Source organism: Pongo pygmaeus, chromosome 9 (genome assembly GCF_028885625.2).
Source record: "Pongo pygmaeus isolate AG05252 chromosome 9, NHGRI_mPonPyg2-v2.0_pri, whole genome shotgun sequence".
NCBI classification, from domain to species: Eukaryota; Metazoa; Chordata; class Mammalia; order Primates; family Hominidae; genus Pongo; species Pongo pygmaeus.
In genome coordinates, this window is record NC_072382.2 from 7,220,822 (window position 1) to 7,497,578 (window position 276,757).

The window sequence follows — 276,757 nt, forward strand, 5'->3', positions numbered from 1 at the left end:
TACACCAATAAGCACCTGATGCAACATCAGGCGGCACCGGAGAACACAGGCCGGGTGGTGGCTCACACCTGTAATCCCAGAGTTTTGGGAGGCTGAGGCAGGAGGATTTTTTTGAGGCCAGGAGTTTGGAACCAGCCTGGACAACATAGGAGACCTCCATCTCTACAAAAATAAAAATTAGCTAGGCATGGTAGCGCGTGCCTGTAGTCCCAGCTACTTGGGAGGCTGAGGTGGGAGGACTGAGCCCCGGAGTGTGAGGCGGTAGTGAGCTAGGACCGTGCCACTGCACTCCAGCCTGGGCAACCGAGCAAGACCCTGTCACCAAAAAAAAGAAAAATGGAGTCAGGACAAGTAAGGCCAAAGAGTGGCTGGGTGAGGAGTGGTCCAGGAGAGCCCTAGGAGGAGGTGATGTCTGACCAGAGACCTGAATCGAGTGGAGAAAGGAGCCTTTTTGGGATCTGAGGAAAGAGCTTCCAGATGGAGAGAACAGGATGTGCCCAGGCCTCGGGGTGGGAAGGAAGGTGGGAATGATCCTTCCAGCCCCAGGGTTTATAGAGTAGTAAGAAAAGCAAGGGCTTTGGACCCAAGCTGATGGGGATTGCATCCAGCTGGGTGACCTCTGGCAGGCACCGCACCTCTCTGTGCCTGTTTCCTCAATGGGGTGTGGCAATGGGAATGAGATGGGAGACAAGCCTGAGGTCACCCTCAGACACACAGTGGGGGCCTCTTTTAGCCAGAGACAAGGCTCCTGTGGCCTCTGCTCTTCCCCTGCTTCCTCCTCCATCCCTCCTTTCTGGGAAAGGGAGGGCGCCATCGGTCAGCCAGGGCAGTGGATGCTCAAGGAAAGAATAAGGGAAGTAGCCAGTGCCCCAGAGCTGCTGGCCTAAGGGAACGGGGGTACATTCCACCTGTGGAACGGGATGGGGTGGATCTGGAGAGGCCATTCTGGGCTCCTTGTCACAGGAGCTGACTAGAGAAAGAAAGAGGCCTGTGAATGGATCTCCAGGCCTTCGAGGGAGATGGTGGAGAAAAGAAGGCAAGGTGCAAGGGACTTGCTGGCCATGGCCCCCTTTCAAATTGTAATAAGAAGGCTCAGCAGAATGCACGGGTGTTTACCCCGAAAAATGGGACTCCTGGGTCTTCCACTCGCTCCATAAACACTGCTATTTTCTGGATGGGCACGGTGGCTCACAACTGTAATCCCAGCACTCTGGGAGGCTGAGGCAGGAGGATTGCTTGAGCCCAGGAGTTCAAGACCAGCCTGGCCAACATGGTGAAACTCTATCTCTACTAAAAATACAAAAAAAAAAAAAAAAAAAAAAAATAGCAGGGCATGGTAGCAGGCACCTGTAATCCCAGCGAATTGGGAGGCTGAGGCAGGAGAATTGCTTGAACGCGGGAGGCAGAAGTTGCAGTGAGCCGAGATCGCGCCATTGCACTCCAGCCTGGGAGACAGAGCGAGACTCCGTCTCAAAACAAAACAAAACAAAAAACACACCAGCCTGGGCGACAGAGCAACAGACCCCATCTCTACAAAAAGTAAAAGAAAAATTAGCCAGGCGTGGTGGTGTGTGTCTGTAGTCCCAGCTACTTGGGAGGCTGAGGCAGGAGGATCCCTTGAGCCTAGGAGGTCGAGCCTGCAGTGAGCCATGATCATGCCAGTGCATTCTAGCCCGGGTGACAGACCTTGTCTCAACAAAAAAACCCACCCTAACACCTGCTGTTGTTTTCTTTACATTGTTAACCAAGAGCATGAAATTTTGGCCGAGCATGGTGGCTCACGCCTGTAATCCCAGCACTTTGGGAGGCCGAGGCGGTGGATCACGAGGTCAGGAGATCGAGACCATCCTGGCTAACACGGTGAAACCCCGTCTCTACTAAACACACAAAAAATTAGCCGGGCATGGTGGTATGAGCCTGCAGTCCCAGCTACTGGAGTGAATTTCTTGAACCTAGGAGAGCGGAGGTTGCAGCAGTGGGCCGAGATCGCGCCACTGCACTCCAGCCTGGGTGAGAAACTCCGTCTCAAAAAAAAAAAAGAGGATTAACTTTGATAACTTAGAGTCACGTGAACATACGTGAACATATCCACTGTCCGTGTAGATTCTACATTTATTTGTTGGAGGCGGTAATGGGGCCTCTTGGAGGTGTGCGTTCGGTCGGGGACCGGCAAGGCGGGGGCCTCACCCAATCCTGGAGACTCCTGCGGATGCCACTATGAGGAGCAAGACCGCGAAGGGGCCTCGGGTCCGCGGTAAGGCTGCACCCGCACCTGCGGCGCCTCTGCTGCGGCCGCCTTCGGCCCTGTCCCGCCCCGCCCCCTTCTTCCGGAGGAGCTGCAGGAGGGGGCGCTCCACCCGCTCCTATGGAAGGGGCTCTCTGTGGCCCCGTCTCCGGCAGCCCCGCTCCCGGCCCCCCGGCGCCGCTCAGCCTCCCGCCCAGCCCCTCCGCGCGTGACCTCGGCCCCGCCCCCGCGAGCCCCTGCCCCGCCCCCGCTCCGGGTCCCTCTGTCACTTCCTGAATCCTGCTTCCTGCTTCCCAGAGGCCGGGATCCGGAGCCGCCCGAAGCCGGTGCCGCAGCCCCCTGCGCCCCCGGTGCCCTCGGTGAGCGCGGCAGGGCCGGGGCTAGGGGCGCGGGCTGGGGGCTGGGCGGGGCTGCAGGGGCCGGGCTGCGGGGGCTGAGGGGGGCTCGCGGGTCCCAGGAGCCTTTCGCCTCCCCTGTACCCCACTCTCAGTCCCACTCCCCTTGGCCGCCCAGCCTCTCCTCTCCTGGGCGGAGGTCCCTGGAAGTTGGGCTCCTGGTTCACCCTGGACCCCGATCCGAGGCGTCTCTGGGTTGCTTCGCTGCCGGCAGCTGCGTCCCGACCCCGTCCATTCCTTGGGGCCATGCCGGGGCTCCCTGGACATTCCCTGGAACTCAGAACTGGGCTCTCACTCGGCCCCACAGTAGAGAGACCTTTCCTGCTTCCTCTCTCCTTCTTCCCCATTACCCAGCCTCCAAATCTCTGGGCAGGAAGGAGACTGCTCCCGACTGGCTGGGACCTACAGTAGAGCTGAGAGCTCACTAACCCCGGCACCTCCCACCTCCTGTCCCCGACACACACCAGAGCCAGGGAGGGGCCCTGCGTCCTGCAAAGCCCCTCAGGACTCAGCAGTGGTCAGGGCCGAAGCATTTACCCCTCAGATCACTGCCTGCGGGGTGACAGGCAGCCAGGCTCTGCAGCTGTGACCCCATTCTGTAACTGGGTAAACTGAGACCCAGGAGGGTTACGGTGGCCCGGCCCCTGGTTGCATCCTTCCGGCTCACCTTCAGCAGCCTGGGTGGGGAGGGCTGGAGTTGTTGGGATGGGCCGGACTGACCCAGGCCCCTCTGTCCCGCAGACATGTCCTTCCGCAAAGTGGTCCGGCAGAGCAAATTCCGGCATGTGTTCGGGCAGCCGGTCAAGAACGACCAATGCTATGAGGACATTCGCGTGTCCCGTGTTACCTGGGACAGCACCTTCTGCGCCGTCAACCCCAAGTTCTTGGCGGTGATTGTGGAGGCCAGTGGAGGGGGTGCCTTTCTGGTGCTCCCCCTAAGCAAGGTGGGTCTTGTCAGGGTTTGGGGAAGAGGAGGCACCTCGGCCACCCCTGCTGGGCCTTTCTGCGCACCTTGAATCCCTCATCTTGCCGTTTCTCACACTGCTGGGCAGGTGTTATAACCCAGATTTATTGCCCCAAGTGTTAGCACAGATGGAGAGTGGCCTGTTGCCATAGAGGCAGGGTTAGAGGCAGCAAACATTTCCCGCTCACCTGGCAAGTGGGGCACAGTCACATCTGGGCCACCTGTGAGCCGGGACTTGCATGTCATTCCCACTCCATGGAGGGGAAGACCAAGGCTCTGGGAGGGATGGAGCCCACTGACTGCCCCCTCGTGCCCACAGACAGGCCGCATTGACAAGGCCTACCCGATGGTGTGCGGACACACAGGACCTGTCCTGGACATCGACTGGTGTCCCCACAATGACGAAGTCATAGCCAGCGGCTCGGAGGACTGCACGGTCATGGTGAGGCACAGGACTGGCTGGGCCAGGGTCGCAGGCGTGGCCCAAGGGGGCCAGCAATAGGACCAGCAGAGGACTGAGCTCGGTGGCCCTGTCCCTACCACAGGTGTGGCAGATCCCAGAGAACGGGCTGACCTCTCCGCTGACAGAGCCAGTGGTGGTACTGGAGGGGCACACCAAGCGAGTGGGCATCATCGCCTGGCACCCCACGGCCCGAAACGTGCTGCTCAGTGCAGGTCTGCACCGCCCCCCGTTTTGTGCCCCCCCCCCCCACGGACCCCTCCATACATCCCAGCAGCCCCTCCAGGGCCCACATGACACATGGGAAAGCTGAGGCCCTCAGAGTTGGAGAGACCCGTCTGTCCCAGGGTGGTGGGCAGAGTGGGCCTCGGCCTCGTGAGCTAATGGCCTCCTGCCACCCGCCCGGCCCGAGCTGACAGCCCTCACCTGCCAGGCTGTGACAACGTGGTACTCATCTGGAACGTGGGCACAGCGGAGGAGCTGTACCGCCTGGACAGCCTGCACCCTGACCTCATCTACAACGTCAGCTGGAACCGCAATGGCAGCCTGTTTTGCTCAGCGTGCAAGGACAAGAGCGTGCGCATCATTGACCCCCGTCGGGGCACCCTGGTGGCAGTACGTGGCCCTGGAGGGCAAGGATGGCTGTGGATAGGCCCAGGGCGTTGAGCAGGGCACTGCACTGACCAGCCTGTCCCCCCGACAGGAGCGGGAGAAGGCTCATGAGGGGGCCCGGCCCATGCGGGCCATCTTCCTAGCAGATGGCAAGGTGTTCACCACGGGCTTCAGCCGAATGAGCGAGCGGCAGCTGGCGCTCTGGGACCCAGTGAGTGGCCAGCCTGAGGGGGCAAACCTAAGACTTGGGCCCCACCCTGGGGAGCTCCACCCTGGGCCGGGCAGGGAGGGTTCGCCCTGGGGAGGCCTGTGGTTCCCAGGTTCTCTGCCTGGCACTTGAGGCTCTCAGGGCCTGGGACTCTGTCAGACTTTCCTCTCCTACCCTCTGCTCGCCCGACTGCCCCGCCGCTCGCCCATGGCCTCCCACTGCCTCCGTGTCTTTGTCCGTGTTGTTCATGCCAACGGAAGGGCCCTTCTCTCCCTTGCTTGCCTGTGCCACCCACTGCCTGTGCAGGGCTCCCCGCTCCTCCAGAAAGCCTCTTCCTCCAGCAAGCCTCCTGGCCCTGCCCCGAAGCGTCCTCTCCCCCAGCCCTCTCTGCTTCTGCACAGTGACTTCCAGGGCCCCTTGAGCAGGAGCTGGTGCCGCTGGCACCCCAGCTCCCCACGGTGGGGTATGTTTCAGCACTTGCTCAGTGGCCTGGGCATAGTCAGGCCTGGAGGAGGCTGTAAAAGAGGGACTCTGGGAATAAAGTGACGCCAGGAGGGCCAGGTGGGGGTTGTCGTGTGGGAAAAGGCATAGAGGCGGCAGAGGGCCCACCTGCATTTAGGGGCAGTGCTGGCTGGCCTTAGTGAGGCCAGCTAAGGCCCGTCCTGGTTTGGGATTAGGGGGTGAGGAGGTTCTGCTTGGCCTGACCGCCCCCAATGTGCCAGGAAAACCTCGAGGAACCCATGGCTCTGCAGGAACTGGACTCGAGCAACGGGGCCCTGCTGCCCTTCTACGACCCCGACACCAGTGTGGTCTACGTCTGCGGCAAGGTGGGGCTGGGCAGGGCTGGCGAGGGGCAGGGAAGAGGCGTGCCCGGGTGCTGAGCCCCCTCCCCACACAGGGTGACTCCAGCATCCGGTACTTTGAGATCACAGAGGAGCCCCCCTACATCCACTTCCTGAACACGTTCACAAGCAAGGAGCCGCAGCGGGGTATGGGCAGCATGCCCAAGCGGGGCCTGGAGGTCAGCAAGTGCGAGATCGCCCGGTAAGAGGGCTACCGAGGCCACTCGGGGACAGGGGCATCTAAGGTGAGAGGTCAGGTCATTGGAGGCTGCTTGGGAACAGGAAACCTTGCGCCAGGGAGGCCCAGCGGGCCATGGGAACTGTCACGAGGCAGCCTGGGTGGGGGTCTAGCCACCTTAGGGGTCAGCCTGCGGAGGTCCTGGGGTGAGGACTGGAAGTGGAGGATGCCAGGAGCCAGAAGAGCTGGCGGTGGGTGGTGGGGGGGCGAGGGTTCCACCCATGGCTCCTCCTCGCATCCCCAGGTTCTACAAACTGCATGAGCGCAAGTGTGAGCCCATCGTCATGACTGTACCAAGAAAGGTGAGGCCGCCCGTCCCTCGGCTCACTTGGCCCTTTCTCCAGCAAGCGGGCCATGCACTTGTGACCAGGGCGAGGCCTGTGAATGGAACATGACCTAGTATGGTTTGTGGGCAGTGAGCTGGACAGATGCCAGCTTGCCCTTGTACCAGCCAGCTGTTGGGCTGTGCCAGTCGGGGGGTAAGTGGGGATGAGACACAGGGTGAGCGGGGGCCCTGCTCTGCACGAGCCACAGGAGGCCACCAGGCAGTCAGGGAGGGAGTGGCAGCCACGGAGGTCTTCCTGAAGGAGGCAGGACCCGTAGCACAGCTGGGGTGGCGCCATCCACGGGGGGCAGGCCAGGCGAAGGGCACAGTGGTGGGAATGGGGAGAGGGACACGGAGTCTGGCTGCGGTGGGGAATCCCATGAAGAGGGGACCGGGCCACATGTGGCTTGGCCTCAGATGCCAAGAGCCTCGGACACGCTTCCGTGATTCTCTGGCCGGCATTTGCTGACTGCTCTTTCAACATGCCCGGCACGTTTCGGGGAGTGGAGCTGAGCTGATAGGGCCTGCTCCAGGAGCTCACAGTCCACGGGCCCCAGAATCCCACAAAGCCACACAGTGGCCCCTGTGGCTTGCAGGGGAAGGCGATGACGGGGCCCTTGCTCAGAAGGGTGGGAAAGCTTCCGAGGGAGCTGTTGATGGTGTCCAGAAGGGAAGTGAAAGGCCAGATTTGAGCTTTCGAAAGGCCCCTCGGGGCCAGGCCGTGGGGGAACGAGTTAACAGAGTGCAAGCCTGGAGGCCAGGGGAGGGATGAGGGGACCCTGATGGGGCCTCCTAACTGATTCTGACCTCCCCGGCCCCCTGCCCAGTCGGACCTCTTCCAGGATGATCTGTACCCCGACACAGCCGGGCCCGAGGCAGCCCTGGAGGCTGAGGAGTGGGTGAGCGGGCGGGATGCCGACCCGATCCTCATCTCACTGCGGGAGGCCTACGTGCCCAGCAAGCAGCGGGACCTGAAGATCAGCCGGCGCAACGTGTTGTCTGACAGCCGGCCCGCCATGGCCCCGGGCTCCTCCCGCCTAGGGGCCCCTGCCTCCACCACCACTGCTGCTGATGCCACCCCCAGCGGCAGCCTGGCCAGAGCTGGGGTATGCACCCACAGGCAGGGGTGGTGCTGGGAGCCCCACGTGTGGCCCTGGCCTGCTGTGTGGGCCTCAGCCATTCGCTGTCCCTCTCTGGGGTAGAGGTGGGTTTGGGAGGGCTATGGCTTAGCAGCCCCTGACCACCACCCCCTACCCCTGTTTCATGTCCCCACAGGAGGCTGGGAAGCTGGAGGAGGTGATGCAGGAGCTGCGGGCCCTGAGGGCGCTGGTCAAGGAGCAGGGGGAGCGCATCTGCCGCCTGGAGGAGCAGCTGGGCCGCATGGAGAACGGGGATGCGTAGGGCCACAGCCACATGCCACCTTCATCTCCTCCTCCGCCCCCTTCCCACTCAGCTTCTGCCAGCGGGTCGCACCGGGCTAGCTGGCTGCCCAGAGCCTCCAAGGCAGCACAGGGGTCAGTTCCCACCCCGACCCATCCCAGGCCCAGGCCGAAGCCAGCGCCCAGCTTTCCTCACTGTTCTGTGGAGGATGTCTACACCCAGGCGAGCTCCTCGCCCTCCGAGGGACCATCTCCCTGACCACTGCCCAGCCCTCTGCTCCCTCCCCAGAGGAGGCGGGAGGATGGGCTCTATATTTTCATTCCAAATAAAAATTCTCTTTCTAAAAGCCAGGCTGACCTGCTGCTGCAAGGGTGGGGCTGAGAAATCTGGAAACCAGGAGACAGATGATGTCACAGGAGTCACACATGTGCAGACGGTCTGGGGGCAGTGAGCAGCCCCACAGACATTGCTCCCCTGGATTGTCAGGCAGGGAAACTGAGGCAGAAGACCTGAGAACACATGCAAGGCTGCATCCAGCTTCAAGTTGGTGCTGCTTCTCCCTTGGAGGACAAGCCCGGCAGCCCAGCCTCCTCCAGAGAGACTGGGGAGGGTCTGGTGTGGACCAGGGGTCCTGCAGCAGGGAGGGGCAGGTGGGGTATGTGGGCAGGAAGCGGAAGCCCGGGCCACCCTTCACTGCAGACGAGCACTGAGCTCACTTCTCGCTCGACACAGCCAGAGCTGGAGGTGGGTGCCCGGCGCAGAGGGGCCTGCGGACCAATGGTGAGCCTCGGAGCCCCCTGGGTTCTTGGGATGGGGGCCACAGGCGGTCGGGGCTAGAATGTCTGGGCCTGTGGAGCTGAGGAGGGCCCCACACTGGCCCCAGGGAAGAGGTGAGACCTAAGAGGAGCATGGCAGAGGCTGAACCTTTCTCTCACCTGAGCTGGGCTCCCCGGGACTCCTGGCATGGCCCCCAGCACCCCATACCGGACCAGGCCCCGGTCAGGAGCCCTGGGAAGGCCCTTACCTGGTCTTCCTGTGAGCGAGAACTTGCATTCCTCGAGCCTGGGCGGACAGCCTCGGGTGGTGGGGGAGGCTGGCTGTACCTCAGCACCCCTCCCCCGACACCCCCCACCTAGCCTGTTCCGACCGCAGACTTCCTCTGGCAGCTGCGCCCGCCTCCCCCAGCCCCCGGCCCTGCACGCCTGTGGCCCTCAGGGACTGGGAGTGGAACGGAAACCCTGCAGCTGGGGCAGCCCCGTGGTGGGGAGGGAGGAAGAGGGGCCTCACGGACCCCCGTTTGGGGACCTGGCCAAGCAGAAGATGAGCAGTTGCCTCTGGGTGGGTCCAGGCCCCTCCATCCCCCATCCCAGGCCTCAGGGAGAGCCAGCCCTGACTCCAGCTAGCAACCTCCTTCCCTCCCTCCCTCCCATCTCCTCCCCCACCCACCCAGGCAGCCTAGACGCATTGAATCCATACTTATTGAGCACCTACTAACATGTTTGACCCAAAAAGCCCCCGTCTTCTAGCAGCTTATGGTGGGGGGTAAATAAGACAACAGACATAAAAAATGAGTACAGTTATCTCCCGCGTTAGGTGACATGGAAGGAAAAAGGCGCTGAGTGCTGGGGGGTGCTGGGTGGGCTGCAGTGATAGACATCAGGGTAGAGGTTAAGGTCAGGTTCAGCCTCACTGGGGTGACATTTGAGCACGGTGAGCAGGCCATGCAGCCCGGGGGAGGGGGGGATGGGAGGAGGTGGAGCTTTCCGGGCAGAGGGAACAGCCAGTGCGAAGGCCCCAGGCAGGTGGCTTAATGCAGTGGTTGGGGGAGGTGAGTGGTAGGGAGGAGGCTGGAGGGATGGGGGCTGATCTCACAGGGCCAGAGCCTGGCTGACCAAATAAGGCCTTGGCCTTTTCTGCTTGGCTGTCCCAAGAGGATCCCGAAGAGAAAAAAAGGAAAGTGGTCTTGGTCACCCAGCCTGCCCCACACCAGGCCCCCACCCCAGGTGCTGAGCCCTCTGAGCCCCTGCCTGTCTCCCACAGGCTCTGCCCTGCACCCTAGGGCTCGGGATGCTGCTGGCCCTGCCAGGGGCCTTGGGCTCGGGTGGCAGCGCGGAGGACAGCGTGGGCTCCAGCTCTGTCACCATTGTCCTGCTGCTGCTGCTGCTCCTACTGCTGGTCACTGGCCTGGCACTGGCCTGGCGCCGCCTCAGCCGTGACTCGGGGGGCTACTACCATCCGGCCCGCCTGGGTGCCACGCTGTGGGGCCGCATGCGGCGCCTGCTCTGGGCCAGCCCCCCAGGTCGCTGGCTGCAGGCCCGAGCTGAGCTGGGGTCCCCAGATAATGACCTTGAGCGACAGGAGGATGAGCAGGACGCAGACTATGACCACGTCACGGATGGTGGCCTGCAGGCTGACCCCGGGGAAGGCGAGCAGCGATGTGGAGAGGGGTCCAGCCCAGAGCAGGTCCCCGCGCGAGCTGAGGAAGCCAGAGACAGTGACACGGAGGGCGACCTGGTCCTCGGCTCCCCAGGACCAGCGAGCGCAGGGGGCAGTGCTGAGGCCCTGCTGAGTGACCTGCACGCCTTTGCTGGCAGCGCAGCCTGGGACGACAGTGCCAGGGCAGCTGGAGGCCAGGGCCTCCATGTCACCGCACTGTAGAGGCTGGTCTTGGTGTCCCATCCCTGTCACAGCCGCTCACTCCCCGTGCCTCTGCTTCCCAAGATGCCATGGCTGGATTGGACCCCCAGCCCACATGACCATGCCTCAGACTGTCACCCCCCACCAGTTCCCAAATCCATGTGTACCCCGCTCACCACGGGGAGGGCCCCCCCACCCACAGGCATCAGGCAACCATTTGAAATAAAACTCCTCCAGCCTGTGGCCCTGTGGTCCTACAGAGACCCCTCCCTCCCGAACCAGGGGCTCCTCCTGGCACAATCCAACCCAACCCTGCCCCTAAGTGTGCAGCACAAAGAGCCAGGTCAGCGCCATGATTCAGCCCTTTAATCTTCCACGGGAGCAGCTGAGCGCGGGGCATGGCGGGCAGCCCTCCGTGCCCATGATTCAGGGGCACAGCTGCCCCAGCAGACACACGCTTTCATACGCACTCACACCCCACCCCCAGACACACCCCCAGGTCTCTGGAACTGGCCCAGGGTCCTGCTGCCCTCACAGCCGCAGGGACAGGGCTCAAGGGCTACCCTCACCCCCACCCAGCTTCCTAGCGCCCTGGACGCCCACGGCCCTTCTTGGACTTCTTGGTCCCTGAGGGGGGACGGATGGGGAGAGGGGCGGTGGTCGAGGGTGGCGGCGGCGGTGGCGGCAGGAGTGGAGGTAGAGGTGGCTCCGTGGGCTCCGACAGGCTGGGGCTGGGCCGAAACCCCTCAAAAGGGGAGAACTTGAGGGGGCTGCAGGGGAAACCAAGGCAGAATAAGAGCCTCCTAGGCCCTGCCAGAGGCTGCCAGCACTCGATCAGGGAAGGCAGCCTCTCCCACCTGCCCAGGCACACAGGCCATGGGCTCCACAAACTCCCATCCAGGCAGCCTGGCCACAAGGGGTGTAGGAACTGAGGTCCCCATGGTAGACACAGCAACCGAAGCCAACACTGGCTGACAGACGTGGCCAAGGCACCCAAGGCTGGAGCTGGTGTCCTGCCTGCTAGTGTCCCTACCCCAGCCACACACCCCCACGTCCCTCAGTACCTGATGGGGGCCCGGGGGCTACTGTTGAGGCGCCTGGGTGAGCGCAGCTTGGGCTGGAAGGAGAAGCCTTCCTTGCTGTCCAGGACAGATGGTGCCACGTATGTGAAGCCCTAGGGGGTGGAGGCAGGGCCATGAGACACTTAGTGCCTGCCATCCTTAGTCACGATCCCTGCCCTGGTCCCACAGGCCTCAGGCCACCGCACTCACCAGGAAGGCCTGGTTGGCACTCTCGCTGAGGGCCGTGTCATCGGGACTGTCCACTGGCGTCTGCCGTGTGAAGCGGGTATCAAACTGGCTCACGTCCTCCTCTGACTGCTGTGGGCCGACCAGAGTGGGGAGGGGTCAGAGGGCAGCAAGATGCGGGTTCTCCACTTGCCACCCGCCACCGCCACCGGCCACCGGCCGCCAGGCCTGCTGCTCACCAGACAGGGCCTGAAAGGGGGGTCCACACGCCGGGCCAGAAGGTCGTCCCAATTCATGTGCCGGAAAAAGGGATGTCTCTGTAGGTAGAGAATGCCCCAAACCCACTAACAGCTCACCCTGCTTGCCCCCTTGGTCACTCCCTCTGCCCTGGGGCCCTGCCCCCATTCCCGGCACCCTTGGAGACTCAGCCCTACCCCTGGTGGTGGTCCCAAACCCACCTGCACATCAGCAGCATCCCCTGGGCCACCCCCAATCCGCTGGCTGGGATTACGTTTCAGAAACTGCGGGACCAGGAGAGAGGGTGTGGGCCTGGGCGGGTACTGCTCATGTGTCCCCAGGTCCCAGGGCTAGCTGGAGTAGGGGTCAGGTGACACGGGAGAGAATGCCTTTGGGTGTGGCTCCCACCTGTGGATACCCTCAGGGCTTTCAAGGTTTGGTCAACAGAGCCACCTTCTCCACAAAGGCTTTGCAGAGGCTCCTGGGCCCTGGCGTTGCCCCAGGGCGCTTTGGTGAGGCGCCAACTCCCCATGTGGCTGTCTGGCCTCCCCCTAACACCTCCGATGCTCGCCTTTGATGGAAGTGTGGCCAGCTCATCACAAGCGTGTCACTGGTTAGGACTTAGCCTAAGGACTGGGCCAGGGCAGCAGCTGGTCTGTGACAGGGCTGAGACCTCGGCTCAGTCCCAGACTTAAAGGGAGGGGCTCGTTTCACTCCCAGAGGCAAACTGCACAGGCCGGGGTGGCCCTGGCTTCCCCACAGCCCAGAGAGACTCAGGAACACGTGCAGAATGGCTGGCAGGGCCCCGGAGAAGAGAGAAGGGAGCCGCACCTTTTTGACAAGGTCCCGGGCATCTGGGGTGAGGTAGGCGGGCAGCGCCAGCTTGCCCTTTAGGATCTTATCCATGGTTTTCTTCCGGTTCTCTGCAGTGAAGGGAGGCTGGAGGAGGAGGAAGGTGAGAGGAGCCTTGTGGGCCTCCCATCAGGCCCTGCCCTTGCCCCAGGAGGGGGGCTACTCCCACCTCTGCCCCTGCTCCTCCTCCTCCCGGGGGCTGGACTTGCCGATCCAGTGAGCATGTCGTACATCAGGGCCCCCAGGCTCCACCAGTCCACAGCCCGGTTGTGGCCACTGCGCACCAGAATCTCAGGGGCCCTGGGGTCCAGGTGGAACTGTCAGTCAGGCCATGCCCCTTCAGGCTGTCCTCCCGACCCCTGGGCCAGCCAGGTGCCACTTACATGTACTCAATGGTGCCGCAGAAGGTGTGGGTGACGGCGCCCTCATGTATCGACTCCTTGCAGAGTCCAAAGTCGGTCAGTTTGATGTGGCCTGAGGAAGAGTGTTGGAGAGGCGTGACCAGGGCCCCACCCCACCCACAGAGCTCCTCAGCCCTCCCCACAGATTGCAGACCCCGCCTGCAGCTGCCCGCGCACACATGCGCACCCTGGCTGCTGAGCATGATGTTCTCGGGCTTGAGGTCCCGGTAGATGATGCCCTGGGAGTGGAGATGGCCCAGGGCCAGCGTGATCTCGGCCAGGTAGAAGCTGCAGAAACAAGACAGGGTGAAGGCGGGAGTAGGGCAGGGACCTGGCGGCCTCAGGAAAGCGGAGGAGTAACACCCACCAGGCCGTGTCTTCCAGGAAGATGCCCTCTCGCTCCAGATGCGTGAAGAGCTCGCCACCTGCCACACAAACACGTCAGCAGCCACGTGCTGGGTCCAAGCCCCTTTGCGCTTTCTGAGTCTTTATTTCTTCTTGGGGAAAGAGGGGCTCATAATTCCCACCCTACCTGCCTCACAGAGCTGCCGTGGGGATTCAATTCAATTCAGCAAACATCTACCGACGCCTACTCGGTGCCTGGCCCTGTGCTGGGTGAAGCTGGGGACAGGATGAAGAGACCCAGCCACTGCCCTCAGGATGCTCAGTCTACTGGGGAGACAGACATGTACACAACGGCTCTAATACGCCAGGCCCAGGCCACAGCTCCAAGAGCTTAGCCCAAAAGATCTCGCAGAGGAAACGGGGAAGACAGAGTGAATCCCAACAGAACAGAACAGAGAAAGCGCGGTTTGCTGGGACTTTAAGGGGATGCTGAGATGGACGGAGCGAATGCAGAGCATGGAGGCAGAAGCTCACAGGGTTCATCTGGCCCAAACGAGGGAAAGGCAGGCCAAGACTGCTCACAGCCAGCAGGGGACAGCCGGCCTAGGGGCAAGGCTTGATCTGGGCAGCCAGCCGCAGGACTCTGAATAGAAGGGCTGGGAGCAGCCCCAGGCTCTACGTACGACCTCAGCAGTCGGCAGAGGAGACACTAGAAAGCAGGTGAGCGGGAGGCCTCATCCCAGTTAGAAAAGTGCTCTGGCCACCCCACCAGGCCCCTGAGAGTGGACAGATAGAGGAGGACGCTACAGAGAATGAACTAGTTGGACTGGGGACCTGACAGGATGCAGGGCACACGGGAGAGAAGAACAAGACAGGGAGGGGAGTAGGAAGAGACACAACCATCCTCTGGACTTCTATCCAAATTCCCGCCATGCCCATCCACCCCCAACACACGTGAGGGACACAGTAGGTGCTGGACAGACGTTTGCTGAATGAATGAATGATGGGACGGATGCACGGATGGATGGCTGGATGGGTAGGACAGAGTGGGGGCCCCCTAGCCAACTCCCACAGACACATCTCTCAAGAGCTTCCCCCCAGAGCTTCCTTTGCTGGCTCCCTGCCCCCCGACCCCCAACACCCCTGCCTGGGCCCACACTCATACCACTGAGGCACTCAAGGATGAGGTAGAGTTTGCCACCAGTCTGGAAGGCATAGGCCAGTTCCACAATAAAGGGGTGCTTCACTGACTCTAGAATGTTCCGCTCAGCCCGTGTGTGTGCTGTGTCCTTGGCGTTGCGCACAATTTTGGCCTGGAGATACAGGAATTGGTTAGAAATTGAGGCATCCAGGCTGGGCGCAGTGGTTCACACCTGTAATCCCAGCACTCTGGGAGGCCGAGGCAGGCGGATCACCTGAGGTCAGGAATTTGAGACCAGCCTGGCCAACATGGCAAAACCCCGTCTCTACTAAAACTAGAAAAATTAGCTGGGTATGATGGTACACGCCTGTAATCCCAGCTACTCAGGAGGCTGAGGCAGGAGAATCGCTTGAACCCAAGGGCAGAGGTTGCAGTGAGCTGAGATCACGCCACTGCACTCCAGGCTGGGTGACAGAGCGAGACACTATCTCAAAAAAAAAAAAAAAAAAAAAAAAAAAAAACTGGGGGCATCCAGAGCTCCTCAGACCATCCATCTGTTACCTGCTGCCATCCTCTGTCACTGCATTGTATTTCTCCATAATTCTGCTGCTGTCAGCCACGATCATTTTCGGGGATGGGTTTATCCTCTAACACAGGGTTTCTCAACCTCGGCACTACTGACACCTGGGACCAGGTCATTCTTTGTTGTGGGAGGCTGCCCTGCACATCATGGGATGTTCAGCAGCATCCCTGGTCTCCACCCACCAGGTGCCAGTAACACTCCCCTCTTGCCTTGACAATCAAAAATGTGTCCATGCCAGGTGCAGTGGATCACACCTGTAATCCCAGCACTTTGGGAGGCTGAGGCGGGCAAATCACCTGAGGTCAGGAGTTCGAGACCAGCCTGACCAACATGGTGAAACCCTGCCTCCACTAAAAAGTACAAACACTAGGCCAGGCATGGTGGTTCATGGCTGTAATTCCAGCACTTTGGGAGGCCGAGGTGGGCGGATCGCCTGAGGTCAGGAGTTCAAGACCAGCCTGACCAATATGACAAAAACCCATCTCTACTAAAAATACAAAAGAAATTAGCCAGGCGTGGTGGTTCACGCCTGTAATCCCAGCTACTCGGGAGGCTGAGGCAGGAGAATCACTTCAACCTGGGAGGTGGAGGTTGCAGTGAGCTGAGATCGCACCACTACACTCCAGCCTGAGTGACAGAGTGAGACTCCATCTCAAAATAAGTAAGTAAATAAATAAAAATACAAAGATTAGCCAGGTGTGGTGGCACAAGCCTGTAGTCCCAGCTACTCAGGAGGCTGAGGTAAGAGAATTACTTGAACCCGGGAGGCAGAGGTTGCAGTGAGCAGAGTGCACTACTGCACTCCAGTCTGGGGGACAAAGCAAGACTCCATCTCAAAAAAAAAAAAAAAAAAAAAAAGGCTAGGCATGGTGGCTCATGCCTGTAATCCCAGCTGGAGGCCAAGGCGGGCAGATACCTGAGATTAGGAGTTAGATAGAGACCAGCCTGGCAAAACCCCGCCTCTACAAAAAAATACAAAAATTAGCTGGGTGTGGTGGCAAGCGCCTGTAATCCCAGCTACTCCAGAGTCTAAGGCACGAGAATCGCTTGAACCTGGGAGACGGAGGTGGCAGTGAGCCAAGATCGCGTCACTGCACTCCAGCCTGGGTGACAGAGCGAGAATCCGTCTCAAAAAAAATAAAATAGTGTCCAGACATTGTTGTCAAATGTCTGCTGGGAGTCAAAATGGCCCCCATTGAGAATTACTGCAAGACAATACACATCACAACAGACAATAAACCAGCAAATGCCAAAGTCAGGGATCCTCCTCCATTGTGTTCCCTGCTGTCTTCCCAAAGCCTGGTACAGCACGTTGGGAATGGCAGCCACACAGTATTCGTTGGCTGAACGAGTGACTCACCTTCCTTAGGACTTTCATGGCATATATTTTGCCCAAGTTGGTGCCTTGCACCTTTCGCACCTGGAACACCTGTAGGGCAGGGGAGACAGGATCAACTTCCCTCTCCACATCCTATCTTCAAGAAGCCCCACCCTGAAGCTCTGGCTTTGGGACCAGGAGGCCTAGGCCCTGCCAAGGGTGGGGCAGTGAAGATTTCAAGTCCGATTGCAGCGGATTTGGCCTTCCCTCCTTTATGTTTCTGGCTCTGAATCCCATTAGAGGCCCTGCTGATTCACAAGTCTAATTTATTTTGAGAACCCTTTGCTGCCTCCAGATGGAGGCTGTGAGGCCAGGAGGAGGGTGCGCCCGCCCCTACCTTGCCATAGCCCCCCTTGCCCAGCACACGCAGCAGCTCAAAGCAGTGGGGCCCGATGCGCTCTGGGCCAAGGTTCACGCTGGTCTCAGTCAGCTCCACCTCTTCATAGTGTCCCACAGGCCTACGGACACAAGGAGTTAATGAGGACAAGGCTCCAGTGCTCCCCAGTTCCCCTTCCCCACTCCATTCCCCCCTCCCCCAACACGACCCTCACTCACTCTAGGCCAGCTGCCCTCGACTCGGCAACGGGACACACGTCCTGTGAGAAACCGAGGGGTAAGAGCCAAGGAAGGTGCCAGGATACCTCCCCGCTCCCGTTCAGGTTGGACTGCGTGGCCCAGGAGAGAACGGTGTCAGGGATGGCAGCTAGTAGGGGATGGGCAAGAATTGGGAAGAAGCCGAAGGCAGGAAAGGGAGAATCGGGAGAAAAGGTTGGGGTTCTGGAAGAGAGGTCGGGGTGAGGGTGGGATCAGAGCTTAATAGAGACCGGGATCTGAGAAAGATCTGGGTCTGCAAAGGGTCTGAGCCCGCTCTGGGCGTGCGGAGCCGCCGCTCCGGCCTCGGCTGGGTGACAGGATCGGCTCCAGGATCCAGTCGCGCCAGGGCAGGGCACTCACCGCGGGGCTGAGCTCTGGCTCGCCCTCGCCCTCGCTGCCTTCCTCCGTCTCCAAATCCAAATCAAACACGGCCGCCATGGCGGCACCGGCCCCGCGGACCCCGGGCCCGTACCTGGCCGCGCACTGACTGACAGTCCCGGACCTAAACATCATCTCTCCGCGACGGCAGCTGCGCGCGTCGATGACGCAAGGGGTCTTACTCCCCCTCCGGAAAATCGCTAAGCCTGGTGGGGAACAAAGATGGCGTCCGTCGCAAGGCCTCTCGGGAATTGTAGTCCTAGAGTGGCGAGGCGCCTAGCCTTCAGCCTGCTGAATCCTTTCCGCAGGACCCTCGGTCTTCCCAGCAAGGCTCTCTGGGAGCCCGTTTTGGTTCTACGGAGAGTTTTGAGTTTGGATGGAGCAGGGTCGGAAGTGTATGCAGGTGTGAATGTAAATGCAATCCCCAGCCCTGTTGGAGCCGGGTACTGCCAGGCCGGCTGCATGATGAAAGGCAGGTCGCGTTGCTTTCGGTTCACTCCAGAAAGGGAGGCGGCTGCATCAGGGTCTCCTCAAAGTGCCTCTGGCTCGAGGACCCTGCAGATCGGAGCATTTACTCAGTGGCCAGTTCACTGCCAGGTTATGTTGCCAGGTTCCCGCCTTAAATAGGGTTTGGGGGTCAGTGATACACCTGTAAATATGGGATTTTGTTGGCTTTTATTCCCTTGTTGATTTAAGCACATTTAGGCACCTGGTACAGAATAGACACTTCAAAAAACGTTGTTGAGGCCGGACACGATGCCTCACGCCTGTAATCCTAGCACTTTGGGAAGCCAAGTTGGGAGGATCACTTGAGGCCAGGAGTTCAAGGTTACAGTGAGCTATGATGGTGCCACTGCACTCCAGGCTGGGTGACAGAGTGAGATCCTGTCTCAAAAAAACAAACAGGCCGGAGGCAGTGGCTCACACCTGTAATCTCAACACTTTGGGAGGCCGAGGTGGGTGGATCACTTGAGGCCAGAAGTTGGAGACCAGCCTGGCCAACATGATGAAACTCTGCCTCTACTATAAATACAAAAATTAGACGGGCGTGGTGGCGCCCACCTGTACTCCCAGATACTCGGGAGGTTGAGACAGGAGAATCGCTTGAACCTGGGCGGCAGAGGTTGCAGTGAGCCAAGACTCGCGCCACTGCACTCCAGCCTGGGCGACAGAGTGAGACCAAGTCTCAAAACAAACAAATAAAACCCGAAAACTTGGCTGGGCGCGGTGGCTCATGCCTGTAATCCCAGCACTTTGGGAGGCCGAGCCAGGCGGATCACCTGAGGTCAGGAGTTCAGGACCAGCCTGACCAACATGGAGAAACCCCGTCCCTACTAAAAACACAAAATTAGCCGGGCATGGTGGCGCATGCCTGTAATCCCAGCTACGCGGGAAGGCTGAGGCAGGCGAATCACTTGAACCTGGGAAGCGGAGGTTGCGGTGAGCCAAAATCATGCCATTGTACTCCAGCCTGGGCAACGAGCGAAACTCTGCCTTAAAAAAAAAAAAAAAAAAAAACTTTATGGTGTTTTTTCTTTTTTTTTGTTTAGGTTTTCAGACAGGATCTTACTCTGTCACCCAGGCTGGAGTACAGTGGCAAGATCATGACTCATTGCAGCCTTGACTTCTTGGGTTCCAGTGTTTCTCCCACCTCAAATCCCAAGTAACTGAAATGACATAATCACATAATCTTTTTTCTTTTCTTTCTTTCTTTCTTTTTTTTTTTTTTAGAGAGGAGGTCTTGTTTTGTTGCCCAGGAGGCTGGTCTTGAACTCCTGGACTCAAGTGATCCTCCTGCCTTGGCCTTCCGAAGTGCTGTGATTACAGGCATGAGCCACTGCACCCAGCAAAAACCAAAAACGCTGTTGACAGAATGAACTTAGGCCAGGCAGGGTTGTTCATGCCTGCAATCCCAGCACTTTGGGAGGCCGAGGCGGGTGGATCACTTGAGGTCAGGAGTTCAAGACCAGCTTGACCAACATGGTGAAAACCCGTCTCTACTAAAAATACAAAAATTAGCTGGGCATGGTGGTGCATGCCTATAGTCCCAGCTACTTGGGAGGCTGAGGCAGGAGAATCACTTGAACCTGGGAGGCAGAGGTTGCAGTGAGTCAAGATCACGCCATTGCACTACAGCCTGGGCAACAGAGTGAGACTCCATCTCCAAAAAAAAAAAAAACCAGAAAGAAATAATGAACACACTCAACACAGCAAATCTGGTCTGTGACATGTGGTCTGTGACTTTAGATTGGGTATGGATTTGGCAGGGCGCGGTGGCTCACACCTGCAATCCCAGCACTTTGGGAGGTCGAGCCGGGTGGATCACTTGAGGTCAGGAGTTCGAGACCGGTCTGGCCAACATGGTGAAACCCCATCTCTACTAAAAATACAAAAATTAGCCGGGTGTGGTGGTGGGTGCCTGTAATCCCAGCTACTTGAGAGGCTGAGGCAGAAGAATCACTTGAACCCGGGAGTCAGAGGTTTCAGTGAGCTGTGACTGTGCCATTGCACTCCAGCCTGGGCAAAAGAGTGAAACTCTGTCTCAAAAATAAATAAATAAATAAATAAAAGATTGGGTATGGATTCTTGTGGGATGGGGATGTGTGGGTGTGTATTTGGGCCAGACCAGGCCTTGGGTGTGAGTTCTGATTGTTGGAAGCTGTCTAGGTGTGCCTTCCATGTGCATAGGGAAGTTTGGGTATGAACTGAGGTGGACAGAATTCAAGGGTCTCCAGGCATGCAGAGGGTTATCTGGTTGGATGTGGCCCCCTGGTTGTAATTCCACCAAAGGAGATCCCCAGGTTCGGGTCTTAATGTGGGTGTAGGGCAGGCCCCTAGCAACCCAGGGCAACCCAGACACCAGGCCAGTGGGGTGGTTTTCCCTTAGCTCCAGATGCGACAAGTATCCCCTACCCATCTCTTGATCCCCCTTCCCCACCCCCTATCTAGCTGATCCTGGGAGGAGTTGTCCAGTCAAGAGAACCTATCTAGACACTTCACTAGTACATAAGCCTTTATTTGGGGAGGGATGCTTGGGGAGCTGCCTCCAGCTCCTGTGCTGCACGGAGGCAGGATTTCTTAAAGCATCTTCCCTGAATGAAGAAGAGAGTGTAGACTCTCCTCTGCCAATGCTAGTTAGGTATGCCAGAGGCCAAAGCACCAAAGCTCGGTGGAGAAGGTTTGTGATGCATAGGAGGGAGGCGTTCGCATGTCTCAGGGCCACTTGTGAATGAGGGCAGGGAGGTGAGGGGGGCATGTAAGACTTGATCAAAACAGAAACCTGGACCCTGCATCATGTCCTGTGACCCGCCCTCCACTGTGGTATAACCCTGGAGCAGTCATTTTTCCTCTCTCAGCCTGTTTCCTCTCACTGGGGGAACATAGGCAGTTGTATCTGCCTGGGGTGAGCGGAAAGAGGATTACTTCTGTCCACAGGCCACCTGCCTCTACCGCTCAGGTCGAATGAGGCAGGTTGGATGCCGCCGAGTTTCCAGCAGGCTCTAGAGCTATCCTAGAATTTGGGTAAGAGGAAGACAAGGGTTCTAGTCTCAGGTTTTCCCAGGGTTTGTCCAAGGCTTGGGGCCCAGCCAGGTCCTCTCCTCTTGTAGATGGCAGGAAGAGAGTGAGACCTGGAGGGGTGGACAGGAGGGGCTGGGTTTGGGCCCACTCCCACCTGGGGAGCTGGCGACAGAGGGGGTGTGTGTGTGTGTGTGTGTGTGTGTGTGTGTGTGTGTGTGTGGGTGTGTGTGGGTGTGTGTGTGTGTGTGTGTGTGTGTGTGTGTGTGTGTGTGTGTGTGTGTGTGGCCATTGTCATTTCTCCAAGGCTAGAATGCTGGGGAAGCTGTGGGCTGGACTGGGGCCTTCGGGAGAGCAAGAGGCCCTTGAGTCCAGGATGCCTTGGTGTCTAAATTGCCCTGCTGCTCTGGAACAGACCTAGGCATTGCAGTGGGCCAGGCTGGGGCTGGGGCATGGCGATGGGGAGAGAAGCAGGAAGAGCTCCAGGGGGCAGAGGGCACCACAGTGCCTCCTCCCAGCACTGCTTCCCTGCCCCCTGGCCCCAGTGCTATTTGAAGTGAGACAGGAAGTGGGCAACAGGGTAGCTGGGCCCATCGATGCCCAGGCCCTGGCAGAGGCCCAGCAGGCGGAGGCGGGCCTCCGTGGGGCTGGGCCCGGCACAGGCCACACTGCAGTAGGGCTCCTCATACTCGCCAGGCACCAGGGCCTCCTCCAGCAGATTGAGGCGTAGCAGGCCACGGTCGTGCAGGGCCTGCAGGGTCTCACGGCTGGCGGTGGAACTCAGGGCCTGCAGGTGCTGGGACACAAGGCACATGACGCCCACCAGATGGCCACGAGCACGTGGGCGGGTGGGCAGGGCAGGACGCAGGCCGCAGGCCACCATAACAGCAGCCAGCAGCAGGTCCACGCCATAGAGCTCCAGGATCCAATCACGCAGGTAGAAGCCACCCATGCGGGGGTTGATCTCGATAAGCCGAGGCCCAGCCCCGGTCAACTTTAGCTCCACGTTGAAGACTCCATCGAGCAGCCCGCAGCCCAGGCAACAGCGGAAGGCTGCCTGAACCATCTGTGCCTCCTGCTCTGGTGCCAGCCCGGTGGGCATGCAGGCCGCCGTCTCAGTGAAGCCAGGCAGCCTCGTAGGGCCGTTGTCAGAGACAAAGGCAGCCAGCAGCCGCCCACCAAACAACACCAGGTCCACGTCGTGCTCGGTGCCCTCCACAAACTCCATCAGCAGCATGGCATTGCCCCAGCCCAGCCCAATGCCTGGGTGGTCGGCCTCACCCTGCAAGTCTCGGGTAATCCGGGAAAAGTGCTCATGGCACTGTGGCGCATCCTCTACCAGCCGCACACCCACCGCACCTGCCCCAAACTCCAGCTTCATGACACCTGGCAGGGGTACCTGGTGCACGGCCCTCTCCACATCAGCCTCGCTCTCCAGTGGGCAGCAGGGCACAGCATGGAGGGAGGGCGCAGGCCAGGGTGGGCCATGGTGGTGCAACAGGTGCAGCTGGGTGAGGCTCTTCTGCTTAGCCAGGCGCATGGCAGCTGGGGAGCTGCAGGGCAGACCTAGCTCCTGGCAGAGCAGGGCTGTGAGCACCAGGCAGTCGTCCCAGTAGGAGAAGCAGCCATCTAGCTTGAGGCCGCGAGCCCGCACCAACTCTGCCAGCAGCCGTGCGTTCTCCTCATCCCTCCGGTGCTCGGTCATGTCAAAGTGGATGAAGGTCTGTACCAACTGGGATGCAAAGTGGTTGGGGTCTGACTCCACGAGGTGCAGCTGCAGAAGCCACAGGGCGGGGCATATCCAGGTCAGCTAGTGCTGGGTGCTAGGGGGATAGGATGGGGCCTAGGATGGTCCAGGCCTTCAGGGGATACGAGTGCACAAACACTAGGTGCTCAATAAATGTGTGTTGAGGATTGACTGAATAAATGGAAGGGGCAGAAGTGGGACACCTAATACAGGCTGGAGGGGAGGGAAGGCATCCTAGAGGAGGCAATGCCTAAGCTGGGAACTGAAGAATAAGAGTCAGCTAGGTGACTACAGGAGGAAAAGGCATGATCTGGGTGGGAGGGGCTGCAGCACAGAGAAGAGGGTGTGAGACAGCGTGGTGGACTCTTTCCCACAGGCAGCCTCACTGGCCGAGGATTGCAGAGAAACTACCAGGGCTGGGGCTTGGGACAAGTGGTTTGGTCACCATTCACCCCATGTGCTCTGACACTGGGAAGTGCCTACGGAGGAATCCAGTGGGGCCCCGTGCCCCTAAAGCTTACTGCCTGCTGGGGGAACCCAGGGCAGGGCAGCCACTGAAGAGAGAGGGAGGGTGGCTCTCTGCAAAGTAACACAGCCTCAGCAGTGGAGTGACATTCCAAGTGGAGAAAACACTGAGCAAGGCTGGGGACACAGAGTTGGTGTCCCCAGGGGGTGCTGCACGGTGGGAGAGGGGAGAGGAGGCCAGTGTGCTAGATTAGGGCCAGCCTGAGATGGCCTCAGTTTTCTTATCTGTTCAATGGGGATAAGAATGTCTACTCGGCTGTGTGCTGTGGCTTACACCTGTAATCCCAGCACTTTGGGAGGCCGAAGCAGGAGGATCGCTTGAGCTCAGGAGTTCAAGACCATCCTGGGCAACAGAGCGAGATCCTGTCTCTACTAAAAATTTTAAAAATTAGCCGGGCAGGTTGGGCGCGGTGGCTCACGCCTGTAATCCCAGTTCTTTGGGAGGCCAAAGCGGGCAGATCACTTGAGGTCAGGAGTTCGAGACCAGCCTGGCCAAATGGTGAAACCCTGTCTCTACTAAAAATACAAAAATTAGCCGGGCATGTTGGCGCGCGCCTGTAATCCTAGTTACTCCGGAGGCTGAGGCACGAGAATCACTTGAACCCAGGAGGCGGAGGTTGCAATGGGCCGAGATTGCACCATTCCACTCCAGCCTGGGAGACAGAGCAAGACTCCATATTAAAAAAAAAAAAAAAAAAAAAGGCCGGGTGCGGTGGCTCACGGCTGTAATCCCAGCACTTTGGGAGGCTGAGGCGGGTGGATCACGAGGTCAGGAGATCGAGACCATCCTGGCTAACATGGTGAAACCCCATCTCTACTAAAAGTTAGCCAGGCGTGGTGGCGGGCGCCTGTAGTCCCAGCTACTCGGGAGGCTGAGGCAGGAGAATGGCGTGAACCCGGGAGGTTGCAGTGAGCCGAGATCACGCCATTGCACCCAGCCTGGGCGACAGAGCAAGACTCCGACTCCAAAAAAAAAAAAAAAAAAAAAAAAAAAAAGCTGGGAATGGTGGCACGTGCCTGTAGTCTCAGCTACTAGGGAGGCTGAGGTGGGAGAATCGCTTCAGCCCAGGAAGTCGAGGCTGCAGTGAGCTGTGATTGCACCACCGCACTCCAGTCTGGTCAACAGATTGATACCCTGTCTCAAAAAAAAAAAAATCTACCTGCCTGGCTCGCTCCAGATTCTGTAAAGTGATGCCCTGCTATGAACTTGATTCAGGATCTGTATGCAGCTCCCCAGCACCCTCTGCGGGTCCTGGGTGCCAAGTGTCAGGAATTCAACCTTGGCCCTTTCCCCAAGACAGAGCCAGGCTCCTTAGCCTGGCATTCAAGGCCCCCACTCCGGCGCTAAGGCTGTCCCTCGCCCAGCCCATCTACCCGGGCTCCTCTCCTCCTTCTATGGAGGACTCCCTGCTCTCCCCAGGGCCTCTCACTCCAGGCAGGGACAGAACTAGCGGAGTCCCCCCACCCTCGCAGGGCGGCGGACTCCGCCCCTACGCCTGGGCTTCCTTGTACCTGGCCAGGATGCCCCGCCCAAGCACCGCCCCTAGCGCGGCTGGTCCCGCCCCAAGGACGCCCCTTTGCTCCAGGCCCCGCCCCGGGGTCCCGCCTCCACCACTCGGGCCAGGACCTGGGGCCCAGCCCCGCCCCGCGCCCCGCCCACCTGGAGCCCGTAGTCGCGCGCCGCCTCCCACACGAACTTCTTGCTGACGCCGCCAGCGCCGACCACCAGTAGCTGCTTTCCCTCCATGAGGCAGCGCGCCGACCGCCGAAGCATGGTCTCCACCAGCGGCGCGGCCGCCGCCTCGTCAGCCGCCGGCCCCAGCCGCGGCGCGGCCCACAGCCCCTCGAGCGCGCCGCACGCCTCCAGGCACAGGCCGCCGTTCAGCTCCAGGGCCACTGGGGTCAGCACGCCGCCGGCAGCTGTCAGCGCGAAATCCACGCCTGCGCCGGGCGGAGGGCGCGAGCTCAGCGCGGGAGCCCCCGCCCTCCAGTCCCTGGCCCTCGGCTCCCGGCCCCGGCCGCCCTCACTCACCCAGGAAGTCCGTGTACGCCCGGCACCCGCCGCGCTGCTCGGCACTCAGGCCGGCCTCCAGAGCCAGCACGGCGGCCAGCGCGGCCTCGGCCGCCGCCTTGACGCGCTGCCGCACGGCCGCCACCTGCGCCTCCTCGCCCAGGCCGCACTGGGCCAGCGCCACCTCCAGCGTCCTCGGCAGGGAGTTGTGGTGCCGTAGAGGGCGGTCCCCGCGGCCCACGCCGCACACCACCTGGGCAGGGGGCGGCTCAGGGGGAGGCCCACACACTCCTTCCCCCCACGCACACCCCCACCTCCTTGTGCCAAGATTCAGACCAGACCCCTCACTGGACATTCAAGAAGCCCCGTCCTCCAACGTGTCTTAAATTGCACACGAGCTATCCCTGCCACTCCCCATCTGGTCCCCAGACCTCTCCAGGGATTCTACCCGGGCTTCCAGGCCCAGCTGGGGTCCCCCTGCAGGATGGCTCCTGCAACCCTGGGGGCCTGGGCCACCCTGGTGTGCCCCACCCTAGCATCTCCCTGGGGCGCACCTCTCCCTACCCCACTGGAGCTCCCTGAGGGCAGGGTCGAATCTCTCCCTCTCAGTGTAGCCTAGAGCTGGGTACTCAGGAGGGTCCGGAAGCCTTCCTGACTCTCCAGCTTAGAGGCCCCTCCTGAAGGGGTCCAGGCACTAGAGGTTTATCAGGAAGCCCTGGGTCAGCCTCTACGTGGGCAAGAGCTCTCTGGGAAGACAATTCAGCCCCCTGGGCCCTGGTACTACCCAGCGTGGAGCTGAGCACAGGGGCAGGGGCTCTTGGTGTGGGAGGGATTCTGGAAGGGTTGCAGGAGAGAGAAGACGGGTCAGACCCAGTAGTTTCCCCAGAGGCAACTACCACCCCACTAAGGATTCTGTCCTCTCTGCCCAGAGACGGCTCAGGGGCCCTTGGCAAACCACTACTGGAACCGGGCCATGCTCACCTTGCTCAGCAGTGGCCTATCACCCTGTGTCCGACACACCACAGCACAGACTCGCACGGCCAGGCTGGGGCCGGGGGAAGGACCATCTAGGGAAGACGGGGAGGTCTAAGGCCAGCACAGAGTGGCCAGAAGGCCACACCAAACTCCCATCCCTGGCCAGCCCAGGTGGCTCTCACCTGAGCAGGGCAGCTGGACAGGTGGGTACACAGCCTCCACCAGGACACTCTCCTCCTCCTCCAGCTTCTCCAGCAGCGCCAGCACTGTGTCCACCACTGCACCCAGCTCTGCCTGTGAGTGCAGACGCAATGCCTGCCGCCCCCGCCAGCGCCAGCCACTGAGCTTCACAGCCACCTGCAGCAAGGAGGGGAAAGGGGCCTCCTGGACACCACCCCAGGTACTGCAGGGTGGGGCGCTTCCACCACAGGAGCTGGTGAGTAAAAACTGAGGCAAAAGGGCAGGGGATTGCCCCAGAGATGGGGCAGGGCAGCGGCAGGGCTAAGAGGTAGGGACACCTTTCCAGCCAGACTTGGTAACCGTGCCTGGGTCCCATCCTGCTGGCATCTGTACAGACCTCAGGGTGGGCGAGAGTCTGTTACCTGCAGGATATCACCCAGGGCCTCAGAGCGCAGAAAAGCCTCCACTTCCTCTTTCACCAGCGTCTTCTGGCCCTCTTTGCCACTCAGCTCCACCAGCCGTAGCCCTGGGCTGGCATCCCCTCCCCGCAGCAGCCCCGGTGGCTTGTAGGTGAAAGCCAGGGTTGCTGGCACAGCCACACTACCCTGCTGGGCCAGCAACTGCCTTGTCAGCAGCCGGTCCTCCAGCAGCCGGGCCAGCTCAGCCGAAGCTCCTGTGGGGCAGGTCAGGTCACGGGCGAGTTCTGCTGCCTCTCGGCCCCGGCCGGGCCCCAGACCCAGGCCTGCCAGAAAGTAGGTGGCACGGCGCGGGGGGACAAAGTCATCCAGGAATGTCAGGCCCCCAGGGTGGAAGCTCACAGCCTTGGAGACTAGCAGGGCTGCCTCACCCGGCTGCCCGGGTGCTGGCACCTTCATCAGCCAAGCAGGGGACAGGCAAAGGAGCATGTTTCCTGTGGGCAGAGAAGGCAAGTGGCTGGCCAGGGAAGGCTTGATGCCCCATGCCCGGGCCCCTGGGTGGCGGAGTGGAAGCAGCTGATCCCAGAACCCATCCCCATTCGGCATGGCAGCTGCTCCAGTGGAATGCAGGCAGTTGCCAGGGTTGGCGGGTATTTTGGGATGTGGCTGGGCCAGGGCAGGGCTGCCCTTTCTGTAGAAGGGGATGGGGAAACTTGAGCACACACTCACCCGGGCTCTGGACCCCACCCTCCAGCAGCACAGGCAGAAAGGTGCTGGGGGAGCCCAGAACGCACAAGGTCACCTCCGCCCCAGGACAGCCTCGGGAAAGAGAACATGGCTGAGCTCACCAGGGGCGCCCTTGCTGGCTCTCTGCCCACCTTCCACCACCTCCACACCCGTGGCCCTACCCTGGGTCCCCGGAGTTTTCCCAGGAATCGGAAGAGATAGGAGACAGGCAGGGAGTGGAGGTGCCTGCCAGTCCTGCCCTGTGAAGCTGGTTTCCCCTTTCTGCAGCTGTTCCAGAGGTGCTGTAGGCTGGGTGACTGGAGACCTGAGTTCTAGCCTGAGCTCTGACTTTCTGTGTGACCTTGGAGGAGTCAGTGTTCCTCCAAGCCTCAGTTTCCCAGTTTGTACAATGGGACCAAGTCTGTGATTCTCAGGTATTCTACCTGTGAACCCTCTGTCCACACAAAGTCTGATACATACAACAGGCATGGAGGGGCAGAAAGGGAGGAGTCTGGGGGATCTCAGCCGCTGAGCTGCCTCCACCACAGCTCTCAAGACCTTTCTCTAGAAGCTTCAGTGCCATACAATGTGGTTTCCCAATCCCAGGGCTGGGTCTTTTTGGGGAGGGGGTGAGGGCAGGGAGCCCAATCCTTGACCTCACTGGTGCCAGATGCCCTTGCAAACAATGTCTGCCTACCCTAGGCCAACTGGCTGTGCCTTCCCTGCCTTCAGATCGAACCAGGGGAAGGGGCCGACCTTGACAGGGATGAGAAAGCAGACTGGGCTGAGGGCCCCTCCCTGCCCCCAGAGGTGCCCCCCTCCAGGGAGCCCTTGGGCACCTGTGCGGGGCACCTGGCTGCGGTCCTGGGTCTCCGGAAGGCCAGCTTGCTGCAGACAGCTCTGCAGGAGGCTGTAGTAGTAGACAGTCCAAGCCCGGGCCTCGGCCCCCTCGGGGGATCCCTTGCAGTCCAGGCCCACGTCCTGGCGCCAGGAGCCAGGGAAGCAGCCTGTGGGCGGCAGGCCAGAGCCCCCTCCCCAGGGGCCCTCTTCCTCCAGGTCCTTGGAGCCCAGTGGGCAATCCCACTCAGGACCCGATGGATCCAGGGAGAGCTGAGAGGGCAGAAGTGGTGGGTCTTGGGCAGGGAGGGCCAGTGGGCACATTAAGTCACCCAAGGGTGTAAGCCCCCCACTCTCCCAGCCTGGGCTATGTTCAGGACTGACACCATCCCGGGGACTAGGAGAGGAAAGGCTTGTGTTGGGGGGTGAAGGCTTGTTAATGGGAACGCAACCGTGGGAGTGCTTTGTAAACTGTTCTGTGTGGTGTCCCTGGGGGGATGGCGGGAAGCAATGTCCTGCCGGCCAGCCCCTCCCGCCCCCGCCAAGCTGGGCTCCGCCTTAGCTTGCTTCACAGCAGCAGAGTTTTCTGCTTGTTTTGTTCATGGAGGCAACCCCAGCACCTAAAGCGTGCCTGGCACACAGCCACTTCTCAGTAAGTGTTTGCTGACTGAAGAGTAGATGAATGAACGAACCCAGCCATCACTCTGGGGTGGCTTATTTCTCTCTTATGACCCGGCATGGAGTATGCTGACACCTAAATGTGATTCCACTGTCATCCCCACGTAGGTCTTGAAGCCCTACTGTGTGCCCAGCCCTGGGCTAGACATTAGGAGGCTAGACAGTATCCCCTCTGCAGATATTTTGAGTCATGGAAATGCTTTCTTTGGATGAAACCTAACGGCCCTCCCCTCTCTGAGGCTGGCACCCCCCCATGTGGGGCTGCTGGGAGGCTTCCTGTGAATGGAATTCTTGTTCTTTGCAGTCCCCAGGCCTGGACAGGCCTGGCAGCTGGGTCTGTCCTCCAGGGGACAGGCTCGGCCACCTTGAGCAAGTCGTGAGGTCTCTTTGGGCCTTGTTGCCTGGTGCCTGCCCTCTCCCATCCCCTGGGGGCTGATGAGGCTGGGACGAAGAGAATCTCTTGGTTGTTGGGAGATGGTGTGCTGTGGCCCAGACGGCAGAGGACTGGGCCTCACGCCTGGGCTCGAATCCGTTTGCCAGGGCCAGAGCCTCTGTGCCGTCTCCTAGAAGGTGAGCTCCCTGAGGGGCCATGGAATGAATGAATGTCACAGGGCACTGAGAGTGCCCACCTCCCAGGACACAGCCGCAGGGTGGGGGTGGGGGAGCTGGTCATGGGTCTAAGCTGTCTGCAGGGGGCAACTCCCAGGCTTAGGTCCTGGGTGCTGCCTGCTGTCCTCTGGGCCCACTCTCTGCCCAGGGAGTTGGGCCTTGGGGAGGGACCACAGGAGACTCACCATCTCGTGGGTGGAGTGGCTGAGAGACTGATGGCAGAGACAGAGGGACAGAGAGACGAAGGAGTCAGGGCAGCCAAGTCCCTGCCTGGCCTTCCAGCCCCTAGACTTTGGGAGTGGAGAGGTGGCCGACACCTGTCCCTGCAGAGAGAGGCCAAGGCCGCCCCACCCCCACCCCGAAGATGGGGAGGGATTTCTGCTGCCCAGACGGAGTGGCTCCTGCCCCAGGAAGGCTCACAGGTCCTTCCTGCCCTGGTGTCCCGGCTCGGCTCTGCCCCTTCAGCGCGGGGGGGTTGGGGGGCTCCGTGTCCCGGGGGATGGGGGGCGTAGCGTCGAGGGTCCCGCCGCGGGGCGCGGGCGCCCGGGGTCCTCGTCCCCGCGACTCCTGCCCCGGCCGCCCCCCTCCCTGGCTCTCCCCGGGGCGGGGCCGGAGCCGGGGTACCTGGCGGCGGCAGCGGCTCGGCGGGCGTGACAGGCGGACTCGGACCGGGCGGGATGCAGCGGCGGCGGCGGCGGCGGTGGCAGTGGCACAGCGCCCGGCCCAAGCGGCGCCGCTTTATATAGAAACGCCTGGGGCATGCCCAGTGCCCAGCGGGGGCGGCGCGGGGCGGACGGACCGACAGGGACCGATAGGGACCCGCCGGGGACGCGCCCCCCGCGCCCATCAGCCACGAAAACGTCCCAGACCTGGGGGCGTGGGGCGGGACACGGACCCAGCAGGAGGAAGGCACGGAGGAGGCAGGGAGAGATGGGGGTCTTCAGAGACACAGAGGAAGTCCCGACAGAGGGCCAGGTGCAGATGGACAGGGACTGTCGTCGAGGGTCACAGACGTAGGGCTGCTATGAAGAAAGAGGGAGGCCCACCATGGAGAAGAGATGGAAAGGAGGGGCAGGGAGAGCCGGAGCGAGCAGAGACTGCTCGTAGGGCCCGTCCTTAGGGATGGGGTGCCTGGGAGAGCAGCCTGGGTGCACACAGCCCTGAGCCCTACCTCTGGATGGAGGCTGGAGGTCCCAGCCCTGCAGCTTTCTGTCCCAGCTGCCAGCGCTCTGCCCTATTGCACATTCTCCCAGAGAGGCCCTCCTGGGCCAGGGTCTCCACACATCTGTGCAGCCCCCTCCTCACTTCTGGACCCAGTGGACTTGCACACAGGGGCCAGGACGTCTATAAGATCCAGCCTCTCCTGGTGTGGTGGCTACCTATAATCCCAGCACTTTGAGAGCCTGAGGCAGGAGGATTGCTTGAACCCAGGAGTTTGTGACCAGCCTGGGCAACATAGCAAAACCCTGACTCTACAAAAAAAAAAAATTTAAACTAGCTGGTTGAGGTGGTGTGGGCCTGTAATCCCAGTTACTTGGGAGGCTGAGGTGGGAAGATCACCTGAGCCCCAGGGGTCGAGACTGCAGTGAGTCCTGGTTGTGCCACTGCACTCCAGCCTGGGCAATACAGTGAGAGCCTATCTCTCTCGCTCCCTTTTTTTTTTTTTTTTTTTTTTTTTTTTTGAGACAGAGTCACTGTGTCGCCCAGGCTGGAGTGCAGTGGTGTGATCTCAGCTCACTGCAACCTCTACCTCCCAGGCTCGAGTGATTCTCCTGCCTCAGCCTCCTGAGTAGCTGGGGTTACAGGCACACGCCACCACGCCTGGCTAATTTTTGTGTGTTTAGTAGAGACGGGGTTTCGCCATGTTGGCCAGGCTTGTCTTGAACTCCTGACCTCAGGTGCTCCTCCTGCCTCAGCCTCCCAATGTCCTGAGAATACAGGTGTAAGCCACTGTGCCCAGCGGAGACCCTATCTCTTTTTTTTTTTTTTTTTTTTTGATCCTATCCCTTTTTTTTTTTTTTTAAAGACAGTCTCACTCTGTCACCAGGCTGGAGTGCAATGGCACAATCTTGGCTCACTGCAACCTCCGCCTCCCCAGGTCCAGTGATTCTCCTGCCTCAGCCTCCCAAGTAGCTGGGACTACATGTGCGAGCCACCATGCCCAGCTACTTTTGTTTTGTTTTGTTTTTTTTTTTTGAGATGGAGTTTCGCTCTTGTTGCCCAGGCTGGAGTAGCTGGGATTATAGGCATGCGCCACCATGACCGGCTAATTTTGTATTTTTAGTAGAGACAGGGTTTCTCCATGTTGGTCAGGCTGGTCTGAAACCCCGACCTCAGGTGATCTGCCCGCCTCAGCCTCCCAAAGTATTAGGATTACAGGCGTGAGCCACCGCGCCCAGCCCACCCAGCTAATTTTTGTATTTTTAGTGGAGATGGGGTTTCGTCATGTTGGCCAGGATGGTGTCAATCTCCTGACCTCGTGATCTGCTCACCTTGGCCTCCCAAAGTGCTGGGATTACAGGTGTGAGGCACTGCACCTGGCCACCCTATCTCTTTAAAAAAAAAAAAAAGAAAAGAAAAGAAAGGAAAAGAAATCTGCTCTGCCCAGGTCAGCTTCACACCCGAAGTTGAAGCTACAATCTCCCCAAGACACACATACTCACACCCAGGTGTACCCGCTCAACCACAGAAGCATACCCCAGGAGACCTGGGTCGCAGCCACAATTCACCCACAGAAGCACAACCAGAGATTCACGCCCTCTCCTGGAGTGTGTCCCACCAGTGGGTTTCAATCCTAGCTCTGGCTGTGGGACCTGGGCCCCTCCCCTTTGTGATCTGAAGCTTACTCTCCCCAGCCTAGAATGGGGCTGGTTTCCCTCTCCTAGGCAGGGCAGCCTATGGCTCTAACTCCTCCCTCTCACAGTCCCCAGTCAGCCCCTCTCCCTGCCTGTCTCAGAACTGGACACATATTGAGCCCTGGCTGTCCTTGAGAGCTTCCTGGCCTGGGGGAGAGTACTGAGGGGCCCACACATGTCAGGGACAGAGATGACAGCTGTTGGACCCTTTCTGCAGCTATATACAGGGCAGTCTGTGCAGACCCATCCTTGTCTACCACTGGAGGGGGTCAGCAGAGAGGGGAAATGGCTTCTCCAGGATGCCCAGTCCAGCCCACATTCCCCACACAACTTCCAGGCCCACGTGCAGCTCTCCCTACAGCTGGCCCAGGCTCCAGGAATGAGGAACCAGCTCCATTCTAGGCTGGGGAGAGTGAGCTTCAGATCACTAAGGGGAGGGGCCCAGGTCCCACAGCCACCCCAGGAGACCCAATCGCTTGCTGCCTGGGTGGCCTGAGAGCCCATGGGGTCCCACTGTGGGGCTTGAGCGTGATCCAAAGAGCATGAGCTTTGACGTTTAACAATATTTAGCAAGCTCTGCAGCCCTGGGGACTCAGTTTTCTCATCTTCAAATGGGGATACAGTGCACACTCAGCCCAGGCTTAACACTCCACATGCAAGGGGGCAATTATGAGACTGAAGGAGGTCGTGTGACTTGCCCAAGGTCACACAGCTGGTGAGACGCAGAGCCAGGATCTTCTGCCAGAATGCGTGCATGCCCACTCCTAGGCCCCCCTGTCTGGTCCTTGGCTGCTCTGGCTCTTGCCTTGTGGATACAGGGAGGAAAATCAGAGTTGGGCAGCTGCAGCCCAAGCTCAGGATCCTGGGACTTGGGGCAGGCAGGTGGGCGGGGTGGTTCTGCTCTGCCCCTGCCAGGAAAGCCTGGACATCACCTGAGGCTAGGTAGGGGTGGGGTGAGGAGAGGCAGTGCTTTGGCTGCTGTCCAGCTGGACTGAACAGTCATCATCATCATCATCATCATGAGCTGGTAGAGCCCTCTTGAGGCTGGGGTGGGGGCTATTATAATCCCATCATCTGCAGGAGAATACCGAGGCTCAGAGAAGGAGAAAGGGCCTTTCCCATGCAGGGGAGTCCAAGTCTAACCCCTCTGGGAGCCTGGAACAGTGTGGGAATTCAGGGAACCTCAAGTGGGTGGCAGGGCAAGATGGAGACTATGGGTCCCCTCCCGATCTATGGCAGGCACCCCTTTGCCCCCCTCCACTCCTTTGCATGCCCCCACTCGTGTCCACTCTGCATGCTGCACTCTGAGGCAGGCTGACAGACATCCCAGGGGCCCTACCAGCTTCAGTCCCCACATACTGAGTCCTCTCAGATGCATCATTTCCCTTCTCTGAGCCCCTTTCCAGGCAGATCTGTAGGGACTTTCTAGGTTCACTGAGCGTGTTTGTGTAGGTTGCTCACTGCACAAAGGCACCTGGGAGAGAGATCACGCCCCACTCTGCTACACCGTGCACTCTGGTGAGGCTGCATGTTGCCTGGAGGAGAGACATCTTTCCCTAGCTGGCAAAAAGGTGCTGTGGGGGCCGGTGCAGCCCTGCGGAGGAGAGCCTGTGAGAATGCATGTGTGTGAGGGTTCACACCGGGAGGGCACTGGTCCTCTTCTGTCCGACCTGTGAGTTAGGGCTCCCATGCAGATGACTGATAAGGAAACCTACAGAAGAGCTGCCCAGAAAACAGTCTCCTGAGTAGGAAAGGCAATGACTGAGCCCCAGCTGGAGGGACCCTGCTGGAGACCACCTGCTCCTAGAGTCTGTGTCCAGGGTGAACCACTGCCACCGCGCCCCCACAGGCTCATGACAGACCCTCGGCCCAGGGCTGAGGCTGCTGCACCTTGCTCCTCTATTCTCCCAGGCAAAGAGCTGAACTGTGGAGGGCGGGGAGCTCCCAAGTGGATTTCAGGGACAAGTGCCCCCTGACCCTGGCCACCCTGCCTGCTACAGTGCCTGAGATTCCACCAAGACACTCCTCGTCTAAGGCTAAGGCATAGTCTACACAGCACAGAGCCTTGCCTCTGCATCCAGCCGGCTCTGCCTTTCACTGTGGGCCTGGGTGAGGTCCTTGTCCTCACTGAGCCTCTGTGTCTCTAACAGGGATATATCAGGGGCCACCTGCAGAGAGAGGGCCTGGGGGCGGGGGGGTCTGGGAAAGGGTTTTGTAAACTACAGATAAGGAGGCTATTATTAAGTTGCAGGCACCCCAGCGGGGTGAAGAGGAGTGGGCACAGGAGGCTCTGGAGCGCTGTCTAACTCACAGGAGTCCGGCTATTGCCTCATCCACACAGTGAGGGGCTGGTGCGGGATTGGGGGTAGAGTGGGGAAGGAGCAGGAGAAAGCACTCCCAGGGGACTGCCCAGAGGGCAGCTGCCAGTGGTCGGGGCAGGGGTAAACCTTGGGTCTGCCATGGATAGTAAGGCTTTCTGTAAGTTCCTGCTCCTCCTGAGCCTCAGTTTCCCCCGGAGAAACGACAGATAAGGAAGGGTCTGGGCCACCATGATTCCCTCTTCCAGGGGGGAGGCTCCCTGGGAGTAGGACAGGTCTGCCCAGGACCCAGGACCTGGCACTTGCCACATAGACGCAGCCTGTGGCCCTGTTGCAAGAACGTTCCAAACCCAGAGTCTGACAGGTGACTCCACTGACACCCCACCCAATGGCCACCTCTGCACCCTGAGCCTGCAGATGCCTCCCATCCATATGGAGTCCTGCCGTGTTCCCTATGGAAGGGAGGGCACTTGGGAATGGGCACTGCGGGACACAGGCCTGTGTCGGAACCAGCCCTGTTGCCCTGGCGATGGCTCAGGTCCTGCGCACCCACGGGGGCTATTGGTGAGTGTGGGAGGGGGTTTCCATGGTGGCGGTCCCGAGGGGGCAGACGCAGGGCTCAGGGAGGGGCGAGGGCCGGCGGGACCTTTCTCCTTTGTCCGCGGCACACTAGGCCTTTGTTCTTGCCTGGATCCCTTTGACAGATGTGACCAGGACCATGGGTGCGGGGAGGACTTGGGTTAGAGTCCCCCATCCCAGCAAGTACTGAACCACCCTGGAGGGAGGGGAAGGAGGGCGGAAGAGGGGGTAGAGCCCCTGGACTCGCCATCCACTGGGGCACCCTCCTCCTGTAGGTGCAAAAGCCACTCCTGTCCCCAGAGGCTGGGCAGGGCGACTTTCAATTGGCTCTTATTACTGTAAACACCTCCCCCCGCGGCCAGTGGGCAGCCTTGGTGTGTCCCCAGGGCAGGACCAGGAGAGGGCGGTGCTGGGAAGGGCAGGTGAGGGAGGAGGGGAAGGGGCTGCCTGTCTGGGGTTGGGAGGAGGGCATTTGATCCAGCGCCATCCAAGGCATCTGTTCAAGAATATTTTATTCCTGGTGCCCTCTGGGGTCCCTTGACCCAGCCAACCCCTACCCTGATTCCTTTGGTGCTGGCTTTGGTACTTGTGAGGGCCTGGGCACCAGGACGGTTCCATGGGTCCTCACGTGCCCCACTCTGTAACCCTCCTCCATGCTAGTGCCTAACCCAGTATATGCCATGGAGGACCTCCTCCTCCCCCACCGCCTGGTCCTTGCCAGGAAAGAAGCCAAGTCCCCGAGTCCCAAGAGTAAAGTGCGGTGCCCATTTGCCGGGCTGGCATCAGCCATCAGGCAATTGAGACTGGGGGACACTGAGTCCATGGTCCTCTCAGAAGCGGGTGTCCAGGAAGGAGGTGGAGCCTCGTTGGGGCCTGGGGGGCCCCTCGATGGGGGGGCCCCGGGCCCGAGTCAGGAGCCCATGGAAAGTCTTGCCGCGGGTCTGGGGTTTCCGCCGTGGTGGTCTGGGCTCCTCTGGGGGCTGCACCACAATCCGAGGCACCTCAGGCTTGGCGCCTCGTCGCACCCCTGCCAGCTGCTGGGCCTCAAAGATGGCTTGGGCCCCGGCGAGGCGAACCTGTGGCCGGGGCGGGGGCCCCGGTGCGGAATCGGGCAGCTGGGCGAGCTGGGCCTTAATCTCCCGCTGCAGGTCCCGCTCCGACAGCACCACACTGTGCACCTGTGGGGAGCAGTTGGTGTTGCGTTTGCCCGGCCTCAAGGCAGGAACAGGAAACTGTGAGGTCCCCAGCCCAGGAAGTGGCTGAGGACTGAGGGGCTGACAGCCTTACTGGGGAGCCACAGAAAACCACTCGAGGCCTCAGGTTTTTGTGTTCTCTGAAGCTCAGGGGACAGGAACTAAGTCCCCATTCTCGCTTTGGCTTCCTGTTCTGGGACTCAGTTTCCCCCGTGCAGCAGGGGCTGGGCAAGTCCAAGGAGAGGTGGGGGCACCCACCTGTGACATGAAGGCCTCCTCCTGCAGCTGTGCGGGGGGGATGGCTCGAAGGGCCCCCAGTGTCTCCAGGAGGCCAGGGCAGGCCCCTCGCTGCTCTGCAGTGCCCAGCGCCAGGCGCACCAGTGTCAGCCCCACACGGAACAGTACTTTGGCACCTGCAGACCAGGAGCTCATTCACTGGGAGGCCGGCCCTGCCCCTCCACAGTTCTGCACCCAAACCTGCCCTCAGCCACATGCCTGCCACTTTCCCGCAGCTCTGCCCTCTCTGGTTCAGGAACAATGACAGAGGGTGGAGTTGCATTTCAGGTAACACAGGCCGCTGCACTGGCCAAGTTAGCCTCAAGAGCCACAGATGCTTTGGGGAAGAGTTAGTATCTTGTGAATTTGGTTACTGTCGCTTCCCATCCCCACCCCCGCCAGAATGAAGGTCTTGATCACTTGATGCTCAGATGCCATCCACATCTGGAGCCAGCAAGCACCCAGCAGGTGCCTGTGGGCTCCGGGGAGGAGCACCTCCTACCCTCCCTGAGCCAGTCAGGCCTCCATGTGCTATGATCACCCAGCTCCTACCCGAGGCAGCATCCGGGTGACAGGTGATGTACCACGAGGCACAGGGCCATCACCTTCAGCACACCTGGTCCCATGACTCGAGGCTCCAAAAGGGAACCCTGGAGCTGGTGAGCTAGCTCCCCGCCCACACCCCAAGGCTCCAGTCCCCTCCAAGCCACCAGCTTCCTGCCAGGAGCCCAGGGCTACTGATGCCTTCACACCAAGCCCTCCCTCGGCCTCAGCTTGCTCATCTCCATAAGGAAAGGTCAGGTGGAGCCCTTTAAGGGCCTTTCCAACTTGGATCTGTGACCCTCTGATTCTAGAAAGATCCTAGGCAGAACTGCTCTTCCCTAAGCCAGGAGCATAGCACTCGGTGCACACTCCCCACAATGTGAGTTTGGGCTAGTCCTGGAGCCTCAAAATCCCTTCCTGGCAGCCTGTGATCTGAGAAGAGCCATCAGGACCAGCGAGGTTGAGTGATGACGGTGACTGTCAAGGAACAATCACTACTCATGCTATCGTCCTTCTGATAAAGGGAGCCTGTGTAGTGTTTGCCCTCAGGTGGGCAGGTCAGGCCCTGCCCAGCTCTGCCCAGCCCTGCTCTCGAGGTCTAAGGCTGGTTGGGAGGTGACCGCATGGATAGCGACTTGGACACCTGTGGCCAGAACTCTAAGCCAGCCAGTGGTCCTCTGCTGTGTGGAGGGCAGGAAGCCAGCTGAGCACACGACAGGCATTCAGTATGCACAGTATGCATATGCTGACTGATTTCTACCACGTTTTAAGGTGCAACCTCCAGACCTCACATATAGAACAGAATGCAGGTGGGTCACCGATGGCAGTATCAAGGCGGAGTCCCAAAGACACAAGGAGTCCAGCTTGCTTCTGCTCCGACTCCCCTCCTGTTCTTGGCCTGGCCCCAGCCTCCACCTCTCTGGCTTCATGGCTCCAAGCCCTCCCTCCTTCGTAGACTGTAGCCTGGCCCCTGGGGACAGTGGCCTCTCTGGCCCCAGACCTCCACAGGCACCACTGTGAGTCCTCCTCCTGCACAGAGCAGCCAGAAGGAGCTTAAATGCAGCCATCGCCCCTGCACTCCCCTGACACTCCCTGTCACATCCCTAGTTTTATTTTCTTCGTGACACTTCTGACAATCTATAAATATCTTGTGAATTTGGTTACTGTCGCCACCCATCCCCACCCCCGCCAGAATGAAGGTCTTGATCACTTGATTCCCAGCTGCAGATCCACGTCTGGAGCCAGTGAGCACCCAGCAGGTGCCTGCAGGCTCTGTGGAGGAACGCCTCCTACTGTCCCTGAGAAGCTCAGGCCTCCATGTGCTGTGATCCCAGCTCCTGCCCCATCTGCCTCCTCTGGAAGCCTCCCTGGCCCAGCTCTGCACCAGGCGGTGCCTGGGTGACCGGTGATGGGTGATGTAGTGCCAGGAACCAGGCCATCACCTTTGGTACACCCAGTCCTGTGATTTGAGGCTCAAAAAGGGAACACTGGAGCTGGAGCTGGTGAGCTACCTCCCCACCCACACCCCAAGCCACTGGCTGCCCCACTCACCCTCACTGAGGAAGGCATCCCAGACACGCAGCACTGTGGGGAAGGGCAGGGAGCGGGCGAAGAGGCACAGGAACCACTCGGGCAGGTACAGCAGGGGCCCGACGCCCACCTGCTGCAGGTGCTTGTGCACGTGCGGAAGCAGCCGCCGCAGCAGGGCCATGAACACCTCGGCGTCCAGCCGCACAGCCTCCTGTGGCCACGTCCATCAGCAGGCCAGCACCGCCACCCCCAGAGCCCAGGCTCAACCTCCCTCAGTCCCCAGACCCCCACCCACTCACCGGGCCCCTGCCCGTCCTTCCTCCAGCCCCCATGTCAGCCTCTCACCATGTGGGGCCCGTAGTACCCAGGGAGGTAGACCTCACAGATCTGCACCAGGCACCAGAAGGCTTCCTGAGGAAGGGGCAGGGCACAGGCCTGTCAGTGCTCACCAAGGAAGGGACCGCGGAGGGCAAGGCAGGATGGGAAAGGAGTGAAGGGGAGGGCCTGGGCACCACAGGAGCCTGGACTCAGGGCCACTCCTAACCTGCTCAGTTCCTGGGAGCCCTTCCCAAAAGCCCCCTCCTCTGCCCAAAACAGGGTCTGCTGAGGGGTTTAGGGTGTTGGAAATCACAGGGCACATGGTGTTAGATTTGAAGGTCACAGGGTTGGGGTTCACTGGCCAAGGGTTGGGAGTGTCCCAAAGTTCAAGTCCTGGGTTTCTGGGGTCTCTGGGGTTGGGGTCACAGTCCCCAATTCAGAATCAGGAGTCGTGGGGTCAAGGTGATAACATCCAGATTCCTAGATGACTGGGGTCAAGGATCCCAGGTTCCTGGAGTCAAGGTCATTAGGCTTGAAGGTCACTGAGGCTGGCAGTCATGAGGACCTGGGTCACTAGGACAGGGTCCAGGAATCAAGGATCGCAGGTTTCTGAGGCCACAGTTCCTGGGGATGGGGTTCCCTGGGCCTAGGTCACTAGGGTTCCCGGAGCAGGGTCAAGGTCACTCACCTCCGGGGGCAGGTGCATGAGCAGCACAGCAGCCACGGGCCCCTGGGCCTGGCAGTAGCCCTGCTCCGGTCGATACAGGGTGTAGGCCTTGAGCACCTGCAGGAGCCCTTGCTGCCTGTGCCGGAAGACCCCATAAGGGGCCAGTCCTGCAGGCACCCCCTTCTCCACCCTCTGGGGGCTTCTGCCCAGGCCTCAGCCTCCCTGGGCCTTGCTGGGTCCCCTGAGATGCAAGACTGTAGAGCTGGGCTGGGGAAAGTGGTCTGGAGCACCTGGGGCTTGTGGGGCTGGGGGTCCCTGGGCATCACCGGCCTCGTACCCGTGGCCCTGAGGTGACACAAACATCTCATGCAGAGGAAACTGACGATGCAGGTCCCTGCCAATGGTCTCCATCCACTGTGGGTCTCCAGGGGCCTCTGCCAGCTCCTGTGGGTAGCCGGGGAGGTGGGTGTGAGGGTTCGGTGTGGTGAGGGGCTCTGGGTAGGGGAATTGGGGCCCCTGCCCACTCCCTCACCTGATAGGTGCCAGGGCTGTTCTTCTGGCACACATGAGCCCCACACAACAGGGGCCAGCACCGGGCGCGCAAAGCAGACGGGATGCCTTTCCGGCACTGCATCTTTACCTGTGGGTGAGGCCAAGGGCTCCACTAGGCAGCCTCCATACCTCCTGCTGGCAGGTCCCAGGCACAGCTCATCAGCAGGCAGGGGCCCACTTTGGGTGGCAGGGAGCAAAGGCAGGAGGTGCTGGGACACAGGGTGGGTACATTTTGCTAAGATGTCGGCTGAGGCAGAGAGGAATGAGCCACGGAGGCCAAGTGGGGCCTCTGCCCCCCTCACCTTCTTGTACCGCCGGGACATGGTTTTCTCCCAGTGTGAGGTCATCTCCACCCACTTCATCTCCCGTTGGCGGATGAGGTCTGCAGGTGGGTGGCCCGGCCTGGGGGTACATGGCACAGGTATCCAGGCGCTGGGCAGCTGTTACCCAAGGCCCACACTGCCACCCTCCAGGCTACCCAGGTGAACCCAGCTCCTGACCCTAGGGATCTCTGGGAGCCCTGTGGGGTGACCTGTGACCCAGGAGCTGCCAATGCTTGTCACGGGGACAGGAAAGGATGTGGCTCCGACGTGGGCAGAAGCAGGAGACTGAAGGGGTGAGTGGGTGTGTGTTGGGGGAGGGGCTGGTTGGCTGTCACCCAGGACAGGGACACAGACAATTCATAGGGGAAGCTGGCTGGAGAGAGCCCTGGACTGGAAGCCCAGAGTCCTGAGTTTGAGTCTGGGTCTGTGTCTGATTTCCTGTGTGACCTGCGGCAAGTTTCTGTCTATATCTGGACTTGTGTTTCTGTCTGTAGCTTGGGGAAAGGGGGAAGGAAGAGGTATGGGTTCTGTGATTTGGATCTGGGATTCCTGAGCCAGAGGTTCAAAGGGGAAGGATGTTGTGCCCCAGTGGTGGGTGCAAACCCTCAGAGGCTGGGGGTAAGAGATGCACAGAGGCCTCCCCTGACCCTTCCCACCTTAGGGTTCCACCTGGCGCCTGCGGAGGGGTGCTACTGGCTGAGTCCCACTCCCAATCCCTACCACCAGACCCTCCCAGCCTCCCTCCAGAATTCAGCCCTCAGTCCCCCGTCCTCTGTCCCAGCATCCGGCCATCCCTCACCCTGCCCCCTTACCCTGGCTCTGCCGAGCTGCCCCCAATGAATCCATAGCGGTCGGCCTGGCGATACGGGCCAGGCCCGCTGAGCTCTGAGTCGGACCCCAAAGAGCTGGAATCATCCTGCAGCTCGGAAGGCTGCACCAGGTCCTCCCCCAGGGCCTGGGCCATGGTGCCCGGGGCCTTCGATGCCACAGGCAGAGAAAGTGGGGAGAACCAGTGTGAGGGGCCACCCCCGGCCAGCCTGGGGCCTGGCTGTGGGGTCACAGTGGGGAGGTTTCAGGGTATCTCACCAAGCTCCCTATGTCTCCTCTTTTATGGGGGCGGGGGCTAGGCCCTGCCGTGACAGAAAAGCCAGGCCTCTGTCCGGAGACCCAGCCCCAAGCCCAGCCCCTGTCCCCACCAGCCCAGCTCACCTCCTGCAGCACCTCACCTCCTCCTCTCACTTCCTCCTCCTCCTCACACAGCTTTGGCAACCGCTGGGGGCCCCTCCCAAGGGTGGGGGGTGTCACCCCTTCCTCTCTGAGGCTCTTCCTGCCTGCCCCAGTGCCCCTGAGCTGTGGGCTCCTCCCACACTCCCCATGGTCCCAGTGACAGCAGGCTTGAGTTCCTGTGCTGGTGTGGAGGGCCCAGGACTGTCAGACGCAGGGGCCGGGCCACCCCCAGTTCTTTTGTTCGTTTCTTTTGAGACAGAGTCTTGCTCTGTTGCTCAGGCTGGAGTGCAGTGGCGCGGTCTCAGCTCACTGCAACCTCCACCTCCTGGATTCAAGTGTGATTCTCTTGCTTCAGCCCACCAAGTAGCAGGGACTACAGACATGCGCCACCATGCCCGGCTAATTTTTGTGTTTTTAGTAGAGACAGGGTTTTGCCACATTGGTCAAACTCTTGACCTCAGGTGATCCACCCACCTCAGCCTCCCAAAGTGCTGGGATTACAGGCATGAGCCACTGTGCCTGGCTTTCCTGTTTGTTTCTTGAGACAGCGTCTTGCTCTGTCACCCAGGCTGGAGTGTAACGGCACGATCTGGGCTCACTGCAACCTCCACCTCCTGGTCTCAAGAGATCCTCCTGCCTCAGCCTCCCTAGTAGCTGGGACTGCAGGCGCGCACCACCATGCCCAGCTAATTTTTGTATTTTTTATTGAGACAAGGTTTCGCCATGTTGCCCAGGCTGGACGCAAGAGACCATCCCGCCTTAGCGTCCCAAAGTGCTGGAATTACAGGCCTGAGCCACCACGGCAGGCCCACTTCCAGTTCTGAGGTTACTGGCATGTAAAGCACCCAACTCAGGGTTCCAACAAGAACTAAGGTTCATTTATCGTCTGCTTTTTTTTTTTTTTTTTTTTTTTGAGACAGAGTCTCGCACTGTCGCCTGGGCTCCACCTCCCAGGTTCAAGCGATTCTCCTGCCTCAGCCTCCCAAGTAGCTGGGATTACAGGCGGCCGCCATCATGCCCAGCTAACTTTTTGTATTTTTAGAGAGATGGGGAATGGTTTCACCATGTTGGCCAGGCTGGTCTCGAACTCCTGACCTCAAATGATCCGCCCGCCTCGGCCTCCCAAAGTGTTGGGATCACAGGCATGAGCCACTGCGCCCAGCCAGGTCTGCTCATAAAGTAATTATTTTTATGTGCACACCCTGCAATATTACTGTGCTACTCAAAAGCTAATTATGGGGCCAGGCTTGTTGGCTCACGCCTGTAATCCTAGCACTTTGGGAGGTCAAGGTGGGGTGGATCACCTGAGGTTAGGAGTTCAAGGCCACCTGGCCAACATGGCGAAACCCCACCTCTGCTAAAAATACAAAAATTAGCTGGGCACAGTAGCGCACGCCTGTAATCCCAGCTACTCCAGAGGCTGAGGCAGGAGAATCGCTTGAACCCGGGAAGTGAATGTTGCAGTGAGCCAAAGTCGCGCCACTGCACTCCAGCCCGGGCGACAGAGCAAAACTCTGTCTCAAAAAAAAAAAAAAAAAGCGAATTATGGGACTTGTAGGAAAATATTAATTTAGCATGCCCCAAGGACCAAAGTGCCCTGGGAATTCAGCCGTAGCTGTCTTTGAGTGTGGTCAGCCGCCTGGGGGCCACAAAGACCCACGAAGAAGGGGGGGGTCCTCCGTGAATGCGAGGTCCAGGCTGTTTTTATCTCTTGAGCCTTAGTTTCCTTTCCTGCACTTCGAGCAGTTAACCCTCAGTGCCTAGCAGCCGGTTATTAACATGTTCACAACACCCTCCACCCAGGGAAGGGGTGGGAAAGTCTGTTCGGCTTTTGAAAGAGAAAAACAACTTCCACAGTCCTTCCGGCCCCACATCCTCTGAACAGGGCTGGGCACCTCCTCTGGGGCGTAACCAGCTTGGTCACGCCCCCGACAGACCCCGCCCCCAGTCCGCCGCCGAGGCCCCGCCCCTCGGGCCGCCGCGCCTCACGTCCAGCGGGGGCGCTAGAGCGCGGGGGACTGGGCGGGGCGGGGCGGGCCCGGGAGGCCCGGAGGCGGGGCCGCGGGCCGGGGGCGGACTGGGGCGGGCGGAAGGAGAGCCAGGCCGGAAGGAGGCTGCCGGAGGGCGGGAGGCAGGAGCGGGCCAGGAGCTGCTGGGCTGGAGCGGCGGCGCCGCCATGTCCGACAGCGAGAAGCTCAACCTGGACTCGATCATCGGGCGCCTGCTGGAAGGTTGGTCGGGGCGAGGGAAGCCCGCGTCCGCCGCGCCCTGGCCCCCTGCCCGGCCCGGAAGTGGCGCGCAGGCGGGCCCCCGGGGCCAGCTTAGACTGGGCGGGGACGGGCCGCGAGGTTCCGTGGCCGCAGCTGACCCCCCGCGGACGCGCCTGAGAGGTCCGGGGCCAGCTCTGGCTCGCGGAGCAGCCCCCTCTCCCGGGCTGGGGGCGCAAGGGTTGCCTGGGCTCTTGGGGCGAGGGAGAAACCCGGGAAGCCCGGTCCAAGAAGGGGTCCTGCGCTGTGAGGTTTTTGGTGGCAGCCTCCTGCGAACGACAGTCGCCTCCCGAGGCGCTGAGGGTAGCTGGGGGCTTCCCCTGGAGGCTTGAGGCCGAGGTCCCGGGAGGCTCAGCAGCAACAGCTGCCTGTGGGCAAGGAGGGGCCGAGGAGGCCTAGGCGCCCCCGAAGGTATCCATGGGGCCGCCCGTGTCGCCCGCCCTCCTCTTGGGTCCTGACACCCCATTGCGCCCCCAGTGCAGGGCTCGCGGCCTGGCAAGAATGTACAGCTGACAGAGAACGAGATCCGCGGTCTGTGCTTGAAATCCCGGGAGATTTTCCTGAGCCAGCCCATTCTTCTGGAGCTGGAGGCACCCCTCAAGATCTGCGGTGAGCCCCCGGCCCAGGTCCCCTTGCCTTCCTAAAAGTGGCGCTGGACCCCACAGAGTTCCTGGAGCCCTCCTCCCTTGAGGCCAGTCCTGGCCCTGGGTTCAGGTCTAGACCCTGCATCTAGCTTACCCGGTTTCCTGGGTCACAGGTGACATACACGGCCAGTACTACGACCTTCTGCGACTATTTGAGTATGGCGGTTTCCCTCCCGAGAGCAACTACCTCTTTCTGGGGGACTATGTGGACAGGGGCAAGCAGTCCTTGGAGACCATCTGCCTGCTGCTGGCGTATAAGATCAAGTACCCCGAGAACTTCTTCTTGCTCCGTGGGAACCACGAGTGTGCCAGCATCAACCGCATCTATGGTTTCTACGATGAGTGTGAGTGGTCTGAGCGTCTGGGGCTGCCCGGGTCCTGAACCGCACTCCTTGCCATTCAATGGGACCTTCACATTGGCCTGATATCTGACAGACACTTGCTAGACTGTGCGCTCCACGAAGGCAGGGCCCAGGTCCGTTCTCGTGCCTGCCCTGCCCCTCCTGTCATGGGGTCTGGGGAATGGTTGCTGACTGAAGGGTTGCCCCGGATTCTAGTGCTTTCCCCCAGGGCCCTGCCTGGTGACACTCCCCCTACATTTGCTACTAAGCACTTAGGATGTTTGCAGATGGGCTCTGCTGTCCAGAAGCTGAGATAAACCAGACCTGGACTTGGCCCAATTCATGGGTGGGGGCATGCGAGGAGTGCCAACCCTGAGGCTGGTCCAGATTGGAACTCAGTTTCCAGTGGACTCGGGTGCTTTAGAATTACTAATGGCAGGAGGCCGAGGCGGGAAGATCACTTGGACCCAGAAGCTCCAAGTTACAGTGAGCTATGATCTTGCCACTGCACTCCAGCCTGGGTGATAGAGCAAGACCCTGCTTCTTTACTTTTCTGAGATGGAGTTTCACTCTTGTTGCGCAGGCTAGAGTGCAATGGCGTGATCTCGGCTCACCACAACCTCCGTCTCCCGGGTTCAAGCGATTCTCCTGCCTCAGCCTCCCAAGTAGCTGGGATTACAGGCATGCGCCACCACGCCTGGCTAATTTTTTTGTATTTTAGTAGAGATGAGGTTTCTCCATGTTGGTCAGGCTGGTCTCGAACTTCTGACCTCAGGTGATCCGCCCGCCTCGGCCTCCCAAAGTGCTGGGATTACAGGTGTTAGCCACCGCGCCTGGCCAGATCCTGTTTTTTTAAATTAAAAATTAAAATAAAAAGTAACTAGAATTGCTCCTGGAAGGCTGACAGGCGGCAAGGGTGGGGGGTGGTTTGCATCGGTGCCTGACTCTCCTCCCAGCTGCGGCTGAATAGCCCAGGGACCCCGGCTGAGGGTGGGGTAGGCAGGCACCTCACAGCCACCTCCCCCTGGGCAGGCAAGAGACGCTACAACATCAAACTGTGGAAAACCTTCACTGACTGCTTCAACTGCCTGCCCATCGCAGCCATAGTGGACGAAAAGATCTTCTGCTGCCACGGAGGTGAGGGAGGGGATGGCTGGGGAGGAGGAGCCCTGGCCGCATCCCCCGGCACCCGGCAGCTCTCCTTAGGTCTCTTCTGGGAAGTCACCCCCTCCAGGAAGTGTCTCCCATACCCCACTGCGCTGGGCTGCACTCACTTCCTTGATGTGCGTCCTACATGGGGTGGGCTTGTCTCCTTTCTCCCGGGAGCTTGTGCTCCTGAGGGCAGGGATGCCTTTGTGCCTATTTGGGAACTTGAAAAAGCTGAGGGGAAGGGATGACTTCTGCCAGTCTAGGCGCCCAGGAGACCAGTGGCGGGACCAGGAGGGTGGTGGGAAAGGTGAGGCTCATTGGCCAAGGCTTTCTGGAGGGAGGATGTCCTTGTTTGAGGAAGTGACCTTCCCCCGGCCCCCCAGGCCTGTCCCCGGACCTGCAGTCTATGGAGCAGATTCGGCGGATCATGCGGCCCACAGATGTGCCTGACCAGGGCCTGCTGTGTGACCTGCTGTGGTCTGACCCTGACAAGGACGTGCAGGGCTGGGGCGAGAACGACCGTGGCGTCTCTTTTACCTTTGGAGCCGAGGTGGTGGCCAAGTTCCTCCACAAGCACGACTTGGACCTCATCTGCCGAGCACACCAGGTGGGCTGGTGGCCCTGGCCTGCGGCGGGGGAAGGGGAGGGCAGTGCCTGCGCTCAGGACTGACTGCTCCCATCCTCGCCCAGGTGGTAGAAGATGGCTATGAGTTCTTTGCCAAGCGGCAGCTGGTGACACTTTTCTCAGCTCCCAACTACTGTGGCGAGTTTGACAATGCTGGCGCCATGATGAGCGTGGACGAGACCCTCATGTGCTCCTTCCAGGTGAGTGTGGGGAAGAAAGGGGCCGCTAGGTCCTGTGGCTCAGCCCCATGAGCCTGACCAACCCTGTCTCTTTTAGATCCTCAAGCCCGCCGACAAGAACAAGGGGAAGTACGGGCAGTTCAGTGGCCTGAACCCTGGAGGCCGACCCATCACCCCACCCCGCAATTCCGCCAAAGCCAAGAAATAGCCCCCGCGTACCGCCCTGTGCCCCAGATGATGGATTGATTGTACAGAAATCATGCTGCCATGCTGGGGGGGGGTCACCCCGGCCCCTCAGGCCCACCTGTCACGGGGAACATGGAGCCTTGGTGTATTTTTCTTTTTTTTTTTTTTTTAATGAATCAATAGCAGCGTCCAGTCCCCCAGGGCTGCTTCCTGCCTGCACCTGCGGTGACTGTGAGCAGGATCCTGGGGCTGAGGCTGCAGCTCAGGGCAACGGCAGGCCAGGTCGTGGGTCTCCAGCCGTGCTTGGCCTCAGGGCTGGCAGCCGGATCCTGGGGCAACCCATCTGGTCTCTTGAATAAAGGTCAAAGCTGGATTCTCGCCATGGCCTCTGTCTAGCGTCTAAGACACTGCCTGGCAGCTCTTCTGCACAGAGCCGCTTGGGAGGCTGGGCACCAGGCCCCAGCCAGGGCAACCCTAGCCACACACTCGGGTCCAAGGCTCTTAGAATTCCAAGTCAGCGCCAGAGTATCAGGAAAGCAAGAAAAACTGTCAGCTCCACAGGGGTCCCAGATGCATGCCCAGGACTTCAGGAAGGAACAGGTCATGATTGGCAGAGAAGCTGGATCACCAGGGGCCAGCAGCACCTACTGTGACATTTTCCTTAGGAAGGTGGGCCTGAGGGAGACAGGTTTCCAGCCTTGGCCAGCTGGAGTATAGCCTGAGACTCAATGGGAAATAAGAGGTAGGAACGTCAGTAGTTCAGAGCCAAGTCTGGAAAGTCATGATTGGCTGGGGGTTCTGGGGAGATAACAGGGCCCAGGCCCGACCGCTGTGGGACAGCTTAGTGACAGCCAGCTGGGGCCTGCAAGAGGCAGTGAAACAGCTCAGCTCCAGCAAGCCCACCTTTCTGATCCCCAGGGCTGAGACCCAGGTCTGCCACTGGCTGGGGCTTCGTCTAGTCCCAAGGCCTCTGGGTACAAGCTTCAGGTTCTTGGTTCAGCCTTCGCCCTCACTGTCTTCAGCCAGCACGGGGCTGGGGCCCTGGGGGGAGCGTACAGGGGCCAGGATGGAGCCGAAGAACAGTGAGCGGAACTGGAAAGAGAACAAGTGAGTTCTGGAGGCTGCTCCCTTCCCTACCTCCCACCCCTGCCTCCACCTCCAGTCCCTACCTTCTTGGGTGGGGGAGTCCCAGGCACTGTACTGGGCTCAGCCTCATCTTCCTCCTCGGAGTGGGGGCCGGGGCTCTTGGGGGGCTGGGGGCCAGGTGAAAGGGAAATGGAGGGCAGCACCCGCGAGCCCTCATTGCCTATAGTGGTTTCCATGGCGATCATGTAAGAGTCAATGTCGTCATTGGCAAAGTCGTCTGGGTGGGGTATGCTGTAGGCAGAATCGGAGTATCAGGGAGGGGATTGGGGGAGCAGAGGCAGCGCCCCACCTTGGAGGGCTGGAAGGGAGCTTTGGGGCCCCCGACCACTGAAGATCTCTTGGTTTTATGACTTCCTGATTTGGCTGGAGAGGAGAGGATGCAGGAGTTAAGTGGTGGCTTCCTGGAGGGGGTGGGCCAGGAATCTCTTTGATCAGAATTCAGGTAGGGGCCTGAGGGAGGCATCCTTGGGGCTACTTTAGCTCAGCTAGGGGAGAGGAGCAGCAAGTCCTGTGAACTGGGCCACATGGGGCCCAAGCCCCCACCTTCCCAGGGGACAGGAGCTGGATAGCACAGGAGCCCAGGGACAGGCTGGGCCGGGGGCCAGCCCCAACTTCCTGTGCTGAAAGTGCACTGGGCCATCCTCCCCAGCCCACCTGCCCTTCCAGACACCTGCTTCCCCCAGCGCAGGCAGCTCCTACCTCCCAGCAGCCCTTTCCCTCCTTGGCCTGGGAGGAGGCTCAGAGGGGAGGCCTCAGCCAGAGAAGGAAGCCGGCAGGGCCTTGGGGATGCTTCCCTGGGTGGGAGGGGTCTCTGAGTACAGCTAACCAAGAAGGCTGAGTCTGCAGGGCTGGCAGCTGTGAGCACTATAGGGGTAGGGGCTGGGGCCTGACACCCAGAGGAGGAGCGGGAGGGAAGGGGCGGGAGAGAACACATTGCGGGGAGGTGCAGAAGCTAGGAGTTGCAGTCTCAGGCTGGAGTGCACAGACATGGAGAGAGGAGGAGTTGGGGGGAGGTGCCCTCACCTGTGAGCCTGGAGCTGAGGCACTGCCTGGTGACGCTCTGGGGAGCCCAGGTCCTGGGAGTGTGAGTCGGTGTCTGAGAGTGTGGCCAAGACAAAGTGGCCGTCCAGCAAAGAGTCCTTGATGGTGAAGATGGCGGGCCTGGGCATGGGAGGGGGCCCCAAGCTAGGTCATCCCATTCAGCTCCTGCCATCCCAGAGCCCTTCCCTGTCCCAAGGCTGGGAATTACCTGCCTGGAGCATCAAAATGAATGCTAAGATTCAAGTTTGCTGACTCTGCAAAGCTCAGGAGTCCCTGGGAGGAAAGAGGTAGCAGGTGAGGCCCCGGGCTGGGCTGAGCTGGGCAGGGAGGACGGGACGGCGAGCGCCTAGGGGGATCCTCACCCGGAATTCCTTGAGGCAGAAAGTGATGGCCACCCCTTCCTGGGCCTGCAGCTGCTGGAAATCCTCCTCTCCAAGGCACATCTCAGTCACCATGGCTTTGGCAGTGCTGTCTGTTGGGGAAGAACAGGAGTAACCTGGGCCCTGCCCCTCTCCCACCTGCCGCTCTGCTGTCCCAGGCCACGTCCAGCCCCCTCACCTGCCTCCTCCTCGTGGTAGCTGCGCAGGATGACCCTGCGGCCACGGCCAATGCCCAGCGTCACTTCAGCCAGCGCAGGAGGGAAGGGCAGAACAGCCTCCCCCAGAACCCTGTGAACAGGGCGGAGCATTACCCCAAATGCTTGGCCCTGCTCTCGGAGGACCTGAGGTGGAGGTGACACATGCACACACATGGATGTGCGCAGGCCTAGCGCACTGTGGATGAGGCCCAGAGAAGGTGGCAGGGAGGGGGCAGGTTGCAGTGGTCGCTCAAACCTGGCAGGCGGCACCTGACCATGCAGAGCGGGGAGAGTGCCCAGAGGCAGGACATGGCACTCACGCCGCCTTACAAACCCAGCCTTCAGAAAGAGCCCTGAAATCCTTATCCTCTAAGGATACCCATTGCCATACAGATGAAATCACATCTGGAAATTGCTTCAAGTCAAGTGGGGACGGGAGCTGCGTCTGCTTCTACATATATTTGAAGTTATTCATGAGACAGAGAGTGCTTGCTTCGGCAGCACATACACTAAAACTGAAGCATGCAAAAGATGAGCAAGGCCCCTGCGCAAGGATTAAAAAAAACAGTGGCCAGGCGTAGTGGCTCATGCCTATAATCCCAGCACTTTGGGAGGCCGAAGCAGTGGCTCACTTGAGGTCAGGAGTTCGAGACCAGCTTGGCCAACATGGTGAAACCTCGTCTCTACTAAAAACATAAAAATTAGCCGGGCGTGGTGGTGCATGCCTGTAATCCCAGCTACTCGGGAGGCTGAGGCAGGAGAATCGCTTGAACCCGGGAGGCAGAGATTGCAGTGAGCCAAGATTGCACCACTGCACTCCAGCCTGGGTGACAGAGCGAGACTCCATCTCAAAACAAAACAAGAGAAACAATTGCTCATTTTTAAAAAAAGAGACTGGGTGCGGTGGCTGACACCTGTAATCCCAGTACTTTGGGAGGCTGAGGCGGGCAGATCACCTGAGGTCGGGAGTTCAAGACCAGCCTGACCAACATGGAGAAACCCTGTCTCTACTAAAAATACAAAAATTAGCCGGGCATGGTGGCACGTGCCTGTAATCCCAGCTACTTGGGAGGCTGAGGCAGGAGAATCACTTGAATCGGGAGGCGGAGGTTGTGGTGAGCCGAGATCGTGCCATTGCCTGGGCAACAAGAGCGAAACTGTCTCAAAAAAAAAAAAACACCACCCTAAATGCAGACCAAGGAATTGGCCCCCGTCTCTCACTACCCAAAAGAGCTTTGAGCAGTGCTGGCTCAAGAGAACCTGGGGAAACAGATGTCAGGACCCAAAGGGACCTTCAGTCACCCTGAGAAATGAGCAGGACTTTGGGCCACTTGAATGTAAGCAGTGACCAGCGTGGGGCAGTGGGAGAGCCCACTCCTCTGAGCTGGTCCTCGCCAGGGATGTTTGCTTCCACTGGAGTCCCCGTTTCCCTGGCCCCAGACAGCCCCCGGTGCTCGGACTGCCCAGAACGGCTCCACCCCATAGCTGATTACTCAGCCTCCCTCCAGCCTCCTGCCCTGGCCTTGGGGACTCCTCAGTCCTGGGCAGTCAGGAAAAGAGGCTGCCGTTGAATGGAGAACACCTCTGGAAGGATGCCCAGGCCAGAGAAGGGGTCTGAGCCTCTGAGCCACAGATTATGGGCAGACCTTCAAGGTTACTCAAGCCAGACGAGATTTGGTGGCAGGCCAGAAATGTGCTCCCTAGAGAAGGAATTGGAATGGGTTTGAGCAGCCAGAAAGTCAAGTCAGACCTTTGGGATGGAGAATGCAGGCTCCTAACAGTGAGGAGAATGAAGCCAGGAGGCACCTGCCCCTCCTCCATGCCACCGTCTGCCTTTAAAGAGCCAGGTAAGGACCTGAGCACATAGCGGGCCATGGGATGTCTTTGAGGCTCACAGAAACTCTGTAGGGAGAATGAAGGAAGTACCTTCTAAAATCAACCCCTTGGGGCCCCAAAGAAGGAAGAGAGAGACCCGGGGCTGAGCTGAAGGCAGGGGTGTGCTCACCGTGCTGGGGCGCGGAGCATGTGGGGGCACGAGGCTGGGTCGAAGACGGCCTGCAGGGACTCACAGTCCTGGAAGGACAGGTTGTGAGTCTTCCGCACCCCTGGATGGGCGAAAGGGTCTCAGTGGGCCTCACCGACCTCCCTGCTGAGGCACCCCTTGGCTGGCCGGCTGCCCACTCACCGAACTTGCAATGCAGCTGGACCACCAGGCGGCTGCTCCGGCCGTTCAGGGAGACGCAGCATTTTTCCACCGTCTTCTCCAGCATCGCCAGTGAGCGGAAGACAGACAGGAAAGACTGCATGGGATAAGACACCTCAGCCTAGCACCGCATCTCTGCGACAAGCTCTCCTGTCCCGTGTAGGCCCCCACCCATCATGGGCCCAGCATGTAACTCTGGGAAAAGTGCTCCCACATCACATCAGGCACTGGCATCCTTCTAGGCCTCATTCATGCTCTTCCTTATGCTTGGAATGCCTTGAAAGACCTGCTTACCTTTTTTTTTTTTTTTTTTTTTTGAGATGGAGTCTTGCTCTGTCACCCAGGGCTGGAGTGCAGTGGTACGATCTCAGCTCACTGCAACCTCCGCCTCCCGGGTTCAAGCAATTCTCCTGCATCAGCCTCCCAAGTAGCTGGGATTACAGGCGCATGCCACCACGCCCGGCTAATTTTTGTATTTTTAGTAGAGACGGGGTTTCGCCATGTTGGCCAGGCTGGTCTCGAACTCCTGACCTCGTGATCCGCCTGCCTCGGCCTCCCAAAGTGCTGGGATTACAGGCGTGAGCCACCGCGCCCGGCCAAAAGACCTGCTTACCTTTCTTGACGAACTTGAGCGTCACCACCCTCTGAGGTCCCCGCTGTGATGCTTTTACCATTGCCCTCCCTGTGTTTTGCATGGATTGGCCTTGCACATGTCTCTCTCCCCACTTAGCATCTACTGAGTACCCCAGGGCAGAGACGCAGCTGGTGGAGATTCCTGGGGTGGGGTAATGCCACTGCTGAGGGAAGGGCCTCACCTTCATCAGGATCTTACAGCGCAGCAGGTCCTGACCAGGGGTGGCTGCCTGGTATTGCTGGAAGAAGAGCGGGGCAAAGAGAAAGCAGGCATAGGCAGAGCGGGAGGAGTTCACCGTCCGGAGGGAGAGCTGGGCCACGAAGAGCACGGAGAGGGACATGGTCAGGGGGCAGCCACAGACCCAGCCCTCTGGCTGCTTCTGCTCACACACTTGCCTATCGTTCTCCCGCTCCGCCACCACCTGCTGAAAAACCCTCCTTCCCCATGAAGCCTTCAGAGTCGGCCCCAGCGCTGCTGCCGCAGAGGAGGGGTCGCACACCCAGGCCTTCCCCGAGTTTCTCTAAGTGCACGTCACCCCCTGGGAGCTCGCAGGAGGGCAGCTTTCCTCAATTCACACACCGGCCTGGGAAGATGACAGACGCCAGGCTAAGAAATTGAAACTCTGCCGACAAATCTGCCAGCGGTCATCCCGCCTAGTGGGGGCGAGACTCGAGTCCCGGTTACCCGCTCCCGGCTGGAGTCCCACCCGCCCCCTACACCCTAGCCCCTCACCCCGTCCTCCAAGGGTTCCAGGTAGAGCTCGTCCCCGATGCGGGACAGGGAGTGGACGGCCTTGCCGAGCACTGCGGGGAGGAGAGCGGAAGGGGGTTAGGCTGGTGGCTCCGCGGCTCCTGCACCGCCGCTGCCAGGCCGATCTGCACTCACCCTTCACGTTGCCGCCCGTGACCAGGCACTTCATGCTGCCCCAGCGCTCCGCCAGCGGCCAACGCTGCCCAGCTCTCCGCGACCTCCGGATCTGGGGTCCCTTCCCGCGCACCACCCCTGCCGGTCCCGCCCCCGCCTCCCCATTGGTCCACGTGCAGGCGCCTCCGTCACGTGAGAAAAACGTTCACAGGCTCAGCCGTCACGTGACGGCGCACGTTGCCCGGGGTGTCACGTGACCGGGGAGTCCTGCGGCGCCCGCCAGCTGGCTGCTCCTGGCTCCCCCGGCGCGCCTCAGCCTTCCGCGCCCCTGGAGATCGGGGCGTTCCGCGGGCCGCGCACCGGATCGCGAAGGTCAAAGAGGACGCAGCTCTGGGGCGCGAGGTCCCTGTGTAGTGGACCGAGTGCTGGACTCGGAGTCGGAGTGTGGGGGCGAGCTCTCTGGGGTCACCCACTTAGTAGAGTTCCCGGGCGTCTGTCGGGGGATACAGGGTGCAAGCAAGACCATCGCACCCACTCTGGGCCGGAGACTCGGATTCCAGCAGCAATCCCCAACTCTAGAAAGAGGTCAAAGCAGCTTGCTTGCAGCAGCCGGGAGTGGGAGGTGGCTGCTCCTTCTGGCTTCGAGAATCCTTTAAGGAAAAACGGCAGTTTCTCCAGGCAGAAAGGGTTAGAACGGTGCCCCTGGCAGAGGGAAGAACAAGAGTAAATGCTCAGCGGTGTGGGCTCCGCCCCCTGGAGAGGAGAGTAGGTCTGTGAGTCTCACAGAGGCGTAGGGGCCGCCAGATGATGAGGGGCACCGCTGGGACGCTCTGGAAACGTTTTACGAAGGTAGATCGTGGTTATGTGCCTTTTTTTTTTTTTTTTTTTTTTTTTTTGAGACATATTCTTGCTCTGTCACCCAGGCTGGAGTGCAGTGGCGCGAACACGGCTCACTGCCGCCTGGAACTCCTGGGCTCAAGGGATCCTCCCACCTCAGTCTCCTGAGTATCTGGGACCACAGGCACACCCACCACGCCCGGCTTTTTTTTTTTTTTTTGTAGAGACGGAGTCTTGCCATGTTGCCCAGGCCGGTCTCAACTGTGAGGTTCAAGCTATCTTTCCACCTTGGCCTCTCAAAGTGGAGTGAGCCACTGCACCCGGCCTGTTTTTTGTTTTTTTGTGTGTGGGTTTTTGTTTGTTTGTTTTGAGATAGAGTCTTGCTCTGTCGCCCAGGCTGGAGTACAGTGGCACGATCACGCCTCCCAGGTTCAAGCGATTCTCCTGCCTCAGCCTCCCAAGTAGCTGGGATTACAAGCACCTGCCACAACGCCTGGCTGATTTTTGTACTTTTAGTAGAGACGGGTTTCGCCATGTTGGCCAGGCTGGTCTTGAACTCCTGACCTCAAGTGATCTGCCCGCCTCAGCCTCCCAAAGTGCTGGGATTACAGGCATGGGCCACCGCGCCCAGCCCCGGGTCTGTATTTTTAAAAGACCCCAGACTGGCCGGGCACGGTGGCTTATGCCTGTAATCCTACCACTTTGGGAGGCCGAGGCGGGCAGATCACGAGGTCAAGAGATCCAGACCATTCTGGCCAACATAGTGAAACCGTGTCTCTACTAAAAGTATAAAAAGTAGCCGGGCATGTTGGCACGCGCCTGTAGTCCCAGCTACTCTGGAGGCTGAGGCAGGAGAATTGCTTGAACCCGGAGGCGGAGGTTGCAGTGAGCCGAGATCGCGCCACTGCACTCTAGCCTGGCAACAGAGCGAGATTGCATCTCAAAAAACAAAAAAAAACCCAGCCAGACTGTGTGCCAGGTGGGGATGCATCAGCTAGAAGGTCTTCCCCTTCGCCTGGGCTTCCGGGTCCACGTGTGTAAAATGTAAGGGAGTCCTGGAGAAACTCACTGACCCCTACTCTCCCCACAGTAGTACCAAGGCTTTGGTGGTTCTTGGAAGGGCCCAGGGCATCCCTGTGTTCCTGTAGGGCCTGCCTGTGCCTTGCCCCTCATGTCCTGTGGTAGTGCAGGAGATATATTTGTCTCTGAGACCCTTGCTCTCCAGACCCACTTTCAAATGAGTTGAATTGATACATAATAATTGTACACATTTGGATACATGCATATACTTTGTTTCTCCCTCTCCTTCTGTTCTGCTCCCCTAGTCACCAGCCCTTGCCCCTTCCGTGGAGCCCTGGGGGAGGAGGTTACTCTTCCCTTCCCCTTCCCGGGGGATCCATGGAAATAGTGCCCCCTGTCCCTGGGCATCCGGCACAGTATGCTGGGAGTCATCCTTGACCTCATGCTTGCCCTCACCCCTACCCAATCTTTCAGTTAAGTCCTGACCACTCTGCCTCCCAAACAGGTGGCAACTTAACAGGTGGCAGCTTTGCCCTCCTCTTCCATCTCCAAGGCCTAGGCCACCATCCTCTCACCTGGATGACTGTAACAGCTCTCAGTGGTCGCCTGCCTCCACCCTGCCCCCTCCAGGCCACTCTCCATACAGCAGCAAAGTGACCCTCCTAAAATGTCCGTTGTGTCATGCCTCTCCCGTGTTTGCACACTCCAGTGGTTGCCATCAAATCCAAACTCTGCCCTGAACCTGCAGGAGCTGCCCCCACCATTTCTCCACCTGTCACCTCCCCTTGATCACCTGCACAGCCATGCCAACCCTGTGGGCTCCCTGCACCCTCCACTTCCTCTTCCACTTGGGGATCTTAGCACATCCTTAGCTGTCCCCACCACTTGGCATCATACCTCTTCTAACGTGGTGATGCTTCTCTTCCTCCAGGCTCAGTGCGGTCTTTTCTGCCCCCACCAGCACCCCAGTACGCTCTAGCTAGACCCTGTTTTAGCCACAGCACTTATCACATTATTTCATACGTGTGTTTGCCTGTTTAACATATGTCTTCCTCACTAGTGTGTCTGCCTCACAAGGGCAGGAACCATGTCTGGCTTTTTGCTTTTTGTTTTATCTGAAGACAGTCTTGCTCTGTCGCCCAGGCTGGAGGGCAGTGGCGTGATCTCGGCTCACTGTAACCTCCGCCTCTGGGGTTCAAGCAATTCTTGTGCCTCAGCCTCCCAAGTACCTGGGAATACAGGCGTGTGCCACCACACCCGGCTAATTTTTGTATTTTTATTAGAGATGGGGTTTTGCCACGTTGGCCAGGCTGGTCTCAAACTCCTGACCTCAACTGATCTGCCCGTCTCACCCTTCCAAAGTGCTGGGATTACAGGTGTGAGCCACTGCACCCGGCCTTGGCTTTGTTTTGTTTTGTTCTGTTTTGTTTTGTTTGTTAAGATGGGGTCTTGCTTTGTCACCCAGGCTGGAGTGTAGTGGCACGATCGTGGTTCACTGCAGCCTCAACTTCCCAGGCTCAAGCGATCCTTCCACCTCAACCTCCTGAGTAACTGGGGCTACCGGCGCATGCCACTACAGCCAGCTAATTTTTTAAATTTTTGTTAGAGACAAGGTCTCCTTCTGTTGCCCAGGCTGGTGTTGAACTCCTGGGCTCAGGCGATCCTCCTGCCTTAGCCTCCAAAAGTGCTAGGATTACAGGCGTGAGCCACCTCACCCAGCATCCATGTCTGTTTTGTTTGTTGCTGTGTGTACCTCACACAGGGTCTGGCACTCAGTAAATAATGAATAAATAGGTGTTACATTTAAAAATGTGTAAAACAGCCAGGCGCGGCGGCTCATGCTTAATCCCAGCACTGTGGGAGGCCGAGGCGGGTGGATCACTTGAGCCCAGGAGGTGGAGATTGCCGTGAGCTGAGATAGCGCCACTGCACTGCAGCCTGGGTAAGAGAGCCAGACCCTTTCTCAAAAAAAAAAAAAAAAAAATAGGCCGAGCGCGATGGCTCACGCCTGTAATCCCAACACTTTGGGAGGCCGGGGCAGGTGAATCACCTGAGGCCAGGAGTTAAGACCAGCCTGGCCGACAAGCCAGGCATGGTGACACGTGCCTGTAATCCCAGCTACTCAGGAGGCTGAGGCAGGAGAATCGCTAGAACCTGGGAGGTGGAGGTTGCAGTGTGCCAAGATCGCGCCACTGCACTCCAGCCTGGGCGACAGAGTGAGATTCCGTCTCAAAAAATGAATGAATGAATGAATGAATAAATATAAACCATTCCTGTTGACAAAGGGCATGGAAAAATAAGCAAACAAACAAAGAAATAAATCAATGTGAGCCAAATGCAGCTGAGATGTCTCTAAGTCACTCTTAGCACAGTGCTGAGAGAAACATCCAACTTCCAGCCCTCCACCCACAGTTCCATCTGTCCCTGCTTGACAGCTGACCCCATGCTCTCAGCCTCCTCCTGCGCTCTGGACCCCTCCCCCACCACGTGTAAACCAGGACAGCCTTCCCACCTCTGCCTCCTACTCATTACCTGAGCAGCCGCCTGGAATAAGGGTAGATGCCGAAGCTCCATGAAGGCAAGGGAGCGGGAGGCTGTGAATCTTCACACAGTCCTGTTTCTGCCCCCTGACACCTATGGGGTTATGGGGTCCTATGGCCTTGAGGACCCTAGGCAGAAGAGAAGGGACACATACGCTTTTTTTCATACGTTTCATATCTGTCTTCTCCACTAGTGTGTCCACCTCACAAGGGCAGGAACCATGTCTGCCCTTTATATCAGCCAAGGGCAAGTGTGAGCCACTGCCCCCAGCTGACATACACTATTTCGACTCGTATTATTTTTCAGTCACCCTCCCATCCCCTTGCCAAAAGTCAGAACTCGTTGGAACTTTCTGAAGGGCTTAGAACAGCAAGAAGCCTAGAGCGGGAAGTCAGTAGCTGTGGTAGGATATGTCCCTGCCCCGCTGTGTGATTTATGCAAATCCCTCCCTGTCTCGGCTGCTTCTTCATCTGTATGATGTGATGGTGGGGGCTGGGGAGAGTAGGAGGTACTCACTGAGGTCCCTTCCAACCTTAACATGCTGTGATCCCGAAGGGGCGCCGAGGCTCCCCTATGCCCCTCATCCACCCCAGCTTGGGGGAGAAGCTGTCCTGCCTCCCCCCACCCTCTGGCCCATGGGCTGTGGGGCTGGAAGGTAGCTTTCCAATCTGAGCCAAGGATCCCTTCCAGGCCTGCATTTGGCATATCCAGTAACCCACTTCAGGTGCAGAAAGTGGGGCACACGGGGATAAGGAGCTGGGAGTGACCAGGAACACTGTGTGTGGGTGAGAGATAGGTATGGGAAACCCAAGAGGACCTGGGGTCTGTGCTGAAAGTGAAGGACCTGGATGCAGCTTCAGCCCTACTCAGATGGCATCAGGCCCTTGTCTGAGCCTCAGGTTTTTCCTGAATAAAATGAAGGCCATTCAATGAGATGCTCTCTCAGGAGCTTTTTTTTTTTGAGACAGGGCCTTATTCTGTCACCTGGGCTGGAGTGCAGTGGCATGATCCTGGCCCACTGCAGCCTCAACCTCCTGGGCTCAATGATCCTCCTACCTCAGCCTCCCGAGTAGCTGGGACTACAGGTGCATGCCACCGCGCCCAGCTAATTTTTTAGCCAGGATTCTTTCAAACACCAAATTTTCAGCTGGGCATGCTGGCTCATACCTGTAATCTCAGCATTTTGAGAGGCTGAGGGAGGATTGCTTGAACCCAGGAGTTAGAGATGAGCCTGGGCAACATAGTGAGACCCTGTCTATATAATGAAGAAAATAAAAAAAATTCAAAAACACCAAGTTTTTGGTCTTTGGCATACCCCCATTCGTGGTGGCCTCATGTAAGCAGGTGGGCATGTAAGTATGTGTGAATGTGTTGGGGGGCAGATATGGAATGGAAGCTTGAGACCCTGGTGCTCACTCATTCATTCATTCCACATATATTCATTCAACATATCCTGGATGCACTTTTTTAACTATAGGAAAGAAAGCACAGGACAAAAATCCTGGCCGGATGCGGTGGCTCACACCTGTAATCCCAGCACTTTTGGGAGGCCAGTGTGGGCAGATCGCTTGAGTCCAGGAGTTCGAGACCAGCCTAGGCAACATGGTTTCTACCAAAAATACAAAAATTAGCCAGGCATGGTGGCACATGCCTATAGTCCCAGCTATTCAGGAGGCTGAGGTGGGAGGATCCCTTGAACCTGGGAGGCAGAGGCTGCAGTGAGCTGTGATCGTACCACTGCACTCCAGCCTGGGCGACAGAGTGAAACCCTATAGTACGCAAGAACATGGTGGGTGTTATGAAAAAAAAGAAAACCCAGAGAGGGAGAGAGGAGTGCCGGGGGAGAAGGGCTTCGATTCTAACTAGCACAGCCAGGTTGGCCTCACTGAGAAGTCGCCATTTGAGCAAAGACCTGCAGGAGGCAAGGGAGTGGACAGTGCAGATGTCTGGGAAGGAGCGCTGTGGTAGAGGGAATGGCCAGTGCCAAGTCTCTGAGCAGAAGTGTGGGTGGTTGGTACCTTCTGCAGAGTCCAGTCTCCTGAGCTGGGGAGGGCGGGGGTCTAGTGGGGGAAGACTGAGATTAGCCAAAGAAACATCAAGGTAAATATGAAATTACGCCTTTGAGAAGGATCAGGAATGATGACGACATGGGCTCTGCGAGTATGTCCCTGGGAAGACCTGCTCAGGGGCACGAGGGAGAGCTTCCTGGAGGAAGAAACAGTCTGAGAGGGGTGAGGTTAGAGCACGGGTTGGCTAGGAAAGCACAGTTGCCGAGAAGCCATTGCTGGGGCTCATTTGCCAGGCGCTGCTCAGTCCCACCATGGGATGCCCCGGGCAGCCCTCCTTACAGACACAGGAGCACAGACAGGATTACTCATGGCTGGCGTTTTTCCAGATCGGGGTAACTAAAAGTCAGAAGGGGCAGAGGAGTAGAGGAGTTTAGGGTTTGGGAGTTTATTCTGGCTTGTCTTCATCTCATCATACACACACAGGGACTGGCATTTGTATGGTTACTGTGGGGTAACCAGGCAGGCAAGGCAGCTCTGAGCTGGCGGGGCACCTGCCCTGCTTGTAATGAGTTTGTGGCATTCCAAGTGCTGCCAGCCCCCCAGCCAAGCTCTGCCCCTGCCTTTCTTGTTCCCTGGCATTTCTCCCAGAAATCAGAATGATGTTTGGCACACAGCAGTGGTGTAATAAGTCTGTGCTGAATGACTGAAGAGTACGGCATTCAGAGAGGTTTCGGGACTTGAACCCACGATTGTCTGTTGAGGTTGAGAATGCAGTTGTGGATGCCAGCCCATGTAGGTCTGAATCCAGCCTAGCCGCATTCTCCATCACTTAACAAGTTGTGCAAAAATGGACAAGTTGCTTATGTTCTCCAAGCCTGTTTCCACCTCAAAGGGCTGTTGTGAGGAGTAACTTAATGTTTACGCAGCTCTTAGAATGTGCTGTTAGCACTGCTGTGACTACGATTGCTGCGTCCTGCCCCTCCAGCTCCAGTCATCCTCACAGTATCCTTGGGCCGGGACTGGAAACAAAACAAACCACCAGCTTGGACAAAGCCAGGGTGAATCCACACAAGGAGCCCAGGAGGAAAGTCTTGAAAGGAAACATTACAGAGAAAAGTCCTGCTGTCCAGAAACTGGAAAATATTCCGAAGACTCTTGGCCAGGCGCGGTGGCTCACACCTGTAATCCCAGCACTTTGGGAGGCCGAGGCAGGCAGATTGCTTGAGGTCAGGACTTGAAGACCAGCCTGGCCAACATGGTGAAACCCCATCTCTACTAAAAAAAAATACAAAAATTAGCCGGGCGTGGTGGCATACACCTGTGATTCCAGCTACTCAGGAGGCTGAGGCAGGAGAATCACTTTTTTTTTTTTTTTGAGACAGAGTCTCGCTCTGTCGCCCAGGCTGGAGTGCAGTGGCACGATATCGGCTCACTGCAAGCTCCGCCTCCCAGGTTCATGCCATTCTCTTGCCTCAGCCTCCTGAGTAGCTGGGACTACAGGCGCCTGCCACCACGCCCAGCTAATTTTTTGTATTTTTAGTAGAGACAGGGTTTCACTGTGTTAGCCAGGATGGTCTCGATCTCCTAACCTCATTATCTGCCCGCCTCGGCCTCCCAAAGTGCTGGGATTACAGGCATGAGCCACCACGCCCAGCCAGGAGCATCACTTTAACCCGGGAGTTGGAGGCTGCAGTGAGCCGAGATCCCTCCACTGCACTCCAGCCTGGGCAACAGCGCAAGATTCCATCTCAAAAAAAAAAAAAAAAGAAGACTCTTGGTTAAGGTCAGAAGAGTCAGCCCATGGGGAAGAGGCTCCGGAGAGAGGCTGCTGCTGCTGCTGCCTCCAGTGGCACCACGTGCTGCCCCATGATTCTGGGCCCTCCGTGTCCTGTGCCTCAAGAGGAGAATGTGAGCCCTTGCCTTCCTCCCAAGCTGCTGGAGCCTGGCATGAGATAATGGATGTGCCCACACTGCCAGGCACTGTGCGCAGATGAGGGACCAGGTCTTTTGAGTCTGCAGGGCTGGAGGTGGAGGGGAGATGGGATGAATTTTTTTTTTTTTCTTTTGAGACAGAGTCTCACTCTGTCGCCCAGGCTGGAGTGCAGTGGCACGATCTCGGCTCACTGCAAGCTCCACCTCCCGGGTTCACGCCATTCTCCTGCCTCAGCCTCCCGAGTAGCTGGGACTACAGGCACCCACCACCACGCCCGGCTAATTTTTTGTATTTTTAGTAGAGATGGGGTTTCACTGTGTTAGCTAGGATGGTCTCGATCTCCTGACCTCATGATCCACCTGCCTCGGCCTCCCAAAGTGCTGGGATTACAGGCGTGAGCCACCGCGCCCAGCCGGGATGAATTTTTTTAAACACACAGTGAGGATGGGAAGGGAGAAGTTCAGGCTTGTTCACCAAAACCTGGCACCCTGGAATTACAGGCCCCCTTGGAGCGCAAGTGAGGTAAGTTTAGGACAAATCAAAGGCAGCGTGCTTCACCCAGCAGGGGAGGACGCTGATGGAACTCATTACCCCAAGATGTCGTCTCAGCTGGAAATAGAAACAGCTTCATAAAAGATTTAGATACATCCACGGATGATGGCTCCATTCATGGGTTAGAAGGGGAAGGAGGCTGTTTGAGGCCCGTCCCCCAGGGCAGGCATCAGGGAGGTGGCCTGGTCTCCCTAGGACCCCCTCTTTGCACTCCTGTTAGAGGCAGGCTTCTGGCAACATGGACCCCAAGAGGCAACGTGGAGTCTCGTAAGTTAGAGCCTGGCCTGTGTCCCTGGCCTTTTCCTCAACCTCCCCAATACTCAGCATCCACTGTTTGGGAGAGATAAGGTGCCACCAGCTTCAGGGAAAGCATCCCGGCTGGGCTGTCCCCTAAGAGACCAGCAGAGGGAGACAGACACCGTGTCCAGTCCCAGCTTCGGGAACAGAGAACTTGCTGATCCGCCTTGGGCAGGCCTCCGTGGGGGCAGTTTTGTGCTCAGGTTGTGCCGGGTGGGACAGAAGGGGACAGAGAGGGCATCCTCCCAGGCTGAGACAGGCTTATTACTGGGGAGATGGGGGCAAGGAGGAGATTTTTGGGAACTAGGGGCAGGGTGAGGAGGAGGCTACTAATTAAGAGCCGGGTGGCTCCAGAGCCAGGCTGCCTGCCTGTGTAACTTGGAAAAGTTATATAACTCTGTGCCTCAGTTTACCCATGGTAAAATGGCAACTACAACAGCACTGGCCTCAGAAGGGCCATGTGACATTGCGTGCCGTATTCAAATGCTTCACTGCAGTGCCAGAGAACTGGGAAGAGCGCAGTAAATGGGAGCGAAAGCCTACACCGTGGGGAAATCCAAGGTCTCTCCCGTCTCCTTAGAGCTCCTTAGAGCTCTGGAGCTTGCAAAGCCCTTTTACTTTATTATCTCATCTGGGCCTCACCGAACCCTGGAGGTTCGGTGAGGCTAAGAGGCTCACTTTTTTTTTTTTTTTTGGAGACGGGGTCTCACTCTGTCACCCAGGCTGGAGTGCAGTGGCTCAATAGCTCACTGCAGCCTTGAACTCCTGGGCTCAAGCAATCCTCTCACCTCAGCCTCCCAAGTAGATAGGACTACAGGTGTGTGCCACCATGTCTGGCTAATTTTTTGGGGAAGTAGGGGGGATCTTGCTATGTTGCCCAGTCAGGTCACTTATAAGTGGTAGATCTGGGCTTTCTGATGCTAAAGAATCCAGGGATCTTTCTCAAGTTCCCTGCTGAGCTGGAGGCTGGAGGAGGCCTGCTCCAGGTGCCCTTGTCTGCACTGAGCCTCCTGGCAGGCCGCCCATATCTCTAGTTGGTATTGAAGTTATCTTGCCCTCTGTCCCACCAGCTCCCGAGTCCCTGGCAGGCAGGCTGTGTTTCCCTGTAGGTCCACACTGTTCAGCAAGGCATATATAGCAGGGGCTTCCAAAAGCTTTTGGGAGGTGACGGGATTTCATGGGTCTGAATGCCAGCTCCTCCCCAGCTCCTGTCCTGGTTCCAGGCCAGGTGTGGCCCCCCACTTTTTGCCACTCAAATTCTCCCTGCCGCATCACCAAAATCTCCCTTAACGTCTCCCTCTTCTGACCTTTCCTTTCTCTACATCATAGCCCTTTGTATATCTCCTTAAGTTCCTGTTTCATTTTGAAATTTTGCAACAGCCAAAGGCTGAAACGGAAATATGTACAGAGTGCTCTGTTAAGGACCACAAGGTGGGCCTCAGAAAGATGGCTGTGGGTGCTAGAAAGCGGGTGAGCTCAAATTAGCCAGGCATGATGATGGGTGCCTGCCTCCCAGCTACTCGGGAGGCTGAGGCGGGAGAATAGCTTGAACCCGGGAGGGGGAGGTTACATTGAGCCAAGATCACGCCACTGGACTCCAGCCTGGGTGACAGAGAGAGACTCTGTCTCAAAAAAAAAAAAAAAAAAGAAAGTGGTTGAGCTCTTCATAGACCTAAACCACCCATGTCTTCTAGACAACCTGAAAGCCTAGCACGGGGCTGGGTCATGACTGGTTGGTTTCTCTCATGCCTTCAGAGCTGACTGTGCCCTGAGACTCCATCCTTCCCACCTCCAGCCCTCTTCAACCCACTGAAGTCCTACAAGAATCTCTCGGGGACAAAAGAGGAGAGAGATGAGACGGGTCCTTAGAGAGCACTTGTAACACGAAGTGGAGAGCAGCAAGGGCCCTGGAGAGTGAAGTCTGGGGAGCAGAGCTGGGGTGATCGTGACAGGCTTCAGGAAGAAGGCAGAAGAACAAAGGGTCTAGATGAGTAGCCATGGGGAGCTCGCCAGGGGCAGCTGCATTTTGGGTAGAGAGGACACCATTAGCAAAGACAGAGGGATACAGTATGAGGGGTAGGTAACAAGATTCTTTAACATTATTGGCTAGGCGAGGTGGCTCACGCCTGTAATCCCAGCACTTTGGGAGGCTGAAGCAGGCAGATTGCTTGAGATCAGGAGTTCGAGACCAGCTTGAGCTACATGGCAAAACCCTGTTTCTACGAAGAAATACAAAAAAATTGGCCGGGAGTGGTGGCTCATGCCTGTAATCCCAGCACTTTGGGAGGCCAAGGCGGGCAGATCACCTTAGGTCAGGAGTTCGAGACCAGCCTGGCCAGCATGATGAAACCCCGTCTCTATCATTAGCAGGCGCCTGTAATCCCAGCTATTCAGGAAGGTGAGGCAGGAGAATCGCTTGAACCTGGGAGGTGAAGGTTGCAGTGAGCCGAGATCGCACCATTGCACTCCAGCCTGGTCAACAGAGCAAACTCTGTCTCAAAAAAAAAAAAAAAAAAAAAAGAAAGAAAAAAAAAAGAAATACAAAAAATTAGCCAGGCATGGTGACATCCATCTGTAGCTACTCAGGAGGCTGAGGTGGGAGGATCGCTTCAGCCTGGGAAGTCGAGGCTGCAGTGAGCCATGATTATGCCACTGCACTCCAGCCTGGACTCTGTCTCAAAAATAAATAAATAAATAAATAAATAAAACATCATTGATTGCTTCTAAGTGCCAGCAATTTGACTTATATTCACTCAGTTGTCCCTCATTCAATTTTACATGGAGAAAACAGAGGTGTGGGGGGTTAGAGACTTGGTGGGGGTCACACAGCTGGTGGAGGCAGAGCAGGCACTCTCCCAGTGGTGCTGGAATGGCAGGCCCATGAGATGGGACTTCCCATCACTGGGATGGCCCCAGGGAAGGCGGTGTCCATCCTTTGACCCCGGGGACCCCTAGAGCGGGAGCCCAGACAGTCTGGAGAAAGCTGGGAGAAGCCTGACGGAGGGGAGGACAGCGGGGTAGGAGGGGAGGAGAGCTCGGGAGGAGCCGGCATGACTCAGCAGGGCAGGATAAAGATCTTCCAGCCCAGGGAGAGGCAACCCCACTCCTCTGCCAGGGGAGACGGAGTCACAGAGCCCGCGGCATGGGCTGGCCAGGGCAATGGAACATCCTGAGAGAATGGCGGGGAAAGCTCCTGGCGGGCGAGGGAGGAGTGGGGCACCTGGGGGCATCCCTTCTGCCCTGCCCTCCACACACCCATCACCCAGACACCCTGGCAGATCAGGAGGCAGCGCCCAGCTAGGGCAGGAGAGGGACAGGCAGAAGGCCCTGTTCCTCTCAGCTTCTCTCTGGCTTCCCCGGGAAGCAGGGGGTGTTGGGGGGAGTCCTTTGGGAAGCCTGAGCTGGGTCAGGTGTGGGTGGGGACCCAGGGCAGGGTAGGGCCATCGCTGAGGTCAGAAGAGGCCCTCTGCCTCCGGGTTTCCGCTGACATCACAGCCAGCTTAGGGTGAGGCAGGGCCCTCTGGGCTCCTGCCTACTGGAGGGCAAGGGAAAGTGTGTGCATACACACACACACACACACACACACACACACACCCTGCCTTTCCTTCCCCCTCCTGCCCTCGGGGGCCCCAGTGGTGCCTGCACATGCACACTGGAGGGTGTGCACACGAGGCAGTGGAAAGGAGGGCCTCCTCCTGGGGACGCCGAATCCCAGGGGATGTCCTGGGTGGGACCTCTGAACCTGCCTAGGGCTGACTTTGCCCTCAGGCAGAAAAGGGAAGCCCTTGCTCTTGTTCTGCTGGTGGGGTGGTTGTCATCTGACTCCCAGTTTAATGCTCATTCCAAGAGTCCCAACTCCCTGCTAATGGAACCCAGAATTCTAGCTGAGCCCTCTAGTGTGGGAAGGCGACGTGAGGCACCTGGCCCATCCGCACATTGCCGGTTCACGTAAGGGGTCGGTGGTGGGCAGGAAACCCAGGTCTCCCTGTGCTCCAGGCCAGGACTCTCCAGGCACTGGAGGACTCTCTTTATGCCCCAAGCAACATCTGAGTGACCTGAAGAGACCAGCTGTGCCAGGCTAGATGCCTCATAGCCAGGGGCACTCAACCAAGTCCTGCTGTTGCTGAAGTTCCCAGCGCCCGGACTCCTCTTTCCAAGATGAGCCTCTGGCCCCCTTCCCCGGGCTGGCACCTGCATGGTGGAGTTAAAAGAGCATGTTGCTGAAGTTGGACAGCACTGGGTTCCAGTCCTGGTTCTACCACTGCCAGGCTTGTGTGACCTCAGACAAGTGACTCTGTCTTATGAAGCCTCAGGTTCCTCATGTATAAGTAGGGAAATGATAGCTCCCGTCTCGGAGTTACTGTAAAGATGAAATAAACTAGGCCGTGCACGGTGGCTCACGCCTGTAATCCCAGCACTTTGGGAGGCTGAGGTGGGCGGATCATGAGGTCAGGAGATTGAGACCATCCTGGCGAACACAGTGAAACCCCGTCTCTACTAAAAAAAAAAAAAAAAAAAAAAAAAAAAAAAAGAAATTAGCTGGGCGTGGTGGCGGGCACCTGTAATTCCAGCTACTAGGGAGGCTGAGGCAGGAGAATGGCGTGAACCCGGGAGGCGGAGCTTGCAGTGAGCCGAGATCGTGCCATTGCACTCCAGCCTGGGCAACACAGCGAGACTCCGTCTCAAAAAAAAAAAAAAAAAAAAAAAGATGAAATAAAATAGCCCACAAAAGCCTTAGCACTGTGCCTGATGTGGGGAACAGCTGCGTGCGCGTAAACTATTGTTAGTATTTCAGCAAAGTAAATGTCAGTGAGAAATACCAGCATCACAGCAGGCTGGAGGAGTGGCTGTAGCAGGCATCTGCCTCTCCTCCCAACACACAGGTCAGCCTCCGCCCCTCCACCCCACCTGCTAGGGCTCCTCTCTGTGTCCCCAGCACCAAAATTTAGGGAATGTTTGGTGAACAAATGAATGAGTGAGTGAGTGTCCCTACTCACCTCTGTGGGTTTCTCCAACACACCTGTCAGGAGGGGGCCAGCTAGAGGCTCCCCTAGTTCAGGAACCCGGACACTCCCTGGGCCAGAGTCCCATCGGTGCTAATTGTGCAGCTGTGTGAGACACGGTGTTTTGGGGGCCTGGAGAGCCTTCCTTGGGGATATCACCATGTGGGGAGGAAGGGTGGGACACTAGCCGGTCCCTGAGCCAACACTGACTCACCTTCCCCCCTTGGAGGGCAGCTCAGTCATCACCTGGTGCCAGCTCTGGCCCCCAGCCAGCCACACTTCTTGAGGGCCTGACCTGCCACCCCCCTGTGGATGGTGAAGCCTGGAATCTAAAAGGCCAGAGAAGGCAGCAAGCCAGTGGCCCCTCGTCAGCTCACAGACTACTCCCATCATCCCATGGAGAGGAGGGCAGAGGTGGTCAGACGCCATCACACAGAGAGGGGACAGGCTTGTCCCAAGGTCACACTGGCCAATTGGAATGGAGGTTTCCTGACTCCCAGAGTAGCTCTGTGCCTGCTGCAGGGAACCCTGGGCTGTACCTGGTGCTACCTTGGCACTTTGCCTGTGGTTGCCACTGCTCTTCTAGCTCAATCCATCTACATTTCTACCCCAAAGCTCTACCTCCTCCAGGAAGCTCTCCTCCCACCATCCTCCTTGCCCCTAAATGTACCCACTGCCACCTATGGCTGATGTCAGACAGTTTAATGAGTGTCCCTAGACTGTGGAATTCTTTTCTTTTCTTTTGAGAGAGGGTGTTGCTCTGTTGCCCCAGGCAACAAAGACCATGTGTAGTGGTCATAGCTCACTGCGGCCTCAAACTCCTGGGCTCAAGCAATCCTCCAGCCTCAGCCACCTGATTAGCTGGGACTATAGGCATGCGCCACCACGCCGGGCTAATTTTTAAATTTTTGGTAGAGATGGGATTTCTATGTTGCCCAGGTTGGTCTCAAATTCCTCAAGCAATCCTCCTGCCTGGGCCTCCCAAAGCGCTGGGATTACAGATGTAAGCCCCAACTGTGAAATTCCTAAAGGCAGGGATGGGTTTTCCTTACCCTCTCTCTGTCCTTAACAGGACCTGGCAGAGACTGAGAAAGTGCCTGCACAATGTACCCCTGGAGCAGACAGAGCGCTTCTCTTTCCCATGCTTGTCTGGAGCTGGGGGGACTGGCGTCTCCTCTAAGCTCTGCCCTCCCACCAGCAACCCCAGATTGTTAGCACTGGAAGGGCCCCTAACAAGATTCTCTTTCTGAGAGCCACAGGGGAGCAGGAAGTTTCCCAAGGTCCCCCAGCTGGAAATCAGAGGGCAGCCACCTGTCCTGCCCCATCCCACGGAAATCCTGGAGGGGCTACTCCTGCTCCGTCTTTCCTCTCTTCCTTCTTCCCCAAACCCCAGCAGCTACCCCCATTTAGGGACTTGGCAGGATAAAGGCACAGTCTTTATTCCAGCCCCCGACCCAACCCAACTGGCAGCTCCCAGCCTGCTGCCTTTGCCCAGGCATGGCAGAGGGGCACTGGCAGCTTGGAGATGGAGCTGCTTTTCCCTTTGACAGTGTGGAAGGTGGGGGAGGGGAGGGGAGCGGCTTGGCCCCCACTAGGTGAGGGGAGAGGGCAGGGAGGCAAGTCCAGACAAGAGGCAGAGGGAGAACACAACTTTCCCAGCTTGCAGGGTCACTACATTAAGATTCGAAGACAAACTAGGGGCTGGGGGGCTGTGTGTAAAGCCAATTGTCCCTGTACCCGCCTGGCCTGGGTCCCTGTTTCAGAGCTGCAGCCCTCAGTTCCTGCAAACCAGTGCTTTCTGGCTGCCCCAGGTGGATGTCTGCTGGGGATGGCGTTGTCCACTCCCACCTTCTGCTTCAGTGTCTTCCTCTCCCTGCATCCACTGCTTCCCCCTCTTCCTCCCAGCTCCCTCCTCCCCTCTTTCTCACTCCCACCCATTTGCCTCTTTGTGTCTCCTCTTTCCTTCCCAGTCTTGTCCCTTCTCTGGTCTCACCCCTCTTCTCTCGCCCCCGCCCCTTTCTTCAGCGCCCCCTCCCCTCCGCTTCCCCCACACTGGGGCTGCTTTCTCCCTGACTCAGCAAGGTGCTTTATAAGGTGCTGAGGGGCTCAGCCAAATCCAAACCACATTGTGCAGACTCCACAAGGAGCGGCTTCGAGGTGGAGGGAGAGGCTGAAGCGGCTCCCCTTCTCCCTCTCCCCTCCTTCTTGGCCCCCTCCCTCTGAAAGGGTAGCAGCTAGAGGGACCTCCTGGCTGGCCTCCGTGCCATGCACCCATGGGCATCTGCCTTCTTCACCTTGGCATGGGCATCAAGAAATCACTGGGCTCATCCACCAGGAATGTCACTGAAACTCCAGAGTCCTGGCTGGTGGGGGCAGGGAGGAGGTGCGGGGCGGGGGGGGAGGGGGGCAGAGGGAGGCCCTGAGCACTTTTCACAAGGGTCCCTCCAGGCAGTTTTCATCAGAGCTGCTACTGAGGTCCCTCAAAGTTCCCTGCCCCCCACCCCAAGCCAGCTCTCCTTTCCCAGCCCTTTTTCTCCTTGTTTAGAAAAAAAAAAAAAAGGAAGAAAGGAGAGAGAGAGAAAAAAAAAAAACCCAACAACAAAGTCTGTCCCACTCCAGTGAGGTAATTGAAAACAAACTTCTTCCCCACCCCCCCACCCCCCCACCTCAGTGCTCGCGGTACAGAGAAGGGAAGAGCTGCCCCGGGACCCAGCACTGGCCATGATCAGGATGCCTGCCCAGGCCACAGGCTGGAGGCGCTGGGGCTGGACTGGCAGAGTGCCCTCCCTTTCCAGGGGCACCAGGAGGGACTGGGGGACAAATCTCTGATGCCACTCCAGGGAGAGGCATCACCTTGCAGGTCTGGCCCACCACTGGCCTCTCCCACTTTGAAACAATAAATAAACAACAACAAAAGCAACTTATTACCCAGTGATTTAATTGGTGGTGTGGCTATAGGGCACCCAAGCCTTGGGGACCACATGACTCTCCCCCAGGAAAATCATGAAGCAAGGCAGTCCCCAGCCCTCGGTGAGAGCTGCCTCCTCTGAGCGTGTTCTCCCCGGCAGCCCTTGGAGAGGGAGGAGGGGACCCCTCTGGGAGGGTCCAGGCATACCCCCAGGTATCCTGCCCAGCAAATCCCAACCCAGGCCTGCGGGAAGGAGGGGGAGCCCTCACCGCCAAGCCACCCCCACCTCACCACCGGAAAAACCAACAACCCGAAACCCCAAAGGAAGGAGAATGCCAGGCATCTTCACGGGGAAGCATTTCACAAATGGGGACGCTCGGGCGGTCCATCGCCTTGAATCGGAGCATTCCCGCTGAGTCACCCAAGAAGCCTGTGGTGTTGAAACTGGTCCGGTGCCTCGTGCTGATTAATGAATTACAAATCCCCCACCCATGTGCATTCTCCCTGGTCACTGGAGGAAGAATGAAGAACCTTGTGAACTTGAGGGAAAAAGTCCCGCCAAGTGGCCTCTTCTCGCCTCTGGGCCGGGCAGTGGGCCTGCGGTGCCCTCTTCCTCCCCCGCAGGGGGCATTGTGAGCTGGTTAGTCACCTGCCCCAGCCCCAGCGCCTCGCTTAGCTCTAGCTTTTGGAAATGGGACAAGCGGCGGGACAATAGGCAAGGGGGGCGGTCAGCCCAGACAAAGGGCAGCAGGAAAAACACCATCACTTGCTCCCAGGCCAGCTCGCTGGCATTTGGGAGAATGTGTCATTGCATTTACTCAAGGGAGGGGAGGAGGGAAGGTTAGAGATGAGGAGGCAGAGGTAGGGTGGGAGCAGGGACCTCGCACGGGCAGAGGTAGGGTGGGATCAGGGACCCCGCACCGGCCAGGGGGCAGGGGGCAGGGGGCGGTGTCCCCAGGCCAACGCCAGGGGAGAAGCCCACCCGAAGCCGGCGCTGTCCCCCGGCTCCTGGGAGTCCTCAGACGGACTGATGGCCTCCCCGCCCCCTCCCCCAGGAGGCCCAGGGTGGTACCGCCACAGCCTCGCCTCACCTCACCCCCCCTCGGTGCTGTGGGAGGGAGAGGGAGCCCCAGAAGCCCTCCCTTCCCTCCTCCCCCGTCCTACCCCCACCCCGGGGAGGGCCGCTACAATTTGTGGTTACAGCTTTACACGTCAGAAAAAAAAAAAAAAGTTTGCAGAATGTCCCACACCGAAAAAAAAAAAACCCGAAACCGAGCGAAAAAAACCTGCGAGTGGGCCTGGCGGATGGGATTATTAAAGCTTCGCCGGAGCCGCGGCTCGCCCTCCCACTCCGCCAGCCTCCGGGAGAGGAGCCGCACCCGGCCGGCCCGGCCCCAGCCCCATGGACCTCCGAGCAGGTAGGAGCCAGGCGGCCGAGGCCCCGGCCCCCGCCCCGCGGAGCAGCCACGAGATCCGGTTCCCTTCCTGCCCTGACCCCCGGGAGCCCCGCGCCGGGGCCGGGCCAGGGAGCTGGGCTCGGGCCGGGGGAGGCACGGCTGGGCGCCCTCGACAGGGGCCGGGCGGGGACGCGGCATTCCTGGAGTCCGCACGGCGGGGCCAGGAGTTGGCCGGGAGCGGCGGGGAGCCTGGACGATCGCAGACCTGGGGAGGCGGCAACCTGGAGCCCCAGCGAGGCGGGTCGCAGGAGCCGCAGCCCCAGAGCTCCGCGCACAAGTCGGGGCCAGAGAGTCCGAGGCGGGGAGCGAGGCTGCGGGTGGGAGGAGGGGCTGGGAGAGGAAGAGGGAGGGAGGCCGGGGGAGCCCGAGGCCGGGCGGCGGGAGGCGAGGGGAGGCCGACACCTCGGGCTGCGCCGCTCTCCCTCCCCGGCCCGCCGGGAGGGGTAGGAGGGCGGGCGGGCGGGAGGAAGGGCGGGCGGCGGAGAGGAGGGCGGAGGGCAGCGCCGAGCCTGGCTGGGCCGGGCCGGACGGGCCGCGCCGCGCCGCGCCGCGGGACTCGCGGCTTCCTAGCTGCGCGCCGCGCGGCCGGAACCCTCCATGGTGCCCACGGCCGGGGAGCCGGCGGCAGGTAGGAGCGGCGGGCGGCGGCCGCGAGTCCCCCGGGCCACCGTGGCCTGGGAGTGATTATTGTTGGGTGGGGGGCGGGCGCAGCCGGGCCGGACCCGGCAGGAAAAAGTCTGTCACTGGCCAGGGAGCGGCGGGAACAGCCGCTCAGCCCGGGCGGGAGGGGAGTTGACGCGCGGGAAACGGCAGCGCCGTGCAGAGCCCGGAGTCCGGTGCCCCGGACCCCGCCCCCGCCCCCGCCGCCGGGAAGGAGCGACCGGGCGGGAGCGGGAGGGGGCGGGGCCGGGGGCGCCGCGGCCACACAGGGGGAAGGCGCAGCGCCGGGAGGGGTCCCGGAGCCAGAGGTCACCGCCGGCAGGGAGGGCCAGCTGGCAACCGCCGCCGTGCAGCTTCCCGGCCGAGCCCCTCGAAGGAAACCTTCGAAAGAGTCCCCGGGGCTCGCCAGAGGTCCCCTCATGCTTGCTCTCCCCACCCACCTTCCTTTCCACAACTCCGTGCTGGGCTCCTGGAGCCCTCCCCACAGACCCCCCCAATCCCAGAGGACCCCTGTTCCCCCAGCTCCCAGCCTGGTCCTCCCCCCGGGGTGTGAGGGGCTACCAGGAGAGGAGGGGAGACGGGCGGGTGCAGGCTAAGCCTTGGAGAGAGGCTGGGGGTGGGGGGCACTGAGCACACTGCTCTACTGGGTCCTCCTTTTCTGACCCTGACCCAGGGACACCTCTGTGCTTTCACTGCCCCCGACTGACTTCCGCCGCAGCTCGGGAGCACACGTTGCCCCTCACACCGGACAGGACGCGAATACATATTCCCCTAACAGACTAGACGCGCTCCTGGTCAGCTCAGACACCCTCGCTGCCCTGGAGCCACACACTCCACCGGGGAGGAAGCAGAGACAGCAATTGTCACCCGGCAGCCCCAGAAGTGACACTGCTGATGGGTGCAGTGGCTCCCTGTCCCCTTCATTCACAGACTTCATTCACACTCTTGTCCGTCACACTTCTGCACGCCACCCCTGCACGCCACTCCTGCACACCAGCCACTGGCTCACTGACACTTCACATTCCTCCCCACGTCCCACCTCTTGTGCACACCTGGCTCCTGCACTCTCCCCCAGCCCCTCCCGCACCCCTCTTGATAACAATACCCTTTCCAACTCACCCACCACTGCCCTGGACTCCTCCTTCACTGCTCCCCCTGCCTCTGGCTCTCAGTGGGCTGCTGGGCTCCCCCCGGCTCCCCGCTGGCCTTCCTGAGCACACCCAGGGCCCTCTTGTGGCACAATCAGGAACCCTCTCACTCCAGCCAAAGCCCAACTCCTGTCTCGCTTGCTTGGTTACTGACTTCATAAGGCAGTGGGGCTGGCCCACCCTCAGCTTCTTCCCCTGGGCCTCAGTGACCTCTGTCATTTAGGCTGGAGGAGAAGGGCACGAAGGGGGATGCTGGAGAGGAGAGAGGAAGCCCCGGGTGTTTCCTCAGGAGGAATTGAGCATGCATAGTGTGACCTCCTTGTGCAAGACCACAGTCACCAGACGGGTTGGTGGCAAAGCTAGGTCTCCCGATTCCCAGGCCCATGTGTCCCCACCCACCAAGCCACTTCTCAGTGGCCTGGGAGAAAGGGAACCAAGGAAAAGGCAGAAGGGAGAGAAGTAAGAGAGGGGAAGGCAGCAGCCCAGACGGCGGAAGGAAGATGGGTTTCTGTGGGCCTTTGCCTGGGAAGGCAGGTCAGGACACGCCCCTAGGGCAGTTTCCTACCATCACAATACCTGGACCTCACCCACTCCATCCCTAGCCCACTCCTTACCCACTCCACCCGCCTAACCCACTCCATCCCTAGCCCACTCCTTACCCACTCCACCCGCCTAACCCACTCCATCCCTAGCCCACTCCTTACCCACTCCACCCGCCTAACCCACTCCATCCCTAGCCCACTCCTTACCCACTCCACCCGCCTAACCCACTCCATCCCTAGCCCACTCCTTACCCACTCCACCCGCCTAACCCACTCCATCCCTCAATTCCCCTCAACAGACCCCTCCAACCGCAGCCAGCGCTGGTCCTGGTCTGGCCTTTCCTCCTGGCTCCCATATTCAGCCCAGCCTGAGGCCACCATGCCCCACCTCTAGAGCTCTGCAGTGCCTCCCCGGCTGCAACATTTAGGGCTTACAGTTCTTAGCGTAGCTCTTATAGTCCCAGGTGCAGAGACTCCCGTTGACTTGTCCTACCACCCTAACCACCCTGGCACATGTGCACGGCTGAACCCTCACCCTCACTGGGAAAGGTCAGCCTGGGGGCGTCCAGGCCAGGAACTGAGGGGCAGCTGGCTAAGGTGGCTAAAGACGTGCTCACGGGTGCGCCTGCCTGTGCAGCTGTCTGGGTGGCCAGTCACTTCCTTGGGGGGGGGGGGGCGGGCGGGGAAAGAGAGAGAGAGAGAGAGAGAGAGAGAGAGAGAGAGAGAGAGAGAGAGAGAGAGTGTGTGTGTGTGTGTGTGTGTGTGTGTGTGTGTGTGTGTGTGTGTGTGTGTGTGTGTGTTCATGAGGAGAGCCTTGGTTCCCAGAGCCCAGGGATCTGGATGGAATTAGGGGCTGGCCGGGGGTGGGGGCCAGGATAGGGGGTGGGGGGCTGCTGCAGGAAACGTGAGCTGTACTCGTTAGCTCCTCACGTGCTCAGCCGGATTTATAAACACACAGAGAACACGGGATGTAAACAATCAGTGGGCAGCAGCCAGAGGCAGAGCTGGGGCGGGGGCCGGGCTGGGGGCCAGGACTGGTGGTGAGGGGGAGAGGGGGACCTAGGACACAGCCCCAGTGGCCGGGGTCCACCTGCACAACATGAGCCTGAGGGAGGATGGATGAGGGCTCCAGGAAGCCCACCACGCACTCTCCTCAGGAGGCAGGCGAGCTGTGCTGGGTTCCCGAGCTCACGACTAAACCGCAGGTGTTCACCCCATGCTGCTTTCCCTCCTGCTGCCTGAGACACGGGCACGGCTTTGCCCAGAGTGGAAGCTGTCGTAGCAGGGGCAGAGCCCTGTCCTTCTACCCCCCTTTCTCCTCTCCTAACCTCTTCTCCCTCTGGATTCCTGAGAACCCTTCCCTCTTTCTGGTTCTCTCTGTGGGCCGTCGGATCCTTCTGTTCTCCCCTGCCCCTCACCCGCAGCCTGCAATGACACAGTTACCTCAGAACTGAAATATTCCTGGAAACACCGGCCTCGTCTGGTTAATTTCATGAGCCGTTTTTTCTGCCCAGATGACTTAGTTCTTGTCTATCCAAAGGCTGCTCCCCCTGCTGTCCCTGTGTAGGGAGCTGATCTCCCCTAGGGATGTCCCACACAGCTCAGAATGGGAGAGGGTAAGTCCCAAGCTGGGTTCCTGGCTGTACTTCTTGGCCATGACAAAGGCAGAGCCTAGAACTCCGGCCAGCATGTGGGTAAAGAGGGAAGCCTAGCTCCCAGCTCCGGCTTCAGTTGGGACCCTCCGTCTCGCCACTAACTTTGAGTGAAGCCAGACTTGATGCTGAAAGCGACCTCAAGGCTGGGAGGGCCGCTGCCCAATTCAGCAGGTCTCCAATCTCCAAAACTAATGCTACTCTGTACCCATAGGATCCTAGAGGTGACTGCCAGATCCCCAGGCTTGGAGTTGTGTTGGGATGTGAGGAACAGGGAGGAGAAAGGAACTGAGTCAGGCAAGAGCTGGGGATAGAAAGGAAGAGTGAGGAAAGCAGCATCCAGGAGGAAGCCACAAGCTCAGAGGGGACAGGAAAGGGTGAGCTGGTCTCCCCAGGGAGCAGTTGAGTGCCTGACCCTACTCTCTGTCCTAAAAAACACACGCGTGTACACACACACACACTCGCCTCAAACCAAGACCCTGTGACTGGTGGTACCCCACCTCCATGCTCCCTCAGTAAAGCCGGCCAGTCACACATCTGAAAGAGTCCAGACTGACCAAGTGCGCCACTGCTGTAGTCCTCACTGACCCCTGTCCTGCATGAGATGTTTTATACAAATGGAGTCTTGCATCCTTCCTAGTTATTAGCCCTCTCCAAAACTCTGCCCCAGCACTGTGATTAGACCTAACCTAGTCTTCATTCTTTCTTGAATCCAAACCCCATCCTAACCATGGGCAAAGCGTTATACCTATCTAAGTTATTTCTACCTACTAAAGCAACCTATGTCGTTATAGAAAAATCTGAGTATAAAATATGAACTATAGGGGTGGTGGAAAGAGAAGGTGGCAGCAAAAAAAAAAAAAAAAAAAAAAAGGAAAAAAAAAAGAACTATAGGAAAGAAACCACTCATGACCTCACACCTATTCAAGCTGAAAACCCAAACTAGCCCTGCTCTTCATAACATGACAAGCAGCGCCCCATCTGATACCTAAACCGACCAAGTCACAGCCCTCCAACTCACCCTCTGCCTGCCCAGACCTCACCACATCCCCTGCTGGACTCAAACCTCAACCGCACTAAATCAACCAAATCCCAAGTCTAAACTAATCTGAAACATTTAAAGTAACCCAGTCCTTAAACCTAACCTAGCCCAATGCCAATTATATCTACCCTAGCCAAACCCTAACTGCCTTTGACAGTCCAAAGTGTCCACTGAATCCTCACCTTGGTCCTCACTTAAAATCCCAGAAAAGCATATTTCCCCACTGCCCATGTCCCTCCTTACAGCACCCAACCCTGGCCTCTGGACTCCTGGTATCCTGGGATGTCCAAACTCTGCAGTGCCATCAGCCGACAAGCCCGACTCGTCAAATGCACCTCTCTCCCTTCCTGTCCCCACCCTCGCAGGCTGATGGAAAGGCCTCACTGAAGTCCAACTTTTCCCCACCTAACACCAAGAATGGGGTGAACCTCCACACTGCCACCATTCCCTGAGAGTGAGCACTAAATCTCCTTCAGTCTAACCCCACCCTATGCTTCCCACACTCAGGAATCACATCCTAGAATATACCCAAATCTAAGCCCCATAAGGCAGCCCGACCCTGGTGGTCTAACCCTATACCTTGCTTCCTATGGGCAACTGTGTTCTTGGCGGCCGCCTCTCTCCTGCTTCCTCCCTTAGGGCTGACTGTGCTCAGCCTGCCAGCTCTGTCTCCCACCCTCTGACTCCCCTCAAGCTGCAGTGGGACTGGGAGACTCGCAGGAAGCTAGGGTACAACTGGAACACAGGCAGGTCGACCTGCAGTCCCTAGGCCTGGCCCCGTCCCTCCATGTACACACACTTACATGTTGGCACACACACAGTGGCACACATGCCAAAGACTCTCTCAGCTGACACACAGATCCATTCTCAAGTATCTACTGATAGACACTCATGCGTGCCAAGTCCTCATCCTCAAACACACACGCCTCTCTTTCTCTCCCCTCTCGCCAGGAGTGTTTCCCCTCCTCCATCCCCTCTGCCTCCCATCTGGTGTCCCACCCTCACCCCCCTCCCAGCCCAAGGTGGGGACAGACACCTGAGGGGCTGCCAGCTGCTTCCCTGTGTGGGCCCGGGCCGTGCTCATGCTTCTCGTCCATCCTGCCCACAGGGGACTCGTGGGGGATGTTAGCGTGCCTGTGCACGGTGCTCTGGCACCTCCCTGCAGTGCCAGCTCTCAATCGCACAGGGGACCCAGGGCCTGGCCTCTCCATCCAGAAAACCTATGACCTCACCCGCTACCTGGAGCACCAACTCCGCAGCTTGGCTGGGACCTATGTGAGTATCCAGCGTAGGAGTCTGGGAGTTGGGGAGGAGTGAGGAGTTGGGGGAAGAGAGTCCTAACCGTGGAGGGTCCTGGTAAATGATGGGGTGAGGAGGGGCTCTTTGGCTCCCACCAGTCCCCCTGTCTGGTCTATCTCCTGCCCTTCCCTCTTAGGTGGCCCCCCCACTTCCCCATCCCTGGCCCCAGGACTAGGCATGTGGGCAGGCCTCGCACCCGCCTTGGCCCATTGCCCCACTGGCTGCCAGCCCAGCCGCCCGCCTCCCCCTGGGGGCCGGGGAAGTCTCCTCTGTTTACACCGTGTTGTGGTGTCTCTTGCGCGGGTGGGGTTGGGTGGGGACGGAGGGGCCCCACCTCCCATGCCTGCGTTCCAGCTCGCCTCTGCCCCCAGATCTGGACCCAGGGGCCTCCCTTCCGTCTGCCTCTCCCATCCTAGCTGGGCCTCCTAGGGGGCTCATGGGGGAAGGGGATTGTAGGGAACCCAGGCAGTAGTGGCAGGGGGTTTAGGGTGTGGATGGAGGTTATGCTGTAAGGATTTGGGGGTGGTCCAGAGGTGTTCAGAGAGCCCAGGAGAGAAGGAAGGAGGGTCGGAGGAGCCGAGGACTATGGGGAACCGGCCCCCTCTTCCCGTGTTCCTCTTCCACATCCCAGACCCTACTCTGGAGCCAGGGAAAGAAAAGGGAGGAGGGTGGCGGGGGAGCTGGCTCCAGCCCCAGGATACACCGAGGAAATTAGTTTGTCTCTGTGCTTGTCAGCGTGTGAACCTCCCCCTGGGCCCTTGCCTATCCCAGGCCTCTCCCCTTGCTTCTCCCTTCTTTCCCAGTTATACATCTCCCTCATCCCTTTCCCTGGGCCCCAGCCACTCCCCCGAGGGTTGGCAAGGGCTCTGCCCTCTTCCCTATACCATGCTGTCTTCCATAGCCTTCCTCCTGTCCTACTCATGAGACTGCCTCCATTTCTTCCTTCTGCAGCCCTGCTCCTATCAGCTGAACCCTTCCTTTGGAGTGTTAGTGAGTACCCGTCTCTCCCCAGCTCCTCAGCTGGTGGGCCCGGGTGTGTCAGCGGCAAATGGGGCTCTGGTGCCAATGGGCCACTCTCATCTCTCCTTGTTCCTTGTGCAGAAAACCTTTGCTTCACTCCACTGCCCTCTCTAGTTCCCGACCCTTTTTCTCTCCTGGCTTTCCCTGCCAAATTTCTCGAAGGAGTGGTCTACACCCTCTGCCTCCACTTCCTCTCCACCCACTCACTTCTTAGCCCCCTGCAATCTGGCTTCCAGGCCCCAGCAGTAGTTCTCTCCAAGGTCGTCAGGCACCTCCTTGCCAAGCCCGACAGTGTTTTGAAGGCTCATTCTCCTTGCTGTCTGTTTTGCAGCCACACTGCTGAGCGCTGCTGCCTTCTCGAACTCCTCTTCCTTGGTCTCTGCACTCTCCTGGGCCACCTTCTACCTATCCAGCTCCTCCAGGCTCCTCTTCCTCTCTGTCCTGCCCCCACAGCGGGCACTCTCCCAAGGTTTGCCCACCCAGCCAATCAGCACGTCCTTCCTGAGCGTCTTGTGCGTCTCCTCCTCCTCCTTTTTCTACGCCTCTCCATTGCAGAGCTCATCACCGCCACTGCTTCAACTGTCACCTGCATACAGATGATATCCTTATTGGAGAAACTCAGGGAGGCCATGAACAAAGAAGCCTAGCATGGAGACAGGGCCAGTGTCAGGGGACACAAAAAATAGAAACTTTGGGAGCAGGTATCTCCTCGGTGGTGAGCCAGTGGCTCTGCCCTCCTCCTTCCCCATCACCCTCTCCTTTTCACAGCTGAACTACCTGGGCCCCCCTTTCAACGAGCCTGACTTCAACCCTCCCCGCCTGGGGGCAGAGACTCTGCCCAGGGCCACTGTTGACTTGGAGGTGTGGCGAAGCCTCAATGACAAACTGCGGCTGACCCAGAACTATGAGGCCTACAGCCACCTTCTGTGTTACTTGCGTGGCCTCAACCGTCAGGCTGCCACTGCTGAGCTGCGCCGCAGCCTGGCCCACTTCTGCACCAGCCTCCAGGGCCTGCTGGGCAGCATTGCGGGTGTCATGGCAGCTCTGGGCTACCCACTGCCCCAGCCGCTGCCTGGGACTGAACCCACTTGGACTCCTGGCCCTGCCCACAGTGACTTCCTCCAGAAGATGGACGACTTCTGGCTGCTGAAGGAGCTGCAGACCTGGCTGTGGCGCTCGGCCAAGGACTTCAACCGGCTCAAGAAGAAGATGCAGCCTCCAGCAGCTGCAGTCACCCTGCACCTGGGAGCTCATGGCTTCTGACTTCTGACCTTCTTCTCTTCGCTCCCCCTTCAAACCCTGCTCCCACTTTGGGAGAGCCAGCCCTGTATGCCAACACCCGTTGAGCCAGGAGACAGAAGCTGTGAGCCTCTGGCCTTTTCCTGGACCGGCTGGGCGTGTGATGCGATCAGCCCTGTCTCCTCCCCACCTCCCAAAGGTCTACCAAGCTGGGGAGGAGGTGCAATAGGCCCTGTCCTGTCCTGTTGCTACAGGAAGTCATGCTCGAGGGAGTCTGAAGTGGTTCAAGTTGGTGCAGAGGCTGTCATGGCCTCCTGCTTCTTGCCCACCACTTGGCCAGTGTCTACCCAGCCCCTCAGGTGGCACATCTGGAGGGCAGGGGTTGAGGGGCCACCACCACACATGCCTTTCTGGGGTGAAGCCCTTTGGCTGCCCCACTCTCCTTGGATGGGTGTTGCTCCCTTACCCCCAAATCACTCTATACATCCAATTCAGGAAACAAACATGGTGGCAATTCTACACAAAAAGAGATGAGATTAACAGTGCAGGGGTGGGGTCTGCATTGGAGGTGCCCTATAAACCAGAAGAGAAAATACTGAAAGTACAGGGGCAGGGACAGACCAGACCAGACCCAGGAGTCTCCAAAGCACAGAGTGGCAAAAAAAACCCGAGCTGAGCATCAGGACCTTGCCTCAAATTGTCTTCCAGCATTACGGTACCTCCTCTCTGCCCCCTTTCCCAGGGTATCTGTGGGTTGCCAGGCTGGGGAGGGCAACCATAGCCACACCACAGGATTTCCTGAAAGTTTACATTGCAGTAGCATTTTGGGGTGTGGGGTGGCAGCTCCCCCAGGCCCTGCCCCCCAGCCCCACCCACTCATGACTCTAAGTGTGTTGTATTAATATTTATTTATTTGGAGATGTTATTTATTAGATGATATTTATTGCAGAATTTCTATTCTTGTATTAACAAATAAAATGCTTGCCCCAGAACTTAGTCTCTTTGCCCAGCCTCACCCCTCCTGGTGCTCATCAGACTCTTGCCGCCCCCAGCTCCCACTCCCTGCTTGCCTCTGGTGGAGCTGCACAGAGCTCTGGGAAGAGGCCCTCTTCCTCCCCGCATTGGGGCGATGGGTGCACCTCAGACTTGCCCACTCCTGCTGCCACCACCAACCCCTTGATCCCCCAGTCCTCCCATACAGCTTCTGTCCACCCCAGGTTTCCCTCACCTCACCCCGCCTTTGCTCAGTCTTCCTCACTTTTCTTTTTTTTTTTTTGAGACAGAGTTTCGCCCTGTCGCCCAGGCTGGAGTGCAGTGGCGCGATCTCGGCTCACTGCAAGCTCTGCCTCCAGGGTTCACGCCATTCTCCTGCCTCAGCCTCCTGAGTAGCTGGGACTACAGGTGTCTGCCACCACACCCGGCTAACTTTTTGTATTTGTAGTAGAGATGGGGTTTTACCGTGTTAGCCAGGATAGTCTCGATCTCCTTACCTCGTGATCCGCCCACCTCGGCCTCCCAAAGTGCTGGGATTATAGGCGTGAGCCACCGCGCCCGGCCTTGCTTTTTCTTTGAGAGAGTCTCACTCTGTCATCCAGGCTGGAGTGCAGTGGCGTGATCTTGGCTCACTGCAACCTCTGCCTCCTGGGTTCAAATGATTCTCGTGCTTCAGCCTCTCGAGTAGCTGGGATTACAGGGGTGCACCACCATGCCTGGCTTTTTTTGTATTTTTAGTAGAGACGGGGTTTCACCATGTTGGCCAGGCTGGTCTCAAACCCCTGACCTCAGGTGATCCACCTACCTCAGCCTCCCAAAGTGCTAGGATTACAGGTGTGAGCCACCTCGCCCCGCCAGCCTCACCTTCCTGGATTGCATTAATGGCCTCACAGGTCTGTCTTCCCACCCTGAATTTCTATTTCTGCCCTCTGGCCCAGCCGCCTTATGATGAGCAAAGCTATTCATCTGTGCTTCTGGTACTCTACCCTGAGCAGTCAGCTCCTGGACTTCACTCCCCAGCTTCCCCAGGACTCCTGCCTGTCTCTGTCCACTGGGGCTTCAGGAGCAGTGAGTCTCACTTCAACACCCTTCCTCTCTTCAGGAGGGAAACAGACTGTGACCAAGTCACAATCCTCAGCTGTACATTCTACTCCTTTCTCTCCAATGTAAGACAGCATATTCGGGAAAAGAGAAAAACTCAGATTGTGAGAGAATGGGATAGATGCTATTCAAGGGATGCCTTAAGCTCAAATCTCAGACTCATAACCTATGAGTGACCAGTTTCCCCATCAGTAAAGCGGGGATAATTAAATACCCTTCTAAGACTGCTGGAAAGGATAACAGGAACAACAAAGGGCAGCTGCTTGGCTGTAGCAGCAGCAGCTGTAGTCATTACACATTACTTGGGCTCTAGCAGCATGTCATGACACTTTAGTTAGGAACCACTGGGTAAGTCAATGGATGAACAGCTCCCAGGTAATACATGGATATTTGATGGACCTTGAGAGCTTGTTTGGAAGTTCTAGCAGGGGAGCGAGGCTACTCGTATACCCTTGCCTGAAGACTGCTCCTCCTCTATCAGGAATGGTCATCCTCTTCAACAGAGCGCGCAGCTTCGGGAGGGATGCATGAGGAACCATTAGGGAGGAAGGGGACACCCGCCTAGACAGCCAGACCAGCCGAATCAACCCTGGTGATCAGTGCGGTGACAGATGTCACAGCCAGATCATCCTCGCATCCTACATGGATATTTTATAAGGGCCTCCTGGAGATAATGCCTTAAGCGAAGAAAGTAAGAAATGATGGCAATGTCAATCAGTTGACAAATATTTTCAAGATCTAATTACCTGCCTGTGGTGTAGAAAAGCCAAAAGAAGCCTAAAGCCTAATTTGGCTCTTGCCCTTACGGAGCTTCTAATCTACTTGGGAAGAAAAGGTCAATGTACCTGAAATAATAAGGGCCACAGGCATATCTGTGCGATGCAGACGTAGAACTGCCAGCAAGTGCAAGAATCACTAGAAAAGGGAGAGGTCAGAGTGTAGGTGCAGGAGCTACTAACTTGCTTGTGGGTGAGGCAAGCCAGCTCTACTGAATGTCCCTGAGTCATCTGGCCCAAGTTAGAGGGAACATGCCCCACCCTGAGGGGTCCAGGCTCCTCAGGTCGAGACATCTGCCTAGGCATGGCCAGGGGCACCTGCAGGCCCTGCCCTCTGCGTAACAAGATAGACAGGAGAGGGTATCAGGGCTGTCTCCATACATAGCCAAAATAAGCTGTGGCCTGTGATATGCAAAGCATTCAGTAGGAGCAATAAGGAATACAGAGGTAAGTAAGGAGGAGGTCTTATCATCAGAGAGCTTACACAGTACTATCCTGTTGAGTTTCTTGGGGACAGCTTTTGAGTCTTCTTCTTCTCACTATACCAGCACCCAGCTTAGACTCCATCCAAAAGAAGGTGCTCAATGAGTGTGTTGGACAAAACAATCTAGAAAAGGGAATAGAAACCCTTCCCTGAATGGTAGAATGCAAGGCAGAATTCGATTAAATGCAGAAAGATCCAGGCAAACTACTACAGAAGACTAGGAAAGAGAGACTGCATCTAGTTAGGTGAAGGCCCTCTAGGCTGTGAGCCCTGTTAGGGGAGAAAACAGCATCTGAAGTTATTGCTGACTTCCATAGCTGTATTTCCAGTGCAGAGCACACAGCAAGTGCTCAGTAGTTACCTTTTCCATAAATGCATGCGGTGGGATTTGACACCATTCTTGGAGGATGGGCAGAATTCAGACAGATGGAGATGGGGCAGAATAACAGTTAGTTAAGTGTGGCCGGGTGCGGTGGCTCACGCCTGTAATCCCAGCACTTTGGGAGGCTGAGGCGGGCGGATCACCTGAGGTCGGGAGTTCGAGACCAGCCATGATCAACATGGAGAAACCCGTCTCTACTAAAAATACAAAATTAGCCGGGCATGGTGGCACATGCCTATAATCCCAGCTACTAGGAAGGCTGAGACAGGAGAATCGCTTGAACCTGGGAGGCGGAGGTTGCAGTGAGCTGAGATCATGCCATTGCACTCCAGCCTGGGCGACAGAGTGAAACTCCAACTCAAAAAAAAAGAGCTAAGTGTATTTGTCTTTTTATTTTATTTATTTATTTATGTTTGAGATTTATTTATTTATTTATTTATTTATTTATTTATTTATTTTTGAGATGGAGTCTTGCTTTGTCACCCAGGCTGGAGTGCAGTGGCGTGATCTCCACTCACTGCAAGCTCTGCCTCCCAGGTTCACACCATTCTCCTGCCTCAGCTTCCCGAGTAGCTGGGACTACAGGTGCCCGCCACCGCGCCCGGCTAATTATTTGTATTTTTAGAAGAGACGGGGTTTCATCGTGTTAACCAGGATGGTATTGATCTCCTGACCTCTTGATCCGCCCTCCTCGGCCTCCCAAAGTGCTGGGATTACGGAAGTGAGCCACCGCGCCCGGCGTATTTGTCTTTTTCAAGCAAATAACATCTTGAGGGCAAGGCCCACGATTTATTCATCTTTGCATCCCTACAGCATTTTAGTGTTTTGTTGTTTTTTTTCTTTTGAGATGGAGTCTCGTTCTGTCACCCAGGCTGGAGTGCAGTGGCATGATCTCAGCTTACTGCAACCTCCGCCTCCCAAGTTCAAGAAACTCTTCTAGCTCAGCCGACCAAGTAGCTGGGATTACAGGTGTCCACCACCATGCCTGGCTAATTTTTGTATTTTTAGTAGAGATGGGGTTTCACCACATTGGCCATGCTGGTCTTGAACTCCTGACCTCAAGTGATCTGCCCACCGCGAGCTCCCAAAGTGCTTGGATTACAGGCGTGAGCCACTGTGCCCAGCCCTACAGCATTTTAGTGTAATGCCTGGCACAGTAAAACTTTGATAATTTTTTTTTCTTTTTTTTGAGACAAGAGTCCCAGTCTGTCCCCAGGCTGGAGTGCAATGGCGCGATCTTGGCTCACTGCAACCTCCGCCTCCCATTTCCAGCAATTCTCCCACTTCAGCCTCCTGAGTAGCTGGAATTACAGGCGTACGCCACCACGTCGGCTATTTTTTTTTTTTTTTTTGTATTTTTTTTAGTAGAGATGGGGTTTTACCACGTTCTCCAGGCTGGTCTCGAACTCCTGATCGCAAGTGATCCACCTGCCTCGGCCTACCAAAGTGCTGGGATTATAGGCGTGAGCCACCGCACCCAGCCAAACCTTGACAATTTGACTTAAACTGATTTAAAGAGTGTCAAGACATCAGTTAATAGGGTTGCTATATTAGGGAAAAATTTAAAAAGTGTGTCAAGACAATAGTGTTTTGGAAATTGACAGAAAAAGCCAGGCACAGTGGCTCACACCTATAATCCCAGCACTTTGGGAAGCTGAGGCAGGAGACTCACTTGAGCCCAAGAGTTCAAGACCAGCCTGGTCAAAATGGCAAAACCCTGTATCTACAAAAAACACAAAAATTGGCCGGGCGCGGTGGCTCACGCCTGTAATCCCAGCACTTTGGGAGGCCGAGGCGGGCGGATCATGAGGTCAGGAGATCGAGACCATCCTGGCCAACATGGTGAAACCCCGTCTCTACTAAAACTACAAAAATCAGTTGTATGTGGTGGCGCATGCCTGTAGTCCCAGCTACTCGGGAGGTGAGGCAAGAGAATCGCTTGAACCCAGGAGGCGGAGGTTGCAGTGAGCCAAGATTGCGCACTGCACTCCAGCCTGGTGACAGAGTGAGACTCCATCTCAAAAAAAACCCAAACAAACAAAAAACAAAACAAAACAAAACAGAATTAGCCAGCTGTGGTAGCGCACCTGTGGTCCCAGCTACAAGGGAGGCTAAGACAGGAGGATCGCTTGAGCCTGGGAGGTCGAGGCTGCAGTGAGCTGTGATCACACCACTGCACTCCAGCCTGGGTGAAGGAAGGAGCTGATCTACAGTTTCAGATGCCCCAGAGGAGCTCAAGAAGAATTCTGAGCAAAATCCACTGGCTTTGGCAATCAGGAAGTCTCAGGCAACCTTTGTGAAACAGCAGGTGAGAGGCAGCCACCGAGTTGTGAGATTAATGAAGGCCATGGTGGGCAGAAGTAGAAGGGGTAAATCAAGTCCCTCAGAGTTTGCTGGTAAAGAGACCAGGCGCAGTGGCTCACACCTGTAATCCCAGCACTTTGGGAGGCCAAGGCGGGTGGATCACATAAGGTCAGGACTTTGAGACCAGCCTGGCCAACATGGCCATGTCTACTAAAACTATAAAAATTAGCCAGGCCTGGTGGTGCATGCCTGTAATCCCAGCTACTCAGGAGGCTAAGGTAGGAGAATCGCTTGAACCTGGGAGGTGGAGGCTGCAGGGAGCCAAGATCCCACCACTGCACTCCAGCCTGGGTGACAAGAGCGAGACTCCGTCTCAAACAAACAAACAAACAAACAAACAAACACCATCTAGAAAGGTTAGCAAGATCACAGAAGGCTTTTGTTTGTTTTGTTGTTGTTGTTGTTGTTAAATAGAAGTGATCTAAACATGTTATTGCTGAGTGAGTAGGGGGCGGGTGGAGAAAAATGGGGAGGTTTGGAGAATGGAGTAAGGAGACGACCAGAGGAGAGCCAAAGGGTGTCTGGGCAGCCAAATAGAACCCGGTGGTATTAGCAGGCACCTTTGCCATGGACCTGTCACCATGGGCAGTGACATTCCTTAGCATTTCAGAGGGAGGGACAGACTGGAGAAGAGGGCATTTTCCAAGGCTGAGGATTGGCAAGGCAGGAATGGCAGAGAATCAAGGGGGATTCTAGGCTGCTGGAAACTACTGGAATTGGCTGGGAGCCAGAGCCAGGCAGTAAGGGAAGAGTGGTCAGTGGAGGGAAACAGAGGAGGGGAACAGGCCGGGAGAAGAATCCTGAATGGGGAGCGCTGGGGTTCCTGCATGCTGAGGACGCAGAACGCTCCCGCTACCACGGTGGCGGTGGTGTGGTGGAGGGAGAGGTGGATGAGAACACCATCAGAGAGGGCACTTCAGAGTGTGAGTTCTTGAACTCTCTCAAATAGCCCCTTATGAAGGTGACAGAGGATGTGAGCTGCTCCTTCGTGTTTTGGCACTGTGTCCCACAGGCATCTTGTGAAAACGCCAGCACCACAGCACAGGGAGCCCCTGGTAGATCACAGGGCACTGGCGTTTTCTGTGAGTGAGTCATTGGTTTTCCATCCAGAGCTGCTTCAGGAGATTCGATGAGTTTTGTTGGTTATCGAGGTTCTACCTCATAAGTATGGCCTTAGAGTCAGAGGCCCAGGTATCCAGAGGCTAACATGAGACTCTAAGGCCTTGCAATGTCAAAGGGTGGAGGGTGTGTTATCTCTAGTATTCCTTATGTCCCCACAAGGATAGGGAGAGTGGGCAAGAGAAGACCCTCCTCTCCATCATCTCCAGATAGCATGTAAGGATTAGAAATCTCGTCGTCATCTTGGGTGCTTGGAAACACACCTATGTTTGAAAGAATGAGCATAAAATGGAGAACTATCACTTGAGACAGGGGCAACCTCTGGGGGAAGTGGGGCTAGAGGAGGCTCTGATGGGAGATGGCACAATACTCAGACCTTGCCAGTTTTCCACTTTTGCAAAGACTGACCCACCATCCAAGACTTATAGGCCGCCTCATGATATGAGAGGCTCGTTCAAGCACTGAGTTTACACACACACGCACACACACACTCTCACTTGCCACAGCCACCCCAAATGGGGAAGGGCAAAGGGAGGCCCTCTGTTCCCCTTAACCTAGAGGGCAAGGGCTAGTGACTCAGTCCTGGCTGGGCACTCCGATGGGCAGCTCCCTTTCAGCTTCCCCTTCTGCTGTGGAGCTACAACTGTCCCTGCCTTTGTTCCTTCAATTCTCAAGCTCCCTGACTCAGCCTCATTCCTGAACTTCCCAGCAGGGGACAAAGCCCTTGTCAGTGGGGTGGTGTGGGGGCAGAGGCAGTGAGGGGGATCTGGGGGAAAGCTGTAGAGTCAGAGTTCCAGTCCTTTTCCCAGTCTCCAGCTTCAGGGTCCCTCAGCCTTGCCCTTTCAGTGGTCACCTCTAGGCTCCTCCCCAACTTGCCCAGATCTCTCTCTGAAGCCAGGCTGATGGGGTGGAAATGGTTAACTAGAACCTTCCTCCCATCCAGCTGGGCAAAGTCTGACACCTGGTGGCCAAGGTGAGGAATGGCCAGAAGGCCCCTTTTCAAGTCTTCCCCGAACTGCTCCAGAGCCCGGATGGCCAAGGTGAAAGAGGAGGTGACTAGAGAAGGAGGTGTGGAGGGTGGTAGGAGCAGGAAAGAAGACAGCAGTGGTAGAAAAACCCAGAGACCCCTTCCTTTCCCCTCAATCTGCTGAGACGGAAGCACATTAGGCCAGAGAACCTGGACCAGGAGAGGAGGGAGTGTCTGGGAAGGCAGTGAGGGACTAGGAAGGACAGCCTGAAAGAATTCTGGCCCACAGGGTGAGGAATGGGGCCCACGGTGTGTGAGTATGTTGGGGGCCGGGGCCAGGGGTATTCTGGCTGCCCAGAATCCCCTAAGTAGGACTGACTTCCAGCTCAGGGTGGGTGGCAGGGCCCAAGGGCCTGAGGAAGGAGGGTACTGGCGAGAGGGAAGAAGAGCTGGATCCACCCCACAGCCCACTGGGCCCCAGGCAGCTGCTCCCCTCTCTCCACCTGCCTCCACCTTCCCAGCTCTGCCTGGCTCTCCCCACAAACCTCATGGTGAGGTGGGGGAAGGGAATGCAGGCGCAGTGCTGAGGCCCCCATTCTGCCACATTGTCTGAGCTAAGCCAGACCTAATCCTTCCCTTGAGTGCAGTCAGCGGTAGGCCTCAGCCCCTGGGAAGGTGCTGGGTTCCTGTTTCAGTTCTTTTCTCTGCTGGACCCCCAGGATTCTGGGCTTGGCCCTGAAACAAGGGTCTTGGGTATTATTACCAGGCTGAGGTGCAAAGGTCACTCCTACTAGTCTCATCACCAGCCTCTGGGTGTCGGGGCTGACACAAGGGTCTCAGGACATTCCCCCAGGGAAAGAGAACTCAGCACCCAACCCAGACCTCTGGCCTGGCCATCCAGCCTGAAGCCTGAACAGGCTCCAAGACAGCAGTTTAGGGAATGAGGCCAGGATGCTGCCTGAGTAGGGGAAGGGGTTCTAGGCAAGAAGGTACAGAAGGTGGATGGGGTTGGACAGCAAAGAAGGAAAAGACCTGAGGATGGGAAGGCCAAGGTCCAGCCTAGTCACCAGCGCACCTTAGGGATCCAGGTGCTGAGTCAGGGCATGCCAGTTGGACAGGGATGGTTCCAAAATCCCTGGGTGCCAACTCTTTCCTAGGGGCTCCACCATACTGCCATCTAAGAGAGAACAGCAATGCTGCCTGCAGAGAGTTCCCTCAACTCCAAGGCAGAAAGCCAGGCCTAGGGTGCCTGCACTTGAGCTGACCACTCTGAATCTTTTTCTTGGGTGTAGGGGTAGCCGAAGCCTAAGGGAGACATCTTCCAGGCTGGGTGGGGGCCTGAGCCAGGCAAAGCTGGGGAAGCTGGCGGGGACAGCCCAGCCAACATCTACAGAGCAGCTCAGGATGCCAGAGGCTGCCCAAGGAGAAAAGGCAATAGGCCCAGGCGGTGGTAGGAGCTACTGTGGCTGCCCAGCAGCACACCCCATTTCACGCTCCCTGGGCGGTGGCAGGGCCCCACGGCTATCAGCTTTCAGGGGTGGGAGGGTCTGGGAATGAGGAGGGGTCTGCCCCACCCATGGCTCCCTACTCCCTCAGGGCTTGGTGGACTCAGGAGGTGGGTGCCACACACCTCTGGAAACAGCCCAGAAACCCTTGCTGAGGCCCTCTGGGGAGGGGGTAGTCAATCCCCCAGAGCCTAGACACCATCCCTACCTAGCATGCTCAGCGCCTGACTGGACTCAGCACCTAGGCCCTTCCCAGCCCTGGTAGAGAGGGCCTCCCTGCTTCCATCACTAACTCCACAGGGACACTGTCTCCCTGAATGTGAGCCCCACTTAGTCCACAAGGCAGATGGGGGGATTAGACCAGGCCCAGCACAAACAATACAGCAGAAAGGGCCCTCCAGCTCCATGCAGTGCCCCCACAAGTTCCCTCCTCCAGGACGCCGATGGGGAGAGCCAGGCAGGACGTGGACCCTGAAGACATGGCCTGCTCCTCTGCCTCCCGTCTGGTGATCTCCTCTCCAGAGCAGCTTCCTCCCTTGTGCCCACATGTACCAGTGGCTTAGCCCTCTTCCAGTGCAGAGCACCCAGACCCCAGAGCAGGGAAAGGAGGAGGCAGAGGCCTCTGAGCAGGCAGCAGCCCAGGAGTCTGTGCCCCACCCTCCCAGTATCCCTGGAAGGAAGAACCAGATGGGATCTCTGGAGGGTGATTAGAGCTGGGCTGGTCCCTGTGCTGGTTCCCAGACTCCCACTGGCCAGTACTTTTGCCTCCTGCCAGGAAGTTGGTGAGGGGGAGGCAGCAGTATGGGTGAGTCAGTGATGACAGGAGCCCAAGGGACAAAGGTCATGGGTGGAGAATTGAGAGACATTGTTTACAGCAGTCCACCTCCTCCAGGAGGCCTTCCAATGCTAATCATCCCTGTGGTCCTAACCAATCTCTGACCCACCCTTTCCCTCTTCTGGTAGGAATTATAGCCTCTCATTGACAACTGTGCATCTGTCTGCCTTGTGACAGTGAGCTCCTGGGGTGCAAGAGACTGTGGTTTGATTGGGGCCCTACAATGCCTGTGACTAGCAGTGATAATCATTTAGCTATACTTCCTACTTTCAAAAACTTTTTGACATCTATTTTAATTAACGTGTGGGAAAGTGCTTAGAACAGTACTTGGCACATGGTACGTGCAATATGAGTGTTAGGTTTATTGTTCATATTTTCTGCTCAGACTCACATTATTGTGAGAGACAGGGCAGATTTTGCCAACGAAGAACTGGGGATACAAACACATTGTGTTGGGGGGACCAGACCCTTACTCTGCCTTCCTACTCAGTATGGAATCTTCCTGACTGGTGGGGCGGGCCGGGCAGGACTTGGGACCCCAGGAGAGTCAAAACGGCAAACACTTACTCGGACTAAGAGTGGGCAGCATCTTTGGGCACAGACTGTGAGAAAGGAGGTTTCAGAACCCATGGGCTTCTCCAGCCAGGTCTCCTGGGGCCGGTGGGGGTTGGGTGGGAGCCGGGAAGGGACCTGGATTAGCCCAAACTCTCTTCAGACCTCCAGACCTGCCCCCACAACGCGGGGCGGGCCAAAGGACCGAGTGAAGGCTCCAGCTGGACTCTGGGGAGTTACAAACTGGCCACGGGGATTAGCGAAGCTGAAAAGAACATTTGCCTAGGAAGGGAAAACGGGAAGTGAGAGGCTGAAGATAACTCTTCTGAAGTCTCTCGGGACCCACAGCAGACCAATGGGGGCCGGGGGAGGTGGTGAAGTCGGGGCATCCCGACAGGTCCCCCGCCCCAGCATGCCCCTCCTCCCGGGGCCCACAGCTGTGGCACCGCCCCGCCCCTCACCCTACACTGCCTACCATTGGCTAGCGCCAGGGCCCCGCCCCGCACAGGCGGCCTGTGATTGGCTGAAGTCTTTCCTGTTTGCGTGCTTTTGGGGGTGGGGGAGGCGTCCCTCCCTGGACCCCGGCGACTTCCTCTCTCGGTTTGTCTGGGTCATCTTGTCTGCCCGCCGCTGGCCTGGCCCCGTCTGTCTCTCTCAGCAGCTGTCTTTCTCGCGCCCACTGGCCGGTCTCTCCTCTTCCCCGCAGTTGCCTCCTTCTCTGCCTGCCTGGGTGGCCGCCATGGGCCGGAAGCGGCTCATCACTGATTCCTACCCGGTTGTGAAGAGGAGGGAGGGGCCCGCTGGGCACAGCAAGGGGGAGCTGGCACCCGAGCTAGGTCTCTGAGGCGTGAGGGAGGCAGGAGGAGTGGACACGGAGGGGCCTAGAGGACGTGGGCGGAGGGGCCAATGGAAAGGGAAAGGTGGCCTGTCCTCCCCTCCCTACACCAGGTCTAGCTGCTGGGTGGCAGAAGCAAAGCGGTGGTGAGGAAGGCTGGGAGGTGAGGGGCAGGAGACTGAGGCCAGCCTCGCCCTGAAGAGCAGCTGTCATTGCAGGGGAGGAGCCCCAGCCCCGCGACGAGGAGGAAGCGGAGCTGGAGCTGCTGAGGCAGTTTGACCTGGCCTGGCAGTACGGGCCCTGCACCGGTGAGAACCCACCCAGCCCCACGGAGGCGCCTCTCCCAGGCAGTCCCGTCACCCACACGTCTCTGAAGTCACCCAAGCGCTTGCGTGACTCTGACCCTCAGGCACTGTCTCCCCCCAACACACACGTTCTCCAGCTCAGACTCTACCCCACCCCCCACAAGTCTCCAGAGTCGTCTTCCCACCCTGGTAGGGATCACACGGCTGCAGCGCTGGTGTCGGGCCAAGCAGATGGGCTTGGAGCCTCCCCCAGAGGTGTGGCAGGTGCTGAAGACCCACCCCGGAGACCCCCGCTTCCAGTGCAGGTCAGAGACAGGCCGGGAGGGCTTTCAGGGGAGCCAGGGCCTTCTCCAGGCACCATCACCCTGCTGTCCTGACCTGAGGGAGAAATGGATGGGAGGGTTGGAAGGCCTTGATGAACAGGCAAGAAGGTTATATGAGGTGCCTGGCTCAGGAGGACACGCTACTATAATAATAATTTTTTTTTTTTTTTTTTTTTTTTGAGACAGAGTCTTGCTCTGTTGCCCAGGCTGGAGTGCAGTGGCGCGATCTCGGCTCACTGCAAACTCCGCCTCCCGGGTTCACGCCATTCTCCTGTCTCAGCCTCCCGAGTAGCTGGGACTACAGGCGCCCGCCACCACACCCGGCTAATTTTGTTTTTGTATTTTTAGTAGAGACAGGGTTTCACCGTGTTAGCCAGGACGGTCTTGATCTCCTGACCTCGTGATCCACCAGCCTCAGCCTCCCAAAGTGCTGAGATTACAGGCGTGAGCCACCACACCCGGCCAATAATTCTTACCTCTGCAAGCTAGTGGGGGGCAAAGGTACACCCAGGACCCAAGGAACTATCTATTTAGAACTGAGGGGTTTCCCAAGGACTATGGGCATGGCCAAGAATAAGCTGGTGAAATCAGATCCAGGGACTTAACAACTGATTCTTTCTCTCTCTCTCTCTCTCTGGGGTATCCCTCCCTCTCACCCCATCTTCCACAGTCTCTGGCATCTCTATCCCCTATGAGGCACCACGTAGGACCTCCTGCCTTTAGCTCTCTTGCTCACCACCCAAGAACCTCAGGACAGAAGCGAGAACCCATTGCTCCTGCTCAGCTCAGCCCTGCTGCGGAGGAACCCTTGGCAGGCAGAACCTGGAGGTGTCAGAGGCTCAACTCCTCCATCTAACCAGCAGGCTCCCAGAGCCCTCTGGAAGAGCCTGCGCAGCTGAAGCAGAGTGCGTCTAGATGGAGAGTGGTCACTGGGGAAAAGGACCTGGCCATCACCTTCCAGTACCTACTGCCTGTCTCCCTGACCCATGGTGTGGCAAGTTAGGCACAGTCAGACATGGACAGTTGATCCATGAGGAAAAGATGCTCTCCCACCTAAGGCCAGGAATCTGAGAGCAGGACTGGCTGAGCTCCCAGGGCAAGGGGTTCACTAATGCTTATCAATAAAGAATATTGAGCCTGGAATCCTGACCTTCAGTCCTTTACTGTGGCCCTGCTTTGACTGGCAGTCCATAGCAAGTTAGGAGATGAGAGAGGCACCACCATAGCTCTTTTCCTTCAAGAAGGTCCTAGGCCTGAGAGGGAGGAGACAGTCATCTTGAGACCGATCAAGTCCTCAGAAGAGCTGAGTGACCTCTGGTGCCCCCTGGTGGCCCATAGGGAAATTACTCATGACTCACCTTCCTGGAGCAGCCAGGGAAAACCTACCTGACCAGCCAGCCACCTGCCTTGCTAAGCGGTGCCCACCTCACAAACATGTGTGCTTTGCCAGAGAGGAGCCCTGGGGTCCATAGCTCATGAAGTCCAAACACATCTATACATTCCCAGCAAGCACCTCTGGCTTCCCACATCGGGGGCCACCTTGATCCAAAGCAGAAGCAGGGCTGGCGAGGGTCTCAACTTGCAGGACCTGCTCAGACGTGGCCATCATCTGAGGAGCTTTGGTAAGAAACTGATGGCCGGGCGCGGCGCGGTGGCTCACGCCTGTAATCCCAGCACTTTGGGAGGCCGAGGCGGGCGGGTCACGAGGTCAAGAGACTGAGACCATCCTGGCTAACATGGTGAAACGCCGTCTCTACTAAAAATACAAAACATTAGCCGGGTGTAGTCCCAGCTACTCTGGAGGCTGAGGCAGGAGAATGGCGTGAACCCGGGAGGCGGTGCTGGCAGTGAGCTGAGACCGCCGCACCACTGCACTCCAGCCTGGGTGACAGAGAGAGACCCCGTCTCAAAAAAAAAAAAAAAAAAAAAAAGGCTGGGCGCAGTGGCTCATGCCTGTAATCCCAGCACTTTGGGAGGCTGAGGCAGGTGGATCAGGAGGTCAGGAGATCGAGACCATCCTGGCTAACATAGTGAAACCCCGTCTCTACTAAAAATACAAAAAAACTTAGCCGGGCGTGGTGGCGGGCACCTGTAGTCCCAGCAACTCGGGAGGCTGAGGCAGGAGAATGGCGTGAACCTGGGAGGTGGAGCTTGCAGTGAGCCTAGATCACACCACTGCACTCCAGCCTGGGCGACTGAGCAAGACTCCATCTCGGAAAAAAAAAAAAAAAAGAAAAAAGAAACTGATGGTGCTGGGGGATGGAGGAGAACTGGCTGGAGCCAGAAACAATGCTCAGGGGACCCGGGGTCAGGGTATGACATGGAGAATAGAGTCAGTAACCGCTTCTATAGCGTTACCTTCATCTACTGTAGCAGCCGTCTATCCTGGGGGCAGATGGAGGCAGCACTAGTAAGTTCTTGAAAACAGGCCTAGAGAGCAGCTAAGTGGGCTGTGTAGCCCTGTCTTACTGAGCACTGATCATGTCTCAGGTACTTTAAATGTATTACCTCGAATCCTCCTAAAAAACCTTCCAGGTAGGTTTTACCGAGAGGGGAACTGAAACTAAGAAAGGTTAAGTAAAGTTGCCCAAAAGCACACAGCAGGCAAGAGGCAGTGCAGTGACCAGGGGCCACTTGCATTAAGCTCTTCCAGACTATGCCATACCTCCTGCCCAGCTGCTGAGCACTCACTATGTGCCAGGCAACAAAGGTCCCTTTGGGGTATTACTAATGCTCAGGAGATGGGCAAAAACAAACACGTAAGTTAATTATGACAGGTAGCAGTCAGTAGTAAGCAAAATCAGAGTTGGGATCAGAAAGGGTCCAAGGATGCCAGGGGCGCTGTTAGAGAGACTGGTCAGGGAAGGCCCTCTGCTAAGGTGGCATTTGAGCAGAGACCTGAAGGAAGGAAGGGAGCAAGGTCTGCACCTGAGTGTTCCAGGCAGAAGGAGCAGCAAGGAGAAGCTCCCTGAGGAAGAAGTGTTTCCAGCCTGCTCCAGGAAAGGCACTGAGGAGGCCAGTGAGGCTGGGGGCCAGGGAGCGAGGAAGGGTAGTGGGAATTGAGGGCAGACAGGCAGTGGGCTGGTCCCTAGGGCCATGATAAGAAATCTGGATTTGGTTCTGAGTGAGAGGGGAGGATACTGGAGGGCTTGAAGCCAATAAATGACAGAGTCAAGCTTATGTTTCGAAAACATTACTCTGTTGGTGGAAAACAAGATTGTGGAGCTGGGGAAAACAGAGGTAGCAAAACCACTCAGGAGGCTACTGAAGTTGGCCTCATGAGAGTTGAGGGTGATCTGGACCAGCGTGGGGAGGTGGACTGCTCAGAAGTGGCCAGGTACGCTCTGTATTTTGAATGAAGAGCTGACTGGCAGGACTTGCCTATTGGTCGACTGTGGGATTTAAGAGAGAGGAGACAAGGATAACTCTAAAGGTTTTGGTTTGGGCGACTGGAAGGACAGAGTTCTCATTACTAAGATGGGAAAACTTATGGGAAGGGTGGGGCGGGAATCTGGAGCTCCATCTTAGACATGCTGAAGTATCTGTGCCACTTCCAAAGGGACATGGGGTATAGGCAGTGGATATGTAAGTCTCGGATTCTGAGGCATTCTAGGTTTAAAATATAAACTTGGGAATCTTTTAGATGGCCTTGAAAGCTGCAACAGTGGATGAGATCCCCAGAGTGAGTGTAGAGAGAGAAGTGATCCGAGAGATCCAGTAGTGAGGGAACCTGAGGTTACCGGAGATGAGGAGGCAGTTGTGTGAGTGAGATATCTGTGAGGGTGAGGAGGGCCAGGAACCAGGATACAGGAAGAGGGTGGCCTTCAGTAGACACATGCACTGTGACAGGAAGGGAGGCAGACAACATGAGAGGAGCCTCAGGTAGGGGGATATATTTGGGGATGGGAATATTCAAGAATCAGATGTTTACTAAGAGCCTGGCGTGCTGGGAGGGCTCTGATGTTTACTAAGTGCCTATCCATGCCATCTGCTATGTGAAATGCTGCACACATGTTATCTAGTTGAATCCTGAGAACAATCTCATTAGGGAAGTACTATCCATGTTTTACAGATAAGGAAACCAAGGCTGAGAGGAAAAGTGCCTTGCTCAATCAGTAAACACCAGGGCCTGAATTCACCCCACACCTGCACTCCAGATGTTGGAGGATAAGAATGTTGTTGAGGAGATAAGGACTACATATGTGGCAAGTTAGAAAACCATGTAATATGAATGCTTTCCTGAGGCAACCTAAGAGTGGCATAGACACTGAATTGTTTGAGTTCTCAGAAAGGAAAGAGCACCACAGGTGACAGGGACCAGCTGCAGGGGCCTCGAGCACAGGGACTGCCACCTCCCTCCCGCTGCATTGTATTCCCCCTGCTGCACCTCATCTGCACCTAGCCCCTTCTAATCAGGGGTCCCTGTTTCTCACCTTCCACCTTCCACTGCAGGGCGAATGCAGACTCCCCACTGTAGGGGACAGCACCATGTGGAACGTTCTTAGTCATTTCCTTCACCAATTTTGCATTCTACTCCATATGTCTGGAGTAGTTGTACTTCTTTTTTGACACAGAGTCTCACTCTGTCACTCAGGCTGAAATGCAGTGGGATGATCTTGGCTCACTGCAACCTCTGCCTCCAGGGTTCAAGCAATTCTTGTGCCTCAGTCTCCCAAGTAGCTGGGATTAGAGGTACCCACCACCATTCCCGGCTAATTTTTGTATTTTTGGTAGAGACAGGGTTTTATCATATTGGCCAGGCTGGTCTTGAACTCCTGACCTTAAGTGATTCACGCCTCAGCCTCCCAAAATGCTGGGATTACAGGCATGAGACACTGTGCCCGGCCTGGAGTAGTTGTATTAACATAAAAGTAGGTGAAATTATTTATAATTAAATAAAATGAAGTCTCCAGGAAGATGTGCCACATGTGGCCTATGGCTGCTTTCAGGTACCCCTGATACATCTACTATATCACCTCACTCAGTTTGAACAGCACTTCAGAAATACTAAAAAGCATATATATATATATATATATTTTTTTTTTTTTTGGAGAAAGGGTCTTGCTCTGTTGCCCAAGCTGGAGCACAGTGGTGCAATCATGGCAATCATGGCTCACTGCAGCCTCAAACTCCCAGGCTCAAGCCATCCTCCTGCCTTGGTCTCCCAAGTAACTGGGACTATAGGCACGTGTCATACACAGCTAATTAAAAAAAAAAAATTTTTTTTTTTTAGAGAGATAGTCCTGCTATGTTGCCCAGGCTGGTCTCAAACTCCTGAGGCCAAATAATCCTCCTGCCTTGGCCTCCTAAAGTACTGGGATTACAGGAGTGAACTGCCACACCCAGCCAGAGAATAGTGTTCTAGACTAAGGGAATGAGTTGAACAAAGGCAAGCAGGAGGGAATCATGTGTGTGCCACAGGCTAGGAACACAGAGCTGTGAAGTATATACCACAGATGTTTCCACATAAAATAAAAAAAACTTAGCATTTGGCTGGGAGCGGTGGTTCATGCCTGTAATCCCAGCACTTTGGTAGGCCGAGGAGGGTGGATCACCTGAGGTTGGGAGTTCAAGACCAGCCTGACCAACGTGGAGAAACCCTGTCTCTACTAAAAATACAAAATTAGCTGGGCGTGGTGGTGCACGCCTGTAATTCCAGCTACTCAGGAGGCTGAGGCAGGAGAATCGCTTGAACCTGGGAGGCAGAGGTTGCGGTAATGCAGTAAACCAAGATCGTGCCACTGCACTCCAGCCTGGGCAACGAGAGTGAAGCTCCGTCTCAAAAAAATTAAAAATAAATAAAATAAAGGGACAAAGAACTATAAGAGATGTTGCAAAAGAAGTTGGCAAAACTTGCATTTGGTAAGGGAAGAATGGGGAGGAGGTGTCAAATATGACTCAGGTTTTGAGCTTGGGTGGGTGAGAGAATGCTGATGCCATGTGAAGAAAAATGGAAACTGGGAGGGGGAAGACAGGCTCAATTTTATACACGCTTGGTTTGAGATGACGACAGGACACCAAATGGAAACATCTGGTAGGAAATGGAAACAGAGCTCAAGTCCAGCAGAGAGGTCAGGGGAGGGGCGGTATCCAGGGGACAAGGAAGTCACCTGCATAGAACTGACCCATGCGCACAGATGAAAGATTCAAGAGAGACAGTCAAAGAGAAGACCAAGCATGGCACTTGGGAAAAATTCTCTCTAGAAAATGGTGGAAGAAGATCCAGCAAACCAGAGGGGAAGAGTGCTCAGAGTGGCAGGAGAACCAAGGCAGAGCAGCGTCCCAGAGGTCTCCGGTGTGATGCTGCAAAGACATCAAGGAAGATACTGTCAGGAAGCATGGAGGGGACTTGCCCTCATTCCATTCCTCCATTTCCCACTTCCCTCTATCCCCGTTTTGTAGTTCTCCCTAGTGTCTTTGGCTGTCATGGTAACTACCAGTACCACACCCCTCTGTGAAGGCCACACTGATTCATTCTTTATTGACTCAGGTGTGGCAACATTTATCCACCCTCAGACAAACTCACTAGTAGCTTGAAGGTTTAAGGAGCTAATTTACCAAGAAACTAAAGTCAACATAGGAAAGAAGCAAGTTTCTGAATTGGTCTAGAAACAGAAGAAAACTACAACAGTGCCAGCTTGAGGCCAATTTGGGTTACTGCCACCTCTGGGACTCAAAATGAGAGACTCTCAAAATTGAGAATCTCTGAGATTCTCAAAATGATTCCTAGTTTTCCACGCAGTTTACCCACCTGAGTCTATCCACCTGAGTCCTAAGCTAGAAAACCATAACTTTGTGCTAGTCATGGCAGATGCAAATGATTAGAACTCCAGGCCCTAAGCCCCAAGAGCTCACTGTAGTAGGGAGACAGAAAACAGATGTGCAGGTATACTTCAAACAATGCTGCAAGACAGGCTTGGGCCTGGCCTATGACAACCTTCAGCTGAGTATGTAAGGATGAGTAGGGGTGCCCTCCAGGTGAACAAGTGATGGTAGACCATGTGTTGGGGTCTGAGTCCTTCTTGAGCCCAACTTTGGTCCTGTCTCTTGAAGGAAAAGCATCTCCTGGGAGCTCCCTCTGGGATGTGAGCCTCCATCCTGACCTCGTGGATGCCCCTTTACCTCACCTAGAGGCGCCAATGGTTCCTATGTCTGCAGGCCCTGCCCTTGACTGCGGGATGTTTCTCCCTCTGTGCAGCCTTCCCTGAAGAAAGGTAAGGATTTCCCCTCTGCTTCCCACGGTAACCTGTTTCTGTTTTATTACAGCATGTCACATTGCCACAACAATACGCTTCATTGTTTCCAGTGCTAGAGAATATTTTATCTCTGCTGGTGTATACCTAACACAAGGTTGGCTACATAGTAAGCGCTCAAAGCTGGCTGAGGTTGGTCACAGTGGCTCACCCCTGTAATCCTAGCACTTTGGGAGGCTGAGGCAGGAGGATCACTTGAGCCCAGGAGTTTGAGACCAGCCTGGGCAACAAAGGGGTATGCTGTCTCTACAAAAAACAAAAAAAAAAATTAAAAATTAGCTCGGTGTGGCACACGCCTGTGGCCCCAGCTAGTGGGTCTGAGGCAGGAGGATCACTTGAGCCCATGAAGTTGAACTGCAGTGAGCCATATTCCCACCACAGCACTCCAGCCTGAGCAACACAGCAAGACCCTGTTAAAAAAAAAAAAAAAGAAAAAAAAAAAAAAAGAGCTGACCAAATTGTCCCACTTCACTCACACCTACTTTTTTTTTTTTTAAACGAACTCTTGCTCTGTCCCCCAGGCTGGAGTGCAGTGGCATAACCTTGGCTCACAGCAACCTCTGCCTCCCAGGTTCAAGCGATTCTCTTGCCTCAGCCTCCCGAGTAGCTGGGATTACAGGCAGGCACCACCATGCCCAGCTAATTTTATATTTTTAGTAGAGACGGGGTATCACCATGTTGGCCAAACTGGTCTTGAACTCCTGACCTCAGGAGATCTGCCCACCTCGGCCTCCCAAAGTGCTGGGATTACAGGCGTGAGCCACTGTGCCCGGCCTACTCACACCTACTTTTTGATCCTGTCTAGCTCGTGAGAATCATTTGTGTGAGAGTTGTAAATGCAACTCTTTGGGCTCTAAGTCACTTCTCCATAGGGGTTGTGTGGCCTTGATGGCAGGAGCCATCTTTTCCTAAGGCCTTCTCAGTGAGGAAGGCATCAAAGCTGTCAACTGCAGAAGCAGGCCCTTTTCATTTCCTGTTTTGAAGCCTGTGCCTCCAGTGGGCTGGCCATGGAGTGCTTAGCTGAGGTCCTCTGAGGTGCAGAGTAGAGACGGTCATCACTGCAGTGAGCCATCCAGCCCATCTCTCCACATGCTCTCGGGAGAATGGCTGGCCAGGATCTGACTATTCCAGTCCTGCAATGCTGGAGTATTCACTTGTACAACTCCAAGGACACTAATTTGGCATTATTTATCAAAATTATAAATGCACCTATCCTTTTCAGTCTATATCTAGAAATTTATCCTACAGATACGTTGGTATATGTAAAATAACATATGTAAGGTTATTTATTATAAAACTCTTTGTAATAGCAAAGAATATAAATAGCCTAAAAGTCTGTCATCCATAAGAGACTGGGCCAGGTGCAGTGGTTCACACCTGTAATCCCAAATATTTGGGGGGCCAAGGCGGGAGGTTGCTTGAGGCCAGGGGTTCAAGTCCAGCCCAGGTAACATAGCGAAATCTTGTCTCTACAAAAACTTAAAAATTAGCCCACTGTGGCGGCTTGCACCTGTGGTTCCAGCTACTCGGGAGGCTGAGGTTGGGGAGGACCCCTTGAGCCTGGTAGGTTGAGGCTGTAATGAGGTGTGACTGCACCACTACACTCCAGCCTAGGTGACAGAGCAAGACTCTGTCTCCCAAAAAAAAAAATAAGGGCCAAATGCAGTGGCTCATGCCTTTAATCCCAGCATGTTGGGAGGCCAAGGCAGGAGGATTGCTTAAGCTCAAGAGAATTTGAGACCAGTCTGGGGCAACAGAGTGAAACACCATCTCTATGTGAAAAAAAAAAAAAAAATTAATTATCGCTATGTTGCCCAGGATGGTCTTGAACTCCTGGACTCAAGCAATCTTCCTGCCTCAGCCTCTCAAGTGCTGGGATTACTGGCATGAGCCACCATGCCTGGCCAAGTTCATTCACTTTTGTTGCTGAATAATATTCCATTGTGTATTGGTCAGGCGCAGTGGCTCACACCTGTAATCCCAGCACTATGGGAAGCCAAGGCAGGCAGATCACGAGGTCAGGAGTTCGAGACCAGCCTGACCACCATAGGGAAACCCCATCTCTACTAAAAATACAAAAAAATTAACCAGGTGTGGTGACGTGTGCTTGTAATTCCAGCTACTCAGGAGGCTGAGGCAGGAAAATTGCTTGAACCTGGGAGGTGGAGGTTGCAGTGAGCCGAGATCGTGCCACCGCACTCTAGCCTGGGTGACAGAGTGAGACTCCGTCTCAAAAAAAAAAAAAAAAAATCCATTGTGTGAATATACTAAAATGTATTTATCCCATTTATCAGCTGATGAACATTTGGGTTGTTTCCAGTTTTAGACTCTGATGGATGGAGCTGTTATAAACATTCATGTGCAAGTCCTTGTGTGGGCAGGTTTTCATTTTTCTTGGCTATATGCCAAAGAATCATATTGCTACGTTATATATCATATATATATATTTGACTTTAGAGTAAACTGCCAGTCTGTTTTCTGAAGTGGTTCTACCATTTTATTTTTTTAAGATGGAGTATTGCTCTGTCACCCAGGCTGGAGTGCAATGGCACAATCACAGTTTACTGCAGCCTCAAACTTTTGGGCTTAAGCAATCCTCCCACCTCAGCCTCCAGAGTAGCTGGTACTAAAGGTGTGAGCTGCTGTGTCTGGCCATGCTCTATTGTTTTCTTTGCTGTGCAGAAGCTTTTTGATGTAATCCCATTGGTCTACTTTTGCTTTGGTTGCCTGTGCTTTTGAGGTCCTATCTCAAAAATCCTTGCCTAGGTCAATGTCATAAAGCATTTCTCCTGTGTTTTCTTCTAGTAGTTTTATAGTTTGAGGTCTTATATTTAAGTCTTTAATCCATTTTGAGTTAATTTTTGTCATTCTTCTGAATGTGGATATCCAGTTTTCCCAGCACCATTTATTGAAGAGACCATCTTTTCCCCAATGTATATTCTTGGCACCTTTGCTGAAAATCAGTTGTATGGATTTATTTCTGGGTTATCTATACTGTTCCACTGGTCTATGTGTATGTTTTTATGACTGTACCATGCTGTTTTGGTTACTATAGCTTTGTAGTATATTTTGAACTCAGTATGATGCCTCCAGCTTCGTTATTTTTGCTTAGGATTGCTTTGGCTATTTGGGGTCTTTAGTGGTTCCAGACAAAATTTTTGGAATTTTTTTTTTTTTTTTTTGAGACAGAGTCTCGCTTTGTCACCCTAGCTGGAGTGCAGTGGGGCAATCTTGGATCACTGCAACGTCTGCCTCCCAGGTTCAAGGGATTCTCCTGCCTCAGCCTCCCGAGTAGCTGGGATTACAGGCGTGTGCCACCACACCTGGCTAATTTTTGTATTTTTAGTAGAGATGGGGTTTCACCACGTTGGCCAGGCTGGTCTCAAAATTCTTGACCTCAAGCAATCCACCTGCCTGCCTCGGCCTCCCAACGTGCTGGGATTATAGGCGAGAGCCACTGCACCCGGCCAGAATTTTTTTCTTAATAGTACCTTTAGAAGAACGAAAGTTTTAAAATGTGTGTGTGCGTGCGTGTGTGTCTGTATGTGTGATGGAGTTTCACTCTTGTTGCCTAGGCTGGAGTACAATGGCGTGATCTTGGCTCACTGGAACCTCCGCCTCCTGGGTTTAGGCGATTCTCCTACCTCAGCCTCCCAAGTAGCTGGGATTACAGGCATGTGCCACCACGCCCAGCTAATTTTTGTATTTTTAGTAGAGACAGGATTTCACCATGTTGGCCAGGCTGGTCTCAAACCCCTGACCTCGTGTAATCCACCTGTGTCAGCCTCCCAAAGTGCTAGGATTACAGGCATCAGTCACCACACCCGGCCCAAAGTTTTAAATTTTGATGAAATCCAGTTTATCTTTTTTTTTTTGTTACTGTTTTTTATGTCCTAAGAAATGTTTACCTACCCCAAAGTAACAAATATTTTCTATTTTTTTCTAGATACTTCATTGTTTTAGCTTTTACATTTAGGTTTAGGATCTATTTTTAATTTCACTGTTTCATTCCTGATAATTGGGGATTTATATTTTCTCTATTTTCTTAGTCTTACTAGGGACTTACCAATTTCATTTCATTTTATTTTATTTTATTTTTGGAGACAGAGTCTTGCTCTGTCGCCCAGGCTGGAGTGCAGTAGCGCAATCATGGCTCACTGCAACCTCTGCCTCCTGGGTTCAAGCAATTCTCTGCCTCAGCCTTCTGAGTAGCCGGGATTACAGGTGCCCACCACCATGCCCAGCTAATTTTTGTATTTTTAGTACAGACAGGGTTTCACCATGTTGGCCAGGCTGGTCTTGAAATCCTGGCCTTGTGATCCACCATCCTCGGCCTCCCAAAGTGCTGGGATTACAAGTGTGAGCCACTGCACCTAGCCTCAATTTTATTAACTTATTTCAAGAAACCAACTTTTGGCTTTGCTAATTTTCTCCACTTTTTTGTGTATTTTCTATTTCATTTAGCGGTACAGCTCAAGGTTCAAAAAGATTTTTTTCTTTTTTAATGTGGATATACAGTTCCAGCCCCATTTGCTCAAAGACCTTTTACCCACTTAATTACCTTGGCACTGTCATCAAAATAATTTGGCCATGGCTGGGTGCGGTGGCTCATGCCTGTAATCCCAGCACTTTGGGAGGCTGAGGAGGGTGGATCACGAGATCAGGAGATCGAGACCATCCTGGCTAACACCGTGAAACCCCGTCTCTACTAAAAATACAAAAAAATTAGCCGGACGTGGTGGCGGATGCCTGTAGCCCCAGCTACTCGGGAGGCTGAGGCAGGAGAATGGCGTGAACCCAGGAGGCGGAGCTTGCAGTGAGCTGAGATCGTGCCACTGCACTCCAGCCTGGACGACAGTGCAAGACTCCGTCTGAATAAAAAAAAATAATAATAATAATTTGGCCATATAAGTGTGGGACTACTGCTAAACTCTCTATTCTTTCGCATTGATATGTTTATCTCAACATCACACTGTCTTGATTTGTGTAGCTTCACAATAAAGCTTGAAATCATATAGAGTTAGTTAGTTTTAAAAAACTGGTGTTTTTTTTTTCTTTTGTTTGTAGAGACAGGGTCTCACTATGTCACCCAGGCTGGTCTGTGGTCTGGAATTCCTGGATTCAAGCGATCCTCCTGCCTCAGCCTCCCAAAGTGCTGGGACTATAGTCATATGCCATGGTACCCAGCCTAGTTTTAAGTGTAGAGGTCTTGCTTATCTTTGGCTAAATTTATTCCTAACAAGGTTTTTATTCTATTATAAGTGGATTTTTAAAAAATTTTCATTTTCCCATTGTTTGTTGCTAGAACATAGAAATATAAATGGTTTTTGTATATTCACTTTGTATCCTGTTACCTTGGTAAATCCATTTTATTCTAGTGGTTTTTAAAAGATTCTGGCCAGGCACAGTGGTTCATGCCTGTACTCTCAGCACTTTGGGAGGCCAAGGCAAGTGAATTGCTTGAGCTCAGGAGTTCAAGGCCAACCTAAGAAACATAGCAAAACCCCATCTCTACAAAGAAGTACGAAAAATTAGCCAGGCATGGTGGCACCCACCTGTAGTCCCAGCTACTTCTGAGGCTGGAGTGGGAGAATCACCTGAGCCCCAGAGGTGGAGTGAGCCATGATTGCCACTGCACTCCAGTTTGCGCAAGAGAGTAAGACCCTGTCTTAAAAATAAATAATAAATAAAACATTTTAAAAAGGGGTAATTTCATTCAAGTTGTCAATTTCCATAAAGTTGTTCACAATACTCCTTTTTATCATCTTAATACATAACAATCTAAACTGATATCTACTCTTTCATTACTAATAATTGGTAATTTTTTTTTTGAGACAAGATCTTGCTCTGTTGCCCTGGAGTACAGTGGCATGATCTCGGCTCACTGCAGCCTCCACCTCCCAGGTTCAAGTGATTCTCGTGCCTCAGCCTCCTGAGTAGCTGGGATTACAGGTGTGCACCACCATGCCTGGCTAATTTTTTGTACTTTTAGTAGAGAAGGGGTTTCACCATGTTGGTCAGGCTAGTCTTGAATTCCTGGCCTCAAGTAATCCACCAGCCTTGGCCTCCCAACGTGTTGGGAATACAGGTGTGAGCCACCATGCTCAGCCTGTATTTTTTTTTTATCAGTTTTGATATGGTTTTATCAATTTTATTATTTTTTCAAAGAATCAGCTTTTGGCTTTGCTATTTTTCTCTGTTTTGTGTGTGTGTGTGTGTATGTGTGTATGTGTCTTTGTGTCTGTGTGTATGTATTTTCTTTTCTTTACTTTTTTTTTTTTTTGACAGGGTGTTATTCTGTCATCCAAGCTGGACTGCAGTGGTGCAATCATGGCTCACTGCAGCCTCCATCTCCCAGGCTCAAGGGTTCCTCCCGCCTCAGCCTCCCAAGTAGCTGTGACTACAGGCATGACCCACCACACTGAGCTAATTTTTTAAATTTACTTTTTGTAGAGATGGGGTCTCACTATGCCAGGCTAGTCTTGAACTCCTGGGCTCAGGTGATCCTCTTGCCTTAGCCTCCCAGAGTGCTGGAATTACAGGCATAAGCCACTGCTCCCAACCTCTGTGTGTTTTCTATTTCATTAACTTCTGTTTGTCATTATTTCCTTCCTTTGGACTTAACTTGTTCTTTTTCTAGCTTATTTTATTTTCTTCTTCTTAGGCTGGGTGCCATGGCTTACCCTGTAATCCCAGCACTTTGAGAGGCCGAGGCGGGCAGATCACCTGAGGTCAGGAGTTCGAGACCAGCCTGACCAACATGGAGAAACCTCGTCTCTACTAAAAATACAAAATTAGCCGGGTGTGGTGGCGCATGCCTGTAATCCCAGCTATTTGGGAGGCTGAGGCAGGAGAATCACTTGAACCCGGGAGGCGGAGTTTGCGGTGAGCCAAGATCGTACCATCGCACACCAGCCTGAGCAACAAGAGTGAAACTCCGTCTCAAAAAATAAAATTAAATAAAATTAAATATTTTCTTCTTTTTTTGACAGGGTCTATGTCACCAAGGCTGGTCTCGAACTCCTATGCTCAATCTTTCCACCTCAGCCCCATGAGTAGCTGGGACTACAGGTGCACAGCACTGTGCTGTTTCTTTTCTTTCTTTTTTTTTTTTTTGCGCTATAATCCACATAATATAAAATTTACCATTTTTCAAATTAATTTATTTTTTGAGACAGGGTCTTGCTCTGTCACCTGAGCTGGAGAGCAGTGGCAGGACCGCGGCTCACTGCAGCCTTGACTTCCCAGGCTCAAGCAATTCTCCAGCCTCAGCCTCCCAAGCAGCTGGGACTACAGGCACGCACCACCATGCCAGGCTAATTTTTGTATTTTTTGTGGAGATGGGATTTTGCTATGTTGCCTAAGCTGGTCTCGAACTCCTGAACTCAAGCCATCTACCCGCCTCGGCTTCCCAAAATGCTGGGACTATAGGCATAAGCCACCATGCCCAGCCTCCAAAATTCACAATTTTAAAGTGTAAAATTCAGTGATTTTTAGTATATTCACTATGTTGTGCAACCATTACCACTATCTAATTCTGTAACATCTTCATCACCCCAGAAAGAAACGCTGTGCTTAATGGCAGTCAGTTCCAATTCCTCCCTTGCAACCACTAATCTGCTTTCTGTCTATATGGATCTGTCTATTCTAAAATTTTCATTTTTATAATTAATTTTTTACAATTTTTTTGAGGCAGGGTCTCACTTTGTTGCCCAAGCTGGAGTGTAGCAGTGCTTACTGCAGTCTTGGCCTCCTGGCTCAAGGGTTCTCATGCCTCAAGATTACAGGTGTATGTCACCACACCTGGCTAATTTTTTATTTTTTGTAGAGAGGATCTCATTATGTTGCCCATGCTGATCTCCTGGGCTCAAGCAATCCTCCCACTTTAATCTCCCAAAGTGCTGGGATTACAGGCATGAGCCACCATACCCAGCCCTGAAAATTTCATATAAATGGAATCATTTTGTGTCTGCTTTTCTTCACTTAGCATAAGGTTTTCAAGGTTTATCCATCTTGTAGCATATAACCACTTCACTCCTTTTCATGGCTGAATAATATTCCACTATAGGGATATACCACATTTTGTTTATTCATTCATCTGTGAATGGACAGTTGGATTGCTTCCACATTTTGGCTAACACTGTTATGAACATTTGTGTACATATTTTTGTATGAACATGTTTTTGACTCTCCTGCATATATACTAGGGAGTAGAACTGCTGAGTCATATGGTAATTCTATTTAACTTTTTGAGAAACTGCCAAACTTCTTATAGCTTCTTAAGGTAGAAACATAGAATTATTAATTTAAACCTTTCCACCGGGCATGGTGGCTCATGCCTGTAATCCCAGCACTTTGGGAAGCCAAGGTGGGTGGATCACTTGAAGCCAGGAGTTTGGGGCATGAGAATCGCTTGAACCTGGGAGGCAGAGGTTGCAGTGAACCGAGATCACACCACTGCACTCCAGTGTCCCACTCTGTCCCTCTGACCACCCCCTCAAAAATCTAAACCTTTCTCTTTTCTCATGTAGGTACTTTAAATTATCCATTCCTTTAAGTACTTCTTTAGCTGCACCACACATATTTTGATATTCTATGCCTCATATGCTTCAGTTTGAAATATTTTCTCATTTGTGCTTTCTTCTTTGATTCATTAGTTACACAGAAATACTTTTTTTTTCTTTTTTTTTTGAGACAGAGTTTCACTCTTGTCACCCAGGCTGGAGTGCAATGGCATTGTTCTCAGCTCACTGCAACCTCCGCCTCTTGGGTTCCAGCGATTCTCCTGCCTCAGCCTCTTGAGTAGCTGGGACTACAGGTATGTGTCACCATGCCTAGCTAATTTTGTTTATTTTTTGTAGTGACAGGATCTCGCTATATTGCCCAGGCTGGTCTCAAACTCCTGGCCTCAAGCAATCCTCCCTCCTCGGCCTCCCAAAGTGCTGGGATTACAGGTGTGAGCCACCATACCTGGCCTAAAAATATATTCTTTGGAAATATATTCTTTAATTTCTAAACATTTGGGGACTTTCTAGATATGTTACTATTAATATTATTTGTCTCTAATTTAATTTCATTGTGATCAGATGATCAGAGAGTATTCTGTAAGGTTGTTTGGGGTTTTTTCCCTTATTTTTTTTTTTAATAGAGACAGGGTCTCACTCTTTAACCAGGCTGGAGTGCAGTGGCACAATAATCATACTCACTGCAGCAACCAACTCCTTAGGCTCAATCTTCCCACTTCAGTCTCCCAAGTAGCTGGGACTATAGGCAAGTGCTACCATGCTCAGCTAAGTTTTTTACTTTTTATGGAGATGGGGTCTATCTATTTAATACGTTGCCCAGGTTGGTCTTGAATTTCTGGCCTTAAGCAATAGATTTTAATCTTTAGAAATATATTGAGACTTATCTTATGGCCCAGATATAATCTAGCTTGGCTAATGTTCTATGTGTGCTTGAAAAAAATGTAATCCCAGCACGTTGGGATGGTGAAGTGGGCAGATCACCTGCAGTTATTTTGTGGAGTTTCTTGAATGTCAGCTATATCAAATTGGTTGATGGTATTGTTCAGGTTTTCTATATGCAGCTGCTTTTTTGTCTAGTTGTTCTATTAATTGCCAAAAGAAGGTTTTCTTTTTTTTTTGAGACGAAGTTTCACTCTTATTCCCTAGGCTGGAGTATGATGGCATGATCTCGGCTCACTGCAACCTCTGCCTCTGGGGTTCAAGAGATTCTCCTGCCTTGGCCCCCCCGAGTAGCTGGGATTACAGTCGCCTGCCACCATGCCTGGCTAATTTTTCTATTTTTCGTAGAGACGGGGTTTCACCATGTTGGCCAGGCTAGTCTAGAACTCCTGACCTTAGGTGATCCACCCACTCTGGCCTCCCAAAGTGCTGGGATTACAGGCATGAACCACCGCGCCCTGGCCAAAAGGTTTTCAAATCTCTGACAACTGTGTATTTGTTGGTTACTTATTTATTTATTTATTTATTTATTTAGAGATGGAGTCTCACTCTGTCGCCCAGGCTGGAGTGCAGTGGTGCAATCTTGGCTCACTGCAACCTCCACCTCCCAGGTTCAAGCGATTCTCCTGCCTCAGCCTCCCAAGTAGCTGGGATTACAGGCCTGTGCCACCAGGCCTGGCTAATTTTTGTATTTTTAGTACAGACGGGGTTTCACCATGTTGTTCAGGCTGGTCTCAAACTCCTGACCTTGTGATCCGCCCGCCTTGGCCTCCCAAAGTGCTGGGATTACAGGTGTGAGCCACCACACCTGGCCTACTTATTTATTTATTGAGACAAGGTCTGGCTCTATTGCCCACGCTAGAGTGCAGTGGTGAGATCCTGGCTTACTGCACCCTCCACCTCCCAGGCTCAAGCAATCCCTCAGCCTCCTGAGTAGCTAGGACTACAGGCGCCCGCCACCATGCTCAGCTAATTTTTTTTTTTTTTTTTTTTTTTTTGAGATGGAGTCTCGCTCTGTTGCCCAGGCTGGAGTGCAATGATGCGATCTTGGCTCACTGCAACCTCTGCCTCCCACGTTCAAGCAACTCTCCTGCCTCAGCCTCCCAAGTCGCTGGGATTACAGGTGCCCACCACCACGCCTGGCTAATTTCTTTGTATATTTAGTAGAGATGGGGTTTCACCATGTTGACCAGGCTGGTTTTGAACTCCTGACCTCAAGTGAGCTGCCCGCCTCAGCCTCCCAAAGTGCTGAGATTACAGGCGTGAGCCACCGCACCCGGCCTTTTTTTGTACTTTTACTAGACACCAGGTTTCACCATGTTGGCAAGGGTGGTCTCGAACTCCTGGCCTCAAGTGATCCACTCGCCTCAACCTCCCAAATTGCTGGGATTACAGCCACTGTGCCCAACTGATTTTTCACATTTTTTTGTAGAGATGGGTTTTTTTTCTGTAATTAATTAATTTTTTTTTTTTTTTTTTTTTTTTGAGACAGAATCTTGCTCTGTGGCCCAGGCTGGAGTGCAGTGGCACGATCTTGGGTCACTGAAACCTGTGCCTTCCAGATTCAAGTGATTCTCTTGCCTCAGCCTCCCAAGTAGCTGGAATTACAGGTGTGCACCACCATGTCTGGCTAATTTTTGTATTTTTAGTAGAGACGGGGTTTCACCATGTTGGCCAGGCTGGTCTCAAACTCCTGACCTCAGGTGATCTGCCCACCTCGCCTCCCAAAGTGCTGGGATTACAGGCACGAGCCACCATGCTCAACCGGAGCTGGAGTTTTGAGGGAAGATCCTTTGAGCCTGGGAGCCCAGGAGGCTGAAGTGCAGTGAGCTGAGATCGCACCACTACACTCTGGCCTGGGTGAGAATGAAACCTTGTCTCAAAAAAAGAGAAGGGGAGGGGCGGGGAGGGCAGGGGAATCATAAAAGTATTTTTACTATTAAGTGGAAATGGATCATCATAAAGGCCTTTATCCTCGTCGCCTTCACGTTGAGTAGGCTAAGGAAGAGGAATGGTTGGTCTTGCTATCTCAGGGGCAGCAGAGGCAAAAGAGGTGGAATGGGAGGCAGGAGAGGCAGGCACACTCTGGTGTAACTTTACGGAAATACATTGTAACTTCTGTCTGACATTTTTGCTTTTTCATTTCTCTAAAAATGTTTCTATATAGCAGCAGTCCCAACCTTTTTGGCACCAGGGACTGGTTTTATGGAAGACTTTTTTCCCATAGATGGGTTTAAGGGGGTGGTTTCGGGATGATTCAAGCACTTTATATTTATTGTGTGCTTTATTTCTATTATTATTACATTGTAATATATAATGAAATAATTAGACAGCTCACCATAATGTGGAATCAGTAGGAGCCCTGAGCTTGTTTTCTTGCAACTAGATGGTCCTTTCTGGGGTGATAGAAGACAGTGACAGATCACCAGGCATTAGATTCTCATAAGGAGCTGGTAACCCAGATCCTCACACGCACAGTTCATGATGGGGTTCGCTCTCCTGTGATCTGACAAGAGGTGGTGCTTACGTGGGAATGCAAGTGATGGGGAGCGGATGTAGATGCAGATGAAGCTTGTGTTCGCTTGCTCACCCGTCGCTCACCTCCTGCTGTACGGCCTGGTTCCGGTGGCCTGGGGGTTGGGGACCCCTGCTATATGGTATTAATCCTTCTTCCACTGTTTGATTGAGTTTCAGTGTCTGCATCACAGAAGGGTCCATGTCATAAAAAATGTCAAAAGTGGTCCTGAATAATCAGAACCCTTCTTCTAGACTAATGTTAATTATTTTCTGCCACTGCTGCTTCCACATCTTCTTCTTCATCTGGCACAGGTTCAGAAGCACTCATCTCTATCAAGTCATCTTCTGTTAATTCATCTCGGGTGGTGTCTATTAAGCTCTTCAATTTCTCTGAGATCCACATCAAACCCTTCACCCCATCTTTTTTGCCATATCCACAATCTTTTTCATGATTTCCTTGCTTGGCTTTATCATCAATCCTGTGAAATCATGCATAACATCCGGACACAGTATTCTCCAGGAGGAATTTATTGTTTCAGGCTTGATGGTTTTCATGGCTTTTTGCATAACAATGATGGCATCTTCAGTGGTATAATCCTTCCAGACTTTCATGATGTTCTATCAGGGTTTGCTTCCATAGAGTTGACAGTCCTTTCCATAGAGTACCGTGTATATGTGTAATGAGCCTTTAAGGTCCTTACGATCCCCTCATCGAGAGACTGAATTAGAGATGATGTGTTTGGAGACAAGTAGACCACTTTGACACCTTCGGTACTGAACTGATGGGGTTCAATGCCAAGGGCATTGTCCAATAACAAGAGAATTGTAAAAGGCAATCCCAGGCCAGGTGTGGTGGCTCTTGCCTGTAATCCCAGCACTTTGGGAGGATGAGGCAGGTGGATCACTTGAGGTCAGGGGTCTGAGACCAGCCTGGCCAACATGGTGAAACCCTGTCTCTACTAAAAATACAAAAATTAGCTGGGCATGGTGGTGCGTGCCTGTAATCCCACTTACTTAGGAGGCCAAGGCAGGAGAATCGCTTTAACCCAGGAGGCGGAGGCCGCAGTGAGCCGAGATCATGCTACTGCATTCCAGCCTGGGTGACAGAGCAGGACTCCATCTCAAAAAACAACAAAAAAGGCAATCCCCTTACTGACAAGGTATGTCCTGACTTCAGGGACAAAGTATCAATGAAATCAATTCAGAAAAAGGGTTTTCGTTGTCCAAGCTTTCCTGTTGTACAACCAAAAAATTGGCAGCTGGTGTTTTTCTTTTCCCTTTGGCTTGGGGGTTAGCACATTTATAGATAAGGGCAGCCTTCATCATAAAACTGACTGCATTTGCACAAAACAGTAGAGTTAGTCTATCTTTTCTTTCCTAAATCCTACTGCTCACTTCTCTTCCTTACTAATAAAGGTCTTTTGTGGTTTTCTCTTTTCTTCTGCATTAAAAACCTGTTCAGGCAGGTACCTTTTCTCCTTTTTTTTTTTTTTTTGAGACAAGTTCTCACTCCCATTGCCCAGGCTGGAGTACAGTGTGGCACAATCACAGCTCACTGTAGCCTCAACCTCCTGGACTCAGGTGATCCTCCCACCTCAGCCTCCTGAGTAGCTGGGACTACAGGCATTTGCCAACACAGCTGGTCAATTTTTTTTTTTTTTTAGTAGAGATGGAGTTTCACCATGTTGCTCAGGCTGGTCTTGAACTCCTGAACTCAAGCAATCCACCCACCTCGGCCTCCCAAAGTGCTGGGATTATAGGTGTAGGCCACCGCACCGGGCCTCAGTTATTTTCTTATTGGCATCTCAGAACTCATCTTTTGTCTCTTGGTAGGTAAAAGGTGCTTTTCCTGTTATCTTGACCTTTTTTTTTTTCTTTTGAGGCAGAATCTCACTCCCATCACTCAGGCTGGAGTGCAGTGGCACTAACACAGCTCACTGCAGCCTCGACCTCTCGGACTCAGGTGATTCTCCTACCTCAGCCTCCCAAGTAGCTGGGACAATAGGTGCATGCCACCACGCCTGGCTAATTTTTAGTATTTTTAGTAGAAATAGGGTTTTGCCATGTTTCCCAGGCTAGTCTCAAACTTCTGGGCTCAAGCAGTCCTCCCACCTTGGCCTCCCAAAGTGCTAGGATTATAGGCATAAGTCACCGCACCCAGCCTCTCTTGACATTTTTAAAGCCAAACCTCTTTCTAAAACTACCAAACCATCCTTTGATGGCATTAAATTCTCTAGCGTTAGATCCTCACCTTCCTTTTGCTTTGTCATATAATTACTTCACTTTTTCTCAAATCATATTAGAGTCTACATGTACTCCTTTCTTATAGCAACCCTGCACATAAAAGGTGAATTTTCAATATGAGATAAAAAGTTATTTTGCAAAAAGTGCGAGATTTTCACACCCCCTGGTATAGCTTCACCAATTTCCTTTTTTTTTTTTTTTTTTTTTTTTACAGTAGTTCTTACACTGGATTCATTTATCTTGAAATAGTGGGCAACCATAGGTACAGACCTCAATCTATGGAACATATCAAGCAATTCAGATTTTTCTTGAAATGTCATAACTTTTCTCTGCTTCCTGGAGTGCTCCCGGCATTAATAGTGGCACTTCATACGGGTCCTATGCCGAAATTCAAGGTTGATGGCATTGCACGAGACAATGAAAACTCCATGAGAACTGCAAGAGATCACCTTTTTACTGCAATAGGCAAGTTACTAGACAGACAAACTGCTCATGCAGAGATGATTAGTGTCACAGCATTTTAAGTGGATACTCGAAACAACTGAACTCAATGCAATAGCAACAGGAGGTGGTTATGAAATTATTACAGTAGTACAGTATGTACTAATTTTATGCAGTTATGATTTAATACGGCATCAAAATTTTTCTTTTTTTTTCTTTTGAGACAGGGTCTCCCTCTGTCACTCAGGCTGGAGTGCAGTGGCATGATCATGGGTCACTGCAACCTTAACCTGGGCTCAAGCTATTCACTCACCTCAATCTCCCAAGTAACAGGGACTACAGGTGTGTACCACCATGCCCAGCTAATTTTTTAAACAATTTTTTTTGTAGAGACAGGGTCTGGCTATGTTGCCCAGGCTGGAGTGCAGTGGCATGATCACAGCTCACTGTGACCTCAAACTCCTGGGCTCAAGTGATCCTCCTGCCTCACCTTCCTGAGTAGCTAGGACTATACGCACGTGCCTCAAGTGATCCTCCCAGCTTGGCCCCCCAAAGTGCTCTGATTACAGGTCTTGGCCACTTCATCCAGCCAATTTTAACTTCTTATAATAGATTTATCTATATTTCATTGTAGTAAGTGATAAAATAGACCAGTAGCTATATTTGGTGCATTCATGACATACCAAACTTTCTCTTAATTTTTCAATATTTCTAGGCTATGTGGTTTGTTTGTACATTTTTCAAATTGTTGCAAATCTCTAAAGAAAAATTCCAATATATTTATTGAAAAATACCTGGCTGGGTGTGGTGGCTCACGCCTGTAATCCCAGCACTTTGGGAGGCCAAGGCGGGTGGATCACAAGGTCAGGAGTTCAAGATCAGCCTGGCCAAGATGGTGAAACCCCATCTTTACTAAAAATACAAAAAAAATTAGCCAGATGTGGTGGCAGGTGCCTGTAATCCCAGCTACTGGGGAGGCTGGGGCAGAGAATTGCTTAAACCCAGGAGGCGGAGGTTGCAGTGAGCCAAGATCACACCACTGCACTCTAGACTGGGCGACAGAGCAAGACTCCGTCAAAAAAAAAAAAAAAAAAAAGAAAGAAGGAAAAAGAAAGAAAAGAAGGGGAGGGGAGGGGAGGGGAGGGGAGGGGAGGGACTTGTGTGGATCCAGGCAGTTCAAACCCATGCTGTTCAAGGGTCAACTGTATATTTCTTTTAGATATTATATAGTTGGATCTTGATTTTTTTTTTTAGACAGAGTCTCACTCTGTCACCCAGGCTGCTGTCTTTTAGTTGGAGTGTTAAATTGGAGTGTTTATATTGAAAGTAGTTATTAATATGGTTGTGCATAGGTCTACATTAGTTTGCTGGAGTTGTGCTATGGTTTGAATGTGTCCCCCAAAATTGATGTGTTGAAAGCTCAGTCCCCAACGCAATAGTGTTAGAAGGTAGGGTCTTTTTTTTTTTTTGAGATGGAGTCTTGCTCTGCCGCCCAGGCTGGAGTGCAGTGGCGCGATCTCAGCTCCTTACAACCTCCATCTCCAGGGTTCAAGCGATTCTCCTGCCTCAGCCTCCTGAGTAGCTGGGATTACAGGTATGCACCACCAAGCTTGGCTAATTTTTGTATTTTTAGTAGAGACAGGGTTTCACTAAGTTGGCCAGGCTTGAACTCCTGACCTCAGGTAATCCGCCCGCCTCGGCCTCCCAAAGTGTTAGGATTACAGATGTGAGCCACCGCGCCCAGCCTAGAAGGTGGGGTCTTCTAAGATTTTTTAGATCATGAAGACTCCGCCCTCATGAATGGATTAATATCACTATGAAGAAGGCTTGTGGGAGTGGGTTCACTCTCTCTTGCCCTTCTGCTTTTCTGCCATGTGAAGACACAGAGTTCATTCTCTCTTGTTCTTCTACCTTCTGCCATGTGAGGATGCAATCAGAAGACTTGAACACTTTTGGAACTAACAGAGAATAAATTTCTGTTCTTTATAAACTATCCAGTCTCAGATGTTCTGTTACAGCATCACACAACAGACTAAGACAGGTTGCCGTAACAAAGAACCACAGATTGGGTAGCTGAAACAACAGAAATTTATTTTCTCACAGTTCTGGGGGCTAGAAGTCTGAGATCAAGGTGTTGAGAGGGCTGATTCCTTTTGGGAGCCATGAGAAAAGGATCTGTTCTAGGTTCTGTTCTCTCCCCTCGGCTTATAGATGGCTGTCTCCACATCATCTTTCCTCTGTATGTGTCTATGTCTGAATTTTCTCTTATGAGGACACCAGTCATAAAGGATTAGGGTCCACCCTAAGACCTCATTTTAACTTAAAACCTCTGTAGGCCAGATGCGGTGGCTCACGCCTGTAATCCCAGTACTTTGGGAGGCCGAGGCAGGTGGATTATCAGAGGTCAGGAGTTCGAGACCAGCCTGGCCAACACAGCAAAACTCCGTCTCTACTAAAAATACAAAATATCTCCAGGTATGGTGGTGTGTGCCTGTAGACCCAGCTACTTGGGAGGCTGAGGCAGGAGAATCGCTTGAACCTGGGAGCCGGAGGGTGCAGCAAGCTGAGATCGCGCCATTGCACTCCAGCCTGGGTGATAGAGCGGGACTCCAACCAAAAAAAAAAAAAAAAAAAACACCTCTGTAAAGATTCTGTCTGTAGGCCGGGTGGCTCATGCCTGTAATCCCAGCACTTTGGGAGGCTGAGGGGGGTGGCGGATCACGAGGTCAGGAGTTCGAGACCAGCCTGGCCAACGCAGTGAAACCCCATCTCTACTAAAAATACAAAAATTAGCCAGGTGTAGTGGCCCATGCCTGCAGCCCCAGCTACTCAGGAGGCTGAGGCAGGAGAATAGCTTGAACCCGGGAAGCGGAGGTTGCAATGAGCTGAGACCACACCACTACACTCCAGTCTGGGTGACAGAGTGAGACCCCATCTCAAAAAAAAAAATATTCTGGCCGGGCGCAGTGGCTCACGCCTGTAATCCCAGTACTTTGGGAGGCCGAGGTGGGCGGATCACGAGGTCTGGAGATCGAGACCATCCTGGCTAACACGGTGAAACCCCGTCTCTACTAAAAAAACAAAAAAATTAGCCGGGCGTGGTGGCGGGCGCCTGTAATCCCAGCTACTCAGGAGGCTGAGGCAGGAGAATGGCATGAACCCGGGAGGTGGAGCTTGCAGTGAGCCGAAATCACGCCACTGCACTCAAGCCTAGGCGACAGAGTGAGAATCCGTCTCAAAAAAAAAAAAAAAATTCCATCTGTAAATATTACGTATTATTAGGAGGATTACTTGAGCCCATGAGTTTGAGGCAGTATTATGCTATGGCTGCACCTATGAATAGCCACTACACTCCAGCCTGGGCAACACAGCAAGACCCTGTCTCTAAAATTAAATAAATAAAAAAATAAAAATTACAAACACAATGAAATAAATTAGGCAAGGATTATTAATGCTAAGGCCAATGGCTGATAAATTGTTGGGGAAAAGCATATTCACATGGTCTCAGCTTACCACCCAAGTTATTTATTTTTACATGTGGAAAAGAGTTCCTTGTCAATAGAGAGATCTAGCAGATACCATCCTAACCGAGTAAATAAACTCAGTATCGGCTGGGTGCAGTGGCTCACGCCTGTAATCCTAGCACTTTGGGAGGCCAAGGCGGGCAGATCACCTGAGGTTAGGGGTTCAAGACCAGCCTAGCCAGCATGGCGAAACCCTGTCTCTACTAAAAATACAAAAATTAGCTGGACATAGTGGCACATGCCTGTAATCCCAGCTACTAGGGAGGCTGAAGCAGGAGAATCGCTTGAACCCAGGAGGCAGAGGTTGCAGTGAGCCGAAATCGTGCCACTGCACTCCAGCCTGGGCGACAGAGTGAAACTCTGCCTCAAAAGAAAAAATAAAAATAAAAAATAAAATAAACACAGTATTATCAATAATGAGATAAAGCAACATTACATGACTAAAGTAATGCAACAAATAGGAAGAACATGTTATACAATATCCTTAGTATTCTTGTAGTATTATATTCTTGCAAAAAGGCTTACCCTGAATCTAATTATAAGGAAACATTCAAAGAGACCCAAATTGAAGGATATCCTACAAGACAACTAGCTTGGATTCTTCAAAAATGTCAATGTCATGAAAAACAAAAAGACAAGAAGACTATTCTAAATTAAGTAAGAATCAAGAGACATGACAACCAAATACAATCAGTGATCCCTCATTCAATCCTGAATCAGATATTTTTTAAAGCTGTAATGGAAAACATAGGGATATTTAGAGAAATGTAATTATGATCTGTAGTCTAGATAATAATACTGCATTTTTATTTCTTGGTCACTTTTGAAACAGTGTGGCAGTTTCTCAGAAAGTTAACAGAATTGCCATATTATCCAGCAATTCCACTCTTAGTATGTACCCTAAAGAACTGAAAGCAGTGACTCCAATACTAGTAAACCAATGTTCATGGCGGCATATTCACAACAGCCAAAGGCTAAAACATTCCAAACGTCTATCAGTAGATGAATGGATAAACAAAATGTGGTCTATCCATATAAGAGAATATTATTCAGCCTTAAAAAAAGACTGAAATTCTGAACATGTGCTACAACATGGCTGAACCTTAAAAACATTATGCTAAGTGAAATAAGCCACACATCAAAGGACAAATAATGTGTGTCTCAACTTATACGAGGTAATTAGAAGAGGCAAATTCACAGACAGAAAATAGAATTGAGGTTACTGGGGGGGAATGGGGAGCTATCATTCAGTGGGTACACAGTTTCTGTTTGTGATGATGAAAATGTTCTGGAAATGGATAGTGGTCACAGTTACATAACATTGTGAATGTATGTAATGCCACAACTATATACTTTAAGATGGCAAAATAGTAAATTTTATGTATATTTTACCACATTTTTATTTCTTGTTGTTTTTTAGAGACAGTGTCTCACTCTGTCATCCAGGCTGGAGTGCAGTCGTGCAATGATGGCTCACTGTAGCCTCTCAAACTCCTGGGCCCAAGCCATCCTCTTGTCTCAGCCCCGTGAGTAGTTGGGACTATAGGCATGCACCAGTATGCCCAGTTAAAAAACAATTTTTTTTTTTTTTTGAGATGGAATCTCGCTCTGTTGCCCAGGCCGGAGGGCAGTGGCGCGATCTCGGCTCACTGCAACCTCCGCCTCCCGGGTTCAAGCAATTCTCCTGCCTCACCCTCCCAAGTGGCTGAGATTACAAGTGCTCGCCACCACACCAGGCTAATTTTTGTATTTTTAGTAGAGACGGGGTTTCACCATGTTGTACAGGCTGGTCTCGAACTCCTGACCTTGTGATCCACTCACCTCGGCCTCCCAAAGTGCTGGGATTACAAGTGTGAGCCACCGCACCTGGCGTGCCCAGTTAATTTTTAACTTTTTTTTTTTTTTTTTTTTTTTTACAAGTAGGGTCTCACTTTGTCACTAAGGCTGGAGTGCAGTGGCAAGAACATTGCTCACTGTAGCCTCAACCTCCTAGGCTCAAGTGCTCTTCCTGCCTTGGCCTCCCGAAGTGCTGGGATTATAGGCATGAGCTACAACACCTGGCCTAATAATTACATTTTTTTTTTCTTCTTCTTCTTCTTTTTTTTTGAGACAGGGTCTCACTTTGTCACCCAGGCTAATTTTTAAACATTTTTGTAGAGATGGGAATCTCACTATGTTGTCCAGGCTAATCTTGAATCCTGGCCTTAAGCGGTCCTCCCACCTTGGCCTCCCAAAGTGATGGGATTACAGGCATGAGCCACCACACTCAGTCCCAGACTTTTTTTTTTTTTTTAAGAAAAGACTGGCCAGGCGCAGTGGCTCATGCCTTTAATTCCAGCACTTTGGGAGGCCAGGGCAGGCAGATCACGAGGTCAAGAGATCGAGACCATCCTGGCCAACATGGTAAAACCCCATCTCTACTAAAAATACAAAAATTAGCTGGGCGTGGTGGTGTGCGCCTGTAGTCCCAGCTACTTGGGAGGCTGAGGCAGGAGAATCGCTTGAACCTGGCAGGCGGAGGTTGCAGTGAGCCAAGATCACACCACTACACTCCAGCCTGCTGACAGAGTGAGACTCAGTCTCAAAAAAAAGGAGAAGAAAAGATTGTGGTTATGTAGGATGATGTCCTTATTATGAGGAGACACAGACCAAAATATTTAGGGGTAAAGTGTCATAATGCCCACAACTTATTTTCAGTTGGTCCAGGAAAACAAGAGAGAGAAAAGAAAGAAACATGGCAATAACAACTGGTGAGTCTAGGTGTAGGTTACATAACTGTTCACTGTACTATTCTTTCAACTTCTCTGCACTGAAATTTTTCAAAATAAAAAGTGCTCAAAAAATATTTTTAAATGGAGAGATGAATGGTGGAAGGAACCCTCCCAGATAGAAAGATAAGCATGAGCAAAGGTGAAGAGGTGGAAAAAGTTTTTCAAGAAACAGTCGGTAGTCTAGTTTGATGAGAGTAAAAAGTACATGCTAGGATGTTCTGGGAGATAAAGCCAGAAAGGTAGGCTGGCATCAGATTGATAAAGGCCTTCAGCAAAAGAATAGAGTCTGGGCCAGGCGCGGTGGCTCGTGCCTGTAATCCCAGCACTTTGGGAGGCCGAGGCGGGCGGATCACCAGGTCAGGAGTTTGAGACCAGCCTGGCCAACATGGTGAAACCCTATTTCTACTAAAAGTACAAAAATTAGCCAGGCACAGTGGCACGCGCCTGTAATCCCAGCTACTTGGGAGGCTGAGACAGGAGAATCACTTGAACCTGGGAGATGGAGGTTGCAGTGAGCTGAGATTACGCCACTGCACTCCAGCCTAGATGACAGAGCCAGACTCCGTCTCAAAAAAAAAAAAAAAAAAAAAAAAAAAGAATACAGTCTGTACTGTACTTGGCAGGCAATAGAGAGCACCACCAAAGGCATTTACCACAGGAGTAACACATGCAAAGGGATGAATACGTCTGCATAGTTAAGATGCTCTGGACAGACTGAAGGGCATCGCCAGCTGGAAGGTTACCACAGTAGCTGAGGCGTAGGAACAGGGACTTGGGCTGGGTAAAGGAAGTGGGGGCAAAAAGCAACTGTTTTTTGAAGGACTATGGGAATCTGATAATTGATTAAACGTGGAAAGTAAGAATTACCCTGAGATTTACATCTGGGTATAGGAGACTAGCGGTAATGGAAAAGTCAGCAGGAGGGGCTGGTTTGGAGCTCAACACTCAGAGGTGAGCTGTAAGAAAAAAGAATGAGTTTAGTTTTATCCTAAGCTTCCTGTCAAATGGATCCTTCACAGTTCCTTGTACTCAAACAAGGGTCTAGCCAGAAACAGAATTCTCCTTCCAAGAACAGCTCCTCCATCAGACCAGCCTCATCTGGCGTCACAACCCAGTCCCAGAGACCATTAGGCCCTTACAGCTACCCTGCGCTCCTGGTGCCTTCAGTTATTCTCTGACTGCATCCCTTCAACCTAGTTCCTTCCTATCTAGCCTCCATGTAGTTCCAGGTCTTCTTTCCCTAACCTCTTCTCTAATGTGAGTCCTTTCTCCTTTTGAAGAGGAGAAGAATCAGAGCTATCTGCCCAGAAGCACAAGTCCTGCAGCATGCAGGCCAAGATGGACACCCGTAGGAAGCTCAAGTGCAGATAGGCCAGGCAAGCATATGTGCCCCTAGGGTCAACAGCTGCTGCTTGCACTACCTAGAGGGAGAAGAGGAGGGAAAGAAGGAAGAGAGGAATGAACAGGGCTGAGGTGGAGGGTGAGGGTGAAGCTGAAGCAGGATGGTGGGATAGGCAAGTGGGGACCACCGGCGGATCTTGCTGCATATAGGCCTTGCTCTACACAGCCCCGCCCACCACAGGGATATTCAGGAGTAGGGGTGGGGGATCTCTGCTTATCAGCTCAGGCATCCCATTGACCCCAAAATGATTCCACTGGTTGCCTCCAAACCACATACTCTAGGCCCCATGGCACTCAGCCTCCCTCCCAATTTCCCATTTCTGTGTTGAAAATAAGAGCTTTGGGTTGGCAGGAGTGAGGACATTCTGAGAAGGCAGAGTTCAGCCTGGCATAGGAACATTTGGGATGATCAGATCTCAGACGGCGGACAGAGCTGGGGGAAGCATCTAGCTGAGCCACCAAGCAGGTTGGAGGGTGTGAAAAAGGTCTCTCGAGGGCCAGCAGAGGATGGGAGTCGGTCCGCCAAACCAAGAGAGGAGCTGCACAGCAGTGTGCGCTGCCTGGGGAGACAGGCTGCTGCTGTTCTGGGCAAAGCAGGCCAGCTCCAAGCCTTCTCAGGCCATATGAAGATAAATTATGTAGGATGCATATAACCAGCTCCGTCTCCCCAGGGGCATCCTCCTTTACCCAAACATGTCTCCCACCTCCGCCTCCATGGCTCTTGCTTGAGTTATGCCAGCAGGTGGGACCCTGCTTTAGCCTTTAGCCTGAGCCTCTACCTTCCCTGTCACACTCACCTTCCACCTTTACCTCTATGGCTCATTGAGCTGCTCCGCCAGGGCTGCCAATGAGATGGGGTCGCATAGGGTGTAGCATTACTATCCAGGCCAATCCCATCAGGCAAACTTCTGCTAACTTCCTTCCCCACCCAGTGGGGGAACAGTTTTCCTATTCCTGGTTCTCTAACCCAGTTACAGAATCCCCTGAAGTCTCACAGCTACCCAGGGTGCCTATCTGGGAGAGGGTGCATCTGGCAGAGTCAAGGGGAAGAGCACAAGCTCTCTGATGGGACCTGCTGCCCTGAGAACAAGTCAGCATGTACTGAGGGCATCAGAGTGAGAAACTCAGATCAAACGTGTCCAATGACAGGGAAAAGCTGTGCTGGGATAGGACACTGAGGAAAATGGGCAGGAAATTCTAGCTGAAATGGGAAAAAAGGAGAGTCCTGGTCTAGTTTCAGGTTAACCTAGGACCATGCTCTCACTAGCAGGCAGATGGCACCCGTCAGTGATTATGGAGGTGGTGGAAAGATCACTGCTCTCAGTGGCATCATTTAGTTCTTTGACCTACAACCTAAGAAATCAGATCCCTCGTGGAAAAGTGAAAGTCACAATATAAGACCTTACAGCTGTTGAGATCAAATGAGATCACATGTAAGTGCCAGTGCTTAGTAAACTGTATAGGACCATAATGCATAACGCCCTTGAAGTAGGTGGACAGAAGCCTCCATGGCAGGCACTGGGCTGTCATAACCTCTTATCGAGTACCAGGCCTGGAGCTACTCAGGCTTCACATGCACTTAGCTATAAGGAAATCCTGATACACCCTGCAGGCCCTTACCTGCGGCCCGTGGAGCAGGAGTGAAGTGGGAAAGGAGGATGAAAAGGAACAACTGTTCTCTGGAGAGGGAGCACGGGCTGACAGAAGGATGGTGTAAAGGCTCACCTTGAGTTGCGTCTCCAGGAGAAGGAGCATTTGTGGCCCCGAGGTGTCCTCCAGCATCCCATATCTAGGGACAAAAAGGACAGTCAGTTGTGCTCTATCCCCTGTCTGGTTGCACCTGCTTAATCTCTCCCCAGCTTCCTTGTTCTGAGGATGACTCCACCTTCTGAGCAACAAAAGATTCCAGGGGGAATCTAGACCTTCGATGAATTAAACAGGACTTGGGAGGATTTGCCCTGTCCTCAAGCCATTCTCCTTTCAACCTTTTCTACTTTTGCTATCCCAGCTCCTGAGGTCGTTCTCCCCTCCACAGGCCATTAGACACCTGTCTCTAAGGGGTCTCCTTCATGGCTAGCTCCTACGGCAGGTTCAGCCCTGGACAGAACTGGAGAAGGGCAGGGCCCTGGAAGTCAGCTTGAAGATGGTGTGCTGAAGCCAGCTTCCTTCCTGTGCAGCAGTGGCAGGCCTTGGCAATCTGCTGGCATGGTGGACACAGTTTCCCACTCCCACCTAGCTCACACATGGGAGAGAAATCTCCCTAGGAAGGAGCCGTAGAAAAAGAAAAGCCATGATCGGGCGCAGTGGCTCAGGCTTGTAATCCCAGCACTTTAGGAGGCCGAGGTGGGTGGATCACAAGGTCAGGAGATCGAGACCATCCTGGCTAACACAGTGAAACCCCGTCTCTACTAAAAATACAAAAAATTAGCCGGGCGTGGTGGCAGGCGCCTGTAGTCCCAGCTACTCGGCAGGCTGAGGCAGGAGAATGGCATGAACCCGGGAGGCGGAGGTTGCAGTGAGCAGAGATCGTGCCACTGCACTCCAGCCTGGGTGACAGAGCGAGACTCTGTCTCAAAAAAGAAAAAAGAAAAAAGAAAAAAGAAAAAAGCCAAGAATGGACACAAGAGTCAAGGGAGCGTCCATCACTGGTCTGAGGACTGCTGCATGGTCCTATGCTTCCGTTTCCTTCCCTCATGTTTCTTCACCTTAGATCCAGGGAAAAAGGCTCACAAACCCCCTATCCATTGATGAGACCTTGTTCCCTGGGCTCTCAGCTGGTACTGCACTAAAGATGCCAACAATATGGCCTTTGCCCCATAATCATCTGCCCATTCGCTTCCTTCCCCTAGAAGAATGGCTCTGACACAGCATGTGAGTCTAACAAAAGAGCTTCAGGGTAACGTAGAGACCACAGCTCCATTCCTCTCCGCAGGAAACTCGTAGCCCCTATTCATTCACTAATATTTACCATGGCAACCATGTGCCAATCAGGGGAGGAAAACGCTGACCACAATCTAGTCCCTGCCTCCCAGAAGCTCACCATTTAATCAGGGCTGCAGATAGCTCTCCTTCATGTATCTCAAAGCTATGGAATGGGTGCCCAGAATGTCTTTTCCCTACTTCTTGGCATATCCACATTGTTTACATGCTTTAGGAGGTTCGAAAGCTGTCTTCTTGATTCTCTCATTATACAGTGTGACTCGGCAGCGATCTCTCCTGCCTCTGAATCTTCAGAGCAGTAACCTGGACCTCTCTATGACAAATCACTTTCTACTTGAATTTTATATGTTTTAAATGCATAATTGATCTCCTCTACTAGACTGTATTTCCTGAGGGCAGAGAGAGTGTCTTATACATCTTCATATCCCTCACAGCACCCTGCACAGTTCCATGTACACAGTAGGTGCTCAAAAAATATTCATGGAAAGCCAAGCGTGGTGGCTCACACCTGTAATCCCAGCATTTTAGGAGGCTGAGGTGTGGGCAGATCACCTGAGGTCAGGAGTTCAAGACCAGCCTGGCCAACATGGTGAAACCCCATCTCTACTAAAAATACAAAAATTAGCCAGGCATGGCGGCGTGTGCCTGTAATCTCAGCTACTTGAGAGGCTGAGGCAGGAGAATCGCTTGAACCCAGGAGGCAGAGGGTGCAGTGAGCCGAGATCACATCACTGCCCTCCAGCCTGAAAGACAAAGTGAGACAAGACTCCGTCTCAAAAAAAAAAAAAATTCATGGACTATAGCTTCCATATAAAGATGTTTGTTGGACGAATGAAGGCTTGATTGTGAAATTATTGGATGTTCCCAGATTTTTAAAATATATACTTTTTTCATTAATTTAAAACTCCTTGTTACAATTTTCTCAATTAACACAAAGCTTGAACTCAATGCAAGCAGCATAGAATTCTTATGCATTCTTTATAACCATGAAAGTAACCAGTCTTATGTAAATACATAATTCTATATTCAGCTGTTTTTGCATCATAAGTACTCACATCCTCTATGAATCTTAAGTATCCACCCCACTATGTGGCATTAAGCCTGCATCCTCCCTAAATGCTGTGTGGTAACACTATAATTCAGCCTACAGCTGAAGGGAGGCAATACACTGGCCTTGAGCATCCAACCTTGGGTAAAAAGACTCAAGTTTCCCCATCAAAATCAGCCTATAAAACCATCCTGCCTAGCCAGGTGTGGTGGCTCACGCCTGTAATCCCAACACTTTGGGAGGCCGAGGCGGGCAGATCTCTTGAGGCCAGGAGTTTGAGACCAGCCTGGCCAACATGGTGAAACCCCATCTCTACCAAAAAATACAAAAATTAGCCGGGAGCGATGGCACACGCCTGTAGTCCCAGCTACTCAGGAGGCTGAGGCACGATAATCGCTTGAACCCTGGAGGAGGAGGTTGCAGTGAGCGGAGATCACGCCACAGCACTCCAGCCTGGGTGACAGTGAGACACTGTCTCAAAACAAACAAATGAACAAAAAACAAAAAACCATCCTGCTGAGGAGAATGAACTTGCCCCGAAATAAAGTGAATTCAAAAATTAAGAAAAGGTCTTACGGTGGCTAGGGACTGTTGTAGAAATTATCAGAAACGATAGCTGGGACCTGAGATAGCAGCTCCTCTATGCAGTCCCTGGGCTAAAAACTTACATGCGTCATCTCAATTAATCCTCAAAAACCTGAGGTAGTATTAACATTATCCCCAGTCTTGCAAATGAAGAAGCTGAGTCTCAAGATATGTCATAACTTTGCCCAAAGTCACAAACCCAAGTCTCTCTGACTCTAGATCCCAAGCTGAGAGTCTTGCTCAGATCATCCCAGGTCCCCTTCTTTCTTCTTGCACTTGGGGTGCAATAAGGGGCAGTGGAGCCAGCAGTGTGTAACATACTGTACCGTAGGAAGAGATGTTAGGGATCATCGGTGTCAGCCTCCGTATTTTACAGACGAAGGAACTCGTAGGTCACACAGAGCCAGGGGCTGCTCTGCAACAGAATCGCAATGGACACTACAATTCCAGTCCAAGCCCCATTTTACAGAGCGGGGGAACTGAAGCCCACCCGGCCTGGGGGCCTCCCGGGTTCCGAATCCACCAGCGGCTCAGCCAGATCCAGCCCCGGGCGCACTCACTGCCCTGTCTGATTCTACCTCCGCGTTCACCTGCGCCGCGAACCCTCCCCGTGGGCTGCCAGCGCCCGGGAGTACCTGTCGGCCGCGCGCAGGCCCTCGGCTCGGGGTGACAAGACGCTGGCGCGGGCGAGCGGCGCTTCGCGGGCCACAGCCGGATCGCGGCCTCGAGGACCCGGGTCGCCACGCCAGCCCCTTTCCTCAGAACGCCGAGGCCTCAGGAGCGTGTGCGCGCCGGGACGCCCCTGAGAATTTGGAAGCGCTGGTCCCGGAGGCAAGGCCGGCTTGGTCTCCTCTCCTCAATCCCCCTACGCCGCCCCCTGGACCTTCTGCAGACCGGGTCCCAGCCCCAGCGCACTTCAAGAAGAAACAACACCTTCGCGCTTCGCTGAGTCAAGCGGTCGGGACTCTAGAAGGGGCGAGGTTCCCATGGCAACGAGGGAAACTCTTTGCGCCTGCGCAGAGGCGCTCGGCACGCTGGGAAATGTGGTTTCCGGGTTGTCCCTGGAGGCTAAAGGAATGGACACAAGGTGGCGCGCGAACGTTGCGGTCGATGTGGCTAAGCCCGGGTCCCCAGCTCCCGGGCGCTGCGGGCGCAGGAGAGGCCGCGAAGGTCTGAAAGGTAGTTTCTCTGAAGCGTCTGGGATGCGGAGTGAAAAGAAGGAGGCATAGTCTCTTCAGCGCGGTTGATTTTGCCGTTTGAAAACTTGGCCTAACGAGGGGCCGCCCTGGCTAGGGCGAGGGCAGCTGCTTCCGAGGCCCCGCCCCAGCCTGGGCTGAGCCGGGAGCGGCCGAGGGAGGGGGCTCTGACGGTGGGAGCTGGTTCCGGAGGGAAGCGCTTGACGGTCGTGCTGCAAGGGTTCCAGGTCCAGGCTGGGCGACCCCTCGCGCTGCTGAGAGGCTCCTATGCCCGGTGGGAGTTGAAATCGGGCTCCGGGAGCAGCAGTCATCCTGATCCTCCCACCCGCGAGCTCCGAGCACTTCTGGATGCAGGTCCCGCCTTGGGCGGAACTGTGCAGTCAGTTGACTGCCCAGGAGCCACCTTCCCCGCTCCCGAGTTAGGCTCTTGGAATGAGAATCTAGAAACCTAGGATCTGATTCCGGCTCTGTTACAGATTAGTAGTTACTTCTCTGAGCCTCAGTTTCCTCATTTCTAGAAAACGATGGTATTGGGGCAGGCGCGGTGGCTCACGTCTGTAATCCCAGCACTTTGGGAGACGGAAGGGGTGGATCACCTGAGGTCAGGAGTTAGAGACCAGCCTGGGCAACATGGCGACACCCCCTCTTCTACTAAAAATAGGAAAATTAGCCAGCGTCGTGGCACAAAAAAAAAAAAAAGAAAAGGTTTTTTTTTTTTTTTTGAGATGGAGTCTCTCTCTGTCACCCAGGCTGGAGTGCAGTGGCACTATCTCGGCTCACTGCAAGCTCCGCCTCCCGGGTTCACGTCATTCTCCCGAGTAGCTGGGACTACAGGCGCCCGCCACCATGCCCAGCTAATTTTTTGTATTTTTACCCGGGATGGTCTCGATCTCCTGACCTCGTGATCCACCCGCCTCAGCTTCCCGAAGTGCTGGGATTACAGGCGTGAGCCACCGCACCCGGCCACAAAGGTGCTTTATAAAGCATTACCTGGAATGGGGGGGAAAAAAACCCTCAGACAACCTAAATGTTCATCAATAAATGACCACTTAACTGATGGATTCCGTAAAACAGAACGTGTGGTTATTTTTTAAATGAGGCAAATCTTTTATGTACTATTTGGGGGGAAAACTCAAATGGTGTTTTTCCTCTGCTCTCACACCATCACAATTATCAACACGTAAGACTTTGGTGACCAAAGGTATTGGGTTGGCCAGGCGCAATGGCTCACGCCTGTAATCCTAGCGTTTTGGGAGGCCAAAGCGGGTGGATCACCTGAGGTCAGGAGTTCGAGACCAGCCTCGCCAGCATGGTGAAACCCCCATCTCTACTAAAAATACAAAAAAAAATTAGCCAGGCATGGTGGTGGGCACCTGTAATCCCAGCTACTCGGGAGGCTGAGGCAGGAGAATCGCTTCAACCTGGAAGGTGGAGGTTGCAGTGAGCCAAGATTGCGCCATTGCACTCTAGCCTGGGTGGACAAGAGTGAGACTCCATCTCAAAAAAAAAAAAAAAAAAAATGGTGTAGGGTTTTTCTCCCCACACACCAAGCAACAGACCAGCTGGGTGGCCTCCAATTCAATTCCAACTCTGTCTACCAGGAGATAGTGTCAGATCCCACAGGTTGAGGGCTCAGCCCCCAAGACTGCATCTCCCTCCCCTCAGACCCCAGTCAAAAGTCCAGGCCTCCAGAACTTCTGCCTGACCAGCTTCATGTTGGAGTTCCCACGATCCCCTCTTTGGGTTTGATTAATTTGCTGGAGCAGCTCACGGAACTCAAAGAAACACTTATGTTTAGTGGCTTATTATAAAGGATACCAAAAAGGATAAAGATGAAGAGATGTGTCAGGTGAGGAATGGAGGAGGGTGCGGAGTGTGCATGCCCTCCCTAGGTGCACCACTGTCGAGGAACCTGCACATGGTCAGCTACCCAGAGCTCCAAGAAGCCAGTCCTCTTGGGTTTTTAATGGAAGCTTCATGACATCAGCATTCCTTACACCAGGGTATAGGGTGAGGAGGAGGGTCTTTCTGGGGAGGGTCTTATAACCCACAATCTGAAAGTGAGGGGGAACAGTAGAGCCCTGCCTTGGGGCAGGGGAAAGGAGGGCAGAATGTCAAGAGGTTGTTTCCTGCGGCCTGCTCCTGAGGCCTGACACACTCAACATTAGAACAAAAGACTGAACAAGGGCTATGAGGGTTATGAGCCAGGAGCCTGGATGAAAACCAGTGTATATATAACGCCACGGTACCGATGTGGAACTCTGTGATATGAACAAATTTTCAAAGTGTAGAATAGTATGTTAACGTGCTATTGTCTGTATTTTTAAAAAATACACATACCGATATATTTGATTACATAAGCATGGGGTACCTGGAGGGCGTCGAAGGCAGCTGGTAACAAGTCATTGCCAGTAGACGTGAAGGACTGGAGGACAGAGTAGGAGTGAGATTTACTTTTCATTTTATATCTTTCTTTATTATTTTTTGCCCCTTTAGCAATTTGTGTGAGCTTTGTGTATACATAGGGTGTTTTTTTTTTTTTTTTTTGGAAACGGTGTCTCGCTCTGTCACCCAAGCTGGAGTGCAATGGTGCAATCTCAGCTCGGCTCATTGCGACTTCTGCCTCCCAGGTTCAAGCAATTCTTCTGCCTCAGGCTCCCAAATAGCTGGGATTACAAGCGCACGCCATGATGCCCAGCTAATTTTTGTATTTTTAGTAGAGACAGTGTTTTGCCATATTGGCCAGGCTGGTCTCGAACTCCTGACCTCAGGTGATCCAACCACCTTAGCCTCCCAAAGTATTGGAATTACAGGCGTGAGCCACTGCACTCAGCCCATAGGGTTCTTAATTGTTTGTAGGTTTTGTTTTGTTTTGTAGAGATGGGGTTTCACCATGTTGCCCAGGCTGGTCTGGAACTCCTGGGCTCAAGCAATCCGCCTGCCTCAGCCTCCCAAAGTGCTGGGATTACAGGCATGAGCCACCACACCCGGCACCCTCTTGTCTGTATTTTTGATGCAGTTTCCCTTCCAGTCTTCATTTCCCTGTTTGCTGACTTCTTACTTCTTAGAATCCTCCTGGATTCTAGTGGATTCTAGTGAGCCCCCACAGTTCTGAGTTCCTGATTGGACCTTGCTTCTGAGATGCACAGGCTGCAGGAGGGCAGGGCCTGGCCTTGGCTTCCCCCGACACTCTCACCACCAGCCACCCATCTGCAGCCCTAGGCTAGGAGTACTGAAAGGGCAGCCTGGGTAGGACTCCTAGTTGGCCACAGAATCGGGGGTAGCCCCCAGTGTTTGCTCAGCAGGATGGATCAAGAATCAGAACTAGCTTCCCTGTACCCCACATCTTGTGACCCTTAGGCATACCACCCAGATAGGTGCCAAGGATTCCTCTTCTGGAAGGGAGGTAGAGGCTAAGTTTTAGCAATGTCTAGATAGCATGTATTGTTAAAATGTATCAAAGTGTAGCCAGGCGTGGTGGCCCCGTAGTCCCAGCTACTCAGGAGGCTGAGGTGGGATGTCTTGAGCCTGGGAGGCAGAGGTTGCACTGAGCTGAGATCACCCCACTGTACTCAATAATAAATAAATAATAAATAAAATAAAATACATCAAAGTGAAAAGGGGTACTGGGGGATTTCCAGGTCTAATCCCTTTATTTTACAGAAAGAAACAGAGACTCAAAGCAAAGTAATTCATAAGTGGTGAAGCTGGGGCTAAATCCAAGTCTCCTGCCACTGCGCACTTCAGGGTTAGAGCAGTGCTGGGAGTCCCACCAGGGCCTGGGTGAGAGATTTATTCTTAAAACTGGGCATGAAGTCTCAGTCACTGAGAATGCTTGGTGCCAGCTCCCATCTCTGAGGACTGCTTTGAGGGAAGGAGTTGAATCCGGCCCCTTCCCCAAACCAGGGTAGTGTATCATAGAGCAGAGAGCATACGTAAGTAATCTTGGGAAGAGGGATAGAAGTGACAAAGATGGGCCAGGCGCAGTGGCTCACGCCTGTAATCCCCACACTTTGAGAGGTCGAGATGTGTGGATCGCTTGAGCCCAGGAGTTCGAGACCAGCCTGGGTAACATGGTAAAACCCCGTCTCTACAAAAAATAAAAGATAAAAATTAGCTAGGCATGATGGCATGTGCACGTAGTCCCAGCTACTCAGGGGCTGAGGCAGGAGGATCACTTAAGCCCGGGAGGTTGAGGCTGTAGAAAGCCAAGATCATATCACTGCACTCTATTCTGGGTGACAGAGCAAGACCCTGTCTCAAAAAAAAAAAAAAAAAAAAAGAGGAAGTGACAAAGATACAGCCACTTAGCTAGGTGTGGTGGCACGTGCGTGCCTGTGGTCCCAGCTACTCGCGAGGCTGAAGTGAGAGGGTCTCTTCAGCCTGGGAATTCAAGGCTGCACTGAGGCATGATCGTGCCACTGCACTCCAGCCTGGGCAACAGAACCAGACTCTGTCTCAAAAAAAGAAAAAAAAGATGGAACGACTAACTCTTCTTGGACGCTAAAGTTGAGCAGAAGGAACCCCTGGGCAGGAGGGGAAGCGTCACCAAGGGTCCTTCTTCCCAGGCAGCAATAGCCTGGCTCGGAAAGTCAGGCCCTTTGCTTTGTAGCAGGAGGAAGGTGATTCTTGGGACCCAAAACATGCCAGAGAACCTGGCGCCGAGTGTCCCAAGGAGGCTTCGCTTTTGGAACAGGCTTGGTCCTGTCCAGGTAGGCACTTCCTCATGAGTAACCCCTTCCAGCTCTCACAGTGGAGCCACACGCCTGCTGCCCGCTGACGACTTGTTCTCTTGCCCGACCTGTCTGAGAGGGTGTGAGCAGGTCATATTTACCAGGCCCTGCCCCAGGAGATGGGGAGATAGCACTGACCTCCTCTCTTCTCTTACCCAATCTTCCTCCCATGCCACACCCAAACACGGCACTCCCCCAAATAGGTCTGTCGTGAGGCACCTGGGAATTGTGAGGAGACTGCTGGGAGGAAGGGGCGACCGCCCTCCCCGGCCAGCAGAGAAGGGTCTGACTGCAACACAGACGGCTTCATCGTCACATTGAAAATAACCAAATATGAAAATGTGTTTTATTTCTCAGTACAAAGCCAGATACTATAAGGCTATGAAAAACTGACTAGCCAGAGGCCAGAAAGGACAAAAAGAAGACTATCTCTGGCCTGGTGCCCTGTGATCTGGCGTGGTGTCACAGGAGGTCTGGGGACAGCAGCAAGGACCTGGACCGGTCAAGGTGGACGAGGGAAGCGACCTGCCAGCCCTTCCAGCCTCCCGCGGCTGGGGCCTGAGGATCCTGCCTGCCTTTGGGGGCCACTGGTTGCCTGGCTGGTCCCAGGAATGAACTGGGAGAGGATAGGAGGTGTGGGGAGGGGGCAGGGGTGGGAGGCATGACCTTTTTTGCACTGGAAGCTCTGTTTTCATTCCGTGACACAGGTGAGTGTTCAGGGCTAGAGTTGAGAATGAAACTAGGGTGCTGTTGCCCCCAGAAACACCTTCAGTCCCTCTACCACATCCCAGTTAGAAAGTCTTGAGCCCTTGGACAAGCGGACATGGGTCTGGGACTTAAGGCTGTAAGAGGTGAGGCTGTAGTGACAGGGGTGGGAGGTGAGGCTGTAGTGACGGGTGTGGGGCGGAGCTGAGAGGAATGTGTGCGGCGACAGACGTGAGGGTGTTTCTCCAAGGAGTTGTGGATCCTCTATTTAGTGTCAGGGGAACGTGGGTGTGTGTGGGGGCTCAGGCCTCGCCCTCCTCTCCGCTGTCATGCACGCTGGCCTGCCTCACCATCTTCCGGAACCTCGGCGTAGAGGAAATGCAGGGCTCTCCCTGCCCCTGCCCCTGCCCCTGCTCCTGCTCCTGCTCCTGCTCCTGCAAGGCCTGGGTCCGGTTGGCCACCAGGGCAGTGCCCTGGAGGGTAACCACTGACTGGTGGGACTTCAGGGCAGGCTGAGGACCCCTGTCCACCTGCTGGCGTCCCTTGGTCCTTGCGAGCTGTGGGAGGGGCTGCAGAGGCTCTTCATGTGAAGACTCGTGGGAAGAGAAGACCTGGACAGGTGTGAGGATACGGAAGCCATGGGGGGCCTTTCCGGGGCAGGGGTGCCAAGCACAGAGCCGGGAAGATCTGGGGCAGGGGTGCCAAGCACAGAGCCGGGAAGATCTGGGGCAGGGGTGCCAAGCACAGAGCTGGGAGGAGGCGAGGGCCGGAATGTTTGTGGCACACACGCCAAAAGCCAAGCTGTCCACAGCCACGCTTCCTCAGGAGGGAGGACAACACCCCAGCCCTGCTGCCCCGTTCCTTGAACCCTACCTGCTTGTAGCTTCCTTCTGGCCCCCAGAAGCCCTCCTCAGCTCCCTGGAGACCCAGGCCTCCCTGCCCTCCTCTCCTCCTATCCTTCCTCTGCCTTTACGTAGGCAGCCGGCAGGTGAAACCCGTGCTGGCACCAGCCCCTGACCTGGGCTGGGTGGATGCGTGTCTCCGGTGCTGGGTGAGGACCTCCTGCCTTTAGCAACGCCCACACCCGCCCAACAACCCACCATGCCTCCCTATCCTTCCCCACCCACACCTCCTCCAGGAAGCCTCTCCCAAATGTTCCTGCCCTCAGTGACGCTCCTTCCTCCAAGTCAGCCATTTGGGCTTGAGTCCCAGACAGGGCCTGGCTCCCAGTCTTAGGCTTGTGCCCGCAGCACTGAGCGTCGAGGGTGCTCACTTAGGCAGGACTTGGGCGGCGTGGGTGCGAAGACTCCTCCCCACCCCATCCTTTGAGGTGCTGCTCCTCAGACCCGGGAGGGGCTTCAGAGATTAATTTAGCCTCCCCACCATGGGGTTAGAGATCGCCCCCAGGGCCGGCAGGGGCCTGTGGAGCTCATGGCCTGGGGAGGCAGCCTTGCCCCTTAGACAGCTAGTCCTGTGGTCAGGCTGGAACCTGCCTGCGACCCCGGCCGGGGCTGGCTCACCCAGGAGCCCTGGAAACAGGCGCTGCTTCCTGCCCTGCCCCCGTGACCTCTCTCTCCAGCCTGTGCCTACAGCACCTCCGCCTGCCCTCACTGGATCTCGGCTGCTCTCAGGGGCCCAGGACGTGGCTGGTCCCCGTCTTCAGGGGTACTCATGGGACAGGCTGGAGACACCGGGTGCTAAGAGGTACTGGGCTGACTGTGAAGGAGGCTGGGACCAGGCCCCCTGGGTCCTCCCAGGACACCCTGCATGGGCGGGCCAGACTTAGCCCGGGTACGCCCTGCTCAGGTCTACAGTCAAACACCCATCCTGGTCTTTCCCCATCTCCCTCCTTATGGCCCCCACCCCTGCAAGCTGAGCTCCCCCAGCCCCAGCCTCACCTCTGGCATGTCACTGGTCTCTGAGGTGCTCTCCAGCTCCAAGGAGGGCTCCAGAAGACTGATGGACCTCATGACCCCTCGGAGGTTGATACGTGGCCGTGGCCCAGGCTCTTCTTTTGGGGCTGCCTGGCTCTCTTCCATGCCCACAACCTTCTCCTCCCCACCACCCCCAGGTTCTGGCGGAAGAGGTGGGAATGGTGTAGAGACTTCAGGGGCTGGGCGCTCCTCTGGGGAGACCCCACCGACTTTCTGCTCCCAGACATGGCTCTGGCGGCTGTGAGGAGGTGGCCCTGAGTCAGCTCTGAGTGACCCAGCAGCCACTCCCAGCAAACCCACCTACTCACCCTCTGCCACTCGCTCCCATCCCATACCTGGCAGTCAGGATGCCCTGGTAGATCTGCAGCTGGCGCAGGAAGCCGGCGTTGGGGCGGGCGATGGGCCGGAGCTCCTGCACGTGGCGCAGGGCCTGCTCCAGGGTGCATTCATACTGCTTCATGGCGTAGGCCAGCACTGTGGCTGCCGAGCGGCTGACGCCCATCTTGCAGTGGACCAGCACGTGGGTGCCCTGTGCTCTGTGGAAGCAGGCCAGGTTCAGCACCCTCCCCTCACCATGAAGGACCCCGCCTCCTGCAGGGGAGGGCAGGTAAAGGGCTCACAACCAACTGAGAGTAGAGGAGAAGGAGGGAAGGACACTGACGGCTGGAAGGAATGGCACAGCTGATGGCAGAGTGGGCAGGAGGAGGGCACTGGGGGCCGCTTGAAGCCACAGTGGGGCGGGCAGCAAAGCCAGGAGACCGACCTTGCAGCCTCAATGAAGCGGTGCGTCTCCTTCCAGTGCGGCAGCAGCTGGGCCGACTCCTCATCCCAGAGGCGCACATTGTGGTAGGTGAAGCGCTCAGGGTAGAAGTTGTCAATCTCCCGGGCCATATTCAAGATGTGGGTGACCCTGTCCCAGAGGGCCCAAGGCCAGGCTGACGTGGGCAGAGGTACCAGGCCCATTGGCCATCGGACCTGGCAGCCCCTGGGCCTCGCTTTAGCTCTGAGTTTCAAGTCAGATGGAGGCAGCAGTGACAGTGGGAGGAGAAGCGACCCAGCTGTCAGCTGGCTGCGACCTTGGACCAATCATTTTGCCCTGCTGGGCTTGCTTCCCCATCTGGTCCAGACAGCTGGGTCAACTGCAACTCCAGCCCTTCCATTATTCTCAGAAATGAGTTAGAGAACCGCTTTTGAGCTAAGCTGAGGGTGGGTGGGTCTGCAGCAGTGGGTGGCAGGGGCTACAGCAGGTCTCCCAGAAGGCCATGGCGGGCAGATGACAGGTACCTGCCGGAGCAGGCAGCCAGGTCCCCATGGGGAGAAGGGCAGTTCCTTCTTCCCTGAGACGGGGCAAGGTGGAGAAAAGGCTTTTTCTTTCTTTCTTTCTTTTTTCTTATTTTTTAGAGACAGGGTCTCTCTCTGTTGCCCAGGCTGGAGTGCAGTGGCGTGATCACGGCTCACTGCGGCCTCAATCTCCAGGGCTCAAACGATCCTCCTGCCTCAGCCTCCTGAGTAGCTGGGACCACAGGCGCACGCAAGAGGAGCCTTTTTCTGCTTGTCCAGGGCAGTTACAGCAGTATGCACTGCTGCTTCTCGTCTTGGCGTGGCTGAGGCCCTTTGTTTCTGTCCTTGTTTCGCAGTGTGGGGAGGGGAGGAGAGTGGGTGGGGGCTGGCCAGCGGGTCTCCTGTCCCCACCTGGGAGCCCACACCAGGGCAACAGCCCCAGGACAGAGTTAGAAGCAGAGCTAGCAGCTGCTGAGGGTGGTCCAGGGGTTTTTGAAGCTGGCTACCACCCAATGCAGGGAGGCCAGGAGAAGGGAAGAGGGGGTGGGTGGCCCGAGGGGCTCGTAGCCCTACCTGTTCCTCTGCAGCTCCTCCAGGTTTGCCGCGTTCCACTCTGAGCCCTGGGAGAGAGGGACAGCACATTTCCCCTTTCCTCCAGCCTCTGCTCCTGGCCTGCCGCCCTCGCAGCTGCCAGCGGTCCCCATGGCCCAGGCCTGGCTGCGGCTCACCAGGTAGAGGTGGGGGAAGATGCGGGAGGCTCGGTCCCGCTGTGCCACCAGCAGCAGCATCTGGTTGTCGATGAAGTCACGGTACTGCTGGAGGGGGAGCCCTAGGCGCAGCTCCAGAGCCTGGCGGATCTGCAGGCAGAGCCCAGGGCAAGAGAGGCTGGGGCTCTCCTAGTGCCCAGCCTGCCACCTTCCCTCTGGGACCTCTGAGGACAGCACCCCGTCCCATCTAGATGGATTCGGGCCAAGGCCAAGGCATCCAGGAATGGCTCAGGACTGGAGACAGGCAAGGTGGGGAGGGCTCCCAGGAAAGGCAAGCTTGCGGCCCCTGCTGGAGGGGACTCGGTCCCCGGGCCCCCTGCCCACCTCTTTGGAAGTGACACTCTCCAGGTCGCTGGCATCCAACACTTTCCACAGCTCAGCACGGATCGCCTGCTCCATCCGCTCCTGTTCTGAGGACCTGGGAGCAGAGCCCCTCAGTCAAGGGGCCCTTTCCCCTCTCCACCATGCCCCGCACTGCATTATCCTGCCTTCCCCCTCCACCCAGTCCCTCCCCTCCACACACTGACCGGCCAGGCTTGGCGCTGGGAGGCCGCAGAGACTCCAGGTCGGCCATAGCCATCCACTCGTTGAGGCAGCTCTGGTCGGAGTTCAGTCTCTCCTGGTAGTGGCTGGCCCAGGTGAGGGCACTGCCACCCGGTACAAGGCCGCTGCCTAGAGCTGCCTCACATGCTTGGTGCAATACCTGGAGCGTGGCCCTGAGACAGGAGGAGAGGCTGGGTCACACTGTTCCCTTGCTGCCCTTCCCCAGGCCCTGCAGCCTCCTTTGAAGGAGAGGCTGGCCTGAGTCCAGGCAGTCTCTGTCCTTACCACATGGTCTGGATGGAGATGGGCTTGAAGATCCGGCTCTGCCCACCAGACGTCACGCTGAAGCCCCTGCGGGAGACCAGGCGCACGCACGTGAGGCCAGACTCCAGGCTCTGCGACAGAGAACCCATCCTTTTGCCGGATACAGGAAGCCGAGGCCCAGGAGTCAGGTGCCTTGCTCAGGATCACGGTGAATCTGATGTGGAGCTGGGAGCAGGCCCCAGAGTCCCAGCCTAAAGTTCTACTGTACCCCGGTGCCCAGGCCCCATCATATCCGTCACACTCAGTTATTCCACCCTCCTGCCCCCACCTTCAGTTGCCATTGCTTACCCGTCTCCATCTAAGTACACCTGGGTGTCACTCCAGAGGGGCAAGACCAGGCCCAGGGTGCAGCTGGGGGAGCTGGCAGGGGACAGAGGGAAAGCCATTGTCCCCCCTGTCCCTCACCTCTTTGCCCCTCCTTTCCTCTCCCTGCTCGAACCTGCTGTCAGGGAAATCCACGCCCAGGAGGACCGTCTCATCCTGGCTCAGACCTTCTCCTTCTCGTGTAGAAACTACCAGCAGGTAGCGGAGCCGGGGAGGCCGGGCTGCCTCCAGCTGGGCTGCCTGGGGGAGATGAGGAACCCAGGGTCACAGTGGCCCCAAGGACCCTGCTCCCCACCTAGACACCCGAGGTCCAGAACAGTGCTGACCCTGCTCCTTCCTCTCCCATCCCCCCTCTTCCCAGATGTAAAATCAGTGGGTAAAGAGGGACTGTGTGGAAAAAAGCGGGGAATGGGACTGACATAGGTTGCACATTTTTTGTTTCTGCTGAGGAAGGAGGTTGTTTTTGTTTTTGTTTTGAGATAAGGTCTCACTCTGTCACCCAGGCTGGAGTATAGTGGCAGCATCACAGCTCACTGTAGCCCCAAACTCCCAGGCTCACATGATCCTCCCACCTCAGCCTCCCAAGTTGCTGGGACCTCAGGCCCATGCCACCATGCCCAGATAATTTTTAAGTTTTTTGTTGAGATGAGATCTTCCCTATGTTTCTTGGGCTGGTCTTGAACTCCTGGACTCAGGCAATCCTCCCTTCTCAGCCTCCCAAAGTGCTGAGATTACAGGCGTGAGCCACTGTGCCCCGCAAGAAGGAGGTTTTTTCCTTGTTTGTTTGTTTTTTTGTTTGTTTTGTTTTGTTTTTGCGATGGAGTCTTGCTCTGTTGCCCAGACTGGAGTACAGTGGCGCAATCTTGGCTCACTGCAAGCTCCACCTCCCGGGTTCATGCCATTCTCCTGCCTCAGCCTCTCGAGTAGCTGGGACTACAGGCGCCCGCCACCATGCCTGGCTAATTTTTTGTATTTTTAGTAGAGACGGGGTTTCACCGTGTTAGCCAGGACGATCTCGATCTCCTGACCTCGTGATCTGCCCGCCTCAGCCTCCCAAAGTGCTGGGATTACAGGCTTGAGCCACCACGCCCGGCCGGTTTTTTTTTTTTTTTTAACCCTGTCACTTGCCATTGCTATCATTTCATTTGAGAAGCGTTTATCACCAAAGAAATATTAAGGACAAAATCTCATGACAGGGGATGATACTTCTGTTGTAAATTCAGTTTTACAAAAGATTCACTGCATCTTGTTTGCCACGTCTTGCTGAAGACGGCGAGCTGTCTTCACAAGTGTTTGAGCACGAGCGCTCCGGCTCCACCTGGCCTCCCTTCCTCCATGTGGCTGGAATCCTCCTCCCCTCTGCCTGGGTCCCTCTAGCACACCCGCCCCCAGTGGGTGTCTAGCAAGCCTGCCTTGTGCACTGGTCCATTTAGGGACAGCTCACGTCATCAGGAAAGCCTTCTACTGGTTGAGGAGAAACATGTCTCTGGAATTCCCACCTCTTGGACCTAATTTGGCCCTATTGGCTCACACAGGACAAACCTCCCCTGTTCTTTCCCTTCCAGAGACCTGCAGCCATGACCTTGCCCTGTCAAAACATCTCTGACCAGGCCGGGCGCGGTGGCTCAAGCCTGTAATCCCAGCACTTCAGGAGGCCGAGGTGGGCGGATCATGAGGCCAGGAGATTGAGACCGCCCTGGCTAACACGGTGAAACCCCGTCTCTACTAAAAATACAAAAAAAATTAGCCGGGCGTAGTGGCGGGCGCCTGTAGTCCCAGCTACTCGGGAGGCTGAGGCAGGAGAATGGCGTGAACCCGGGAGGTGGAGCTTGCAGTGAGCGGAGATCGCGCCACTGCACTCCAGCCTGGGCAACAGAGCGAGACTCCGTCTCAAAAAAACAAAAAAAAACAAAAAAATCTCTGCCTGAAACAGCAGGGTCACTGGGGTATGGGTAACCCCAACACTCCCCAGGCTGCCCCCTGCCCTCACACCATTGCTCCCCAAGCAGACACATACACAGGGCTCCATTCTGCCCTCAGGTGTGTCTCTTCCCCCCACTTCCCGGAGCTCCAGACGGGCCCTCACCAGGCGGATGTCGTCCTGCTGCCTCAGCAGCTGCACCATGAGGTGCAGGTGCTGCCTCTGCTCCTCCTGTTTCTGGGGACTCTGGGATCCTTGCCCGAAGTCTGTCTGGTCCCCGAGGAGCTCCTCCTCACTCGGGAGCTCCTCTTCTGGCTCAGGACTGGCCTCTGCTGCATCATCCTTGTTCCCTCCATCCTGCAGTCCCAGGACAGCCCCGCGGAGGACGGCAAAGCTTTGCCTGGCAGGGCAGTGGGCAGCTGTCATGGCCCCTCATTCCCCTTAGGGTAGGGGCTCTCAAAGTCTAGCATTCACCTGCAGCCCTTGTCTACACGGATTCATGGGCCCCCACGCGGTCGATAGGTCTGGAGTGGAGGCCTCAGCATCTGCATTTCTAACCCCTTGGCCCCTTGGCAATGCTGCTGAGAACCAGTCTTGGGGGCTTCCAAGCTCTCAGCCCCTCTACTCTTGCTCATCTGTGGGGAGAGGGGGCTGCTCCCTTTCCCCTCCCACCTGTTTAACTCAAGGGCTGCTGGGAACATGGTCGGGGACCCAGGAGTCCTCAGGCCCATCATGCCCTCCTGCCGTTCGGCCCGTGGCCACCACCTAAGCCCAAGCCCAGGGCAGTGGATGAGGAAGCCCCAGATGACCAGGGGGAGGGTGAAGGCAAAGGCCGCCCTACCGCCAACCCACCAGCCGGCCCCACCGGGAACGCTGCCCCACAAATCTGGCAGTGGGCTTCGGCTGCGCGTCCTCCGGGGAGCTTTCTGTCCCTGCACCCGGAGTCCAGGACGGCCGTGGCCAGGCCCGGGGCAGACGGAAGTGTCTGCGTGGGGGAGGCGGCGCTCACCTTCGCTGGAGTCGACTCCTTCGCTGGACCGCCCGGTCCTGCCGAGAGAGCAGCCCCAGGGGAGGGTGAGGGCGGGGAGGGCTGTCCCCTCCCCTCTCTCAGGAATTCTAGGGTTGGGGGAGGCCAGAAAAGGCGCCAGATGCCAATTGTCTTCCCACCCCAGTCCACGCCCCACCGGGAGGCCCCGTGGAGCCCCGGCCCAAGGCCAGGTCGGCTGAGTGGGCGCCGAGGGTGGCGGGGGGCGCGCTCAGATCGGGGCCTCCGCAGCCCGGGCGGCGCGCAGGGCTCTGGATTGTGCCCTGGCGCCGGTACCAGAGACCCGCGAGGCCCCCAGCGCCCTCCAGCCCGAGCCCCGGGGCCCCCTCCTCATGTCCCCGTTCGAGAGGAGCCCGCTGGCGGGCAGGACGCGCTCCCGAGCCGGGGCAGCAACTGCGTGGGCGGCACCACGGCCGGACCACACTCACCCAGGGCCCCACGGGCGTGGAGGCGCCGCTGCCCGGGGGCGAACGGCTCACTGTGACCAGGGCCATGGAGCCAGGCCGCGGGCACCTGGGCTGGCACCGGGCACGGCCCCTTCCCTCAACCCCGCGGACAGTCCTGGCCCCTCAGGACCAGGAAGGACAGACGGCGCCACCCGGGCCTGGCACCTCCTCGGGGGCGGCCCTTAAAGGGCCAGACACTCGCCCAGCCGGGCCCGCGGAGCTTCTCAGGGCGGCCGGGCCCCGCCCCTCCGGTCTCCGCGGTTCGGCCCGCCCAGCCCCTGGGCACAGGTCAGGGGCGAGGCCGGGGGCGGGCGCAGGTGCGGAGCCCGGAGACCCGGAGGGCAAGAGCTGAAGGCCGGGAGTTTGGTCCCCCTCCCAGGAAGCGCCCGGCAGGGGCCGGCCCAGCGGGAGCACCTGAGCTGTTCTGGGCCTCCAGCGTCCGGTGCCCTGCAGAGGCGGGTCCTAGGGAGGTAGAGCGGAGGTGGGGAGGTGGGGGACAGGTCTAGAGAGGATCAGGCACGGCGCGCCCTCGGCCAAGGGCTCCCACCCCAAACATTTCTCCCTGCTGCTCGGCCTTCTCGTTCCCACTCCGCAGGAACCACTGGGAGACAGGCTTCCGGGGAAAACGGCCTGGGGTTTACAAATAACCCAGGAAGCTCAGGAGGGGCTCTCAGGTCCACCTCGGAGGCGAGCAGGGCAGGGCTTCCAGCTACGCAGGGGGAAGTGACTTGCGCAAACCCACCCGCAGAGAACAAGCCGCAGTCAGGGCCAGGGCCTGGGCTTGGCTGCAGGGGTTGGCGTCGGGGCTCTTCCCAGCTGGAGGTGAATGGGGCCTGGGGACCCAGGCTTTTCCTCCCCAACATGCACGTGGGCCGGTTTCCAGAAGACCAGGCTGGGTGGCAGGACGAACCGGGTCCCCAGCAGGTGGGACAGGGCACAGGGGATCTGACTTTCACAGGACGCCTGCTCCTTTCAGCCCTGAGGGGCGGAGGGTGGGGGGTGGTCGCCTCATTTTACAACTGAAGAAACTGAGGCTCACATAGGCTAAGGGGACGGACCATGACCAGGATTCAAGCCTAGGTCTGAGGCCGCCACCCACAGTGTCTCTCCACAGCGCCCCACCTTCAGGGTCCCCACCGCTCCAGCCCAGTGAGCAGAGCAGCCCTGCTGCGGCAGTCTCTTTATTTCCATCTCAGTCTCCCCTGCCTGCCCATTCCTGGGGCTCCAGGCCCCAAGCTCAGCAGCAGAGAGTTTATAAATAAATAAATTACAAAAGCGGGCAGGGAGTGGCCTGGCCAGCCCTCCCGGGGCTGTGGCTCAGTGCTCGGTGAGTGACAGCTGCAGGATCCGCTGTAAGTCCTCCTCCTCCTGCTGCCCGCGTCGCTCCCGCTCCTCCTGCTCCCGTGAAGACAACTCCAGGGCCAGGCGCAGCTGCTCTTCAAAGCTGGGTGGGCCGGGGACTGGGGGTGTCCTGGGAGGGGATCCTGGGCCCCTGGGCTCTGTGGACAGCCGCAGGCTTTCCTGGAGGGCCCTTCCAGGCAGGGCAGGGGAGGGAAGAGCAGGCCAGTGAGCACCAAGGCTGGGGCAGAAGCCGAGGGGCTGGGGACCGGCTTGAGGACAAAGGCAAAGACAGGGTGGCAAGCAGAGGAGACAAGGCAGGGCCCTGCTTCCCCACCCCTCACACCACCTTTGGTGGCAGATAGCACTGCTGACAGAGGGTGGCCTTGCAGAGGGCCTGGGGTCCTAGCACCTTCCTGCTATCCCCCTCCCCGCCAAGCCAGGGCTGGGGGGACAGGGACCCAGCCAGCCCCATGAGGAGCTCACCGCTCCAGCTGAAGCTGTTCCTCATAAACCGTGGCCTGGGGAGGAGGGCGGGCACCGGGCCGGGTGTTGGTCAGGGCTTCCCAGACGGTCACCTGCAGCCACCGGAGCCCACAACTGTCACTTCTGCCCTGTGGCTGCAGAGGCCAGAGCCCACCCCCTGCGCAAGTCCCACCTGCTCCACCTCGGTGCCCGCTTCAAGCAGGCTCTGCTGGATGGCGAACTGCAGGAGGTCATCGTCCTCGTCTCGGAGGGGCTCGCTGCGCTCCGTGCCTAGCACGCTGTACCCCTCGGGCACTTCAAACACAGTGGGGTCCACCTCGCACGGGAAAGGGTTCCCTAGGCAGGTGGCAGAGGGGCCACGCTCAACCCGCGGGGCTTGGTGACCAGAGAGCTGTGCAGGCTCCCTCTTCCTCCCGTGGGGGTACCTGACGCGGCGACAGCAGAGCTGGGGGCCGGCACCCACACGGAGCTCAGGGGCTCGTCACAGCCACACAGGTTGCTGAAGGTGATGCGGGCGTTGAGCACGTGGAAAAGGGGAATCTCTGTGAGAAGACAGCCACGCCTGAGCCCTGGCGGAGAGCCACCTGTGCCTCCGGCCGCTGCAGCTCTCCAGGGACTGCGCTGAGGGAGGGCGCCATGCCGGAGGTCCTCCCGCTGCCTGCGCCCAGCCTCTCACCAATTTTGACGGGGAAGCCAGGTGGAAGGTGCAGGGTGATGAAGTCGCGCAGCTTGGCAAAGTGAGCGTTGCTGATGGCCATTAGGTCGATGATGGGCGTCACCTGGTCACCCAGGGAGAGCGGGTGCTCTTCGCTCAGCCACAGTGTTGCCTTGAACCTGCCCAGCCGACCACAGGACATGGGTGAGGCACCGCTGGTGGCCCTTCCACTGAGGACTGCCCTCTGGTTCGTGGGCAGCTGCCTTTACCCACCTTCTGCCTGGCCTGGAGTGCCCTGCTTTGCTCAGATGCCACTGCCCGCCTCCCCCGGGAGCTGGTGTCCTGGCCACGTGGCCCAAGCTGCCCTCCTCCCTGGGCCCAGGCTGGGGATCCTGAGGATTTCGTACCAGCTCATCTGGTCTGGACAAGGAGGCCAGGTGCCAGGCTGTGGGCTTCTCTCTGGGCCTGGCCCACAGCCCCGTTTTCCTCCTCAGCCCAGAGCTGGCCACCAGCTCACGTGTTGCCAAACTTCTATGTCCAGCACACCCCAGGGCAAGACTGCCAGGGTTCGAATCCTAGCGACTGTTGGGTGGCTAAGAGAATCCTCCTGAGATGGTGTTGAGAGCGCTAGGCTTGTGCAGGCACTGTGCCTGCTGTTACCGCCTACACCTGCTCAGGGCTTCTCATGAGGCAAGAGCGTAACTGTTCTGTTCCACCAAGGCAGACGCTCCACTCCCAGGCCACGTCGCTGGGGGCCCTTCCCACTGTGCCACGCTGGCCCCAGCAGGTACTCATGAAATTCAATAGAAAACCATACATGGGTGGCACCATCCATTCATCAAAGACAAGCTACCGGTTCTCTGTGCCAAGCCCCTTGCTAAGGGCTGAGGACCATGGATAAGGCAGACATGACTCCTGCCCTCCAGGAGTGGAGTCCAGAGAGAAGCCAGCTGAGGGAGTGGGTCCCTCACTACGACAGGCCCAGCAAGCGAGGGGTCTGCAAGAGCCCTCGTCCCGAGGCAAGTCCTCAGCCAGCTCTCAGACCTCACCTCTGTACTTTGCTGGACATCTCGATAGGGCGGCCAATGTTCCGTGACTCCAGGCTGAAGTTGGGGTCGAAGTACTCCTCAGGGGAGATGGCTGTGGGGTTGGTGGGGCTGGCTGCCTGCTGCACGGGGGCCTGCGTGGGTCCCAGGGCAGACTCAGCGATCAGGGCGACAGAGGGCGCCCTCCCGCCCAGGCTCGGCACCCCCGCCGGCCCTGTCTCAGCCCAGCCCCGGCTCACCCCGGTGTGGGAGGAATGCTGCTGGGCCATCCCCAGGAAGGACTGGAACGGAGTCTTCCCCGCTACGGAGAAGGGGTGGGAGCCGGTGAGGGGCCACTATGCTCGCATTGCCCCCGCCCACCTCCACCCCGGGAGCCTCCTGTCTGGGGGAAGAGGGGTCAGATGGGAATGGGGAGGCCTCCCAGCTCATCCCCGGAAACTCTGGCCCCTGACCCCAGGCCAGGGTGACCCCACCACACGGTGTGACCGGGCAGCAGGCAGGCGCACCTGGGTTTACCTTTGCTCCTCGACTTGTCCTGATCAGAGAGGTGCTCCGTGCGTGTGCGTGTCACCAGCTCCACGTTGGTGGCACTATACACCTGGGGAGCAGGGGACACGGGGAGCTGGGGGCTCAGAGCCTGCTTCCCACACTCAGCCTCACCAGTGCAGAACCCAGGTCCTCCTGTCCCAGAGACAGATGAGATCTTGCTCCCCAAAATGGAGGAGGTGGCAGGGTCTGAACCCCGGGAAGTCACCAACGAGGAGATGCAGCCCCAGGGTCAAGAGGAACACACTCCTCTTTTGATCTCGGTACCCTGGGTAGGGGTCCGTGATGTGGGTGAGCCCTATGTATTCCACAGGGGCTGGGCACTCAGGCCCGCTGAGTTCCCACAAATGCTCAGGGTTTCCAGAGCCCAAAGGCTACTCTGGGATGGATGTGGAGAGGAGCTAGTTCCTGGACCTCATCGCCTACCCCCGCCCCCACCCTTGAGTTCCTGGACCTCATCGCCTACCCCTGGCCCCCACCCCCGGCCTCTCCTGCCTTGGCCTCGTAGCCGCTAACAGTTTCCATCTTCTCCGACCGCCAGCCCCAGATACCACATTTGTTCCTGAAACAGACCAAACAGGAGCTGGTGAGGACCTGCACCCTCACACCCTCGCCAAAGCCTTCCTTTCCAAAGCCCCCTCCAGCCAGCCTGCCCGGGGTGCCCAACCCTGAGGGTCCCTTCTCACTATGAAACATGGAGGACCCCTGAAGAGGGTGCCTGGACAGCGGGGGACACTTGAGCATGGACTTGGGACTAGAAGACACTGAGGAATTAGCATGAATCTTGTGAGGTATGATAGTGTCGGGGCTGGGTTTAAAAACATCCTTGTCTTTTAGAATTGTGCAGAAGCATTTACTAGAAACATTAGGACATCTGGGATGAGCTTTGACATACTCTAGGAAACATTTTTAAAAAAGGTAAGGAAGGATAGATTCAATAAGATTGGCAAGATGTTGATAAATGTTGAAGCTGGGTGATGAGTTAAGTACATTATCTCTTCTTTCATATATGTTTGAAATTTTCCAAAATAAAAAGCTAAAATAAAAGTATGTCAGTTGGAGACTCCAGTACCCCACTTTCAATAAGGGATAGAACAACTAGAAGATCAACAAAGAACCAGAAGATAAGAACAACACTACAGCTAGACTTCATAAACAGGTTAGAACACTCCACCCAACAACCACCACACACACGCTTCTCACGCGCACACGGAACACTCTTCAAGGCCACATACTAGGCCATTAAGAAAACCTCAATAAGGCCGGGCACGGTGGCTCATGCCTGTAATCCCAGAAGTTTGGGAAGCCGAGGGGGGTGGATCATGAGGTCAGGAGATCGAGACCATCCTGGCAAACATGATGAAACCCCGTTTCTACTAAAAAATACAAAAAATTAGCCGGGCGTGGGGGCGGACGCCTGTAGTCCCACCTACTTGGGAGGCTGAGGCAGGAGAATGTCGTGAACCCGGGAGGCAGAGCTTGCAGTGAGCAGAGACAGTGCCACTGCTCTCCAGCCTGGGCGACAGAGCGAGACTCAGTCTCAAAAAAAAAAAAAAAAAGAAAACCTCAATAAAATTGAAAGGATAGAAGTCATACAATATGTGTTTTCCAACCACAATGGAATGAAATTAGAAATCAATAGCAGAAAAAAAAAACTCTGGAAATTCACAAATATGTGGAAAGTAAACAACATACTCCTAAACAGCCAGTGTCTCAAATAATAAATCAAAAGAGAAATCAGAAAATACTCTGAGATAAACAGGAATAAAGACACAACATATCAAAACCTATGGCCGGGCACGGTGGCTCACGCCTGTAATCCCAGCACTTTGGGAGGCTGAGGCAGGCAGATCACGAGGTCAGGAGATGGAGACCATCCTGGCTAACACGGTGAAACCCCGTCTCCACTAAAAATACAAAAAATTAGCCGGGCGTGGTGGCGGGCGCCTGTAGTCCCAGCTACTCGGGAGGCTGAGGCAGGAGAATGGTGTGAACCCGGGAGGCGGAGCTTGCAGTGAGCCGAGATCGCGCCACTGCACTCCAGCCTGGGCAACAGAGCAAGACTCCGTCTCAAAAAAAAAAAAAAAAACAACTTATGAGACACAGGTAAAGGCCAGGCCAGGCCTGGCGGCTCACGCCTGTAATCCCAGCACTTTGGGAGGTTGAGACAGGCAGATTGCTTGAGCACAGGAGTTCGAGACCAGCCTGTGCAACATGGTGAAACCCCGTCTCTACTAAAAACAGAAAAAATTAGCTGGAGCCTGTGTTCCCAGCTACTCAGGAGGCTGAGGTGGGAGGATCACTTGAGCCTGGGAGGCAGAGGTTGCAGTGAGCTGAGATCATACCACTGCACTCCAGCCTGGGTGATGGAGTGAGACCCCATGTCAAAAAAAGAAAAGACAGACATGCCTAGAAGTGTAAATGTAATATGTGTGAATGCCTATATTAAGAAAGAAGATCTCAAATCAATAACCTTAACCTAACCTTCCATGTTAAGACAATGGAAAAAGAGCAAACTAAACCAGAAAGAACAAAAAGAAATAATAAATATTACAGTAAAGGTTAATGAAATAGAGAATAGAAAAATAATAGAGAAAATTAATGAAACCAAAAACTGGCTCTTTGAAAACATCAACAAAATTGACAAACCTTTAGCTAGGTTGACCACGGTGGGCAAAAAAAGAGAGAGAAGACTTGGCTGGGGGTGGTGGTTCACACCTGTAATGCCAGTGCTTTGGGAGGCCAAGGCAGGAGGATTGTTTGAGGCCAGGAGTTCAAAAGCAGCCTGGATGACATAGTGAGACCACATCTCTACAAAAAAAGAAAATTAGCTGGGCTTGGTGGTACATGCCTGTAGTCCCAGTTACTTGGGAGGCTGAAGGATCACCTAAGCCCAGGAGTTCAAGGCTGCAGTGAGCTCTTATCATGCCACTGCACTTCAGCCTGGGTGACAGAGTAAGACTCTGTCTCAAAAAAAAAAAAACAAAACAAAAACAAACAAAAACCTCAAATTACTCACCAGAATCAGAAATGAAAGGGGGAGCAACAGAAATAAAAAGCATTATAAAAGGATATAATGATAGCTGTACACCAACAAATTTTATAATTTAGATGAAATGGACAAATTCCTAGTGAGACACAAACTACCAAAACTAATTTGAGAATAAATAGATAATCTGAATAGATGGATAACAAGTCAAGAGACTGATTGGTAAATATAACAACAAAAAACTACACACACACACACACACACACAAACTCAGGCCCAAATGGCTTCACCACTGAATCCTACCAATCTTTTGAAGACAAATTAATACCAATTATTTGCAAACTATTCAAAAAAATAGACAAAGAGGTGACATCTTCCACTTCAGTTTATGAGGCATCACCCAGATACCAAAACCAGACATATATCACAAGAAAACTACAGATCAATATCGCTTATGAATATGGATACAAAATCCTCAACAAAATACAAGCCAACCAAATCTAGCAACATATTAAAAGAATTATACACCACAACCAAGTGGAACTTATCACAGGAATGCAAGGTTGGTTCAATATCCATAGGTCAATTGATGTATCAATAGAATTTTTTTAAAAACCACATGATCATATCAATAAACACAGAAAAAGCATTTCACAAAATCTAACATCCTTTCATGATAAAAACACTCTAAAAATGAGGAATGGAAGGGAATTACCTTAACCTGATGAAGGGTATCTACCAAAAACTCACAACTAATATCATACTTAATGGTAAGACTGAATGTTTTTCCCCTAAGATGAAGAAGAAGACAAGAATACAAAGATGTCTGCTCTAACCACTTTTCTTTTCTTTTTTATTTATTTATTTACTGTTTTAGATGGAGTCTTGCTCTGTCACCCAGGCTGGAGTGCAGTGGCACAATCTGGGCTCACTACAACCTCTGCCTCCTGGGTTCAAGCAATTCTTGTGCTTCAGTCTCCCAAGCAGCTGGGACTACAGGTGCCCACCACCATGCCTGGCTAATTTTTTTTTGTTTTTGTATTTTTAGTAGAGATGATGTTTCACCATGTTGGCCAGCTTAGTCTCAAACTCCCGACCTCAAGTGATCTGGCTGCCTCAGCCTCCCAAAGTTCTGGGATTACAGGCGTGAGCCACTATGCCCAGCCTGCTCTAACCCCCTTTTTTTTTTTTTTGAGATGGAGTTTTGGTCTGTCGCCCAGGCTAGAGTGTAGTGGCGTGATTTTGGCTCACTGCAAGCTCGGCCTCCTGGGTTCACGCCATTCTCCTGCCTCAGGCTCCTGAGTAGCTGGGATTACAGGCACCCGCCACCACGCCTGGCTAATTGTTTGTATTTTTAGTACAGACAGGGTTTCACCATGTTAGCTAGGATGGTCTCGATCTCCTGACCTCGTGATCCACCCACCTTGGCCTCCCAAAGTGCTGGGATTACAGGCGTGAGCCACCGCACCCAGCCTCTAACAACCTTTAATCAATATTCTACTGGAAGTTCTAGTCAGAGCAATTAAGCAAGAAAAAGAAACAAAAGGCATCTAAATTGGAAAGGAAGAAATACAACTAAATCTATTTACAGATAACATAATCTCATATGTTAAAAAAAATACTGAGGAAAGGAATCCACTAAAAATCTACTTGAATGAATGGGTTTAGCAATGTTGCAGGATACATGGTCAACATACAGAAATCAATTGTAATTTTATACATTTGCAATACACAATCAAAAAATAAAATTAAGAAAAACATTTGATTCATAATTGTATCAAAAAGAATAAAACCCTTAGTGGCCGGGCACGGTGGCTCACACCTGTAATCCCAGCACTTTGGGAGGCTGAGGCAGGCAGATCACCTGAGGTCAGGAGTTTGAGACCAGCCTGGTCCGACATGGTGAAACCCTGTCTCTACTAAAAATGCAAAAATTAGCCAGGAGTGGTGGTGGGCACCTGTAATCCCAGCTACTTGGGAGGCTGAGGCAGGAGAACTGCTTGAACCCAGGAGGTGGAGGTTGCAGTGAGCCTAGATCGTGCCACTGCACTCCAGCCTGGGCAACAGAGTGAGATTCCATCTCAAAAAAAAAACACAGAATACAACACTTAGGAATAAATGTAACAAAAGAAGTGCAAAGCTTACACTCTGAAAACCATAAAATAATGTTGAAAGAAATTAAAGAAGATCCAAATAAATGGAAAAACATCCCATGTTCATGGATTAGAAGACTTAACATTGTTAACATGGTACTATTCCCCAAACTGCTTTATAGATTCAGTGCAATTCCTATCAGAATCCCATCTGACTGTAGAAATTGACAAGCTGAATCTAGAATTCACATATTCTGCCTACACTGGGTTGTGAGAAAAAAGAAAATAGAACTCATATAAAATGCGAGGGTCCCAAAATACTGAAATAACCCTGAAAAAGAAAAACAAAATAGGAAGACTCACACTTTCCAATTTCAAAACTTACTGCAAAGCAACAGTGATTAAGACAGTATAATATTGGCATAAAGACAGACATGTAGACCAATGGAACTAATGTGGGAATCAGAAAGTAACCCATTTATCTATGGTCATCTGATTTTCGACAAGGGTGGCAAGACCATTCAGTGGGAAAAACATAGTCTTTTCAACAAAGGGGGCTAGGACAACTGGATAGTCACATGCAAAAGAACCTTCCACTATACACAAAAATTAACTTAAAATGGCTCAAAGACCTAAGTGTAACAGCTAAAATTATAAAACTCTTATGACTCAATAATCAAAACATGACCCAGTTTTTTAAATGGGTGAAGGGATAGGTGTGGTGGCTCATGCCTGTAATCCCAGCACTTTGGGAGGCCAAGGTAGGCAGATTGCTTCAGCCTAAGAGTTTAAGACCAGTCTGTAGACTCTATCTCTACAAATAACTAAACAAAATAATTAAATGATATAATAAAATAATTACAAATAATTTAAAAATTAGCTGGGCATGGTGGCATGCACCTGTAGTCCCAGCTACTTAGATCACTTGAGCCTGGGAGGTGGAGGTTGCAATGAGCCATGATTATGTCACTGCACTCCATCCTGGGTGAAAGGCCAGACCCCATCTCAAAATAAGTAAGTTAATTAAATTAAATAAAAAATGAGTAAAGGATCTGAATAGACATTTCTGCAAAGAAGATATACAATTGACCAATAAACACATGAAAAGATGCTCAACATCATTAGTCATCAAGGAAAGGCAAATCAAAATCACAGTGAGCTATCACTTCTCACCCACTAGGCTGGCTAGATTCCAAAAACAAATGAGTGAATAATGACAAGTGTTGATGAGGATGTGGAGAAACTGGAACCCTCACATGCTGCTGGTGGGAATGTAAACCAGTACAGCTCGTTTGGTAAACAGTCAATTAAACAATGAGTTATCAGTAACCTAGCAATTCCACTCTTATGTATATACCTAAGAGAAATGAAAACATATGAAAGAGAAATTAAAACATACGTCTACACAAAAACTTGCACATGAATACTTAGAGTGGCATTATTCATAACTGCCAAATAATGCAAATAACCCAAATGTCTACCGATGGGTTAATGAATAAACAAGATATGGTATATTCATACAATAGCCACAAAAAGGGAAGAAGTAGTTACATGCTACAACTTGGATGAACCTTGAATATATTATACTAAGTGAAAGAAGCCAGACACAAAAGGCAACATATTATAAAATTCCATTCATATGAGAACTCAGAGTAGCGAATTCTACAGAAACAGAAAGTAGATTAGTGGTTGCTCAGGACTGGGAGAGGGGATGAGGAGTTTGGCGAAGAGTTAGCTAAAGGGTAGGGGGTTCCTTCCTGAGGTGATAAAAATGTTCTAAAATTGACTGTGGTGATGTACAAATCTGTGAATAAATATACTAAAAGTCATTGAACTGTATACTTTAAATGGGTGATCTTATATGGTATATGAGATTATATCTCAATAAGGCTTTTTTTTTTTTTTTTTTTTTTAAGTGTTTCCACTGACTGTTAAGGCAAGAGGGGGCATGTGTTGTCAGAGAAACTCTTGCTGGAAGGGTCAGGTTCCTAGGCTACCCACAAAGGATTCTGCCCCCAACACAGCCACACCAATGACAAGCCAACATTGGTGCAAAGAGCTGCCATGAACCACAGCCTAAATCTTTGTCTTAATGGGAAAACATATGAGGTCAGAAGTCAAGAAACTGGGGACATCTTGACCTGACCCCTCCCGACAAAGGTGGCCACAGGAGCCCAACCACCCCGACAGTCTGAGTGAGACACGGGCTGCAGCAACCCACCTGCCCCTGAGCAGCCCCTGGTGGGTGAGCACAGAGGCCTGAACCAGGATCTTCAAGGATCGCCCTGCCCTCATTAATGGTGGCTCTTGCTATCAGTCCCCATCCCACCCACGGTGTGCCAGGCCCCGACCGACCTCTCAAAGGCCACATTACGAGTGTCCAGGTGGGTGGAAACGATAGGAGAGGTGAGGCGACTGGCCACATGCTCCTCGCTGGGCCGCATGGCGGCCAGCAGTGCTTCGGGCTCCTGCAGAGCGAGCCCCAGCGTCTCCACATGCACCACCTGCCGGTCATGGTCCACCTCCATCACCAGGGCTCCTGCCTCTGCCGGCCGGTAGGGGTGGACAGAGGGGGTGCAAATCAGTGCTAGGCGCCAGCGGTGCAGAGAGGGCGATCATGTACCCTCAGCCACCTGCTGAGTGGGTCACCCTTGGCCCCTGGATATCCCTCCATCCCCAACCTCAGCTTCCAAATCTGGAAAGTGGAGAGAAAGGGCAGCACCGTCCTCCCAAGCCACAGGAAACCCGAAGGCCGAGGAGCTGCAGTGAGTGCGTCCAGAGCTCACCCTGGCCCTTGAAGATGAAGCTCCTCTGGCCCCGCTGCCAGGTCATGTGCTCGAAGCCCAGGAGACTGGTGTCTACTCGCAGGCTCTCACCCCGCTTCCACACGCGGTACACATCGCTCGGGCACATCTTAGACACAAGGGGCACTGCAGGGTGCACAGGGGTCACTGCGGGTCTTTCCAAAGGCCCCACCCCAAATCCCTGGGAGCCCAGAGGTCCCCACTCACCCCAGCTGGTGAACTCCCACTTCATCTCCACATAGAAATCGGGGGCCTAAGAGAAATCAGAGCTGCTTGTCAGGGCCCTGCCTGCTGCTGGCTCCAGCAGGCCTGGGAGCCCCTTGTCCACAGCCAGCCCAGCCCTTCATCAGGTCTTTTTTTTTTTTTTTGAGACTTGCTCTGTCACCCAGGCTGGAGTGTAGTGGTGCAATCTCGGCTCACAGCAACCTCTGCCTCCCTGGGCTCAGGTGATTCTTCCACCTCAGCCTCCCGAGTAGCTGGGACCACAGGTGTGTGCCACCACTCCCAGCTAATTTTTGTACTTTTTGTAGAGACGGGTTTCGTCATGTTGCCCAGGCTGGTCTCGAACTCCTGGGCTCAAGTGATCCACCCACTTTGGCCTCCCAAAGCACTGGGATTACAGGAGTAAGCCACAACGCCTGGCCCTTCATCAAGTCTTGACGCACTGCTATGGCTCAGCTACGCCCAACCACTCTGCCCTGGAGAGGGTGGGCCAAGTGGAGCACTACAATGGTCTTCGGGCAATGAGGCTGTAAGCACCTGCAGGTGGAGGGCCAGCCTCAACCTGGCCATGAGCCTGTGCAAAGCCCTGGGGGAGCCTTTGCTTCCACTGGGTCTGAGAGTCCTACTCTGTAAAGGGGGCACAGTGGCTCCCTCCGAGCCTGCCCCTGGGGTAGGGGGTATGAGGTAGTATGCTCTGCCAGCCAGGCCCCTCCGCGTGCTTCCAGAAGGGCGCATAGTAGCAAGTATTCCAGGGGCTCAGGCCATAATCCACGGAGTCAACCTGAAGTCCCCGCTCCAGGTAATCGGCATTCTTCAGGAGGCCCAAAGCTGGCAAGGCTTCTCTTCCAAAGGGCCCAGTCTCTCCCACGTGAGCCTGGCCGTCTCTCTTTCCTACGTGACCCTGGGCTGGGGTCAAGATAGACAGATCTCCTTGCTGGTGGCAGGAGGCACACTGCACAAACTGGGTGCCTTTCCAAGGCCAGGCCTGGCACAGTAACCAGGGTGGTGCCCTGCCATGGTACCCCACCTCCATAACTGTGTGCCCTGCTGTACCTGGCGAAGTTTGTTGAGCAGTTCCGGAATGCCCGCCAGCCTCTGAGTGGCCCTCTGGTAGTCCCGATACTGGAGCACCAGCTGCACCATCTCGGGGTCTCCAGTGCTGACTGCCTCCTGCAGGACTGCGGGCACCAGGCTGCTGAGGGGAGCCCTCCAGATGACCCCAGGCCTGGCTGCTCACTGCCCCCCGCCTGCCAGACTTAGGGGGAGCCCCTTGTCCTCTGCAGTACCTGCCCAGCCCTGGCGGTTCTCTTTGCCCACGTTGGCATTGTGTCGAAGGAGCACTCTCACAGACTCCAGGTTTCCCAGAGACACGGCCAGCTCCAGTGGGGTCCGCCCGCGGGGGTCCTCCTGTTCAATGTCGTGCTGGGGGAGACGGGACACTCACAAACGGCAGGAGAGAAGAGGGCAAGGCAGGGAGGCTGCCAGGGCAAGCAGGGTTGGGAATTGCTATGGGAAATAAGGACGGCGGACTGACCAGGGAGATGGCAGAGGGTGGCCTGCGTGTCCTGGAAGGGGAGGGGAGGGGGCAGGACGGAGGGCAGGGGCAGAGCGGGGGTCTGGCGGCGGGGCCTGGTCAGGCAGAGGTGCAGGATGTCAGGAGTGTGGCGGAGCCTGGGGACCAGGACCAGAGTTCTTGTTCTCAGCTTGGGTCAGCAAGGATGCGGAAGCGAGTTCGGGCGAGCAGGGCAAGGCCCAGCGCAGGGGAGAAGAGGCCAGAGGCTCAGGCGCGAGGGGCCGGTGACCTGGGCTTGGGATCGTGGGGAGGAAGGCCCAGGACGTGGCTGCGGAGCTGAGCAGGGGCGGGCGGCCTCCAGGACCGAGGCCACAGCCTTGGGTGGGGGACCCGGGGGACGGGCCTGGTGCCCCAGCAGGGCCTCACCTGGTGGCTGTGCAGTGCGGCCTCCAGTTCGCGATGCCGGTTCGCCCAGACGAGCCGGTGCAGCGGGAAGGTGGGGCCCGGGCCGGCCATGCTGGGCCTCAGCGCCGCATCCCGGCCCCGCCTCGGCTTCGGGCCTGGCACGGCCCCCTAGCCTCCCCTCCGAGCCGCGCCCCAGCTGCGCCCCCCGCGGCCCCCGCAGCAGTAGCGGCGGCAGCGGCGGCGGCGGCGGCAGGGAGGGCGGGGCGGGCGGCGGAGCGGGCGGGGCTGCGCCGGGCCGGGGCGGGGCTTCGCGCGCGGCCCCGTCCCCCCGCAACCATGGCAACCGCGGCCAGGCCAGCGCGCGGCAGAGCAACCTCAAGCGCCCGAGGAGATGCCCGGCCTTGGGTCTGCGCCCCGACCTCGGTCGGGCCCGGGTCCGCTGGGGCGGCCTGGAAGGCGATGCCCGGTTACAGCTCCGCCCGCGACCCGCAGGAGGCGTCCCGAGCCCTGCGCAGACCCCCAGAGCCGGGTCCGGAAGGGGAAGGCGGGGCCCGGGGGGGCGGGCACTGGGCCCCTCGGTCGTGCACGCGCGTGCGCGGCGGGCCGCGGTCCTGCTGCAGCCGTGATACCTGCGTTTCCCCCGCGGATACCCTCGCTCGCCCCGGTCTTCCTACCCCAGGTCCCGCGGTCACCGACTCTGCTGGGGTGTGCGGGTGAAGTGGGGCGCCCCGGCTCCCCTCGCATCACCGAGCACCCGGCCTGGAGACGAGCAACGAGCAGGCGCCACTAAGTGCTCGCCGGCTGAGCGGGAAGCACCTTCCCCTGGAACCTGGCCGGTGTCTGCAGGCCCAGCGATGCGGGGAGGTGGCCCCCGGGGCCCTGAAGTCAGGGATAGGAGTTCGGGGAGAGAGGGGCGCAGGCCCAGGCAGCGGCAGAGCCGTCCCGGCGGAGGACCGCCCGCGGCGAACGGCTGCCTTCGCCCGCCGCACGAGTCCCTTTTGCAGACGCTGCGCTTGGCTGCCAGCGTCAGGAGAGGAAGGCGAGTTTCGAAATCAGGGCCGGCCCCTCCACCCACACCGGAACTAGGGTGCAGGCCTCCGTCAGCTCAGTTCCGGCCCTTGATTACTGGAGGCCCAGCCTGGGGTCTCGGGCCCTGGTTTTGCTAGGTGGCCAAGGCTGACCCTCTACTCTCCCTTTCCCTACGTGGAACATGATTGAGGAGGGCCAGCTAGCTTGAGCATCACTTCCTGCTGTAGGGCGTCCTCAGTTCTGAGACTCTGGGCTGGAAGGCCTGATTGCCATTTTTACCCTGCCTTCTCCCTGTAGTCACATGGCGCCTGTGCCATCTGGGGTCACTTTGCCACCCCACGCTGTGGTGTCATCTGTGAGGTCCTGGGGTTGGCAGCAGCCCGAAGGCTTCTGAATACCCAGAGCTCACCTGCTCACCACTGCTGCAGCCCTCCCTGGCCACCACTTTTCTCAGAGGCGGTCCCTTCCCTGAGCCCTCTCCAAACTCAACCCCGACAGGACTTTCTTCGTTCCAGCCTCTCCTGATTTCTGCCATCTTGAACACAGCTCCCCACTGGCCCTTAATTCCATGACAGTGCCTTCTCAACCCTCTTCCACGGGCTCCTCTCTCTCCGTGACTCCCACATCCCTGGGAGAGAGCCTGTCCGTTCCCATTGTCACCCTGATGCCACCCCCAGGTCCACATTTCAGCTTACTCCAGGACATCTCTGTGCCCAGGGGGTCCCATGCTATCCCATCAGTATGTCCGAGGCCAACCCAACCACACCTACCCTCTTCCCCAGACTCCCGCCTCGCTCAGCCCCAAGTCCAGCCTGTTTCTGCTGGACCACGTTCTTCCTGTCTGGCCTCTTTTCATCTCTTCCTCTCCCACTGCGGCGGTTTGTCTCCCTGCCTCCTGTCCTTCACCTCCCTCCCCACATCCTGCACTCAGTAACCAGGCAATCACTTTAGAGCCAGCTCTCACCACCCTCAGCCCTGTGCCACACCTTCAAGGGCTCCCTGAGTACGGCAGGTCTGGACTCCATGTCGTTTGTATCTTCATTCTGCAGTCCCCGAGCACACACCTGGCTCTGGGATAGGTTAAGCCTGGCATTCAGTGCCTCCAGGCATAGCTCCTTCCCATAGTCCTCCAGCCAGCCTGGGCCACTCGTAAGTGCCTGGCTCTTCCCTGCCTCAGAAATGTTCTCCCTCCTTCCCACACCAATGCTGGAGGCCTGGCTCAAAGGCCATTGCCCCGGACTCTTGTATTCAGCCCTGAGTACCCTGCCCAGCTGCCTGCCTCCCTTCTCTGCCTGGCATGCTGTGCTTTGGCCATGGGCCCCAGCCATGCCCAGCAAAGCCCTGTGTGGAGTGGGCAGCAACACGTATCTATCTCCCCATTTAGTCACCCCGGGGGCTAGGACAGGGACGTGGGGAAAGGGAAGTTGACCAGAAGCCTCTGGGTAGAGGAGAGGCCTAGTGCTGGGGTTCCCCTCAGGCCTCAGGGACCCCTACTAGGGCTGTGCAATGAGGCCAAAGAGGAGGCTGAAGCCAGAGATGGCCAAGGTTCCAGAGGCTGTGGTGTGACCTAGAGGGAAGAGGTGCCTTGTGACTGTTTCTGGGGAGGGGCCTCAGCTTGGTGCCTGCTGTGCAGGGGTGTTCTGTGGGCCTGAGACAGTCCCAGTCAGCCCAGACACTGCGCCAGGCGTAACACTGTTGACACCTCCTCCTGCTTACCTGGGAAGTGGCAGAAGCTGCTCTCTCCTCCCTGGGAAAAGGTGAGGAATGGGCACTGGACAGCCACTAGGTGGAGAGGACTGTCAGCTGGGAGGGGTAGGAGGGGAGTGGGACCCACTGCCTCACCCCACCCGGAAGATGGCCTGGGCCCGAGCAGACCACCTTGGAAGCCATGGCGGTGGAGGAGACCTGGTACCACCGAGACCCTCCCCCTCAGGCCCCAGCCCAGCAGAAGCTGAAAAGCGGTCACCAGGTACAAAAAGAGTCTGAGACAGCCGAATCAGGCACCATTTTTTATAAAAACGCATAGTCTCATTTTTCACTCTTTAAAATCACATTCAAAAATCGGCAAAGAAACGCCCCGGAGAATGAGTAGACGGGAGGGGAGGGTGCGCCAACCCAGCCCCGGGGGGGAGAAGGCGCGACACCACACAGGCAGCGCGACTGGCACGAGGGGGCATGCGGTGGGCGAGGCGGCGCCCCGAGGCGGCGGCACTGACAGGACGTGGGCTGTGGGGCTGGCCAGCCTGGGCGGGGGTACACTGATGGGCCGGGATGGGGGGCACACTGATAGGCCCCAGCCAGCCTCCTTGCTGTGCTGCCCGCCCACCTGGCCGGCCCCGTCCTGGGCAGATGGGGTCGCACCCAGCCCAGCATCGGGTAGACCTCAGGCCAGGCGAGGCCAGTATGGCCCAACCCGCAGGTGCCTTGCTGTGGTCCCTGAGCCCGGGTGCTGGGGGTTGGGGCAAGAGGGGACTGCAGGGAGGGTAGCAGCACCTGCTGCCAATGCCACCCTCTCAGCCAAGCCCCGCAGTGTCAGGGAAGTGGGAGTGCAGGCAGCCAGTGACACAGAGGCTTTTCCTGAATAAGGGCACAGGAGCCCGAGTCACTGTGGGAGGTCTTGAGGGCCAGGGAGACAACGGGCCCCTCCTCTTGCCAACACTGTGGGGCAGGACAGTGCAGGGCCTGCCCCTCTGCAGCAGGAGGGGGTGCAATGGGAAAATTCAAGTCGGATCCCTGTGCTGTGCCTGCCCCTGGTGAGGGAGGCTGGGCCACCCAGCAGCACCCGTGGGCACAGAGTGCAGCCCACAGAGCCCAGGGTGGCACAGCTTGGTGTGGCATCATCCCTCGGGGAAGGGGTGGGAGGGCTGTGCTCTTCCCCCACAGGAAGACACTGGGAGCGGGCAGCCCCTGGGGTCAGGACAGAGGGCGCCGGGCAGCGGCTGGGTTGGTGCAGCAGGAGCCGAGGCAAGCAGGCCCCTCCCGGGGGAGCTGGGCCAGGCTGGGGCCACAGGAAATCACAATAATTACAAAATAAAACCTTTTCCGCTTGGCGGGAAAACAAATAATAAAAATTCGACAAAATAAATTAGAGGTTTATAAAAGGCGGGCGGGCGGTCAGAGACCGTTGGCACTGCCGCGCTGGACCAGCGGCACCTTGCTCAGCTCCACCACGGGCGAGCGCGGCTTGTTCTTCATCTTGGGCACCCGCTGCACCAGCTGCTGGGCCTCGCGGTAGGCGTCGCGCAGCTCCTTCTTCCACTGCACCAGCTCAGGGTCGCTCTGCACATGCCAAGCCCAGCTCTGTCAGCTGGGGCTCTCCCGAGCCTGCCTGGCCTGGCCCCTCAGCCCTCCCATCCCTGGCTCAGCCCTCACTCACATCGCACTGCAAAACGAACTGTTTCCCACCGCGGATCTTGAGGAGCAGGCACTTGCGCTCCTTGATCTGCGTCTCCTCCACCGACTGGATCTCCTCCATGGTCAGCAGGCTCTGCTGCAGGGCCAGGGATGGGTGGTGCAGGTAAGAGCCGGGCCGGCCAGCTACCCGGAAGCCCGGCTCCCGGACCCCCGCACGGGCTCCTTACCGGGGCCTCGCCCTCGCCCCGCCACTCGAGGCGGTTGGGGAACAGGTAGAAGTACCGCCGCTGCCACTGGGTCAGGAAGGGGTTGCCCATCTTGGACATGTAGCCGTGCATGATGCAGTCCTTGCCCAGGGCGTAGTCTGAGGCGAGAGACAGAGGAGACTCAGCCGGCCCCACCTGGGTTTCTTTTTTGTTGTTTTGAGACAGGGTCTCCACTCTGTTGCCCAGGCTGGAGGGCTGTGGCACAATCTTGGCTCACTGCAACCTCCACCTCCCAGGTTCAAGCGATCCTCCCGCCTCTGCCTCCCAGGTAGCTGGGAGTACAGGCGTGTGCCACCATGCCCGGCTAATTTTTTTGGTATTTTTTGGTAGAGACAGGGTTTCACCATGTTGGCCAGGCTGGTCTCAAACTCCTGACCTCAAGTGATCTGCGCTCCTTGGCCTCCCAAAGTGCTGGGATTACAGGTGTGAGCCACCACGCCGGGCCCCAGCCTGAGTTTCAATCCCAGAGCCGCCACTTTCTGGCTGTGATCCAGGGCGAGTTCCTTAAACCCGAGCCAGCTGCTCACTTCTAAGCAGGCAGGGGCCTGGTGCCGCAGCGGCCCTCACCTTCCTCATGGCCCAGCTGCTTGTTCTTGGCTTTCTTGCGAGCCTCCAGCCGGTCTGTCTCAGCATTGATGGTGTCGAAGACAGTCTCTGCCACCTCCTGCTGCCACCGCTCCGAGATGGTGAGGGGGAAGTTGCGGTAGAGCTCCTGATCACTGTCCAGTAACTTTACCAGGTGGATGGGGCAGGGACACATGGATGGACAGAGATGCCAGAATACCATAAGCCACAGGCTGCCCAGACCCAGGGCCGTGGGTAGGGATGGTCAGTGCAACTGCAACCCCCAGGGAAGCTGGCCGAGGAGGAGCTGAGGCCTACAAGCTGGCAGGGCTGGCACAGGGTCTCACAGGTGATTAGAAGGGAGAGGGATCCTCCCCCAGGCCAGGATCACAGCCCAGGTAAAAGAGGCCAGGCAAAGCCCAGTACCTTGATTCCTTTTGTGTCCTCCTCATCGAAGGAGCCAATGTCGAAGGCGTCGGCTGCGTTCACCTCCCCTCGTGGGGGGATCAGCGGGGGAGGGTACTGCAGCAGAACAAGGATCATGGGCATTAGCTCGGGGGTGGGGCTGCAGAGTACCCCGAGTCCCTGCCGCAGACTGTTACCTTCTGCAAGAAGACCATCTGCCAGTCCAAGGAGCGGAAAAAGGGGCTCTCTTTCACCTCCTGAGCCCTGTAGGGAGAGGCCAGTCATCTGGGCTCAGCCCCACCCTGAGTCCTGGGCTTAACTCCTGATTGAGCCACTTTCTGGCTCTGTGAACTTGGGCAAGTTCCTTAAGCCTGAGCTGTTTCTTCATCTTTCAAATGGGAGAATAGAAGTTCCTACATCATAGGGTTGTGGGTTTTAACACTGGTAAATTTTGCAACCCTATGCCCAGTGCTTAATAAATGTTCAATAAACATAAAAAGCTGCTATCATCATCATCTGTGACAAGGGCCCCTCTGGAAGCCAGTTACCAGCTGGTTCCAGCAGCTCCAACCGCCAGGGCAGCCCCTCCACCCTGAGAACATTGGACAGGGCTGGCCATGCCCCAACTTATGAGCTCCTCCAAGGAGGCTGGGACCTTGGAGGGGGTTCCAGGTGATGGGACACAGCCCTTGTCCTCACGGGGGCACAGCGAGCAGCATGCCCAAGGCGCCAGGGCACTCACCCTCGGCCCAGGCAGCCCAGTCTCCGGTTGACATCCCTCTGCAGCAACCCCTCCAGCAGGGAGCGTAATTCAGGGGAGAAGGAGTCGGGCAGCTCCACGGCCTTTAGAGAGGAGTGGGACATTAGCAGGGGCTTAGGAAGAGCCCTTGACCCCATCCCAGCTCAGGAGAGAGAGGGGTCCAGGCCCCCGCAGAGGGACAGATGGGGCACAGCTTCCTAGCTCGCCCAGCAGTCATGCTCCAACAGCACGGGGAGGGCGAGAGCCTATGGGGCAGGAATTCTGTCTCAGAGGCCAGAGTAGGGGTCAGTGGCCGAGATCTCTGCTGGCTGGTGGGAAGCAAGAGTCATGCCCTGGCACCCACAGGAGCTCCCCACAGCCCCCCGCGGCCCTGCACTGAGACGTGCACCCACCATCGTCAGCGTCATGCGGTCGATCTCATGCTTGTCTTTGGTCTTGTGCTGCCGGAAGGGGCTGTGCCTGGGCAAGAGAGGCCAAAAACCAACGTCAAAGGACAGGAATGGGGAAAGGGAGGCAGGCAGCATGAATGAGCTGTGGCCAAAGTCAGAGACGGTGCCACCCCTAACACCAAGGTAGCTATGGGCTCCCCTCCTTTGGCATCCCACCTGGATTGGGGAGAAACTTCTCTTAGCCCCAACCCACCTTCCCACCTGGGACAGGCCACTCACCCCCGCAGCAACTTGAAGAGCATGCATCCCAGAGAGAACCAGTCGGCACTGCTGTCGTAGGCCACGCCCTTCTGCAGGACCTCTGGAGCCATGTACCCGTGGGTGCCCCTGTGAGAGCAAGGGGGCCATGAGCGGGAGTGGCAAGGGGTGGGGAGGGAGAGGGTGGGGGGCACTCACACGCTGGCATGGGGCTTCTTCTTGGAGAAGTCGCAGGCCAGGCCCAGGTCCGAGATCCGCACGTGGCCATGCTCGTCCAGAAGGATGTTGGCCGGCTGTGGAGGAAGCCCAGTGAGCTGCCTGGGGCAGCTCAGGATGGGGCCTAGCCAGGCAAGATGCCAGCTGGGTCACTGCTTCACTGGAGAGGACGATGGGTCCCCAAGGAAGGGCAAAGGTGGGGTCCTCTCTCCTGTCCCCAGCTACAACCTGGACCCAGAGAGTGGCTCGGTGGGAAAGGCAGGGGCGGAGATGGGAAGACACGGGGCGGCCATATCCCAGGAGCCCCACTCCTCTGGGCCTGGTGGCCGGGATGTCGAGAGGAAGGAGAGGACAGCCACGAAGGTCCAGCCTGTGGACAGCAGGGGCGCTCACCTTCAGGTCCCGGTAGACCACGAAGCGGTTGTGCATGTGCTCCAGGCCCAGGATGATCTCGGCCGCATAGAAGCGCATGTCAGCCTCTGAGAAGACCCCGTGCTGGGACAGGTGGTAGTGCAGGTCCCCACCTGAGGGAGGCAGTCCCACAGGCAGCACTCAGTGTCTTGCCCCAGCCTCCCGTGCCTGGGCCCAGCCCACCCTAGGGCCCGGCCAGCACTCACCGTTCATGAGGTCTAGGATGAAGCTGAGCTTGTCTGGAGTGTGGAACGCGTATGACATGCAGACAATGAATGGGCAGTCCTAGGAGGGGAGAGGAGGGGAGGGGAGGGGCAGTCAGCAGGGGCGCCCAGGGTTCCAGAGCCTCAGCGGCAGCCTGGCCCACCCAGCTCACCCCAGTGCTGACGAGCGAGAGCATGATGCGCTCGTTCAGAGCCAGGGTCTCCCCCTGCTTCATCTTGATGCGCTTTTTGTCCAGGCACTTCATGGCGTACCTGCGGGGCAGAGGGCGACGGTCAACACCCACCCTTGGAGCAGGGGCCCAGGGCTGCCTCAGGGGGTGCTTGAGGGAAAGACTAGACCCAGGACCAGCGTGTGACACAAATCAGAGACAGGGAGGGCTGGGGCCAGAGGAGCCTGCAGGGGGTAACAGCACGGCAAGACAGGAGTGCGTGGGGCAGCAGGTAGTCCTGTGCGGAATCCGGCCCGTCAGGGTCCCCCAGGAGCCCGGCTCCCCCAGGCATCCCACCGCGCCGAGGAGGGTGCTCACATCTTGCCTGTGTCGGCCTTCCGGCACCCATAGACCTCGCCGAAGCCCCCGCGCCCAATGATGCGATGCACGCTGAAGTCATTCATGGTCAGCTGAGGGGCAGCGACAGCTGCGGTCACCACAGGCTGCCTCTGCCCAGCCCCGGGGCAGAGGCACCTGGGCAGCAGGGGCTGGCCCCATGCCAGGGTCCCCATACCCATGTCCTGGCCATCCTCGCCACACATTTACCTGCTCTGGCCTCCCCATGCTGGGATCCCGGCCCTGACCCCCATAGCCATGGCCCTGGAGGCTAAAGGACAGACATCCCCTGACCTCCCCGCTCCCAGCCCAGCTCCCGGGAGAGGAGCAGGAGGGTGCACGGCTTTCCATGCCCCACCCAAGCCCACTCACGTGGATGTTGAGCTCCACATTCTTCCACTGGCAAAACCGTGTGAACTTATCGCTGGAAAAGAAGAATCTGGGCTCAGGGGCCACTCAGAATGTGGGAAGGATGATGCTGTCGTGAGCCTCCCCACCCAGCCGCCACTCCCTGGGGTCCCGTGAGGGTAGATGTGGAAACATCACGAGTGCTAATGTCCTCTTCCAAGAATGATATGTTGAGGGCCTGCCCACCCACAGCACCAGTCAGGGCTGCTTGGGTGCCCAGCATGGCCCTCGGCCACCTGGCTGTGGCTTCCTGCTGGAATCAGATCCGCACAGAAAGGAGGTCTTCTAGTCTAACCCAGACTTCCTGCTACCATATCCTTGACAAGTGCGTCTCCCGTCCCTGCTTGCATACCTCCAGTGACACAGAGCTCACTCCATGGCTGGGCAGCAGTGACCCTAAAAAAGCTGCTCCCTAAAACTGGCTGAAATCTGCCTACAATTCCCACCCACAGCGCCAACTCTGGCTGTGAGGGTCACGGGGGCCGTGTGCTCTCCTGGGCCCACCCCTATCACGACTCTGATGCTTCTCAGTCCAGGTGGGCCAGCAAGGTGCTATACAGCCCACGGGAGAGAGAGGCACAGGTGGCGCAGCTCTCCTAGCTCCCTGGAGCTAGGAGACTGCCTGGGATGGGCTTTGAGCTGCCTGGTGCTGAGGAGGACAGGGTGGGAGAAGATGACCTGCAGCCTGTCTGACCTCTCAGGAGTCCTTGCAAGGGGGCCACTGACGGGCCAGCCACCTGCCTGCTCAGGGCCTAATGAAGGCTGGCTTCTGCCCTCCACGCCAGCCACACCCCTTCTGAGAGCGGCCCCCTCCCTCCCCCTTCCTCTCCCACACTGCCCTGCTCTCACCTCTCGATGAATTTCTGGAACACGTCCCCTCGGAGGTTTTGACAAATCTCTTCGATGTATGGCTAACGAAGGAAGCTGGAAGTTGGTGACTGAGCCCCGAGAGACCATGGCTGCCCAGGCCCCGCCCCCAGCTGACCAGGCTTGTTGACCCAGGGCTGTCCAAGGTGACCTTGCCTGGGGAGGGACCGGGAGGCACACACCTGGAAGAGATCCGGAGGCACCTGCTTCTTCCCCAGGTGGCCTTGGACATGCTCAGTGGCACTCTTCGAGAAGGGCTGGGGAAGACAGAGGTGGCCATGAATTCTCAGCAGGGTCCTCTCTTCCCCTCCCAATCTGCAGGTGACTCTGGGCCAGCACACAGGGCCAGCTGAGGACACTCACATGCGAGCAGGCCAGCAGCTCCTTCATGATGTATGAGTCGAAGATCTCCCGGCTGCGGGCCACACGCTCCTCCTCCGTCTCCAGCTTCTCGTACTTCTTGATCTGGAGGACAGGATTCCTGCAGGTCATCTAGAGCCCAGCAGGGAATGGGGATGCCTACGCCAGGCAGCTTGTGGGTTCCACAAAGCCGCCCCAACCTCCTCCCCTTTCTCCGGGCAGAGCAAGGCCTGGGCCTCTGAGTCTTACCTCCTCGTAGAATTCCACCAAGGGCCTGGCCTCCTCCAGGTGGTTCAGGCAGAAGTCTCGGAAAAGCAGGTACCCTGAAGGCAACAGTGTAAGGTCACAGAGCCATGCCTCTCTCAGAGGCCTTCCCATCATTGCGGATGGTGTGGGTTGGGCTCCCTGGGCAGAAGTGGCTATGGAGGTGGCAAAGGTGGTCTCGGCCCCAGGCAAGGGGTGAGCCAGGCAGCTGCTAAGGCTGCTGCCAACTTGAAGATTCCTGGATTCTGGGTTGGGGCCCCTGTGTTTCTACCGTCTTCCTGAAATCTGTTTCCCCAGGTGGCAGCTGGACGGCGATGGGCAGCAGGGTGAGGCAGAGGAGCGGGGTTGGCTCTGGCATCAGGGAGCCCTGGCTTGGCACCTGGGCCCCCACTCACTGCAGCCCAGGGCCCTGTGCCTGCTCTGTGAGGCCGATACCCCTCACCGGGGCGGGCTGTGCAGGTGCAACACGATTCAGTCTGGGGGCCCTGGGATGCTGTGGCCACCGGGGCCAGGTCAGACTGCAGCATGGGGGAAAGGTTAGCAGGGGGCTCTGAGAGGCCACACCACTCCTCTGGACCCTGCCCCCCTCCATTGTCTGGCTGATTTGCACAGCAGCCTGAGAAACAGGCAGGGAGGGTGGGTCCAGTTGGGGAAACCAGGGCTCAGGGAGCTGGTCAGACACACTGTCTGTGGCAGAGGCTCAAGTGGAACTCAGGGCTACTCCACCAAGTGGCAGGTCCCTGGGAAAGAGGTTGTGGGCTGGGGCCTCAGGGCAGGGGGCACAGAAGGGTTATAAGCCACAGGGAACTGGAGAAGCAAGGTGGGCTGTGGGAGGGGCTCTCAGGGGACCCCAGATAGGGTGTCCTCATGCCTGAGTAAGGGGCCTGGCCCCTGGCCCCCGAGCACTACCAGGGGACAGAGGCCCTCCTCAGGCCTCCAGTCTGACATGGGTGACCCGGCTCGAGCTGGGTGGCCTCCCATGCCTTCGGGGGCACTGCCTGGGCACCTGGGTCAGAGCTGCGGCCATCACTTCAGTCCTGACTGCCTGGCCTTTAGTGCAGGGCCTTTGAGGAATGGGGGCCAGGCTTCACAGTGGGCACAGTGCTCCCATCTGACTTTGACAGGCCTGCGCAGTGGGACTCATGAGTCCCATCTCCCAGATGAGGACACCGTCAGGCTCAGAGAGGTGAAGCAACTTGCCCAAGGACACACGGCACAGGCCTGGGACCCAAACTTTGTGCTTCTTGACACACTGACTCCCCCAGGCTGATCTCCAATGCCTGATCCCATCAGGCCAGGATACCGCCTGTCCAGAGCTGAGCTCCTGTTCTCGGGAAGGCCAAATCAGAGCCACGTGGGGCTGGAGCCTGCTTCCCGAGACCTGCCCCAAGCCTGCCCTCCGGGCCAGGGCAGGCCAGGTCCGCAGGGTGGGTTGCATGAAGCTTCTGACAGCAGGCATCAGACACCAGCTGGAGCAGGAATGGAGGGCCAGCACCAGGCAGGTTGCTTACAAAGAGGGCCCATGGGGTGGGGCGGGGCCAACCGCAGCTCGGCAGGCGCCACAGGAAGGGCCCCGCCTCTTCCTGTCAGTTCTACCAACGGCCCAGAGCAGCTGCAGCCTCGCCAAGGGGAAGCTGCAACTCTCAAAAACAAAAACCCCAAAGGAGGAACTTCCCTGGCGGCCGTGGAAGACTCTGGGCCCCCACCCCCACCACGGGGCTCCCTGGGCCGACAGCCAGGGGCAAGGAGGCAAGCAGGGTCGCGGCGACTTGGAGCAACCCCTGGGGTCTCGCTGGCTGCTCCACCCTGAGTGGATGGGAGGCCAAATCTCTGGAGAGTGGGGAGCACAGCTGGGCTGGCTGGGGTAGGGGCAAGAAGTCAAGCCCTGTGGCTGGCAGAGCCACTGCCATACTCACCCAGCTTCTGGGAAAAGATCTTCTCAAAGGTCACCTCACCCCGGTCCTCCAGGTACTTCTGCATGACACTGCGGATGCTGTGGGACAGGGGGGGCGCAGTAAGCAGAAGCCCCCAGAGCCCGTGGGGGCTGCAGGCCCAGAAACGCGAGGTGAGGGCACTGTGGTGGTGTCGCCACTCCCTCCAAGAAGGAGGCCAGCCCGTCGGGCCTACTCACTTATCCCAACCACAGGTCAGACCAGAGGGCTTCAAGGAAGCCTTTGCCTGCACCGCCCCCGCCAGGCTGTGTCCTCAAAGGCCAGGGTGGCCGGCAGGTGGCCCCCTGCTCAGAGGCCCGCCGCCTGTGAGGTCTCGTCCCAGTGCTGCTACCGGCTGGCTTTGGGAACTTGGCCAAGTCACAAAAGCCAAGCCTGGTCTGTGAGCGGATGAAAAGACACACATGTGGCATCTCCACGCAGCGGCACATGGCTCGGCTGTAAAAAGGAATGAGGCACCAACAGGGGCCACAACGTGGATGAGCCTTGAAAACATGAGGCTGAACGAAGCCAGTCACAAAGGGTCGCCACATATTGTGAGATTCCACTCATATGAACAGATCCATGGATACAGAACGCAGATCCGTGGCTGCCGGGGGGCTGGAGAGAGGGAGAGGAGTGACTGCGGTAGGGACGGGGTTTCTTTTTGGGGTAAGGATTGTACAACACGGTCAATGTACTAAAAAACACTACATTGTATAATAAAATGATGAATTTTGCATGAATTGCATCTCAATTTTTTAAATCGTAAGAAAAGGCCATGCCTTGGTTCGTGTATCCCTAGTACTTGGATATAAAATGTGACCCCTGCCCTGGGTTGCATTGTATGGCCATAGGGGAGGGCCTGGCCATTGTGACCCTCAAAACCCAACCCGACATCCCCCACCCTGTTTATCTCACCCCACACTGAGTGCTGTCTGGGAGAGCCACACCAGGCTACACTCCCGGCCTCAAATACCACCTTACTGTCCCCTCCTGCCGTCTCCTGGCCCACCTCCAGCCCAGCCCTGCTGGTCTGTCCCAACAGCCAGCTGAGGCCTGCATCTGGTCCTCACTAGTCTGGGCTCCGGGGGTAACATGTAGCCGCCACACTGAGGGCATGTGCAGGGCTGGGGGCCTGAAGGGCCAACACACCCGAGCCCATGTCATGCTCACATGGCCCTGCAGATCTATGGGGCCACCAGCAGGCCTCCCGTGAAAAGACTGCAGCTGGTGGAGATTTGGATCCGCAAGTCCAGGTTCCCTGTGCTTGGCATGGCCCCCGCCTCTCTGCACCCCAGCCCTGCCTGCCCCTAGGAGCCCAGCCCAGGGCTGGTTGGACTGGCCACCCAGGCTGTGGTCACGAGGACCCGCTGCACATCTACCCGAGGCACTGTGTACCTCATGCCAAAGCCACCCCCTGCTCCAAGCAGCCCTGCCCAGGGCATGGTTCTGAGCCTGTGATACCAGACAGCGTGTGCAGAAGCCTTGGGAAGGAGAGGTTTCTGGGTCTGGAGAGGCTGTGTGAAGAAGGTGGAACTCCACTGGGTTCCTGGAGTGCAAGCGGGATCTCGGCAGGTGGCAAAGCCAGGGAGGTCGGTAGACATGGGAACAGGCAGGGGACAGTATGTCCAGGGATGAGCAAGAGGCCAATGGCGCAGGGGAGAGGGTACACAAAGGCCACGGTGAGGGGGAGGGCAGGGCCTTGCAAACCAGGGGGCTTCACAGCCAAGGAGTGGGCAGGAGAGCAGGACTCAGGAGGCTCGGTCCAGGGCAGCGGGTGGCCCAACTCCACTGGAGGCGACACGCGGAGGAAGCCCAGGCAGAAGCGACACTTGAGCAGGAAGAAGGGGAAGGGGTGGGTGGGAGAAGGCTCAGGCTGTCGGGGACCGGGAGAAGGGTTATGAGGCCAGCCCCATGAGGGCTTCCAGGCTTTGGGCCCGAGGGTCTGGAAGAACGGCAGCTTCAGCCAGAAGAGCCGTCTGTCCGTGGAGAGCAGCTCCAGGCAGTGCGGACCTGGCCTGTGGACCCTGCCTGGCCTCTGGTCTCGGCCTCGAGAGGGGGCTCCTATCCGCTTCCACTGGGCACTGCCCTTCCAGGAAGGGCTGCAGTGCACTCCCGGGCCTCGGCCCCTGATCTCACTTGGTTCCAGCCTTCCTCAGGAAAGGCCAAGCAAGATAGCACGAGCACAGCAGGGCTGCCATGAGCACGGTTCCAAGGCCGCGACCCCCTGGCCTACTCCCCACCCTCAGAGGCTGGGAGGGGCCGCGGCCTCTTCCAAAGTTGTCTCCAGCAGGAAGCAGGGCACTGAAGACAAGGATGGGCCTAGGTGACCCTGAGTTCGCATCCTATGACTCCTTTGGAACAGACCCTGCCTGGATGGGAAGAGGAGGGCCCATGCCCCGAACTGGGGAGTGAGGATGCCCTCTGAGAATTGACAGGAGCTCCGAGGATGGGCCCCGCGTCCACGCCAGCACACCCACCCCCCCCTCGGGCCACACGCCAGCTCACATCCACCAGCCACCGTCAAGGACATGTTTCCTGGCATGTGGGACTCCCAGGGACACAGGAAACGGTAGACGGAGATCGTGGTGCTTCACACACAGCAGGGGCTTCATGAAAATCTCTTGAACTGAGAAAGACACGGTCCCTGCCCTCGGCACCTGCAGACAGGAGGCCTGGGCCCTGGGCGACCCTCGGGGCACAGGCTGCGCACTGGGAGACCAGAGCGTGGACAAAACCCCAAGGTCAGAGGCCTGCATCTCACCTGGGAGGTGGGCAAGGAAGGCGGGACTCTGGTTCTGCACCAGATTTTTGAGTTTTGGGATATGTTGGTCCACAGAAGGGGACGAAAAAAAGCAAAAAAAAAAAAAAAAAAATCACAAAATGCCAGTCTTCCGGGGCAGTGGAGGGTCAAATGGCTACGATCAGGTGCTGGTCAAGTGGAAGGTAGCGACAGGCAGATGCAGATGACAGGCAAAGCAATCCCAGCGTGTAGGGGTCACCCACCAGGAGATGGGCAGTATCTTGGGAATGGGGGCCACGGGGCTTCAGCAGTAAGCCCCACTGAGCCCCAGACTTGCTTCCTAGGAGCTTGCAAAAATGGTGCCAGCTTGGCGGGGCACAGTGGCTCACGCCTGTAATCCCAGCACTTTGGGAGGCCGAGGCGGGCGAATCATGAGGTCAGGAGTTTAAGACCAGCCTGACCAACACGGTGAAACCCCATCTCTACTAAAAATATAAAAATTAGCCAGGCATGGTGGCGTGCGCCTGTAGTCCCAGCTGCTCAGGAGACTGAGGCAGAAGAATTGCTTGAACCCTGGAGACAGAGGTTGCAGTGAGCCAAAATCATGCCACTGCACTCCAGCCTGGGTGACAGAGTAAGTACTCTGTCTCAAAAAAAAAAAAAAAAAAAAAAAATGGTGCCAGCTTGGCAGAGGGAATGGCCACCTAGGAGCCAGGGAGTAGCCACTGCCACTTTTCAACTGGACACGCAAAGTCACTAAGGGAGAAGCATGCTCGCTTCCCTGCCTGCCACAGCCAGGGGAACCTGCCGGGCAGGCCCTTTCTCCTTCCCAGGGGCTCTGCTGTCGGCCCCGGCCTGGGAACAGCAGGAAGCAGGACCCGGGGCTCTGAGGCCATCTCTCCCCTCAGCAGCCACGCCTGGGCATGGCCACCACATTCTTCCCAGCCCACAGCACTCCACTTTCTTCCTTAAAAAGAAAAAAATGTTTTTTAAATAAAATAAACAACCCCCCTCCCCCCAGCAAGAAACCAAACACGAGGTCAGGCCTGAGCAGAGTCCTTGAATGGAAGGCCCCCAAAGTGGCAATTTTAGGGTTTCCTGTCTATTCCCATGGGTCTGGCCGCCAAGGGAACTGGCAGGTTGGAAGAACTTGTCACTGGGGGCAGCTCCTGCCAGGGTGGCAAGCACGGGCGAGCACAGGGGTGGGACGGCCTCCTGGGCTGGGTCACCTTGTCTCCAACACTGCTCCCTGATACCGGCAGAGTCTGGAGAGGCAGTGAGCCCAGAGCGTGTCCCTGCCCCCAACCCAGGTCAGCAACCCTGAGATCCGGGGGAACGTGGCTCCCAAGATCCACTCTGGAGCATCAGGAGAACCAAGCGGCCTCAACAGTCCCAGATGGAAGGACTCTAAGGTTCCCAACAGCTTTGGGCAAGGGCCTCAGAGTCGCCTTTGCTCTGGCCGTTGGACGGGTGCCTGGGTTCCAAGTGGCCCTCACCACCTGGTCACAAACTTGAAATGTCCAGTTTCTCCACCTGTAAAATGAGGATGTCAATGAGATGCTGAATCGCCACCATCACACTGGCCATTTACAAAGCCTGGGTGGACACGGCAGAAGGGGCTGGCCATGCTGCCCGCCGTGCCCCGCCTGTTGGGCCATGGGAGAGAGCCGTCAGAGCCCCATTTCTCAGCACCCCATGGCTCACCGATAGTCCATGCTAGAATCACACAGTAACCGGTCTTGCTCAAGCCTCTGCTCCACATTTGCCGTGTCCTCGGAGAGGATGGGGCCTGTGGCCAGGGCTGAGCTGAGCAGGGTGGCTGGGACTCCTCTGCTCACAGACCAGCTTCAGGCTCTACTGCGGGCCCAGTGGGTAGAGCCCGTGGCTTGCCCTGCCAAAGTATCAAGGGCTCCTTGGCACAGAGGTGCTTGGTGCCCACCCAGCTTTGGGAAGGAGCGGTCAGTCCCACCTTGGCACCCCTGCAGTTAGGGCAGCCCGCACCAGCTCCTGCTGCTCCTGGAGCAGGCTCAGCCCAAGACAGTGAGCAGCTGCAGCACTGAGCGCTGGGTGACAGGGAAGGAGTGGGTGCTGAGGGAGCACTTCCGGTTCCTTCTGGCACCTCATGGTTCAGAAGAAATGCAAAGTCCAGGCCATCCCCTGTGGCCTGGGCTCTCTCAGGTGTCTCCTGCTTGGGGTCAGAGGCTGCAGCTGTGTGGACAGGAGGGGGTGACAAGTCAGAGGCAAACACACTCTTGCTGATGGCGAGGAAGCTGGCTGGGCCACGTGCTCCGAGGCCCACAATGAGTTAGTGGCAAAGAAAATGTCCAAAGGCTCCCTGAGAAATGGCCTCCCACTAGAGCACCCTCCATCCCCCCCTTGACCTCTGGGGAAGAGCTGGGTGCAGGGCTCGGAGGACCCTGACTTGTGCCCAGCCTCTGGCCTGGCTGCCCTCCCGTCCCTGACCAGGGGCTGTAGGAGATGGACGGCCCCCTTCCCCGGAACCCAGGATGGGAGGCAGCCTTGGCTGGCAGCTGGCAGCCAGGGGCCATTGTTCCTGTGCCCCTCGTGCGACAGTGATGCTAAAGCTTTGCCATGCCAGGACGGTGCAAGCTGGCATGAAGGCTACAGGCCTGGCAGGTCTGGTGCGGCCACTCTGGGAACCGTCCCCTGGGAGACGGGCGAGCGTTCACCAACCAGTGCAGCAGGGCCTGTGGCTGTGGCCGAGGTGCTCCCCGTGGCATTTCCAGGAAACCAGACACCAAGGTGCCAGCAGCAGAAGGAAGTCCCCTGGGGCTTCTTAATGTTTCTCAATGACTCTCCCTGGGGCGAACAACATCCTCAGAGCTCAAGGATGGGGCCACAGATCAAACAGGAAAGACCAGCCCAAACTGTCAGGTCCAAGGTAAGCCCTGAGCAGGGGAGAGAAAAAGCCAGCTGGCCCCGCACACACAGCCAAGGTCTGCAGCAGCCTGGGCTCCGGAACATCGTGTCGGCCACAAAGCAGCTCCCTTGCGGGGATGCTCGGGAAGAGGCACTCTGGCGGCCTTGTCAAATGTCACGGCTTCTTCACAAATATGACATGAGCACCCACACCCTGCAATGTACTGCCGACATGGAGACCGTAATCCGCAGCACACTAGAATGCACCAAGAACAAACTTCCAGAATTCCATGCCCTGTGGTTTCCAGGAGGGGGCTGTCCCCCATCCCAAACACGAAATGGCTCTAGAGTCAGAAAATTGCCCCCACCTGGGAACAGAGCTGCCAACATGTTAATACCAGAAAACCCACTTCTGTCGGCATAGACGCGTCCCTTTGCAGTAAGCAGCAAAGCAGAGAAGGGATATTACTGTTTTAGAAAAAGCTGCAGCCAAACACCTCATTTTTAGTATCTCAGTTGCAGCAGAGTAGAAATAATGTGAATATAGCTCCATCCAGCAGTGGAAACTGACCCATGGGGAGCCGGCGGGGAGTAGGGAAGGGGCCCGGGAAGAAGGGGCAGGTGTGAGGGAGGCTGTGCGTCCTCAAGGGCTACACTGTGCTTTTGGTTCCTGCTGTGTGTTCCAAGGCAAGAGCACATCCTGAAAGCAACAGCCAAGCGCGTGGAGCCCAAACCCACCAGCCTGAGCACTCAGCCCCTCTGCCAAGCCCACCTGGGTGCAACCTAGGCACGGGGAGGAGACACTCGCTGCGGAGCGCGCCTGCACCTGACGTCACCGGGAACTTACTACTAGGAATTGATTGTGCATTAATAGGACACCTCATTCTGGGTTAACAGCCCAGGTTCCCCTGCACAGATTCCAACCTGCATTGCTCACACTCCCTTCAAATCCATTTACCCAGGTAACGGCAGGTGGGCGACTTAATGGCAAATAAGTGAAATGCATGCTCTGGAAAGGAAAACAGATGGGAAAGACATCCCAGAGACCCATTCCTGGGGAACGGCGGTGCTTCAAACGCCCAGAGGGAGTGACTGCAGGAAAGATCATCTTGTTTTCAGGGAAAGGAGTTGGGAGAACGCTGCCACTGAAGTGGAAAGTTCTGGGTAAGGGACAAAGGCTGGAAGCAGCAGGGTTTCAGCTGGTGCTGCAGGAGTGAAGGAAGGAGGGAGGGAGAAAGCTTCCCGCTGCACCCCTTCCCCCACAAATCGAGGGCAGGAAGTTCTGGCTGCAAAGAGTTAACAGGAACGAGGCAGCGCAGGAACAGGGGCAGGGTCTGGGGAGACAGGGAAGCCGGAAAGGGGCAGGAGGGAGGCAACTCTCAGTGGGGGAGGGACCAGGAAACAGCCAAGAAATCGGGAGGCTGCAAGAGGCACCCAGCTCCGACAATCTGCTGCTGGGGCTGCCACTGTCACCGGGGAGGGCAGAGGAACCTCCTGGGAGCGCCCAGGCAGGGCTCCTCAGCTAGGAACCCAGAGATTAATTACACGAGGCCTCAGTTGGTCATATTAAGCAAATGATGATAATTACAAGACTACTGGCTGCTGGGAAAGGGAGACAGCGGTTCCTTCAGGGCAAGGCCCAGACCACAGACCCTGAGAGTGAAGGGGCAGCCGCCTCGTTTTACAGAGGTGGAAACTGAGGCAGGCCCAGTTGGGCTAAGGGACTCGTCTGGGTCCCATGTGAGCTGGTGGTAGAGGGAGAAGCCAGATCTCCCATCTTCCAGATATACAATGCTGCCTTACGCTGCCTCCTTCTACAAGAAGGTCGAGGAAAGGGACTGTTTCCTCGGATTCTATTGGGTGACAGAAGGGGAGGCCCCTGTGCCAACTCAATGTGGCACTGTGCCTAACTACTCCCATTCCCTAGCCTTTGGAACTCAGAGCTGTGATGCCAGCCCCAGTTCTTGGCCAAGCCACATCCCTAGGCACCAGCCATGGAGGGGCTGCCAAGGTGGGCCACCTAAAGGTGTGAACAATTCCCAGTGGCACCCTGTTACGGGGACAAGCCACAGCCCCTCTCCCTGACTCTGACCTTGACCTTGTGGGTATGGGGAAGACAGGCTCCTGCATCTGACGGGACCCTGGAGTGGAGCTGCCCCTCGGTGCAGTAGCTTTGCCACGGCAGCTCAGTTCTCCATCCCAGCCAACGGGAAGAGGGCTGAGCCTTGTGAACTGTGACAGCCGATGGCCCCAGACAAGGGGTGCCAGTCAACCCACACCGCAAAATGTGGACAGAGGCGAGAACAGTGGTGTGCAGGGGTGGGTGGAGGGGATAAAGCACAGCAGAGAAACAGCACTGGCCTGTGTGGTCCAGAAACCCGAGGCCCCATTCCAGCTTTCTTCCGTGACGAGGACACGACTCCTCCCCTCCCTGAGCCTCAATAACTTCAACTGCTAAAGGGGAGAATCCCAACTGCTGGGCCTGCCTCTCACAGTTGTCAAAAGGACAAAACAGAGTAAAAAGCACTCTGCAAACGGAAAAGTGTCGGGCAAACATGAAACATGGTCAGGATCACCACTGGGGCGGCAGGGGGCGGGAGGGGGCGTCCTCTGCCCCACTGGGTGTGCAAGGCAAGGCATTATGCAAAGGGTGGCCTGCTCCCTAATGCCCTGGGCCTGGACCCCCATGTAGGGGTGGCCTGTAGCCCTTCCCAGGCCTTAGCACACTGACATTCGGCGCTCGCACCTCCAGTCCATTTCACAGATGTGGGCAATTTGCAGAAGGCCATGCTGCCAATGTGAAAACCTGGGCTGCCTGGCTCGGCCTCCTGCTGTCCTCCTAGAACCCTATCCAACCTTGTTTCTGCTCAGGACTGCATGGGGGCGTCACACGGTCCTGGTATTTCTTGAGCAACTACTACATGCAAGGCATGGCCTTGCCAGCTTCACAGGTTGGTTGCTGGAAGAATTGAGATGACAGCTGTCAAAATAGGTAAGTCAGTAATAATTCCTATCATTATTGCTATCACCGCCATCACTACCATGGATGGGAAAGGGGACAGGAAAAGAAGAACATCTCGTTTCTCAGGGTTCTGACACCTGCAGAGCCAAGGCGGCGCCCCATCACAAGCAATGCATTCTGGGGGGAGATTACCCGAACGCAGACAGTTCCAGAAAAGGCCCCGCCTCACATGCTGCAGAACTCCATCCTACAGGAGGGTCTCGAGGCTGCGGCCACCAAGGAGAGCCGTTTTGAGCCCTAGAGGCTGACTCCCCCGTTTCCTCCCTCGCGGGTTTGTCATTTCTGAACTCATTTCTGTACTAACCGTCACTGCTCCCTGGACAGCCCCCAGCTGACAGTCAGTCTGGTTCCTGTTTTGAGAAATCTGATTGCAAATGTCTTAGAAAAAAAAAGGCCCTAACGGCCTTTTCAAAATGCAGACCAATTTTCCTCTCCAGGCCTGACGTTCAGTCAATCCAAACACCCAGTGAGCAGAGCAGGGCATGGCAGAGGGGGCCGGTGAGGGCCAGGGGCATGGCACCCCTGCAGCGTCAGCCAGAGCTTAGACGGCTGCTTCAAAGGCTGAGGGACACCACAGAGTCACAGTTCTTATTTCACGCCATCCACATTTCACAGATGAGAAGACCGAGGCCCAGTGAGGGAAGGGACTTACCCAGAGTCACAAAATAAGACCACGGCAGTGTGGACAGGCCCCATTCCCAGCCCGCTGGGGCACCAGGAGGAGGCTAACTCTCAGGCATGCACAAGGAGTTGCCACACAACACAAAGAATCGTGGCGGGCACGTCTGCTCCCTGGCACAGGCTAGGGTAGCTGATGAAATGTAGAACCGGAAGTCTGAAGCCCTGATCTGCTGGCCAGGTGCCACCTGGGACTACCTGTGTGACTCGGGGCAGGCCACTCACCTCTGGAGCTTCAGTTTCCCCACCTGTTCCACAGGGACAAAACCACACCTGTCCTCGCCACCCCATGCGCTGCTGAGAGGCTCACACAGTGGAGAGATACTCTATCAGCCATAAAATGCTGGACAAACCGCAGCAATCGTCCACATCCTGTGTACTTTTGCACCTACATCCTGAACAGTCTAAACTTTGATACCAGGTGTGATGTCAGTTGTCTTACACAGGCGGCAGCTAAGGTCCAGCCGTTGCAGGTGTGCTGGGAGGGCCCCTGGTCAACAGCACCCACAGGGCACCATATGCAGGGCCTGCCAGAGGAGGAATGTGGGGGAGAGGGCACAGGGGATGTCTCCCCCACCTGAGCGCGGTCCGAGGGAGAGGGTGCCCACAGCACCCTAGGTCCTGCTCACCACGCCGCCCTGAAAACACTCTCAAGCCCAACTCCAGGACAGCGACCCCACCAGAGGGTGGGAGAAGAAAGAGTCCGGAAGACTGGCTGTCCCCCCACACCTCACACAAGTGTAGACTGGAGGAGAGACGGGTGGGGGTAGTGGAAACCCCAAGGCGGCTGCCGTGAGCAGGGACAGCAAAGGGGTGGGTGACATCGTCAGGCGAGGTAAATGGTGGCCGGCGGAGGGGAGGGGACCCCACAGGGACCAAGGGCTGCTCCGAGAAGGATGAAGGGGCGCGCCGGGCCCCCGTGAGAGAAGGCGGGAGCCAGGGGCTGACAGCGACTTCGGGGGGCCGGTGGAGCGCGATAAGGAAGCAGCAGGACGGCCAGGGGGACCCGAGTGGGTCCGGGGGCCGATGGGGCAGAGGAGCTCCGGAGTTGGGGCGCTCCGGGCTCAGGCGCCCAGGGTCTGGGGCTTAGGGTCTGGACCCGCAGGCGCCAATGCCGGGCTGCTCCGGGCTGGGGGGTCGACAGGGGGTTGCGAGAGCCGGCCCCAGGGGTCCAGGTCGCGGGGTCGAGCCTGGGGCCAGGGTCTCGGGGCCGCGGCCGGGGCGCCCGCGGGGTCGGGCCGAGGCCGCGGGCGGCTTCTCCTCACCTGGGCTCGGGCAGCAGGATCTTCTTGCTGGCGCGCGCGGCCGGCGTGGCCTTGCTCTTCTCCATGGCCATCAGGTAGCTCACGTCGGCCAGCACCGCCTCCAGGTCCGCCATCTTGGCGGCGGCACTGCCTCCTCCCGTCGCCGCCGCCGCCGCCGCCGCCGCTCCTGCTCGCTCGGCGCTCGGCCCGGCCCGGCCGCGGCTCGCTCGGCCTCGGGCGCCGACGCCTCCCGCCCGGCCCTGCTCGGCGCCCGCGGCTCCGCTCGCCGCCGCTCACAGGCGGCGCCGCCCCATGGCGCCGGCTCGGGCCCGGCCCCGGCTCGCGCTCCGCTCCCGCCGGGACTGCAGTCGGGGCGCCGCCGCCGCCGCCCGCGCGCCCGCGCCCCGGAGCCGCCGCCGCCTCCGGCCCCGCCTGCCGCGCACAACGCCAGCGAGCCCGCGAGGGGCCGAGCCGGGCGGGCGACGGCGCCCCCTGGAGGCCGCGCGGAATCTGACCCCGAACCAGACCTGCGACCGCGGGCTCAGACCCTGGCCGTGACCTCGGCCCTCGATGCTGGATGGAGACCCGGGCCTGGAACACGACAGGGACCCGGCATGGAAGACGACCCGAGACCCATTCTCTGACCACAACCTCGGGTCACATCTCTGGATCCCAGGCTCCCCAGTCAGGCCGCGGCCCTGACACCAGACGTGATCACAAGGAACCTGGACGCTCACCAAGACACAGATTCAGACCTCTGAACACCATCCCGGGACTTTCATCTCAGACCCTGGCTATAACCCCAGACTCCCTGACCTTGGACGCGGTCCACGACCTGACACCAGACTCCAAACAGGACCCCAGACTCAAACCTTGGCCCACCACCTCGGACCCTAACCGTGACCTCAGATCACAGCCCTGGGTCTCCAACGCCATACCCAGACTGTGACGCTCACCTCAGACCCCCAACAGGTCCCCAGATCCAGATTTTGGACCATGACCTCGATCCCATCCTGGTTACTGACCCCAACCTTGATTCTGACCCTAGGCCACTACGATGACGCTGAACTCTGGACTTGGGGTCAGGGCTCAGACCCAGATTGGACTATCAACTCCAGACCACCGTCCTAGACTCAACACCCAGAACTGTGGACACGGACTCAGGACTAGGACATCTAACCTGGGACCCACACTGGACCCAGAATCCTTAGTAGGTCACCCAGAACCTGGGACCTGACAACTGCAGTCCAGTTACAGGCTTCCCCCATCCCCGATCCCACCCCTCCTACTCTAGAACCAATCCTGGCCCCAGGACGCCCACTCAGGATCAAGTACCCTGCACCCAACCCCACCCCCCAACCGGCTCATAGACCCAGGTCCCTGGCCAGCACTCTTGGCAGCTCCCTTCCCTGTACCCCGCCCCATCCAGACGCTCCTTCAGGATGGTTCCACATGTAGGGTAAAAACTCTCCCAGCCCGGGAGGGCACAGAGGTTTCAGTGCTGCCTGGCAGGGGAAACCCACCCTGCTGAGAGCCCACCCAGAGTGGGGAAAGCCAGGTGTCTCAAGGCAGCACTCCTATCTCAACATGCCCCTCTCTAGAGCCTCTCTTTGCTTTCAAAGTGACGGGACCCTCCTCCCAGCCCTGGGCACATAGAGCTCAAATCTCATTACCATGCTGTGGGCCAGCAACCAGCATCCTTTTGCAAAGCAAGGCCCCCATCTCTGTGCACCTCTAGGCTACCATCTTGGATCAGCCCCAACAGAAGCTGGAACCAGAGCATGTCAGAGCTTGTGAGGTTCTCCACTTAGTGGGTGGCGAGTGACTCGCCACCCATATACCCATGTCAGAGCCTCAGTTTTCTTTTCCCCAACTGCTCCTTCATTCTCTCCCCTTCTCTAATCTAATTTGTCACTATAGTCTCCTGTCTGGCCTCCTGAGAATCTCCGTGAATCTGTCTACTTCTCAGGGTCCTCATGGCCAGCCACTGCCCTGACGCAGGCCCTGACCAGAGATGCTTTTCCCAAATCTAGATCTGATGGAGTCACTGCCTGCTTGGCACCAAGAAGCAGCTCTCCAGGCCTTCTGGGGCTACTGAGAGTGAGAGACCTAGAGGGGTCTCTAGGACTCACCCCACTCTGCCCAAAGCAGATTAGGTGAACAAACTCCTTAATCTGCAAGTCAAGATCTTGGAGGACTTGGACCTTGGATGCTCCAGTTTGTTTTGCTACCATCCTCTGCACTTGGAGTTCCCCCACCAACTCACCCATCCATTCTCACTTCTGTGCCTCTGCTGTTTCCTGGGCCTGGAAGCTCTTCTGTGTACCTTCCTCCCTGGCCAACTCCTACTCATCTAAGACTCACCTCCTCCAGGCAGTCTCCCTGACCCCAACTATGTACATCTCCAGTTCTACACTTACCACCTTCTAGGCCCTATTTTCCATTTTCAGTTGCAAGATGCATTGTTGCAAGTTTCGACAGTGGGGAGTGAAGCCTCGTTACATGTCTACATCAATTGGAAAAATGCATCCTGATGTTGGAAATGCTGATATATATATTTAAAGAGGACATACTGTCCCCCACTGTCACTGGTGCCCCTAGTTCATCCTTTGCTCCCAGTGCCCACCACAGGACCCGACTCAAAGGCATCAATGTTTGATGAGTGAATGAATGAGTTAATGAGCTCTTGGAACACATGGGGTTTGGGGTGGAACAAGGCCAGATGGCACAACATGAAGCCTCTAACCTCCTCTCCCCACAGCCCTGTCCTGACTCTTCTGGACTGCGAGCACAGCCACATGTCAGCCAGGGTTTTCGGGAATAGCCTCCATTTAAAAAATTCTGCCTGATGAACTTGTTGGACCAGAGTCTGTGTGGGTTCTGAATGCCAGCCAGGATATTCCAAGAGGTGGCCTTACCTTCCCATCCCCACGTAAAAACTCAGTCCCTCCCACCCACAGCCCAATCCACACCCCCTGCCAGGCCTGAAGCTGGGGTCTTTTGAGGGGGGCTGGTCTCCCTTCATTGATTCCTGGGCCCAGGAAAAGTGACTTCAGGAAGCCCCAGGTTCGGAAGAGGTTGATGTGAGCCCTACGCCTGGGGAAGACTGGTTTTGGGGACAGTGTTGCCCTCTGTTGGTCCTGGGAAGGTCGATTGCAAACTTGCCTTCACAGGCAGGCCTTCCTTCTCTCAATAAACCTTTGTCCTGTGCCTAGACTGCTCCAGGCCCTGACCAGGATGCTAGGAGTGCTAAGTGGAGTAGAGCCCCATCTCCGCCCAGCTGGCAGCCCCACAGACACATCATTACTTGGCATCGCCACTGGATGACTAATAGATGTTGCAAACTTAGCGCGGCCCACACTGAGCTCTTGCTCCCACTACCCAGCCCCTGTCCAACCTGCTCCTCTCCCGCCTCCCCATCTCAGGCGTGGATCCTCCATTTTCCCAAAATCTAGGAGCTGTCCTCAATTCCTCTCTTTCCTCACCTGGCCCCCACCCCGATGTATACCCCTGCATATACATACAGCATCTCTGGCGTATCTGTCTCTGAAGTACACCCTTGATGCTTCCACTGTGCCCTGCTAAACCCTGGCCCGAGTCTCAATCACCCCTCGCCTGCATGCCTGCACCAGCCTCCTTTCCGCATGCCGTGCCGTTCCTGCAGGTTGAGCTTCTATAGATCTACGTCAAAGCCCACCCCCAACAACTGCCCCTGCACTTAGGATAAAATCCACCCCACTTCCTGTGGCCCATGAGACCCGCACAGACTGGTGCCTGCCCATCTCTCTAACGCAGCAATTTCCATTCTTCCCCTTCCTCTTAGTCTCCAGCCTCTCTGGTCTTCCTTCTGTCACTACAACAAGCCAAGTCCATTTCCACCTCTGGTGCCTTAACTTTACAGCTCCCTTGCCTGGACTGCCCTTCCCCACTTCCGGAGTGGCAGGCTCCTCCTCGTGCTGCCACCTTGTGGGCGGAAGAGATCCTGCTCAGAGGTCTCTCCCTTGGCATCTCTGTTTGTCCTGGTCACGGCTGCACCCCTCATCCCCAGCACAAAGTGAGGGCTGCAAAAAGAATCGAGACTCAGTGTTAGCCCAGTCTGGTGGGGAAGAAAACCCTTAAACACATATCTCCAATTAACCTGGCAAGAGCTATAGTTTAAGGAAGTGAGGGCACTCGGGAGAAGGTCAGGGGAGGGGTCGGGGAGGGTTGGGTAAAGTCTTGAACATGACACTGTGTGCATGAGCATGAGAGAGGTTGGAAGTGGCATGTGCCAAGGCCCAGGAGTGCGAGTTTTGTTCTGCTGAGACTTCTCTTCTCCGCCTCCAGCCTGGGCTTTGCAGAGCAGGAGGGTGAGCTCGGGGCTTCCTTGACCTCAGCAGGTGTGTGCCAGATTGACCTGGGGACACTCCTCCCCAACATGGACAGCCATTCCTCTGATGTCAGGTTCCCAGACAGTGTCAGGCTCTAGCCGGGATGCTGGGAGTTGATTCATTCACCCGATTATTTGACAGTATTTGTTGAGCTCCTACTACATGCCAGGCACCTGTGCTTGCCCTTGCGGATCCAACACGGGAAGACACAAGCGGGGAGCTTAGAGGCAAACCATACGTGATTAACAGCCGCTGACAAGTGTTGGGTTCTCCTTATGTGCAGGGCACTGCAGAGCCCAGCTGATCTCATCGAAAGCGGGAACATCCCTATGAGGCACGTGACCAGTTCTAAGAGTCAGGAGCCTCTTCAGGTGAAGTCAGGGAAAACTCAGGGCGTTTTTGTCAGAGCCAGAGGATGGGAGGGAAGCAGTTGTTTTAGGGGCAGAGAAAAGAGCTTTTCAGGTATGCGGAACAGTAGATGCAAAGGCCCTGAGGGAAAAAGGGCCCTGGTTATCCGGGAGGCTCCAACATCACCAGGACGCCCGGGCCCTTCGCTCCTTTCTGCAGAGGGCAGGGACCTTGGGCGGGCGTTGTTAGCCTGCAGGCGCCAGCCCACCAACCATGGCAGGGGCTTCGAGACCCCTAGCTCCTCTCGACCCGCCTCCCAGGAGCAGCGCCTCCTCCTGGAACTCTCTGGAAAGTTCACAGAGTCCCCGCACTGTCCCCGAATCCAAGGTCCTCTTCCGCCTCAGAGTTTTTGCCGAGACGGGGCCCCAGCGAGCTGCCAGGCCCGGCCTCGTCCCCGAACCCCCGCCCCCGCCCTCATCCTCATCCCGGAGCCCCGCCCGGCCCGCCAGGAGCCCTGCCCAGCGCGCATGCGCCTCGGCACCGCCTAGCAGCCTGTTTCCAGAGCCGCTTTGCCCCTCGACCTTCCTAACCGGCTTGTGAGTGTCCGACTCACGGTCTCGTCGCTCCCACTGGGCCCACGTTGTGGCCGCTGGTACTTGCCATGTGTCGAGGGGTGGGGTAGGAAAGACTTGGGGTAGGATGCCGGTGCCACCTTCTAGGAACCCGGCTGGGTGCCCTAGGCAAGTTACTTAACTTCTTAGGGCAGGGCCTTTTTCATCTGTACAAAGGGCGTCCCCCGCGTGGCCTCACTGGATTGTTTTGAGGATTAACTCAGATAAGATGTGTGAAGCGGGCCGGTCGCGGTGGCTCACGCCTGTAATTCCAGCACTTTGGGAGGCCGAGGCGGGCGGATCACCTGAGGTCAGGAGTTCGAGACTAGCCTGGCCAACATGGCGAAACCGCGTCTCTACTAAAAATACCAAAATCAGCCTGGCGTGGTGGCGGTCGCGTAGTCCCAGTTACTCGGGAGGCTGAGGCAGGAGAATCGCTTGAACAAGGGAGGCGGAGGTTGCAGTGAGCCGAGCTCGCGCCACTGTACCCCAGCCTGGGCGACAGAGTGAGACACCATCTCAAAAAAAAAAAGATGTGTGAAGCGTTGGGCTGGGGAGACGACGCGCCGAGTGGCCACTGTCACACTAGACTATCTTGGGCCTCATTTATGTCTCCCCCCGTCTTCCTCCATGGTCTCTTTTCTCTCCGTCCCTCTCTACCTCTTTGCCTTTCCTCTTCTGGGTCTTTCAAGGTATGTTTCTCTCCCTGTCCCTCTGCCTGCTATCCTATGGCACGCTCTGGGGAGGTAGAACTCCCTGCCCATTGGATTGGGGTGGATGTGGAGTGGGAGGCAGAGGCTGGATGACAGCATTGACGGGGGAAAGTCAGGTGTCCCTGACCTCTGGGGCCTGCCGTCAGTTTCCTGCACATACATGGGTGTCAACGCTGAGATTTCCTTCTGGACCTGGGCTCTGAGAGTTGTGGCCTGGAAAGATGGTGAACAGACTGGTCTTTTTTTGAGACAGAGTCTCAACTGTGTCGCCCAGGCTGGAGTGCCGTGGCACGATCATAGCTCACTACAGGCTGAGGTGAGTCTCCTGCCTCAACGTCCTGAGTAGGTGGGAGTACAGGCACATGCCACCTTGTCTGGCTAATTTTTTTTTTTTTTGAGACGGGTGTCGCTCTGTCACCCAGGCTGGAGTGCAGTGGTGTGATCTTGGCTCACTGCAACCTCTGCCTCCCGGGTTGAAGCAATTCTCCTGCCTCAGCCTCCCGAGTAGCTGGGATTACAGGTGCACGCTACCACGCTTGGCTAATTTTTGTATTATTAGTAGAGATGGGCTTTCACCATGTTGGTCAGGCTGGTCTGGAACTCCTGACCTCAGATGATCCACCTGCCTTGGCCTCCCAAAGTGCTGGGATTACAGGTGTGAGCCACTGTGCCCGGCTGTGTGTTTTTGTAGAGACAGGGTTTTGACATGTTGACCAGGCTGGTCTTGAACTCCTGGCCTCAAGTGCCCCTCCCACCTTGGCCTCCCAAAGTGCTAGGATTATAGGCGTGAGTCACTGTGCCTGGCCTGATCCAGTCTGGAGTAAAGGAGGAGATGGTTTCCCAGAGAAAGTAATAGGTAAACCGAGTTAGCTGTACCAGGTGGAGTGAACAGGACATACAAAGACCCAGAGATGGTGTTAATTGGCTATGAGTGGAGAGGAAGAGGAGGGACAAATGGTGCGCAATGAAGCCTGAGGGCCTGGCAGCCTCATGGGCCACATTACATGCCACGTTCAGACTTTATCCTGAGATGAACACAATGAAGGGTTTTAAGCAGGGGAGGGAAGTAGTCAAATCAGTCTTTTTTTTATTTGAGATGGAGTCTCGCTCTTGTCACTCAGGCTGGAGTGCAATGGTGCGATCTCAGCTCACTGCAACCTCCGCCTCCGGGGTTCAAGCGATTTTCCTGCCTCAGCTTCCCAAGTAGCTGGGATTACAGGCATGTGCCACCACACCTGGCTAATTTTTGTATTTTTAGTAGAGACAGGGTTTCACCATCTTGGCCAGGCTGGTCTTGAACTCCTGACCTCTGGTGATCTGCCTGCCTTGGCCTCCCAAAGTGCTGGGATTACAGGCATGAGCCACTGTGCCCAGCCAAATCAATCTTTTAAGATAAATGTCTGGCTACCAACATGGAGGACAGGGGGTTGGACTGGGGTCCTTGGGGCTTTTCCTGTGGTTGAGGTTCTAGACAGTGGTGGCTTCCACTAGGGTGGCAGGGATGAGATTAGTAAGAGGCAGATGGGTTTCTGAGATATTTAGGGGCAAAATTGACACTCTTCCTTCCCTGGAAACATCCAAACATGGCCACATCCATATCTGTCCTTGGGGAACCAACATTAAATCAGCCCATTGTGCAACGCCCTTGTCCACTCTAGACTGTGCTCCAGAATCGGAGATGGTCCTTTACTATCAGTATGGGGAGTAGGATGGGCAGAGATCCCCAGATTCCTTTGGAGGTAGTGATGGAAGCCTGCTCAGGCCCTCCCAGATGGGACTGCATCCCTCCTGAGACTCAGCAGTCAGGTAAGGAGGCAGTTCTCTGGCAGCATCTGGCACACGTATTTAAAGACTGGAAACTTGGACTCAACATGCTCGGCGATGAGAAGCAGTAGGATGAGGTGGGAGACACGCTGGTCACAGCCTGCCTGGGCCAGACCCTGCTCAGCGACTTTCTGCATCTTTAGCAGATGGAATTGGCCCTGGCGGATGGCTTGGCAGTTGTGGGGATGAAAGATTAGAGATGCCCCAGCCCATTCTAAGGAGTGTACCCCTGGGTGCCTCTGCAGGGCTGCTCTTTTTGGGTGAGAGAATGTCAGGTAATCTCACACTTAAAATGTTCACATCCATTACAAAGTTCACCTTGGGGCTGGGCGCAGTGGCTCATGCCTACAGTCCCAGCACTCTGGGAGGCGGAGGCCGGCGGATTACCTGAGGTCAGGAGTTCAAGACCAGCCTGGCCAACATGGTGAAACCCCGTCTCTACAAAAATACACACACACACACACACAAATTAGCTGGACATGATGGTGAGTGCCTGTAATCCTAGCTACTCCGGAGGCTGAGGCAGAAGAATCGCTTGAACCCGGGAGGCGGAGGCTGCAGTGAGCCGAGATTGTGCCCTTGCACTCCAGCCTGGGCGACAGAGCGAGACTCCATCTCAAAAAAAAAAAAAACAAAAAAACAAAAAACAGTTCATCTTGATGAAGTAAACGTTGTGTTTCTAGAAGCAAGTGCTGCTTTTTGGTGTTTAAAAAATAAGCTAAGAAAATCCAAGCAGTAAACATGCCCCCTAGTTCTGCTGCTGCTGCTGAGAGGTGAAGCAAGGGCTCCTTGGCCTTAGCCTTCTGACTTGCTCACACGCACACATCGAAGCAGAAAAGGTTTAGTTTTTGTTTTTAAAGCCTTTTTATTTTTTTAAAAAAACAAAAACAAAAAACCCCCAAACAAAAACAAAACCTAAATTAAAATATTTCCCATTGGAGGCTATTTCTTTTTTTGTCTTTTAAAAATTTTATTACACAAATATCACCCATTCCCACGTGTCAGAGGAAAGACGTCCTTGCTCTCTCTAAAACCAATAGTGGAGAACTTTTGGAAAACAAAACAAAGTCCAACTAGCTTCCTCCTTCTCTGGCCCAAAATAACCTCAATGTGTCAACTGAGATAGCATAAGACTTATCCCCTTAATGCTTACATTTAATTTAAACTTTTTAGCACAACATTGGAGATTGACTCTAAATCAGCAACAAAAAAATATATATTTACAATATTTCTCCGAAAAACAAAAAACACAACCAAACCCTTTAAACATAAGTGACTTTAGGAGTTTTATTTATGGAGCAGTTATTTTTTTAATCACCAAGTGATTTTATATTATATATATATAAATTTTCTTCCTTTCCTTTGTGGTTTTTCGCCCCGGTGCTTGGAAAGATGGAGGCAGGGGTTCTGGTCCTGCAGTCTGAGGGCAGGCTCTCCTGGCAAGGCCGTGTCTAAGAGCAGATTGTAGGACATGCGATGGACTCCCCAGGTTCCTCTGTCCCCCAACAGAGACACTTCTTTCCTCCACATGGACCAACCCTCACCTCTAAAAACCATTTCCCCTCACAGTCCCAAAGAAAAGGAAAACCCAGCAAAGGCATGGTCCATCTGCTGCCTCTTCTGGGCTCCCTTTTCTGCTGACCAATTTACGTGCACGGTAAAAATGCATGTTTTTCCAAACCCCAAAAAACAAACATAAAAACCAAAACCCAAAAGAAACCATTGGCTTGGAAATTTCTGTGGATGAAATGTCCCAAAGTCAGAGGCACTCTCCCGGCACAATCCCTGCTCTGAAGGGGTCTCTCCACCTCCCCTTTTATAAAAAGACAACAAAATAAAACAAAGTAATCTTTTCAGTATTTTCCACAGGAGCAACCAAAGAAAAAGGCAGGAAGCTTCCAATTATAGGTCATTAACAATAATAAGGTTTTTGCTCAATACCCAGGGTTCTTTACAGAGAAGTTCCCCTAACTGAGGCACTCTGGAATAAGTCACTGGCATTTCCTCAAAGTTTCAACCCCAGATTATTGGGGCCTGGAGACCAATGGAAGTGGGCAGAGGGTCATGGGAACAGACTGCTGTTTGTAAGGTGCAGTCAAAAGATTCAGCAGATTGGAAGAAACAGACAAAATGCCACCCCCTACCAGGACCCAGTTTCTTCTAAGGCCAGTTAATGCCAGGGTCAAAACTGGCCTAGGTGGCAAAGAGGGGACCACTCTGCCTCTATTGCTTTGGAAGTGGCAAGGGTGCAGTTGGCGTCTCTCTTCTCAGTGGCTCACACTTCAGACCCCTGGTGCCTGGGCTCCATTCCCTACCTCTGTAGGGCTTCAGGAAGAGGAAAGCCTGAGACTGGGCTACAGGGAGAGGGCCAGAAAGGGACAGGGATGGAGGACCAGAAGGCGGGGCAGGGGTGGGGGGAAGAAGAGGTTGTGCTATCAGTATCCTTACAGAGGGGGAGCAGAGTGCAAATTTGCATCAATCATAAGCTCTTGCCATAGGCTGCTGCTACTGAGCATCTCCTCACACACTTAAAAATATTGACCCAAAAGAAATTCCGACCTTTCTTTCTTTTTTTTTAAAGTGCAAAAAGCTCTCTGCTGCCCTAGAGAGAGGATCTTTGGACAGGCCGTTCAATGCAAAGTAAAAGGGGGCAGCTGATGGGGCTCGACAAAGGGCGGTGGAGCGGGAGACACCATGCTCCCCTCGCTCCCTCCCTCCACACACACGCGCGGAATACACTCAGCCACACACACAGAGGCACATGCACACCCCCTTCCATGGCTGCAGGCAGAGGGCAGGTGACTGGCTTCTAAGCAGGACCCCCTGACTGCCCTGAAAGGTCAGTGAGCCACTGGGGCTAGACACAGGCAGGTTGGGGCTTGGCCCAGTCCTCTGCCGCCTCCAGCTTGGGGGAGATAGGCTGCTCCCTCTGAGGACGTGCATCCTGGGAAAGCCTTCTTCAGGCAGAATGAAGACACATGGAAAAGGGCAGTCAGTGGGAGGCAAAAGAGAGAGGGGGGAACAAGGAGATGGTGCCTGTCTCAGAATCCACTTGGGTAGCAACGAAATGGGTGTGTCCCTGGGGTAGACAGTTCCAGCTCCTCTGAAGAGCTTCAACCCCAATAAGTGCAATAAGGACCTCATAGAGACTAGCAAGTAAGTCGGGTAGGCTGGGGTGGGAAACCTAATTATATGAACGAGCACGAGTGCTGGGCAGAACCAAGCTCAAGGGAGAGGAAAGGAGGGAGAGCACAGTTAAGGACGTGAGGTTTGGGACATCTCAACAGCACCAGTGTGATCGGCACGGGTCTGGGACTCCTGGGGCTGCCGGCCCCTCCTGCGCAAGCCGGGAGAGTGTGATGGAGGAGAGACGCGCACTAGACACCACAAGAACCTGGCCATGGAGACAGGGCCGTTTTCTTCCCTGGGAGTTTGCTCAGAACCAGGCACTGCTGGGGACCATGGATGGGGAGGAGGGGCACAGGGCCCAGTGCAGATGAAGGTTGCACAAACACCCCAAACTGAGAGCCCGGCCTCCTGGCAGGCGAGTAAGCGAGCAGGCGCCTTGACAGCACAGCCTGTGCTTTCCCCTCAGATCAATCTGCTACTCCCTTTTCCTTAGGAGGGAGAGGAGCAGGCAGGTAAGCCTGGTGTCCACCACCCTCTCTGCCCCACCTGTAGAGGAAGAGCTCAAGGGACAGGAGAGCAGAGAGGGAGTGTGACGCTGGCCTCAGAGCCCGTGCAGGGTCGAGGAGAGGCTCTCCTCGGTGGGGAGTCAGGGGAAGATCGGTTTCCTGTTGAGTCTGGGCTGGGTGTGTCTTAGCTGATCTTCTGTATCAGCTTCTCGTCAGACAGGCAGTAGAGGCTGTTGATGGACAAGTCTGAGATGAAGTGCTCGCAGGCTTTTCGAGTGATCTGCTTGCATCCTCGAAGGTCGATCAAGGTGACGTTGGCAATGCGCCGTAGGTAGATCAGGGTCTGGTCTGTCAATTTATTGCAACCTGTCGGGAAAGTGGACATAATGACAGTGCTCACATACACACAACTTTCCTCTGCCATTCAATTCCTGTAGCCATCTTTCCTTCAAAATGCTAAACAAAAGCCCTCTTTGTCCCACAACTAGCTGGCTCAGAGACCAGAAGTGCCATCAACACCTCCAAAGGGACCCTGCTGCCTCAATCCCATCACCATATGACAACAAGCACAAGGGCTGCAAGGCTGACCAAACTCCAGCTGGATGTTGGCTGTGCACACAGGCAACCGACTTAACTACTCAAGGCCTCAGTCCCCCATCAGTTAAAAAAGGAATAGAAATCCATGTCCTTGTCCAGATGTGAAGAAATGAGCTAATGTGGGTCAATCAACAGACCCAAGGTCATTCTGGTTTACTGATCAAGTTCCAGGGAGGGCTGGAGGCAGGGGGCACCACTGATTATGAACAACTGTAGCGGCATACCTGCCATATTGAGCTCTGTGAGAGAGTAGCGAGTGGAAGACCCGACAGCAGTGAGTAGATTGGAGGACTGATCTGTAAGGTGGCTGCAGTGACTGAGGTCGAGTCGAGACAGGAGGGGCATGTGGCGAATGATGAGGCGAAGCGTGGCATCTGTGATGTCAAGGCCTGCCAGCCGGAAGTCGGTCATGTTCCGGAGCTTGCTGCGATTGTCCTGACCTGTACAGGCAAGAGAAGAGCCTAGATCAAAACACTCAATTCTCTAATCCAGCTTCAAGGCTCCAGGCAGCAACAGCTACTTGCTGGCCAGGCCCCCTTGAAGGGGTTAAGTAGAACTGCCCACACCCAGCCCTGCCTTCAGGGTGTGAGCACTGTGTGTAGGCAGTTTCTAGGAAACCAGACAAGTTTTCTTTCTTCTCAAGCTGCTAGATTATGCCTCACGCACACAGCAAAAGGCTATGTGCAGAATGCTCCTCCCCTTCCAATACCACCACACTTTTCTAGACCATCATGCAAACAGCTTTTGATTCCACCTCAACCATAAAGCCTTCTCAGACTTTTTCAGGCTTACACTCTCTGGGCCCCAAACTCCACCAACTCACAAAATGGACTTACTCCACTGTTTGTAGGTAGTTATCTGCTTATAGTTACCCTATTCTTGTACATAGTCCATCATTCTGTTTTCATTTTGTGCTCTTCTATTCTTCCACAGCATCATTTCTGAGACTACCTTAGCTTCTGAGGACGAGGTCTGTTTGGAAGACAAAGCTACCCCAAGACAAGCACAGAGAAGTCAGGTCCAGAGCATACCTGGTTTATCAGCCGGTGGAGTAAGCAAGTCCCGAATTTGAGGGTCCTTGATTCCTACTGCCCACCGAAGATCAAGGGTCCTGAGAAGGGGGCAGCTGGAGGTGCTGAGGGCAGAGACTGCAGACCAGGAGCAGCCTGCTAGGAGGAGGTCTTTCAGTCCTGCAATGGATGGAATGAGACACGTAATAATACATTGTTTCCCAGCATACTCAGAGCCCTAACGATCTGAGCAGTGAACAAACTTCCAGTCTAATAGGAGAGAAGGACTATGCCTAATCTTTTAGTCATCCAGCTCAAAGATTTCCATGGTATCCTATACTACATCTTCTAGCTTTAGTGGTAAATTGATTGCTTAGTTCCCACCAGAGCAATACAAGAAGGAGTGACTTCCTGTCTTTCCAAGAGCTCAAAATGCTGAAGAGAACAAGGGCTTATAAGGAGCTGACCAAAGTAACATCTGACTCAAATTTCCTCTTTAGTGGTTATGCTGAGGAGAACTGCAGGGCTGGCAGCAACACTGATTCCGTTCTCTTTGCTGTCCACTGCAGTGATTAGCCTGCCAGTCCAGAGTGCTGCCTGGGAGACTGGCACTTAAGATGGCCCTGGGTAAACCTCTTGCTAAGCAACAATGGCACGGGACTGCTGCCCTACAGTGCCCTCAAGTGATGCTAAGAAGCACTGCCAATAATGCAACTTTTCTTGCCCGCTTCTTCTGGGCCCCTGGAAAGACAGCGGCAGGGCTGCTCACTTACCTGGCAGCCTATTGACAAGCCATGTCAGTTGCTTTTTAGAGATGTTGGTCCAACTGAGGTCAAGGCTGACTGGCTGCCTCTTGATGATGCCACTGAGGGCCTGGGGCACAATGGCCTTACACCTACTCAAGTCAATTTTTGTCCAAAGTCTCTTGTCGCAGCACCTGTGATAGAAGGGAAGAGAACTCGCCTTCATTAACTTGATCAGTGGAGCTCCCATCACAGGCTGCTTATGGCTTCTGGGAAAAGCAGAGTACCTGGAGGATCGTTCTTCTACAAGTGTACAGGGATCACACCTTATCATTTTTTGCCTCACAGAATAGGCAAAAAATTGCTTTGAACTCTACAACAACTAGACGCTTTGCAAACCTATATATTGATAGTATATAACTTGACCACTTTACCCTGATTTATTCTGGAGTGTTTGAGAACACAACAGTTGTTAGGGACCCACAGCAAGCAACAGTCTATAACTCCTTCATCTGCATTAAAATGGCATGGTTCCTGCTGAAGTGTATATAAGGAAGCCTCTTAAAGTTTCTAGACTTCTTACTGTCTAAAGCTAAGAAGGCCTGTTCCATTCCCTCCCTTGGCAGTCACTCGCAGCTGCCTGAAATGCAGGGTGCTACTCAGCACATCCACAATTCACCCTGCCTTCAGCCCATTACTGTATCAGGTCAAAAGAGGCTCTTTATCAGGCTTACAGAGTCCTCTCTCACCCTCAAGTTCTGCCTCAGTGCTATCCTGACATTTTCTAGCCAGGCCAGACCAGAACTGAAAGGGATAGGCCTGGCTTTCCACTGCAGTCTACAAATCTACAGGCCACAAACCACAACATGCTGGCTTCCATTTAATATTTTATAGCCCCTGCCCCCTAGCCTGGTTGGCAGGGGAAGAGAGACAGCACATAATGGAAATCTGATGTGCCTTGCCCTGAAAACCAAGAGGTAGAGCCAAGCAGTCCTACTAGCCCTAGATAGAGAAATATTAAGGAGAATTTAGATACACTACACATTAATTCAGATTTGGGAAATAAACTCATGTTTGCAAAGAATAGGGTCTATTTAGAGACTGAAACAATTTTACCAGTGCCACATGAAGCTTCTATGGCAGAAGCAAGCTGCTGACAATACAGCAGATTTTGCTGCTCTAAACTCGAGCATGCATCAGAGTCCCCTGGAGGAGCACTTGTTAAAGCAGACTGCTGGGCCCACCCAAGAGGTTCTGATTTAAGAGGCCTATGAGGGTCCTGACAGTTGACATTTCTAAAAAGTTCCTGAGTGAATGCCATTGGTCAGGACACCAACACTACTGTAATAGGATGTGTGTGACCCAGATAACAAGGATATATCCTGGAGTAAATATATACCAGAGTTTAAGGAAAAACCAACAATGCCCAATGGGAAGCTCCTTGTTCATCATCACTAGGAATTTTTTCCCCCAACTGTCTGTCCAACTTAAGAAGAAATGGTAGCTCTCATTAAGGAAGCTTCAAAACTGGACTCTGCTTGCTGGAAAAGGGAATTCTGATCCAGGTTTGGGGGGATGAGCATTAAAACTGAAGAAAAATGTTAAGCACCTTCAAATTCATCTTGAAAAGCATGCCTACTTCTCTCACTGAATGGAGAGGTAATTGAGTCAGGGGCTTAAGTGAGGTTATCTGTGTTATCAGCACCAGAAGAGTGACTAGAACATCATAGGCTCTCAACCAACACGTGATGAGTTCAGCTGACTTGAGGAGGAAATTTTCAGCCCGCAAGACTCTCAAGTTTTAGCACAGACTACAAATCTATCCCCCAAATCAGTCTCCCTCCCCATAACAAAGAGACATGGGAAAGTATAGAGCAGGGCCAGGAGGCAAATGGCCAGTTCCCTAATGACATCTGCGGGTACAACAGGCTACATCTTTAAACAGGACCCAAAGTTTGGGAAAAAGGGTCAATTCACTCCTCATGGGACCCCACAGGCTTTCAGATGCCAAGGTGCATGCTGTTCTCATATGGAAAACCTGCCACCTACTCCCATACCCCTAATTCCTGACCCCCTGAATCCCTGCTCACCATTTATACCACGTCTTGCACACTCGCATACATTCACAAAGTTCTCTGCGGCTGAGGTAGCGGAAGACAGACATCCAGACCTCCCGCTGCATCCAGCTTTCGTCTCCATCCTGAGCCCAACTGCCCCGGCCATTCAGCCTGGCTGCACCCCCCTCCTCTGCACTGTCATCTTCCTCCTCCTCCTCCTCCTCTTCCTCCTCCTCTCCCCCCAGCCCCTCCTCATCCCCACGCTGGGGGGTTCGGGCTGGGCAGTGCTGCACTAGCACACGGGGGGAATGGCGAAGGTTGGCAGAGGAGGCCGTGATGGCCTGCAGCTTGGGCACAATGGATGTCCCGTGGAGCTCTTTGGTGGGCCTCTGTAGCGTGACAGTGAGGTACGATCCCCGGATCTTGGCTTTCTCAACTTCAGACAGCTCCTTTTTGCCGCTGGGATTGTTCTCCTTTTCCCGTACCATGGTGCGCTCTGTGGCCTGCAGCCGCAGCAACTGCCGCCGTTTGAAGCGCTCATCGCGGCTGGCACTGTGGTGGTCGCTGGGGCCAGCCCCAGGGGATGACCGAGTCACCATACCCCGGGGGGAAACCGGGTCATGGATGAGCTGCAGCATGGAAGTGGGTGAATGAGGCGGGGGCGTGAGAGGCTCATCGCAGCTCCGCAGGGGCCGCAGGACTTTGGCTTGCACAGCTTCTTCGTCACTCTCTTCCATTTTCCGCTTCTGCAAAACAGGCCCAGAAAAGCAACATCAGTGCTTCCTTTCTTCCATACCCTCTGAACAGACAGGGTGGACCTCCCTTGCTCTCAGGGGACCAGAGAGAAGAAAGGTCACTGTTGGAGAGGGGGTCATTCCCTCAGAGTCGGCCCAGGCTGGTCTCCAACTCCTAGGCTCAAGTGATCCGCCTGCCTTGGCCTCTCAAAGTACTGGAATTATAGGTGTGAGCCACTGCACCTGGCCTGACCATTTTTAATTGCGTCTTTGACTTACCTCTTTTCACCAAAGAGACGTATTTCTGTTTCATGGTGGAAAAAGCCCACATATACCATTTGAACTAAGATCCTGAGTCTGACAGTGGTAAACACCATTGGCTTCCAGCTCTACCACAGTCTAAGTTTGACTCCACCAGGCTGCATCTTCCACTCCATCCCCCACGTGAATAATAAAGCAGATAACAAGAACCTCTGTGAGAAACTGGGTTGCTACAGAGAGATTCACTCATGATTATGATAAGGAATCCCACAAGAGCCCCCAACTTTATCTGTGGCATTTGTGCGCTCCAGATACTTGCCCTTTCCTGGAGCCCACTATGACTATGCTATGACAAAGCCCAGTAAACATGTTCCACTAGGAACCATATCAGTAGTTCAGGTTTTTTGCAAGGAGACATTTTATGTCTATAAGCAACAACCCTGGTCTCTGCTCCTTTTCCTCCTTACATTTTTTAATCATTATGGTTGGAAGAAAATGACCACCTTTTGGGTGGTACCTTTTCCAATGTATTAGAAGGTAATACTAAAACATAGCCATCTGCCAACACATCTGCTACAGCAGAGATGCAAACACTCAACATCACTAATGAAGACACATGTAAAGGCCACTAGTGCAAGAGCTTAGGAGAACTTTGGCCCTAGTCAACTTCAAAAATCCTTGCCCTCAAAGACAAATAGATTGAAAAATTCAACTATCTTAGTATCCAAGTGGGAAGAAATAAAAAGGTAAGAAAATTCCCTTCTGCCCCCTTCCCCGCTCCTGTGCAAGGGTCCTTGGAAGGCTGGCACTTGGAAAGCCATCTCCTCTTGCAGGTGTGTCCACAGCTGGTCTTGCCTTGTCAGCCTGAGTAACTACAGTCCTTTTGGCCCTTTGACATTATTGGCAACCACTGGTCAGCAACCTCAGCTCCTTTGGGCCAAGGTCATAGCACTGGTCCTCTCTGGGGGAGGGGCTGCTTCCACATGACACATTTGGGCATGTGGGATGGTCAGGGCAGGGCTTTCTGTCAGGCCACAAAAGTGAAGATGACAAAAATGTGAACCTGCTTAACTGGAAGCTCAAGTACACTGCTGCACTCACTGCCTGCCTCAGGCCACTGCCTCTCCTCTAGTTAACATTCCTCAGGAGGGATCCTACTCACCTAATTTCTCTCCTCAAATAGCCCAGCGGTGGTTCCTCTCTTTGTAGGGCCCCAGAGTATAAAAGGACCTTAGGAATTTGCAGATCCCAAGTGGAACAATATTTAGTATTTAGTAATACAACACACACACAATGCTACAAACTCTAACAAAGAAAATACTAAAAATTAACCAAAGGAAAAACATACCAAACTAAACAAAAATAATCTCCTAGGTCAGAGAAACCGTATGAACACTAATGCAAAGGCAAACGTGTAGCAATCCCCCACATTTGATGCCTCCTTTCTGTCACAGTGCAAATCTGATAAGGTTCCTTTACCTGGGCTTTCTCCGAGCTGTCCTCCTGGTAGCACTTTGGACATTCCCAGCAATTTGGCAATTCTTCATTAAGCAACCCCTCTCCATCCATCTATAGGAAGACAGAGATGTTTTTAAAAGCCTGTCTCTCAAGCTTCCTTTATCCAACAATAACACAGTTGGGAAGAGTTACTCATGTCTCAACAACATTGGTCCATAAAGGAGAAAAACTGTGAGCAATCCAGCCCCAAATAGCCAATGGTGCTGAACCTGATCTTGACAGTGGGGCACAGGTTCTGATAGCTTGGGTTTAGGGACTAATGCTCTAGTCTCTGTGACTCAGTGTTCTCCACTGTAAAATGCTGGCTGATATTATTACGTTTACTTTCCCTCAGGAACTAATACACAGAGATACAACAATATAATTGCCAGAGATACAACAAAACCCACCTTATAGGGTTGTGGTGAGGATTATTCATTGTGTAAAGAATTTAACAAAGGACTTGGCATACAGAAAACCCTTTGTATTAGCCATTATCATCATCATGGAATTAATACCCTATTTCACTAATTCTGTGGGTTTGAGATATGTTAATAGATGTAATATGCACCATTTAAATCTTCACCAAGTTATAATTAATCAAACAAACTTTTAAGATTGTAAAGCTGTCCAGGCATGGTGGCTCATGCCTGTAATCCCAGCACTTTGGGAAGCCAAGGTGGGCGGATCACTTGATGCCAGGAGTTCAAGACCAACCTGGACAACATGGTGAAACCCCATCTCTACTTAACACAAAACTAGCTGGGTGTGGTGGTGCATGCCTGTAATCCCAGCTACTCAGGAGGCTGAGGCAGAAGAATTGCTTGAACCCAGGAGATGGAGGCTGCAGTGAGCCAAAATCTCACCACTATACTCCAGCCTGGGCAACAGAGGGAGACCATGTCTTAAAAAAAAAAAAAAAAAAAAAAAAGATTGTAATGCTGTTAAAAATATCGTAAGAATCAGGCCGGGCACGGTGGCTCACACCTGTAATCCCAGCACTTTTGGAGGCCAAGGCGGGTGAATCACTTGAGGTTAGGAGTTCGAGACCCGCCTGGTCAACACGGTGAAACCCCATCTCTACTAAAAACACAAAAATTAGCTGGGCACAGTGGCGCGTGCCTGTAATCCCAACTACTAGGGAGGCTGAGGCAGGAGAATCACTTGAACACGGGAGATAAAGGTTGCAGTGAGCCTAGGTCACGCCACTGCACTCTAGCCTGGGCGACAGAAGCAAGACTCTGTCTCAAAAAAAAAAAAAAAAAAAAAAAGAAATATCGTAAGAATCATTTATAACATTAAATGAATAAATGTATATTCGTGCCACTGCACTCTAGCCTGGGCAACAACACAAGGCTATGTCTCAAAAACAAAACAAAATAAAAAGCTGGTTCTTCATTCAACATATGCTTAATGTCTCCAAATACTGACCTACTATTGTTTCTGTTATAGATTTGCTGCTACATAGTATTCAAAAAAACCAAAAATCTATAAAAGGTATACTTTTCACATTTTAACCTTTCTGAAATTGGGCTGCTTCTCACGAATGACAGTGTCTTATTAACACTGTCAGGCGACAGTCATGATTTTAGCTGATACTTTCTGAGAAGGCCAAGGAAACAGTGGTTCTCCACACAGGCTGCAGAATTCGGATCAGTAGAGGAGCTTTTGGAACACAAGGCCCATGTGGACTCAATCTCTGAGGCTGAGATCTGAATTTATTACTTTTTATTACTTTTTTTTTTTAAAGCTATTTAGCTCTGCACTGAGTCTGATACATTAAATGTTACCTGATATTATTATCCTCACTCTCCCTTAGGAACTAATATCCAGAGGTACACTGAAGTATGTATCAGAGATGCCTAAAGGCTTGAGGCATCCCAAAACACACCATGCAGTTCCATTATGGCCTGGGAACTCTACATACCCAATCCAGAGTCCAGATTCTAAGCTCCATGAGGACAGGAACTGGGTTTATTTTGTGTACTGTTCTATCCTCAGGGTCTAACGCAGTGCCTGACACATTGTACATATATGAATCAAGGGCTGATGTTAGACCACTGCATTATGTGACCACAGAGCTGATGGCCTACAGTAGGGATGCTGGCACTCCCATCACAAGTGTCCCATTCTGTTGCGTCACTCGCTCCATTAGCTGAGACTTCAGGAACCCCTTATAGCTCTCCTCACCTGGAGGCAGCCAGGATGAACAATCTCATTGCAGATACAGCATTCCATGAGTTTCTTCTCAAAGTCTTGTGTCTCTTCATTCTGATCCACCTCTCCACAGAGGGAACATGTGACTGAATGAGGCAGTCTGGGCTACAAGAGGACAAAGATAGAATCCAAGAGAACTGACTCAGATCCTTATCATTTCAGTTTCCCTTAAACTGAAGATGGGAGATTTGGGTCCTATAGTTCTCTAGTAAATACCTGGAAGCATGGAGGCAGGGTGGAGAACGGAGGTTTTGGGTAGGAAAAATGACTGAGGAAGAGGAGGACTCAACCACCTGGGCACCAGAGACTAGTTTATGTTCAGTTGGCCTATACTTGCCCTCCCTGGTCCTTTCTAATCTACTTGAAGAGGGGAAAGAAAGCCATGATTTGCCCTTCAAATGCTGGTCTCTTGTTTGAAAATTAGGTAAAGCCTAAAGATTAAATCGGATTTTTAGTACTAGATATCTTCCATCTAAACCTGGGGGAAAAAGGTACAAAATAAAGCCAAAAAAAGAGTATAAACCTTTTCTTTCCAACTCTGAAGTCTCTTTAACTCTACACTATATGTATTTCAGTTCCTTTGGCACTGCCACCCCTCCCCCAAATTCTTTACCCAGCAGATCACTCACTGCCAAGCACTGTCGGAGGACACAGGACTGCTTCATGCGTCCAGGCCCCCCAAACTTCTTCATGTCTCTGCAGTAGTGGCAAACACCACACTCTCCTTGCACACAGGCTTTGCATTTTCGACATCGCACTCGTCTCCGTCTGGCTCCTGACACAATCGGGGAGGCAGCAGCTGGCCTCACAGGTGTTAACCGTGGAGCTGGTTTCATAGTGTGAGGCTTCGTAATGGGGATGGTAGGAACCCGCACCTTTGGCCGAGTGGGGAATTTAAGCTGGAAAGAGAAAGCAGTGAGGTCAAATATATCAGGTTGCTTTAAGACTGGAGAGGGTAGAAGATTACGTGGTAGCATACCTAGCCTGGGGCTTGGCCCACTATGGCCAGATCTGCCCACTGCTTGTTTCTAGAATAAATTTTATTGACACACAACTCATCTTGTGTATGTATTATCAATGGCTGCTTTTTTTTTTTTTTTTTTTTTTTTGAGAAAGAGTCTCACTTTGTTGCCCAGGCTGGAATACAGTGGTGTGATCTCGACTCACTGCAAGCTCCGCCTCCCGGGTTCCCGCCATTCTCCTGCCTCAGCCTCCCAAGTAGCTGGGACTACAGGTGCCCACCACCACGCCCAGCTAATTTTTTTTGTATTTTTTGTAGAGACGGGGTTTCACCACGTTAGCCAGGATGGTCTCAATCTCCTGACCTCGTGATCCACCCACCTTGGCATCCCATAGTGCTAGGATTACAGGTATGAGCCACCACACCCGGCCAATCAATGGCTGCTTTCATGCTACCACGGTAGAACTGAGAAATTGTGACTGTGTGGTGTACAAAACCTAAAATATTTACTATCTTGACCTTTACAGAAAAATTTACCAGCCCTTGTCCTAGCCCTTTGGCCTACTAATTCAGCTGCTTCCCTTTCTTTTTGCAGAGCTGTTAAGATTCACCCCTCCCTGAGCTTTCTGTGTTAAGTGCCATGTACCGAAGTCACTCCAGGAGCCCTCCAATATTTCCTCATCCTGACTTCTCAGATTATACTCCTAAAGAAGACAGTAAACTCCCTTAGGGTGAAACTAGTCTTGTTCATTTCTTTAGTACTCCAAATCCAAGCATATGACCTGGTACATAACAGACACTCCAATAATATTTAAGTGTGGAACACATTTCTTAGCATTCGCATTTACCCTGCTGGTGACCTTTTCAAGGACAAGGACCATGTTTTCTACTACTTTAATTTCTTACCATATCTTAAACACTTTTCTGACACAAAATACTCAACAACCAGAAATGACTGAATTGTTTTAAGGCAGTCACCTGTGGCCAAGCAGAGGCCACGTAGGACTCCTCCCACTAGGGACGAGGAGGTGATTCTCTAAATATACTGTTCAACTCCATACCTTTATATTCTGCCTAAACACCCCTGGAATGTGATGGCTTTGCAAGTTTCAGCTAGGGAACAAGAAACAGAAGCCTCATTTATTTGCCAAATTCACGGCCAGGATCAGAATGCTATCATTTATTTAATACATAACCTTGATAGAGGACAGTATGGGAAAAAAAATTATACAGGATCTAAACTGAAGAGGCATGAAAATTTCTAATCGACAATTATTAGCTGACAGTAATTCCTTTCTTCTTCTTTTTTTTTCTTTGAGACAGAGTTTCACTCTTGTCCCCCAGGCTGAAGTGCAATGGTGCGATCTTGGCTCACTGCAACCTCCGCCTCCTGGGTTCAAGCGATTCTCCTGCCCCAGCCTTGCAAGTAGCTGGGATTACAGGCGCATGCCACCACGCCTGGCTTAATTTTTGTATTTTTGGTACAGACGGTGTGTTTCACCATGTTGGCCAGGCTGGTCTCGAACTCCTGACCTCAGGTGATCCACCTGCCTGGGCCTCCCAAAGTGCTGGGATTACAGGCGTGAGCCACCATGCCCGGCCCCTTTCTTCTCTTTTCCATTCCATACTGCAAAGTCCAAGGTAAGGGGATTTTTGAGAGAATGATCTCACTATGTCAAAGAAAAACTCTGCTCCTTTTAGATATCTATGTAATTATTTGAACTGGCTTTCAATCATATCTGTGAAGATAACTGAGTAACTGGTCACAAGGATAGAAGCGGATGCATTTTGGTGAACAAATGCACAATTTGGCATCTGAACCTGGAGGGAGGCCTCCCAGTTTGATAGTTCTGTTGAGAGGTCACCTCCAAAGATAGCCAATTACCCTGACCTACGAGTCAAAACAGAACTGAGTAATGATTTTCTGTCAGTTTGTATTAATGCACCAAAAGCCATCTGCCTCTAGTTGTTCTTGTTTTCCCCAGAACGGTAATGATCAACTAACAAAAGGCTTAAGCAGCCTAAAGATCAAGCAAAATAGTTTCTTACCTTATCCCTTTTTGGCCACTGTACTATAGGAACTCCAGTGAGGGCTAACTTGGGATCACTGTTGGCAAGCTCCTCCAGCAAAATCTAAGGGTAGGAGGGGAAAGAAGGAAAAATCAGGGCAGGGTGAACAAAGAGCCAACCACCCTGAACAGCATCCAGACTCTGCCTCAGTACCCTTGAGTAGCAAGGGAGGCAGGGTGGCAACTGTCTGTATTCGCCCTTCATATAGAGACTCACTGGAAAACAAATAAATCAAAGGTGAAGGAGAAAACTCAAACTTAGGCTGCTGCAATATTATCAAAACTTTGAGGCTGGGCACAGTGGCTCATGCCTGTGAGAGGTGGGAGGATCACTTGTGCCAGGAGTTTGAGACCAGCCTGGGAAACACAGCAAGACGCATCTCTACTGGGGGCGGGGTGGTGGTGGTGGGGGAGCAGAAAGGACTTCAAACTCACCTTTGCTCCCAATCCCTTACTTGTGTACTAATTATACTAACACACTGAAACAACTAACCTACTGTGGCGACAAGTGTTACTTCTCATACAGTTCTACATATGACAGTAAAACTTTATTATTGCTTCTTCACTTTTCTACACCAGTTAGTGAACATTATCAGGTAATTAAGTATTGCCTTCATTTCTCAGATGTGAACCAAGTGGCATAAAAATGATTGGCTAATACAGAATTAATGAGATGAATGGTACAGCCTAATGTGCAGATTCAACCCAGGGCTCTTTTCTTCTAAGGCTGATTACAGAAATCTCAATCTCAAATCTCTCTCTTTCTCTCTCTCTCTCTCTCTCTCTCTCTCACACACACACACACACACACACACACACACAGAGTCTGCTATTTGCTTTTATTCCTCTAAATGGGGAAGGGAACAATCTTAGGGGCAAAAGTTCTCATGGCATTACCAATAAAATTTAAATGACTTACGAAGAATGCTACAGTGAGAAAATGCCACTTAAGTGAATCACACTGGTTGACTGTTATTTTGAAACAAATATATTTTTTTTAATTTTTATTTTTTAGATGGAGTCTCACTCTGTGGCTCAGGGTGGAGTGCAGTGGTGCTATCTCGCTCACTGCAACCTCCGCCTCGCCTCCCTGGTTCAAGCTATTCTCCTGCCTCAGCCTCCTGAGTAGCTGGGATTACAGGCACCTGCCACCATACCCGGCTAATTTTTGTATTTTTAGTAGAGATGGGGTTTCACCATGTTGGCCAGGCTGGTCTCGAACTCCTGACCTCAGGTGATCCACTTGCCTCGGCCTCCCAAAGTGCTGGGATTACAGGCATGAACCACCGCACCTGGCCAAATCTTTTTGTTTTAGACAGAAACTCCTGAAACCCAAATCTTCTAGTATAATGGACTCCTTCTTCTTCTGACCTTATGAGCCCTAAAGCAACACCAACAGCAAAATAACTCAAATCTGGGAGACAAGTTACATGATTCCTATTCTGGCTACCCTAGGTATGTATGTACAGGATGGTAACTGTTTCAGCAAATACTAAACTCTGATCCTGGACAGGTTAGCAAGTCTAGGCCATTGCTAATAATTTTTCTCATAATCCTGTGTGCTCTGCCCCGCAGACCAGGACTTTTATGTATTTTCATTCTTAACCTGCTCCAAATCCCAAAGTTGGGTCTCAGAAAGACCCTTTAACTCATAGCCAAGAAGCTCCTCTACTAAGATCCCCTTCTGCCAAGTCTCCAGATGCCTCTCACCTTCCCCCAAACTCATTTCATTTGCGGATGTTTTATTTACTTCAAGTTGCTATGGCATCCTTTTCTGTTAGTACCATACAGTGTGGGGGTGAAGAGGCGGGGTGTGGTGCCACGTGGGACAAGGCTCTGGTATGGGCTCCTAATCTCCCTAGGGTGAAAAATTCAGGTCCATTCAAAATGTGTGCTAGGGAGTGCATGGCTCCCCTCCCCCACTTCGCACTGCCGAAGAGTAGGACTCTGCCCATTTCCTCTGCTGAAGTGAACTGAGCTGTCCACAAACGGGGACTTTCCACTTTCAGCAAAACAGACTGCACAGTAAGATCTGCGATTGTTCAAGAGTAGAAAAGGAACTTAACTGTTCACCAAAAGCAGTCTAATTCTACCTGCAAGATTTTTGTGGGGAATAGGGAAGGGTAGGCGGAAAACTGTGTCGGTGTGTGTGTGGGGGGCGGCAGCTGTTCACACATACACGACTCAGTTACTGGGGTATGTGTGGGTGTGGAGGGAAATGCAGATTTCCTTCCAAGCCTTATTTTGCTGGGGCCATTCAACCAAGCACGCCCTGCTTTCATCAAAAAAGGCAGACTCCAGCTGAGGCCCTACAAGAAACCATATAAAGAAGCCACCACCCTTCACTAGAGGGGGTTTGGGATAGGAGAGCGGGGGTGGAGTGCGGGAAAGGCTGACGCCTATCTCGGCTCCAGGCATTCGGGAGAACATTTAAACATAGGCCCACACCCTACAGATCACAGGAAGGGAAAGAGAACAGAAGGTGCCTGGGCAGAGGGAAAGAATTCTCAAAAGCCAACCAACCCAATTCAAAAGCACATCCCACCAGGTGAGGGAACAAGTGCAATGACGGCTCAAGCAACACGAAGTAACATAGCATTGTCCTGGACTCGCCCGGCAGGCACTTTCTTCTGCCTCTTCACTGAGACAAAAGTCCCTATAGTTACACGCACCCCAAACCAGAAAGGGTTTGCCGATCGACCCCCTGACCTTTCGTTTCCCGTCGCTCTGGAGCTGCCGAGGCTCTTGGTGAAGTTTCCCCAGCGTCTTTGTTTTGTTTTCTGTATTGGAAGTTCTCCTGAAGGAGTTAGATATTCTGCCTCTGGGAAAATCCGGATTTACTTGAATATTCTGGAATCTCCCAGAGCACATAGGGCAGGGCAGTCCAGCTCTGACCCTTCAGACTACCCAGAGGGAGCAGCGTGCAGCGATCTGGGCTCCTTCTCGAGCCCTTCAGCTCAGCCGCGGCTTCCTGTGCCTGCGAACAATGCTGCTGCGTCACCCACATGCAGCTCCCAGAAATGCTTTGCAACGGAAGATGGCAGGAGGGGGAGCCGAGCGAGAGTGAGCGAGCCAGGCAGAGGGCCCAGCCGTTCTGCTGCAGAGCCGGGAGGGGGTGTGTTCAGCAACTGCTTTCTTCCTCGCGATTGGAAGAGGCCCTGCCAGGGAGGGGAGCTCAGCCACAGCCCCCGCCCTGTCTCCCTCCCACCACCACTGCAATAGGAGAACCTAGGGCCAGCCCCCTGAGGGCTCCCGGTGGCAGACTTCTGAAGGCGCCAGCCAAAGGGAAGGCTTTAACTCATTCTGCGGGTTACACTAGGCACCTTGGCCCACATTTGTCCTTGTCTCAGTCCACACCCTTCCCCTCAGGGTCACCTCTCACTGTTACTGCCAGAGCTCTCTGGCTGACTGCACACACACTTATCTCTCCCCTCTCAGCAAGTAGAGGGGGTCGCCCAAAGTTCCGCCTCTCTGGATGAACTAGGCACAGGAGCTGAGTTCCTCTTGAGTTATCTTCTCTCTCTGGCACACTGCCTGCTTCACCTGCCCTCGCTGACTTGCTCCCAGCCCACAGTCCAGAATCTGTCTATGTGTTCCAAAAAACCTTCAGAAATGGCCCATGTCAGCCAATATTGAGATATTCAATAAAATACGGCTAACATCAACTACATCTAAAACAGATGCCTGCTTCTGATTCTGACAAGGACTCCACCCCCACAGTACAGTACTAGAAATGTCTGCGCAGCAATCCTGCAGCAGTTCCACCGTGACCAAGTCAAACAACTGAGGCACAACCTAAGGGCAACACACCTTGCCCTCCTGCCTCTAAACAAGGTGCAGGAAGCCAGGAAACACACATTCTCCCAATTCCAGCAGTCTCCTCCGCCTGTAAGATTATCCTACCCTCAGAATACCAGTATTGTACTCTTGGATTTCCATTTCTATTCAAGTCTGTTGGCCTGTCTCATTCTTGATATTCCCCAGATGAAGCAGCCAGTCCTGCATCCTGTCAAGACACCTCACTGCCTTCTCACAGCCACTCGGACTGACAGGTATTGCTCACACCTCTGCACACCAAACCCTGATCCCCGGATCCCCAGCTGGGATGAAGCTCAGACTGAACACACACTCCCTTCAGTCTACAGGAGGAAGGGAGGGTGCACACTCTGGTTGAGTTTCTAGTGATCCACAGTGTGCAAAACATCAGCATGGGAGAACCTGAGTAGGAATCAAATACTTAGCAGAAACAGTTTGGGTCTTTTTTAGAGCCAATGTGATTTTTATGTGATTTTTAGACCCTTACAAATGTAACGTGCCTTTTTTGCAGATGCTTTGATTTAAACATCTAGCTCTTAAGCATTCTTATTTATTTCCAGGACAGCTGTTTCAGTGAGTTTCTGGTACAGATTCAGTGGCTAACTAGGCTTTCTAAAGTCTGGAGCTTTGCTGCCAGGGGCTACATATGTTATTTTTATAGTAGTTTACCAGGGGAAGGACAGACTTTTGTGCTCTCGGCTGAGCTCCTCCTGGAAATGCTTACATGGTCATCCTAACCCTAAACTTCTCCCTGGCACTGTATCTTAAGACTCAAGACTCAGTGCAATCGGCTTATTTTGTTTGAAAAGCTTTCCTTAACAGTGATCTAGCTATTGAGAGGTCTTCTTGCAAAATGCTTATTTTGATCTTCAGTGCTATCTATATTATAGAGATAATAAAGTATGAATACTTAAGAGAAAACATATTACTTTAAAACAAACATAAGTTCAAGTTGCAGCAAGTGCAAATTCTAGAGGCCACCAGAAAAGGACAAAAATCACACAGGGCACTAGGAAACTCACTCCCAGTAAGTTTCCAAATCACAAATCAAATTAAACAAGGCCTAACTTTCCCCCCTTCTGCTAATTGAGAATAAAAGATAGGCAAAAAAGATAAGAATTACTGAGACCATGACATTACATAATACAAGAATATAAGGAAAAGATTTAAAATAATTATATGTAACTTTAACCATATATGCCTCATAAATGAGTTACATTACTTAAAACTTTCTGTTCAGTAAGAATGTATGAATTATTACAAATATCTTGTTAGTAAATATTGCAAATAAAGTTTTATTTATATGGTTGGCTTTTTTTTTCTTTTCAGACAGGGTCTCACTATGTTGCCCAGGCTAAAGTGCAGTGGTACGATGACAGCTTACTACAGTCTAGACCTCAGCCTCCCGAGTAGCTGGGACTACGGGTGCACACTACCATGCTCGGCTAATTTCTTAATTTTTTTGAAGATGGAGTCTCACTATGTTGCCCAGGCTGGTCTTGAATTCCTGGCCTTAAGTGATCCTCCTGCCTCAGCCTCCCAAAGTGCTGGAATTATAGGCATGAGCTAACACATCTGGCCTAGGTTGCTTTACAAAAAAAAAAAATCTGTAAGCCTGGACCCAGGACAAACAAACAAAAAGCTGCGTTGGGTGGGTAAAGTGGCTCATGCCTGTAATCCCAGCACTTTGGGAGGTCGAGGCAGGAGGACTGCTCAAGGCAAGGAGTTCAAGATTCAAGACCAGCCTGGTCAACACAGCAAGACCTCGTTGCTAATAATAATAATAATAATAATAATAATAAAGAAAATTTTAAAAACATTTAAAAATCTGGCTTAATGGAATAAGAGCTAACTATAATGGGTCTTCTACTAGTTCTTTTATCAGTGTCAGAATAACCCCCAAATTATCAGCTGAAGAGAATTCCTAATTAGTATTTCTGGAGTTATTTGCAACCATAACTCTTTCTGCTTCCATCTCATCATACTCCTGGGATGGGGCCTAATATAAATTTTTAGATCATAGTTCCAAAATAAAATGTTAAGATTCTTAGATAAGAGTATCAGTAGCCTATTACATCACAAATAACAATTTTCCAATTTATAAATTGAAAGCTTTTACCATTTATATAATGTTGTAGTAATAAATTTATATCCTGTAACAGGAAAGTTTATTAGCTGGTGAATTAAGAAGACTGGAACATCTCTTTTCCTCAGGATAGACTCTGCCACTCTCACTCATTTGCTCTGTGCCCTGTGTCATGCCAGGCACCTGCAAACCTGGACTGCACTTACTTCCTATTTCTTAGCCCACTTTTATATCTGCCTTGCCACTGAACTCTAAGGCTCTTGAGGGCTAGGACCACGGCATGTCTGCATAGTTTCCTTAACATTCAATCTGATTCCTGACAGAGCAGGCAGGCATTATTCAGAGCGGTGGAATAAGTGAATTTCATAGATTTGTAACATCTAACTTTTTTCTGGCTGTAATAATGCACTGCTTATTAAGTATTTTACTAATCTTGTTAATTTTAACAGCAATCTCACAGAGATATTTTATAGAGGAGAAAATAGGTTTTCATAAATTTAGTAACTTACCCAAGAGTCACAAAGTATGATTGGCAGGCTTATCAAAATGTTTAGAGAAAATAGGAAAGTAGAAAAGTATTCAACAACACTGAATTTGCTTTATTAAGTGAGCTGGGCAGCCAGATATACTGTTATATAAAAAGCTTCTTTTATATATGCATATATATTAAGAACTACTTTATCGCCAAAATAAATACCAACAAAAACAACAATCTGATTAAAAACTCAAATTCTGGCTTGGCGTGGTGGCTCATGCCTGTAATCCTAGCACTCTGGGAGGCCTAGACAGGCAGATCACTTGAGGTCAGGAGTCAAGACCAGCATGGCCAACATGGTGAAACTCCATCTCTACTGAAAATACAAAAATTAGCCAGGCGTGGTGGCACACACCTATAATCCCAGCTACTCAGGAGGCTGAGGCAGGAGAATCACTTGAACCTGAGAGGCGGAGGCTGCAGTGAGCCTAGATCACGCCACTGCACTTTGGCCTGGGTGACAGAGCAAGACTTCATCTCAAAAAACAAAAAAACCACAAATTCTTCCAGTTGACTACTACCATCCTACTGTGCCCTGCTATCAGCAGGCTGGGATGTACCCTACTAGATTCCTCTGCAATGCACAAATAAGCATACACTTTTTCTTACATTAGTGGGATGGTACTATACATACTGTTACATGTCCTACCTTTTTATTCAACATATATCAAGAATACAACTTTCCAATTTTAGAAATGTTAAGGATATCTTGGTCGGGTGTGGTGGCTCACGCCTGTAATCCCAGCATTTTGGGAGGCCAAGGTAGGCAGATCACAAGGTCAGGAATTCAAGACCAGCCTGGCCAACATGGTGAAACCCCGTCTCTACTAAAAATACAAAAATTAGCTGGGGTGGTGATGCGTGCCTGTAGTCCCAGTTACTCAGGAGGCTGAGGCAGGAGACTTGCTTGACCCCAGGAGGCGGAGGCTGCAGTGAGCCGAGATGGCACCACTAAACCCCAGCCTAGGTGACAGAGCGAGACTTTGTCTCAAAAAAAAAAAGCAGCTGGGTGCGATAGCATGCCTGTAATTCCAGCACTTTGGGAGGCAGAGACGGGTGGATCATCTGAGGTCGGGAGTTCAAGACCAGCCTGAACAACATGGAGAAGCCCAGTCTCTACTAAAAATACAAAATTAGCCGGGGTGGTGGCGCATGCCTGTAATCCCAGCTACTGGGGAGGGTGAGGCAGGAGAATTGCTTGAACCTGGGAGGCGGAGGTTGTGGTGAGCCGAGACTGCACCATTGCACTCCAGCCTGGGCAAAAAGAGTGAAACTCAGTCTCAAAAAAAAAAAAAAAAAAAAAAATCTCATAGTAGGAAAACCCCATTCTACCTATGTACACTTTCAGGAGTCAACATTACCCACAACTCCTCCCAAACAGAACCTTATACACACGCTGATAGCTTTACCAGTAAGGCAATACTTTACTTTCTTTTTTTTTTTTTTTTTTTTTTTAAGATGGAGTCTTGCTCTGTCACCCAGGCTGGAGTGCAGTGGTGCCATCTGGGCTCACTGCAAGCTCCGCCTCCCGGGTTCATGCCATTCTCCTGCCTCAGCCTTCTAAGTAGCTGGGACTACAGGCGCCCACCATGACGCCTGGCTAATTTTTGTATTTTTCTAGAGATGGGGTTTCACCGTGTTAGCCAGGATGGTCTTGATCTCCTGACCTCATGATCCGCCCACCTCGGCTTCCCAAAGTGCTGGGACTACAGGCATGAGCCACCATGCCCGGCCTACTTTCTTTCTTTTTGAGACAAGGTCTCACTCTTTTGCCCAGGCTGGAGTGCAGTGGTGAGATCACAGCTCACTGAAGCCTCAACTTGCCCAGCTCAAGTGATCCTCCCACTTCAGCCTTCCACGTAGCTGGGATCACAAACACACACCACCACACATGGATAATTTTGTATTTTTGTGGAGATGAGGTTTCGCCACGTTGCCCAGGCTGGTCTCAAGCGATCTGCCTGTCTCCGCCGCCTAAAGCACTAGGACAAGAGGTGTGAGCCACTGGGCTCAGCCCAAGTCAGTACTTTTTAATGTCCTATTTTTTCACTTAATCCCCTTCCAACTCTATATTCTATGACTTGTTCTTCAACACTGTAGAATCTAAAAAAAGCCCTTTTATCACAGCACTGAAATGCACTATTTTTCCTTGGAATATTATGAATATCTCATCTACCACTTTTCCCCTCATCTCTTCTACTAATTATTTCTGAAAGCCAGATAGGTTACAACAGCAAACAATTCCTTTCTCTGCAGGAAGGGTAAACTGTACTAGCTTTGTCCCCCACTGAAGTATAGCCACCAGTGCTATAAGCACCAAGTTTTCTAGCACTTCAAAGTCCCCAGCTGTGCAGTGATTCAGCACCTACCCAATCTAATGCTTTTTTCTTTTGAGTGATGCTCAGATTCTCAAGGTATGCAAGCTCTAAGCTTGCTATATCTTTTCTGAGATTTAGCATAACTGATCAAATATAGGAATAATTAATCTATTTGATCTTAAGTGACACTATACCTGCAAAGTTGGAATCTAAATCTGTTGTCTTCTGACCTCAGCTACATTTTGACTGTGGTTTTGGGTAAACGAGAAGCTGTGGACAAGTCTCTGGAGGGAGAATTCAAACACTGTCGGCCTGTGTAGTCATCTCACTGGCTAGTTGTTCCTCATGCTCTGGCCTCTGCCACTATATCTTAGCCAGTGATGGCAGTCACGTTTTTCAGTGGTCCCTGATAAACACAAGCAAGCTATCTCCGGACACTTTTCATAATGCTAAGCCTCCTCTTTAGATGTCTCTTCTTAACTCTTCTCTCTTCTTGCTGACTCTGCTTAATATTTAACCCAAATCTTTCTACTTTTTCCCTTGGTATACCATTGTACCACTCTGTCACCTCAAATCTCCTTATTTAGCTACTTTAGTTAAACTACTCCAATGGATTTTTTGTTGTTGTTGTTGAGACAGGGTTTCACTTCCGTCACCCAGGCTGGAGTGCAATGGCGCAATCTCTGCTCACTGCAACCTTTGCCTCCTGGGTTCAAGGGATTCTCCTGCCTCAGCCTCCTGAGTAGCTGGGACTACAGGCGAGCGTCACTATGCCCAGCTAATTTATATATATATATATATATTTTTTTTTTTTGGTAGAGATGGGGTTTCAACATGTTGGCCAGGATGGTCTCAAACTCCTAGGCTCAAACGATCCGCCTACCTCAGCCTCCCAAAGTGCTGAGATTACAGGCGTGAGCTACCACGCTCAGCCTCCAATAGTTTAAGGGAGTTTGTATATTTCTACCGCACTTGACCTTGTATAATTGATTAGCGGATTATTATATGGCTTTTTACAACTGAATTTAATGGAGTCAAATCTATCTATAGACATTCCCTAGGGCTGAAAAAACATTTTTTAAAATCATGAAATAGAAACACAGATACCCAGGCCAACAGAATGTTATGACATCCCCTAGGGCTGAAAAGACATTTTTAAAAATCATGAATTAGAAATGCAGATACCCAGGCCAAAAGAATGTTATGAGGTGTAACCTTAGAATTCTTTTTTCTTAGGGTCCCTAAGACAATTACACAAGTTAAAAGTCTCAAAGGTCACAATTTAGTCCGGGCGTGGTGGCTCACGCCTGTAATCCCAGCACTTTGGGAGGCTGAGCCGAGTGGATCACCTGAGGTCAGGAGTTCGAGATTAGCCTGACCAACATGGTGATACCCCATCTCTACTAATAAAAATTAGCCGGGCGTGGTGGCATGCTCCTGTAGTCCCAGCTACTCAGGAGGCTGAGGCAGGAGAATTGCTTGAACCCAGGAGGTGGACGCTGCAGTGAGCCGAGATCACGCCACTGCACTCCAGTCTGGGCAACAAGAGCAAAACTCTGTCTCCAAAAAAAAAAAAAAAAAAAAGTCACAATTTAAAGTTTCCCACATACATCCATAATGGAATATAAGTCTTACCACAATGGAAATGAAAAATCTGAATGTCCTTTGTTCATTTAAGGGTATGAAATAAGTCTGGGAAAGTATGGCTAAATTTGTTTTGTTGCACACATGAATCATTATAGAAGTAGGACCACACCTACCTGGAACTTTGTCATTTCCTCCCATAAATAAAAGCCATGATGATATCAACTGCCTCTTCTTATAGCAAATATTATAAAACCAAACTATAACACTAACTGTCTAGTTTCTATCACTACTAAGAAGGACCAACTTCACCAGGTTTTTGCCCCTTTTAAGCCTCTGTTATTTTTTACCTTTTCACTGACGCATAAACAATATAAGATCTAATTAAAATGTCGATTTTAAAAAGAATAAAAGATGAAGTCCTATCCTAGTCTTTGGAATTCTTTCCTGAGGTGGCCAGGAGAAGCTGAGAAGCACCTCATCTGGTTATGTGGTGGCCACGGAAAACCTGAATGAGGAATCAAGGATGGAAAAGACCTACTATGAGACATTTAGTCCATTTTCACTGAGGTCACAAAATTATTCCCTATAAGTTTTTTTTTTTTTTTTTTTTTTTTTGAGACTGAGTTTTGCTCTTGTTGCCCAGGCTGGAGTGCAACGATGTGATCTCAGCTCACTGCAACCTTCACCTCCCGAATTGAAGAGATTCTGCCTCAGCCTCCCCAGTAGCTGGGATTACACGTGCCCGCCACCATGCCCAGCTAATTTTTTTTTTTTTTTTTTGAGATGGAGTCTCACTCTGTCGGCTCACTACAACCTCCTCCCCAACTGGGTTCAAGCGACTCTCCTGCCTCAGCCTCCCAAGTAGCTGGGATTACAGGCACCTGCCACCACACCTGGCTAATTTTTGTGTTTTTAGTAGAGACGGGGTTTTACCATCTTGGCCAGGCTGATCTTGAACTCCTGACCTCATGATCTACCTGCCTCGGCCTCCCAAAGTGCTGGGATTACAGGCATGAGCCATCGCACCGAGCCTTTTTTTGTATTTTTAGTAGAGATGGGGTTTCACCATGTTGGCCAGGCTGGTCTCGAACTCCTGACCTCAGGTGATCCGCCCACCTTGGCCTCTCAAAGTGCTAGGATTACAGGTGTGAGCCACTGTGCCCGGCCCCCCTAACTTTATAAAATGGCTTAAAAGTAGCTTAAAATAATCTATGTGAGAAGGTTTTCAAAATAACATTACAACTTGTCGATTAGCTTTCTAATATACATACCCATTGTTCCAAACACTGATTTAAAAAGAAAATTGCTATTTCTAGCTTTACAATTCTTGGTCTTCACACTAATTGTTACTTAGGAGGAAAGACTTAAAATAATTTCCTCCAGTTTAGATAGCTCAAGGTTGGGTGTGGAGGCTCACGCCTGTAATCCCAGCGCTTTGGGAGGCTGAGGCAGGCAGATCATTTGAGGTCAAGAGTTCGAGACCAGCCTGGCCAACATGGTGAAACCCCATCTCAACCAAAAATATAAAAAAGTTAGCCAGGCGTGGTGTCTGTAATCTCAGCTACTCAGGAGGCTGAGGCACGAGAACTGCTTGAACCTGGGAGGTGGAGGTTGCAGTGAGCCAAGATCTTGCCATTGCACTCCAACCTGAGCGACAGAGTGAGACTCTGTCTCAAATAAATAAATAAATAAAAATAAAATAAAATAAAAAGCTCAAGTCTAGATTCCTTAAGAAAAATATACAATATGAAGGGGAGCTGGGGGAGGGACAGCATTAGGAGAAATACCTAATGTAAATGACAAGTCGATGGGTGCAGCAAACTGACATGGCACATGTATGCCTATGTAATAAACCTGCATGTTGTGCACATGTACCCTAGAACTTAAAGTATAATTAAAAATAAATAAATATAAAAAAAATACAATATGAAAAAACTTGATAAAGCAATGGGATGAATTATTTTAAAATGACGCTTTTCCCAATGTATTTAAGTCTTGATGCTAGATAAATTTGAATCTAAAGATGCTAAAGCTACTCAGCATTAACCCAGCATAGAACAATTTCATTTCTCTCAATCTGCTTAGGATGAGACTCCTATCAGTCACTTTTGTCCTGCGTTTTATCTCAAGGTAACTGAAGTTTAATGTAACATTTCTTATATAAATATTTTCTTAGGGTCACTTTATTTTTGGGGTCAGCCTGAAACCTATGTTTAAGACTAAATTTATAAGTCTTCAATGAACACATAAATGTTAATATTTTCAAAACAGGGACATAACCTCATTCTAGGAATGAAAACACTGAGCAGCAATAACAAACACACATGCATATTAACTTCTCTCTGACTGAACCAGAGATCACCCAAAATTCCTATATTTTCTCCCTCTGAATCTGGAAACTGACTGCCATAGCCGGATCAGTAGCTGTTATGTAACACATCAAACCCTTACCTTTACATCAGCAATGAGAGCATCTTCATCTTCTATCCCTGTGGGGACACATTTCTTGTGCAGTGGCAGAGACTCCAACTTATCTACAAGGCAGCGAAGGCCTTCAAGCTCAAAATGGGTCAGATGCACTTGCCTGTCCTTTCGGGGAGCACACTGGGGATCCCACACTTGTCCATTGTGGGAGCCCCGGCTAGAGTCAGAAGATGAGTCCCCAGACAAAGTTTTCTTCAGACTTGGAAGACTTCGGCAGGTTTTGCCCAGTCCATCATAATCCAGGTTGACTCCATTCGCTACAGGGCTAGTGAGGACAGAACGCCTGCTGCTCAAGCGTCGGGGTTCTCGATCCACTGCTTCCTCGTCCCCATTCCCAGACTCCAACCCATTTAACTCCAAATCTGTCAATGTGAAGGAAAAATGCAGTAAGAACATTTCACTTTGCCATGTGATCAGCAAGAGAAATAGGTGGCATGATAGGGGCCTTGAGGCTATAAATGACAAAATTACCACATTTAAAAAAATAGTCTATCTTTATTCCAACCCATTTGTCCACTGTTGAAAATCACAGTTACAGGTAGAAACAGGATCCTGACCTAGGAGGACATCTAGGTAATAGTCAATTGGATTTTTTAAAGTTTGGGTAGGACCTAGTCTTTGAACTGTGTACTAGAAATCAGTTACTTATCAAAGTGGTTGTAAGTCAGTTTCAAGTTAAAGCTTGAATCTGGGATTATAATTTCATTACCTTTTAAAAGAGAAGACACTAAGAAGCACATATGTTTAAAAAATAGTTTTAGCCTGGGCAACATAGTGAAACCCCATCTCTACATTAAAAAAATTAGCTGGGTATAGTGATGCATGACTGGTCCCAGATACTAGGGAGGGTGAGGTGGGAAGACTGCTTGAGCCTGGGAGGTTGAGGCAGCAGTGAGCTGTGATCATATTACTGCACTCCAGCCTGGGTAAGAGAGTGAGACCCTGTCTCAACAACAACAAAAAAACTTTTCTTTTTTTTGTCTGAAGTTTTGGTCTTAAAATTAAGCTTTGGAGCTGAACTCCTAACAACATTAACAAAACGAAGTGACTATTTTTGAAAAGGAAGATTTTGATAGTCAAAACACCGTGATAATGTTCACCGGTCTTTTCTATTATAATTTAGAAAATGCAAGAAGGTGCAAAGCAGTAAATAAGTCATCCCTTATCCCTCCACCCTACGATAACAACTAAACAGTACAATATATTTTCTTTTTAACAGATTTGTATGATTTAACAGATTTAACATGTTTTAACAGATGTGTATGATTATGTGGGTTTTTTTTTTTTTTCAGACGGAGTCTCCCTCTGTTGCCCAGGCTGGAGTGCAGTGACGCAATCTCGGCTCACTGCAAGCTCCACCTCCTGGGTTCACGCCATTCTCCTGCCTCAGCCTCCCGAGTAGCTGGGACTACAGGCACCCGCCACGACGCCCGGCTAATTTTTTGTATTTTTAGTAGAGATGGGGTTTCACCATATTGGCCTGGCTGGTCTCTATCTCCTGACCTCGTGATCCGCCCACCTCGGCCTCCCAAAGTGCTGGGATTACAGGTGTGAGCCACTGCGCCTGGCCTAGATGTGGGTTTTTTTTTTATGTTGTGGTTTGTTTTGAGATAGGGTCTCACTCTGTTGCCCAGGCTGGAGTGCAGTGATGCAATCATGGCTCACTGCAGCCTCAACCTCCTGGGCTCAAGCAATCCTCCCACATTAGCCTCCCAAACAGCTGGGACCAGAGGCATGCGTCACCACACTCAGCTAATTTTTAAAATTTTTGTGGACAGGGTCTGGTCATGTTGCCCAGGCTGGTCTCAATCTCCTGGACTTAGGTGCGCCTTCCACCTTGGTTTCCTAAAGTACTGAGATTACAGGCATGAGCCACCATGCCTGGTCTGTATGTGTTTTTTGGTTATATTTTGAGATGGGGGTGTCACTATGTTGCCTAAGTTGGTCTTGAACTCTTGGACTCAAGTGATCCTCCTGCCTTAGCCTCCCAACTAGCTGGGACTACAGGTGCACATCACAGTGCCTAGCTCTATTAGATGTATTTTTTTTTTTTTTTTGAGATGGAGTCTCGCTCTGTCGCCCAGGCTGGAGTGCAGTGGTGTGATCTCGGCTCACTGCAAGCTCCGCCTTCTGGGTTCATGCCATTCTCCTGCCTCAGCCTCCCAAGTAGCTGGGACTACAGGTGCCCGCCTCCACGTCTGGCTAATTTTTTGTATCTTTAGTAGAGATGGGGTTTCACCATGTTAGCCAGGATGGTCTCGATCTCCTGACCTCGTGATCGGCCCTCCTCGGCCTCCCAAAGTGCTGGGATTACAGACGTGAGCCACCACGCCCGGCCTAGATGTATTTTTTTTTTTTTTGAGATGGAGTCTTACTCTGTTGCCCAAGCTGGAGTGCAGTGGCGTGACCTCAGCTCACTGCAACCTCCGCCTCCTGGGTTCAAGTGATTCTCCTGCCGCAGCCTCCCGAGTACCTGGGACTATAGGCGCGTGACACCACGCCTGGCTAATTTCTGTATTTTTTAGTAGAGACTGGGTTTCACCATATTGGCCTGGCTGGTCTCGAACTCCTGACCTCATGATCCGCCCGCCTTGGCCTCCCAAAGTGCTGGGATTACAGGTGTGAGCCACTGCGCCCGGCCCATTTTTTATTTTCAACTGAGAATATAAACTATGAGTAAAATTATGCAGTAAAAGTAAAATGCTAAAGCAAAAAGTATCTTGCTTGGATTAAAGATTCCATAAGAACATGTGATCCCAGGATATTATGGTGTTGAGTCCTTACCAATTTCTGACACAGAAGAGTCTAAAAATGTATACTGAAACTATACTGTCATCTAATTAAAATATTTCTCTGATAGATGTTGGGGAAACTTGAAAGCACAGAGATAAAGAGCATAAACTGCAGAGTCTGACCAACCTGGTTTAAGCTGTGAAGCTGAACCAAGCTGGTCAGACTCTAAAAGCTGTGGCTTTGCCACTTATTAATTTTAAGCTCATGGACAAGTTTTTAAATATCCTTGAACCTTAATGTTCCCATTTGTAAAATGAGGATAATAATACCTATCTCTAAGGTAATAATAAGAATTTAATAAATGTAAACTGCTTAGTATAGTCCCTAGAATACAACAGGTTATTTTGATGATGTATTCCTAGTTTTTATTGTGCCAAAGACCATTCTTTATACAATAAAACACATTAGACAACTGGGCCAGGTGTGGTGGCTCACAGCTGTAATCCCAATGCTTTGGGAGGTGGAGGCAGGAGGACAGCTTGAGGCTAGGAGTTTGAGACCAGCCTGGGCAACACAGCAAGACCTCATCTCTACAGAAAGTAAGAATTAGCTGGGCGTAGTGGTGTATGCTTGTAATCCTAGCTACTCAGGAGGGGGATTGCTTGAGCCCAGGAGTTTGAGGTTACAGTGACCTATGATCACGCCACTACAATTCAACTTGGACGACAGGGCAAGGCCCTGTCTCTAAAACAAAAACAAAAAGCATATTAGACAACTGATCATCTTTCTTTCTTTCTTTTTATTTCACGACAGGGTTTCACTCTGTCGCCCAGGCTAGAGTGCAGTGGCATGATCTTCGGCTCACTGCAGCCTCAACCTCCTGGGCTCCAGTGATCTTCCCACCTCAGCCTCGTGAGTAGCTGAGACTCGAGCCACCATGCCTGCCCAATTTTCTGTAGTTTCTGTAGAGATGGGGTTTCGCCATGTTGCCCAGGCTGGTCTTGAACTCCTGGGCTCAAGCCATTCGCCCACCTTGGCCTCCCAAAGTGCTAGGATTACAGGCGTGAACCAGTGTGTCCGGCTTGATCATCCTTCTTGAGGAGCTAAGTAATAGCAACTCAGACAAAGACCAGATCCAGAGTATTTCATTTGGCCATTAACTCACAGCTGGGTACGTAACTGGTATTCAATTCCAATGAATGAATTTGGTACTTCCAAGCAGAGGAATTAAAAAACCAAGAACATATTGAGTGACAGCCTACTGAGTATTTCGGGCCTCACCCTCAGTCCTAAGCGGTGTCTTCAAAGCTCCTTATAGGCAGAATACTTACCCATGCTGAGGGACTCTTTCTGAAATTCCTTGGTTAGGTGGGAACGGTTGGTTATGCAGTACACATAGCGCTCCAACACATACCAACACATCTCATAGTAGAATGGATAGCGAAACTTATTTGGAACCTACAGAGGAATACAATAGAGAAAAGATGATGATTTTCAAGGAAAGAGAGTACAACAAATGGAATTACTGCAATCATTAACCCAGGAAATACTCTCACCAGTCAACCTGCAAACCCAGCTTGGCATCTGAAGCAAAAACTTAAGTAGAACCATCAACTTAGAAAATGTTGGTCTTGAGAAACAATCACTAAAGATAAAGGGTACTTGGGAGGCCCAGATGGGTGGATCATTTGAGGTCAGGAGTTCGCAACCAGCCTGACCAACATGGTGAAACCCTGCCTCTACTAAAAATACAAAAATTAGCCAGGTGTGGTGGTGCACATCTTGTAATCCCAGCTACTCGGGAGGCTGAGGAATGAGAATCACTTGATCCTGGGAGGCGGAGGTTGCAGTGAACTGAGATCACACCTCTGCACTCCAATCTGGGCTACAGAGTGAGACTCCGTCTCAACAACAACAACAAAAAAAGGTACTTGAGGAAGACCACTTAGAACCACCAAGAAGCTGTCTTTGTTGAGTGGGAAAGCATCAAAACAATGAAAATTTCGGTTCTGGGACAGAGTAAAATGTAAGAGTAAGACACAAAATACTTGAGAAAAAGGCATGCAAAGTACTCTTGCTTTACTATATTTGCCCCTGAATCAGAACGCCATGGAACAAAGAATCTCATGGAAAAACACGACATGAGATGAAGTGACATGTTCATATTAGGCTATTACAAATACTAAAATTTGACTGGAGACTCACTCTCAGACCATGTCTAGTCTAGGGCACCAGGTTGGGTATGTTCTCCACTATCGATGCTCAGCTTGCCTGCCTCATACTTTGTAGTCTGCCAAAATGGTATGTCCACAAACCAGATTAATGTTCCATATGACTTAATCAATCACTATCTTTATTTTCTCTCCATTCTTCCCAAAAGAGCATTTTCATTATTATTTCAGCTGGATACTAATTTTAAAAAGTACTCTTTAGATATATCACAGTCCAGGAAAGGACAAATCAGCACAGATTAATCAGTGAGGAAGACCAATGATGGGGACTATCCTAAATATATTTGGTTGCCTTTTTTTAAAACCATTTTTTTTTAACTTTTAGAGACAGGGTCTTGCTCTTTCACCCAGGCTATCATCCTCCCACCAAAGCCTTCCCAGTAGCTGAGATTACAGGTGTATGCCACCACACCTGGCTAATTTATTAACCCATTTCCCTTTTAGAAAATAAAAGAGCAGCTCGCGGCCAGAGCTCATTTAATTTTACATAAACACGCTCTTTGATGCTGAAGGAAATCTGATTGATTTTCATTTGTTTGTTTTTCGAGACGGAGTCTTGTTCTGTTGCCTAGGCTGGAGTGCAGTGGCGCAATCTCGGCTCACTGCAAGCTCTGCCTTCCGAGTTCACGCCATTCTCCTGCCTCAGCCTCCCGAGTAGCTGGGACTACAGGCGCCTGCCACCACGCCCGGCTAATTTTTTGTATTTTTAGTAGAGATGGGGTTTCACCGTGTTAGCCAGGATGGTCTCGATCTCCTGACCTCGTGATCTGCCCGCCTTGGCCTCCCAAAGTTCTAGGATTACAGGTGTGAGCCACTGTGCCTGGCCGGAAATCTGATTGATTTTCAAGGTGAACATAAAATATAAAAACTGTCCTTGGAGTTATTTCTAAACAAAACTAACAGCAGGATGGTCTGAATCATCAGGATCGTCTATTTCAGAAAAATCAGATCCATCAAATGAATCTCTGGCCAACAACTGTTCATGAATGATATATTATTTTTTGAGATGGAATCTCGCTCTGTCACCAAGGCTAGCATGCAGTGGTGGGATCTCGGCTCATTGCAATCTCCACCTCCTGGGTTCAAGCGATTCTCCTGCCTCAGCCTCCTGAGCAGCTAGGATTATAGGTGTGTGCCCCCACACCCGGCTAATTGTTATTTTAAATTTATTTATTTATTTATTTTTACTATTTTTTGACACAGAGTTTTGTTCTTGTTGCCCAGGCTGGACTACAATGGTGCAATCTTGGCTCACTGCAACTTCCACCTCCTGGGTTCAAGCGATTCTCCTGCCTCAACCTCCCAAGTAGCTGGGATTACAGGTGTGCACCGCCATGACCAGCTAATTTTTATGTTTTTAGTAGAGATGGGGTTTCACCATCTTGGCCAGGCTGGTCTCGAACTCTTGACCTCAGGTGATCCACCCGCCTCAGCCTCCCAAAGTGCTGGGATTACAGGCATGAGCCACCATGCCCAGCTATTTATTTATTTAGAGACAGAGTTTTGCTCTTGTTGCCCAGGCTGGAGTCCAGTGGCGTGACCTCGGCTCACCACAACCTGCGCCTCTGAGTTCAAGTGATTTTCCTGCCTCAGCCTCCCGAGTAGCTGGGATCATAGGCATGCGCCACCACACCTGGCTAATTTTGTATTTTTAGTAGAGACACGCTTTCTCCATGTTGGTCAGACTGGTTTCGAACTCCTGACGTCAGGTGATCCACCCACCTCGGCCTCCCAAAGTGCTGGGATTACAGGTGTGAGCCAGCGCACCTGGCCAATTGTTGTATTTTTAGTAGAGACGGGGTTTCACCATGTTGGCCAGGTTGGTCTCAAACTCCTGACCTCCAGTGATTTGCCTGCCTCAGCCTCCCAAAGTGCTGGGATTACAGGCATAAGCCATCACGCCTGCCCAAGAATGATGTTAACATCACGCATAGGAATGCTACGTTTTCTAGGATTTGACATTTTCAGCAATCAAGAATAACTATATTTTGTAAGTGGAAATACCACTACTAAAAACAGAATGCTGTAAACAGAATGATATCTTTTGTTTTCAAAGTCAGTATACTAGAGTGATGTAAAAATAATAAAAGTGAGATAGTTCGTGGCAAAGTTATCTTGGGGTAAATGCTGCAGCCGCCGGGCGTGATGGCTCACACCTGTAATCCCAGCGCTTTGGGAGGCCAAGGCAAGTGGATCACCTGAGGTCAAGAGTTCGAGACCAGCCTGGTGAAACCCTGTCTCTACTAGAAATACAAAAATCAGCGTGGTGGCGCATACCTGTAATCCCAGCTACTCAGGACGCAGGGGCAGGAGAATTGTTTGAACCTGGGAGGTGGAGGTTGCAGTGAGCTGAGATCGCACCACTGCACTCCAGCTTGGACAACAGCAGCAAAACTCTGTCTCAAAAAAAAAAAAAAAAAAAAATGCTGCAGCTGCCAAGTGCCACCGGTGAGTATCATTGGGGAAATTAGAAAGAGGTTAATTTTGGCCGGGCGTGATGGCTCAAGCCTGTAATCCCAGCACTTTGGGAGGCCGAAGTGGGTGGATCACAAGGTCAGGAGATCAAGGCCATCCTGGCTAACACGGTGAAACCCCATCTCTACTAAAAAGACAAAAATTGGCCGGGCTTGGTGGCGGGCACCTGTAGTCCCAGCTACTCAGGAGGATGAGGCAGGAGAATGGTGTGAACCCGGGAGGCGGAGCTTGCAGTGAGTCGAGATTGTGCCACTGCACTCCAGCCTAGGGGACAGAGGGAGACTCCGTCTCAAAAAAAAAAAAAGAAAAGGGTTAATTTTTGGTAGGGACAGGGTCTCACTATATTATCCAGGCTGGACTTAAACTCCTGGGATTAAGGGATCCTCCGCTTCAAACTCCCAAAAAGTGCTTAGGATTATAGGCACGAACCACCATATCTGGCCATACAGTTTTTAGAGAGGCCATATTTCAAAAGGATAAGCCAAATGATATTGTTTTGAATATGCAGCTCCTGAGAATGTTCCCATCTCCTCCCATATTGTAGGGATGACTTCACCTACCCGTTTTCAAACTCTATATCAGGTAGTCTTCCTGAATCATGGAGAACTGGATAGCAGTCCCTTTTCAAAAACCTTCACCAGGCCACAGGGCATCACTGGGGAATAAGGAGATCACTCTCCCCATGGCAAGGCAGGAGAGGAGATGTACTTTTCATAGTTAGCCCCAATCAATTTTCTAATGCACAGTAGCCAGACTCCGATTCTGGGTTCTTATGTGGCTAAAACTTTAACAACTAAAAGAATGACTCTCTTACACAAAAGTAAAATTTATTTATTTCTGACTAAGGGAGACAGAGGAGACAGACAACAACTAATAGGTATTTGGTCCCTCAAAATTAAATATAATACACTATGCCTCTCCATTAGCCTTTTAAGTATAGCAACACTTTCTGGAAGAGTTTTTATTAGGAGTTCAGGACAACTCCAAATTCTAAAGCCCTCTGGAAATCAGTTGAAAGCTGAGTAATAATGACAGTTTAAAAAAAAGAAGAGTCTGGGCATAGTGGCTCACGCCCGTGGTCCCAAGGCTTTGGGGGCCTGAGGCCGGAGGACTGCTTGAGCCCAGGAGTTTGAGACGAGCCTGGGCAGCATTGTAAAACCTCATTTCTACAAAAAAATAAAAATAAAAAAACTAGCCAGGTGTGGTGGTGTGCGTCTGTGGTCCCAGCTACTCAGGAGGCTGAGGCAGGAGGATCACTTGAGCCTACGAGGTTGAGGCTGCAATGAGCTGAGATCATGCTACTGCACTCCAGCCTGGGAGACAGAGTGAGACCCTGTGTCAAAAATAAATAAATAAATAAAACAGAAAGAAAGAAAAAAGGAAGAAAATATGAAATACAGGCATTAAAATTTTGAGTTTTTACTTGTAACTTATAAGACTGTATTAATTATAGCCAAGAGATACCACATACCCAACCTGACCCCATTGCTTTTTACTTATGCTGCATATCAATTTCTAAGACTGGGTTAGCATTTTTTGGAAACAATTTTTTTTTTTTTTTTTTTGAGATGGAGTTTCATTCTTGTTGCCCAGGCTGGAGTGCAATGGCACGATCTCGGCTCACTGCAACCTCCGCCTCCCGGGTTCAAGCGATTCTCCTGCCTCAGCCTCCCGAGTAGCTGGGATTACAGGCATGCGCCACCATGTCCGGCTAATTTTGTATTTTTAATAGAGACGGGTTTTCTCCATGTTGGTCAGGCTGGTCTCGAATTCCTGACCTCAGGTGATCTACCTGCCTTGGCCTCCCAAAGTGCTGGGATTACAGGCACTAGCTACCACACGCGGCCACGGAAAGAATTTTTAAAACTCCCCATTATACAATTATTGAGCCTTTAAGCACTATTAGAATAATTACCAACACTTAAATTTAAATAGTAAATTTCTACATTGGTATGGCAGAAGTAACCAGAACATTGTCTTGTTTGCAACATGCTTTGTATTTCTTTGGTAAAGCATTCCCTATACATTCTCTTAACTTTATAGAGATTTTTATAACTCTAGAGATTAGTAACATATCAAATGAATGCCAGGTTGGTATTTTCACATAAAAGGTTGGTATGGAAAGCAATAAAAAATTGCTGTGTGTACCAATATAGTAAACACAATGAAATTTTATGGGACTACAGAAAGATTTTATTTGGAATTAAATAATTAAGCCGTTCTTGGAAAAAATAGAAAACAATGATTAGACACTGAAATTTTTGATAAAGTCTAGGAATTAGATAAATCAAGATGAATTTTTACCAGTTAAGAGTTTGTAGGACTCTTTTTTTCCTTTTATTTATTTTTTCTCTTATTCTTTATCTTTTTTTTTTGAGACGGAGTTTCACTCTTGTTGCCCAGTCTGGAGTGCAATGGTGCGATCTCGGCTCACTGCAACCTCCGCCTCCCGGGTTCAAGCGATTTTCTTGCCTCAGCCTCCTGAGTAGCTGGGATTACAAGCATGTGCCACCACGCCTGGCTAATTTTGTATTTGTAGTAGAGACAGGGTTTCTTCATGTTGGTCAGGCTGGTCTCAACTTCCTGACCTCAGGTAATCTGCCTGCCTGGCCTCCCAAAGTGTTGGGATTACAGGTGTGAGCCACTGTGCCTGGCCTTTTTTTTTTTTTTTTTTCTTATTTTTCTTCTCTTTACGTAGAAAACTCTTCATGCAGGGATAAGGTGCTCACTTTATGTTACTGAATGTATATTTTCCTTTTCTTCCCTGAAACTGAACCAGTTAAGCCCCAGGTATAAGAGTCATCTTTAACCATAAAAAGGGAACACATTCTAAAAACCAGTTTTCAGACTAAATCTTAGAATGGGTACATAATTACCTCTAAGAATGACAGAGTTAAATGGGAGTATTTTACTATGGAATTACACATTTTTTTTCTTTTGAAACATTTTCCCTATTTTAGAATATTTACCTATTTTAGAATAGACATCTTTTTTTTTTTTTTTTTTTTTTTTAAATTAACAGTCTGTGTCTCACTCTTCCACCCACACTGGAGTACAGTGGCACCATCATAGCTCACTGCAACCTGGAACTCCTAGGTTCAAGCAATCCTCTCACCTCAGCCTCCCCAGTAGCTAGGATTACAGGCATGCGCCACCACACCCAGCTTTGTTGCCCAGGAGAGTCTCAAACTCCTTGCTTCACATAATCCTCCCACTTTGGGCTCCCAAAGGGTTGGGATTACAGGTATGAGCCCCTGTGCCTGACCTGTACTTTTGTTACTCTTAACAAATAAAAAGAAATGTACTTTTATAAAATGTGTTGAAGCAGCACTGGCTTCCTCTCTTAATTCTACTAATAAGGCAATTCCTGTAACTCCAACAATAATATCAATGGTGTGTATAGTGATACGTAACTCCTACACCAAAATAAATGTTGCAAAATAGGCACCATAATGGTTGACTATTATCGCAGTACATAGGTCAGTGACCAATCCTTATAAAAGTTGTGAATTCTTCATTAATTGCTATTTTTAAATTTTAAATACTTTTAATTCTACCAAAAAGTTTCAAGAGCAGTAGCACTAATAGTTCTACACTCTTCTCTGCAATTCTCCAACTGTTAACATTTCTCCACGTTTGCTGATCTTCATACTAGCTTAGTATTCTGCTAAGTTACTTGAGAGTAACTTACAAACATCACAACCCCCAAATATTCTAATTGCTATTTAATCCCAGTATCATCTATACTTCCATATAGGATTCAGCCCTTACCAATTAGAAGTCTGCTAAAAAAAATAAGCCCTCATTATCTAAGGTGGAGGCTACCCAGCAAACAACACTTAGTGGATTTGGCCTGCTGCCTCTTTTTATGATTCCTGTGAACTAAGAGTGTTTTTTACCTTTTTTTTTTTTTCGGGTCAGACAAGTAATGTGCTGACGTATTAACAGTAACAAGGTTCAAGGGTGGCGTCTTTCACATACGTGCATGAACACCTAATCATGATCATGAACTATAAAAGGATCGTTTTTTACATTTTTTAATGGTTGAAAAAAATTTAAGAGTATTCTGTGACTTGTTAAAGTTATCTGAAATTCAACTTTCAGTGTCTATGAATAAAATTTTATATTATTTGAGCCATACTCATTTAAGTATTTCATGCTATAAGGTAGGGTTAAACAGTTACAACAGATACGAAGCCTAAAATATTTACTACCCACGAAGCCTAAAATATTTACTATCTGGTCCTTTGCAGAAAAAGTTTGTCAACTCTTGCCTTAAGGTATCCATTGTGTATAATAAATTAACTTTTTTCTATGCATCTAGAAAGGTATTAGCTGTGTATCATCCTAGGGAAAACTGAGAAAATAAGATACACAAATTATTTTATTTTGGGCTTAATTCTCTCTTAAAACCCCAGTGGAGAAAGACAGTATATACATTTATATAATTAAAGTAAGATGCTTTGAGTATAATCATCAGTGTAGAAAAAGATACATGAATTTAAAGTTCTGAAATTTGAGTTGATAAGCCCCATTACACCAAATTATTCTGTGAGCATAAAAATGAAACACATGGCTCAAGAGATTACCAGAGGTAAATGTCTGGCCTTATAAAAATCCAAGATACTGTGAGATGCAGTAGCTCACACCTGTAATCCCAGCACTTTAGGAGGCCAAAGCGGGCAGATCACTTGAGCCCAGGAGTTCAAGACAAGCCTGGGCAACATAGCAAAAACCCATCTCAAAAAAATACAAAAAACTTAGCTGGGTGTGGTGGCATGTGCCTGTAGTCCCAGCTACCTGGGAGGCTGAGGTGGGAGGATCAACTGAGCCCAGGGAGGTCAAGGCTGCAGTGAGCCATGACTGTGACACTGCACACCAGCCTGGGCAACAGAGTGAGACTCTGTCCCAAATATTAAAAGAAAAAAATGTTACTTTTTCCCATTCACTATGGTGTTGGCTAAAAAATAAAATAAAATAAAATAAAATAAAATGGAAAGAAAAAGAAATCCAAGATACCAAAAACCTCACAGAATTGGAGTCCCCAAAACCGAGTATGTAAATCGTGTTAAAATTTTTATTTGGCCAGTCGTAGGGGCTCACACCTGTAATCCCAGCACTTTGGGAGGCTGAGGTGGGAGGACTGCTTGAACCAGGAGTTCTAGACCAGCCTGGGCAACGCAGTGAGACCAAGTCTCTACGAAAAAAAATTAAAAATTAGTCAGATGTGGTGTGCACCCGTAGTCCCAGCTACTTGGGAGGCTGAGGCAGGAGGATGCTTGAGCCTGGGAGGTTGAGGCTGCAGTCATCCATGATCACGCCACTGCACTCTAGCCTGGAAAACAGAACAAGATTCTGCCTTAAAAAAAAAAAAAAAAAAAAAAAATTAAATTTAAAGTTTTGTGTGCTCCCAAAACATTGACACTACATTTTAACTGAAAGAAAAATGGAAGTTTTGATAAACCATCAATGAATCTCTTGTAACATCTATCTTAACTGGAGTAAACCTCTTCACATCCAACTGTTACATAAGATTACTTACCCGTGTCCGATCTTCAATGTTGTATATTTTTAACTGCATAGGGATGTTGAAGCTATGCAAAAAATTGCCCCCAAACACTAATGTGTCTGTAGGAGTATACACAGCATGAATCCAGCCTAGAAGAAGGGGAACAGAGGGCAGTGGCTGAAAACACACACTACAGTAAGTCTCTCTCAGAGAACTAGTACAAGACCCCTAGATCACACTCTTCACTGATTCTGCTTCTTAGTGGTTTGTCAAGTTACTTAATCTCTCAAAGCCTCAATTTCCTCTATAAAACCAGGATAAATAATACCTCTTATGGTTGCTCGTGAGCATTAAATGAGAAAATGCACATCAAATGCTTAGCACATAATAAACGTTTACTGGAGCACCAACTATAAACCAGGCTCTGTACAAGATAGTTTACAATTCAGGGGTGTCCAATCTTTTGGCTTCCCTGGGCCACACTGGAAGAAGAATTGCTTCGGCAACACATAAAATACGCTAACATGGCCAGGCGCGGTGGCTCACGCCTATAATCCCAGCACTCTGGAAGGCTGAGGCAGGTGGATCACGAGGTCAGGAGTTCAAGACCAGCCTGGCCAACATGGTGAAACCCCGTCTCCAGTAAAAATACAAAAATTAGCTAGGCATGGTGGTGCACACCTGTAATCCCAGCTACTCAGGAGGGTGAGGCAGGAGAATTGCTTGAACCGGGACCTGGGAGGTGGAGGTTGCAGTGAGCCAAGATCACGCTACTGCACTCCAGCCTGAGGCTACAGAGCGAGACTCCATCTCAAAATAAATAAATAAATAAATAAATAAATAAATAAATAAAATATACTAATACTAATGACAGCTGACAAGCTTAAAAAAAATTGCAAAAAAAAAAAATCTCATAATGTTTTAAGAAGGCTTATGAATTTGTGTTAGGCCACGTTCAAAGCCATCCTGGGCTGCATGAGGCCTGTGGCCTGCAGGTTGGATAAGCTTGGTTTACATGTGTTCTCATTTATATTCCTTATAACAAAATCAGACACAGATTTAAATATTTGCTCTAAGCGTAGTATCTAGCAGGTAAATACATAGTCAGAATCCTAATAGAGGTCTGTGACTCCAAAATCTGTGATCTTTGTAAGCACTTACTTTGATTTAATGACTTGATCAAAAACATCCCTGACTAAGCACTCCAGCCTTCACGGCCATTCCCTAGAATAGTAGGCAGCTCTTCAACATAGATTGTGTATCACCTGCAGAACAGGTCCTATCTATAGAGATTCTAAATTACTAGGGCTAATGCAGAGCCCAAACGTGTATATCTGAAAAGCCTCTGTTGGCAATTCTTATATACTTTATTGGAAAACCACTGCCTTTTCAAACTGAAAACAAAACAAACAAAACCTCAGCATCTACTCCGTAATGACAGGAAGAAACACTGTTGTTTTCTGCAGACCCCAGCATCATAACTATTCTGGGTGGTAATCCATCAATTTCTTTTTCATGAAGAAAAAAATGGCTAAATAACCCACTCTTCCCATTTTGCTTACCTGAGGGAATGACGAAGGTATAGCCCTGCTTGAGCTCAATGCGCTGACAATCTGACACCCGGTCACCCAGAAAGATGTCTCCCTGTTTCCCTGACAGCAGCCAATTCTCGTACAGCTCCAGGTTGTGGGCTGTAGGGGGGATGAGCCAGAAGACCTGTGAGTTAAAAAACTTTAGTCTGTTAACAGCCATTGACATGACCCAGTCGTCTCCCTCAACTGATAAACAGGTACAAAATTAAGACCACCAGGTAGAAGAAAGGCAAGCATTTTTCCCAGCCTATAGAACTTGACTATTTGGTAAACCCTAGAAGGTCCAAGGCAGTAGATCTTTCTTATCCTCCACTTGATCCAACACCATTAAGGCTTCCCTGGGGTTTGACTACACACCATCCAGGACTCGGAGAGAAGAGGGACATTCAGCTCATTACCTAGGCAGTCCCTTAAACACCTCTGACTTCCATGTCTGGCTTCCAGACATGTCTGGCTTCCAGAGTCCTAAGTAGCACAGTTAATTAGGCACAGTATCTTCAAGAGACTGGCTCAGGTTGTTTTGTCCAAGGTAGTAACTAAGATCAACAGGGCTTAAAGGGATCTGAAGTAAACAAAATGACTTTTGGATTTGGAGACATAGTTGTTCTGATTAAGACTTTTTTTTTTTTTGACGGAGTTTCACTCTTGTAGTCCAGGCTGGAGTGCAGTGGCACGATCTTGGCTCACTGCAACTTCCACCTCCTGGGTTCAAGCGATTCTCCTGCCTCAGCCTCCAGAGTTGCTGGGACTACAGGCGTGCGCCACCACGCCCAGCTAATTTTTGTATTTTTAGTAGAGACAGGGTTTCACCATGTTGGCCAAGATGTTCTCGATCTCCTGACCTTATGATCCGCCCACCTTGGCCTCCCAAAGTGCTGGATTACAGGCGTGAGCCACTGTGCCTGGCCAAGACCTCATGTTTTTTGTTGTTGTTGTTTGTTTCTTCTTTGAGACAGAGTTTTGCTCTTGTTGCCCAGGCTAGAGTGCAACGACGCAATCTCAGCTCACTGCAACCTCCACCTCGTGGGTTCAAGTGATTCTCCTGCCTCAGCCTCCCGAGTAGCTGGGATTATAGCCATGCACCACCACACCCAGCTAATTTTGTATTTTTAGTAGAGACGTGCTTTCTCCATGTTGGTCAGGCTGGTCTTGAACTCCCGACCTCAGCTGATCCGCCCGCCTCAGCCACCCAAAGTGCTGGGATTACAGGCATGAGCCACCATGCCCGGCCAAGACCTCATGTTTTAAACAAGGCATTATCTATTCTCATTCTAGTTCTACTTTTCTCTTACAAATGCATTCACTGCAAGTAACAGAAAAAAGAGTAACAAGAGTATAATACTATAAACCTCCGGTATTAATTCTAGATTTCCATTCGCATATAGCATTCAGAAGCATTTTCACAAGCTGGAATATAACTGAATGAATAAAGATAATCCTTCAAAACCTATTTACATCCTCAAAAAGGACTTAAAGGCTCCCTTTGGCCACATTTCAGACCAATGGCTACATAGAGGGAAAATTGGTTTAGATCTTCATTTGCTGATTTCACAGTGAATCTATCCAAAATTCGTGTTCCCTTCCACTATTTATTATACTTCCAAGTACAGAAATTATCTTGTCCTTCTAAAATCACTTCTTTGGCTTCATTTGGAGAATTCTGATTCAGGAATCTAGAAACAGGACTATTGAGATTTACTGAGTGCTGTGCCAATGGTGTAATGATAGTGAACTAGATGAATACTAATTTCTACTGAACACTAGCCAATAAGGTGAACTTAATCTATAATTCTTTCCAGATATGAATGGGGACAATTCCCTAACAGATTCATTTCCAGGGTATATTAAGCATACATGAACTGAAGCAAAGTTATACAATCAACTTCAGATTCCAACCCCTATCACAACTATGACCATACCTTTCCCCCTTGATGGATGTGATACCAAACAGAGGTACCACCAAAGTCCACATGGAAGTCAGTATAGCAGCCTCGAACACTCATTAGACAGTACCTGACCCAAAAAAAGCAGCAGCATTAGTGTACTGATGGAAAAAAGTACATCTGCCCCACCAAAATGCCATACTCTCCTCTTGTATACTCCCATTATCTTCCACTTAATTAAGTTCCAGAAGGAGAAAAAGCAATGTGTTTTCAAGTCATCACGTTATCAGAAAAAGGTTTTTTTTTCCCTCTACCCTATTGACTAAAATGTAAGTTTTTTTTTTCCTTTAGCCATGTGGTTGTGTGCTATGGTATGCTCACATACACTCTTCCTTGTGGAACTGTAAAGTCTCATCTTTAAATAATTCATCTTTTTAATCATTTAGGATACAGAGCAAAGCTTGTAAGGGAGAAGCCAATCCTTGCTATTACTTTGGTCTCCCACAGCACACGGAGAAGAGGCAGGGCGCATCACTTACTTCTGCACTTTAGGGTACTGCATCTCCAAGATGGCATTGGTTGATTCAGTCTGGCTTTCCTTCAAGTGCCTTGGCCACATGTTGTCTACCCAGTCAATGAAATCCACCTTTAAATAGAAGGAGGAAACACTTGGGCTCCAAGGGAAAGGTTGGGGTCAAAGATAATTTTAAAGTCAAGAAAAGCAGAATTTCTGAAAATACACAACAAAAAACTATAATTTAATTATAACCAAATTAAAACAATCTGTTGGTGAATCTTAGGATTACTAGGCAACCATCCTAGAAATAACTGTTATATGAGAATAAAGATTAATCATTCCATCAAATGATAATAGTAAAGACAGCACTAGTCAACATGGAATCATTAATTATGCAATAGTGTATAACTATGAACTCTCTTCTATGTCAATACTCATATAATTTGCTTTATTTTTTAATCCAATAAAAGGTGTTGTCTGGAAGGTATCTATAAACTCAGCAAAATATATACCATTGTTAGAACAGTTAAGATGTCAAAAGTTAAGCAAAAAAAAAAAAAAAAAAAAAAAGAAAAAAAATCCAGTATAGATTTATAGCCTTGCATTGACAATGTGCTATAGAAACTACCAGCTTAGGAATAAGAAGCTCCAGGTCTGTCATGTCTTTTCAAGACCATATAAGGCTCTGGAACTCATCTACAAAACTAAGATAGACCAGGCACAGTGGCTCACACCTGCAATCCCAGAGCTTTGGAAGGCCAAGGTGGGAAGATCACTTGAACCCAGGAGTTCAAGACCAGCCTGGGCAACACAGTGAGAACCCATCTCTTCAAAATAAAAAAATAGTCCGGCTCAGTGGCTCACACCTGTAATCCCCAACACTTTGGGAGGCCAAGGCAGGCGGATCACCTGAGATTGGAAATTCAAGACCAGCCTGACCGACATGAAGAAATCCCGTCTCTACTAAAAATACAAAATTAGGCCCAGTGCAGTGGCTCATGCCTGTAATCCCAGCACTTTGGGAGGCCGAGGCAGGTGGATCACGAGGTCAGGAAATCAAGACCATCCTGGCTAACACGGTGAAACCCCATCCCTACTAAAAATACAAAAAATTAGCCAGGTGTGGTGGCGGGCGCCTGTAGTCCCAGCTACTCAGGAGGCTGAGGCAGGAGAATGGCATGAACCTGGGAGGCGGAGCTTGCAGTGAGCCGAGATCACGCCACTGCACTCCAGCCTGGGCAACAGAGCAAGACTCCATCTCAAAAAAAAAAAAAAAAAAAAAGAAAAAAAAAATTAGCTGGGCATGGTGGGGCATGCCTGTAATCCCAGCTACTCGGGAGGCTGAGGCAGGAGAATCGCTTGAACCCAGGAGGTGGAGGTTCTGGTGAGCCGAGATGGTGCCATTGTACTCCAGCCTGGGCAACAAGAGCGAAACTCTGTCTGAAAAAATAAATACATAAAATAAAATAAAATAAAATAAAAAAATAGCCAGGCGTTGTGGCATGTGCCTATAGTCCTAGCTACTTGTGAGGCTAAGATGGGAGGTTTGCTTAAACCCAGGAGTTTGAGGCTGCAGTAAGCTATGATCACCACTGCACTCCAGCTTGGGCAACAGGGCAAGACTGTCTCAATAAAAAACCCCAAAACACAAAAAAACTAAGATAACTACTTCAAAGATATGTTGTAAGGATTAAATGTAAACACTTTTAAAATTTTGAAATAATGTGAGAATACAGAAATCTTTTTTTTTTTTTTTTGAGACGAAGTCTTGCTCTGTCACCCAGGCTAGAATGCTGTGGTGTGATCTCAGCTCACTGCGACCTCTGCCTCCCAGGTTCAAGCAATTCTCCTGCCTCAGCCTCTTGAGTAGCTGGGATTACAGGCACCCGCCACCGCATCTAACTAATTTTTTTATTTTTTAGTAGAGACAGGGTTTCACCATCTTGGCCAGGCTGGTCTCCAACTTCTGACCTCAGGCGATCCACCAGCCTCAGCACCCCAAAGTGCTGGGATTACAGGCATGAGCTACCATGCCTGGCCAGGAATCTTTTAAATAATATTGGCTGAAAAAAGAAGTGAAAGCAATATGCAACATTTTACACTAAATTATAACATGTCCTGTACCTTCAAGTGTCTACACTCAACCAATGAACTCCAGGTAGGTAAAACTTGAGAGCCAAACCACCATGAATTCAGTACAGTGCTGATGTGGTAAATATCTAACTTATGGTTATAAAAAACATGTATCTGGTAAGCTTTGTAACAATATCTATGTATTTGATCACTTACTTCCCTTATGTGAATGGAGACAAATGCATACAGTTGTGCATGATATGAAGCAGTTGTCTAGAGGATACTCAGATGTTAACTGTGGGAGAGTGTTTAGAAAGCATCACCACTGACATGGAAGAAACAAACAAGACGAGGAGCAACGGTTAAGGTTAACCTGCTGCTCCATTTCAAAGAATTTCTGCTCAGGGAGCCAGCAATTTTAAACAAGCATCCACCAGTCCCAGAACACTGAATAAGCCCTGAATGCCTTTCTTTCCTTCAAATAAAATTTACTGTTTCTTAACGTAGTAGCCACCATCTCCCATCTCCGTGTATTGTCCATGGGAATGTCTTTAACAGAATAATGAATAAACTACTTGCTTAATACACTGTAAGCTCCCATGTCTGAATGGGGAGAGGAAGGGTTCAGAACATATAAGTATTTTTTTTTTAGCACACATTCATTCACACAAAGCAGAATTTCTTAATTGCAGCAAGAAAGTCAGTCATTTTTGCCTGCCTTTCTTTGGTATTATTAGGTACCTTCAGACTACAGAGAGAATTTGTGGTAACATGTTCGTGCTTTTCTTCTTAGGTTAATCTTTAGCCTTGGGATAGATCCTTTGCTAAATACCCTGATCCCAATTATAATCTGTTCTGCAACAAAACTAGGGCCAAACTGGTAAGAAGTCCAATATCATGAACCTAGTCTATTCACAAACAACTCATGGCCTTCCATGAACTTATTTCCCCATCACCAAACAAATGTGCCTTATTTGTGCCATTTTTAAATCTACCTCTCAGTTATTGCTGGAATGGCAGCACTAAGTAATCTCTTCTCACCATAGAACTCTACTTTATGCTCGCTCCTATAATAGGCATGTAAAAGTTGCCCTTCTTACCTCCTGGAACCTACTTTTACAAATGCTATTCCTTCTGCCCGTAATTCTGGTCTCCCTCTCCTTGCTTCATTATTTCTTTTATGTCAACATTAGGCACCATTTCTTCCAAAGAGCTTCCCCTAATTCTCCTATAGTTTAAGTTAGGTCATCCTTCCAAAATGCTTCCACAATATCCTGCATTTATTCAATTTTTTTAATTTTAAAAGACTGGGTCTTACCACATTGCCTAGGCTGGCCTCAAACTCCTGGGCTCAAGCAATTCTCCCAGCACAGCCTCCCAGGTAGCTGGGACTAAAGGCATGTGCTACTGTGCCTGGCTGTTTATTCACTTTTGAAGCACTGCTCATACTATAGTTTATATAAATGCGTATTTTCTTGTCTTTCTTTGAGTCTCTGACAAGAATGATCTCATTTTCCACTGTATCTCTAGTACCTAGACAGTGCTTAGCATGTGGTAGGCACCTGATAAATGAATAGGCAAACCCTGAAGGTTGTGAAGATCACAGGGAACAAACAGATTATATAACTCTAGGATTAAGAAATGCAAATAGGTTAGAACTTGAGGATATAAAATGAGAAGTGACAGATCAAAGTTTTTAGAAATGAAGATTAAGTTTTTAGAAATGAAGATTAAGTTTCTGAATATTAAAAAATTAAAAAAGAACTACGAATAGGCTATTATATATATATATATTCTTTCTTTTTTTTTTTTTTTTTGAGACAGGGTCTCGCTGTGTCACCCAGGCTGGAGTGCAGTGGTGTGATCATGGCTCACTGCAACCTCTGCCTCCTGGTTTCAAGCGATTCTCCCACCTCAACCTCCCAGGTAGCTGGGATCACACTGTGCGCCATCACACCCAGCTAATTTTTGTATTTTTAGTAGAGGCGGGGTTTCACCATGTTGGCCAGGCTCGTCTTGAACTCCTGACCTCAAGTGATCTGCCCGCCTTGGCCTCCCAGAGTGCTGGGATTGTAGGCGTGAGCCACCACACCTGGTTTATTTTCTACATTTTTATTGTGGTGGTTACTTACATGAATAAATACGTTTGTCAAAACTCACTGAAATGCACACTTAAAATGGGGGTCCACTTTACTGAACATTAATTTTACCTCAATAAAGTTGGTTTTTAAAAAAAAGCACTAGTGAAATATACTGGAAAAGACCTAGATAAATGAAGGGATATACTATGGGGAGAATAAGAATTCTACCAATAGAAACAGCAACAACAAAAATAACATGATTGTAGCTATAAATGTTTTTGTTTGTTTGTTTTGAGATAGGGTCTCATTCTGTCGCCCAGGCTGCAGTGTAGTGGCACCATCTCAGCTCACTGCAACTTCTGCCTCCCGGGTTCAAGCGATTCTTGTGCCTCAGCCTCCCAAGTGGTCTCGAACTCTTGGGCTCAAGTGATCCGCCCAACTTGGCCTCCCGAAGTGCTGGGATTAGAGGTGTGAGCAACTGTGCCAGGCCTCTAGCTATAAATGTAAAACTTGACCTGGTCAATACTTTTCCCTTATTAAGATTTTGAAATGTGTGACTATTCCACATGAAGTCTTCTATCTTATTCTACCAATAAAATAAATGTTATTGCTTACATAGCAAGGTCACAAAAAGCTTACCTGCTTTTAGAATATGAGCTTGGTAATAGCTCATTCAATCTTTCATGTTTTAGGTCCCTGTAAGATATTAGTATTGTGGCCTCTGCTCTCTTAATAATTTTCTATTTCTGAGCCCTCTCATAGGTTCTTCTCTTCCCTTTAATGTTAATATATTTTTCTAATTTTTATAAAATGATGTCACATTTTAACGATTAAAACTAGGGACAGAGTGAATAAATTCAGGATGCCACAAAAAAGGCTTCATGTGGAATAGTGAGACATTTCACAACCTTAATAATGGTAAAGTATTGACCAGGTCAAGTTTTACATTTATAGCTACAATCATGTTATTTTTGTTGTTACTGCTTGGTTTTTCTTTTCAAACTAGAGACAGGGTCTTATTATGTTGCCCAGACTGGTCTCAAATTACTAGGCTCAAGCAATCCTCCTGCCTCAACCCCCTGAGCAGCTGGGACTACATGGGGGATGCCATCACCCCTAGCTAATTTTTCTATAGAGACAGGGTTTCACCATGTTGCCCAGGCTGGTGTCAAACTCCTGAGCTCAAGCAATCTGTCTGCCTTCGGCCTCCCAAAGTGCTAGGATTACAGGCATGAGCCACCATGCTCGGCTTCTATTTCTATTTTTTATCATTTTATTATTTTTTTGAGACAGATTCTTGCGATGTTGGCTAGGCTACAGTGATCACAGCTCACTGCAGCCTCAACCTCCCAGGCTCAAGCAATCCTCCCACCTGGGTCTCTTGAGTAACCAGGACTACAGGTGCATGCCACCATGCCTGGCTAAGTTTGCAAATTTTTTGTAGAGATGAGGTCTTGCTATGTTAACCAGGCTGGTCTTGAACTCCTAGGCTCAAGGGATACTCCCGCCTCAGCCTCCCAAAGTGCTGGAATTACAGGCACGAGCCAACGTGCATGGCCAATCTTGTTATTTTTAAATTAAAATTCTGGAAAATGGCCGGGTACAGTGGCTCACACCTGTAATTCCAGCACTTTGGGAGGCTGAGACAGGTGGATCACCTGAGGTCAGGAGTTCGAGACAAGCCTGGCCAACATGTTGAAACCCCGTCTCTACTAAAAATACAAAAATTAGCCGGGTATGGTGATGTGCCCCTGTAATCCCAGCTATTTGAGAGGCTGAGGTGGGAGAATTGCTTGAACTTGGGAGGTGGAGGCTGCAGTGAGCCAAGATCGTGCCACTGCACTAAAGCCTGGGCAACAGAGCGAGAACCTGTCTCAAAAAAAAATAATAATAAAATAAAATAAAATAAAAAAATAAAATAAAATAAAATTCTAGAAATATTAAGAAAATAAAATTACAAATAAATAGTGTTACTGGAATTCTTACATCCCATCCCTCTCACTAAATTCCTATTTAGCAAATCACATTAGGCTAATAAGAAGGCTAAATTCTAACCACCTTTCTTCCTATACTTCCGTATGACCAAATAAACATGATTACTAATACAAAAATAGTTCCTTTCGGCTGGGTGTGGTGGCTCATGCCTGTAATCCCAGCACTTTGGGAGACCAAGGCAGGTCGATCACTTGAGGTCAGGAGTTCAAGACCAGCCTGGCCAACATGATGAAACCCCGTCTCTACCAAAAAAATACAAAAATTAGCAGTGCATGGTGGCCTGTAGTCTCAGCTACTCAGGAGGCTGAGGCAGGAGAATTGCTTGATCCAGGGAGGCGGAAGTTGCAGTGAACCGAGATCGTGCCACTGCATTCTATATCCCGGGCAACAATGTGAGACTCGGTCTCAAAAAAAAAAATAAAATAAATAAAAATGTTTATTTTTATTTTTGGGGGTCTCGTGACATTCCCCAGGCTGATCTTGAACTACTGGCCTCAAGCAATTCTCCTGTCTTAGCCTCTCTAAGTGTTGGGATTACAAATGTGAGCCACCATGCCTGGTCAAGAGTGAATTTTTTTTTTTTTTTTTTGAGACAGGGTCTCACTCCGTCACACAGGCTGGAGTGCAGTGGCATGATCTCAGCTCACTGCAACCTCCGCCTCCCAGGTTCAAGCGATTCCCATGCCTCAGCCTCCCGAGTAGCTGGAATTACAGGTGCACGCAACCACGCTTGGCTAATTTTTGTATTTTTAGTAGAGATGGAGTTTCGCCATGTTGGCCAGGCTGGTCTCAAACTCCTGACCTCAGGCGATCTGCCTACCTCAGCCTCCCAAAGTGCTGGGATTCCAAGCATGAGCCACTGCGCCTGGCCCCAAGGTTGAACTTTAATATTCCTCTCCGTTACATCCAAAGGTCAATGTTCCTACATTAAGTTACTGTGATACAAATCAGAATAATCCTGCCCTATATAAAATTAAGTATTTCACGCCCAGGCACGGTGGCTCACGCCTGTAATCCCAGCACTTTGGGAGGCCAAGGTGGGAGGACTGCTTGAGCCCAGGAGTTCAAGGTCAGCCTGAACAAAATTGTGAAACCCTGTCTCTAAAAAAAAAAAATTTTTTTTAATTATAATATATTTAAAAATTCACCCCTCCATAAAACTTTAAGTGATTTCAGAAAATGCAGTTATTCTTATCAAAATACAATATCAATATATCTTTATAAAAATACAAGTTATTCTTGTCAAATAGTCTTGTTTACCTTCAGCTTAATCTTGATATGTGCAAAAAGTTATAAAATTTCCCAGTATAAAAACAACCCATTTTATTTTAATTTTTTGAGACAGGGTCTTGTTCTGTCACCCAGGCTGGAATGCAGTGGTGCAATCACCAGTCACTGCAGCCTCAACCTCCCGGGCTCAGGTGATCCTCCCACCTCAGCCTCCTGAGTAGCTGGAACTACAGGCATGTGCCATCACACCCAGGTAATTTTTTTTTTTTTGTACTTTTTGTAGAGAGGTGGTTTCACCATGTTGCCCCAGCTGGTCTCAAACTCCTCAGCTCAAGTGATCTGCCTGCCTTGGCCTCCCAAAGTGCTGGGATTACAAGCATCAGTTACCAATGCCCAGCCGAAAACAACCCTTTTGGTGACAATGACAATATGAAGAAAATGATTACACTAACCGTGGAGGGCCTCTGCACCATATTCTCCAGCCTGGTGTGGCTAAACTCGAGGCTGATGACATTATAGAGTTTCTCTCGCTCCTCCTCTGGGGTCTCATAGTAGCGTGTCCACTGAGCCATGGTCATTTCAATGCCTTTCTGTGTGTTCACGTCCATGACATCCACCATGCGACGACTCCCTGCCATAAAAGATGCACTGATCATCTCTATTGAGCCACTAATATCCTTAAATATGATAAGAATATTTAAAAAAAAGTAGAAGAAAAAATACTATCCTTTCTTATTTTCAATAATAGACAAGGAAAAAGTTCTCACTCAACATAATCATAATCAAATCACAAAGAATGGGAAAGACAATGGATAATGTTAATAATAATTATTCTCTAAGGCATGTTTACTATACAGTCAGTTGTTGAATCTTTTATCTAAGGTCTCATTTAATCCTAACAATTCTAAATGCTAAATACTAATCTCCACTTCATACATGAGAAAGCAGATGTTAGGTAAATTACAGAACAAAGCAGGAAAAGAACCTGGGCAGGCTCACTCTAGAGTCAAGCTCTTATTTACTGAGCTATACTGATTTGATGCAGGTTGACCTAATCTATCTCATAATTTGAATAAAGGATCCACAATTTACTGGGTAATAGACTGATTTTGAATTTATATTCTTTTGTTAAACAGGGCTATTTCACAAACCTGTCGCTAATATCCTAGCCCACGACCATAATTATACTAGTTCATGAAGAGCAAAGTCCCCTTTTCATTTATTCCACAAATATTTATAGAATGATAAAGACACCAGGATGGACACGAAGCTCTATATCAGATTCTTGTTAACTATAACAACTACAACAAAACGCAGAAGACCACAAGAGTCAGCATAAAATAGTAGTGGAGAGAAAACAATAGCTTTGGAGTCAAAGAAACCTAAGTTTGTTTGTTTTTTAGAGACGGAGTCTCGCTCCGTCACTCAGGCTGGAGTGCAGTGGCGCGCTCTCGGCTCACTGCAACCTCCCATCTCCCGGGTTCAAGCAATTCTCCCGCCTCAACCTCCAGAGTAGCTGGGACTACAGGCACACGCCACTACCCCACCTAATTTTTTGTATTTTAGTAGAGACGGGGTTTCACCGTGTTGCCCAGGATGGTCTCAAACTCCTGAGCTCAGGCAATCCACCTGCCTCAGCCTCCTAAAGTGCTAGGATTACAGGCGTGAGCCACTGTGCCCGGCCTATTTATTTCTTTATTTTTATTTTGAGACAGTCTCACTGTGTCACCCAGGCTGGAGTGCAGTGGTGCGAAATCTTGGCTCACTGCAACCTCCACCTCCCAGGTTCAAGAGATTCTTGTGGCTCAGCCTCCCAAGTAGCTGGGAACACAGCCGTGTGCCACCATACCTGCCTAATTTTTGTATGTTTGGTAAAGTCAGGGTTTTGCCATGTTGGCCAGGCTGGTCTCAAACTCCTGACCTCAGGTGATCTGCCCACCTTGGCCTTCCAAAATGCTGAGATTACATGTGTAAGCCACTGCACTGCCTGAGACCTAAGTTTAAATCTCAGCTCCTATACTACTTAGACAAGTTATATAATTTCTCTGAACATTAATATCTTGTGGAGAATGAATATCACCTTGTGGGCCACTGTGAAGATTTAAAGTCGATAAAGTAAAATGTTTAATATAAAGTAGGTGCTCAAGCGGCAGTAAAAACAAATGGAAAGTATCATATTTTTATTAGACTGATCAAAAAAGGCTTTAGGAAAAGAGGGGGAAGAATAAGTAGAATTCTAATAAGAGATGATTCAACAGGGACAATTCCATGCAGAGGTAAAGGCATAAGCTAAAAGATTCAGAAAATGGTGGTCAAGGAAGGGAGAGAGAATAAAAAGCTGACAATATTGTACGCCTGGCCGGGCACGGTGGTGCACATCTATAATCCCAGCACTCTGGGAGGTCAAGGCGGGCAGACTGCTTCTGTCCAGGAGTTTGAGACCAGCCTGGGCAACGTAGCAAAACACCGTCTCTACTAAAAATACAAAAAAATTAAAACACACACTCACACAAAACAAAAAAATACAAATACAAATACAAAAAATCAGTTGGGCACGGTGGCGTGTGCCTGTAATCCCGACTACTCGGGAAGCTGAGGTGTGAGAATCACCTGAGCCCAGGAGGTCGAGGTCGAGGCTGTGGAAAAAAAAGATTTTATATATATTGTCTTCCTTGTAAGACAAATAAACAACTGCCGTGGCTGGATATATCAGGTAGCATTAGAACCTGATTCCCTGTCTCTAAGGAATTTATAGTTTAGTTAAAGATAAAAGATAATACCCAAGAGAAGAATATGGCCAGTGTGAAGTAGACAAGGCAGAATATATATATTAATAGTAAAACATAACTAATAATATAAGGCAATGGACAGAACCTACACTTCATATTTTAAAATAAAAAGTGAATGTCAAATCAAAACTGCCAGGAAATACCAGTTCACACCTACTAGGATCGCTATAATTTTTAAAATGGAAAATAATGAGTGCTAGCAAAAATGCAGAGAAATTGGAACCCTCATACATCTACTGGTGGGAATATAAGATGGTGCAGCCGCTATGAAAATTGGGTTTGCAGCTCCTCAATAAACTAAACACAGAATGACCATGTGACTCAGTAATTCCACTCCTAGGCATATATCTAAAAGAATTGAACAAGGTGTTCAAACAAAAGCTTGTACATAAATATTCACTGCAGCACTATTTAAAACAGCTAAAAGATGGAAATAACACAAATGTTTACCATGATATGAATAAACAAAATGTGGTCGATCCATACAAGGAAATAGTTGGCCATAAAAAGGAATGAAGTACTAATACATGCTACAACATGGATATACCAAGAAAACACACTGTATCAGCCTGGTGCGGTGGCTCATGCCTGTAATCCCAGCACTTTGGGAGGTCGAGGCGGGTGGATCACGAGGTCAGATCAAGACCATCCTGGCTAACACGGTGAAACCCCATCTCTATTAAAAATACAAAAAATTAGCCAGGTGTGGTGGCGGGCGCCTGTAGTCCCAGCTACTCGGGAGACTGAGGTAGGAGAATGGCGTGAACCCAGGAGGCGGAGCTTGCAGTAAGCAGAGATCGCACCACTGCACTCCAGCCTGGGCAACACAGTGAGACTCTGTCTCAAAAAAAAAAAAAAAAAAAAAGAAAACACACTGTATCAAAGAAGCCTACACAAAAGGCTACATATTATATAGTTCCATTTATATGAAATATATAGACAAATTCACTAAGACAGAGTAGATTTGTTGTTGCCAGGAGTTAAGTGGAGGAGAAAACGGAGAATGACTGCTCAATGGTATGGAGTTTGTTTGGGGTGATGAAATTCTAGAACTAGATAGTGGTGATGGTTGCACACTGTGAAAAAACTTGATGACACTGGTATGCTTTAAAATGGGTACATGACAATGAAATGTTCTATGCAAAAAGAAAAAAATGTTATGGTTATGATGGTAAACTTTATATTATCTGTATGTAACCATAATTTAAGAAATTACAAGTAAATGCTTTCCTTCAAGAATGTAGGGGAGGCCAGGTGTGGTGACTCACATCTGTAATCCCAGCACTTTGGGAGGCCGAGGCAGGCAGCTCACTTGAGGTCAGGAGTTTCAGACCAGCCTGGCCAACATGGTGAAACCCCATCTCTACCAAAAATACAAAAATTAGCTGGGCGTGGTGGTGCGTGGCCATAGTACCAGCTACTCAGGAGGCTGAGGCAAGAAATTCGCTTGAATTCGAGAGGCAGAGGTTGCAGTGAGGCAAGATCGCACCACTGCACTCCGACCTGGGCGACAGAGCAAGACTCTGCCTTAAAAAAAAAAAAAAAAAAAAAAAAAGAATGCAGAGGAAAGCATTATTCTTTTTTCCTTTTGAGATGGGGCCTCACTCTGTCACCCAGGCTGGAATGCAGTGGCACAATCTAGACTCACTGCAACCTCTGCCTCCCAGGCTCAAGCGATCCTCCCACCTCAGCCTCCTGAGTAGCTGGGACTACAGTACATGCCACCATACCCAGTTAATTTTTTGTATTTTTGGTAAAGACAAGGTTTCACCATGTTGCCCAGGCTGGTATTCTTTTATTACTAGACTACTTAGTATAGGCATATCTTGGAGATATTGTGGGTTCAGTTCCAGATCACTGCAATAAAGCAAATATTCCAGTAAGCAAGTCATACAAACTTTTTGGTTTCACAGTGCATATAAGTTATATTTACATTATACTGTAGGCTATTAAGTGTACAACAGCACTGTATCTAAAAAACAAGGTACATACTTTTATTTAAAAATACTTTATGCTAAAAATGCTAACAATCATCTGAGCCTTCAGTGAGTCATAATCTTTGCTTGTGGAGGGACTTGTCTCATTGTTGAGAGCTGCTGAAGGTTGGGGTGGATATAGCAACTTCTTTTTCTTTCACTGAAGTGTAAACCGTTTTTCTTTTCTTTTCTTTTTTTTTTGGCGGCGGGGAGACAGGGTCGTGCTCTGTTGCCTAGGCAGGAGTGCACTGGCGTAACCACAGCTCACCGAAGCCACAAACTCCTGGACTCTGGTGATCCTTCCACCTTAGCCTCCGGAGTAGCTGGAACTACAGGCACGTGCCACAATGCCTGGCTAATCTTTTAATTTTTGCAGATACAAGATCTCGCTATGTTTCTCAGGTCGACAATTTTCTTTTTTTTTGAGACGAAGTCTCGCTCTGTCGCCCAGGCTGGGGTGTAGTGGCGCGATCTCGGCTCACTGCAAGCTCTGCCTCCTGGGTTCACGCCATTCTCCTGCCTCAGCCTCCCCAGTAGCTGAAACTATAGGCACCCGCCACCACGCCTGGCTAATTTTTTTTGTACTTTTAGTAGAGACGGGGTTTCACCATGTTAGCCAGGATGGTCTCCATCTCCTGACCTCGAGATCCACCCGCCTCGGCCTCCCAAAGTGCTAGGATTACAGACGTGAGCCAACATGCCCAGCTGACATTTCTTAAAATAAGACAACAATAAAGTTTGCAACATGGATACTTCCTTTCACAAAGAGATTTCTCTGTAGCATGCAATGCTGTTTGATAGCATTTTACCCATGGTAGAACTTCTTTCAAAATTGGAGTCAATCCTCTCAAACCCTACTGCTGCTTTACAAACTCACTTTATGTAATATCCTAAATACCTTGTTGTTATTTTAACAATGTTTACAGCATCTTCACCAGGAGTAGATTCCATCTTAAAAAAGCAAACTTCTTTATTTGCTCATCCATAAGAAGCAACTTTTCATCTGCTCGTTTCATGATAGATTGCAGCAATTCAGTCACATCTTCAACTCCATTTCTAATTCTAGTTCTCTATTTTCACCACATTTGCAGTTACTTCCTCCACTGAAGTCTTGAACCCCTCAAAGTCATCAATAAGGGTAGGAATCAACTTTTTCCAAACTTCTGTTAATGTTGATATTTTGACCTCCTCCCATGTACCACAAATGCTCTTTTTCATTTTAATTAATTTATTTTTTTTAGAGACAGGGTCTCACTCCCATGCCCAGGCTGGAATAGAGTGGCAAGATCAGAGCTCATTGCAACCTCGAATTCCTGGGCTCAAGTAATCCTCCCACCTCAGCCACCCAAATATTTGGGACTACAGGTGTACACCACCAAGCATGGCTAATTTTTTTTTTTTTTTTTTTTGAGATGGAGTCTAGCTTTGTCCCCTAGGCTGGAGTGTGGTGGTGAGATCTTGGCTCACTGCAACCTCCGTCTCCCAGGTTCAAGCGATTCTCCTGCTTCAGCCTCCCAAGTAGCTGGGACTACAGGCCCATGCCACCACACTCGGCTAATTTGTGTATGTTTAGTAGAGACCAGGTTTCACCACATTGGTCAGGCTGGTCTTGAACCCCTGACCTTGTGATCTGTCCGCCTTGACCTCCCAAACTGCTAGGATTACAGGCGTGAGCCACCGCACTGGGCCATGGCTAATTTTTTGTATAGACGGTCTCACTATGTTTCCCAGGCTGGTCTCAAACTCCTGGCCTGAAGGGATCCACCCAACTGGGCCTATCAAAACGTTGGGATTACAGACATGAGCCACTATGCCTGGCCATAAGTGTTCTTAATGGCATCTACAGTGGTGAATCCTTTCCAGATGTTTTTCAATTTATTTGGTCCAGATTCACCAGCAGAATCACTATCTATGTCAGCTATAGCCTTATGAAATATATATATGTACATATGTACATACATATATATACGTATGTATGTACATACGTATGTATGTACATACATATATACATACGTACGTATGTACATATATATATATATTTTTTTTTTTGGGACAGAGTCTTGCTCAGTTGCCCAGGCTGTAGTGCAGTGGCGCCATCTCGACTCGCTGCAAGCTCTGCCTCCCGGGTTCACGCCATTCTCCTGCCTCAGCCTCCCCAGTAGCTGGGACTACAGGTGCCCGCCACCACGCCCGGCTAATTTTTTTTGTATTTGTAGTAGAGACTGGGTTTCACCGTGTTAGCCAGGATGGTCTCGATCTCCTGACCTCATGATCTACCTGCCTCGGCCTCCCAAAGTGCTGGGATTACAGGTGTGAGCCACCGTGCCCGGCCATGAAATATATTTCTTAAATAATAAGACTAAAGCTGAGATTACTCCTTGACCCATGGGTCACAGAATGAATACTGTTATCTGGCATGAAAACAATATTAATCTCAAGCAGGGCATGGTAGCTCATGCCTGTAATCCCAGCACTTTCGGAGGCTGAGGCAGGCAAATCCCTTGAGCCCAGGAGTTCTAAACCAGCCTGGGTAACAGGGTGAAACTGTGTCTCTACCAAAACATACAAAAATTAACTGGGTGTGTTGGCATGTACTTGTAGTCCCAGCTAAAGGCTGAGGTGGAAGGATCACCTGAGCCCAGGGACACTGCAGTGAGCCATGATTGTACCATTGCACTCCAACTTGGGCAAGAAAATGAGACCTTGTCTTAAAAAACCAAACAGGCTGGGCATGGTCGCTCATGCCTGTAATCCCAGCACTTTGGGAGGCCAAGGTGGGCGGATCATGAGGTGAGGAGATTGCAATCATCCTGGCTAACATGGTGAAACCCCGTCTCTACTAAAAATACAAAAAAAATTAGCCGGACCTGGTGGCGGACGCCTGTAGTCCCAGCTACTCGGGAGGCTGAGACGGGAGAATGGCGTGAACCCAGGAGGTGGAGCTTGCAGTGAGCTGAGATGGCGCTACTGCACTCCAGCCTGGGCAAGAGAGCGAGACTCCGTCTAAAAAGAAAAAAAAAACACAACAAACAATATTAATCTCTTTGTACATTCCCATCAGAGGTCTTGGGTGAAGAGGTACATTGCCAGTGAGCAGTAACATTTTGAAAGGAACCTTTTCTCCTGAGCACATCTCCACAGTGGGCTTAATATATTCAGTAAACCATGCTGTAAAACAGATGTGCTGTCATCTAGGCTTTGTTGTTCCATTAATAGAGTAGATTTAGCATAATTCTTAAGGGCCCTAGGATTTTGGAATGGTAAATGAGCTTTTTTGGAATGGTAAATTTGGTTTCCAATTAAAATCACCAGCTGCATTAGCCCCTAACAAGAGAGTCAGCTTGTCCATTGAAGCAACTGCCTTTTCTCTAGCTATGAAAATCCTAGATGGCATCTTCTTTCAATAGAAGGCTGTTTCATTTACATGGAAAATCTGTTGTCTAGTGCAGCCTCCTTCATCAATGATCCTAGCTGGTTCTCCTGGATAACTTGCTGCAGCTTCTATATCAGCATGTGCTGCTGCTTTACCTTGCATTTCATTGTTACAAAGATGGTTTCTTAAACTTCATAAACCAAACTCTCCTAGCTTTAAACTTTTCTTCTGCAGCTCCCTCACCTCTCTCAGCCTTTACAGAATTAAAGAGAATCAGGGCTTTACTGTGGCTTAGGGTTTGTTAAGGGAATGTTATAGCTGGTTTGATTTTCTATCCAAACCACTCAAAACTTTCTCCGTATCAGTGATAAGGCTATTTTTCTTTCTTATTCCCATGTTCACTGGAGTAGCACTTTTAATTTTCTTCAAGAACCTTTCCTTTGCATTCACATCTTGGTTAACTATTTGATGTAAAAGGCCTATCTTGGCTTTTGACATGTCTTAATCACTAAACTTAATCATTTCTAACTTTTGATTTAAAAGTGAGAAACGTGGGACTCTTCCTTTCACTTGAACACTTAAGAGGCCATGTGTTATTAGTTGGCCTAATTTCAATATTGTTGTGTCTCAGGGAATAGGGAGGCCTGAGGAGAGAAAGAGAACAGGGGAATAGCAATTTGGCAAAGCAGTCAGAACACATGCAACATTTCAAGTCTGTTCTCCTATATGGATACAGTTCATGGCACCTCAAAACAAGTATAACAGTAATGTCAAAGATCACTGATCTGCCGGGTGCAGTGGCTCATGCCTGTAATCTCAGCACTTTGGGGAGGCCGAGGCGGGTGAATCACTGGAGGTCAGGAGTTTGAGATCACCCTGGCCAACATGGTGAAACTCCATCTCTACTAAAAATACAAAAATTAGCCAGGCGTGGTGGTGCATGCCAGTAATCTCAGCTACTTGGGAGGCAGAGGCATGAGAATTGCTTGAATCCAGGAGGTGGAAGTTGCAGTAAGCCAAGATTGCGCCACTGCATTCCAGCCTGGGCGACAGAGTGAGACTCCGTCAAAAACAAAACAAAACAAAAAAACCACTGATCACCACTAACAAATAACAATGAAAAGGTTTCTTTTCTTTTTTTTTTTTTTTTTGAGATGGAGTTTCACTCTGTCGCCCAGGCTGGAGTGCAGTGGCGGGATCTCGGCTCACTGCAACCTCCGCCTTCCGGGTTCACGCCATTCTCCTGCCTCAGCCTCCTGAGTAGCTGGTAACTACATGCGCCTGCCACTGCACCCAGCTAATTTTTTGTATTTTTAGTAGAGATGGGGTTTCACCGTGATCTCTATCTCCTGACCTGGTGATCCACCCGCCTCGGCCTCCCAAAGTGCTGGGATTACAGGCGTGAGCCACCGCGCCCGGCATAATGAAAAGGTTTTAACATGTGACAGACATGAAGTGAGCATATGCTATTGGAAAAATGGCGGCTACAGACTTGTTCAGTGAAGGTTTGCCAAAAACCTTCAATTTGTTAAAAAAAAAAAAAAACACTATCTGCAAAGTGCAATAAAATGAGGTGCGCTCATACTCTGGGTATGGACCAGAGCACTTAAGATAAAATTGTGATGGTCAAAGTAATAGCTAACATTTACTGAGAACTCGGCACAGTTGATCCTTGAACAACACTGGTTTGAACTACATGGGTTCACTTACAGATGAATTTTCTTCCATCCCTGCCACTCCCGAGACAGCAAAAGCAATCCCACCTCTTCCTCCTTAGCCTACTCATCATGAAGATGAAAAGACAGTAAATATATTTTCGATCTTAATAGTAAACATAGGTTCTTTTATGATTTTAAGGAATTTTTTATCTTACTTTATTGTAAGAATACAGTATATAATATGTATAACATAAAATATGTTAATCAACCGTTTACATTATCCATAAGGCGTCCGGTAAACAGTAGGTTATCAGTAGTTAAGTTTCTGAGGAGTTCCAAGTTATATGTAGATTTCTGACTTGCTGGGGGTTGGTGCCTCTAGCCCTTGCATTGTTCAAGGGTCAACTGTATATGCCAGACACTGTTCTAAGCACTTCACGTTTAAGTAACTTGTCCAAGATTACACAGCTAGTAATTAGTGTAGCTCGGGACAGTTCTGCTACAGAGTCCATATTCTCAACCAAATACATCCTATCACAGAAAGTTTACAAGACAGAATGGCTTCTTTCTGAGACATAAACTGACATTGAAGAAGTAACATTCCACCACAGGCTGAAAGAAGAGCTGGATCAGCTTTTTCACTGCATTTTGCCAATGATTAGCTATCCAAGAAACAAAAAAACATCTAGACTTTAAAAAACCTGGATAGAAAGTTAGTCACTGGCTGGGCACAGTGGCTCACGCCTGTAATCCCAACACTTTGGTGGGGCCGAGGCAGGCCGACTGCTTGAGCTCAGGAGTTCCAAGACCAGCCTAGGCAACATGGCAAAATCCCATCTCTACAAAAAAAATACAAAAATTATCTGGGCATGGTGGTGCCCACCTGTGGTCCCAGCTACTCAGGAAGCTGAGGTGGGAGGATCGCTTGAGCCCAGGAAGTCAAGGCTGCAGGGAGTCATGATTGCCCCACTGCACTCCAGCCTGGGTGACAAAGAAATACCCTGTCTCAAAAAAAAAGTTAATTTCTGATAAGGTCTGTTAGGTTAGATATAATTGCTACTTTATTTTAAATCACAGCAAAGATATTTGTGTTCACCCTTGGGTTTATTTAGAAAATATAAGGTTACAAAGGGCTTCCAAAGATCATTATTAGCAGTAAGAAGATTACTGAGGACGGGAAAAGTGGTAAGGAAGTGGGAAGAAAACCGAAGAAAGACTGATGACTGAATAAGATCTTACACATTTGTATAGCTCAGAAATTTGAATACTATATCCAGGAGTCTATTTTCTTTTTTTTCAACTTGTAAAAAATTGTAGTAAAATATAAAAAACATAAAATGTTCTCTCTTAACCACTTTTAGGAGCACAGTTCAGTGTTATTAAATATATTCACAATGTTGTGCAACCATTACCACCATCCATCTCCGTAACTCTGTTCATCTTATAAAACTGAAACTATGGCCGTTTTAAGTCCCCATTGCCCTTCTTCCCAGTAACCACTATTCTATTTTGTCTCCATGATTTTGGTTACTCTACATACTTCATGTCAGTGGAATTACACAGTATTTACATTTTTGTGGCTGGGTTATTTCACTTAGCATAAGTCCTTAGGATTCATGTAATGTGTAGTACATATCAGAATTCCCTTCCTTTTTAAGGCTAAATAATATTCCAGTGAATGGAAATAGCACATTATGCTTATGTATTCACCGCTGATGGACATTTAGGTTGCTACATTTTAGCTACTATGAATAATCATTCAGCCAAGCGCTGTGGCTCGTGCTTGTAGTCCCAGCTATCCAAGAGGCTAAGGCAGGAAGATCACTTGAGTCCACAATTTCAAGGCCAGCTTGGGCAACACAGTGAGACCTCATCTCTTAAAACTATAATAGGCCCACTTGCTCCCTCCTGCCATCTGGCTGACATGAAGAACTGGAGGTGGCAGCAGTGTTAGCCTGCATCTGAGGCTCACGGGCCACATGCCCATGCTCGTGCACCATGGATGATTTTGCCAAAGGAAGTTTCACTGTAGTGGATTATGTCTTGTTAGAAAATTGCCCTAATATGGGTGACCGTGTCATTGCTCCTCAGTTTATGACCGACAATTATGTTCGTGTGACTCAGCTTAACTGGGTTGGGGTGGGTTCGCAATATAAAGATTACATCTAAGTGAGAGACATTTAGCAATTCTTGTGGTTCTGAGATAAGTTTGAAGAAATCACAACATCTTGAGTTGATAGAAGATATTGTGGATTTGGCAAAGAAAGTTGCTGTAAGTGGTAGAAAAATTATTCATTCCTTATTGGAGGCTATTGAGAACTGGTTATAAAATAGAAAATAAAATACTGGCAACGGAACCAGCTTTGAACTGGGTAAACACACAGGCAATATAACAATTCTAACTAAATTAGGACAAGCTGGCAATTGTTGGCTTATGTTAAGTATTTTCTTTACTGAATATAAGTACAATATAACTAAAGTTCTAACAGAAAACTGCAATTTGCTTGAAGAATTTAAAACCCAAGGTTATACAGACTGCATAGAGCATGAACAACTAATAAAAATAAAAGGAAATGAAGAGTTTTGCAAAGAAAGACTTGATATAGCTCTATTACACCAGAGCCACTGAATAGAGACCTGAAAACCATTTTCTTTATAGTAACAGAGCTCTTTGTTTTCTTCATACTGGACAGTTTAGAACACAGTCCCATGGTATAACATTTGGAAAATAGAAGAGTTTAAAAAGAAAATAAAAATCACCAGTAATCCAACCACCTTGAAGAATATTGCTGTATTAATGTTATGCAACTTTTTTTTTTTTTTTTTGAGATGGAGTCTCACTTGATCACCCAGGCTGGAATGCAGTGGTGCGATCTCGGCTCACTGCAGTCTCCACCTTCTGGGTTCAAGTGATTCTCCTGCCTTAGCCTCTCGGGTAGCTGGGACTATAGGCATGCGCCACCACACCCGGCTAATTTGTTATGCAACTTTTAGATGGCTCAAGTCATGGATAAACTGAGACTATTTAGACTAGAGAACTGGATGGGCTTGACAGAGTCTTCCATCAATACCACTATTCTCAACAGGTTCTGACAAGAAATGAGTTGCATATGTCTTTAGGTTATTGCCTCTGTCTAGGTCCAGAATTGCATATATTCCACACTGTTTGAAGGTAAGTTTGTACACTTTCAAGATCAGATGAATAGGCTGGCAACTTCTAAAAGTTGAGGATTCCTGTAATAATTGAGAAGCCAATCCAAAAATCGTGCCTTGCAAGAAGTCATCCACTCTCCAGCTCCAAGAGTTAAGAGGCAAATCCAAGTACTTCTGCTCCTTCATGAATGTTGAATTTCAGACACACAAATAGGATCCTCCTAAAACCCTGCTGCAACAGGAGGTGAATCAAAGTAGGAGTACAGAAGCCAGGTAGCTTGCTGAGGTAAAGGCCAAGAGCAGGTTGTGGATCTATCCTTGTACCTCCTTCCTGATGGTCTAGCTTGTGGTTTAATACCACCTACATTTTTATTAGAGGCAGGTAAGCAGCACTGAGAGCCCTCTATTTTTTACTAGGCAATCACCAATATGTATTGGGTGCCTATGTAATGCACAAAGTGTTATGCCACATTGCTTTTGTGGTGTTTCTTACCTTCTCGCAGTATTTACATGATTTACTCAATAATGCAAGGATAATGTTTTCAGGGCCCACAGTATATATAACTCCTGATCAACTGACTAGATAACATAACTTAAGAAAAGAACATGTAGTTAGTAATTCAGATGTGCCATTGACACAGGAGGACCTATGCCTCAAAAAGACTTTTATCTGAGTTACCAAGGTTGAGATGTTTTGAAAGATGCTAGATCTGGGAATCTGACTGAGCAGCTGCTGGGACAGCTGGGGGTAAAGCAAACACCCTCCCCCAGTTTGGGCAAGGATGTACTCCTCAGCTGTTCCACAAGGCCAGGATTCTTATCTGCTGTCATTGAAGCAAGAACTGAGATACACAAAGAGAACAGAAATGGAACATTTTAAACTAATACTAGAAAAGAAACAAAAGGATTAAAGTCACGAATGCTAAAACTGCTGAAATAATTTATCCTAAAAGATTAGAAAATATAAGTAGAAACACTCAAAGAAATGAGATTAAATTTTAAAAATAACTTTGGCAAGATTAATATCTAAAATGGTGGACAGGTACAGTGAGATTACGCCTATAATCTCAGCAATTTGGGAGGCCAAGGCAGGAGCACAGCTTGAGGCCTGGGGCTAGAGACCAGCTTCTTCAACACAGCGAGACCCCTGTCTCAATAAATATGTATGTATGTATGTATGTATGTATGTATGTATTTATTAAGATAGGGTCTCACTCTGTTGCCCAGGCTGGAATACAATGACATGGTCTCGGCTCACCGTAACCTCACCCTCCCGGGTTCAAGCAATTCTTCTGCCTCAGCCTCCCAAGTAGTTGGGAGTAGAGGCGCCCGCCACCATGCCTGGCTAATTTTTGTATTTTTAGTAGATATGGGGTTTTGCCATGTTGGTCAGGCTGGTCTCGAACTCCCGACCTCAGGTGATCTGTCTGCCTCGGCCTCCCAAAGTGCCGGGATTACAGGCATGAGGCACCACGTCCAGCCAATATATACGTATTTAAAAGGATAAAAATAATACTGTCTCCAACAACATGGCTGTGACTCTTCTGAGCACTTTATGTGTATTAACTTTTAAAACTAGAGTTTCTACTATTAATCACTATGAGAAAGTGATAACAGAATAAAAGGGAACATAAAAGTTTAAAAAATTTAAATAGATGGCCCAAATAGTCAATAAACATTTCTGAGAACATGATTATCCTTACAGGACATGCAGACTAAAAACTATAAGTTTCTCTTTCATACCCATCAGGTTGTTGAAAGTTTAAGTCTCGGCCAGGTGCGGTGGCTCATGCCTGTAATCCCAGCACTTTGGGAGGCTGAGGCGGGTGGATCACCTGAGGTCAGGAGTTCAAGATCAGCCTGGCCAACATGGCAAAACCCTGCCTATAGTAAAAATACAAAAATGAGCTGGGCGTGGTGGCAAGCGCCTGTAATCCCAGCTACTCAGGAGGCTGAGGCAGGAGAATCGCTTGAACCTGGGAGGCGGAGGTTGCAGTAAGCCGAGATTGCGGCACTGCACTCCAGGCTGGGAAACAGAATGAGACTCTGATGCCCCCTCGCCAAAAAATAAAAATAAAAAATAAATGAATATCTCATAATATCAAGTGTTTGAGTAAATATGGAACAAAGGACACTCTCATACTTGACTAACAAAGTGCAAACTGGAACAATCACTTTGGAGAGGAATTTGACAAGGTGAAAATGTATACTCTTTGGCCCACTTCTAGGCTTATACTTTCTAAACTCTCAAATGTGTACCCAAGAAGAAATTTATAAACCTTCATTGTAGCATTATTTATAAAACAAGAAATAGAGGCCGGACACGGTGGCTCATGCCTGTTATCCTAGCACTTTGGGAGGCCAAGGCAGATGGATCACTTGAGGTCAGGAGTTTGAGACTAGCCTGCCCAACATGGTGAAACCCCATCTGTACTAAAAAATACAAAATTGACCAGGCATGGTGGTGCATGCCTGTAATCCCAGCTACTCGGGAGGCTGAGGCAGGACAATCACTTGAACCTGGGAGGTGGAGGTTGCAGTGAGCCAAGATCGCGCCACTGCACTCCAGCCAGGGCACCAAGAAAGACGCTCCATCTCAAAAAAAAAAAAAAAAAAAAAGAAATGGAAACAAAGTAAATGTCCATTGGTAAGGGAATGGGTAAATTATGGTATATTCATACAACGGAATTCTATATGGTAGTTAAAATGAATGCAATGTTTAGTGAAAAAGCAAGGTGCAAAATGATTTGTACACTATGATGCCATTTGTTAATGTTTAAAAACATGCAAAGCAATATCTGTGTCTACAGACTATGCATTAAAAACCAAGGGAGTGCCTATCTCTGGAGAGAGGAGGAAGGAAAAGGGATTGAAAATGGGAAGAATGGTACACAGTGGATGTCAACTCTAACAAACTTCTGCAAAAAGAGCTGAAGTACATATGGCAAAAGGTTAATTTCTTACTAAGTTGTACACAAGTGGATCTTCATTTTGGGTTTATAGATGGGTGTTATTTTTGTTAATGATATTCTCTGTAATTTTATGTATATTTGAAATATTTGATAAAGAGCAAAACTAAGTGTAAAGATGCACATGATAGAAGGAACCAAAGAAAAATACTAATAACAGCAAATAAAAAGGTCATATCATCTGCCAACAGAGGTGACTTTACTTCTTCCTTTACAGTTTGCATACCTTTTCTTTCCTTTTTTTGCCTAATTGCTGTGTTAGGACTTCCAGTGCTACATTGAAGAGAGGCAGTAAAAGCAGGCATCTTTACGTTGTTCCTGATCTTACATGCTTTTGGTGTTTCACCACTGAGTATGATATTTACTGGGGGTTTTTCATATAAAGCTTTTATTATGTTGAGGTAGTTTCCTTTTATTTCTGGTTTGTTAAGTGTTTTTATCATGAAAAGGTGTTGAATTTTGTCAAATATCTTCTCTGTGTCAATTGAGATGATCATGTAACTTTTTTCCTCCTTCACTGTTAATGAAATTTATATTGATTGATTTTCACATGTCAAACAATCTATTCCAGGAATAAATCCCACTTGGTCATGGTGTATAATCCTTTTAATATGCTGCTGAATTTAGTATGCAAGTATTTTGTTGAGGATTTTTACAGCATTGTTCAAAAAGGATATCGATTTGTAGTTTTCTTGTACTGTCTTTGTCTTGCTTTGGTATCAGGGTAATACTGGCCTCACAGAAAGACTTAAGAAGTGTTTCCTCAGCCAGGCGCAGTGGCTCACGCCTGTTATCCCAGCACTTCGGGAGGCCGAGGCGGGCAGATCACGAGGTCAGGAGATCGAGACCATCCTGGCCAACATGGTGAAACCCCATTTCTACTAAAATACAAAAAATTAGCCAGGCGTAATCCCAGCTACTTGGGAGGCTGAGGCAGGGGAATCGCTTGAACCCAGGAAGTGGAGATGGCAGTGAGCCGAGATCGCGCCACTGCACTTCAGCCTGGCGACAGAACGAGACTCATCTCAAAAAAAAAAAAAAAAAAAAAAAAAGTGTTCCCTCTTAAATTCTTTGGAAAAGTTTGAGAAGAACTGGTGTTAGTTCCTCTTTAAATGTTTGGTAGAATTCACCACCGAAGACATCAGGCCCAGCCTTTTCTTTGTTGGGAGATTTTTGAATATTGACTCAATCTCCTCACTAACTACAATATAGTTCTATTCAAATTTTCTATTTCTTAGTGATTTAGTCTTAATAAGCTTTGTGTTTCTAGAAATTTATACACTTCATCTAGGTTATCCAATTTATTGATGAACAATTGTTCATGGCTTTTTTTTTTTTTTTTTTTTTGAGACAGAGTCTCGCTCTGTTGCCTAGGCTGGAGTACAATGGCACAATCTGGGCTTACTGTAACCTCTGCCTCCCCAGTTCAAGCGATTCTCATGACTCAGCCTCCTGAGTAGCTGGGATTACAGGAACATGCAACCATGTCCAGCTCAGTTTTTGTATTTTCAGTAGAGACAGGGTTTCACCATGTTGCCCAGGCTGGTCTCAAACTCCTGAGCTCAGGCAATGTACCTGCCTTGGCCTCCCAAAGTGCTAGGATTACCGGAATGAGCCACCACGCATAGTATTCCCTTACAATCCTTTTTATTTCTACAGAATTTGAAGTAATGTCCTCACTTTCACTTTTTTTTTTTTTTGAGTCGGAGTTTTGCTCTTGTCTCCCAGGCTGGAGTGCAGTGGTGCAATCTTGGCTTGCTGCAACCTCGGCTTCCTAGGTTCAAGCCATTCTCCTGCCTCAGCCTCCTGAGTAGCTGGGATTATAGGCATGTACCACCACATCCAGCTAATTTATGTAATTTTAGTAGAGACAGGATTTCATCACGTCGGCCAGGCTAGTCTCGAACTCCTCACCTCAGGTGATCCACCTGCCTCAGCCTCCCAAAGTGCCGGGATTATAGGCGTCAGCCACCGTGCCCGGCCCTCACTTTCACTTCTGATTTTAGTAATTTGATCTTTGTTTCCTTAATCCATCTGGCTAAAGCTTTGTCAATTTTGTTTATCTTTTCAAAGAAGAACCAACTTTTGGTTTCTTTGACTTTTCTCTATTGTTTTTCTATTCTTTATTTCATTTATCTCTGCTCTAATCTTTATTACTTCCTTTAGCTTTAGGTTTAATGTGTCCTTTTTCTAGTTATTTAAGTTGTAAGGTTAGGTTGTTGATTTTAAGTTTCTCTTCTTTTGTTAAAGAGATCAGTGTTTGTTTGTTTGTCCGTTTTTTGACAGACAGTCTCACTTTGTTGCCTAGGCTGGAGTGCAATGTGCGATCTTGGCTCACTGCAACCTCCGCTTCCCAGGTTCAAATGATTCTCCTGCCTCAGCCTCCCGAGTAGCTGGGACTACAGGTGTGCACCATCATGCCTGGCTAATGTTTGTATTTTTAATAGAGATGGGGTTTCGCCATGTTGACCAGACTGGTCTCAAACTCTTGACCTCAGGTGATCCACCCGCCTCAGCCTGCCAAAGTGCTAGGATTACAGGCGTGAGCCACCTCGCCCGGCTGAGATAGGCTCTTGCTATGTTGCCCAGGCTGGCCTCAAAATCCCGGGCTCAAGCAATCCTCCTGCCTCAGTCTCCCAAGTAGCTGGAACTATAGGTGCATGCTACTGCAATCAGTGATTCCGTGTTTTATAATCAAAGCATTTATAGCTACAAATTTCTCCCTTAATGCTGCTTTCACTGATCCCTGTAAGTTTTGGTATGCTGTGTTGTGTTCATTCATCTGTAAGTATTTTCTAATTTCCATGTGATTTCTTCTTTGATTCACTGATTGTTAAATTCCACAATTTTGTGACCTTTCCAGTTTTATCTGTTATTGATTTCTAACTTCATCCCATTGTGGTTAGAGAAGATACTTTGATATCTATTTTTTAAATCCATTGATATTTAATCTGTAGCCTAACATATGGTGTATCCTGGAAAATGTCTTACATACACTTGAAAAGAATGTGTATGCTATTGCTGTTAGGTAGGATTCTGTCTGTGTCTGTGAGATCTAGTTGGTTTATTGTGTTAAGTCCGCTATTTCCTTACTTATTTTCTGTCTGGTTGTTCTATTCATTATTGAGAGGGGGTACTGAAGTCTCCAAGTGTTACTGTATAGAAATGTCTACTTCTCCCTTCAGTTCTGTCAGGTTTTCCTTTGGGTATACTGATGGTCTGTCATTAGGTATATAAATGTTTGTAATTGTTATATCTTCTTGCTATAGTTAAACCTTTAATTAATATATGTCTTTGCCTCTTGAAACCATTTTTTTTTTTTTTTTTTGAGACAGTGTCTTGCTGTGTCACCCAGGCTGGAGTGAAGTGGCACAATCTCAGGTCACTGCAGCTTTGACCTGCCAGGCTCAAGTGACACTCCCATCTCAGCTTCCTGAGTAGCTTAGACTACAGGCATGTGCCACCACGCTTGGCTTATTTTTATTTTTTTGGTAGAGACAAGGTCTCACCATGTTACCCAGGGTAGTCTCAAACTCCTGGGCTTAAGCAATCTTCCTGCCTTGGCCTCCCAAAGTTGGGATTACAGGTGTGAGGCACCATGCCCAACCTTTTTTTCTTGCTTTCTTTCTTTCTTTTTTTTTTTTTTTTTGAGACAGAGTCTCGCTCTGTCGCCCAGGCTGGAGCGCAGTGGCATGATCTCGGCTCACTGCAAGCTCTACCTCCCGGGTTCACACCATTCTCCTGCCTCAGCCTCTCGAGTCGCTGGGACTACAGGTGCCTGCCACCACACCCGGCTAATATTTTGTATTTTTAGTAGAGACGGGGTTTCAGCGTGTTAGCCTGGATAGTCTCCATCTCCTGACCTCGTGATCTGCCCGCCTCGACCTCCCAAAGTGCTGGGATTACAAGCGTGAGCCACTGCGTCCAGCCTCTTTCTTTCAACACACAGGGTCTTGCTCTGTCACCCAGGCTGGAGTACAGTGGTGTGATCAGAACAGCCTCAAACTCCTGGGCTCAAGTGATCCTCCTGCCTCAGCCTTCCAAGTAGCTAGCAGCACAGCATGCACCACCATGCCCAGCCAACTTTTAAAATTACTATTATTATTTTTTTTATAGACATGAGGTCTTGGTATGTTGCCCAGGGTGGTCTCAAATTCCTGGCTTCAAGCAGTCCTGCCTCGGCCTCCCAAAGTGCTGGGATTATAGGTGTGAGGCACCATACCAGGCCCCTCCTGAAATCATTCTTTGACTTAAGGTCTGTTTTAGGGCCTGGTGCCATGGCTCACGCCTATAATCCCCAGCACTTTGGAAGGCCCAGGTGGGCGGATCACTTGAGGCTGGGAGTTTGTGACCAGCCTGGCCAACGTGGCGAAACCTCGTCTCTACTAAAAATACAAAATTTAGCCAGGCATGGTGGCGGGCACCTGTAAATCCAGCTACTTGGGAGGCTGAGGCAGGAGAATCACTTGAACCAGGAGACAGAGGTTGCAGTGAGTCAAGACTGCACCACTGCACACCAGACTGGGCAACAGAGCAAGACGTCATCTCAAAATAAACAAATAAATAAATAAATAAATAAAATCAATTAAATAAATGAATAAATGTCTGTTTTATCTGATATAAGTATAGCTACCCCTGCTCTTTTGGTTACTGTTTGCATGGAATAGCTTTTTCCATCCTTTCACTTTCAATCTATTTCTGTCTTTTGGATCTTTAGGGAGTCTCTTGTGGAGAGCATATAGTTGTATCATGCCATTTTTATCCATTCTGCCAATTTCTTGTCTTTTCATTGGGGAATTTAATCCATTTATATTTAAAGTTCTTGTAAGGAGGAACATACTTCTGTCATTTTGGTATTTGACTTCTATATCCTTTAGCTTTGTTCCTTATTTTCCTAAATTACTGTTTTCTTTTGTACTTAGATACATTTGGTGAAATGTGTAAATTCCTTTCTCATTTCCTTCTGTATATATACTATAGATCTTGTCTTTATGGTTATCATAGTGATTACATCTAATATCCTAAAGTTAAACATTCTATTTTTAATTAATACCAGTTTGACTTCACTACTATTCAAAGAATCTGCTCCTTTACAGCTCTGCCTCTACCCCTTTTGGTTACTGAAGTCACAAAACCACATCCTTATATACTGTGCCCCTATTGTTATTAGCTTATGCCCTTAAACATAAATTAATAACTCATTCATTCATTCATGGGGTGGAAGAAATGGGTCTTTGCTATGTTGCCCAGGCTGGTCTTGAATTCCTGGGTTCAAGCAATCCTCCCACCTCAGCCTACTGAGTAGCTGGGATTACAGGCATATACCACTATACCCCGTTCTACTAATTATTTTAAATGTATTGATCTCTCAAATTATGTACAAAATAAAATGTGGGGCTACACTCAAAGTTTCAGTATTAGATTTTAGGCTAACAATTGTCTTTTAAAAAATATACTCGTCTCTTAAACTATGGAGAAAACAAAAAGGAGTTACAAGCCATTGTTAAGATAATACTAGCTCTTACAATTACCCATGTATTTACCTTTATCGAGATATTTCTTCATATGGCTTCAAGTTACAATCTAATGTCCTTTCATTTCACCTTGCAGGACTCTCCTGAGCATTTCTTATAAGGCAGGTCCAGTGGTAACAAGTTTCCTTAGCTTTTGTTTTTCTGAGAATGTCTTAATTTCTCGCCCCTTTTGAAGGACAGTTTTGCCAGATATAGGATTCTTGGTTGACAGTTTTGTTTTGTTTTCCTTTTAGCACTTTGAATACACTGGCTCACTGCCTCCTGGCCTCCAAAGTTTCTGATGAGAAATTGGTTCATAATTTTACTGAGGATACCTTTATGTAATGAATCATTTAGTCATTTCTCTCTTGATGCTTTCAAGAGTTTGTCTTTGGCTTTTGAAAGTTTGATTATAATGTGTCTTGGTGAGGGTCTCTGAGTTCATCTTACTTGGAGTTCATTGAGCTGTTTGGATGTTTATACTCATGTCTTTCATCAAATTTGGGAAATTTTCAGCCATTATTTGATCAAATATATATTCTCTCTGCTCCTTTCTATTTTCCTTCTGGTACTTCTATAATGTGTATGTTGGTCTGCTTAATGGTGTCAAAATGTTCCTTTAGGCTCTTAGTCCATTTTGTGTTGCTGTTGACAGAATACCTGAGTAGGTAATTTATGATGAACAGAAATTTATTGGCTCACAGTTCTGGAGGCTGGGAAGTCTAAAATCAAGGTGCCAGCATCTGGTGAGGGCTTTTTTGCTGCATCATCACATGGTGAAAAGTGAGACAGTAAGAGAATGAGAGAAAGCACGAAGGGGCCGAACTCATCCTTTTATAACAGCACCAACCCCACCCATGAGAGTGGAGTCCCTGTAGCCTAATTATCTCTTAAAGATCCCACTGCTTAATACTGTCAAAATGGCAATTCAATTTCAACATAAATTTTGGAAGGGATAACTTTTTTTTTTTTTTTTTTTTTTTGAGACAGAGTTTCGCTCGTCACCAAGGCTGGAGTGCAATGGTGTGACCTTGTCTTACTGCAACCTCCACCTCCCGGGTTCAATAAATTCTCCTACCTGAGCCCTCCCAAGTAGCTGGGATTACAGGGGCCCACCACCACGCCCAGCTAACTTTTGTATTTTCAGTGGAGACAGGGTTTCATGTTGGGCAGGATGGTCTCAAACTCCTGACCTCAAGTGATCCACCCGCCTTGGTCTCCCAAAGTGCTGGGATTACAGGTGTGAGGCACCACGCCTGGCAGGGATAACATTTAACCTATAGCAAGCTATGTTCAATTTTCTGTCATTCTGTTCCTTAGACTTAATAATCTCCACTGTCCTATCTTTGCTGATTCTTTTGCTTGTTAAAACCTGCCTTTGAATCTAAATTTTCATTTTAATTACTGTACTTTTCAGCTCCAGAATTTCCTTTTAAGGTTTTCTATCTCTTTATTGATATTTCCATTTTGTTCATACATTACTTCCTTGACTTCCTCCACACATTCCTTAGTTTTCTGAGCATCTTTAAGACAGCTATTTAAAAATCTTTGTCTATTAGATCCACAATCAGGACTTTTTCAAAGACATTTTCTGTTGATTTTTTTTTCCTTTGAATGGGCCATACTTTCCTCTTTCTTCATATGCCTTATGATTTTTTGTTGAAAATTGGACATTTGAATTTAATAATGTGGTAACTCTTGAAATCCAATTCTCTCCCTTCCCCAGGATTGTTTGTGTTTTATTATTGTGTGTTTTGTTTTTGTTTTTTTTTTATAGGCTATCTCTGTGTCAAGGATCAATCTGAGGTATACACTTAAGTTTTCTTACGTCTTCTCTGAGCCTGCACCTTCCATATGCATATGCAGTCGCTTCCTATTCTGAATGTGCTAGTCTTTAATGTCTGGCTCTTAAAGGGGAAAAGAGAAAACTAAAATTGGGGTGGGGGTGGGCAATAGCCACCCCCCACTCGCCTTTTTTTGAGATGAGTCTCACTTTGTCACCCAGGCTGGAGTGCAGTGGCACAATCTTCGCTCACTGCAACCTCTGCCTCCCGGTTCAAGCAATTCTCCTGCCTCAGCCTCCTGAGTAGCTGGGATTACAGGCGCCCACCACCACGCCTGGCTAATTGTTGTATTTGTAGTAAAGATGGGGTTTCACCATGTTGGTCAGGCTGGTCTCGAACTCCTGACCTCGTGATATGCCCGCCTCGGCCTCCCAAAGTGCTGGGATTACAGGCGTGAACCACCGCGCTCGGCCTAATTTTTGTATTTTTAGTAGAGATGGGGTTTCGCCATGTTGGCCAGGCTGATCTCAAACTCCTGACCTCAAGTGACCTGCCCGCCTCGGCCTCCCAAAGTGCTGGGATTACAGGCGTGAGCCACTGCACCCGGCCACAATAGCCCTTTAAATCCCCTGGAAGTCAGTTCAGCTGAGGGGAAGAGGCCTGCAACAATTAGGAGAAGATGCAACAACAATTGCCCCATCTGCCTTTTTTTTTTTTTGAGACAGGGTCTCACTCTGTTGCCCAGGCTGGAGTGCAGTGGTGTGATCACATATCACTGCAGTCTGAACCTCCAGGGCTCAAAGAATTGCCCCCCAAGTAGCTGGGACTATCAGTGCATGCCACCACACCCAGCTAATTTTTGTATTTTTTGTAGAGACAGGGTTTTGCTATGTTGCCCAGACTGATCTCAAACTCCTGGACTCAAGCAATCCACCTGCCTCAGCCTCCCAAAGTGCTAAGATTACAGCAGTGACCCACTGTGCCTGGCCCCACTTGCCTCTCTGTCTGTACTTCTGTGATCAGAAGCAGCACTCAGTGACCACAGCATGGATCCCATTATTTGGAGGAGAGGTTCCTCTTTGCTCACCCTGGCTCCTATAAGCCGTGTGCAAGTTTTTCGGGGAAACATACGCACAGCTGCTTGTCATGGGCTTGGTTGGCAGGGAAGAATGGAGAAGCTGTTACTGTGCTAAGGCCTGAAACTGACTGAAATTAACTGTACTTTATTGTCCAAGCTGTCCCTGAAATTTGCAAGCCTTCAATAGACTCCTGAATTCCAAAACAGTTGCATCAAACAGATTCTGCCAGTGCAATTATTGTCTAGGTAAGGAGAAAAGTTCCTGGTGCTTGCTACTCTGCCATCTTCCTACAATCCTCTCTGAGAGTCTACATTTTTAACAATATCACAAATAATTCCAATGCAGGTCATCTGTGGACCACAATCTGTAAGAATGTCTCATCAAGAGGGAAGCTTTAAACAGGGAATTACTGTCCTGGAGGCTCTTTAATAAAAGAGGTCAAATGACAGACTATTACATATTCATGTAGGTTTTCTGAGGTCCCCTGAGTGTTCTGTCTTGTGAAGAGTGGGAGAGCATTTTCATTATTCAATGGATTTACTGAGCACCTACTATATTCCAGGGACTGTGCTAAGTACTAGGGAATACATGGCAACAGGCAGATGGCCAGGATTTAACACAGAAACAGTAAGGGGATGAATAAAACAGAGATTCGGGAACTTTCCTCTACCTGGGATATCTGTGACTTTCACCTTTTAGATAAACAGAAGAGTCAGTAGTCTAACAAGGACCCTCAAGTGGCCAGGAGATAGTACTGCCGTACTTAATTTTCAAAGCAAAGGAATGGCACTGGAGCTTTAGTACAGAGGACAAAAGTTAATAGAAATTCTAGTACTCGGAAGAAAATCAAAAAAGTCCCTTCGTTTTAAGTCCTATTGGAAGCATTTCAAAAAGACTTTATTCCAGCAGGGCACAGTGGCTCACACCTGTAATCCCAGCACTTTGGGAGGCCAAGGTGGGCGGATTGCTTGAGGTCAGGAGTTCAAGACCAGCCTGGCCAACATGGTGAAACCACAACTCTACTAAAAATACAAAAATTAGCCAGGCGTGGTGGCACATGCCTGCAATCCCAGCTACTAGGGAGGCTGAGGTGGGAGAACTGCTTGAATGCAGCAGGTGGAGGTTGCAGTGAGCCAAGATTGTGCCACTGCACTCCAGCCTGGACGACAGAGGGAGCCTCCGTCTCAAAAAAGAAAAAAAGACTTATTCAATTTTACTGACCATCCCTGAACTCCTAAGGATGCTGGGGTGCCTCAGGGCCACAATGAACACCACTGTCTGCAGAAAACTAGGCTGAAACTTTACTAACACCAGGAATTTTCTTCTTTAATTAGATTAATCTAATTTGCTTTCTTTTTCCTAAATTTTGAATATAATAAAATAATTAAAAGACTCAATTTTAATGTGTCTACTTCTCAGCTTATAAAGTTTCAAGTCTTAAGCCAGTTTCCAAATGCAGCACTGGCAAGCATTTCCTGGAAATTTCTCTACTGCTTTTAGGGGAAGGAAGGGAATCACGGATATTAATGAAACTTCATTCTTGGCTCAGAGATGTAAGTGTTCAGTTTCTTGGAAAGGTTGCCCTAGAAGGCACACTCTTCATGGAGAGAAGGAAGTATGAAGGTAGGAAAAAGAGGTTCCAACTTTCTAGGTTTAATGTGTATTAAATAAGGCAACTTGTGTAACTCTCTTTGATAAAATTCTCACTTCCTAATGAAAATGTAGTTTCTAATCAAATATATACTTCAATGTTCCTAGGCCTTAAATCTCAGTCAGAGATTTAATTCAGTCCTAAGTCTTAAATCTTTGCCTTAAAGACAGAGGCCAAAAGCTTGACACTTACCCACACACATTTTGACATCATTCACAGTGAAGTCTGGATCCGGCATTCTATGAAACAAACACCAGTAAGTATATATGGAAAACACAATTTCTCTAGTAAATGTGTGTTTTTTTTCTTAAAGTACTGAGAACTCCCCAGACACAGTAATATTCACAATCAGGTTTGAAATTATTTTAAAAATATAGGTGATTATATATTTACACATATGCATAGGAAAAAAGAATACATAACAAAATGTTAATGATCTACCTAAGGGTGGTAGATTTCAGGAGATTTAAATTTGTTGTTTTTTTTCTCGTTCATCTATATTTTCTCATTTACCTCTAATATGAAACACTTGTGTATCAAAAGAAAAGCATACACTTTTAAAACAAAGTGAGAAATTATTTTCAGTTACTACTGTTTTGGGTTATCAATACCACCACCGTTTATAGCCCTGGGTGTAACAAGGCCATTTCGCAACTACATCCAGCCAGGCTGAAAACACTTACTTTATTCCGAGTCCATCAGAATTCTTGAAAATCAGAGGATCTCTCAAGCCACCCCGCTGAATATACTCTACATTAAAATCTGTCACCATAGGAAAATAATTATTAGAAAGATAAGTGGTATAATTAAAAATGATAAAAGGACCATAAAAAGGATCCTAAGTAATACAGTACAAATGGTGTTTGTTATTCTGTGTATATAGTTATGCTGTTAGTCAATAAAACATATGCTTAGTAAGAAGCATCTCTTAGAAAATATAGACAGCACATTGAGAAGCAAGGCTTGAGGGGTTTTCCAAGTCTATATATTTCCACAGGAAATTTAGAGCTTAAACAATATGGGGATAGTACTACTAATAGTGAGTCATCTCATAAATGCTAAACAGAAATTATCATCACCCTGTCTCTTAAGAGTTAAAAAAAAAAAAAAAAAAAAAGGCCGGGTGTGGTGGCTCATGCCTGTAATCCCAGCGCTTTGGGAGGCCAAGGTGGGCAGATCACCTGAGGTCAGGAGTTCGAGACCAGCCTGGCCAACATGGCAAAACCCCGTCTCTACTAAAAGTACAACAACAACAAAAAATTAGCCGGGTGTGGTGGCACGTGCCTGTAATCCCAGCTACTCAGGAGGCTGAGGTAGGAGAATTGCTTCAACCTGGGAGATGGAGGTTGCGGTGAGCCGAGATCGCACCACTGCACTCCAGCCTGGGTGACACAGCAAGACTCCGTCTCCAAAAAAAAGTAAAAAAAAAATTAATTTTGACCACTACAATACATATATGACATCCTTGTCAGTTTGCCAAGGATCAAAGATGCATGGTGCGCATGCAATCCCACCCTCAGTTTTGGTGGGGTAGATATATACATAAAAGGATTTTTATTGTACTATTTTTAATTAAATTCAAACCAAGGGATAGAAGGAGGAAGAGGCCATTAGGCAAAAAAATCCAACAATACTCCTGCCCTAATAAAAGATTACTTCTAATATAGCAGAGAATGACTCACAGGGTGGGAGGACTGGGGGATAAGTGCATACAAGTGGCATTGTATAACAAGAGAAAATACATAACATCAACAAGCAATATTTTAGCTGGATAAATGCTAAACCCCCAGTGCTCAGAGTCTATGGCTTCCCACATCAAAGGACTGTACGCTGGAACCAAAACGATACTGACCTTTTCCTTCCATAAAAGTAACAAAATTGGCATTATATTTGTTGGTGTGCAGTTTCTCTTCCAAGTCAAAAGTTCTTTTTCCTTCAATTTCATCATCTGAAATGCCATCATCTTCATAGCGTCGTCGCATGGTACCACGCTGGGAAAGAAAGGAACTACTGATGAAATCATGCACTTTTTCATGCCTACCTACAAGTGGTCGTAGATTTCCCTACATGTGCAAAGTGCTACTTTCAAACTCAGCTGCTATTTTCCTTGCCTTATGGATCTTTTCTTTCTCTCAAGATAGCTGATATTCTCAGAATCCACAGAATATAATGAAGTTTTAATGAGCCACTGGGTCCTCTATGAATTTTACCCTTGCTAATTCTTTGAGCCTAGAGATATAAATTCACAATAAAAACAGGACCAAAGAGGGTCTACTAAATATTTCATTTGTCTATCACTGTTTATCAGAGTGGGGACAAACTGTCTTCATAGAAATTTCAAGCCAGGATACAAAATATAATTTTTTCACAGGGAGAGCTGTATTTAAAATTAGCTTTGTAAAGCAATCTCAAAAACAGACATTTGAATGAATGGATCAAAAACCCTTGTCTCAGATAAAGGAAGAAAGTTAATCTAAAGAACACCATTCCAGGCCGGGTGCGGTGGCTCACGCCAGCACTTTGGGAGGCAGAGGCAGGCGGATCACCTGAGGTCGGGAGTTCGAGATTAGAGACCGGCCTGACCAACATGGAGAAACCATGTCTCCACTAAAAATATACAAAATAAGCTGGGCATAGTGGCACATGCCTGTAATCCCAGCTATTCAGGAGGCTGACGCAGGAGAATCGCTTGAACCTGGGAGGCGGAGGTTGCAGTGAGCCGAGATCGCGCCATTGCATTCCAGCCTGGGCAACAAGAGCAAAACTTCGTCTCAAAAAAACAAAAACAAAACCAAAAAAAAACAGCATTCCAAACAGCATACCATCAATATTTAGCTTTAAAGATAACATGTCTTTCCAAAGAAGATATACAAATGTACAATAAGCACATGAAAAATGCTCAATTCTCATTAGTCATTAGAAAAATGCAAACCAAAAACCACAATGAAATACCACTTTATACCCACCAGAATGGCTAACATCAAAGAGATAAACAATAAGAAGTACTGATGTGAATGTAGATCAACTGGAAGCCTCATACATTGCTGGTGGGAATGTAAAATGGTGCAGACACTGGTAAACAGTTTGAAAGTTTCTCAAAAAGTTAAACAAAGTTATCGTAAGACTTAACAATTCTGCTCCTAGGTATATAACCCAAAGAACTGAAAACATATGTTCTTTTCAAAACAAAAGCTTATACACAAATGTCCACACTAGTGTTATTCACAACAGCCAAAAGATAGAAACCACCCAAATGTCAATCAATTGATGAATGGATTAACAAAATGTGGTATACCTATACAATGGGATGTCATTTAACCACAAAAAGGAATGAAATACTGCTATGTGCCATAACATAGATAAACTCTGAAAACATTATGCCAAATAAAAAAAAGCCAGTCATAAAAGACCACATATTGCATGACTTCATTTAAATAAAATGTCTAGAATAGGCAAATCCATAGAGACAGAAAGTAGATTCACAGTTGCCAGGGGCTAGAGAAAATGAAGAATGAGAGAAGTGACTGCTAATAGTATGGGTCTTTTTCAAGAGCAATGAAAATGTTCTGGAATTAGATAGTGGTGACATTTGTACGACCCTGTGAATATACTAAAAACCACTGGATTGTACACTTTATTTTATTTTTTATTTCCTGAGATGGGGTTGTCCTCTGTTGCCCAGGCTGGAATGCAGTGGCTTGATTAAGGCTCACTGCAACCTCAAACTCCTAGGCTCAGGTGATCCTCCCACCTACAGCCTCCCATAGCTGACACCACCAGTGTGCACCACCACACCCAGCTAATTTTTTTATTTTTAGTAGAGACAGGGGTTCCCCATGTTGGCCAGGCTGGTCTCGAACTCCTGTGCTCAACTGATCTGCACGCCTCAGCCTTCCAAAGTGCTGGGATTACAGGCTTCAGTCACTACACCCAGCTGACTTGTACACTTTAAATAAGGAGACTGTATGGTATGAGAATTCTATCTAATAACCAGTTACTTTCAAAATGTTGCTTATACTGCAAGTTTACCTTTTAATACAGTCATGCACAGTATAATGACATTTCAGTCAATATATATGAACTGCACATATATGACAGTGTTCCCATGAGATTACAGTAGAACTAAAAAATGCCTATCTCCTAGTGACACTGTTGCCGTCAGGACATCATAGCACAACACTACTCGTTTGTGGCAATGCTTGTGTAAATCTAACTGTGCTGCCAGTCATGTAAAAGTGTAGCACATACCGTTAGGAATAGTACATAATAAATGACTGTGTACTGGTTTATATATTTATTATTCTGTACTTGATCATTATTTTAGGATGCATTCCTTCTACTTATTTTTTCTTAATATTAACTGTAAAACAGCCTCAGGGAGGTCTCTTAGGAGGTATCCAAAAGAAGGCATTGTTATCACAGGAGATGACAGCTCATCTGTGTTACTGTGCCTGAAGATCTTCCAGTGGGAAAAGATGTGGAGGTGGAAGACAGTGACAATGATGCCGCTCTGTGATACTGATGACCCCGACCCTCTGCAGGCTAATGTGTATGTTTATATCTTGGTTTTTAACAAAAAAGTTTAAAAAGTTAAAAGAAAACTTTAATAGACAAAAGCTTATAGAATAAGGATATAAAGAAAACGCTTCTGTACCATGGTATAATGTATCTGTGTTTTAAGCTAAGTATTATTACAAAAGTGGAAAATTAGAAAACATTTAAAAGTATATAAAGTTAAAAAGTTACAGACTAAGCTTAGTTTTATTATTAGCAGTAGTAGTAATATTTTTTTGAGACGGAGTCTTGCTCTGTTGCCCAGGCTGGAGTGCAATGGAGTGATCTCAGCTCCCTGCAACCTCCGCCTCCCCGGTTCAAGCGATTCTCTCGCCTCAGCCTCTCGAGTAGCTGGGATTCTCTCACCTCAGCCTCTCGAGTAACATGCCCAGCTAATTTTTGTATTTTTGTAGAGACAGGGTTTCGCCATGTTGGCCGGGCTGGTCTTGAACCCCTGACCTCAGGTGATCCGCCCACCTCAGCCTCCCAAAGTGCTGGGATTACAGGCATGAGCCACCGTGCCCAGCCTAGTTTATTATTGAAAAAAAATTTTTATAAATTAAAAAATAAAACACTGTTCATAAAAATCTACAAAAGTGTCTTAGGCCCTCACATTTATTCACTATTCACTCACTGACACTTAGAGCAACTTTCAGTCCTGCAAAATCCATCACAAGAAGTGCCCTATACAGGTATACCATTTTTTTTTTTTTGCCTTTTATACCATATTTTCACTGTACCTTTTCTACATTTAGATACACAAATATTTACTGGCATGCTATAACTGCCTATAGTATTCAGTACTGTAACATGCTGTACAGATTTGTAGCCTAGAAGCTATAGGATATACCATATAACCTAGGTGCGTAGTAGGCTATACCACCTAGGTTTGTGTAAGTACACTCTAGATTGTTAGCACAATGATGAAATTGCCTATACACTTCTCAGAACATATCCCCATTGTTAAGCAATGAGTGGTGGTATTTTACTTCAGCCAGTGTTAAAATTTGCTGAAATTTATTGAATACATACCCAACAGGCAACTGGATGTGCCAGTGGTAGTGGTAAGGATAAAGTCACTCTACCTTTATATGTGCTAGGAACACCAAGTCTAGAATTTAAAGCTAAGTATTGATGATCTAGAATTGATTACATAGCACCTGAATGTACATAAACACATAAGAAAATGAGACACTGGAGAAAGGTCTCTTAGGGAGCAGAAGTCTGTGAAAGGGCAGAAATAAGTCATAAAAAATGAAAGAAATAAACTTGACTATTACATACCAGAGGAAAGCAAGATTCAACTCACCAGTTTTAGGCAAAAACACAAAAGGAAATCTAGTATCTTTTCCATATTTAGTAAAAAGCCTTAGAACACTCTCTTACCTAGTAACTTGGCTGCCACAAATCACAGTTCAAAAGCCAAAAGAAGGTTTAATTTTGATAAGACTTCACTGACACCAATAATGCCATCATCATTCAAAGTATTTTTAGGTATCTTTTGGTGCAGGGCAGGGTGTTCACTGACAATTCCTAACATTGTTTTCCCCAAAAACATCATCCAGTTCTCTCCCTCACCTTATTTTGTATATGTGTCTCCGAAGAACTACAAAAAATGAGTTCGAAGCACATTATAAAGCAAAAGCAATGCTACTAGAATAAGTACAGTTTCCCAGAATCACTTTTAGAAAGCACTCACACTTTTAGTTCTAATATGCTTGTTTTAAAAATCTCTCATGTTTTCAAACCTCAACCTTTTTATTAGGTCTACCATAACTGATTCTTCTTCACTCAGGAGAAAGTAATCATCCTGATTATCCCAACATTTCTAATATGATAGACAAAAAGTTCCCCTGATCTTTTTCATGCTTTTCTTCTCCTTAAATTCTTTCATTTGCACCTTCAATAGGGAGAATGTAAGGATACAGGGAAGGCTTCTGTCTCCAAGCCATTCCCATTTATTAAAGACAACAGAAAAATGAATTTGAATTCCTGATCTCTTTTTGCTTATTGCAACTGGAAAGCTGGCAACAGTGTGAAAATTACGTGTGTGTGCGTGTGTGTGTGTGGGTTTTTTCGGAGCCAGAGTCTCTGTCATCTAGGCTGGGGTGCAGTGTCACAATAACAGCTCACTGTAGCCTTGACCCTTGACCTCCTGGGCTCAAGTGATCCTCCAACCTTGGCCTCCCAAAGTGCTGAGATTACTGGTGTGAGCCACCACACCTGGCCTGTGTGAATTTTAACACTGTCAAGGATGTCTGTTTTTCCTGTATCCTATCTTAATGTAAACCCTAGTCAGAGTAAGCTTCTATAACATATCTCACAAATGCTTTAAAAACATTCAATCCTCACAGTAACCCTGGATATCAGTAGGCAATAACACAATCTCTGCTATAGGTGAAACCCAAAAGGTAAGGCCAGTTTAACAGTAAGGAAATCAGCTACTGATTTCCCCTAGCCCATCAACATTACCAAATAATACAAATTGGCTTAGTAGCATGCTATGCTTTTATTCTAGATGCTTTTCATATACGTGATTTTAGGCAGCCTTAAGGGAGTTACTGGCTTTCTGTAGGTACCAGTCCTCACTAGGCCCAGTGTCACAGTAAGTAACAAACATAAACTGAACAATGACATCATTTCAACCACATTTCCTCTCAAAAGCAATTTGCATTTCCCAGGGTTAACAGGGAATTGTATTCCTGAATAACCAACAACAAATTACTTTATTCTACTTAGATGACCAAATAATATAGCAAAATCATGTTATTTAGAATCCAAATAATACGAAGAATTTTAAATGTCTTAAAAAATATTCAGCATTCCCAGTTTAGTCATAGTAAACTATATAAAATGGTTAAAATGGCCACATAAATGGAATACTTAGATTAACTCAAGTACTGGTAGATAAGTCAAACTGCAGGAGTATTAGTTATATCACTCTCCTAGGTGGTGAGCAGAGGAACTATGAGGAAGCAACACTAGATGCAAGTAGGTATTCATCTATTAATCATTCTACAGAAATTTCTGACATTCTTTTCTAAAGCTGCCAGAAAATAGAATGGTGGAAAGGGTATTTTCTCAAACTATGTCAGACATTTAAAAAGTAAAAAAGCAGGTAAGAGTTGGGAAATCAGAACTTTTGAGCAGAGAATATTCACTGAGTCAGTAACAATATGCCTGAGTTATCTAGAAAAGTAGAATAAGCTGAAAGAGACTGTTTTTAGGAAACGGTTTCTTTCTTTCTTTTTTATTTTTTTTGAGACAGTCTTGCTCTGTCGCCCAGGCTGGAGTGCAGTGGCGTAGTCTCAGCTCACTGCAACCTCTGTCTCCCAGGTTCAAGCAATTCTCCTGCCTCAGCCCCTCAAGTAGCTGGGATCACTGGCACACGCCACCACATCCAGCTAATTTTTGTATTTTTAGTAGAGACAAGGTTTCACCATGCTGGCCAGGCTGGTCTCGAACTCCTGACTTCAGGTGATTTGCCTGCCGTGGCCTCTCAAAGTGGGCATGGTGGCTCATGCCTGTAATACCAGCACTTAGGGAGGCTGGGGTAGGAGGATCACTTTCTGAAGCCAGAAGCTCAAGACCAGCCTGGGCAACATACCAAGACCCTATCTTGTAAAAAAAAAAAAAAAAAAAGAAAAAAAGAAAAGAAAATTGTTTAAATTAGTCGGGCAAGGTAGTGTGCGCCTGTACTACTCAGGAGACTAGGACAGCAGGATTGTTTGAGCTCAGGAGCTTGAGGCTGCCATGAGTTATGATGGGGCTACTGCACTCCAGTCTGGGCAGCAGAGCCAGACCTTGCCTCAAAATAAATAAAAAAAGAAAAATAATAAAAATAAAAAATAAAAAAAAGAAAAATAATAAAAATTAAAAACCAGGCTAAGTGCAGTGGCTCACACCTGTAATCCTGGCACTTTGGGAGGCCAGGGTGGGCGGATCACTTTGGCCCAGGAATTTGAGACCAGCCTGGTCCATGGCAAAACCTGTCTCTTCTAAAAATACAAAAACTGGCTGGGCATGGTGGCTCACACTTGTAATCCCAGCACACTGGGAGGCCAAAACAGGCTGATCATTGAGGTCAGGAACTGGAGACCAGCCTGGCCAATATTGCGAAACCCCTTCTCTACTAAAAATACAAAAATTAGGCCAGGAACGGTGGCTCACGCATGTAATCCCCGCAATTTGGGAGGCCAAAGCGGGCGGATCACCTGAGGTAGGGAGTTTGAGACCAGCCTGACCAACATGGAGAAACCCCGTCTCTACTAAAAATACAAAATTAGCCGGGCATGGTGGCGCATGCCTGGAATCCCAGCTACCTGGGAGGCTGAGGCAGGAGAATTGCTTGAACCCGCGAGGCAGAGGTTGCAGTGTGCTGAGATTGCGCCATTGCACTCTAGCCTGGGCAACAAGAAACTCTGTCTCAAAAGAAAAACAAACAAACAAACAAAAAAAACAAAAATACTGAGGATCTCCTAAGCCTGGGGAGGTCCAAGCTGCAGTGAACTGTTACAGCACCACTGCACTCCAGCCTGAGTGACAGGGTGAGAGACTTTGTCTCAAAAAAAAATAAAAATAAAAACCAGCACATCACATTATGTCTATAAATATTCCATAATTTTTTTCTTTTCTTTTTTGAGATGGGGTCTCGCTCTGTCTCAAAAATAAAAAAAAGAAAAAAACATACTTAATGGTGAAAGACTGAAAGCTCTCCCCCTAAGATTAGGAACAAGACAAAGATATGTTTGTTCCCCATTTCTATTCAACACTGTATTGAAGTTTCTAGCTAGGGCAACTAGGTAAGAAATTTCTAGCTACGGCAATTAGGCAAGAAAAAGAAAAGTTTGGAAAGGAAGAAGTAAAACTACCTCTATTCACAAATTATATGATCTTGTACACAGAAAACTATAAGGAATCCACACACACACAACTATAAGAGCTAATAAAATCAGTTCTATTTCTATATACTAGCAATGAAAAATCCCAAGTTTAAAAAAAAATCCATTTATAATAGCATAAAAAAAACCTAAAGAATAAATTTAACAAGATAAGTACAAGACTTATATACCAGAAAGCTACAAAGCATTGCTGAAGGAAATTAAATGGTAGCTAAATAGAAAAATGTCCTGTGTTCATGAACTGAAAGGCATTATTAAGATAGCAATACTTTCCCAAATTTATCTTCAAATTCAAAGCAATTCTTGTCAAAATCACACCTTTTTTTTTTTTTGGCAGAAATTAGCAAGATTCATATGGAAATACCAGGAAACCAGAATAGCCAAAACAATCCTTAAAGGGAACAAAAGAAAGCTGGGAGGATCACTTGAATCCAGGAGTTCAAGACCAGCCACTGCCTCTACAAAAAAAATATATATTAGCCAGGAGTGCTGGTGTGTGCTTGTAGTCCCAGCTCCACAGGAGGCTGAGGTAGAAGGATGGCTTAAGCCCAGGAGGTTGAGGCTGCAGTAAGCCATGTTCATGCCACTGAACTCAGCCTGAATAAGAGAGTGAGATCCTGTCTC

At 51.7% G+C, this 276,757-nt stretch overlaps 13 protein-coding genes, 1 long non-coding RNA gene and 1 other non-coding gene across 32 annotated transcripts in view; 6 read left to right on the top strand and 9 right to left on the bottom strand.

Moving 5' to 3' along the window:
* Positions 1-2,251: 2,251 nt before the first annotated feature.
* On the top strand, positions 2,252-8,015 carry CORO1B (coronin 1B). Its single transcript, XM_054438457.2, has 11 exons — positions 2,252-2,604; positions 3,382-3,584; positions 3,924-4,046; positions 4,150-4,279; positions 4,498-4,679; positions 4,768-4,887; positions 5,607-5,711; positions 5,783-5,928; positions 6,209-6,266; positions 7,117-7,395; positions 7,565-8,015. The coding sequence occupies exons 2-11, from the start codon at positions 3,384-3,386 to the stop codon at positions 7,688-7,690; spliced, it is 1,470 nt and encodes a 489-aa protein (XP_054294432.1). The 5' UTR covers positions 2,252-2,604; positions 3,382-3,383; the 3' UTR covers positions 7,691-8,015.
* Positions 8,016-8,308: 293 nt separating this feature from the next.
* Positions 8,309-10,549, top strand: PTPRCAP (protein tyrosine phosphatase receptor type C associated protein). Its single transcript, XM_054438458.2, has 2 exons — positions 8,309-8,449; positions 9,710-10,549. The coding sequence occupies exons 1-2, from the start codon at positions 8,327-8,329 to the stop codon at positions 10,325-10,327; spliced, it is 741 nt and encodes a 246-aa protein (XP_054294433.2). The 5' UTR covers positions 8,309-8,326; the 3' UTR covers positions 10,328-10,549.
* Positions 10,550-10,657: 108 nt separating this feature from the next.
* Positions 10,658-17,621, bottom strand: RPS6KB2 (ribosomal protein S6 kinase B2). Of its 2 annotated transcripts, XM_054438455.2 has the most exons (15): positions 17,445-17,621; positions 17,046-17,086; positions 16,828-16,948; positions 16,473-16,541; positions 14,554-14,701; positions 13,411-13,468; positions 13,231-13,331; positions 13,026-13,116; positions 12,852-12,942; positions 12,622-12,729; positions 12,012-12,074; positions 11,793-11,870; positions 11,578-11,685; positions 11,371-11,480; positions 10,658-11,076 (listed from the first exon to the last, which is right to left on the bottom strand). In XM_054438455.2, the coding sequence occupies exons 1-15, from the start codon at positions 17,595-17,597 to the stop codon at positions 10,890-10,892; spliced, it is 1,527 nt and encodes a 508-aa protein (XP_054294430.1). In that variant the 5' UTR covers positions 17,598-17,621; the 3' UTR covers positions 10,658-10,889. The 2 variants fall into 2 exon arrangements, with proteins under 2 accessions (XP_054294430.1, XP_054294431.1); XM_054438456.2 differs by lacking the exon at positions 12,012-12,074 and having other exon boundaries at positions 17,445-17,605.
* Positions 17,622-20,457: 2,836 nt separating this feature from the next.
* Positions 20,458-30,396, bottom strand: CARNS1 (carnosine synthase 1). 3 transcript variants are annotated; one of them, XM_054437381.2, is made up of 9 exons: positions 30,307-30,396; positions 28,398-28,668; positions 27,562-27,651; positions 26,839-27,326; positions 26,419-26,593; positions 26,243-26,328; positions 25,283-25,514; positions 24,911-25,191; positions 20,458-22,752 (listed from the first exon to the last, which is right to left on the bottom strand). In XM_054437381.2, the coding sequence occupies exons 4-9, from the start codon at positions 27,319-27,321 to the stop codon at positions 21,526-21,528; spliced, it is 2,484 nt and encodes an 827-aa protein (XP_054293356.2). In that variant the 5' UTR covers positions 27,322-27,326; positions 27,562-27,651; positions 28,398-28,668; positions 30,307-30,396; the 3' UTR covers positions 20,458-21,525. The 3 variants fall into 3 exon arrangements, with proteins under 3 accessions (XP_054293356.2, XP_054293355.2, XP_063527738.1); XM_054437380.2 differs by lacking the exon at positions 30,307-30,396 and adding an exon at positions 29,868-30,107; XM_063671668.1 differs by lacking the exon at positions 30,307-30,396 and having other exon boundaries at positions 28,398-29,159.
* A 5,533-nt stretch (positions 30,397-35,929) lies between these two features.
* On the bottom strand, positions 35,930-42,435 carry TBC1D10C (TBC1 domain family member 10C). 5 transcript variants are annotated; one of them, XM_054437384.2, is made up of 10 exons: positions 42,063-42,435; positions 41,649-41,812; positions 40,816-40,915; positions 40,494-40,601; positions 40,299-40,405; positions 39,983-40,097; positions 39,322-39,387; positions 38,998-39,187; positions 36,886-37,040; positions 35,930-36,612 (listed from the first exon to the last, which is right to left on the bottom strand). In XM_054437384.2, exons 2-10 carry the CDS (start codon positions 41,798-41,800, stop codon positions 36,265-36,267), a joined length of 1,341 nt encoding a protein of 446 aa, XP_054293359.1. In that variant the 5' UTR covers positions 41,801-41,812; positions 42,063-42,435; the 3' UTR covers positions 35,930-36,264. The 5 variants fall into 5 exon arrangements, with proteins under 5 accessions (XP_054293359.1, XP_054293360.1, XP_054293363.1 ...); XM_054437385.2 differs by having other exon boundaries at positions 41,649-41,884; positions 42,063-42,433; XM_054437388.2 differs by having other exon boundaries at positions 41,649-41,884; positions 42,046-42,099.
* A 1,696-nt stretch (positions 42,436-44,131) lies between these two features.
* PPP1CA (protein phosphatase 1 catalytic subunit alpha) lies at positions 44,132-47,832 on the top strand. The gene is made up of 7 exons (XM_054437391.2): positions 44,132-44,294; positions 44,808-44,939; positions 45,088-45,318; positions 46,348-46,452; positions 46,848-47,071; positions 47,155-47,289; positions 47,366-47,832. Exons 1-7 carry the CDS (start codon positions 44,240-44,242, stop codon positions 47,474-47,476), a joined length of 993 nt encoding a protein of 330 aa, XP_054293366.1. The 5' UTR covers positions 44,132-44,239; the 3' UTR covers positions 47,477-47,832.
* On the bottom strand, positions 47,599-129,103 carry RAD9A (RAD9 checkpoint clamp component A). 2 transcript variants are annotated; one of them, XM_054437389.2, is made up of 14 exons: positions 128,443-129,103; positions 124,960-125,023; positions 58,309-58,445; positions 53,941-54,621; positions 53,788-53,858; positions 53,237-53,365; positions 52,404-52,518; positions 52,224-52,323; positions 50,200-50,309; positions 50,004-50,113; positions 49,850-49,914; positions 49,624-49,761; positions 48,624-48,831; positions 47,599-48,546 (listed from the first exon to the last, which is right to left on the bottom strand). In XM_054437389.2, the coding sequence occupies exons 4-14, from the start codon at positions 53,972-53,974 to the stop codon at positions 48,451-48,453; spliced, it is 1,176 nt and encodes a 391-aa protein (XP_054293364.2). In that variant the 5' UTR covers positions 53,975-54,621; positions 58,309-58,445; positions 124,960-125,023; positions 128,443-129,103; the 3' UTR covers positions 47,599-48,450. The 2 variants fall into 2 exon arrangements, with proteins under 2 accessions (XP_054293364.2, XP_054293365.2); XM_054437390.2 differs by lacking the exons at positions 53,941-54,621; positions 58,309-58,445; positions 124,960-125,023; positions 128,443-129,103 and having other exon boundaries at positions 53,237-53,638; positions 53,788-53,859.
* On the top strand, positions 71,700-82,070 carry CLCF1 (cardiotrophin like cytokine factor 1). 5 transcript variants are annotated; one of them, XM_063671669.1, is made up of 3 exons: positions 71,700-72,437; positions 76,693-78,795; positions 80,608-82,070. In XM_063671669.1, exons 2-3 carry the CDS (start codon positions 78,412-78,414, stop codon positions 81,100-81,102), a joined length of 879 nt encoding a protein of 292 aa, XP_063527739.1. In that variant the 5' UTR covers positions 71,700-72,437; positions 76,693-78,411; the 3' UTR covers positions 81,103-82,070. The 5 variants fall into 5 exon arrangements, with proteins under 5 accessions (XP_063527739.1, XP_054293368.1, XP_054293367.1 ...); XM_054437393.2 differs by having other exon boundaries at positions 78,629-78,795; XM_054437392.2 differs by lacking the exon at positions 71,700-72,437 and adding an exon at positions 72,964-73,104 and having other exon boundaries at positions 78,629-78,795.
* Positions 92,707-94,762, top strand: POLD4 (DNA polymerase delta 4, accessory subunit). 2 transcript variants are annotated; one of them, XM_054437395.2, is made up of 4 exons: positions 92,707-92,992; positions 93,210-93,299; positions 93,490-93,601; positions 94,290-94,762. In XM_054437395.2, exons 1-4 carry the CDS (start codon positions 92,896-92,898, stop codon positions 94,312-94,314), a joined length of 324 nt encoding a protein of 107 aa, XP_054293370.1. In that variant the 5' UTR covers positions 92,707-92,895; the 3' UTR covers positions 94,315-94,762. The 2 variants fall into 2 exon arrangements, with proteins under 2 accessions (XP_054293370.1, XP_054293371.1); XM_054437396.1 differs by lacking the exon at positions 93,490-93,601 and having other exon boundaries at positions 92,749-92,992.
* LOC134740305 (uncharacterized) lies at positions 100,587-107,855 on the top strand. Its single transcript, XR_010127676.1, has 2 exons — positions 100,587-100,833; positions 107,537-107,855. It is a non-coding gene; the product is annotated as an uncharacterized LOC134740305 (long non-coding RNA).
* Positions 129,104-134,068: 4,965 nt separating the features above from the next.
* Positions 134,069-143,278, bottom strand: SSH3 (slingshot protein phosphatase 3). Its single transcript, XM_054438071.2, has 14 exons — positions 143,009-143,278; positions 142,545-142,582; positions 141,701-141,935; positions 139,730-139,854; positions 139,579-139,650; positions 139,252-139,317; positions 138,951-139,139; positions 138,748-138,841; positions 138,385-138,513; positions 138,230-138,276; positions 137,139-137,285; positions 136,711-136,911; positions 136,340-136,613; positions 134,069-135,052 (listed from the first exon to the last, which is right to left on the bottom strand). The coding sequence occupies exons 1-14, from the start codon at positions 143,072-143,074 to the stop codon at positions 134,744-134,746; spliced, it is 1,992 nt and encodes a 663-aa protein (XP_054294046.2). The 5' UTR covers positions 143,075-143,278; the 3' UTR covers positions 134,069-134,743.
* A 913-nt stretch (positions 143,279-144,191) lies between these two features.
* Positions 144,192-157,478, bottom strand: ANKRD13D (ankyrin repeat domain 13D). 2 transcript variants are annotated; one of them, XM_054438074.2, is made up of 15 exons: positions 157,145-157,478; positions 156,492-156,627; positions 156,259-156,383; positions 155,191-155,236; positions 154,966-155,109; positions 154,535-154,724; positions 147,593-147,659; positions 147,068-147,149; positions 146,791-146,852; positions 146,555-146,685; positions 145,527-145,684; positions 145,276-145,392; positions 145,032-145,186; positions 144,851-144,942; positions 144,192-144,557 (listed from the first exon to the last, which is right to left on the bottom strand). In XM_054438074.2, exons 1-15 carry the CDS (start codon positions 157,232-157,234, stop codon positions 144,344-144,346), a joined length of 1,809 nt encoding a protein of 602 aa, XP_054294049.2. In that variant the 5' UTR covers positions 157,235-157,478; the 3' UTR covers positions 144,192-144,343. The 2 variants fall into 2 exon arrangements, with proteins under 2 accessions (XP_054294049.2, XP_054294048.2); XM_054438073.2 differs by having other exon boundaries at positions 145,023-145,186.
* Positions 157,479-160,148: 2,670 nt separating this feature from the next.
* GRK2 (G protein-coupled receptor kinase 2) lies at positions 160,149-180,369 on the bottom strand. The gene is made up of 21 exons (XM_054438075.2): positions 179,963-180,369; positions 169,360-169,436; positions 167,429-167,502; positions 167,183-167,284; positions 167,002-167,076; positions 166,802-166,863; positions 165,917-165,968; positions 165,527-165,618; positions 165,152-165,251; positions 164,982-165,060; positions 164,758-164,888; positions 164,347-164,441; positions 164,170-164,277; positions 163,894-163,960; positions 163,484-163,584; positions 162,939-163,005; positions 162,763-162,858; positions 162,340-162,502; positions 161,734-161,870; positions 161,529-161,642; positions 160,149-161,431 (listed from the first exon to the last, which is right to left on the bottom strand). Exons 1-21 carry the CDS (start codon positions 180,073-180,075, stop codon positions 161,267-161,269), a joined length of 2,070 nt encoding a protein of 689 aa, XP_054294050.1. The 5' UTR covers positions 180,076-180,369; the 3' UTR covers positions 160,149-161,266.
* Positions 180,370-189,068: 8,699 nt separating this feature from the next.
* Positions 189,069-276,757, bottom strand: part of KDM2A (lysine demethylase 2A) — a 150,615-nt gene continuing 62,926 nt past the window's right edge. For 2 of the 4 annotated variants that reach the window (XM_054437445.2, XM_054437446.2), the window contains 19 exons: positions 268,531-268,669; positions 267,362-267,440; positions 266,871-266,917; positions 241,186-241,364; positions 233,377-233,483; positions 232,874-232,967; positions 230,925-231,078; positions 229,396-229,511; positions 220,479-220,605; positions 216,382-216,776; positions 203,569-203,652; positions 201,188-201,457; positions 200,532-200,663; positions 198,324-198,413; positions 195,883-196,595; positions 193,823-193,986; positions 193,071-193,229; positions 192,264-192,479; positions 189,069-191,808 (listed from right to left, as the gene is read on the bottom strand). In XM_054437445.2, coding sequence (XP_054293420.1) covers positions 191,627-191,808; positions 192,264-192,479; positions 193,071-193,229; positions 193,823-193,986; positions 195,883-196,595; positions 198,324-198,413; positions 200,532-200,663; positions 201,188-201,457; positions 203,569-203,652; positions 216,382-216,776; positions 220,479-220,605; positions 229,396-229,511; positions 230,925-231,078; positions 232,874-232,967; positions 233,377-233,483; positions 241,186-241,364; positions 266,871-266,917; positions 267,362-267,440; positions 268,531-268,669 — 3,447 coding nt within the window. In that variant the 3' untranslated portion in view covers positions 189,069-191,626. Of the gene's footprint in view, positions 191,809-192,263; positions 192,480-193,070; positions 193,230-193,822; positions 193,987-195,882; positions 196,596-198,323; positions 198,414-200,531; positions 200,664-201,187; positions 201,458-203,568; positions 203,653-206,297; positions 206,742-216,381; positions 216,777-220,478; positions 220,606-229,395; positions 229,512-230,924; positions 231,079-232,873; positions 232,968-233,376; positions 233,484-241,185; positions 241,365-262,194; positions 262,454-266,870; positions 266,918-267,361; positions 267,441-268,530; positions 268,670-276,757 lie in introns of those variants that run through there. The other 2 variants (XM_063671671.1, XM_054437447.2) reach the window with 2 other exon arrangements.
* Positions 227,769-227,875, bottom strand: LOC129009187 (small nucleolar RNA U13). The gene has a single exon (XR_008492716.1). It is a non-coding gene; the product is annotated as a small nucleolar RNA U13 (small nucleolar RNA).

Bases quoted from the DNA above. Each gene is read 5' to 3' on its own strand.
- CORO1B (XM_054438457.2), top strand. From the start codon at position 3,384: ATGTCCTTCCGCAAAGTGGTCCGGCAGAGCAAATTCCGGCATGTGTTC. The intron at 5,929-6,208 runs GTAAGAGGGCTA...TCGCATCCCCAG, and splicing joins AGCAAGTGCGAGATCGCCCG to GTTCTACAAACTGCATGAGC. The intron at 7,396-7,564 runs GTATGCACCCAC...ATGTCCCCACAG, and splicing joins GCAGCCTGGCCAGAGCTGGG to GAGGCTGGGAAGCTGGAGGA.
- PTPRCAP (XM_054438458.2), top strand. From the start codon at position 8,327: ATGTGGGCAGGAAGCGGAAGCCCGGGCCACCCTTCACTGCAGACGAGC. The intron at 8,450-9,709 runs GTGAGCCTCGGA...TGTCTCCCACAG, and splicing joins GAGGGGCCTGCGGACCAATG to GCTCTGCCCTGCACCCTAGG.
- RPS6KB2 (XM_054438455.2), bottom strand. From the start codon at position 17,597: ATGATGTTTAGGTCCGGGACTGTCAGTCAGTGCGCGGCCAGGTACGGG. The intron at 13,469-14,553 runs GTATGAGTGTGG...TTTGTGTGGCAG, and splicing joins CATCCTTGAGTGCCTCAGTG to GTGGCGAGCTCTTCACGCAT. The intron at 11,686-11,792 runs GTGAGCAGCAGG...GTCGGCCCACAG, and splicing joins CCCCTTTCAGGCCCTGTCTG to CAGTCAGAGGAGGACGTGAG.
- CARNS1 (XM_063671668.1), bottom strand. From the start codon at position 28,719: ATGTGCCCACTGGCCCTCCCTGCCCAAGACCCACCACTTCTGCCCTCT. The intron at 26,329-26,418 runs GTGAGAGCCACC...CGTCTTCCCTAG, and splicing joins TGTCCAGCTGCCCTGCTCAG to ATGGTCCTTCCCCCGGCCCC. The intron at 25,192-25,282 runs GTGAGTGAGGGC...CGCCCGGCGCAG, and splicing joins GGCGTACACGGACTTCCTGG to GCGTGGATTTCGCGCTGACA.
- TBC1D10C (XM_054437384.2), bottom strand. From the start codon at position 41,800: ATGGCCCAGGCCCTGGGGGAGGACCTGGTGCAGCCTTCCGAGCTGCAG. The intron at 40,602-40,815 runs GTGAGGGGGGCA...CCTCACCCACAG, and splicing joins TGTCCCGGCGGTACAAGAAG to GTAAAGATGCAGTGCCGGAA. The intron at 40,406-40,493 runs GTGAGGGAGTGG...GGCTACCCACAG, and splicing joins ACAGCCCTGGCACCTATCAG to GAGCTGGCAGAGGCCCCTGG.
- PPP1CA (XM_054437391.2), top strand. From the start codon at position 44,240: ATGTCCGACAGCGAGAAGCTCAACCTGGACTCGATCATCGGGCGCCTG. The intron at 46,453-46,847 runs GTGAGGGAGGGG...CCGGCCCCCCAG, and splicing joins GATCTTCTGCTGCCACGGAG to GCCTGTCCCCGGACCTGCAG. The intron at 47,290-47,365 runs GTGAGTGTGGGG...TGTCTCTTTTAG, and splicing joins CCCTCATGTGCTCCTTCCAG to ATCCTCAAGCCCGCCGACAA.
- RAD9A (XM_054437389.2), bottom strand. From the start codon at position 53,974: ATGAAGTGCCTGGTCACGGGCGGCAACGTGAAGG. The intron at 52,519-53,236 runs GTGAGGCCCTTC...TATCCCATGCAG, and splicing joins GCTGTAAGATCCTGATGAAG to TCTTTCCTGTCTGTCTTCCG. The intron at 52,324-52,403 runs GTGAGTGGGCAG...TCGCCCATCCAG, and splicing joins CCAGCTGCATTGCAAGTTCG to GGGTGCGGAAGACTCACAAC.
- CLCF1 (XM_063671669.1), top strand. From the start codon at position 78,412: ATGCGTGCCAAGTCCTCATCCTCAAACACACACGCCTCTCTTTCTCTC. The intron at 78,796-80,607 runs GTGAGTATCCAG...TCCTTTTCACAG, and splicing joins GCAGCTTGGCTGGGACCTAT to CTGAACTACCTGGGCCCCCC.
- POLD4 (XM_054437395.2), top strand. From the start codon at position 92,896: ATGGGCCGGAAGCGGCTCATCACTGATTCCTACCCGGTTGTGAAGAGG. The intron at 92,993-93,209 runs GTCTCTGAGGCG...CTGTCATTGCAG, and splicing joins GGAGCTGGCACCCGAGCTAG to GGGAGGAGCCCCAGCCCCGC. The intron at 93,602-94,289 runs GTCAGAGACAGG...CATCTTCCACAG, and splicing joins GACCCCCGCTTCCAGTGCAG to TCTCTGGCATCTCTATCCCC.
- SSH3 (XM_054438071.2), bottom strand. From the start codon at position 143,074: ATGGCCCTGGTCACAGTGAGCCGTTCGCCCCCGGGCAGCGGCGCCTCC. The intron at 138,842-138,950 runs GTCAGTGTGTGG...CTCTGCTCCCAG, and splicing joins CCCAGCGCCAAGCCTGGCCG to GTCCTCAGAACAGGAGCGGA. The intron at 137,286-138,229 runs GTAGGGCTACGA...CCTCTGGGACAG, and splicing joins GAGGAGCTGCAGAGGAACAG to GGTCACCCACATCTTGAATA.
- ANKRD13D (XM_054438073.2), bottom strand. From the start codon at position 157,234: ATGGCCGGCCCGGGCCCCACCTTCCCGCTGCACCGGCTCGTCTGGGCG. The intron at 147,150-147,592 runs GCAGGAGAGGCC...CCTGCTCCCCAG, and splicing joins TTAGCGGCTACGAGGCCAAG to GTGTATAGTGCCACCAACGT. The intron at 146,853-147,067 runs GTAAACCCAGGT...CCTTCTCCGTAG, and splicing joins GGACAAGTCGAGGAGCAAAG to CGGGGAAGACTCCGTTCCAG.
- GRK2 (XM_054438075.2), bottom strand. From the start codon at position 180,075: ATGGCGGACCTGGAGGCGGTGCTGGCCGACGTGAGCTACCTGATGGCC. The intron at 167,285-167,428 runs GTAAGACTCAGA...CCTGTCCTCCAG, and splicing joins TGGTGGAATTCTACGAGGAG to ATCAAGAAGTACGAGAAGCT. The intron at 161,432-161,528 runs GTGAGTGAGGGC...TGGCATGTGCAG, and splicing joins AGTTCGTTTTGCAGTGCGAT to AGCGACCCTGAGCTGGTGCA.